Genomic DNA, 229547 nt, shown 5'->3' with positions numbered 1-229547 from the left:
CAATCATTTCGATGCAAGGAATGAATAAGTTGTCTGTTTCTAATGTAAAATCCTTCAATGCAATATAAGATCAATGAAACGTCTCATTGTGATATGACATTGGCATAAAGTGTGGCCTCGCTGCACAGGTTGATTTTTATGTCACGCGACCTAACGTAGCGGTAGTCCGACAAATATCTACTTGGTTCAACACGGTGCAAAATGCACTATATACTGTACAACCAGAATGTTCCGAAAAATGAGGAAATCGTTAAAACTCGATGTCCATTGAAGAGATTATAATCTCTCTATCGGCTAGAAGAATGGTTCGCTTTTGCAGAGTTTCGCTTAAGACAACTTTTTTTTTGTTCAAAGTCTTAGTCCTATGACGTAAAAGTATTCTGGCGAAACATATACCCAAGGGAATGACGCAGTAAATTCTATTTAATAGAAATCAACCCGGGAAAATCAAATATACTTCTGCTAATGCAACGGTATCTCGATTAGGTGGTTTCTATTATCGTATTTGCTTCAACAAATAAAGCTCCTGGCGTAATAGGAGCTTCAAATTGCAAAGACTTTTCATGATGAAATCGTATAATAACATCACTATGTACTGAGAAACAAGACGACCATTAGATTCTTACGTTCCAGACTTTGTTGTTGTTGAGGTTTTTTGTTGTGTTAAAATTCATGAAGGCGATAAGAAGCCGTGGAAACTTTCATCTTCCAGTTGGCCAAATGGTCGGTTGCGTGTGTTCTTCGATGTCATAGAACTAATTTTTATAACATTTCGTTAGTTTCAGGTAAATAGTTTAAAAAAAGGAAATCAAAATTCTTTTATTCATCTTACTAAAGAAAAATCAAGGAAGTTTTGATGTAAGAGTAAACATAACTTTGTATGATTGTATGTAACTAGCAATTTTTAAATAAATTATTTTATAGAAATATTTAAAATTGAAATTTATTTGTGTGGTATTGTGTGTACATCTCTTAACAATCAACGTTAACGAATGATCGACACGTATTCATTACACAGAAGCAATAAAGTTCCTCACATACAATCAAATGCATTGCAAGACGAAACGATGGATTTTCCACTTACTGTTTTGTGAGGTAAATGGGTAAATGGATGAACACGTTCTCCACATCTATATATTGAACCAAAAGAGCTCATAACATGTGAAATCGATTACACAACTCGGGGTAAAAATGGAAAGTGGGCATCATCTTTGATCAATAAACTCCAACGTAAAACTGGAGTTTTTAACGTTGTCTCCTTTTTTCCGTAAATGTTTATTGAACGCTATGAGCTGCCTGACGAAAATGGGGCTAGTGTAAATCTAGCACATCGTAAAAAAATCCTTATTGGTATCGAATTAAGGATAGCTCAATGGGTTAGAGTATCACCCCGGTAATGTGAAGATTGTGGGTTCGTGTCCCACCTGTGCAACAATTTTTCATTTCAAATTACAAGTCCATAAGCACACTTTATACCATAACACTTATGATCCTCCGCGTAACGTTAAAAATATCGAATGTCCTATTAATAGATAACATCACATCTAGTGACGAAAACAACGTCATTTCGAAACTTGTTGCATACATAACTATTTCCTAACAAGTGTCTAGATGCAAGGGATGCTCAATAAGTGTGAAAATGTGATGATGACAACGCATCGTTTGCGCAAAATAATTGTTTAAGCAAAAATCTGAACAAGATTTTTTTGAGGCATAATTACACATCTAGTGCCTAATAAAATACTTTCCACTCGATGTCCTAAATAACCATTATGACATCTAACGTTGAGTGCAACAACACATCGTGTGCCTAATAAATCACTTTACACCGAGATTCACACAACGTTGTTCCAAAAATGTGGTGAAAGTGAAGAAATATTTTGAAAAATCTAATTTTTCACTGTTTTTATCATATTTCAGATGGAAACATTGATTTTATATTTAGATAATGTTCTATAATATTGTTGCCTGGAAAATTTGCTATAAATATACTATTTTTCGAATGTCTAAAGGCACTGAAGGTTACGGGGTGGTCCTGAAGAATGGTTATGTTGCGTCTGTAGAGAAATAATGATAACACTTTTTAACTAAATTTGTCGCAGTAATGTTGAAGATCGACGATGGAATTATATTTTTTTACGATTTTTTAAGTTTTTTTTAAAATAAATAATCGTCAGCCTTTATTCAAATAATTCGTGAAAAATACAATCTCTTTAAGGGTGCATTGTCGTGATTAATCTATAGATTTTACATCGACCAGTCCAATTTCATTCATACTAATGAAGTTAAAATGGAAAAAACTAGCGTTTTCGTCACTGTTAAAAAATATCTTGAGGCAAAAATGGCAACTTTCATAGAAAACAAATAAATAAATAATTTTTTTAAGTTTAACAGGGTGTTCAGGATATTTAAGAAAGAAGATTTCACGAGGAAAATATTAGAAAAATGTCAAGTTCGGCCACTATTTTGATACATCATATTGACATTTAGAAGTAAGCAAAATTCCAAGTTAATATCATTCGATAAGTTATGATTGCACGTCCTGAGAACTTACTCCCAGGCTTCGTCTATTACGAACTGATATTAGTAACTGACTACCATAATTTGAAAAAACTTCTAGGGTTTAGGAAATTTAATTCTCTATCGATATCATCCATAAAATACGAAATATTTTGTTCAGAGTGTTTGAAAATGGTCAAGAACTGAAATAGTGCACTACAGACTTCCCCCGTCCTTTTCCCGAAAACTGACAGGATTTCAGCTCGGCACCCGAACTTCAACGAGATGCCTGCGAATTTCAAAGGCTGTATCACACGTGCATGATTTCTATTTTGTCTCAAAAAGTATGTTTAGTTATTTTACATAATTTAAGGGGTTAATAAAGGTCAAAAGAAGATTTTTGACTCGAAATAAAAAAAATTATAAATTTAAACCCATGAGCAAATTGCACTAGCTCGAGTCAAAAATTAACAAAACTTGGTTGTATTTTCTATTGTTTCGTATGTAGTTTCTCCAATAGCTGTTCTAAGCTAATTCTGAAACATTTTAGTTGTTTCCACTAAAAAATGAGAAATTATACGAAGAAAATGGGGTGGTTGTTCAGGTCTAACAACAAAGATTATATCAGAATGAAATACAAACTCATTTTTCGACCTTTATTCACCTCTTAAATTATGTAAAATAACTAAACATACTTTTTGAGACAAAATAGAAATCATCCACGTGTGATACAGCCTTTGAAATTCGCAGGCATCTCGTTGAATGACTATGCCTCATACAAGATGTTTGTTGGTAGTCATGAATGTCATGATTGGTATCGCTGTAAAGCTTACATCTCAGGCTAAACAGCAACTATATTTTTGTGTTCAAACGAGTCACCAGTAAGGTCAGTCTTCGAAGCTTCCCGCAGGTCCCAAAAAAACGAAAAATCGATCTAATTAAAAATTTTCCCATCGAAATATTTTGGGAATAGTCATTTCGTCATCCTGGGAGGCCCCTGAGCACATTCCCATAAAAATATCCCATGTGCACGAGAGGTCGAATAAAAAATTTTTAAAGCTCACCGTGCGAACTTTTGTTTTTCAATGCACCAAGGGCTATCCAAATCATCCAAGACATCCCGTGCACCTTTCATGGACACGGGCACTTCCGTGGCTACTGCACTATTTAGAAGACTGATTATGTGTTTTACGGGAAGCTGGAAGTAGCAGAACTCCCTAGGATTTTTGTGGGCGACTCAACTTTGAAACATTTTTAATTAATTTTCGAAGGAAAAAAAATTTCAAAAAATGTCACCGTAATTGTGACAATGAACGATAATGCTATTACCGCTGAGTCATTAATAGACCGGGTGAAGTATAAATAATTTATTTTTAATTGATGCAGATTATTATTCTGTAGAAAAAAAGTGTAAACAGAATATCTGAAAAATGTCTGCTGTATTTTATATATCTCACTTTAAAAGCTGTAATTTGAATGATATCGGAACCATTCTAATTCATTCTAATTGGATTCTTACTAAGATTCTAATGAGCATGATGGCATCGGGATGGCAACAATATTTTGCAATAATTTTTATACAAAAAATTATTTTTTTTTTCAATAGTTTTCTTGGTAAATCTTCTTTTTATTGAAATACGAAACTTTTTTCTCAAAATCGCACACGGTCTATTGACATAATCGTTTTTACGTAGCAAAATGAAGGCAAACATTGGTATTTTACTGCCTCAACTTTTCGTAGTTTTTCGATTTTTTCAGGTGGTTTCAGCCTCTTGGGTCGTAAACATTTCATATTCGACTCCGTCGTCTTGACCCCTCAATAATTTTGATAGCAAAAGTTTTCAACACTCTCACTGCAATAGACAATGTTCCTGTTCATTTTTCTTCTTATCGTCGTCGTCATATAAGCCACATGACGAAATGTTTCCAACTAAAATATCTGGGTGGGTGTAAAAGCATCACATAAACTTTATCCTCGACTTTATCCCTCTTGTTTATAATCAAACAACAACAACATATAAGAACAACAAGTCAACTGTAATAAACCATAAATTATTCTTTGAGAACCGATCGGTTATACTAAAAGGGTATATGTTTCATATAATTTCATGCATGACGTTAAAAGGTAACTTTATCCGCAAGGATACACACCCCCATTGAAAGTTACTCTAAACTTTAACCTACAAATTACTTATTTATATTCGTTCCAAAAAGCGATGACTCACTCCTGAAAATCGAAAAGTTTCCGTTTTGCTTGCTCTGTAATATACCTCTCTGACTTAAACGGTACATCTTCGCCTTAACTTACATGAAATGAAAATATCGAAAAGTATACGGTAACGAAAATGATGTGACACTTTCTGCATATGTATTGCATTGGTCTTGGTAGGTTTACACAGCCACCTCATCTCAAATATTTAATGAAATTGGTCGGTGTCATTTGCATTTCTACATTAGTTTTGTGAGTTGGTTGGTGGCAGGTCAAACAACAAAACAAGCCAGAAATATTGTCGAATTTCATCTTTATTTCCCCGGCGCTTTTCAAGAAGTGAGCGAATGCAGTTGGTGAATTTTCTATTTAACTTTACTGTCCACACAATCTCTTAGAAATATTTTGTGATTGATACAACTACGGCTGCAACAAACATAACCGATGAAAGTACTAAAGTTGCGCTACCACTTGTATGGTGTTCTTTCAACCATGCATCAATGACTGGTCCGTGAGTCTCCACCCACTTTACATTGCTCATGATTTCAGAGTCAGCCTCTGATGCTTCATCTGCTGTTATTATCGGACCTAATGCTTGTGTGAGCATATCAAACTGTAACGGTTAATGCGCATATGTTAGTAAGGTGAAGCCAAATTTATTTTTCAACTAAATTCACCTGATGATGCAACGTGTGATCGCCAATCCTGAGAGCCATGTTAAAGTAAATGCTTCCCAGATTGCTGTTGCCGAAAGTCATCGATGCCGCGTTTATATTTGTTGTTAAGAATGGTATAGCAAGTCGTAGGCCGACTGGACCCGATTGATATACAGCATTGAATACTCGTACCAACTCTTCTGGTCGGTATGTAACATTATTCGGGAAAGGATTCGTAGCTGGTAGTGATGAACTGAGGTACGTTGATAGCAAATCCGTGGATGTGGTACAGGCCAACGCATTTATTAACATATTTCTGTACGATGAGTCGGATGAGTCGAGTAATCGGCGCCAAACCCTATCGAAATCTGCCTTCAGAGATGTACGCATTGCACCGCAATACATTTCGGGACGAACGTTTTGATGGAAATCATCTGTTCCAGTTAACAATCTTAGCCTGTTTAGTGTGTCACCTCGGCAGTGTGTAGATCCCATTTCACAGGCCAGTTTAATTATCAATGAACGACCGTACTTTCGAATATGCGGTTCGCCAACTACATCATCAATAAAGACCGCATCATACATTGATTCGGTTAGTTTTCGAATGTAGTCCTATAAAGAAGATGAGGTAAATTAGTGGAAAATTAATGGTGGATGAACCTTGTGCTCTTTAGCGCGTTATTTCACACATCTTGCAGAATGTACCACAATGTTGTGGAATAGATTTCTTACTCGGAAAACGTTATGGCTGGCATGACTTGCAAACATTCGATCCAAAAATGTAAATGCAGTATTTGCCGGTGCCCATGGTATGTAATCATTGTCCTTTTGCAAAAATCTTGTTAAGTTTAAGAAAACTGCGTAGCTCAATTGATCATTTCGTGCAAAATTGAATGCATCGTCAAGTAATTGTGCCCTGGAAAGAGCATGCATTTGACTGACACCCCCTTGATATAAGGCATGGGAAATTAGTTCGTAATTTCTGGTGTCATATTTGACTCTATAGTATCCGGTTTCCTATTGTCGAAAGACATAAATTTAGAAAAGAAAAAGAGTTTAGTTCAGTCTTGAATCCAATTCACTGCACATCAAGCATACCTTCTTATTAAGAAGCAACCAATCATTTGCATTAAGATTGGCCACGGTAATTGTTTGCGAGCCCGAATTGGCTGACAACCAGTGCGTGGCTGTCGTTTCATCGAAATTTGCCGAGCTAGCTGTGGCTAAATTGTACGGAATCCACCATCTAGCCGGATCTGGTGTGGCTAACAGCTCGGAAACGTATCGCTGTTGATCTAATGTAACTGTAGACGATTCATAGTTTCTTTCCACTGTTACGACCGGAAATCCTTTCTGACGTGTCCACGATGACATTATATTTGTGAAGCTGGTAGGAAGCTGTAGGCCGTCTTCTTGGATAGCTGACTGCAAAGCGTTGAACAGATCTTCCTCGCTTGCAGCGGAATAGGCTCTGAGTGGCATAAAAAAAAAAGAAATTGAAAATTTTGAACAGTGTGGAAAGGTTTTTTAGCCGTACTTTGTAGTTAGATAATTGTTTAATCCTTTAACGAACGTTCTTTGGGATAATGCATGCAGAAACATGCGCAGTACACATCCAGCTAAAAAGTCATACGAAAATTTAAATAATTTTTTCATGCAAAATTCTTATCTATTTTACAATTTTGGTAGCTCAATAGACCGTTTGTCGTACTACTCAACTACAAAAACATTCCACTTGTATAAGATGATGAAGAAGGGTTGCTTACGCTTTGTTGCTTTGTTTATTTAAATCGAAAAAAAATTAGCAAAAATTGTGTATTTCCAATGGACTTCCATTCAATTACTAAATATTCTCTAAAATTCCTAAATTCATAATTTTAGGTATTTTAAGGAAATTAACTCGTAAGACTAAGCCATGGGCGGAATCATCTATATCTTTATTCGTCTATTTTTTTCCGAAAATTAATGATCAGTCGTTTCTAAGGATGAATTCTGAACTTTAGAACTATTTTCGCAAAAAATCGGGAAATGCAAAGGACAAATCGTTAGGAAATGAAATGTTTGGACGGAATTTTTGATGTCTTCAGTCAAGTAACCTGTGTCAAATTTCGTCCCATTTCCTAGAACTAATCGTAGTATCAAATTCAGCCAATTTCGAACTCCTTCTGGAGATATGAGGAAGTAAATTTAGGTGTAGGAACCATCTCTTTCGAGACGTATCTAAAATTTTATCGATTTCAAAGTGCGATCGTTGGAAAGGTTTCGAAAGCTTTAGGAATATGCTAAAATTAAACTTTTTTCGTTGCGCTGCAACGCTACAAAAATGGTGAAATGTACCGAAAACTTTCTCAAATTTCATCTCAATGCAAAAATTGAGGGTTCTTTGGAAATGTCTTGTCAAAAAATATTATTATTGACCGAAATTTCATTTCAAAGTGGTCCTATTTCTACAGATGATAGTTCTTTGGAAAGGTATCGTCAAAGTCTGTATTACATTCGAAAACATTAGATAGCAACACAAAACAAAAATGCAGAAAAAACGGTAAAAACGACAAAATTCACACAAAATTTCCATCTTTGGAAAAAGTTCGTCCAGTATGAAAAATAAGGAAATTAGTAATCAACGCCTAAAAATTCTTTGCAAAATAGCACTAGAAAAAACTAAAATTCTGGAAGTATTCCACAATTTCATCAAAAAATTTGCAATTTGTTTTACAAATGATTATAGTCGGCGGCTTTCAAATAAGTAACGTATTTTGTTGCAGCTGTTTTTCAGCTTATTCTTTCAGACAATTAAATATGGATTTAAGTTTTTCAACGGTTTTATCATTACCACACAGCTGCGTGTAAACAAGTATTAGCGCATTTTTGATTGTGAGTGGATCAGCTGTAAAACATCTGAAAAAAGCGACACTCATTATAAAGTCGCCAACTGTAGGTCTCGTTAATATCTTACAAATTTTATGAACTACCACCGTTTTTTACGAAGAAGTCGTACAACCTAAACTTTTTATATATTTATTTTGGTAATCGAAAGCTACTATTTAAATCGATAAGACATTTTGACCATTGTTTCGATCTGTGAGAAAATTAAATATGAATTTCGACGTTTTGCATTAACATGTAGTTCAAAAATACCATTTCTCATCACCCCATAGCGACAGTGGTACTATTTAAATCATTTCCATTGTTATTCGTTGTATTGCTGGTACTCGGAAAAATTATTGAGAATTGTGGTTTTCCCTGCTTCGACCAAATGTTTTTCCGCACCTCCCCGGAAAACAGTTACGATTGTGATAGTTGGCAGTTCAAAAAAATCCCTCAAGAGGTTGAGGAAATCACATTTAACCTTCACCTTCATGTGTAAACTTAGATGAGCATGCAAAAACGTGCAGTATTTTTGCCGAAGTGTTACTAAAGTATTGTCTTTTAAGCTCTTCAATTTTATCTTATAAAACTATCTCCAGTGTGCTGCGGAATACCATTTGATATATCAAGGAATTTGAACGGATCGACACCAGGATTTCAATTCTAAATGATGCAATAACAATTATTTGACTCCTCAATTTTATCTATCACTGTGAGAACATATCACATTCGACACTTCGTCTTCCGATTATGTACAAATTACAATAACATCGAAACGAGATTTTTCTGAAATCATTTTCTTACAAAATTTGCAGACGAAATACGAACCATCTACAGAGTGCTATCTCTGCAATAATGGAAACTCGGGCGAATCCTGGTATAATGACTAATAGAAATGAAAGAAATTTCTCCATTGAAGCATCATAAAGCTGCTGTGAATAGGGTATCCACTGAACGCATTCCGTTTGAGAGACTCGTTTCACTGTGTTAATATACTCCAAACGAATGACGTGTTAAAACGCAAAAGCCATTAAACGATACATCAAACGACATAAACATTTTGCATAAGATCGTATCAACCAACTATATGCACCACACACATTGAATGAAAAAATCAATCAATTAATTAACTTACATTTTGCGTAAGCAATATTATCAAAAGCATACGAAATGGCTTCTGGACTTTCGACATAATACGTCATTGGACGAGTGTCTTCGAGAGCATCTAATTGGAAAACATTGTGCAATGTGCTGACAACAAAATATTCCATAAAGCGCCAGTCTGGATACACCTGAACAAGATGATTGTATTAGTCGATAATATTTTGTCTTACACATTTTTTCTTTCTTTCTTTTCGAAGTCGTTATCTTATCAGATCCGGTTTAACAGCACAAATAATTCTTTCTACTTGACTGTATGATCGTACTAATCAACGTACTTCGTGAACATAATTTTACCTACCTCGTCTGTTCCAATGAAACCGAACAGATTAGCGAACCCTTCATTTAGCCAAATAACGTCCCACCATCTTGGACCAATTAAATTTCCGAACCATTGATGACCCAACTAGAATTAAAGAGTTTTTCTTATTTTATCACTCGATTACAAATAGTCACCGTCTTATACCTCATGAGCGATTGTAGTTACAATGGCCGTTTTTAAATTGTAGTCGTCGACTGCATCATTAAAGAAAAATCTTATTTCTCTGTAGGTCACGAGACCCCAATTTTCCATCGCACCGGGCCCGAAATCGGGAATGGCAATTTGGTCCATTTTCGGCAACGAATAGTTTACACCCAAATATCTCTCCAATGAATCCAGAATGTCAATTCCAGCATTCAATGTAAGTGTCGAATGAATTATCTCACTCGATCGACCAAACACTCTCTGGGGAACTCTTCCCCGTACACTTCCTGTTGAAGCGAAATCGGAAACAACAAAAGCGTTTAGATAGGTCGACATGGGTGGCGTTGGATCAAATCGAGTTGTTGTGGTACCATCACCACTGAAAATATCGCAATTCAGTTATTGCTTATGAGCATATCTATCTTTGCGTCGTCTTGAGAAACCAATGAACTTACTGTACAATGGGATATCCCGTAGTGACAGGCATATTGGATAGCGCTGTGTATGATGAACCATGTACTATTGTCGTTGTGAATACAGCTTTCAATTGAGGCTCATCATAACAAGGGAATGCATGACGTGCATCCGTACTTTCGAATTGAGTCGTTGCTAGCCAAATTTGGTCTCCATTATCATTTCTATATGACGATCGATAAAATCCGTAATTGTCTACGCGTAATGTACCTATGTAGTCAATGGACAATGTATAACGAGCACCTGCCGTTAAATTTACAGTCACTGGAATTTGTAGAAATTCTAACACTGGATCATAACTATATGCACCGAGTACCACCTCTTGTGCCGGACTTGCGGTTGTCCACAATTGGACATTGATTACAGTCAATTGGCGGTGATGGAGAGTGATAAGTTGTGTCGATTCATTGACATAAATTCCAATTCGAACACTTCCATTAAATACGAAATCGGCATTGTCGATCCGTGTCGTTAAGGTGATATCATAAGTCTCCGGTACGGTGTCATTCGGTAATCGATACCTTCTACCTTCATCTTGACGAGGTTCAACTTTTACATCGCGTTGCGTAATTGGATGATGTACTGCGGCACAAATTTTATCAGTTAGAGCAATAAAAACGATTGCGGTGAACAGCCACACCGGTGCTGACCGTGTCATCTTTACCGGACGTTATTTAGTGTGTAACTGACTCGCGATCGAATAGAGCATTCTCGAATTTATCCTCAAATCTTATCTTATCTTATGATTATCAATCCCATTGTATTTGCTGTCGTTACAATCGGAAAGTCATAATATTGGATAATTGAAATAGTCCACTCCGATAATTAATTTGGTACGAAAGGTACGTTTTTGATGCTTGTAAATTTCAATTGATAAATTCATTTTTATTGTATTGTTCCATGTTAATCAGGTGTAACTCCACAATGACGTTCATACGTTCGAAAAAAAGATACGCGCTGTGAAGATTCAATAAATATTTCTACATTTTATTGGAAACAACGTATTTTGACCTTTCCACCAAAAATAAGAGTCTACCTTAACTACCGACTGTAGTTGAACAGAAACTAGGCGTATTTGTTTGGAACGTTTCATTAACTTTAGAGATGTTAAAATGGGGGCCAATATCACCTGACTTACGTAAGAGAGACCTACCGAATGGTAGACTAATAGTGGAATATGTGGAACGATCAGTCACGGAAAAATTGGAATTTAGTGGAATTTTTTAATACAAATGCCTATAACATGAAACCATTGCCTTGAAACCCAAGAAGTTGTTATCTTGTGAATGGCTATTAAAATTACGATATCAACGATATCAATTACGATTTGATTAACATGGGTTATTTTGATAGAGCGCCGACATCGTAACTACACTGGATTTGGTCAATGCTTAGACGTTCGTTTTAAATGGGGTTGTTCCGAGTAACTGTAAAAACGAATTTTGACTAGCCGAACGAACATGATTTCATCCACAGAGATCGGTTTGCATATAATTATTGATGAGGGTATGTCTCTATGGATGAAATTTGACAGTAATTTGATAATTCGTATGGCCTTGGAACAGACTCATACTACTTCTGACATTGGTCACGTGTGATATATATCTACTCATATTGAATACTTGCCGTTAGTATTTAGTACGGACTGCTAGTACATATTATTGAAATTTAATTTTTCTCAGTGTAGGATCATAATAAGATGACTGAACTGCATCATATTTTTTTCTGATGTGGCCTGTAGCGTGAACCTGATATCCTATTGAAAAATTGTTGTAATCATCTTCCTCGCTTACCTCATTCACGACTATTTTGGTCGAAATCGGCGCTATATAGCCAATGTGTTTCAAAATATTTGTAAAGTTGCGAATCCTTTTGCTCATAGGTTTTCATAAAATAATATTTTACATACGACGGAGCATAGTAGCATTTTTAGTAGATTATTCACCTCTGTCCACATGTTTATTTAGACACTTGGGGAGTTGTTGCATGAGCCGAAGGCTAATGTTATAACCCCAAGTGTCTAAATAAACATTTAGACAGAGGTTGAATATGCTATTTTATCTACCGACGGCGAAATAATAGCACGTTTTCACTGCTATTACTTCACCTAGGTAGATAAAAAATATTTCTCAGGTTTTCGGCACTTACAGGGCCCACTTTTAGGAATTCAATTCTTAAAAATTCAATAAATTACTTACAAATAACTTTGAATAAACAATAGTTTGTTACATTTTTAAGAAGAATGTCGATGAATACAGCTTATGCGACAGAAACAATAATACATGTTGAAAATTCGTTTATCGCGGAGGAGAAAGCTTGTAAAACAAATTTGGCAGAACGACGTAATGTACTATATGTATCACTAGACGTTACACCTGATAGTTTACAATAAATAAAAACTCCAAAGGATGGCGGAGATCTTAAGCCAACGCCAACGACTAAAATCTGATAAAGTTGAAAAATTCATCAAGTTGATCAAGTAGTGTTTCTGCTAGTTTAAGAAACGTTTTTTAATCTGTTACAGACGGCTGTCATCTGTTATCGACAACGACAGCAATAATAAACGACAAACTCTGCCAAATGAGGTCTTATATAGCAAAAATCGTGTTCAAAACAAATGAAGTAAAAGATTTCTGAAATAAATCTCTGAAAATCTTCGATCAAATGAAGTAATAGATCAGATATTAAAACTGTTAATATGCTTGCCGTCTGTGACAGACAGGTTAAATGAAAGAAACACAAAATACACAAAATCTACTGTAAAACTTAATGTTATGATTTCATATTTTCGTAAGGACTAAGAAGCTATTAATGGTTAAAATATGACCGAAAGGACTGGCCGCGCGACCTACAAAATTTGAATTTGTTAATAATTTAATTTGTGCAAGGTCTGATGGTTTTATAATACTTACCTTTCATGTCACATTATTACCTTCATATATACTTCGTGTGATATCGGTCCTGTAACTTAATGTGCATATGATTAAAAGCAATCAATAGGGAGAAGGGGGAAAGGATTGCTACAAAATGTTATTATGTGTATCGCCTGTTCAGTGTGGGTGTTTTAGTTTGCATTATGAGATTATCCCTTTCGGTAGAGTTTGATGAATATCGTAATGCACCTTACGAATGTTTAGATGTGATATGAAACATGAAACTATTTAACTAAAACTAATTAGTCTGCCAATTGGGTTCTGTTGGAATTTAGAATACTGAATTTATGCTTAAGCCTTTCACATTCTTGTCGGACGAATAATTAAAGTTCGCAAGCACTTCTTGTGTGAATCAAACCAAAAACAATTGGTGTTAGACGGCATATATAATTGGTTTTGTAGAAAAATGACATCTGAAGATTTTTTAGTTGTTAACAAATGATTTTAACCTGACTTTAGGTTGTATAGGATGCATCAAATAAACAAAAAGATTGCTATTTTTTGATCTTACAATTTCTTATTGCTAACCAACTCGTTCCACCAACACATTCTGTAAACTCGTCTAACAATTGTTATAGCCAGAGATAAAAGTTGAAAAGTTGATTTGACGTGGAAATGTGTTGATCCGAGGCGAAGGCGAGACCAATAATCACACGAGACCGTGACTTTTAATTTCTATACCCAGTTATATGGACAAATTTACAGACCAACTACGAAATAAGAAATACTTTACAACTGTAAAACATATATAAAAATCTAACTCTTCTAATCAGAAATAGTAATTTATGCAGCTAGTTGCGAAAAGTGGTAATTTTTGTCACTAGATCTGATATCAAACGAGCGAAGCGAGTTTTAAAGCCACATCGTGTGACAAAAACTATCACTTTTCGCAACGTGTTGCATACAACGTTTTCTGCAACCAGCTGCGAAAAATGAACTTTTGCAAAACATAACTCTACCTTTAACATATATTCTACTGTAACGAAATATTGTATGAACAATCCAGTAGACTGCATTTATGTACGCTTCAAAAATTAGTTCACTGCGATTAGTTCACTCAATAGCCGAATGGTTAGAGTAGGTGTTGCTCGATAAGCATTGGGTTTTGATGTCGGAGGCTCGAAATTTGGTCAGGGCAGAATTTATATTTCCGCTAATGGTTCGGAAGGAGTGGTGAATAGCAAATTCATTTCACCACTAGTGGCGAAAAGTAAAATATAGAAAAACAGAGAAAAAAGACCCTTCGATCGCCACCCAAATCACGTATGAAAAAGTTCAGTTTTCGCAGCGCAGCTGCAGAAAAATACTCTTTCTTTTTTAAATGGAAAATGTTCCTGACACTGTTTCAAGCTGAGAGAAAGTGTGATAAGCATTTTACGATGCTTTGCATTTAGGAACGGCAGAGTAAAATAAACCAGGCAGGAGCGGTTCATTTTCGAAACGTCAAATAAGAAACCTAATACACAGTATGAAAATGACATTGGCAAAGAGATGACCAGCCTCTATGAAGTAGGTCATACGTTTTTGCAAGTCTAGTGAATATTAAATGAAATGAAAGAAACGTTTATATGATTTGATAACACATGACATGTAAGGCCCTTTGTAGGGCCTATTCAACAAATTTTATCGATTTTCTTGTTTACTTATACTTATAAATAGTTTCCACACTTGTCTGTGCTTTTTTCGAGGCTTTTTATGAACATTTGGAGTATGAAATCTCAAATGTTCACACTGAACGTGTAAACGTCTAGTTCCATATTGAAATGAAATACTGAAATGTATTCTCAATATTGTTGGTTTAGCTATCCAATGCGTTGATCAGATCAACAATATTTCAGAAAAGCAGAGACACAACGTGTCCAACCTCCAACGACCAAACAAACATCAGTGTCAAGAGCTAACAAAAACTATTATCAAAATGAATGATAAAGATCTGACCCTGAAGATAACAGCAAAATTCAGCCGGGGTTTCTAAGATGTACCATGTTCGTAGAATAAATCAGTTTAATGGAATTGCATTCACAGATGTCGACGCCAAGATATCAATTAAAATTTTTAATTTTAAAACTAAACTAATTTAAAAAAAAAAAAACATTTGCATGTTTACATTCTATATTAATTGGGAAAGTTCATTAAAACGACTTGAAGTGCCACGGTAATAACACTATAAATCGATGTATATCACACGCTCATTTCCAGTGAGTTAATTCATCAAACCCCCCCAACTATACAAACTAGTATAATTAAAAAGCAATTTTCGATCTCACTCTACTAGGAACCAGATATTGACGAATCGTAACGAATCTGCTACTGGAATATCCTTCTTGTCTACAGTTTTTTTTAATAAAACGAAAAATTAATACTATAACAAGTCGACAAATATTTTTCGCATAAAAAAGTTACATCAATTTGTCATAATAAAACAGCAATTTAGTATGAGACAACAGTAACAGCTTTCTTGAATAAACAAAGGAAAGCTTCTATGTCGAGGGTGTATATTATATAGTATAACATGAAAGTAGTAGCATACGAAAACATCAACATTTTTACCCTCTGCTATAATTTTTCAAAGGGGAAAAAGTGCTAGAACGTTATGCTACCCCATTTAACGTTTCGCTTGGTGGATGGTTGAATGTATAACATCAGGAAAATGTTATTTTCAAAACCATTCACATCACTGGATAGATCGGTCGACACAGTGGTATTTTCTCTTAGACGTTAAAAGCGTGAGTATAAAAGGTTGTTATTGCGAATACAATTTTTCTACATTTTGATTGTGAGAAGAATTTTTTTTTTTTGGGTTTAAATTCGTAACGAAAAGGAACGTTGTTTGCTGTTTACAATTTTTTTTCAGATAATAATTTTTCGTGGTTTTGTTGATGATAGCATAATTTTGGATTGTTCTATAAAAAGAAAGTTTCTTTGTGAGTTTTTGTGCTGAAACGTGATAGAAAACAATATCATAGACGAATAAAAAAACATCAACCAAAGTTTTTGTTTCTGTGAATTGAAATTTTTTTTTCTCTTTTTTCTTCTGATAAAGAAAGTAGAATTTCCTGAAACTAAAAAAAATGATTCGGGAAAATGTTTTGTGGTTTCTGTTGCTTGGATCTTTGATGACCATAAACGAATGCCAGAGTCGAGCGGTAAGTAATTATAACATATCTCACCCTTTCCACAACAACAATCCCTATACATAGTCTCCAATTAAAATTAATTTCAATTCTGCGTATTTGCTTATGTTTTATCAATTAAAAGTTAGATTTTATTTATGTATAACGTTATGCCAATCAATATGTTGATTTTGAGATGATTGTGTCGGCGGCGGGTGTATATTAAATATGCGAGATATACGTAAGTCGTTGGCGGCTGTTACAGATTGTAAAGGAAATCAATGTATTGCTGTAACACAGATCCGGCAAATAATACACTAATAGAACTCAATCTTATTTAAACGGGTTGTCATCTGTTATCGACAATGACGACAAGAATAAGCGTATGGCTCTGCTTAGAGTTCTATTTCATAGCAAAATGTTTTGATGAAAATGTTGAAGTGACAGTTACACAAATGAAGTAACAGATTAAATTATTTTGTTGTTCCAAAAACGTTCCTCTGCGATGCTGGAATTTTTGAGAAAATGAAATTCTTTCACATCATCCATATCTATTATATCTAACCAAAAGCACGGGATGGTTCAATATCATGGACAGTTAAATGGCTCTCATTGTGTAACATTGTGTAACATGAATGAGTTGTTTACCGAAAAAATTAGACGTACAATGTCCAAACACATCCTCATATTGATCAATCTATATATGCGTGACCTTCGTCGCTTGGAAAACTTCTTTCGTGTGAATTACTTGACGCTAAGTAGATTAATCATCAGAATGTAATCAACGGCAACAGATGGAAGAAGCGATATATTATTACAAAACATTCGAACATGAACGTCTTGTTTATCTTGTTTGTCAATGTCTCTTTTAGAAGTTAAATGAGGTTAATTTTAGCAAGGCATTCAAAAGGAAAATTTCGTTTATCGATGCGACGAGATTTTCTTGATTCGAAAAATCATTGTCCATTTCATCTGTAGGTAATATTGTGAAGCATAAGGTACCACATTGTTACAGTAAATCTAGCGTTAGATAAACTGAATTTTAAATTTTAAACAATGAAAATAGTGTGTAAAAACAGTGAAGAACAGGGTCAGAGATCGGGTTTTTTTATTTTTCGGAGGAAAATTGCACAGTTCCTATCAAAAATAATCCCGACATATAATTCAAAAAAATAAGATGTTCAAAGTTAGGACTTCAAAAAGGATGTAAAAGTTCCGCAAACAAAATAAATTCATTAAAATAGAGCAGAAAAAAAGTAGATAAAAAAAAAATTACAAACGACAGTCAATTAAACATCCAACAGCAAAAAAGTTTCTCGTGCATTATGTTTCAACACCTGCATCACCAATAAAGAGATTTTGAAATGGCATTAGTATTTTAATTAAAAATCTGGTTAAAAAACGCTGTATCTAAATCATTGAGTAAGTCTGCATGCAGACTCTATCTGGACGGGATGCCTTAGTGGTTACGTACCAAAATGATCCGGTCAGACATTTCCACAGTGAATTTTTCTTGAGATTATGTCGTACTGGTAACGTCCTAATGTTCACTCAGCTTCATAATTTGGGTAGGTGTAGTGTGTAGGTGTACTGTGGCTGCAACGATTTACACACTGAGTCGTATAAAGTAACTTAAATACGATGAATTTATGTACATATATGTCTAGCCTATATTTAGGGGGGGGATATTATTTAAGCACCTAACTTTCCTCATATAGGCATATTTTGAGGCATGAAACGTGAGGTCTCTTTAACAAATAAACAAGACTGCGGCTTAAGATAATTTTTTTTTAGTTTTTTTTTAACATCCGTAAGAATTTATGACCAATTTTTTTACAGTTTCCACTCAACAACATATAACATTCTCACTACCATTGCCATTAGTGTCACCGAAATTACATTTAAATTTCTATATTACAACAAATTTATTCACTTGCAACCATGTTATATATCCCCAACACCACCTTCGTTCGTTTGGTTGACCGAACCATCTGTAATGGGTCTGAATAACTGCAATTCGTTCCATTCATTTCTGGCACATTACAGGGCTAGTTGAAATGAAACTAAGAAAATTAAAATGTATTTTCGGAAATATATTTTGTGTAACCAGTGCTATGTTCTCTACACAATGCAATATAAGGCAACTGAAAAATATTTACGAAGAACTTCTGTATATCGAATACGAATGGTATAACCTCAGGTTGTTTTTCTCGGGAATGCCAGTAATCCTGTTGAAGTTATACTCGTACGAAGTGCAAAACCTATCGGTTTAAAATATTTTGCATCACACATTACATTTATCAATGGTCTTGAAGTGAGAGTAAGTCGAGCTACGCGGCAGTAGATTGGTATAGGTAACCTACTCCAGTAAGTTTTACTCGATTTTCATAATGCATTTTGGAAATGAAAACTCGAAAATTGGGCACTACGGATATGTGTTCCTCCTTGATGTCTAGCTATATTTACACACGTGTTAGGTATACGAATTCATACGGGCTTATCGCAGCATTTTGCTACAATCGAAACTGGTTCTTTTCGAACATTTTGTATTATATGAGAGAATTCTATGTAAACAAAATAGCCTAAGGTTCATATTTCTTTTCAAATATGACTGTTGACGAATGTAATATATTAATATCTACTTATATCTATCTGTACATCGTATTTGTTTATTAACATGACATGACATTATTAGTTTTTCATTTTGGAACTGGAAGATAAAATTCCGAACCGAGAAACAGATAAAAAAGTTTTATTGAAAAATAAAAAAGAAAGTATAAACGCTGTACAACGGTTATATAATGACACTAAGGGCGCATTTGCTTCAATTTATAGTCAATTTGTATATGATTGACTCGAACAATTTTCCGAATAACTTTTAACTAAATGGAAGTATTCCCTACCATAACATTTTTTAATCACTGAGCTGAAGTTAGGTCAAGTCGTTCTACTCGGCTGTAGTCTCTGGTAGTCGAAAAATGATATTTGAAATGTTGACGACATGTGAAAGATTAAATTAAATTAAATGGTTTTTTCAGTTATTTTTATATAATTCAATAAAATTATAAAATTGCAAATCTCATTCGTTAGAACCGACGTTTAAAATTTCTTACAGTGAGCGAGTTGTTTCGTTGTGCCAATCTCGAATTTAAATATTAATAGTTATAGTTATTTGTATGCTGAGGAAAGAAAAGAAAGTCCAAAAAAGCAAATTTTCTACACAATTTTTCAAAACAAAAACAAAGGTGACATGTCACAGTGTTCAAAACCGTTATTCCCTCTATCATAAATCTATTTTTCACATCAGTATGTCACTTTGCGACCCCTTCATGTACCTAATTACCCTACAGTAACAGTAGACTTTCGAAAAATCAATAATTTTTTTTTCGTTTTTTGGGTTTTGGAGCCCATTTTCCCCTTGAGGGGTTTCTAAATTTTCCTTGTTAAATATAAAAATCCTCAGGACGTTGCAGCTTTCATTGAGACGCCTCAAACATTCTCCTTATGGTCTTTTCTAAGTTCCCAAACCTTCCTGCTCACCAATCGCTGCAAAACAGATCTCTATATCCACAAAAAAATTCTCGATTTTTCGAAAGTCAACTATTACTGTAGGGTAATTAGGTACATAAAGGGGTCGCAAAGTGACATACTGATGTGAAAAATAGATTTATGATAGTGGAAATAACGGTTTTCAACACTGTCATGACAGTTGGGGGGAGAAAATGATTATTTTGTTCCCTGTGAAAACAAAGGGGAGAAAATAGACATTTTCTATCTTGAATTGTCATCGGACAACGCGTCAACAAAACATCATTTTCTTATGGATTTTTGTGTGGAAACAAATAAGGTTAATCACATCGCACAAATGAAAAATCGTTTCCCCGACTAAACGTTTAATGCACTCAAGATTCAAAATATTTTATCAACCACTAACAACTACTTTTCGGCATTTCCATTTTCGATTGACCTTTTCGTGTTTTTACAATAAAAAAATAAAACTCTGCAGCCCAAATGCAGCTCGAATGCTATAACTAAAAACAACAATACAACCGAAATGCTTTTTAAAAGAGATTCAAAAATACATCTATTTCAAATTTTATTGTGCTTTACGTCGAATTAGCTGTCTGCTACGTACACTGTGTTGTAGAACTAGCAGAACCCACATAGCTGTATATCCAGCTTTGAATAACTCTACTTCAAAACTCCGCTTATAAAAAGTTCCATAGATCTTACGACACTTCAGAATGTTTTCAATGGATTACCTATTTCTGCAAAAAAAAAAATTATTGAAAAGAAAATCGTATAATACACCTTCATTGTAAGTTTTAAAATTTTCAGCGTACCGGGTGAATCCATTTAGACCATTGAGTAATGCGGAGCACCACGAGACTATACTTCTTTGTCGAATCAACATGTTTAAAAATGTTTGTGAAAATCGGTGATTTATTAATGGAAGATTGCTGTATGCTGCACTTACCCACGTAAGGTGTCTACGTACACGCTTACGAAGAACATTGACAATAAGCCGATCGAGAAAAAATGAAAGAACAGCTCACGGGACAACTTCAAACTAGCCCAATAAATACTCAGTTGGGACTATGTTGAAATCTTGGAAGGAGTAAAAAAAATCGGTCTCTTTCCTACCACAGTTTAGTCTGTTTAGTCTGTTTAGTCATTTTAGTCTGAAGTATCTGTCGTGTCTCAGCGACGAGGACGAAGCTAGCAATCTCTTTATCGATTTTCATTGAAAATATTTTTTTAGCATCTGAAATGCAACTTGTAGCCTCCGACTGAAATATGTCTGAGATTTATGTGCATAAAAATCTGGAAATCGGAAAAACGCAGTAGTATCCTGGATAATCCTTTGGAAGCTATTTAAATTTTCAATATACATTTGTTGTATAAAAGGTTTTGAAAATGCTAAAAACGGCAATGTACCATGTAATTTCACATTCTTACAATGCTTCAAGGTTATAGATGAGATTAGAGTGAAAACTACTCTATTTGACATAGCCTATACAATATTCTACTACTATGTTAGGTGTGTTGATATATTAGACTATTTTTAGAAGTAAATGTTATTCTGTACGTACATTAGGCTGCAATGGCTGTACAGACCTGCAATGACTGTACAGTCCTGCAATGGCTGTATAGTCCTGCAATGGCTGTACAGTCCTGCAATGGCTGTACAGTCCTGCAATGGCTGTACAGTCCTGCGATGGATGTACAGTCCTGCAATGGCTGTACAGTCCTGCAATGGCTGTACAGTCCTGCAATTACTGTACAGTCCTGCAATTACTGTACAGTCCTGCAATTACTGTACAGTCCTGCAATTACTGTACAGTCCTGCAATTACTGTACAGTCCTGCAATTACTGTACAGTGCTGCAATGGCTGTACAGTCCTGGAATTACTGTACAGTCCTGCAATGACTCAATAAAATGAATAAATTAATGAAGTCAATTATTTTCATCGACCACAACATGTAGCCTAAAACTGATTTTTGTGGTTACACTGCAAAAAATAAATAAATTAATTGGTTCGGAGTTTCGTGGCAAAAGTAGAAATGATTGTAAATTTATTCTTTTGGCGTCGAATGAACAAACACACGCCGGTAAAATATTTCATAAAATAAATAAAAAAATTAAATTGAACTTCACATATTTTGTATCTCACACACAAACATCCAATTATAACAAATTTTCAGTTGAACTGAATAAAAATTCAGTGGACTCATAAAATACAACCGAAAGCAAGCCATTAATAGAAAAAAGGCCATTAAGTTCCACTCGCAAACACACATGTCGAACATAAATCACCATTAATGTTTATTGGTTTTCGCCAATCCTATATGGCGTAATCTCATTCATATGGACCTTGTACCTCACATATATATGTAGAGAGAGAAAGAGACTTTCTTTTATACCTCAAACAACAAAATACCGAAAAGATAAAAGTGTAGATTCCATTCATGACCTTCATATAATCGACCATAATCTGTGTTTATCTTTAATAGAAAATCGTTTAAGGTTCACCAAACACATTTTCCAAATAAGAAAATGGGTAGAATAATGTGTATCGAACCCATCATCCCCCCATCACCCCAAGACGATTTTTATTAAGTTGTACACACATTCGAAATCGCATAACAACCAGCTATGCTCCTTCAACAATGTGGCATCATTATACATATAACATAACCAACTTGAACAACATTTTCACCTTCTCGTGATGGTTAACCCACTTTTTCACGTTATTCAAAGTTTACACCCGAGAAATCATTATGACACCACCCCAAAACTAGAACGTCTGTAGATACAGTGTGTTGTAATACACATACATCCATACATATCCTTTCGATTTTATACAGTTACAGGTTTTCGGGTACACAGTAACCATAAAGAAAAACAAGAAAATCCAGGAAAAATGCCAATCTTCTAACAACCTATAGTTAATGCTGGATCAACATCAATTTGTTGATAGGTACTACCGGTGTATGGTTCACTGGGAGTTACTATAATACAACTATTTCGTTTTATAAATGTATTTAACCCAGCGTATTTCTTTCGCATATTTAGTGTTAAGAGAAGTTTGGTGTAATGGGATGTATTGTAATGTAGAGTAACGTTTCATTTAAATGGTGAGGATTTACGATATACGAGAATGCATGTTTTCCTTTCATTTGACTTAAATAAATTTTCAGTTTGTTTATTCTGCTTTTACATTATGGAAACGGTTTCAGATGAGATTATCCTTTATGTAATAGTAGAACACTACGTTTGGGTTACAAAAACTAGTTTTGATTAAAATGGAATCCGTCGTTTCTTTCATATAGCTGCACATATAGAACTATTTACACAGAGCAAATGTTTGTGTGAGTTTCTTTCTTCTTCACAAAAAAAAGCAATTAAAACATTAATAACGCAAACAATAGTTATACGTTCCTCTCGGTCTTGTTCTTTGGCACCATGTTTAGACAAAAGACAAAACACTGTATTGTAACGACCTTCTAATGGATTTCGAGCACAATGGAATTTTCGTGAAATTAATTTACTCGCAGCACCCCATGGCAATGATTCATTACCTGATAAAACATTTACGATAGTTTACGGCGTTTCGCGAGTTTGCCTTTCGTGGGATACAATCCCTACTCGTCAAAAGTAAAAATGTTCAGTTCACCAACGAACAGGCAAGACGATCTTTTAATAGAAAGAAAAAAGAAATTGAAAGAGCTGGCTCACACTTTTGGTAATTTCATCTGTGACTCGTTCATTAAATTAATTGAAAAATTCATAGCCCCAGATGGTGCAGTTTTAAACTCTGAATAATAAATTTTAAAATTCTGAAACCAAGCGTTTGTGACGATCGTATGTATAATGTATAATACGATCCAGCTATACTTTATTACATTGTATTATGCACAAAGGATCTTCATGCATCCATAGCACTAACTTTCCACCTTCTCTTTGTTTTTTCTTGGTATAATAATTTAATTTATTTTTTCTTCGCTTGGATTGGTGAACGTTTCTACGACGGTATGAACGAAAAACTGCATGAAATTCTGCATTGTAGCAATTGATACAAGGTGTAACTATATTTTCCTTCTACTCTCAGTGACATTTATCGTGAATTTATGGTGCACAATGAATTTTTTACCATATGTCTAGCGAAAATAGTGACTGGTCTGCCTGCAAGTCAATTAGGGGTAGCACGGGTAGCATTATCCATTCTCTTCAAACGTTTTTTTTTCTACAATACATGAAATATATAATTGAAAATTTAAATAGCAGCGAACGGGAATCTAGGCTTTTTCATCTTCAACCCCCTCTGCTTTTTTCCATTTTCACATTTATATGTACATAAATTTCCGATATATTTCTGTCGAACGTTGCAAGTTGCATTTCAGATGCTGATTAAATATTTATTTTGAAGAAAAAAAAAATCGATAAATAGAATTCGTTGGCTCCCATCTTCGTCGGTATGAGTCGAAAAAATATTCTAGACTATAAAACTGTGGTCGGAAACAAACCGAAAAAACGTGGAATTGTTTTACCCGGTTCAAAGGAGAGATTCAACGTAAAGATTACACCTTTATGCTATTGCTTCAGCTGGCTCTCTGTGTAAACGTACACTTTCTTCCTACACGTGCGGTAGAATGAGAACACGCGCGGCTACACGCTTATTTATTATTATTCCAATGACTTTCAAAAAATACACAAGAAATACAAACAAATACAGGCGATTCATTTACAGCTTTCTGTCACACTCACTTATGAGAACAGAGCAAACGACCAGCCGAAACGGAAAAGTGTAACCCTTATGTTGATCCACATTGTAAATAGCATAATGGCAGTAAAGGAGATTGTGGATTCAGCTTTTTTCAACTCCCATACAAACAAAACTGTTCATATGTCTGTATTCGGATTTTCCACTAACAAGCGTGTGCGGTAACTATTTCATCCATACAAATAAGTATAAACTTAACTGAAAATGTGTCTTTATTTTTCGTGGGTTGTGTTTGATTCCATCTTTCTATTTTCCACATACATAACAAGAGTGTTGAGTAAACTTTCTATGAATTCATTCGGCTTGCTTGTCTCGGTTGCTAACACTTTCTTGCTTTTCAATTCCGAGTCATCTTACGTTTGGATTCTTTGGCCAGTTTTCTTTCGGTTATAATAGCCATGCTGGTCCATGCCACCACAGTTTGTGGGATTGAAGCTCTTCTGGATCTCTTTTCATATCTTCCATTCTACATGAAGGAGTGAGTGCAACTACTGTCTTTACGTGTCTCTTGAAGAAAGCATAGAAAACGATGTGGAAAATTTGAGTTTAGTTAAGTTTAAGCACTTTTTAGCTGAAGCAAATTGATGCCTAAATTTTACTGACGTCCACTGTAGCTTTTGCGACTGGAAATTTTCTTCGTATCGACAACAAAGACAAAAATAACAACTGTTTGCAGAAGATGTGCCGTAAGAAAACAAGTCAGTCAAAAATACTAAGATCAAAGAAATATAATAGATTTGGTAACGGTCACAATGCTATGCTTACCGTCGTAAAAGGTTAAAGAAGCCCAAACCTAGGACATAAATGCAGTACGAAGACGTATTTATTTTCTCACCTAAATTTTGTTAGTGAGCTGGTCATACTGCCGGATTCGCATGAAGGCGAGTTTTGCCGACTCTGGTATGTTGCAGATTTATCGAATTTGTCAGTGTTTTTGTCCTTTTTTATTTATTCTTTACGATTGATCATGTGAATAGACGGTTTTTGGTTATCTTTTCCTTCGAATGATTTGATGACAGCAGCAGCAATTTGATTTAATGAAATTGATTCGTTGTAAAACCAAAAGGTTTAGTCTCGATGATTGACTTGCATTGCTATGTTAAGCTTACTGAAATGTTTTGATTATTTTTAATAAATTTCTTTGAACTTTGAACTGCCTGATACTCGTCCAGCTCTGAATAAGAAATTGGCGACTGTGACTATTTCACTATCTCGGTCAAAATCGAAAAAAAATAATTAAATCCTCCCATGAATAATGCCCTGTTGTTGACCATATTAACTCGACGAAATTAATAAATAAAAATGAACGCTATCGCAGTCGTATGCATAACAAATGTAAAATACCATTGCTGTATTTTAACCCATTAAGCTGTGTACAATTACGCTAAGTACAATTAATTTATAAATATCATAATTGTTATAAATTTTAAATATTTTTCACAATTCTTTACACTCTCGAAATTCTGTATACCAGAGAACAATTCACAATCGTCATAATGATAATGAATAACAAAAATGAAATTATCTCCAAAACGTGCTACGGGTGGCTACGGTGTATTATTCCGTAATACTATATATCGTATCCTCCCAAAAAAGCGAAATGTGCTCTGTATGTTATGGAAGCACATATAAACCGGTGTTACGCTGGGTGTTGCAAAGGCATACCAATGAGTACCGAAATGCAAAATGAAATTTATATTTTAAGAGCTAAAATTGGGTCAGAGAACCTGTTAAAAGCGTGTCCCTTTTTCGTTGTATTATTTGCAAGTTGCAACACAATTGTGTGCCTGGTGCAATTTGGAATATAAAAGTTTTCAAATTTGCCTCTAATTCTAGCTTCGGCTAAATTATGTGTTGCCATTTTCATATTCCGTAGAATGGTTATGTGTATGTAGTGAAATCGTTCTGCAAAATAATTGACTGCATCCCTCAAGGTTACAAAACGGAATTGACTACATTTTCTTTCTTCTTCTTTTTTTAATAAATATTTTTGCTTAATATTTCCGGCATTGTCATTCGAACTGTATTACGAACACATGGATGCACATTGTCTCAATGGAATAAAAATAAAAATTGCGAACAAAAAAAACTTTCCAAATTTACCATTCCTTTGAATTTTAATGGAAATCATAATAAATTTACATTCGTACTTTATCTGCTGGTATCTGCCGGTTTGACTATACGAAACAAATTCAGACATTTATTCGAAGTAATTATAATCATCATGTCAACTCTTTACCATGAAAAATTTGTCGTTTTTTGTCTTCATTTTAAACACCCTTTTTTCTTCTACATCTGTGTGCGGTTGTGTGTGTGTGTGTATATGTGTTAACGAAAATTTTGTAGCAAAGTTTGCAAAGTTTAAAAAAAATGTTCTTTTGAAAAACTTTCTGTTTTTCCTACAAATATCTTGATTCGTGTGGCGTGTAGATAAATTTATGGTTTAAAATGTTGGGGGACGTTTTTCTTATGTACGCGGGTTTTATTCTACCCATTTTTCTATTAGGAAAAATCGGGTTGCTCCACTTTTGTAACGGGAAGTTGTTGGACGTGATCCCTTTGCAACCACTAAAGACAATCCTTCGTTGAAAGGTATCAGATGAAACTTTTGATAATGTGGATCAAAGTAGATTTAAGAACGTATAATAAATAGATAATGGGCCTGCATTTACTGAGGATGTAAGGTTCTTTCAAATGTTTAACGCGATGTAAAATTCAGAAGTTTTTAAATATTTTTATGCGGATGAATTCACCAGCTGGTCTGCAAACACACACGCCTTGTATGATAAACAATTAAAGCTGTGCAGTACATTTGCTACATTTATTCATGTTATGTGCGCAACTATATGAGGAAGCTACGTAGCAAAGACATTACCGACCTTGTCCTTTGATTGTTTATTACAGATGGCGTGTGTGGTTTCTAAAGCAAAATGCTGCATAAACTTATGAGTTTGTAGTCGTCGAGAATGTGTAAATATGTGTAGATAAAATCTAGTTGCTCACATGTTAGTAAATGGGGGTTTTCCACACACGATGTGATCTGGTTCGCAAAACAACCCCATTTAACTAGTTAGCAAAATAGCTATTTTTGTATTATCTCTTATGCGCAAATATTTTTGAATCAACCACTTCAATAATTGAATATTTTATTTTTTGTAATTTGCAAATGTGAATCACGACCCTCCCCGTAGAAAACCACTCAAAGTAACATAAATGCACAGTGGATAATAGTAAGTAAAGATGTTTCGCTGAAGTGTGCTCTCAATCTGAAAATGAAAAGCATGAAAAAAACTGATTTTCCTCTTCAGCATTCCCACTTCAAAATATCGTCATGGGTGTGTGTGTGTGTGTGTGTGTGTTATATGTTTACGGGTAAAGAAGTGTGCTTGATTCATGATTGAAACGTCTTCAAGACTTTTATCTATTTCATATTTTTATTGTATAAATTCGTTTTATTGAGTTTGTTATGTTACATAAAGAGGATGTTTCAAGTGCATAAGGAAAACAAACTATGTCACAAGATATTCTTCGGGCACAGCTTTTTTCTGTTGTTTATACATCCACGAAAAAAAAAGAACGAGAGAGACACGAAAAAAATATAGCTTTTGTTTCTGGCAAAATTTACTGACACACATTTTGCAGGTTTTTGTGCCAAAATTGCTTGTACTCGAATGCGATAAATCACGGAAATTTATTTTGGGAAATGTACAATTTCATGTGCTTTTTCGGTAGACTCGGTAAATAAATTCTCATTTGCTGTGAAACTGTATCATATATATGAGAATTGTTTGCTTTTTTGTTGATGAATGAGATTTTTAACTCACTCGTTCTAACCATCAACTGTTCACTTTCATTTAGAAGACATTATAAGTTTGAGTTTAGTTTTTCCGTAAGACCGAGGTTGATACTCGTTGATGAAGTGGACTGTTCATTCGGATCTGTTTCGAGTGATTTGTTATTTAAATTGTTCTTGAGTTTCAAAAAAAAAAAACAGAGTCCAAATGTCTGATTTTTGATTAGTATAGGTTTAGTAGTTCAAAATAGCAAGTTGTTGAGTTTTACGAACAGCTTGGAATGACCCGAAATTACTTTGGGAAAAGTAGTAGAGTTCCACTATATTCCCGATAATAGCAAAAGAAAAGGAAGAAGAAATCGCTGTAGCAAGTAGAGCCTAATATTTGGGAATCATATTTGAGAATTTTTGGGAATTTAGTGAATTTTTGGGAATTAATTCCCAAAAATTCCCTAAACTTCCCAAAAAATTTCTTTTCTTTGCATTTTTATAATTAAATGCTCGTAAAAGATCAGGAAAAGTTCAAAAACCCTTAAAAACTATGAACAAGCAAAAAAAAAAATTGGATTTTTTTTTGGAATTTTAGTGAACTTTTGAGAATTGGTTCCCAAATATTATGCTCTGAAGGATATAATTCTTGTCTTGTAGGTCTCTCCAAAGCCGACATTAGTACAACACTACAATAATTTAAGAGCAATCTACACTCCGACCCCCTATGAAATACATTTTTGATGATAACTTTTTATTCGAATTATTTTTGAAAAAAGTGGCCTCATCGTTTGGTGCCAGAACATATAAGGTTTCGATAGCCACTGGAATTGTCCAGATTGATGTAGTGTACTGAGAAAAAACTCAAAACTCCTAAAATTTGTGTTTTTTGTGATATTTTTTGGACTTTTGAGTTTTCTCGGCGTAGACTGCATCAATTTTGACAATAAACCGCGAGCGTTAGTCCATATTATTTTTATTTCAATGAACACATCAAAAACACACTGAAAATGTATATTGATATTGGAAAAGTGGAATTTGAAATTCTTAATTTCAGTTTAAAAAGCCGCTCCAATTTTCAAAAAATCTCGCGCTTGAAAAAAAAAACAATTTCGTGACTTAACAAATTGGGATGTTTTATTTGTTGACAGTTTGTTTTAATTGTGATAACCGAGATAAGCAAAAAACCAACACTAACCAACAAAATATTCCTATCAGCTGACAGATACCTAATATCACATTTCGATTCTTTAGAGTTTCCGTACGTGAGTTCATCATGGCAGTGATTTTTTTAATTAATTTCTATAAAAAAATAGAAAAAGTTTTTATAACAAAACTAAACTTTTATTAAAAAAGGCTCGCGGCTTATTCTGGTGGCTATCGAAACTTTATATGTTGTGGCACCTAACGATGAAACCACTTTTTTCAAAAAAATATTCTAATAAGAAGTTATCATCGAAAATGTTTTTCATAGAAGGTCGGAGTGTAGACTGCTCTTAAAATAATTATTTTTGAGTTATAGCCGCAAAAAGGTTTTCGGTACCCTCTGACATGCTTTCACCTTTGAACACTTTAACCGAAAATTTAAAAAAATGTTCGAAAAAATGAAAGATACGATTCTCTAGAATTGAAGACGAATCTATCACTCCTTAAAATCGGAGAACCTCTATCACCATCACCTCCAGTTTTGGCGATATATTATATTCAATATGTTCTGAAATATTTGTTGTTTTTTTGGGAATTTTTGGGAATTTAGGAAATTTTTGGGAATTTTTGAGAATTTTAGGGAATTTAGAGAATTAATTTCCAAATATTAGGCTCTGGTAGCAAGACAGGCAAAGCATTTTCTTCATACCTCATCTCTTTGATATATAAACTAGGCCTCACCACTTGGGTACTACCCAATGGGTAGGTCAGGTATTGTCTGAAAATTGTTTCAATAGATTTTTGAATTAAAAAAAATATTTTTGATCGCGAAGGGACCGCAAACCATGAGTTCTTTCCATTCGCTCCACATACTCAAGATACTCTCTTTACATTCATTCTATTTTCTTTTCCCTTATAGTTTAAGGCGTAAACTAAACATGGGGATAATAAACGTATAAACGTAGGTTTTTTTTCCACTAAAAAGCAATAAAATGATAGGGAATGTTCTCTAATTATGAGAAAAAAACTGCTTTCTGAAAGTTTCAGATCCGACACACGATATTGTTCTTAATTTATGCTAAAAAGCTGTCTAGCGAATTCGATTCCAGAATTTGCTTCCAGCTTGTATTGCCAATTTCTTTTTTTCTTTTTCTAAAACAGGGAAAAATATTCATAAAAAAAACTCCCATCTGCTTCAATATTACCCATGTACGTACTCAACCTCAAGAATTGCATTTTTTGTCGATTGAAAGAAAAAAATTGCAAATTCGGTGAAGAGTTGCTCAAGTTATCATGGTAACAAGAGAAAACGTCTGTGCAGAATTTTTCCCATGTCATTGTTCCACAAACTCTCAAGGATTTCATTCTTTGTCGATTAAAACAAAAATTTTGAAAATTGGATGAGAATTACTCAAGTTACCGTGGATCTCTCTATTTTTAACATTTTTACCAATGTAAAGAAAATATCCAAATATCGTAGTTAACGGACATTTCAAGTGACTTTCAGTCTAGGAAATTATGTAAAGTCGTCGAAATCAAATTTATCTTCGTTCAATGCGATGGCATGGAGAGGTCTACGATGCAATCTCCCGAGATATCACGAAGAGAAATGAATCTTCATCTGCCCTGAATTTTCCACATACCTCATCTGTTTGATACATAAATTGTGGAAAGTCGTTGAAATGATATTCATCTTCATTCAATGCGATTTCAATAGAAGGTCTACCGAGCAGACTTCTGAGTCATCTCAATGCATCATAAAGCAATGACAATAAAGAATTTATCTCAGACCTATCATCATAAACTTTATACAAATATTAAAGCGTATAATAATCGACCGTTTATCTTTAATTCGTGTCACTTATTATAGTCCGATAAAGTAACGAGAGAAATTACATTTAATTTGTTATACGGGGTAAAAATACAAGCGGTTAATCATTCATCAGACTGTGTTCATAATAATTCTTTTTTTTACGATGCTCTAAACGAAAATATACAAGAGGATAATCAAAACAAAATATTGATTTTTATATGCTTACGTCTATATTATGTGGCTGGGATTCTTAACAAACATATACATAATATATAAATAAATGTTCCATTTTCCGAACACCATACACACACACAGGGTATTCCTTTCGGAGAGGAGTTGGGTAAAAATCGGTCTTATTTTTCAGTTTAACAGAGAAAGTTGTAACACTACCTCCTTTTGAATTACAACCGAAAAATATTTGCTTAAACAAATTGCTTTCTATTGAGACGAAAACTTTCGCTACGAAATTATTTACAAAAATTATTATCCTGCTAGTGGAGTGGGTGTGGGTATTCTATCCTTTAAACACCGAATTCTGAACTGGGGAAGGTATAAGTCATTTTTGTGTGTATATGATTTCGTACATCCCGGAAATTCCGATATTTATGCATACTATCGCTGTTGTTCGGTGATATAAGGTTGCAATTTTCTAATCACACTTGAAGGATAGTGTGGGTGGTAGAAAGTTTATACCTTTTCATCATAAATGACAGAGTTGAGTGATAATTTAATTACTGATTTCTGTTCGTGCACCCTGTTCAAAACAGTAACAGTATCAAGAGAACACATATTTGTATACGGAAAAAAGACTAAATTTAGTGTTTCGGTACGGATGGTATTTTTTTCATATTCATTTTTATCTCTCTTTTTCTCTCTCTCTCGTTTCTCAACTTAATTGATTCAGTAGACTAGTCTACTTGAAATAGAGAATAGAAACATTAATAGAGGAAAAACCCTGTTCGGTACAGAAGAGAGAATAACTCAAACATAAATTTTAAATTAAGATTAATTGTTAATATAAATTATACCTTTTATATCCTTTTGATAAATTACAGTTTGATTACAGTCGTACTAATGCGAAACGGTTTATAGGTTTGGTTGAGGCTCCATTTATTGTAATTTCATTATCAAATGGCATTTCACATAAAACGGAAATGGCCTTAAATAGTAGTACGGAATCATAATTAATTCGTTTTAGTTATTTAATTTTTAATTGAAAATAAAACATTTTTCCTTTCGCCTCTTCTACTTAAATACATTTTTTTAAATGGTTGAAAAGCGTCTGTTCGGCAATATGTAATTTAACTTGCCGCACTTCACATTTTGTATACCACTCAAAAAAGAAGAGACCAAAATACTTTGAATGACATTTGATAAGGGCTTTCGTTGTTCCTCTGCGAGGGGTACAGTACTCTTCAAAATCATATCAAAACAATCGAGAAATCCATATATGGGATCAGGTCATAAAAATCGTTGTTCTTAGCTTCACACAAAATCAAGAAATTATGACACACCGGTTCGGGTAGTCTTTCACCCCTCGGTTGTGTAGTGACATGAAGTTCATGGTAGATTTGATGCCAAAACCATTAAAAAATTTCAACAATTTTTCATCTTCCACAGTTTTGGATGATACCTTGACGGTAACCGTCAGACGGTTTTAATATGTGTCTCTGGAAGTTGTTTGAATTATTAGGAGGATCAAATGAACGACGGCCACTTTTTTATACGACAAGCCTCATGCACCCTACGAAGGTGTAAAATGGCTTTTCTACAATTTCAGACACATTTTCAATATTGTTCTATGTATTTTGTAGTTTTTGGGCACATTGGCTCGTTTATTACTCGGAAACTAAATTACCCTTTCGTGTGTTTGACTTTCTTGCCTAAGCAAATTTAATCTCAAAGCGAAAAGGTAGCTTTCGTTATTGGTATGTAAATATTTCTGATATTATCAGCGTGATACAGAATTTCCTTCATTCAAAAGACAGTATATCTTGCTTTCGTTCTCATGATCATCAAATAGTTTCCATATTTATTGCAAAAAATGACCTGAGGTCATGTAAATTGGTCTAACCGTTTACCGTTCACTTTTTTGAATTTTTCCGACGTAACTACCAAGTTTGTTTTCCAAATCCGATTCAACACGCCCAACCAGCCACTCCAATCAACCCTCGTATTGTTCTGAAGTGAAAAAAATAATAATTTCTGATCAAACAATAAAAAAAACAGCAACAACAACAAGGTGATTAGACATAGACACGGCAGGTGAGACCCATACGATATATTTTAATACTTTTACACATACTGTACAATAGCTGCATATAAAAACGAAAATTTAAGCGAAACTTATTTTATGTAAAAACATAAAAAATCACGCCAGAAGTACTCGGTAATTAAATCCTTTCGCGTCCTTGAAACGCGTCCTTTAAACGCGTCATCAGTCTTGGTAAAATAAGTCGAAAAGGACAGGGTTAAAATTAAGATAAATGGGTATCATAAGACGGTGAAGTAGTAAGACCCAGAACATCGTACAAGCCTTGTAAAACGAAAAATGTGTTAATCCAATTTCATCATATTTCAAAAGCTAATTTCTACTGGTACATTCAGGTGGCATGTGAAAATAAAAGAAAAACACGAATCTACAGTAACGTGTATATAATAAGTATATGTAGTGAAATTCGAGTCGTTCGTTTTACAAATGAGAAATTTCCTCGTACTTGTAGGTGTTATGTGCTGAACGAAACGATGGATGAAAAAAAAAAAATGTTGAGAATTTCCATTGATTAATTAACTCGCATCAAAGATAATAAAAAACGAGGAAACGAGAACTAAATAGCTTCCGGAAAATGTAGGAAAGGTTTTATTTTCGTATTTCTTTTTATTGGTTGGTTGGATTACTTCTTAATTGGAATACTTTTTCTGTTCGCACAGAAAAATATGATGTGATTAGGGATTCCGTCAATGGGCGACGACGGGTTGTTCAGTGTTTTTCTTTGGTTTTACATATATATATATGAAGGGAAAAAACAGACAGTTTTGTTGGTGTTTATGATAAAGATTCACTTCACAGAAATTCGATTACAGTTATACAGTTAAAGTCAACCAAATTTGTGTGTAAAGTACATAGTGTTTGTAGGAGCATATAGTAGACCCACTGGTAAAACAGCTGCAGCAAGGTTGTTTTACCAGATGGCCGAGTCATACAAATACACAGCTTCTTCAGTTATACTACTGCCATGAGTGCGTACGACTCTTAATAGTACATTAAACTCGTCAAAATAAAAAGACTCTTCTTCGTCCGATCATATTACTAGGGTCTGCTGTAACTTGCTAACAAATAGTGATCATGGCCCTACGTTAGTGAAGGGCCGTGACGCAAGTCCGTTCACACTGAAAAATTTGACAAATTTTTTTTTCCGCAGGACTGAGGAACATATATACACGAACTTTTTGACTTTTCCCCCTTTGCTCCTACTACCCCCAAAGTATTTTATTCATAATCTGTGCGTCTATACGAGTTCAACGAGCTATCACACGCCTCATAAGGTTAAGATTTGGCCAAGATATTATATTTCAAAACTTGGAAATTTGTAGAAATTTGTATGAAGAAATGGATTTTCATGCATTTTGAAATTGATGAATTTTACCAACCTTTGTTACTTTGTTACTTTGTTACGGCGAAACTTTTTAATTTACCGGTGGATTTGGCTGAAATTTTCAGGGTATGTTAAGGACGTAATTCTAAGAAACTAATTTGAAGGAATTTTTATAAAAGCTTATAATTTCGGAGCTATGAGCGTTTTAAGGTATTGAGCTATGGGGCCTATAACTCAGAAAATATGGCAGATAGAAAGTTCGTTTAAAAGACAAATTTATAGAGTTTCAGATTTCAGTCGACACGTGTTTCATGGTTTTCCAAAAAAGTCGTCTATTTGGAAGCTATGAGCGTTTTAAGTGTGAGCTATGTCAGCCATAACTCGGAAAATACTGCAGATAGAAACCTCGTGTAAAAGACAAAGTTATAGAGTTTTAGATTCTAGTCGATACGTGTTTCATGGTTTTCCTAAAAAGTCGTCTATTTGGGAGCTATGAGCGTTTTAAGTGCGAGCTATGTCAGCCATAACTCGGAAAATACGGCAGATAGAAACCTCGTGTAAAAGACAAAGTTATAGAGTTTTAGATTCTAGTCGATACGTGTTTCATGGTTTTCTTAAAAAGTCGCGTATTTGGGATCTATGATATTTTCGTTCAAACTGCACAATATGATTGTCTATTATCTGCGACCAAATTCTAAAAAAGCACAACTTACAAAAGAGCTGATATCGCCCAAAACCACTTACAGTGGAGGTGTGACGCAAGTCCTGTTATCCACTTACAAAAGAACTGATATCGGTGTAGGTGACGCTTACAGGTTCGACACGCAAAAAGGTATGCGTCACAAATGGCAGCTGATGAGGGAAGTACGCGAAAGTTTTATCAACAAAAATTTACCAGAAAAATTTTAGGAAGAAAATTATAATAAAAAAGTTTGCGTCACAAGTGGCAGATGTTGAGGAATGAAAATTTTGAAAATTGTGAAATATATTCCTTTAAAAAATGGAATTCAAACAGAAGAAAGCCGAATCATCTGCCACTTTTTGACGCAAACTTTTTTATTATAATTTTCTTCCTAAAATTTTTCTGGTAAATTTTTGTTGATAAAACTTTCGCGTACTTTCCTCATCAGCTGCCATTTGTGACGCATACCTTTTTGCGTGTCGAACCTGTAAGCGTCACCTACACCGATATCAGTTCTTTTGTAAGTGGATAACAGGACTTGCGTCACACCTCCACTGTAAGTGGTTTTGGGCGATATAAAAATAGCTGAAGTAAACACAAATTTTACTGACTTCAACTGTATATGACGAATAACACGCCAAAGTGGAATCGAAAATTTTCGTTGACGTTTCAGAAAAGCTATACAAATTTGTTGTTTATGCCTACACTTTTCTATTGTTCTTATGATATTTAGACAACTAATATTTTTTAGTAGGTGAGATCGGACAACAAATTTCATTAATTTTCTGCCAACTATTATAAATCGGTCCAACTTCAAATAAAATCAATTCTTTAAGACCTTAAAATGTCTGATATCACTAAATGATCAACAAATAATTTCCTTTATTTTTGTGTCAAAGCTGGAAAACCGTGTGTTGGAACGAATGTTTTCAATCATATGTTCAAATTGTTGACAGTGTACTTGGTTTACTTGGTTAACGTATAAAGAATACTTACATATCAAATAGTTACCAGAAGTGATTAAGAGCAAAAAGCTTTGATGAAAAGTTGTGTGATGAAAATTCCAAACTTTCATTTCTAACATGTACACACTTTGCATCGTTAAAATATTTTTTTTTCTTCCACAAAAAAGATATGAAAAGGCTATTCGTGCAATGTGCGAATAGTCAAATAAAGACCAGCCATTAGTAATGACACTTTGTGCGAATAGTCTTTATTTGACTATTCGCCGATTCGCACAAAGTGTTTATTATTTATAAAGCCAGCATTGACTTAACACATGAATATGTAACCGTTAATGTTTTGACATTTTGTACGCACTCTATTACAAACATTTTGTAAACGGAAGCGTCACTCTCTTCTACAAGCACTGTGGTGAAGACAGTAATGCTTTTCTTTTACACGTCGCTTGTGGGAAATAGACATGCTTCCTCTCACAAAGTGTTTTTGCTTCCTTTTACCAATGGTTTGTAGAGGAGAATTTTGCTCCCTTTTACAAAGTGTTTGTAGAGGAGGGTAATTATGTCAAAATATTATTCGAAATCAAGGAGAACCGAAACCCTCATTCATTGTTTACACGGTCAAGGAAAACACAACCTATTATACGAAACATTAAAACTGTTACATTTTGAAACTAAGGACTAACCGCACAAAGTCTTTATTTGACTATTCACACTATGTGTGAATAGTACCTACAAAAAAAAAAAAGATTTTAATAATTGAAATATCTTTCTCAAAGATGATTTTCTTTGTCGTAAACTTAGGACGTGTTGAAGCAGGTATAAAGTGCTACAAAGCAGCGAACGGAAAAAAGTTTTTATCTCCTTGTTTATTTCTCTTAACGATAAGTATTTGAAAAACTCTTTAAGTTTATAACCGGAAATATTTTACGTGCTTTTTCATGCATGGACATTTTCCACAGTAATCATTATACTATACACAACGTTATTTGGGAATCTTTATTGTAAAATGATCTCTGCTGCTAATGGAGTCATTTTTCAACGAAATTTGCCAATATTTTTTCTGACAAATTTTTATAAATTGCATTATCGTGTGAAAAATGAAAGTGTCGGAGAATATGGATAGTGGGGTAGTTTTGATTTCAGTCATTTTTCCAAGACAATTTATCGGGTAACAGGGTAAAGAAGTTGAAATTAGAAATCTGTGCTTTAAACGCCATCAAATATCGATGACTGTTTCTACTAAGAAGAATGTTCATTTGCACATCGGATGTGCCACATCCAGTCATCGGTGTGTTCCATTTTGCTTGAAAGTACTTTCGACTCACCCACTTCAACTCAAAACCAGATTTTATTTCAAATACCACATCAAACATGTCAAGCACCACCACAACGAAATTCCGTAAAAACTATTTCGAATGTTTATTGCAGATGATGAGATTGTTGTCGTTCTTTCAGTGGTAGATGTGGTTGAAGCAATTTCAGTTGTTTCAGGGCTGCTTGTACTTTGAATCGGTTCGTAAAAGCCATGATCTGCAAATAATTGTTTCAGTAGAATGGCCGATCCTTTTGGCGTTCTCGGTCGTTCTGGATCATTAAAATCAACGTAGTTCACACCAAATCTTGCCCTGGTCCGCACAGGAAAAAAAACCGATTAATCGCACGAAACCAAACATTATTTACTCGATACGTACGTGTATCCCACCATCCACTCGAAATTGTCCATTAAGCTCCAAGCCGTATAACCTCTTACATCAGCCTTGTCATGTACAATCGACTTAAGCATTTCATTGATGTAGGCTCTGTAATAGTTTTGTCTGTCAACATCGTCGAGTCCTTCCGATTCAAGCGATCCGTAACCGTTTTCCGTGACATAAATAGGAAGTCTGTATTCTTCATGGATCCACGTTAGAATATTTCGGAAGCCGTAAGGTACGACCGGCCAGCCGACTCCGGATCTAAAATCGGTTGATGCATCGATTGTATCGAATGTATATTACAGCTAATTTACCTGTTCCACGCTGGATCATTTTCGGTACGAATATTTGCATCACCATCGACCCAACGGTTGTTATCAGAAGGTAGGACGTAATAAGAGTTATAAGTATTCAACCCGATGAAATCAAGAGTTCCTAGGATACAGTAAAGTGTAATAGCGGTAGTTAGTATGATCGCAGCAGAAATTACCGTTAATAATTTCCGTCCATTCGGCATCAAAAGTCGGTAATCTCGATTCACTTCCGTTACTTTTAGCATCAATCAACTCCCTCATTATTGGTGGATATTCTCCTGTTGTCAATGGATGAGCCCACCATCCAAACTAAGAATAAAATTTTCAATAAATTTGCATGAAACGTATGCGTCGCCAGATTCACCTTGAAGTGCAATGCCCTTTCCATTGCAGCGATGTGTTCGGGATCACTTCTATCTTTCGGCTCGGGCCAATTGCAAAGCAACGTTATTCCCATTTGACCATTTTGCGTTGCTCTGAATTCTTCGTCGTAAATTCTCCAAGCCTTCGCGTGTGCCTTAATTACATTGTGACTGCAGATGTACGGTTTAACTGGCGGTTCTTGGAATGGAGATGTTTCTCCATAGTTCCAGTTATTCAAACAGAATAGGTATGGTTCGTTAAACGTAAGCCACAGTTTCACTCGATCTCCGAACGCGGCGAAAGCGACTCTGGCATAATCGGCAAAATGATCCACTATATCATCGTGTAGCCAACCCCCATCGTTCTGAATACCCATTGGTGTGTCCCAGTGATACAGTGTTATAAATGGAGAAATTCCTTCTGCCAATAAGGCGTCGATTAATTTGTTGTAGTAATCTAGACCTGCAAAACTAACGCCGTTTGCTATTTTGCCAGTGGGAATGAGGCGTGACCAGGATAATGAAAAACGGTAGAAATTCGCCTTTGTTCAAGGAAAGTAAATTAGTTTTAGAATGCCAAATCAATACTATCGACTTACGCCCATGTCTTTTAGTAATTTAACGTCTTCGAGGTATTTATGGTATGAGTCACAAGCAATGTCACCATTTTTTGAATCCGCAATGTTTGCTCCATCATTTTGATGGGTCCAGAAATCCCAACTATTCTCACCCTTATCTAATATGACAAAAAACAAAAATTAAATGACATCTTTAATTGAAAAAATTGGTAATCTTACCCCCGGCATCCCATCCTCCTTCAATTTGGTATGCAGACGTTGCTAAAATTCACAGAAAAAATTTACGATTTTTGGTTGTTGTTAGAATTTGATTTTGAATACATCATTACCTAAGCCCCAAACAAATCCATCGGGGAATCGACCATAAAGAAATTCGTTATCTTCTTTACGGAATCCATTATCCGCAAATATTTTCGCTAATTGTTTCGCCGATCCTTTGGGAGTTCGCGGCCTATCTGGGTTGTTAAAATCGACATAATGAACACCGAATCGTACGCTGCCGTAAATAAGAACATGTTACTAGAAGGCATTTTTTTACCTATCCACAGCTCTTACGTGTAGCCTTTTTCCCACTCAAAATTGTCAAGAAGTGTCCACGCTGTGTACCCTCTAACATCGGCGTGATCAAACTTAATCGATTTTAGCATTTCGTTGATATAACCTCTGTAGTAGTTTTGTCGACCAGGATCATCGAGTCCCACCGATTCTAAATCTCCGTAACCGTTTTCAGTGACATAAATCGGAAGTTTGTATTCCTCATGAATCCACGTTAAAATATTTCTGAAACCGTAAGGAACCACATTCCAACCGATTCCAGACCTACAGAATTATGTTGTTTAAAATGTGACTGGACTCCTGTTGTTATAAATTTTAATTTTATTTTACTTATTCCAAGCTGGATCGCCTTCTGTTCTAATGTTTGCATCACCATTTGTACCACCATTACTACCATCTGAAGGCAATACATATTGTGTTCCATAGTGATTTAATCCCAGAAAATCCACAGTTCCTTTCATAATAATAACAAAAGAATCGGTCAACTCTAGTACTTCAGTAAAATTAGTTTTATCAACAAAACAAATTTCAGACTACGCCGTCACCAGGTTTTTAATTTTCTAGTACCACTGTGCAATACTACCATTTATAATTTCTGTCCATTCCTCATCAAAAATTGGTAGCCTAGATTCGTTTACGTTACTTTTAGCGTCAACGAGTTCTCTCATAACTGGGGGATATTTTCCGGAAGTCAATGGATGAGCCCACCATCCAAACTAAGACAACATTTTCAATAAATTTGAATTATTTATGGTGAGCACGCAGATTTACTTTAAAGTGCAATGCCCTTTCCATTGCAGCGATGTGTTCTGGATCACTTCTATCTTTTGGCTCATACCAGTCACAATTCAAAGCTATTCCCATTTGTCCATTTTGTAATGACCGAAACATTTCGTCATAGATTCTCCAAGCCTTTGCGTGCGCCTTAACTACATTGTGACTGCAGATATACGGCTTAACTGGCGGTTCTTCGAAGGGGTTAGTGTCACGACTAGCCCCATAGTTCCATTTGGCATTACAAAAAATCTGCGGCTCGTTAAACGACATCCAAAATTTTACTCGATCTCCGAACGCGGAGAAAGCGACTTTGGCATAATCGGCAAAATGATCCACTATATCGTCATGCAACCAACCACCATCGTCTTGAATGCCCATGGGTGTATCCCAGTGAAACAGAGTGACAAACGGAACGATACCTTCCGCCAACAGGGCGTCGATTAATTTGTTGTAGTAATCGAGCCCAGCAAAACTAATTCCGTTTGCTATTTTCCCCGTGGGAATAATTCGAGACCAGGATAATGAGAAGCGGTATGACTTAGCCTAAGAACATGAAGGTTTTGTCAATTCTTTTTAGAAATCGAATGCTATTCTTTGACACACTCCTATCTCTTTTAGTAGCTTAACGTCTTCGGAGTACTTGTGGTATGAATCGCAGGCGATATCCCCATTTTTCCCGTCATCAATATTTGCTCCGTTATTTTGATGAGAATAAAAATCCCAAGAGTTTCGTCCTTTATCTACTCAAGTTTCACAATTTTATAGCGAAAATCAAAAATTTTTACTGCATTTTCGAGTTCTTACCATCTGCATCCCATCCACCTTCAATTTGGTATGCAGCAGTTGCTTCAAATTGAACAAAATATTTAAAAATAATTCAAAATGTAATTCTGTTTTAAAGGTATACCGAATCCCCACATAAAATCATCTGGAAAATTTCCGTAAAGAAAATCATCACCTTCTTGACTATGCGCCAAGCTTGCAAAACACAGTACCGACAACAACAATTTCAGCCACATCGTTCAGTCTTCACTAACCGATATCGAATGAAATTTCATGCAGTCACACTTTCAGTGCGAGGCAAAAATTGTTTATCTCCATTGGCATAACTGTCGTAAATAACTTAAGTTCGAGAAGACTTTTGAAATTTTTACGACCAATTATAGATGGATTGATTACGATAAACAAATTTATAGATCTAACGTTTCTAAGACGATTATTTTAACTCTCCTAGGCCGCAAAGACTTTATAGAGAAATTGTACAAAAATTGATCAAATGTGGAACTTATTACGTAACGCAAGGGGCATAGCGTAACAGTCCACACATTTATTTCGGATATTATTATGCCTTTGACATGACATTTCTTAAAAATCCTGATGTTTTCGTTACGTAGCGGCCCCTTATTTATGATAATAATTTACGAAAGAAAAACTGGTGTAAATGTTGATGGAGTTATATTCTTCAAGATTTCTGGGACACTTATGCTGCAACTAAAACTTAAAAAGTTTAACGTCGCTACTGTTTTTTTGTTAATCGTTTAAAACCAATCTTTGTCATATTATATTCGTGAATTAAAGACAATTAGTGTGATAACACACAATGCGATACCTAATGCGATACGTATTAATAGAGCGAGATATCTAGAGCGAAATATTTGTCTAGTGAGAAATGTATACCTTGTGCGAAGCGCATTTTCAGTTATGCGAAATTAATACTTAATGAGAGAGGTATTCATTGCCTTAAATTTTTTTCCAAATACTCTGAAACTCGCTGAAATTACGATCTATCTTTTGAACGCAACTGCCATTCTTACATATTTGATTTTATTCCTTATTCGTTCGGTGCTCTCTACGGAGAAGTTATCGTCAATATAGATAATGCATGGGTGACACCCTTGATGAAAATCTGTCGAATTGTCAAACAAAAAATTCGCTTATCGTAATGATTATCGCTACCGTGATGACGCGGTGCATTTTTTGCATGGTAAAATCAGTAGAAGTGCTCGTTCTCCTAGCACCAATTAAGTGGCGATTGGCGTTACCTCCCCAACCTTAAGCATTACTACATTTCAGTCTTCATTTACCAGTAAATTGCGATTATCTCGTTTAGTATGTGTTTTTATTGCGTGGGTGGAAGCACGAGTTTGAAGAGGGTACAATGTACTCACTATATAAAGAAAACTTATAGAAAACTCGGTTTATATATGTAAAACCAGATCATATAGCTACCTTTATGCAAAGGTCGCGATACCCTGAACCAATTTTTATCTGTTTTTTTTATTCATCTTCAACATCTTTCATGTTTTTTCTACAGTTACAGAGGTCGTACTTCCACAAGTAGACTCTACAAGCTTTGAAAATCCTCAAAAAGGACACTTTTGGGGTTGTATCCCTTAGTCTATAGGGTGTTAGGACCGTTTTCGTTCACAACCAAAATCTCGTTAGGTTCCCCTTCTAGAATCTTCTTTCTATTGATATATTCAATCCTAAACTATGGTGATGTGGAAATTCAATTAAATTTCATATTCAATTACAAAAAACGGTATCATACAACAATTGTCACAATTAATCAGTCAGCTGCATCATTTGCTATATAGTAAAACATTTGAAAATCGAGGCAAAGATGTGTAGTGCATAATTGACATAGATTTTATAACAATTTATTGAACAAATCAAATAATTTCGTAGATTAACGAGAATACAGTCAATAAAAACCAGCTCATTTCCGATCCCAATTCGGTTTCGGTGTCCATATAGAGTACACAACAGTGCACAATTTTATACATAGATTTTTCCATAGTTTTCATCATTGAAATTGTTTGCTCAACGTCCAGTATACTTAATAAGTAAACATAAACATGGAAATAATTGCAAATTTATATATAAAACGAACAAAATGCAAATACTCCCGACACTGTGCCACTAAGAACTATATTTAGAGCGAGTAGCTCGTTGTATCTATATTCAATATTGTAAATGTTGTGGAGCCTACACCATGTAACGCATTCATATGGGGAGATAGGGAGTGGAATGCTATTTAGGGTTTACAGTTTACATGCATATTATATGGGAGCATGCAGACACACTATACTCTCTCAGCAGCGCTGTGTTCCACTACTGTTCACATATTGGTACATTCGGTACATGAAACATATTAAATTGTTTTGATGTTAAATTGCACGAAAATCAAATAAATTCGATGTATCAACGCAACCTAGCTTCCAATTGTTGTATTATAATATAGATTTGTTTTGTAGGATTATCTGTTGTTTTTAGCATATCTACATTAACTTTATACACTTGACAGTCGTATATATGTATAATATTGTCTATTTATAAAACAACATGCAATATGTGTATATAGCATATATGCGATGCTGTGATCAACAAATAATGCTCACCACCACAAGCTTGTACAACTTGTGTATTGTTTTTCGGATCAGCCCTTCAATTGTTATCACTGTTCAAAGGTAAAATAGTATGACGAATATGGATGGGGTTCAAATATATACAGGGAACTTAATATTTGTCTATTAATTTGGTGATACTCGCTTTCTGAAACGCTGAACATTTACAATTCAAATAATGTAAAATAATGAAATATTTAAATTGAGTTTATAGATGTTGAAATAGGAAAGGTGTATTGTTTATAATGCGCACCGAATATTCAATTATATTTTATGCAAATTCCTTAAGCTCTATTGAACCTGCTTTTCTAGCTGTATTTTTGTTTTTTCTTTATCTTTCAATAAATCAGAAATCAGAAATTGTTTTTCAAATGAAGTATCGATGTGGTAAAATTCAGTGAAGAAGAAGTTCGATTTCTCTGTGGGAAACGTGATGATAAAACTGGTTTATTAATCACTTACGAACGATACCTCAACAACCCTTCTATGTTCCTGTGTAGATAGACAACATTTTACCTTAATAAAATTTACCGTTTCGTACAAAAATACAATATGAATGAAATGTTATACGATTTCCAACATCAGCCAGTACAATTGGTTGGCAGACAGAGAAGATATGATTCTATTCAGTTGGAAAATCACATTTCGAATGAACGGAGGAATAACTGACCGTGACAGGTATAAATATATAAATATATCTGATCATATAATACGGTTACACCATTCGAGGAACGATAATCCGTAAGTAAAACGATTCGTGTTGCGAGGTGTTACAACTCGAAATGGCTTTATGTGTGACGATAATACCCAAAACTTTTAATAGAAAATTTCATCTACGACTTTCAATTGAATCACTTTGAGCGACACTTGTATAATAAAAGTTTCAACTTTGTTATAGCTCCCGATGAGTACAACCACAACCAGCTTTACACTTTTTCTGACAATATACCGTGCAGAACGCATGTATTTTAACATTTTTGATTTTTTTTTTAATATCGCTTATTCTTTAATACAACATCTATTACTTCATACGTTTAAACATACATTTTACTATATAAGACCACGGAGGACACGAATTTCAAACTGAGAATGAAAATAACAATACATTTCAAGATAGATTTCAACGGAGCCAACCGTACCAAGACCAACAATTACATGCTAATTGGGTCTTTTGGAAGTATAGTTAACTTGATGAGGGTATGTTGGTGCAACTGTGAGGGAATTGTAGATTACATTGGATGGTGCGAAAGTTATTCATTACATGAGATAACCATTTTGTGACAAAAGTAAATTCACAAGTTTTTTTGAGCAACAAGCTTTGGTAACTGTCTTTTCGACAACTTTAGAGTTTGTAAAGAGTCGAAGGCTTTTTACTGTATGCCACAACAAAGATGTTAATTGTACCTTATCCATATTGCGAACCACTCGCTTCATGTCATCCTTCTAATCTTCATATGAGACTGAAAATTAAAAGATACAACCACAGCTCTGCTTTTTCTTGGTGTGAATAAAACAACACAACCACATATACAATCCCACACGCATGTATTTTTGAAAATTTGGAGGCTTTTCGAGGATGGAAAAATGAGAAGCAGTGCTATGATACAACTCTATTGTTTAAGTTTGTTTTCATGGGTTGCAAAGGCCTATTTGAACCATCGTTAGTTCATTTTGCAAATTTAGGCCAACCGACAAAGTTATCAGTCAATTCAATCACGCAATTTCACTCTTTTGTACTACCCTGGACGGAATTAATCACACTAATTGACGGAAATTACAATAAAATCTAATTAAGATGTTGACATAGCGAATAACATTTCTCTTACACTTGATAATGCCGCGTGTAGCACTATGTGATGCACAACAAACATATTCATCAGCATAGTTGCATTAGCGTGACCCTTAATTTAATATTGACTAGTCAAAGCAATGCTATCACAAGGTATATACGTAACGTGTAACGTACGATATCTATGCATATAAATCCTTTGCATAACATTTCGATATCGAATGCCACGTCTCGCGTATGTGACGGACGGTCGTATATATTTATTAATTCGCGAGCGTTTCAGCTACAGTGTACTCCTCATCATATGGCCAAAATTTAAATTGCATTTTGCTCATTGACCATATTTCGAACTCTCCGCTGAATTCAATTAATTTATGATGATACATTTTGATGTAACATTGTTCGAATGTTCGCAATATATATAACACAATTTTCGTTCTATTTTGTTTCATATTTAAGTTCTACTGAATTTGCAGTAGCTCATCAAGGCTATTTTATTATAGTATACTATGTCACTAGAACGGAATATAGAGATGACCATCGCGTAATCAGGCTAGCAATAAATAGTTTTTGTTGCGAAGGGTTTAACCTCGGGCAGATGGAATGAAATTTTTTATTAGTTTGAAATGGCTCTAAACCCCAGTGTGCAATAGATACAAATGATAATGGCAATATTTTGATTAGAATATTTTATCGTAAATAGGAATGTAAACATCAATAGCCATTAATTACCGTCCACTTTAGTACGGAAATTATTCTTATCTATACTACAGAGGGTAATGGGTAGAGATATGTAAATTTGATTAAACAATTTAAATTTCATGATTTTAATCAACTAATTTTTACGATGAAAACGATAATGTAATGAGGATAGAGCATGGTAATAAATGGATAAATTAATAATTTATCAGTTTGCAGTTTGATCGGAAGTAAAGTGCAACACGACATCTACAAAATAATCGTCCAAAAATAAAAACCCGTTTCGAAAAAAGGAAAGCAACGATATGCGGAATCTGTGAGGCCTTTTCTAAGCATATAGTACGTGCAATTTCCAATCAAGTTAATCTTTTTATATGGCAAGTTAGATTTTCTTAGATTTTCAGAAACAAAGACCTACAAAAAGAAAAACTTTTGCTGTGTTTGGCTGTGTTCTATACATTTTCTTGAAAAAAAAGGGAAAAAACACAAGAAAAAACCAATTGGAATACCTGGATAGTGTTGATTTATGTGGTTGTACATTAGAGTTTTCGCTCAGAGGAATCTATGTCCTAGAAATTTATGTTTTTCTCACATCGACGAAGGTCTTTAGACCGCAAATGTGTTTGTCTGTCTTTCGTTGTTAACTATAACAAATTTTGACATACGGACCCCAAGGCCCATTTTCAAGATTTTTTTAAAAGAAATTCAGTTTCTGATTTCTCCTTATAAAAATACATGCAAATTCACAAAAAAGTTTTAAAGTTTGAGAAATTCAAAAATTTTCAGAAAATTCAAGAATTTTCAAGAGATGGAATCGATGTCTTATGTTGGATGTTTTCAAGAATTTCGAGAAATTTCACGAAAGAAAGTCGCGAAAATAAGCCTTCTCCTAACTGACTAATTTGTGCTGCACGAATTTTCAAATAATCATAAAACTGAGTGGGCTATTTTTTAGCAGGAATTTCTTCCAATTTACTATTCATCTTGAAGTCATTATGGCATACTTTTGGCCAAATGAAGAAAAATGTTGATCACGACTTCTACCACATATTTCCAAACATTTTTCTTAATTTGGCCAAAAATGTGACATCATGGCTTCACGGTGAAAAGTCGATTTGAAGAATGTCTTGACTAAAAACAAGACACTAATTCATACGTTTCTTTTTCCAACACAATTCGCGAAAATTCTTCATTTTTTTTCAAATTAAAACATTCTCTACACATGTTTCAAATTTTCTCTCAAAAGGCTTAATTGTTAGTTTTTATAGACGTCAACTTCTAGGCTGAACTATTTTTTTTTTAATGAGATTTGGTACGTACAGAATTACAGATCTTAAATCTCTCATCATCTGTTATTGATAAAATTACTTTAAGAATAAACGAGAAGCTCTCAGCCAGAAACGCATGTTCACAAAAATGAAGTAAAAGATTTCACATCTCAATCTCTTGAAGTTTCTTAGAATGAAGTAATAGATCCGCTCCGGTGCAACTAAAATCATTCTTATTGGTTTATGAAACATCATCAATTCCTGGAAATAACTAAAGAATTATCCAAGTTTGTGATTTTGCATAATACACGCGAGATATGGAGCAACGCACGCAAACAATTAATCGGTTTTTCATTTTTCTTTATCCTTTTTCCAAATCCGTGCATTAAAACGGATAAATGAATCTGTATATTCGTAACCAATAAAGATACTCTAACCGGTGATTGATGTCTGCGAAAGGTTAAACATGAAAAGCTTAGTTTAATACCGGAATGTCGGAATGCGTTCGGTTACTGTTCCAAAGAATATGAAAATCTGAAAACGTAATAACATGAAAATATATAAAAAAATTTCTCTCCGGATTTGAATATAAATTCTTAACCCTCTGAATTAAATAAAAACAAAAAATTAATAAACGAAAAAATATTTCAAAATGAAACTGTAATAATTTACGTAGATTTAAGGTTAGTTGTTTCGTTATGGCTGTGTAAAATAAAACAAAATGTAAAACAAAAAAACACTTTACGTTCAAACATAAGACCTTCCCTTGAGATTATATACATATAATTTTTTTCTGCTGGCTGTACCATGATAACACGAAGTTATTCCCTAACATGGAGGGAAGAAAGAAAAAACGAAAATTCGTATACATAAAAAATTGAAGAAAAACTTTGTTTCAAACAATTTTTCTGTTTGATGGTACCGATTTTTCACTGTCTACGACCTTTCACAACTTCACGCAAAAGTTTTTATTTATTTTTATTTATTTGTTTATTTTTTTCGGGGTTTTCATCCTAACAATTCCTTAAATCGATTCCCATCGTATAATATTTTCACATTTTATATGACACCCAGCCCGCATTCGTTTATATTCATAATATATTTCGAGATTTGTTTTCGTTTTTCCGTTTCAAGCAGCTGATCTCGGCGCTGCTGCTATATAGTAAATATAAATTCTTAAAATTTCGAACAAAAGATTCGGTGGTGAAGTGGAAATTTTATTGTCAGTTCGGTTTATCAAATTTCCAAATGAAATTTCAATCTCATCAATTAACCGCCCATATTGAAGAAAAGCGGTTCTCGTTATTGACAAAAGCTTTGTGTTCGGTTCATTACATTGACACGACTGAAATGGTTCGCAATAAGTGTGTTATTTGCAAACGATTTTGGTTCGGAATTAACAATAAATACGCAAACGTATTTAATTTCCATATAATTCATTTGACTCCTATGTAAAACGATTTGCGAAGCACATTTCAATAATTCTACTAAACTGGCTGTGCTGAGAGGCGATGAAAATAAACCGAAAACATTGTGCTGTTTGTATTGAGGACTAGGCTTTATGAGTAGCGCTGGCAACGGTCAGAGAGTTGTCGGTGCACAGTTGCAACGACTCACATAGAATAACCGCATCAGATCGAAATGTTTATCGTAATTCTCTGCGGAAATTTTCACTACAATAAGTTTCCGTGAAATATGACTGTTTCACCGCTCCTCAAAGGATTTTGTGTCGATAGCTATGATTCCTCGTCGGTGGTAGTGTACACTATGATAGATTACAAAACCTTGGGGTAGGAAAGAACGTTGCAAAAAAAAGATATTCACCTATTACAATGGTTGAGCGTGGAGAAAAAGAAACAGCCATAATCTCTTCTTAGGGTAGTCAGACACATAGCACACTAACCATATGATGAATTTTGAATATTTTCAGTTAATTTTGGCAACTTTAGCAATTTTGTATAATTTCAACAAATTTGGTAACTTTTGGAAACTTTCAATAAAATTCGGAAACTTTCACCAAATTTTTTCAAAAATCAATTTTCTAAAAATTGGCTCTGGATTAGACTATTACTTTAGATTGCTACAAGTGAAAATCTGTACTGACATCAAGCCAACAAAAAAAAAATTACTCCAAATATTCTACAAGTAATATTAAACCGCTTAACATTCAATTTCACACTGTCGAATAACACTCATATCCTTGTGTGCATTAAAAGTAATTTGAATTTATAAATTGGAGCACTTGGGCTAAGTATCGCAGGCATACAAGTTCCCATGATTTCATATCAGTACATCCGTGTACGGATGCTTATACAATTTATCAACAAAACAACAAAAAACGAAACACTCCCCTTCGAAATAACTTTCATGCGAATTTTGTTTTTGCTGGAAAGCAAACTCAAAATATTTCCCAAATTGCTCGACATCATTTACATATTCAACCGAAATGCTGAATATATTTTCATCAACAATCTAAACAAATTCATCTCAATTATTTAACTTGCTATTGTTCAACGCCGCACGTTCCGGCACAATATAAATATTTCCTCATCAATCGTTCGCATGTATCATTCCAAACCACATATCTCATTTAGTACGCGAAAAACGGAGGGAGGCGAACCACTGGTTCAAAAATATAAACTCACTGAACGAGAGAGCGCTTCATAAAATTTACATAAATATGAAAGAATTAATTTCCATGGCATTTTTTTCGCCATTTATCGTGTAAATTATGCATAGAAATATCCATATTTAAATTGTTCTCTGCTACCTTATATTATATGAGGCATATACAGTATGAGGTACATAGTATACGACTCTATCCCTTTTTTTGATCCATATAATAGTTTAAGTCCCCGATTTTAACATTGGCTTTTCGGTTTTGTCCAATTATAGACACCGAACATGCAAAAAAATTGCTAAAAGTATAAAATAAGGTCGAGCTCAAAAATTTTTAACGTGAATTTTAATGCAGTAGATGCCGCAGATCCTATTGAAGAGCAGAAACATAATTTCCTTTTTAAATATGAAAATTGTGTCTACACTTGATGAGCTAAGCTAAATCATCTTATCTAACTTGAATAAATTTTTTCCTCTTTAACGTGTCAAAACTAGCACATGAAGTCTGACCCATCACCTAATCTAGAGTAAAACATGCCACATAAAAAATGCAAGAGTGACTCTTGATGAGTCCGTGTCTTTGAGTTGAAGCTTTATGTCGATAACATTCACTAAAGCTAAAATAGGGATTCTTCTGAAAAACAGTAGACCGAGATCGGATGCATTTTCCATTGGAATTTTTTATATGTAAGGTATGCGACACTAGGAACCAAAACCATTTTCAAAAAAATTCTTCGAAGCTTGTGTGGCTAGTGTGAGGTGTTCATAAACCCTGCTGTTTTCCTCGCAATCGCAGTCATTCCGTTGAGCTTCCGTTTACGTTAAACAACAATATGAAGTAAGGCCATTTTTTCATTGTATTTTACGTTTCAAAGTTTAACCTAAAGTCGGAGCATTATAATTTGATCGATTCTACTCATTTAATTCATTTCTAAATAATTGTAGTTTTCGAAGAAATCATTTCGAAAACATTACAGGTACACCGCGAGTAAACAGCTCTAATGCGCATGTGATTTCTTGAAAAACTACAATTATTTAAAAATGAATAAAATCGATCAAATTATAATGCTTCGACTTTAAGAGCAGCAAATTTAATAAATATAAAGACGATACGATTACTGTTTATTACCCCCGATGCTCGATGCTCATACAAGCAAGCGTTGAAAATTCTTTCGGTTCATTAGTTCACTCAATCAAATTCAATTTCTGAGGCGTACTTACGGCGTGAATTACCATAAACTATCCACAAACGACCGTTCACACAATAAGCCACTCAAGTGGATGAATTAATTTTGTACCAAGCTTTTATCGCTTTTATGTAGTTGAACCTTATGCATTAGGAAGTTTAGAGTTGGAGTATTAGTGGATTAATGACATCGGATAATTTAGTTCACATTAATACGTGTGTCTATATTACACGCAACGAGGGTTACGTGACACACGGTCATATGTTATAAGTTGTACCTTCCAATATTGAGTCGTAATAAAGGAATTATGATACAATTTAAGAGTCACTGCTGATTATGCCATGTCGTGAACACTTGATACACTGACATTGTTCGAAAAATTTGTAATTACCATATCAACTATTGAAACAGGTCAGACTTAACCTGACCTTGATCTTTGAACCTGATGATGAAAACCTGAATTTTTTCAGGTCTGGTTCCAGATCGTATTTTAATTTTGCATACAATGTGTCACAAGATTACGTTAGGGTCAGCGTATCACGTATTCCTAGATTGTCTACATAAGACCAGGAACATCCCAACTATGCCGATATCTTTATCGTGAAAGTGAAAGCGAGACAATAAAGCAGAGGAATCTTTCATGAAAAAGTTAAGTGTGACATGTTTTCGGATTTTGGAGTTGTTGGTTTGCAATTGTAGCCACAGCAATTTCGTTTAACAAATGAGAATCCAGATTTCGGTTGATGCAAGCACGACAAATTTTTCGATGGAGGTATTGTTCCCATGATTGCCACATTAAATATTTGAACGGTCGCACTTAAGCGCTGTATAAGATATGACGTAGCCATAATTATAGACCACAACAACTTTTAAATCAAAAAATACGTTCCATGAAAAAATGAATTCACGACGATAAACCCAAACTTTCTCTAATTATTATTCCATTCTAACGATGCGAATAGTGGTCTTGCATGTTTAACCGTACCAAATGGATGAAATAATAAAATGCAAGAGTTTTTTATTTTTCAATGTTGAGAGGAACTCTAGCGTAAGAAGATGAATTAATTTACTTTTCAACTTTAAGTTCTATTATTGTTGGGATGAATGAATTTGTTTTATTTGATTTTTTTGGTAAGAGAAAAGGACTTTAACTGAAAAGTTTTTTTGAGCTGCATAAAATATGACAAAAAAGATCGAATCGAGTTCCAATAATACTACCACTCACACCCTCACTGAACAAAAATAAAGTTTTACCGAAAATGCACCCAAAAATTGATTGCTGTTCTAAATAGAGAGACCCTTGGGGAGTTCAAAACGATGGTTCGTTTTAGCCGCACTGGATGCTTCCCCATTCCCATACAACTGATAAAAAAAAAATGCATGGGGTGGGGAAGCATCTAGTCCGACTTAACTGACCATTGTTTTGAACTCCCCTAGGGTGCCTCTATTCAGGAATCAATTTTTGAGTGCATTTTCGGTAAAACTTTATTTTTGTTCAGGGGGGTGTGCACTTCCGTCTAAAGGAGCTGCAGAAATGAATGGATTATTAAAGGGTCATTGCACGCATAGTTCGTCAAAATGATAGATTGAAGCAGTGCCCACATTAAGGTTCAGATTAGAAAAAATACGCATGGGTCTAAATTTTGGATGGGTTTGCACTGACGGCTGAAATTTAAATTGAAATGAAGGAGCAAATGATTTTGTAATCATATTGATGACTTTTTAAAGGCCTGCACAAAAAAAGTCTTTTCGATGAAATGCCCGAAAAGTTTTGACCTGCTCGTTCTTTGTACTATCGAGTGCTCTCACGAAATTATGAAATATTAGATGATGCAACTAGAGTTTATTGACCCAAACTGACGCCGAGGTCATTGTCTCATGATATAAGCGCAATTTCGAAACGTGTTGTTTATTAACTTAAATTTAGGATTCAAAATCATTTATTTGATTTTCCGGATTCTGTCAGATCGATTTCAAATTATCGTGTGCCAGTGCCAGCCATATTTCTCTTTCGCAGCATGAAAACGTGTCAAACAATCACTAACCACTATTGCTTTTAATTAGCGATTAAATTGTAAATAGTGTTCCTGTCAGTTGAACTAACGTGACAAGCTACATGTGTGCAGAGAGTAAATGCTAATGTAGGCCATTTCTGCCAAGCATAATTTATTTTGAAAATCAATACTACCTTTTCGGAAATCTTATATTATGTACGACTTGTAGATAAACAGAACCATAATCATTTACTTCCGACCCTAATGTCCTGTTCGAGAGAACAAAAAAAAATGTTTGATATTTTTTAATCAAAAATATGAATGACTGCTGTCTTATAAACAACGTAAGTTGTTATAAATTATTTTAAATTCCCAAACATTTTACCACTCCCATCGTTTTAAGATCTCATTATATCAAAATTTGATAAAGTATGCTTGAAATGTCGCCCTGTTTTGTTAGCAAGTATTATTGAAGTGGATTAACACTCGACGACTCGACTGAAATAACGTCAGTTAGAGCATAATACACAATATATAAATTACTAATATAATACGTAAACCTGTACGTATACATACGATCTATACGCATCTATACGTTGGGAAAGGCACACAAAAAAAACCTTACGTAAGACAAGAAAAAGTTGCAATTTTTTTTGTGGTCGTATTCAAATGATATCATAAAATATTATACCTAAAAGCAGTTGCGCTGACTTTTCACAAATTGTTGGGTTCTCGATTTGCATAGATTTTTTTGCTGTAAAATTTCCTTTGAAAAGAATTTTTTTTCGTTTAAAATCTAATTATCGGGCTGGTTTTGTCGATGGAACACTAAACCCATTGAAGAATGCATTTTTGATGGTAAAAATCCGGTGTCAAAGAGATGAGTTAGTTACCGATATAGGTTTTTTAAAAAAAATGGTGTCTGTTGTACAGGGTAATTATAAAAGTAAGTCGCCGCTACTGAAAACGAGAGAGATATTGTACGGTATACACATAGAAGGGAAATTTGAAAAGTGCGGTTAATTAGATTTTCTTATGGTAAAGTTAAGTGGCTGGGTATATAACGATTAATTTTATAATGTTCTGAATACAATGGATTCTATCTAATTTTCAGTGGAACACTCAGATGGTTATTTAATGTTAGAAGGAAGCTGTCCAAATGAGGATTACAAATTTTCTTTGGCTGGAATACCACAACTCTTTTCTCATTCATATTCGTTTGTGCTATATTCGTCGAAGCTAATTCAGTGTTGTGAATTCAACTGAACTTTAAACGGACGTCTGATTAAAATTTCATTTCAACTCATTTCACAAAGGAAATTAGATATTTTTGACTTAATGTACCGTCGGAGTCAGATTTTAGTTTTAACTTGGAAAGATCGTAAACGATATATAAACATTCGAGCAGATGAGTAATTCATTGACGGTCTCGTGCTAGAATATAAATGACAATGTGAACGAAACATTAAGCTCGCAAGCTGTTTAAATTGTTGAAAGTTTACATTAAAATATTACGCACAGTTTTCGTGTCTATGTCATGTAACAGAGGCAGTGATTGATGTTTCAGAATATAATTTTTGTATAATAACGTTTTAACGACGTCAATATTCTCTCGTCATTTTAAATCAGATTTTCCGGAATCAGATACTCAATTATATATCTCTTCTCATCTATTCCATCTACGTAGCTATATAATGTAACGATAAACTAAGGATGGGGCCACTCCTGTTCTAATGAACATGGAAATGGGTCGTTATGTCTATTTTCAATACATGTATCGAAATGGCATTGTTTTACGCATCAGCAGCAGTAATGATATTTGTGTGCGTGCAAGACCATATCACGGTGCGCCTTAACCAACTTTAAATAGAAGTGCCGGATAACAAAAAATTTTCTTTTGTAATATTGACGAGGGGTGAGTAAGTAATTCATTTATTTATAAATTAGCTCGAACCGCTGTGAGATTTTTGAGGTCGGGATGCAATGACTCCTCATGACGTGCTCAAGTCTAAGCTTTGCAATGATACCAAACATGTCAGACACGAGTGGCAGGAGGTACCTGTTATTTAGGGCATTTTGAATCGAGGTCGCTCTTCACTTCAAGCTAAGCGACAGATATAATTTTGTTGCTCAAAAAGTCTACCGCTAGGGAACAGAGGTGCCCAAAGTTGACTAAAATTACCCAAAATTAACTTTTGTTTAAATTTGGTAATTCCGGACTACTTTCGGAAAAAGTTTTATATGCGTTCGAAAGGGCTCATCGAACCTTGCCACTACAGCTTCTTACTCACTTCCCAGATCGCATCGTCTTGCTGTTATCATCCTTTGAAAATTTTGATTTTTGACTTTCTAAGGCCACTGCTCTGCAACCAGGTGGACTAGAGTAACTATTTTTATACGAACGATCTTGCAATTAGTCCCTATACTAATCACAATATAAATTGGGACGCTAGTCGACGGACCATGGGTGGTCAAGAGAAGTCATTGCATCCCGACCTCAAAAATCTACCAGCGGTTCGAGCTAATTTATAAATAAATGAATTACTTACTCACCTCTCGTCAATATTACAAAAGAAATTTTTTTTTATCCGACACTTCTATTTAAAGTTGGTTAAGGCGCAACGTGATAGGATAACACCATAGTTGATGTTGAAATCATCAAAACAGAAAAGTTTCGATAATGTAAACGGAGATGCTATTGGCAGGCCATTTCACCTGTAAATAGTCTTTGTAAAAGGAAAAATGCTATTGACAGGCGCCTGCCAATAGCCTCCGTAAAAGGAAAATGCTATTGGCGGCCTGGTGTCATAACTACACATCTAGAGCCTAATAAAGTACTTCACACTCGATGTGAATAATAACTATTTTCTAACTGTGTTAAAATATCGTTACTTCGTCGCGAATTATGAAAGTCGGTTAGGAAAAACGATGTTTCCAATTTATGCTAATTTATGCTAATAGTACTTTACTATACCAGTGAAATAATTTGATATCTCGTATCCAGATGAGTAAAAAGTATCCGACGGCTACAGCCCGAGGTACTTTTGCTCATCTGGATACGAGATATCAAATTATTTCACGTGTAAAGTATAACGTTTTGCTTTATGAGCGAGGGAAAAGGTTTTCAATAGTAGGGATGGAAGACGTTCTAAATTATCGATAATATCAATAGAAAGAAATTATCGATAATCGATTAATCATATCGTTATCGATAATTTAATAATTATCGATAATTATCAAAATATCGAAATTCGATAATTATCAAAATATCGATATTTTGATATTTACCTGAAAATTCATGACAATACACCTATATATCGGAAATACCGGAATATATCGATAAATATCGGATTTTCGGACCGAAATATCGATAATCGATAATTATCAATAATCATTCTCATTATCGCCCATGCCTATTCAATAGTGAGGGAATAGCCACATTACCTCACTAGTAAAGTAAAAGTCTTTTAACGAATAAGAGGTTTCCAGCATTAGCCTTTTGGAAAAAAATTTCATACAAAATAGTACTTTATTTGACAGATGTCATTAAAAGCACTTTTGCTTGAAGTGTGTTGATCCACAGCAATATCTGCCGTATTATTTTGGTTATGCTACATAAATGACATATTCACTGGTTTTGTATCAGCCGACATCGCTGTCACAACCACCAACGCCCAACACCTTCGTGAGAAACATGGAAGCCAAAACCACGTTTGTCATAATCAATGCTGCCGCAACCTAGTGCCATTGCAAACAAAACAATTGCTGGAAAAAACTTAAGATTTTTTGAAAAGAAGCAGTGTCGGGCTTAATAATAAGCGTTTGAGACGTATTCGAAACTATCGAAAAACTGTGACGGAATGGAAATTACATGCGTATGAAGATATCATTTGGCATTTTTATAGTTTGATCGCAAAAAAAAACAGATGGGGAAGTCGAAATGAACGATGCAATTGGGCGAGCAATTGGGTAAGTGGTTGTATTGGAGGGACGGGACATCGTTTAGAAAATTGGGAAATGGGAAAAAAACGGAATAGTAAAGTCAGTGAAGGAACTCGACAATACGACAAAATCATTGATTCTAAGTATTTTCAGTGTAGCGTCATGATGGTGTTGATTTCGCCTGTGAATAGCATTTTGTAGTTGCAGAAGTTTCTTGTCTTAACCTTCGTAATATAGAACATAATAAATTATATTGGACTTTGTTTGAGTGTGAATCAGCTTGAAAATTACTCTCGTAAGAAAGACTTGAAAATAACTTCATATAATTAAATAATGGGAATTAACATCAGTCCACTTGCCTTAGTAAATATACACACGCACCAACATAAGGAATTCGAATTGAAAAGGTAGGGAAAACTTGTTTTGAGAACGTTTTATCACACGCAAACTATCGCTCACTTGGTATACTAAATAATATAAAGTTTTCCATATAATTATAGTAGCGTTTGCGCCAAGTAGTGTGTCAACAATTAATAAATACAGAATTTAAGTAAAATGAAAAGTCGTTGCATTTTAGATGCATCGTACCCTCGATAAACTTTTTTTTGCTTAAAATAATGTTTTTCTACGAAATTGCTAAAATATACAATGGTCAGTTGTCATCAGAAATCCATCGATTTTTTATTTAAGAATTAACAACGATTAACAGTATATGTTCCATTTCATAAATAAATTGACCATATTTTGATGTGACTAGTAAATTTTTAACTAACCAAAAATAAAATCAAATATTTTAACCTTACAGTGAACGACATCTCAAATGTCTCACTGTCATTTTTTTCAGAGAATGTCATTGTGAATTTGCAATGACACAATAAAATTCTCAGAAAAATTTGACAGTGAGACATTTGAGATGTCGTTCACTGTACCAATCGATAACATAAAATAGTCAGGACGAAATATTTATTACCACAAAAAGAACTGGTTGGGTAATGGCATCTTATCTTACGCATCAATTTTTGAAATGTTGACTTTTTCTGCACCTTAGTTTTCCATGTGAGATTGGCGATTCCAAATTTGAAAATATTTTTAGTAATTGCGTGGTATTAGCTCTAGCAATTCAATAGCACAGTGTGGAAGTCGAGTATGTACATTGAATTGAGAGTTGTGGATCGAAATTTAACCGATTCACCGATTCTGCCGATTCTACTCAATATATCGTTGTTCACTACAACAACATTTGATTGAATCGGTTCATTTGTTTTGCGTCTATGTAACTGCTCGTACACGTAGCAACGCAAGTTTGGCATAAAATTCTTTTGTTGTCGAAAGCTACGTAATTTTTATGATTGCAATGAATCAATCGACCAAATTGCGTAGCTTTCGCGAATTTGACATTAAAAAACAATTGGGAAAGGCCTGAAACATGGCAGAGTAAAATAAACCAGAGGCAGGAGCGGTTCATTTTCGAAACGTCAAATAAAGGACCTAATGCATTGTATGCAAATGAACTCAAATGAACACTGACATAAATTGAAAAATTTTGTTCGCAAAAAATATTGGGCTACTAGATTATTCAGGTCCCTTGTCAAATCAGCGCTTCTGCCTGGTTAACTTTACTCTGTCGTGCCTGAAAACAAAAAACTTGTATGTCAAACTTGCGTAGCTATTTACAGTTAGTCATGGGATCATTTTGATCGAAGGGGAGATGTGTCGAAAAATCCGGAAAATAGCGTGATCTCATTTGTGAACGGTCCCTTACGTTAAACCTCATCTTTAAAAATTTAAAAAAAAATTAACTCTTCCATCATTTGTCCCATATTAATATGCAATATGCACCATTTCCAGGATCAATAAGTGTTTTATTTGCAATAAACCACTTACCCTCTCTAATGTAATTAGGTGGCTAGAGAGAGGTTATTGTACTAGTATATAGTTCAGAAGATCCTGTTACTGTTCTCATACGGTTATGATAACTCATAACATATTCATATAACATTATTAAAATAAACCAATGCACTTGAACTCAAGATAAATTTTACATTTTTCAAGGGATCTCTTTGTTTCATTCGACTCTCTTTTCATTTCTTCCATTCCATCCGTGTGAGTGAGTGGAACGACTATCTTTACTTACGTTTCTCTTGTTGAAAGCATAGAAAGCCAGTGATGTGGAACAGTGGAACAAGAAAACTGCAGAACTTGTTCCACATAAAAAATTTATTTGAGTTAAGTTTAAGGTTGCAATATGGTTGCAAAATGTTGCAATAAACCGTTTTTAATTAATGCCCTCGTTTATACTTTATTTCAATTTCAAAGCTTATGTGTTTTTATTTCGAAACTGTACGAATTTTCGAATGAATATTGTATATAATGGAACGGCATTTAGATGAATTGTTGATGTTGTTTCTTCTTTTTTTTTTGTAAAGTCAATCAATAAACATACAGTTCTCAGCTGTATATTGTGTGCGGATATGTGGGGATATCAAAATCTGATTGATTTAAATGATTTTTTTTTGCTCGAGTGAAAATTACATTTTTTGTGTCACATCCAATTATTTTACTTTTATGACTATCAGGCCACCATAAATTTAATTTAATTGGACCATCCATCCGCACTCATTATGTAAAATAATACTGCAAAAAATATGCCCCATGCAATTTCATGTAAATAATTGGCGAATCAAAATTTGTAAACAGTTGCATTGCTAGCTCGTAAATAATATTATTGCCATTTGGATTGAACAGACTACCATATACTAGTTTATATCTGTTGTGCAAATTAAATTATTTAATTAGACCATCGACTTGAAATCAATTAGGAATTTGATAAATTGTTGACTGTCACATGAGAGTCACTAACGCTGCCGGCAATGAAGAGCTGGTGGTTGTTTCTTTCGATTCCTTCGAGTGAAAATTACGAATTGGTTCAACTTTATAGGGGAAGTCATTAAGAGCCACCCTATTACACCATACACCATGCACAATGTTTAAGCTCTAAAAGTTTAGTAAAATTTATTACGATTCAGAAACAATTTCCTTTCGGAAACAAAATTTTGTTTATGAAACTGCAAAGAAAACTCAAATGAATTGTGAACTCGTGTCATATGTTTTAATCATGCAACGCAATTAATTTTAAAATTATATCAAGTCCACAGACCAATAACAAACAGTTCCATGTAAAAGTTATAAATTAAAACGACTGCAGCCAGAGCAATTATTAAATTGGCGTTCGTATTATATTTTCGGGTTATTAACGCTGCAAATTTAATTTAAAAAAAAGCAAACAATGCACCTGCATTTGTTGCTACCGAATGCACAAATGTGTCAGCAATAAACATTTATTCTATCGAGGTAATAAATTTCGTTTATAAAATAGTCAATCTCCACGGGACGAATGATGAAAATTGTGTTTCTTGTACTTATCGATCTCGTCTTCAGATCGGATCGGGAAACTTCACACTTCATTGCTATAAATGTACTTAATGCAATGTTCCCTCCGAAAAGTTGTCATTACACGTCACTCACGGACTCACGACATTTATGTTCATCCCCCAAAGGAACGATTTTACTTTTACATGTGAAGAATTGTTCTAATTTATTTGTTTTAAGTGGAATTTTCCGGATATGACAGTGATGCGACCACACAAGCATAGCACTGCTCCTAGCAGTAACATCAACATTATTTTGAGCTTGACGAAATCATAGTAGGCTCTATGTTTCTTTTGTGAAGATAGATGACTTGTTTTTGCCGTTTAACCATACAATACAAAAACAGTTACGGTTGCTATCACTTAAGATTCTCAGTTTATCAATGAAAGTAAATAGATAGGTATGGCCAAACGTTCAAATTTGTTCTAGCCGGAGCACATACGGATTTGCATGGCGCCACCTCAAACGAACTCATTTCTAGTGCAAATTTCCACTAGAAATGAGTTCGTTTGAGGGGGCGCCATGCAAATTCGTATGTGCTCCGACTTGTATGGACTGGCCATACCTATTTATCTACTTTCATTGCAGTTTATCGCTTCAGTGACACGAGTCAAAATTTCAATCTCCAAATTATTACGTAGTCAATTTTGCTCGCAATTTGCGAGTCACAAAGACCTAGGGAAAGGGTTTTAACGTTACATCAGAGCCTATTTAAGTAAAGTAATTTCTCTAACTTCGCTCCAAACCTTTTTTTCTTAATGTCATTGCGAAATTACCATCAAGGGTGCTAATGGTATTACTGTTATCAAAATACTACTCTATTTGACGTGGTAAAACCTCCATTACCCTGCTAGGTGCTTTGGTTTCACCAATTTCAAGATTGAGATAAAAAAAATCGACCAAAGGTAAAATGTCAACCATTTTTGAAGTCAGCCGAACTTCTCAAAATTAGAGACATTTTAGTAAAAATGTCATGGAATATTTACTTAGTTTCTCTAAATTTCACTAAAAGTTTCTCTATAATAATTTCTGTCGGATTCTTAAGAACCAATTGAGGAATATCTTTTTAAATAATTTTAAACTAATTTGTGTGTTTTTAGGGAAATTACTTTGGAAGTTATTATTTCGACTAGACTAGTGTAGTTGATTACCCGATATGAAGGAAGCTTATTGCTCAAAAACACACTTGACAGTTCAGACAATCAATCACAAAATTGATCCCAAATGTAATGAATTACTTCCGCTGCATCCAATGTAATCTCCTATTGTCATCATTCGTCTCTTTAATATGTCGTGTACTATTACTCAAAAAAGAAGGTAACTTTTTTTCGCCTTCGGCAAGAACTTTGAATGCTCCCATTGTAATGTATACTATTCCATTTCCATTCATGTCACATACATTTATATATGCGTACGTGTCGTAATGTTGATTGTCGCGTGGAATGAATAGAATGAATTCTAAAAGAAATTGTAATTCTTTCACTGGAAGAATTAGGTTCCAGACAAAACATTTTTATATTTTATTTCGATGCCGAATGTTATTTGAAGTATTTTTGCATTACATCATGCATCGAAATTTCGCATAATTAATTTTTGTTTGAGTAAAGTATCATGGAAAATTCGGGAAAATTAAGAAACTGAGCAATCTTTGAAGTTGCGACCATTTACCGAAAAAAGTATCGGGATATTTAGCAAAATGTAAACAAAATGTCCTTCTTTATTTGGCATATGACACTTCTTCATCGGGTTGTATGTATATCTTATGACCACAGAAGCGGCTTTAGAAAGTTTTTTTTTCATAATAATGTCCTAATCGAAATAAAATCATTGTATAGGAACTCAATTGATAAAAGTACGAACCGCCATTAATTTATTCGACGATCGATTTTAGCGTAGAAATTTTTCAATAAGAATCGCTTAACTCCGCTTCATTTATCCACACTCTAATTGAACCGACCACTCATTAAATTCGTAAAAAAGAACCGTCTCACTAAATTACAGCAAAAGATAAATAACATTTTCGCTGAATATAAGATGAAGAAAAAAGAAAGGAAAATTTCGATTCAATTCATTTCAATTCAATTTAATTTTCCGTCCTTAATAATTACAATATAACTTTTCTGTGGCAAATGGATTATTCGTTTCATTTTTCATTATTTTTTTTTTCTTCGTCTCGTCTTTTCTTTAGCCGTTAAATTAATGCAAATAAAAGAAACACTCTTCACCACTTATAATCAAATTAGATTAAACAAACAAAGAAAAACTTTGTCGCTCTTGATTATAATAAATATAAAATGAGTGCAAAATTTTCTGGATACGGAAGCAGCGAAACATAAAGAAAAACAAAAGTGTACTGTACATAGAAAACTCTTAATCAGTGACGACTATAAACTTGATAATTAAGATTGGAGTTAATTTTAAAATTATTCACGGACAGAGAATTAACTATAGCATAATATTTCTCGCGTACGATTCGAATGAAGGACTTCATTAAGTTGTAACGAGCAAAACTTTTCAGGTACACTGTTTTATTCAGAAGTTTTATGCTAAATTATTATTCGTCGAAAAACTTGCACTTGCTATTTATTTCGTTCCCAACTAAAAAGACTGTAGCTTATTCAATGAGATGTGACTGGAAATCTTATATTTACTTATAATTTACTTTCTTTGCAATTCTGTGACGGAATTTGGCTGTTTCTTGCATACAATTATTAAAAGATTTGTAAGTGCAGAATAAGCACCACCTGATCTACTAACACACACTTCTTGTATGATAAACAATCAAAACACATTCTTGACAATGTGTTTATTTCAATCATACGTGTTATGCGCGCGCATAGATCACATGACGGTAACGTAGAAATGCACTGTATGTGTAGGTTGTCTTTGAATTGTTTAGAAAAAAAAGTGTTTTTGTTTGTACACATCAGCTGGTGATAATCAGCTGGTGCTTACTCTACTAAGAATTGTATTTTTTTTATATCGTAATCCATCATCCAGCACTGATCGCTTCCCGCACGAAATAGTAATTTATCCAACTAGTTGCGAAAAGGGGTAAATTTTGTCACTAGATGTGATGTTATCAAAAGAGCGAAGCGAGTGTAACAAAAACTACCACTTTTCGCAACGTGTTGCATACAAATTTGTCTGCAACCGGCTGCGAAAAAGGAACTTTTGAAATGCAAAACATAATTCTACCATTAACATACATTTCACTGTATGAACGAAATATTGTAATAAATGATCAAGTAGACTGCATTTATATACGCTTCAAAAATTGGTTCATTGGGATTAAACATCTGAACAATAGCTGAATGGTTAGAGACTCGATAAGCATTGGGTTTTGGTGTCAGGGGTTCGAAATTGCCACCCAAATCTCGCATGAAAAAGTTCAGTTTTCGCAGCGCAGTTGCAGAAATAACTATTTCAATTCTTTTTCCTCACAAAACTGTGTATTGTTCCAAAACGTCAGGGAATTCATCAAACAGAATTGTTCATGGAAAAAATAATTGCGGTATGGTTTCAACCGAAACTGAAAGGGGATAGCAAAGGAGCTGCTCGCGATAAAAGAACTGCGACATGATTTTTGCACACAAGAAAAACTTAGTTATTTCAAAACAGTTGCGCATTCGTTGGTTTTCTCATTTGATAACTCTGAAACTCATGTTTCCGTGCGCAACTATTTTTACCGGGTATGTGGTTACACTTTAATCAATCATTAACGTTTAATATAAAACCTTGCTGTTGTAGAATTTCATGCAGAATTCTCTAACTCTGTTTTTATTTCTTTCAATTTCTTGTAAATTTTCAAAATGGTAACTGAATTTAGGATGGAATATAACAGCAACGATTCCCCTCTACCATATTTATATGGATTTTTTTTTTAGAAAATGGATCTGTTAAATTTAGGCATGAGTTTGCTTCAGACGATTTTTAGTTATTTTGTTCTGAGTAATCCAGGACCAATCACCTTTTTTATATAAACTTGGTGGCTAGTGTGGAAGGTCTAAAATCACGATTTCTACAGATGATTCACTCCACAACTACCGTCGAGTAGATATGGGGTGTCACTACAGGTATTCTTATTTTCATGACTTTCGTTAGAAAAATTGAAGTTGTTTTTTGGATGAGATATTCGTCACTTGAAGAATACTTTTGTTCATAAAGGACATTTCTCTGAACGAGACAGAAGAGAGTTTTCCCCATACGTGTGCCCCGACGAGGGTCAGGTCCGCCTTTTTTTAATCTCACGCATTAGATCAAATTGTTATTGCTAATCAGGTAATGATATGCCCTATTTTTGCCACAATATTGGGGAAAAAACCATTCAACAATTTGCTTTTCACTAGTCTACGTACGTTCAATAATAAGCTCAGCGTTTTTTTAGCTCTTCATTCTGGGTTACAACCGAGGTTACAACACGTATAATTTATATTTCGTTTTTCTATTTTTCAACATTCATTTCCATTGAAATTTATTCATTTGAATACAACATTTACGTTCCACCCAGGATAATGCACATTAAACTGGAAAAGGAACGACAACGACACCATAGATACACTGTGAATATGTTTTGTGTCTTTTTTTTGAAAGTTTATGGCTCAATGATGTACAATGATGTACATATTCGTTTAGTGCTTTCACCTAAATAAATGTAAAATCCTTGTTCAAAAGTAATGTTTTCAGGATGCCGTAGAACAATTTTATAAAGCAGATGAACATCATTTGTGCGACATTTACGTTGAACGTCAGGTATCTGTAATGTTATATGTGTGTATGATGGAAACATTTTTTTTTGTGAAATTTATTTCTTATTTGATTTTTTTTATTCGTTGAAAGTACAACCCCTTTGTGTAACCATTTTGATGGCACTTTTTTTATTTTTACTGCTAATGGAAAATGATGAGTGATTATTATTTTATTTCTTTGTACTTTGTCGCATTCAGAATTTTATTTGACATGCAAATGGGAGAGGATGTCTTTATTCATGATTTTAACGTTCGAAATAAAATTCATTTTCACTCAAGAGATAGAGTATATAGTTAGCGCTTGACGGCGTTTTTTCACTGAACGGAAGCAATAAAATTAATTTACGAACGGTTACAATTAGATGAGTATTGAGTGTAATTAGAACTGAATGCAACACAAAATGCTTTTCCGAGGAGTGGTGAATATAAAGAATTCGTTTTTCGTGTATTGAAACTATTTTTTGATTCATCTAAGAATGAAACCTTGGCTGGTAGAGACCTATTTGCCTATTATTGGTAAATTTATTTACCGAATGTACTTAACATTACCGAAAATTTACTGTTGGTAAATTCAGTTCGGTAGATTCAGCAAATTAATTTACCAATAAAAGGCACTGGTAAACGGCATTCTTATTAAGTGTATTTCATCAAACAAAAAGGTTGTTCTGCATCTCGCGCCCATACCGTTTTGGGTTAAAATTCTACGTTGATATCACTGCCTTTGAAGAAATTTTTTCTTGATTTTCTCAATTTTTGAATGTTCATGAATTTTCTTGAATTAAAAAACAATTAATATTCACTGGATTTTCTCGAAAAATGTTCTCAAAGGCTCTTCTTATATTCTTATATATATATAAATATATATATTCTTATATAAAATGTTCTCTTATAAAAAGAAAATGTTTTTTTTTTGTAAATCAAAAACAAAAACGTTCATTTCTCCAAATTAAAACTTTTACTTTACGGAGGCCAACAGGTTATGGGCCTTGTCAATAACTTCGCTAATTTTTATTTTTGTGAACTCAATCGAATACTTTCGGTTGGATCCAGACTTCAGGAATTTTCGGGAATTTTGGAATTAATTAATTTTAATTACCTAGTGCCTCAGTGCCTATTGAGTTCATGAGATACAAGTTACAAATACTGTTACTAGGAAAATAGGTTAATCATTAAAAATCATTGAAAATGACCAGATACAACACTCAATGTTAAAATCAGCCGAATCATTGTAATTTCTATTGTCGAAACAGTGGTTAATAATAAAAGCGTCATTTTGCCTACCTGCAAATTTTGTTATAAATTTCTTGTTTGACAAAATTGTTTCCACTTGAGTTACTTTGCCATGAAATTCAATACCGAACATCACCCTTGATTACAAAACTTTATAATAAATCCGCAAATACGTCGGATATTTTATCGAATAATATCAAGTCGCGGGTAATTGTTCCCTCCTCAAAAAGTGTTCCCTCTTCGAAAGGTGTTCCCTATATATTCCATATACTTTCGTAATTGAACTCCCGTTAATTTCCAAAAAAAAGGGAGGTAAGTGCGCCAAACGTCTATACACTGTCTGTGCACGTTAAACATAATTTATTGAGTAGATAAGTAATTGTAGACAGATCTTTTGTCGCCCAAATTAATCTCATTCAAAAGAAATAATTAATAAAAGACAAACATTTCGCTCTCGATTCTCTTTTCAACATCCAATTGTTCGGTGCAACTCATTAATTTCGACTTCGCAGTTCATTAAACACGGTGTATCGATGAATTAGTTGGTGAAAGAAATGAGACGTGCTGACACCAAATACAGAAATAGGATATAATTCATGCACAAAATCAAGTTATGCGGTTTAGGAACTATATCACAAAATAGGATAGTCTCGCATATATAAAAAGCTCCCACTTTACTAACATCATCTCGTCATTGTAATGACGACACAATGTTAATCGTGTTAATAAACTCTTGGAAAAAACGGGAATCGATATTTATTATGATTGAGAATGCGATTCGTGTAACACCAAGAAATATTATTCGAAAATTAGCGAACGTGTTGATGTTAAATGTTGGTTACGTCGCCTCTGTACGGCATCGATAATTCAATTGATTAATCTCTGCGTGTGGCTGCTGTTGGATGGCATAAATACGGTTCAAACAGAAATGAGTGAAAAGAGAGGTATTTTTTTCTTCCTTCGAGCGCTCACACACGAATCGAATTCAATGAAGTGGAAAGACGTTTTCTTTCAAACTGCTTAGTCAGTATTTTATTCGCTTTTCTGGTTTGTTAAGCAAACCTTTTACAAATTGACGTGGTATTTCGTTTGTAAACGACCAAAAATAAAAACACATTTCCTTTACGTGTGCTTTATATTATGTAGCAATGTGTAGTACAGTACACACATCACACCTTCCATAAAGCATACAATATATTTAGAGCTTTCCCTCACATCCATGTTCCGTTCGTATCTGCATTGTATAGATATAATATGTGTATGCAAAGTTCAATATGTTTTTTTGTGTGTGCTGTTTCAAAAATTAGTGTTACTATATAGAGTGGTAAGTTCATTACATCAGTTGCATGGCTTGCATTTTTTTTATTTTGCTGTAATGGTTAAATGGTGAAATTATTTTAAAGGTTTTATTAACGAAGTCAAAGTGTTGTTCTCGTAGGTCATTTTATCTTTGATCAATAAAGTCGTTCTCGCCTCATTGTGCGATATCAACAATTGTGTTATTTCCTTTGTTATTTAACATGTGCTTCGTGGCGTCGGTGTACGGATTAACAATCGACTCTACCAGAAGCTAATGCTAAATTACGTGCTCGATTAATGTACGAAAATGACACATTGCCGTATGGCATCTGGCAGTCAATTTTAGTGCAGGTAAGGTACAAACGCCTCGGGTTCTCATTTGACACCCCAAAACCACATAGCAAATTTTTACAAATTTGCTGTGGTACAATCCCAAGATACAGAAACTATCTTGTACTCCAAAATGACCGCGAGGTTTAACAGATCTATTGATTGATACGTTGTATGGATGTCAAGGGATATGACGAAATACGAATCATTCAAACGGTACAACCTGCAACGCCAGAACGAGTTCAGTCACATGGTGGCATGGCGATTTATACGAAGAGGCAACTCATGGCCTATGGTGATTAGACACTTGCTATTACCTAAAACTAATAGCCGTAACCGTAACAAAGTCGGAAATATCAAAAAACCCAACATTCGCGTTCTCCATAAAAGAAACCATATCGACATAATGTCAATAGTAGAAAGAGCTACAACATGACAATGTTGATAGCGCCATCTTTGGGAAAATGTACAGGTCAATTAGTGATGGTTGTGGTATTCGCATACCACCCACGGCTTGGAGAATTCACAACGTATGGGACGTTAACACACGGTCGATTTGTGAACAATCTAAGTCGGGAGAGATATGATGTAAAATCACAGTACATATGATCAAGAGACTTGTACAATAGCACAACAGGCCCATCTGAGGCTTAGGTGCTGGGCTTACACCCTCCCATCTAATCTAATCTAATCTAATGCATGGCTAAAGCATTCTCAACATTCCATAAATGTTTCCGGGAAACGTTTTATTATGAACTTTCATGCGATTCATGGAATAATAATCATATTCGATTGTTGAAAGTGTCTGGCTATGTAATAAACGGTAGAAATTCGTGATATCAAAGGTTGAAATTCCGTACGAAATTCGATGCGATAATTAGCTTAAAAGCTGCACAGCTTTTCCATATAAAATGGTTGATTTAAAGCAACCCACATGATTAATTATTATGTTCCGCATACGTTCGATGTGGGATTTTGTTTGTTTGTTGTTTTTTTTTGTGTGTGTGTTAAATTATGTTTCTATCGTCCAATATTATTGTTTATTTCACAGTTTTATATCCACAGCTAACCGTTCAGAATATATTCCCAGCCATACTTTGTATTGTTCCCTTGACTGAAAGTCAGGGTCTTACACCAGAAAATACCGAAATATGTGGGTGACAAAAAAGTTCACTATGATTGAAAATGTATGAAATGGTATGAAAAACGTTAAATGTGGGTGACAAAAAATCGTTGAAGGCACGATAACTTGAGTAATTCTCAAGCAATTTGGATGAATCTTTTTTTTAAATTTGTGGAAGTAAAATACCGAGGCTAAGTTCGAAGATGGGCTATGTGGGACGAAGGATCTGGAAGCTATCCCAGAAAAACAGGATTTTACACTGTTGATTATAGCCTCAATCGAAAAAGATTACTTTGATGAAATTTGATTTGGTTGCGTAGTGTGTGTAAATCGTATAAGTATGTTCTCGATAGAGTTTATTTAATAAGTGGAAAGAACAATTCCATCAGTCGATGTCCAGCTTTGAACCGGTAAACATCTCATGCTAGCCAATTATCAAATTTGATAGTCAACTATCAAGTTGATAGTCAACTATCAAGTTGATATTCAACTATCAAATTTGATAGTCAACTATCAAGTTGATAGTCAACTATCAAATTTGATAGTCAACTATCAAGTTGTTAATCAACTATCAAATTTGATAGTTGACTATCAACTTGATAGTTGACTATCAACTTGATAGTTGACTATCAAATTTGATAGTTGACTATCAACTTGATAGTTGACTATCAACTTGATAGTTGACTATCAAATTTGATAGTTGACTATCAACTTGATAGTTGACTATCAAATTTGATAGTTGACTATCAACTTGATAGTTGACTATCAAATTTGATAGTTGACTATCAACTTGATAGTTGACTATCAAATTTGATAGTTGACTATCAACTTGATAGTTGACTATCAACTTGATAGTTGACTATCAACTTGATAGTTGACTATCAAATTTGATAGTTGACTATCAACTTGATAGTTGACTATCAAATTTGATAGTTGACTATCAACTTGATAGTTGACTATCAAATTTGATAGTTGACTATCAACTTGATAGTCAACTATCAAATTTGATAGTTGACTATCAACTTGATAGTTGACTATCAAATTTGATAGTTGACTATCAACTTGATAGTTGACTATCAAATTTGATAGTTCACTATCAAATTTGATAGTTGACTATCAACTTGATAGTTGACTAACAAATTTAATGCGTCTACTACCAAAGAAAGATGTTTTTTTACTCAAGGTCTTACGACAGAAAAATTTCATGAGCACACTATGATTGAAAAGTGTACGAAATTTTATGAAAAACGTTAAATGTAACCATCATTCTTTGTAGGCAATATAAGATATGTCATTCTCAACAAATTTCTGAATATTTTTTTTAAATTCATTATTCCAACAATCAAACAAAATATGTTACAACTCCCATACGAGTGTGAAGTTTGCGGCCAGAGCGAAGCGAGGGCCGTAATTCTCACGAGTCGTAATAATTTTAAGGGATATTATATTCGACCAATAGAAAAATTCAATTTTACCGATAAAAAATAATAAAATACCGATAGAAATGTGGTACATGTCGCTGGCACCTCTTCAGTAAATCAGTAAAAAGTAAAAAAAAAATTGTCTTTGCTTCACTCTTTGTCGATTTCCTAGCGAATTCATCCTTTTACAAAATGTAACGAGAAGGCGTTTTGTTCGTTCCTAGGGAAATTCATCCTTCTACGAAATGTAACTTAAAGACGTTTTGTCAATCCCTCACTTTTGTCGTTTTCTGAATCGACAAAAGTGAAGAAACGAAAAAAAAAAAATAATTAATTTATCGGTCGTTTATTACCATCCACATTTTATTCACGAGTGACGGTTTTGTAAAATACCGGGGGACTTCCTTTTTGTACAAAACTGTAAGAGAAGAACATCTATCGTTTTTTTTTAAATTTTTTACCAAAGTGAAAGAGTTGTCTCATCGTTCCACATTTGTAAAACTTCGCATCTACTCTGATTAAATTCGACAAAATGGCAATCAAACAGAATAATAGATAGCTCATACGAGTGGGAAGTTTGCGGCCAGAGCGAAGCGAGGGCCGTAAATCACACGAGTCGCATTTTATTTACGATTTGTGTGGTTGATTGAAAATCTTTCTGCAAATTTATAAGAAAAATCAGAACTCAAAGATCATTCGGTCTTCGAAGGTTTATTTGAAGAACTTTTTCTGTCAAATTTCGTTGTCATGTTTAGAGTAATCGATATATTAAATGTAGGCATTTTTATCAGTGATGCTTCGGAAGTTCAACAATGAAATTGGTCAAAAATATATTGAAAAAATTGTCAGTCAAGGGACCTGACCCGCCCAAAAGGTGGGACCTAGTATTATGAAAAAATAATGGAAATTTGATGCATGAGCTCATATAGATGCATCATCCATTTAAAAGGCTTAAAGGTAAAAACCGATTCTGCAGCTGTTGCTAAAATCTACGGCTATATGTAGAAATATGTGTTTGCATAAAGTATCGGAACATGAATATTGCATTAATACATATTTATGCATATTTCCTACGGTATTCATAGTAATAAATAGTGGAACGTTATTTCCGAAAGAAATTTTCCGAAGCTTTACGCGCGTACTTACAAAGGGGTAAACTAACGCAGAAAATGCTGTCGCAACGTGCAAGAAAGTTCTGTGAATCGTCACACAAACATCAATCTTCAATAATAATGAGAAAAGACTATTTTTGCTGAGTATTCACTTACCACTTGATATAAATATGTCGCTACACTGCAACACTCGAATCTCTAAAAATATAGTTGTTGAAGAAACTGAACTTATATCACATTCTTGAATCATTGTTATAAGGTTCAGCTATGTTTTCATTTTAAAAAAGTATCAAAAAGAATTAACATATTCAGGGAACTATTTTATTTCTGCTTCAATTCAATGTGACTTTCACATTAATCCTCTTAAATGGAATAAATTCCAAACTGAATTAATATCAAGCACGAAGCGCATGTAATTAAAGTTTTCTTGGAAACCAGCAAGAAGATTAGGTATAAAATGCAAGTCACTTTGCTTGTGTGATAACTAAATGCGATTAGTTGTGAATCACTACCAAGCTATACATCTGTGATAATATCATTTCCGATGAATTATTTACAATCCGCTCATGCGTGAACTATGTGCATTTAGAACATTCACTAGAGCGGCAGATTGTATTGTCGAAATTGTTTCTAGCCGGCAAGCTTTAAGTTATTCTCGGCACTAAACAATTCTGTTTTACCAGCAGGATTCATTATTTGTAATTAAATTTTCAAGTAAAGAGATTACAGAGAATAATGCCAAGAGCAGGTTAGGTACGAAAGTCTCACTTTTTTTGGTGTGTAAAACTGTGACAAATTTTCGGATAGTCTCTATAAACGCTGAATGCAAATCTTGTGGTGCTAAGACATTCTTTGGAAGTACATTATCTATAGACAGGGCTTATTATTTGGAATTTCAATTTTCAAATTCTACAAAATTCTGAAAATTCTTAAATTTTAGTTTAGGAGTTTTAATAATTTTCAAGAAAATCCGTGAAAATTTCCAAAAGTTCCAAAAAATTCTTAAAATAATTCTTAAAAAGCCCTAAAATTTTTGAAAATTCCTAAATATTCTTAAAATTCTTAAGAATACCCGAATAAATTCCGAATAATACGCCCTGTCTATACCGTTGTCCTTTTTGTGAGAAGAGCACTTGGATACCGTTGCACTTCGACGAAAAGAGGTCGAGATTTTTTTTATTATACCACTGTAGCTAGGAGCTCGATCTGTTTGTTGCATTGCGTGATTCGTCAAGCAAATCATTAGTATACCCTTGTAAGAAATTGATCACATCTAAGTCATGGGATAAAACCTACGAAAAGAAAATTACCAGGAGAAAATTTGCTAACCGTTTTTCTGCTGAAACTTTCAATGAAGCGAGGATTCCTTGGAATACATCTGTTATTCAATGTCACAAATTTTATTTCTGAATAATAAACGTTGGTTATCCATACTTTAAACAAATAAAAATCCTTGAGATCCACTCCGAATAAACGATATGGTCGTTACAGCACCCAAGAAATATTCTGCAGGCACTTTTTTCTATCTTCAATAACGGTCTCTGTCTTAGTCAAATAAATTAAATCGTTTTACAGTTTTTTTTTCTTCTTCCATTTAAAACAGCAAAGAAGCCTGCAGCAAAGTGTACATTTCAATAAAAAAAAATAATGTAAAAAATAATAATTTCATTATGGCGCTGTGAATATTGGATACAATTACGTTACTCCATCAGTCGGTAGACACTGGAAGAACACAAAATTTAATTTGTTTTTTTTTTTTTTTGAGTTGGACTATGTCAGCCGAGCATAAATTACAAAAAATGTAAATAATTTCTGCTAATCCATCATTTATTAATGGATGCCCGTTTACAATGTTTAAAAAAAGGGGAACCATGTGTACCACCTTAGAAAGAATCTAAAGATCGCCGACGAACAGGCCATGTTTTGTGACGGAACACAAATTTATTATTGAATATCAACCCGCCTGAAGTAGTTGCAAAATGAGTTGCAAAATTCGTAAAAGGAAAATGTTTTCAGCAACAACTTTTGCAACTACTTCAACTACTACGCCTGAAGTAGCTGCAAAAGAAGTTGCAAAATTTGTAAAAGGAAAATGGTTCTTGCAACTTCCTTAGCAACTACTTCAAAATGTTGAATAATATAGGCACTCAAATTCTGAAATTCATGCAGTAACTGAGTATAAATTCAAGATGTATACAGGAGACAAGAACGACAAGAAGCTTGAAGTAATTCATTGACTCAAGCTATAGCAAATGATCCTAGCATTAATACTTAACTAACAAGCGTCAAATTTGGAGGCTTAGTGATAAGAGCGAAAACAAGCCAATTATCTCTACAAAATAACATGGCGTCTACTGTGATTTCATCTGCCTCTAAATATTTTCTATCTTGATGGTAGCAGTGCTATGCTCTGACTTATCACAATTTTCGTCACTTTGAAAACCATTTTGCATTATATTTCCATACAAAAGGCAATGGTTCTATATTTTCCTATGACAAGGATCTGATTTTTATGTGATTTGGCATTTCATTTTAAATGTGTACAAAAAGTGGAACAAAAACAAATTTCCAAATTGAGTTCTAAATATAAAAAAAAACTTTTTGCATTACGTGCAAATTAAACTTGCGATTTGATATTGCTTAATAATACACCTGGCCGGTCGTTTCAACGCTCATGGTAACCATTTTACGATTACACTTTCATAAACTGACGTCTATTTTTCCAGCTTAACGACGGCATGAATATCATCCACCCTCTGTTACACTCATTAAAAGTGTCATACCTTCTAACTACATAATCACATAACACCTAACGCATTTCATATCGTATTTTATGGACCATAAACAAAAACCATAATTTATCCAAAGAAAGAAAATGAATAATTTTTGGGTATATATTTTATCCCTCCCCTACCCGAACAAAAAAAAGAACACCCAGACGTGCAGATTTCGTTACATATTATATTTTTACCAATAAACATTTTGGATATAATATAATGCTACAAACTCAGCAGTCAGCAGCATAACAATATTATACTGCTGTATGGCTGTCATATTCTTTCGCATATTCTTCTCGTTTATAGACAGAAAACACTACAGAAGAATTCCAGCTTTAAAGCTTTTTAACAAAGAAATTACGACTTTAGCTGCCAGAGATCCAAGACAAATGGTTCTTTGAAAGTAAGATATAAGAATAGAAGAAGAAAAAAAAAACCACAGAAGAACAAGGTTACATGACAGATTCAATGTTTAGACCTAAAAGAAATTTCATGATTATATGACCCCGTTGCTACGTTTGTATAGATTGAAACAATTTTCTTTTCATTTCAGTTTTCTTTCTACATTAAGTACATTCGTAATTAGAAATAAGGTTACTTCAGCTGTGCGTGAGGCTTCCAATTACTGGATTGATTGCGATTTCACTTATAATTATTGGTTGACGTAAAACTTGAAAATTTTACGTAGAGTTTTGACTCTCCATGTCTCCACATAATACGTTGTAGTTGTATGGTGAAGTCACTTATAACTTCTAAGTTTTTAGTCAACTTTTAATTATAAGTGAAATTGTCAAATCTCTCTACCAAGATCTGGATAACATTCACTGTCTTCAAATGAAACTGAAAACTTGAACGATGCATTATTATCAACCTGAGCGACTCTTTTATGTAATTACATGAAGTCGAAAATGATAAATATGTGGTAACGTTGGAAGCCGAAATGATGTCTGTGTAACTACGTATAAAACAATAAGAACATCATCGTAGGTAGGTGAAGATTTCTGCTTTTCGATCCATCTTTGAAGATGAGTTATATTCATAAAACCATCTGCCACTTGTAACGCAATAAAGAATTAAGATGGAATATTTTCATCCACATCTGGGTTTTTTAAAATCGTACACTCTGACATTTGACAAAGAACAAAGAGCCAATATTTAAAAATAGTCTTTTAGCTGCCTAGAACGATAATCTCGCATTTGACCTCTACGGCAAAACTGTTTATCTCGATATATCTGTACACCTTCTCGTTCGCGGCTCGGTACATAACTTCCAAATCGTCAAAATACGCACTTTGAACAGAGGTGCATTATCTACTATTACATAACTACGACAAAAAGTTGAAAAGTAAAGTTTTTGTGTGAATTTTGTTGATCCGAGATCCGAGGCGAAACCGAGGTCAGTAAACACTAAAAACTTTTTATATCCTGAGGTATGCTATGGGTTTTACATGCTGATACGCATTTCAACGAATGTATACGAGTTATGCCCTTAGAAGATTTAACATAGAAAACATAACTAGGATGGAAAAGTGAAAAGTCAAGATTACGTGTGAATCTTGTTGATCCGAGGCGACGTTGAGGTGAATAATCACATGTGAGGTGACGTGACGTCACGTATTTAACATGCAAAGGCCGTGGAAAGTTCATGTAATGCACAATTTTTGACCCACACGCATATAAAATTAATTTACGGTTCAGTATCGGCTACTTCCAGTTCATTTTCTATCGTTGTAGTTCCTTTAAAATTCGATAATGTTCTGCACGTACAAAATTTTAAGAAAATTGTAGTAGCAATTTCTGATAGCGAACAGCGAAACAGGAAAAACCGAAGAGTTTGAAACGAAAAAAAATGTGCGCAGTTTCTTCGCTCTAATGAAAATAATTTTACGGTCACGAAGACCACATCATGTTGTTTGTTACCGAAATAATGCAGAATTGAAATTGGATGTATGGATCTAATTTAGTATTACTTAACGTCTAACACTATAAACGGGAATTAGGGTGTGTCGATTTGACGTTTTTTTTATGTCAGATCGAATTCTGCGACAGGAGTCATCAACGTAATCGTTGGTTTCATGATTTAGATTCATCAATAGGAATCAATAAAGATTGTATTGTAGGTTTTTTGTTAATAGATCCATCGTAATGTAGAAATGATTTTTGACAAGTCGGAAACATACGACAGCATCCACAGAGCCATAACCTCAACTCTTTTATGAACATTTCGTAAAAAATAATATTTTGACAGCTTGACTTTGACAGTATCTATAGATTCCGTTTAGTTGCTCCCAATATCCAGAAAAATCGATGTGGATGATGCAAGCTCTTATTAACCAGCTCTAACTGATATTATCGATAATTACAAGGGTGATAGTAGAATTAATGTCTATCATCCAGGGTGAAAAAAGATGCCTTAAAAGGGTGGGTTTTCTTTTTTTTTAAACTTTTATTTTTACCAAGCGATTCAAAAACGTTCAAATCGAGACACCCTAATCTGAATTTATATTTGAAACTCCATATTAATTTTATGCAAATGGAATATGCATGCATGCACAGCACATGGAAGCAATATTTATTATACATACACCAGGTACAGCGCCATGCATTTTAACACCATCAGCAAAATAATCAGCCATTTTAACAGAATATTAAATTTAGTACCTACAATGTTTTATAGTACGATGCTTGTGAATCAACCAAATATTTATTCAATTTTACAGGTAAACATCAGCAACACATGGACACTGCCGCAAGAAGGATTCTCCGTGTTCTATCGGTTCTTCAGAGATAAGATATCTTGGTTTGAAGCAGATGCAGTTTGTCAATTTCATCATGCCAATTTAGTTACAGGTGAGTTTGGATTACAGTTGGATGTGAATCTTGTACAAATCTATCTGGGGAATTCACTGACTTGGACACAGCGCCGTTGTGAATTAATTTTTATATTCACAAAATCGGTTTGTCTGATGTCTGAAAATCTATTCAGTGTCAACGATATTCGACAAATAGATTTGGATTTTTTAGAGCATTTACTTAACCCATAGAGGTAGGACTTGACCTGAAATCGCACAACAAATCTACAAAAATGGATGCAGGGTTTCTCGTGCAGACCACAATTTACTATTAAAATTTCACAGTTACAATGTTACATGCATTTGTTTCATTTCTCCGAAACTAGCAATATAATAATATAACCAAACAATAAAAAATTCAAAAAACGTATAGTGAAAAGGCATATATAGATCCGAAGTAGTTATTTATGCCACCGAGAAAAGCACCTAGAATAGTGTTCGAATTTTGCTTGACAGAGATGAAGCAAAATTATTCTAGGAAAATAAAACAAGAGGAGCCAAACCTTTTATCGCAGTCAAGTTAAAAACGCTTAATTGATTAACCAAAAAAAACAAAAATGAGATTTTTCCAGCGGAATCTTATCCAGCATCTAGAGCACTTAAAGACATCCAGTATGTCACAGTATGTCAATTCCGGGGCTCAAGACACCTTTTCGTCCTGCTGATCTGAAAATTCACTATTTCATTTCTATCTAAAATTTCTGTGATTTTTACATGGAAACAGTACAAACGGGGTCTCGTCAGTTTCGAAACAACGATTTCCGCAATACAGGCAACGAAAGTTTTATTTTTCGTCACTGATTTGAACAAAAAGCATTGAAATGGCATGCCAGGAATATATTCTGCATAAACCGTTGCCATACTAATGCCTTTTGGATTCGAATAATATGAAAGCTGATGCTAAACAAAAAAAAAGTTTGTTTCCATTTCAAGCTTCACATATAATTGTCAAAGGTTCCAGAACTGTTTTTGTTATCTCTGGTTCGTTCTATTCTATTCAAGCCAATAATGCTTGTTATATACTTACATGTAAAAAATAATGTTATGGCAAATCACAAGCTTAAAGTTTACGAAAAAAATCGAATTTTTCACTTTCAAATTGTATGGATTAGAAGATATCTCTTTCATCCATTCAAAACACTACTCGAAAATACGATGCCATGTTAGGATATTGTCAAATATATACCGAGTTCTCATGTTCCAGTTTATATGACGTTATATGACGATATTTTTTTTGCCTGAGATTTTGTAATATTATACAAACAATCCTTTAGAGAAATTTTAGTACATAAAAGGCAATATATTCCGACTCAATACATTAGGTTATGTGATATTGGAAAAGCTCTATTATCCCTTTAGCTATTTTATATCCTTTTTTTCTCTTCGATTTTTCTGTCTGACTTTGTCAATCGTATACGTAACTGCACACATTTCTATGTATGAACGGTGAGCTTGAAAAAAAAATTATTCTACATCTCGTGGACAAGAAATGTTTTTAGTGGTTTTTGTAGAGGACAGTACCACGAGTAAGAATAACATAACAAGAGAATATTTTGATGGAAAATTTTTGATTATGTCGATTTTTCGTTTTATTTTTGTGACCTGCGTGAAGATTCGAAGACTGTTGTTTGCTACTGATCACAAAAATAGCCTGAGCTCTAAGATTTACAACGATGCCAATCAAGACTATCAATAAACATCTTTTATAGTAAGTTTTTTGAAGCAAAGTCAGTCTACGTCAATGCGGATTTTAAAGGCTGTTCATACGCGGATGATTTCAATTTTTCTCAGAAGGTATTTTTAGCTATAATGCATAATTTCAAAGGTCGAAAAATGAGTTTGACTTTATTTCTGATAATAATCTTTCCCATTGAAATATTTTCTTATTTTTTTGTTATTCTGACTCGTGGTACTGCCCTCTACAAAAACCACCAAAAACATTTCTTGTCCACAAGAGGTCGAATAAAATATTTTCAAGCTCACTGTGTATGTGGTTTACATTATATAGATGTTTTATTCGTCGTTCGTTAAAAGCGTGGATATTACAATAACGTTTTCATTTTATTTATAGACACATTTTATACCTCGGAATACGTATTCGAATACTTTGCTTGGATTTGCCATATATTTACCTAGCATTTAAGCTTTGCCCTTTTACAAAAATGTTAAATCACACAAAAAAAAACTTTCGGATTTGGTATGTAATACCACACATGTTCGCAGTGTTCTGTATTGCTTTTTTTTCCTGTAAAACGATATAAAACGAAACCGACGTAAATATAGCACAACAACTTACGATTTATATTTATATATTTGTGCGACCCTCCATTGTTTCATATAATAGTTGTGGGATGAACCGATGAACAGTGTAACTCTTATTCATAATGTAATAATGATAAAGTGGTTCGGATAAATTTTAGTTAAGATGCTTAATGTTAATTTAGATGTGTTGTAAAAAATATTTACGTTCAAATACAACGACAATGTCATGAGGGTACAAAAAGGATTTCTCGTGATAGAAATTTCCACATCATCGACCTACCACTCTTTCTACTAACATGTAACATAAACAAATATGTCTAATGCAGCGATAGTGTTCATTGTGTGCGAGTAAAAAATGCTGAAATTTTGTTCAATTTTTTTTTTGTATTATTCTGATATTGGCAAAATAGAATGCAGGCGACATATTCGTTGTATGAAAATTACCTTATCGAATTTTAAACTAGTGCAACTTAAACTTTGCGTCGATTCAGCGAGACCCGTGCGATACGTCATATCACTGACCAGTTAACTGCTACTTTAACCATTTAATAGTATTTAAGTACTGGTACCGAAGACCCGTTTCAGTTCAGGTTGACTCGGTTCTTGACCTGAACCTGAATTTTCAATTTCAGGTTTGACCGGAACCTCGCCTGAATGTTAAAATTTTCGCTACAGATTTTGTTGGATTCAGGTAACCCGAAATTTTTACACCAAAAATTTCGGATTACCCGAACCCGATCTCGGGTCCGGTTTTGGTTAAACTTGAAAGTGAAAATTCAGTTTCAGAGTGGGTTCGCGACGAACCTGACATCCTAACACAAGTTTGGCATCCGGTCAGACCGACCGAAACCGACCCGTTCCGAGCTTTAAATATATCTGGAAATTGTGCATATTTCCCGAAGTTCTATCCTAAATTCTTTTATTAAATTATTCGTCACAAATGTGATGGCAAACTCAGAAGCCTCTTGAACTTAGTACGTGTCTCAAAATCTAGAAGACAAATTATGGATACAAATTGCATTACGGTATCTTCCGTAAAGATCAAGTTATTGCAATAATCTTTTGACGAAAAATAGCTTTGAGCGCATAGTTGACATTCACTATTGAATCTTATTGGCAGTTTTATTTAACATGTCTACTTACTGGGTATATAAGCAGTGGGGAGTGGGGAGGTAGTGTCATACATTTACCGAATGGTGTACGTATGCAGCACAAAAGTTTGAGATGAAAATGAAAAAAGCCACGAATTGCATAGAAAGTTCAATTTTATACTGTCGGAATTTGTTATTTGTTATTCTTAACGTGCATGTGGTTCCACTTAATATATTGTAATCGGATCAACCATACTACATATTGGTGGAAAACTTAAATTTTTACAAACAGCAACCGTAGCGTCTGAACATACATTTTAGTTTGTCGATAACAGTCCCATTTGGAAACTGGTTTATCTCTGCGTCGCATCGTCAATTTCTGCTACAGCAAATAGTAAGAAACTGAACGGAAGAATAACCTCAAAAATAACTAAATTAATGATGCCAAAGTTTCATTCATTATTACATTCGATTTCTACGAATAGATTCATGAGAACGAAGAGTTTCAAAGCTTACATTAGTTTTATATTTCAATGCCTTCACTCCCTCAAATGATCAAATCATTGAAAACCTGGAAATTCCATTATTTTTTCGCTAGAGTTGATTATACCCACCTTATAATAAGAGTTCGCATGAAAGCTTCCCAGAGTTTTCAAAAATGGTTCCATTGTCAATTTTCATCTATAGAATGAAAATTTGTAGGAAGTCGGTTGAAAACCATAATGTGGAAATGAAATTCATTTCAACTATGCACTTCTTTGAACAGATATTTCATTTTCCACTATCGTCAATTACGATGGAATTAACAATGGTTTAGTGCTACCCCCCACATAATTTTATGTTTGGACATAAAAGACGAAAGACCTTTTAGCTTTCGTGTTGAATATAAGCTCGTACATTGACAACAACTCTATATATAAAACGCTTTGAAGTCACAAGCGGCAAAGGTACCTGTATATACGAAAAATTTTCCCTTCGATTCATATTTAATTACCACGCTTGCTCCTCAATGCAGAGCATGTTTACACGTCTGTACACAGTTTTTCGTAATAATTTATTGCCATGTGCTTAAAACATTTACTCATTAAATTTAATTGCAAACTGATACTAATTACTCTAATTTGTTTACATTACTGATGCCGTTTGGGGTGCGGATGAGAATATTTACGTTTTACACAGTATGTAGAACAACAGCATTTTCCTTGAAAGCAATTGAATTTCTTTACGCGACAAGACAGGTATTTTTGTTGCTTGCCATACCTAATAGCAATTACCCATAAAAGGAACGGTAAATGTAAATGAAAGTGGAATAAATTCACAACAATGATCATGTTGGTATTTATATCATGTCATTTATTTAACGATCGATTCTACCGACGGACGCTGTAAGCAGAATATATTCCGAACCAAGATTATTATTTAACAGCGCCAAATTCAATCAAGTCAAAGGTAAGAACTTCCTTCTGAACATTTCCAACTCTATTTTGTTTAAACAAACTTATAATAACAGGTGATTGAGCTTATTTAATGCCACGCGATTACCGTGATGCCATAATATTAGGTTGAATAAATTTTGTGGTGTAACATTGTTCGATGCCATTCACCAATTCAATTTAAATTTTATTTTCAATCTGACAATTATTAAATTGAAATTGGAATTTATATTAACTAGGTCCCACCTGTTGAGTGGGTCAGATCCCTTGACTGTTTGTCTGAGCTTCTCATTAGTATTTTTATTGACAATGATTTATTGATTTCTTTCAATGAAATGTAATTTTGTATGTTGATTGCCACAAAAACGCATTTAGAAGAAGAACTTCTAGAACGGTCTAAAAAATCTCTCATTGATGATCTAATTCTGTTTACTTTCACTGAAAATCTTCGAAACTATGTATATAAAATGCCATGGTAAAAAATTACGTATGTTTTCAATAACATTTAAACTCGTGTCAAATGCGGCCCTCGCTTCGCTCTGGCCGCAAACCTCACACTCGTTAATTTTTGTTCTATTTATTCGGTTTTGTTTACAAGGCTAAGTCACATAACAAGAAAAATACTATTGAAATAGATACAAAAATTCTGTTAGCAACATCAGCTTGTTCGTTAGACCAACATAATCTATCTTAGAACCTAACCTCAGGAATTGATTCCATTCTCCACCAAACATTTTGTTTTTAAATCGGTTGAGAATTACTCCAGTTGTCGTGTTAACAAAAACCAGAAAAGGCATCTTCGAGAACTACTCCCAGATGGTTGAACCGATACCGCCCATTTTCGAATTTGTCTTGAGTATTTCAATACTTCGTCGATTAAAAAAAAGTTTTTGAAAATCGGTTGAACTTTGCTCCAGTTATCGTGTTAACAAAGAGCAGAAGAGGCTACTTTCGAGAACTACCACCAGATGGTTGAACCGATACCACCCATGTTCGAACTAGACCTGAGGATTTCAATACTTCGTCAAATAAAAAAATGATTTTGAAAATCGGTTGAACTTTGCTCCAGTTATCGTGTCAACAAAGAGGAGAAAAGGCTTTTTTCGAGAACTACTACCAGATGGTTGAACCGATACCACCCATTTTCGAACTTGACTTGAGGATTTCAATACTTCGTCGAATAAAAAAAGTTTTTGAAAATCGGTTGAACTTTGTTCCAGTTATCGTGTTAACAAAGAGCAGAAAAGGCTTCTTTCGAGAACTACCACCAGATGGTTGAACCGATACCGCCCATTTTCGAACTTGACCTGAGGATTTCAATACTTCGTCGATTAAAAAAAAGTTTTTGAAAATCGGTGGAGATTTGCTCAAGTTATCGTGTTAACAAAGGGCACAAAATTTTAACATTTAACGTTTTTTCATCACATTTCCATACATTTTTAATCATAGTGAACGTGTTATGTACGGTGTATTTGTTTTCGTAAAACCCATGACTTACAGTCAAGGGAATAAGCAAATCAGCCTAAAAGTGTGCCGTTTAGTCTGGTCTTAAGCGCAGCGGTGAACTTCTATTTATATTTTCGGACCAAAGTGAGATTAGTGAAACTACTTCATAAGCAATTGTAGGATACATTGGATGCTGTACACTTCGGTAACTGCCCCAGCCAAGAGCGAGGTGTACAATTACACTTGTCGATAAACAGTTGCCCGAAGCAAGTTGGTCCGAAAATATAGTACGAAGCAGCATCCAATGATTTTTTTCTATAGTGAGTGAAAAACTACGCGAGAAAATACTGTGCCATCTATTAGGCGTACAGTCAAAGGCAGTCAATTTTCAGCATAAATTAGCTTCAGCTGTTTTTCAGCTGATCCATATAAACAATCACAACCGTTTATACGTCTTTATACGGTTTTACCACTATCATGCGCGTGCGTGTAGCAGCTTCAACCGTATGAACAAGGAAAACCAGTTTTGATTGTATGTGTGGATCAGCTGAAAAACAGCTGAAGCAAATTTATGATGAAAATTGACTGCCTTTGACTGTATAATTCATTCTATTAATATTCTTCTTTCTGTTCATTTGCTGATTGCTATGCCAGAATTAATAGATGAAAACGATCGATGATATGCATAAGCCTACCCGTGTTATTTTTTGCGTACCGTTAATTCTAGCAATGATAAGAACAGTGGTTATGCTAGTCAAATTCGCTGTAAAAATACGCGGAGATAAAATGTCTACACAAAGTCAAAGGTCTCTTGACTGACTGATATTTTCAATTTATTAAAAATTTATCATTTAAATGGTCTTGCTGTCTCATAAATTGCGCATTTCTTTTATTGAATTCAGCATTAAACAAAACGAAATTTGTCTTACATTTTCAAACAAGCGGTGACTGTCTGCTGTAAAAAGCGTTGAAAATCTTTCTTGCTTACGTCGTTGTGAACAAAAATGAAACTTGTCTGGAATCCCACTCGTTGAAATTTTCTCAGCTGAAGAGCCTAAGGAAATACCTATGAATAAGCCATATTACTCGTGAGGATCATGACCCTCGCTTCACTCTCACTCGTTGAATTTTTTTTATACACACAACTACAGTCGAAGGCAGTCAATTTTCAGCATAAATTTGCTTCAGCTGTTTTTCAGCTGATTCACACATACAATCAAAACTGGTTTTCCTTGTTCATACGGTCGAAGCTGCTATACGCACGCGCATGATAGTGGTAAAACCGTATAAAGACGTATAAACGGTTGTGATTGTTTGTATGGATCAGCTGAAAAACAGCTGAAGCTAATTTATGCTGAAAATTGACTGCCTTTGACTGTACCACGAAATCACGGAAAAAATTCTTTTCGGAATAACCCGTAAGATATTACTCTCCGATACTTTCCATTAACTAATTTAACCTCAGGATTTTCATTCCTCATCGAATAAAAAAAAAGTTCTTAGAAATCCGTGGCTCGATAGAACGATTATTATCAAGAATGCGAAGCAAAAATTTGGTTTATGAGTCCAGCCTGAGCAGAAATCAATGTCCGGATAAAAACTCGGATATCCCAACCCAACATTCTAAGTTCCACCTCAAATTATACTAAAACGTAGCAACAGTATTTATAACACACACAAACAACAAACTTAACATAAAATTGAATTTAAAAAAAGTGACTTGGAGAATCAGTGGACAAAACCAAAGCCATTTTGAAAAGAAAACGTGTTAAAATCCACTACGTCCAAACAGTGCCTTTGCATTCACTACTGCATAAACTTTACCGGACAATACTGGTTATAGTCACGAACTTAAATGAATGACAACATCAACATTTTCAACATAGCACTTTAGCTAGAGGGCTTTGCTTCTTCGGAAAACACTATTTTCTACGAAATTGTCATATTTGTCATACATTTGCATTCTGCAAGTGACAATTTCTTCTTCCTCGTTGTAGCCTTTACATGAACATTCGTATATATGCTTAAATCAACAATCGTCAGACCTAAAACAAAAACATTTTATTCTTGAATTTTTCAAATTAATTTAAAATTTTGTAGGTCACAGATTCTCAAGATGTACCCATTGTATATGCAAAGGGATTCGAAATGTACTTTGTACAAACATCCAATTATCTACTTCACCGACCAGAAATGTTGTCTTTTGTGGAACATTTAAGGTATTTTCTTCGGTAAACGAGTTTCGCAACGACAACATTATCAATCACAGTCTTCCATTTTGTGAAACATCAAACGAAACTTTACAAAAGATGGATAATTAAGAGTTTGTTAAAACATTCCTTTCATTTGGAAAGACTTTCTAATAAGCAATTTAAGTCAATCAGACAGTATCAATCGAACGTTGTTGTTGTTGACAGATTTCTTTCATCGTGTGTACAATGTCGCACAGCCTTAAGTACACTGTACACACCTAGCAAGTTGTTTTCGATTTAAAAACTTATTTCTAAGTACTTAACAAGAAAGTTTTCTCCGTTGAAAAAAAGAAAACTTTTTGACTAAACGCAAGTACACTTTTTTTTCGTTGTTGAAAAAAATTACAATAGAAGATGGAAAATCTGTTTTCCATACCATCGTACCGAAAAGTCATCTAACATCCACTCTCACACACATGAAAATGCTTCATTTACAAGTTTTTCAACACAATAACAAACAAACAACAACAAAAAATGGAAAGAAGATACCGTTCGTTTCTTTTGAAAATTGTGTTTGCATCAGCACAAGTTGAAAAACTTTAATTTTGAAAGTTGAAAAAGTTTGTTTTAAATGTATGGTGGCTGGCACAGTTTTTGCAATGTTTAAATTGTGCTGGCCAGTATGAGACCGTCCATAGAGGAAGTGATGCATTTTGTTACAGCTGTTTTCCAGCTTATCCACTCATACATACAAAAGATCTACTAATACATGTTTATACGCATGCGTGTGGTAGTGGTGAAACCATTTAAAGACGTGATTTGTTTGGATTAGTGGATCAGCTGAAACGAAATGCGTCACTTTATTCAAAGTCGCCAACTGTAACAGATTTGCTTCTCTTGATACATTCTTTCACTTTGTTTCTAATACATCAGTTTGATCAGACGATACCTACTCCAGAGAATCTAGTATTTCATTTGTTATACGAAATCTGTAGATGACAACTATGTACTTGATGTCAAACAACTCACAGACCATAAGACGAAGAACTAGTTTCACATTTTGTCGTTTTTCGCGATAGATTTTTTCGTCCACAGAAAAAGGTTGACCGTGTGAACGTCCTTTATGGATGACCCCTAACGCTGTGCTGTAATGCATAAAAATTCATTTGTATTCACACATGATGTACAGTTAAACTTTGTAGTTGATAAATTTGTTTCCCGCTGCAATGTATCACATGGCTGAGCTGCAATTGAGGACATTGGAATTGATGGGATTTTTCTATCGATGTGTAGTGTACATATATAGAGAGTGTTAGTGTCGCGTTTAAGATTAAATTCACTCTATTATATTCTCTAGCTCGGTTCGGATTAAGAAAAATGTAGAAGGAATTTAGAAGCCATGGAGCTACGCCCTTCGTGCTTTCAGAAAGATGAACTGATTCCATTATAAATTTATTGACTGACACAACAGCTCGATCATCCCAAGCATTTATCATACTCCAATGGTTTTGTGAAACAAGAAGAATGGTTTCTTTGATCTGGTATTGCAGTAATTAATTGTAATAAAATCGAAGCGCACGCTATGCGAATAAAACAAATCGGAAAACTTTTTTTTGTCCGATTGATGAAACATATTTTTTCTGTTAGCGTATTGTTGTAGTTCTGTGAGTTCAGCTTCAATGCTTCATATTTCATCAATTTAATTTTTTTTTTTTAAATCTTGCCGTAATTTTACGCTATACATCTGCTTTACTACCCCAAAGAGTACAGATAAGGGCATTCACCCATAATATACAAAAATTAATTACACAAAAAGAAAAAACAAACTTTGATTCTTCTCACTGCGATAGACTTGACTCTTCTTGTGGAACAAAATTTAAAATATCGCTTCTTCGGTTAATTCTATTAAAAGTTTTTCGTTCAACCTTGCTTACTTGCTGCATACAATGCTAATGCACAAAGTTTGCAACAACACTACCGACAATTAACACAATATGTGAAACCAGTGAAACCGAAAAGCCACCAAGGAACGACTCAGAGTCAGTAGATTTAATAAAATTAGAAAATTCTGAACGAGAACTATTCTACTAGAAAAATTATCATTACGAGAATTTCAATTAATATTGTTAGTCTTTCAACAAGTGCTAGTCGAACATTTATTTTTGTTAGAAGATTTATACGAGATAGTTATTTATGCCACCGAGTGATAAATGATTTTCCTTTACTAAATAAATAAATGGAGTTTCCGTCGCTACGGAAAAGTCTTTCTCTCCTTCGTGAAGGAAAACGTCATACACATTTGATCAAATTCCTTCCCTTGAATAGTAATATACTATTAGCGAGGGGTAACCGACTGGCCAAAATGGTGGCAAATCAATTTCTAATTCCTTTCAATTCCATTTAATTACCTCAATTACCGGACCAACTCGTCTAATTGCCGGATTCGCTCTATTTCCTTTCAATTCCGTTCAATTCCTTTCAATTTCTTTCATTTCCCTTTCAATTTCTAAAGGTCTTCTTCTTATTCTTCTTTTTCAGCCTGTTTCTATCCACTGCTATCCACTGCCTCTCCAACTTCTTTCCATTTCGTACGATCCATTGCCATTTGCTGCCAGTTTGTACCTGCAATATTCTTAATTCGGTTTATCCATCTCTCTGGTGTTCTACCTATAGCTCGTCTTTTATATGGTCGCCAGTTCATGATCTTTTTGGTCCAACGTTCGTCTGTCCTTCTTGCAATATGTCCCGCCCAGCTCCATTTCAGAGATGCTATTCCTTCCATGACATCAACGACCCTGGTTTGTTGTCGAATCCATTGATTCGTCATTCTGTCTCTGAGTGTTATTCCAAGCATACTATTTTGCTTTTGAAAATTAGTCTGAGTTTTCCGAACGCTGCCCATGCAATACCAATCCTACGTCTTATTTCTGCAGTTTGGTATTTCTAAAGATACTTCCTGTCAATTCGTTTAAATGCTCTTAATTCCTTTTATTTCTTTAATTAACGGATTAACACCACCACTTGCCGGATTCGCCCTTCAATTCCTATAATTCTAATCAATTCCTTCAATTCCACGAATTTTCGAAATAATTGCTCGATATTTTCAAATAGATATAAATTTAAAGTCAAAGTTAAACCCTTAAGCATTTTGGAAAAAGAATCGTCAGACTATATCAAGATAAAATTTGGAACAACTATGTTGTCCTACATTTGTGACTCATTTTGTTAGAATCTTTAATTTTTACTCGTAATTTTAGAAGAGATTTTTCAATTTCAATTTAGATTAAACCGTCCAATTGACTGCAGTTTTGTTTAAAATGATTTCACATCGCACATCATTGTTTATTTTAGATAGATAGTATTGTGCATCCGACAACTGAAATACGACATATTTCTTCATGATTTGTCATTAAGAAATGTCAGTTTCTCTCGAACTATTTATCGTGCATATATCGTACGTATATGTTGTGGACGGTATATTTTAAGCAATTTCGCGGATTGCAGCGCGACCGAAGTGAGGGCGACAAGCGAAAGTGCCTAAAATAAACCGTCCACAACAGATGCGTATACAACTTTACGATGTATGGTGCGGGAAAGAAATTACATTAATATGGTGAATGTGAAGTGTGTGTGTTTTCAAGTAAATTGCTGTGTTTTGTCTATTTCAGTTGTCCGATGCACAAAACGTTGTTCGTACCTCGACAGGAAATGGATTTGTTCAGCACACGTCAGCAAAAGCCAAAGCACTCAATTTTTTGTTTCGTTCAAGTGATCGACATCGTAAGATTTTAGGCTTTTGAAAAGTTGATGGAATAGATGATATTATTGGTGATGCATTTTTTTGTAACGACGAATATTAACCTGTTTGTTGCGGCTCAAACTCTTCCGTTCTGACTCACAAGAATCCTCTGAAGAAGAATACTTCAGTTTGCATATTTTTAACATAAAAGGACGTTGAACCTGTTCTAAAATGGAACTGATCATCACTGTAAACTGTTATTTATTGCGCGGGAGCTTGTAAAATTAAAACAAAAAGGAAATATTGTGGTTTTGCATTCGCTGGTCCTTCTTTCCGATAATCACACTTATCAGCATATACTCTCATTTACTTTCAATTCTACATATTTCCAGTCAATTCCTATCAATTCCTGCCAATTCCGATCAATTCCGGTCAATTCCATCAATTCCAATTATTTACCGGATACTCCGGAAATTCCTTTGAGGGTGTGTAGTCAACTACCCGAGTCGGTTACCCCTCGACTATTAGTTACTTGAACGAAGAAAGTTTTACTTTTCGTCACTGAGTTGAGTAAAATAGTACGTTCTAGACATATATACTAGCTATATGATTGCACTAGTTATAATCTGCATGTGAGGATGAACGTTTGTAAATCGAGTGGAGGAATAGCCGGGACGAGTGGAATAATAAACGAGCGCACACATTCAAACTCACGCAATCATGACTCATTTATTTGTCCAATTATGTACCATACTTTATCACATTAGCGTACGGTAGATACTGTTGAAAACACAACTTATGCTGATGTGATAATAGTCATTTGCGTAACGATTGAGTAGGCCGAAAGAGTTACGTATTAAGTTTTTCATGTGTCGGGGCCGAAAACGATGGTTTTACAGAAATTTATTTGGGTATTTTTATAAGGAGCCGAAATTTACGTGAGAAATAATGTGCGTATCTGTCTTGGCCGGCGAAAATGCGTGGCTTGTACACGCAAAATATATGAATACTGTCTATCGCACTTTTTCATTTTCCTAATATCTCGATAACTTGGACAATTATCAACGAATTTTAAGAAAGAAAATTGTTGACAAGGAATAAAAATTCCTGTTGTGAGTTAAAAATAAATAAAGAAATTGAAATAACGGACTAATTATTAATATTTCTGAAAGACCTTCTATATCATTTTCGATCTTTTGGGAACAAAGCTACAATAAAATTCGGTACCAAGTCAAACGAGATTCAACGTTTTTCCGGGAAAATTGGTGGTTAAATCGGAGATCTTTTCATATATTTTTAACATCAAATAAATGCTCATCCCTTCCTTCTTAAAAAAAAGTTCCATCCACTACTATATGAAAAGGTCAACAATATTGACCTGGTTTTCCGGTTGATTTATTTATTTTCCACCCATATTTGGACGGTATTTATTAAAAAGAAATCGAATTCTAAGAAAAATCTATTTTTTAACTTTCAGTTGATAACGGTGTTCAGTTTGATGCAGCAAGAGCCTTTTTAAAAGAGTTAGATGTCACCGAATTTGTATGGATTGGTTTGATGCGACCACAAAATACCCAGCACTTTGGATGGACGTAAGTACATTTTTGAGAAGAAATACTTTACTTCAGAAAAAGACATGAAAAAGAAAAATTTGTGAAAACAAATTTTTTGACAGAAAAACCAAAATTAATTTCTTCCAACTGCTCCACACATATATTCACAAACACACAAATTACAATTCCTTTTATCAACTCAACCAAAATATAACATCGGTTTTATCCGTTTTATCTCTGTATCTTTTGTGGATGTAAGAAACTCTCTGTAATTTTAGTGAAAGTCATAAATAACTCGTGGATTTTCCCTAAATTACATTAATATTGCAATGTTTCCGTTCGGTTCGTTATACGCAGTATTATATGCTATGGCCGTAAAATGATAACGTCTCTAACGTCTTGGTGAAAATATACTTGAGCTGTAATACCGAATATCTGCACACGTATATAATGTCTATAGTACCGTTGCTGGCAATCGATTTAAATTAGAGATAATCGACGATGTATTATGTGATGAAGATATTATTGCTAAATAGTTCGAAATTATATACACTGTCGTTTTTCGGGAAAAATGATTTTTACAGGCCTGCCACGCTAGAGAGAGAGTTTGTACATCGGCGAGGAATTCTCCAGAGTGTCAATAAGACTTAGTAAAGTTAAATTTTCTTGGAAAATTTAGCTCGGGATTTTGAGTATAATGCCATATAGCATGCTTCTTTTGGACATATGAGAGGAATCGCTTCTCGTCTTTGGCCTGGATTAACAAGAGGCACAATTTTCTTCGCTTGTCCCATTCACTCAGGACTCAGAATTTAAAGTTCTGTCTGGTATTTTACTGGCTTTTTGTGAATTTTGCATGTATTTTCAAATAGAGAAATGTAAAACACAAGTAAAACACAAAAAAATAAAATTTGTCGATTTTCAAAATTCCATTCGTGTAAGGGTCATTCACAAATTACGCACACACGGATATTCTAAACCCCTTTCCCTGGTTAAACCAAATTGCAGGGACTATTTATTGGACAAACTTTGTTATATTTTCCAACATTTTCCAAACTTTACCAAACATATTACAGTTAGATCCAGTGAAATTGAAGCATGAATTTCCTTCAGCTGATCCTCACAAACAATCAAAAATGTGTATACGTCTTTATACGGTTTGCCACTACCACGTGCGTGCAGCGGCTGCAACCGTATAAACCAGTGCCTATATTCTCGAAAATATTTTCACGAATTTTCTCAAATTTTCGCGATTTTATCAAATTTTCACAAAAAACTTTTTGCGAAAATTCACGAAAATTTGAGAAATTTGTAAAAATTTGAGAAAATTCGTGCAAATATTTTCGAGAATATTGGCACTGGTATAAACAGTGATTGTATGTCTGGATCAGCTGAAAAACAGCTGAATCAAATTCGTGCTGAAATTTCACTGCCTCTGAATGAATGTGGGAAAAATTAAGCAAAAAATTGGAAAATATGAGTAAATTTAGGAAAATAATGGAAAATTCAAGTGAAGTAGTGAAGTGTTTTAGTGGTGCACTAGGTCTAGTTGGTCAAGTACTCTTTTTCGATTGCTTCATCGCACTTTGAAATGGAAATAATCGAATGAGTTTTTTTTTAAATAACTTAATGAATCATAGCACCATAAAAAACACAAAGCAACGTTACCGGTTCTATTTTATCAACAAAGAAATATTCTCTTTGTTTTCGTTAAATCGGGTACGATGAAAATTTCTTTTGTTTAAAAGCCGGTGCAAACAAATTTAAAAACTGCAAATATGAGAGTTTCAAATGGGTGACTGGGTTTTACTTACCACAGTGAGAATATTCCAGGGTGGTGAATGTGCGAATGTGATGAGAAGGCGTTTTACATTTTCCCCTTGTTGAAAACGTGCAAATCCAAAGAAGATCAATTGAAACTAATAAATGGAAATGGAGTTTTTTTTTTCAAAACTGTAGACATAGACGGTTTTACACTGCGAATAGAAAAAAAAAGAATTGATCCAATATGCAAATTTATTGTTTAAAAATATATGTGCAACATTCGGTCGGTCTTTACGGGTAGAAAAACCGAACACAAAAACAATGTATACGTTAGCGGTTCGTGAAGTTGGAGTGATATCTGAATTGAACAAGGTTCATTGCAAAAAAATTGTAGTGGGACTCGCGTTTGCTGTTTGAAATCGGATTTAAACTTAGGGCTGTAAATCGTTCAAGTGTTATTTTTAAAGTTTCTCTTTGAAGTTGCAAGCGTAGCGCTACGAATGTGTGCCTAATGGATTGTTTAAAGACATTTTCCACGTTATGATACTCGTTATCGTTCAAGTGAGTTTACCACTTCTGTCCTGTTAATAGATCAATGGAACAATGGTATGATAATGACCAGTTCAACTGGGGTAGGTATGTTTCCGCCCAAAGATGTCCTTGAGTCACCAATTTTCTTTATCAGGTATTAGATCTATTTAGTTTTTCAACTGTACCAACTGTTGGTCTAACATTACAAATAAAATCACATATACAGACGATGTTATACGGTAGAGAAAAGGGACGAGCAGAGAATGTGTGCCCTAATATCACTCTAGAGACTGAATATGATACTAGACGGTTACGCTATGTAGATGTAAAATAAAAATCAAAAATTTTCAGAACAGTTGGAGCCCATTCTCAACTCAAAACTAATCCTTTGTCTTTTTCATGTGTCGGAGCCGAAAATGAGTGAGTTTTGAGATTTTTCTCTGGTTTTCGACCCCTTACATGAAACATTTTTTGAGTATCTGTTTTGGACGATTGATTTTAGGCACTTTCGCATGTAGCATTCGTTCGCACTTCATTCGGGCTACAACTCGCGAAATTGCCTAAAAACAATCGTCCAAAACAGATACACAAATAACTATTGTTGGATCGCTACGATGATGACTTTCCTCTAACATAGTTTGACTGAAAACTTGATTTTCATAATTGATAATTAAGTGTCCATTCCACTCAACAAAAAGTACTCCGTGAGAGAGCGAGCTGTCAAAAAAACAAAGGAAAAATTGAAAAAATTCAATTTTGTCTCTCACACGGAGTACTTTTTTGGTAAGAGGAAACTAAGCATTAATTTCAAATATGTGACAAACGAAAACTGATCGGTTAAACGTTGGCATTCCAGCTATATCCGCTCTTCGTCTTTTTGACCTTCCCCCATTTAATACATAAAAATACCGGTTTGAATTGCTCGTTATTGAATTATAGGTTCAGTCCAATTAATTCTACTAATTCGATGTGTGACATTCTAAGTTCGAATGAAATGGTATGAAACCGTATGCAACAATGGACGTTTTCAGATGTGATTAATGTATTGACGGTATTGACGGATTAATCACATTAACACTTTCTTTTCCGTACACGAAAGTACGTACCTACCGTTCTTATCACGTGAGCACAATAATATAAATAATTTTCTCTGGTAAATTACAGTAATTTCGAAATTGAAAGCTAAACGACACACTCTGGCGAAAAGAACACAAAAAAAAATAGAATTCTTGTCTTGTTCAATAAAAATAATTTATTCAGTAAAATGGTTAAAACGTCTTGGCTTACATACTTCGCGTTTTTTAAGCTATCCATTGAGGCGAATAAAAGTCACGAAATTCACGTAAAAAAAGTATTGGATTGATTGAAAATTTATAGAAGGTTGAAGTAATTTACGGGAAATTTATGGTTTTGGAAACAGAAATTACAGTTCCTCGCTCTCTTCTTTCTGTGTTTTTTTATTATTAAATATTTAGCACTTGTTACGAGAGTGTTTCTATTCTATTTAATGGATTATTCCAATGAAAAGGTTAGTTCGCAGTGCTGTAAAAACGAAACGATGAACGCGGCATTTTATTGTTTTTGGGGAAGCGGATCAGAACGTTTTTATTATCAATGGATCGTTTTTAAACGTGTCATTGGTTGAGCGAATGATTTAAATTTTTTTTTGTTTATCTCTTAACTTAAAATAACAAAAATGGGAATGATATGCACATGGCGACGTAAAAACAACAACATGAAGAGTGAGAAGAAAAAAGGTTTCTTCAATAGCGTGATAATGGGATTGTCGTAAAACTTTCCATTTTATGGAAATTGTAACCTGGCTCAATTTTGAATGATTTCGGTTAAGTTACATGAAATATCAATTAAAAATTTATGCGAATTTAGTTCAGTTTGTTAACACATGACAGACGGGCTTTTTTTTGTATTCTGGCAATATTTGAGAACAGTGTAGGTTGTTATTAAACTGAAAATGGAGATTTCGCATGGCACAGTAACAGTAAGAAAACGTTACAGTTTTCTGCGATAAGCACGTTTAAAGCTAATGAGTGGGAAATAAAATGTTACGGTCAACAGCAGTTACTATCATAATCTATGGCAGCATGGCATGTAACATCTGCTGTGCCGTGCGTAGAATTTATCATGCTACTAGTAGTCTTTATCTTCAGTGTTGAATGCATAATATATATTATTCTACCAACCAAAAATATCCTGAAACGGTGAACATGACTTCAATGTTCTTACATTTACACTTAGTACGACCGTATTAATATTATATGCAACTTCTTAGATGTCTAATTAAAAATTGTTGTTGCTGTTTTTTTTAACTTAGATTCAAACTATTTTTTCTGAAGTCGCTTTTTAGTTAGAAATGAGTTAGCAAGCAACAATCACTTTGCCCTTGCCGTGATTCTTATGAAAGTGGCCCGAGATAAAATTACCCTTCATAATAATAATTACCCATCAAAACTGATTCATTCATTTTCCTTCAATCGCGCTAACAATCCAATGAAATCATTTTATTTATTAGCTGTATCATTTCAAAAGTGTTCATTCTTTGGTTCTTGACTTCATTCACACAATTTTCCTTTTTCGTTCTTCCGACAATTTTCATTGATTCCTCTGCGTTGCTACACAAAATAATAAGCAACAACAATAATGTAAACATCCGATATCATTTTCGTTCCACCTGCTGCTAAGAAAATCATATCAAAAATTTAATCCTTATGCTGCCATTTTCCATGCAAAATAATTTCTCTTTACATTTAATTTTGAGAAAATCTCGAACGCGCTACACTTTTTTGTGTGTGTGTGTGTTATTTTCTTCTTTTCTTTTTCTACTTTGGAAAAAACATTTATTTGGTTCTGGTTGAGTAAATTTTTCATGTACGAAAACCCCAATTTCGTACACCATACCACCAAACCACCTTATGTATAATGTGTATATCTTTTAACAATATTCACGCCTCGCGGCAATATTGTGTAATACAGTATTCTGGCTTGGTATTCCGCGATTATAAATGACTGTGGAAATGGAGCAAATCTGAGCTACAAAAAAAAAAACGAACGGAAAGTGTAACCAGCAGAAAAAGAAAATAACTGGAAAATGGGAATAAGAAATCAGAAAAAATTATACGAAAATATTTCTCCCATATTCTAAGTTTTATGTATACTCGCGAACCGAAATACCCACTCTACACGTTACGCTACTCTGTTATTACAATTTCGTTATTTTATTCAACAATTTTCATAATCAAAAATTGTGATTTTGCTTCCCTGTTTTGTGTATTCATACATCCACCGTGCTGCTAGCTGCTATATAAGTTAGTTTGTTATAGAACTAGACGGCAGGTTTTCATAGATTTAGATAAGAAATCGTTTACCTACCGAAAAGTCTAGCTTTGTATCCAGACGGGTGTGATTGTACTGTATACAAAGAGAAAAACACATACAAAACGCAAAGGAAGTAAGCCAAGTAATAAACATTTTGTACAAGGAGGATTACTCCAGCTAAAATATATTTTTTCCTTAGATTTTAACTCTCTTCTCGTTTTTTTTTAAAGCGATCCCTTTTAGTGATTTCGTTCTTGTTGAAGAAGTATTTATGTTAATCGCTTTCTGGGAAAAAAATATGTGTATAGCAGTCTCGGGTGGAGTAGTGGATACAGCAATTTAAGCGCATGAAATAAATTTCTGCATCTAATCTTGTATTGATAGAAAAATAAATGTATTTCCACAGTAATCGATCGATTACATTGTTTTTATCGTACCATATCCAAATGCTTTTCGTTATTCGAGGGAATTAAATGGGGTTTACAGCTCACAAGTTTATTGGCAACGGCTAAATTTGCAATTTTGAATTGACCAAAGTAGAGACGAATGGTCTGCGTTATACCGAAATTCGTTGAGAATTCCATATTGGATGTGAACTGTTTAAGCAGCGATGCACAGAACGATATACAGCCAAAGCGGTGATCCTAGGAAATATTCGGCGGTTGATGAAATGAAAGCAAGCGCTGCATTTCTATCTCGTTACGATAGGAGACTCAAACATTTTTGGTGTGAGTTAAAACACATAATTGTATATGACGTTTGACCTACGAGTGTTAATGCTAGGAGTAGTGCTATGATGCAACACGTTCTCTATAGCCGAATGTAATAAGTAGCTTAATTCCCGTCAGAGTTACTAAACCCTGATAAATTAAATTTGACTTTAAGCTGAGCGCGCAACGCTAAAATTATCCGGATAAGTGCTGGTTTTATTAGTTCCTTGAGACTACTTTTTTTGTCAGATTTATTGAAAGGAAGACGCACAATATTCAAAATTGGTGTTGTAAGTACTAATGATTTACGTTCAATATGATAGAGGTGATGATGATGTAACAAAATAGATTTGATAGACTCTGACGGGAATACAGCTGACTTTCTAAAGAACTAATCCAATTTCATTAATTTAATACAAACATACCGATGCAATCAATCTACAATAATTATTTTAGTATTTCTAATTTTTCTGATTTATCTATCGGAATGATATTATAATTAACGATATTGGATATTGTCTCTTCACGGTGCTCTGCTCATGCTGAGCACATTGAAAGCACGTTTAGGGGTGACAAATGTTGGTAAAATCGACACTCTGCAAAATGATTGAAAAAGTGCGACGCAACGTCTTCAATATGCGACTGAAAATTCCTTTTTTTTCTATTCTGTATACAAAGGAGTTAAAATAACCGTTTTTCTCCATTCTTCATACAAACGAGCTAAAATAACCGTTTTTTCGATTTTCTACACAAACGAGCTAAAATAACCGTTTTTCCCGACTCATTATAGGAACTTGCTAAAATAACCGTTTTTTTCGACTCTTCATAGAAACGAGCTAAAATAACCGTTTTTTTTTACTCTTCATAAAAACGAGCTAAATTAACCGTTTTTTTTTCAACTCTTCATAGAAACGAGCTAAATTAACCGTTTTTTTCGACTCTTCATAGAAACAAGCTAAAATAACCGTTTTTTTTCGACTCTTCTTAGAAACGAGCTAAATTAACCGTTCTTTTCGACTCTTCATAGAAACGAGCTAAAATAACCGTTTTTTCAACTCTTCATAGAAACGAGCTAAATTAACCGTTTTTTTCGACTCTTCATAGAAACGAGCTAAATTAACCGTTTTTTTCGACTCTTCATAGAATCGAGCTAAAATAACCGTTTTTTTCAACTATTCATAGAAACGAGCTAAATTAACCGTTTTTTTCGACTCTTCATAGAAACGAGCTAAAATAACCGTTTTTTTCGACTCTTCATAGAAACGAGCTAAAATAACCGTTTTTTTTTCAACTCTTCTTAGAAACGAGCTAAATTAACCGTTTTTTTCAACTCTTCATAGAAACGAGCTAAATTAACCGCTTTTTTCGACTCTTCATAGAATCGAGCTAAATTAACCGTTTTTTTCTTCATAGAAACGAGCTAAAATAACCGTTTTTTTCGACTCTTCTTAGAAACGAGCTAAATTAACCGTTTTCTTCGACTCTTCATAGAAACGAGCTAAAATAACCGTTTTTTTCAACTCTTCATAGAAACGAGCTAAATTAACCGTTTTATTCGACTCTTCATAGAAACGAGCTAAATTAACCGTTTTTTTCGACTCTTCATAAAAACGAGCTAAAATAACAGTTTTTTTCGACTCTTCATAGAAACGAGCTAAATTAACCGTTTTTTTCGACTCTTCATAAAAACGAGCTAAAATAACAGTTTTTTTCGACTCTTCATAGAAACGAGCTAAATTAACCGTTTTTTTCGACTCTTCATAGAAACGAGCTAAAATAACCGTTTTTTTCGACTCTTCATAGAAACGAGCTAAATTAACCGTTTTTTTTTCAACTCTTCATAGAAACGAGCTAAATTAACCGTTTTTTCGACTCTTCATAGAAACGAGCTAAAATAACCGTTTTTTTCGACTCTTCATAAAAACGAGCTAAAATAACAGTTTTTTTCGACTCTTCATAGAAACGAGCTAAATTAACCGTTTTTTTTTCAACTCTTCATAGAAACGAGCTAAATTAACCGTTTTTTTCGACTCTTCATAGAAACGAGTTAAAATAATCGTTTTTTTTCGACTCTTCATAGAAACGAGCTAAAATAACCGTTTTTTTCAACTCTTCATAGAAACGAGCTAAATTAACCGTTTTATTCGACTCTTCATAGAAACGAGCTAAATTAACCGTTTTTTTCGACTCTTCATAGAAACGAGCTAAAATAACCGTTTTTTTCGACTCTTCATAAAAACGAGCTAAAATAACAGTTTTTTTCGACTCTTCATAGAAACGAGTTAAAATAATCGTTTTTTTCGACTCTTCATAGAAACGAGCTAAAATAACCGTTTTTTTCAACTCTTCATAGAAACGAGCTAAATTAACCGTTTTTTCGACTCTTCATAGAAACGAGTTAAAATAACCGTTTTTTTCAACTCTTCATAGAAACGAGCTAAAGTAACCGTTTTTTTCAACTCTTCATAGAAATGAGCGAAAGTAACCGTTTTTTTCAACTCTTCATAGAAACGAGCGAAAGTAACGGTTTTTTTCAACTCTTCATAGAAACGAGCGAAAGTAACGGTTTTTTTCAACTCTTCATAGAAATGAGCTAAAATAACCGTTTTTTTTTCAACTCCATAGAAACGAGCTAAAATAACCGTTTTTTTCGACTCTTCATAAAAACGAGCTAAAATAACAGTTTTTTTCGACTCTTCATAGAAACGAGCTAAATTAACCGTTTTTTTCGACTCTTCATAGAAACGAGCTAAAATAACCGTTTTTTTCGACTCTTCATAGAAACGAGCTAAAATAACCGTTTTTTTTTCAACTCTTCATAGAAACGAGCTAAAATAACCGTTTTTTTCGACTCTTCATAAAAACCGTTTTTTTCAACTCTTCATAGAAATGAGCGAAAGTAACCGTTTTTTTCAACTCTTCATAGAAACGAGCGAAAGTAACGGTTTTTTTCAACTCTTCATAGAAACGAGCGAAAGTAACGGTTTTTTTCAACTCTTCATAGAAATGAGCTAAAATAACCGTTTTTTTTCAACTCCATAGAAACGAGCTAAAATAACCGTTTTTTCGACTCTTCATAGAAACGAGCTAAAATAACCGTTTTTCCCGACTCTTTATAGGAACATGCTAAAATACCCGTTTTTTTCTATTCTTTGCTAAAATAACCGTTTTTTTCGACTATTTTGTATAAAGCTAAATTAAAAAAAAAATGTAAAAAAATAATTTCACATTGAAAAATAGATAAAAATTGGCAAAGCCGATCACAAAAATATGTCGTCGATTCATATGCATTTTTAATGCATAGTAAAAGAAGACAGGTTTCCTGTCACAATAACATGCAACGTGATAATATTTGTCTTACGATAATAGTTGGTCGCACAACTATAAACACGAAAATGGTTTTGTGAGCATTCTGGACAATTAATATTTGGATTGAAATTAAAAAGTATTTTTCTTTTCGCATCAGTTTCAATGTTTTATTTTGTAATTTTTTTAATTATAGTTTCTTTTTTGTTTGTTAAGAATGGGTTTTTGATGCTGGGAGAGAAAACGTACTAAAACGTTAAAGGCTGTCAAAAGATGTAAGAGCTAAATATACTGAAATCAAACTTGTTTTTTTTTACCAACGCATTTCATGCAAAAGTGACAATTTTCGACAGCTGCCAAATAGATAGAATACGAAATTGTTTTTTTACAGTGCTTTACAGTTTTATGATACACTACACTACTCAGTTTCAGTACCCCATTTCTAGGTACTAAAAAAAAGTCAAAACCGTTAAGAAATGCATTTTTCAAATAAATTCATTCAGGCACACCGTGAGCTTTAAGTTAACTCATTGTTTAAATTTTTAAGTAAGTTTTTTTATGAGAACATATTTTATTGAATTTTCTTACATATTCCTAGATTTTTCCCATATTTTCCTTAATTCGCCCAACAGATATATTTGTGAAAATGTAGGAATATACCGGACAATGTTTTCCCAAAAATTTGCTACTATCCTTCAAATCAAAATGAGTTCGACAATAACCGACCAGTTTACTCATACCTACACTATTCCTATCACATTTTAGTCAAAGAAAATCCATTTCCCATCTAAATTCAGTATTCACCAGGAAAATATGTAATCATAGATGTAACAATCGCAATGCCCATTTAGAGACAGTGTGCATGGTTCCTTACTTACTTACAACATGAAACCCAAACAAATGAAATTATTTATTTATACACACAAAATTCGATAAAACTCATCCCTTCAATCCAATTCAATTTACTAACAAGGGAAAAAAATCTCTCTCGTTCCTCAACAGAAATTCGAAACCATTGGATTCAACATCCGGCTATTGGGCTGAACCATTACCTGCAATGGAATCACCGTTATGTGCCGTTATCGATCCTGCTCGAGATTTCCGTTGGCATGCTTTACGATGTGGTGGCCCGGAAACGGCGGCATTTTTATGCGAAATGGAAGGTAAAGAAACGAAAATATTAACAACAACAACATTTTCGTTCCATTTTCATTATGTTGTCATATTCAATGAGTGTTTTTGGTGTATGCGTGCGTACACACACACACACACACATAACATAACCATTGTAAATAGATGCGGCGGTTGTTTTTATTGCCAAAAAGAAAATCCAATAAAAAATTCAATCACCATTTCATATGTGACTCTTCCGCATCCAAAACCAGAAAACACGACAGACCACAAAAAAGACAATAAAAATTTATTTTCTCGTTTTTCTCCCGTTGTTGTTGTTGTTGCTATTCATTCCATTCTTTTTTTTTCTGCTTTCAGTTCCACAATGGGCAGCCGAATGTACCGTTCAGGCAATACCATCATTGACGATTCAATATATGTCCGACAGTGGCACTGTTGAGTTGTCTCGTGATTGTGGTGAGGAGGGTACACGACATATGCCATGCCATGGCAAGGAAGATCGAAATACAATATTAGGTGAATTAACTTGTATCGATGACACAGACATCAATGACAACTCGCTGAAACAGTCGTCGGATCTATTAGGTGACATTCATCAAAAGTCTGTGGAGCTCATTAAGGCAGTCTCGTCGGATAACAAAGAGGATAATAACATTAATGGTGGGATTGACGATGGTGCGAAAGTTGAATCCAAGCCGAATGACCGACTCAAATTGAATTTAGATGATATTATGATGGGTGACCAACCAATGCCGCCGCACAGTGAAGAGAAAGTCGATTTTAAATCAATGGCTAAAGCAGACAAAAAGCACAAGAAAAAGGCTGACCTAGAGGAGAAGTATTTGAAGAAAATTACAAAGAAAAAATTGGAAAAAGATGAAAGTGATGAGCTGATGATGGGTGATCAACCAGTAAGCGATGACACAACTGTTGAACCTAGGCCTAGAGAAGTTACATCGTCGCCAACACTATACATTTCTACCACATTATCTGATTTCACAGAAGCAATTGTATCGTCAACAACAATTCTCACCACAACCGAGACCCGGCTACGCAGAGAAACAGAAATTTCAGGCAGTGAAGGCCCATCTACAGACAGTTCAGTTTTTACCACCCAATCATCACTGCCTCAAATCGCCATCACCAGCTCACCTGTTCAAACACGGAACAAAGTCGACATTAAACCTACACTGAAACCGCATATTTCAGACGCACATGCATCGACTCCTCATCATCAGAAAGAAACCCAAGAAGTTCACATGTCTTCCGATCACTTCATACCCCCCATGTTATTAGTTCGGACACAATTTTCATTATCAAATGGTCATGGTGAACATGTGGAAGGTCCACGGAGACATATCGACGATCATGAGGTTACAACTGCCTCTTCGAATGAACCCATCGCCAAAATTAAAACATCTCATCCCATCCCTTCAACAACGGATGAAACAACAACTGCTGACGTTACCACCGCTGAAGTCACAACAGCTGGAGTCACAACGGCAACCATTATTTCCTCAACAACGGAAGGACAAACATCTCCAATTTTAGACGTTACCACAACAACCAAACCGATTACTGAATCTGCTGTCACATCCATTGATACATCCACAATGAAACAAGATGCATCAACAACTACCGTCGCATCTACAACACTCACCCAATACGATCAAACCACAAAGCTTCCGACGTCGGCTATACCATCTGAACATGTAATCGAATTGAAAAAAGTAACCGAAAGTTCAAACACACCCAGTACCGAAGCGCCACGATTTCGTCAACCGCATGCACCAAAACATTCTGTAGAGACACATCCCAAAACTCAACCACCGACAACAGTATACTCAGTTGAATCATCTGACTCAACAACTCCAGACCTAGCCACCGCATCTCCATCAAAACAAACCACTGAAAATGTTGTAACTGAGCACTTGGAATCAATAAACACGGTCACAGTTACAACATCTTCACCCATTGTTGATACGGAAATGTCGGCACGTAATAACTGCAGCTCAAATTTGGATATATCCAACGATAAACCAATCGAATTATCAAAAAAAGATCACGGTACCGGCACCAAACATCACCATTCCACTAACTTACATTCCGATCACAACTTGAACGATCATCTAGCCGAATCGACTGACAACGACGATCCCTGCTGGACCGACGAAAGTGTTGGCGTTAATCTATCGAATTCGGATGTCGAACAACCATATCGTCCCAATCGAAGAAGAGTGTTGATAAAACCGGAGACACATTCTTACATAAAGAAGGTTTTGGGTTAGATTTTTTGTTTCAAAAACATCGTTTCGAGATTTCTATATTTAAGCAAAGATGAAAAATTTAAAAACAATTAAAAATTTTATTCTTAAAGAGAAGGAGAAAGTCGTGGATGTTGACTCTTTGTACACATATTCACAGTGCACATACAACAAAAAAAAAAAAACCAATGGCCAAATATGTAGTTTGCAAATAGAATCGGTACACAAATCTTTGTTGTTTTTTTTTTGGAAAGAAACTGAGATTTTAAGTAAAATATTCTTATGCATCCCTTTTTAGAAGGCAATTCTTTAAACAGTTAATTACTATTGTAGACATGAACAACTGAACCAAAAAAAAAACTATTTAGCGGTTCCAAAAAAGCATTTACTTAAAAATTTATTGTTAGAATTTAAAATAGAGAGAGAAAAATGGAAGAAGAGTCTAGAAAAAAAAACATTTTTTTTTATTTTTAAGTATTTTGGTGCACACATAAAATATTATTAAATACAACTTAAGTGGTAGGGTACGGACCCCAGTATTCGGCATAGTTTAGAATATCGGCCACAACAATGGGTTTCATTGGGTTTCATTGTTCTAAACAATAGATGGCCGATATTCTAAACTATGCCGAATACTGGGGTCCGTACCCTAAAGATAAAATTAGCGTTAACAAAAACATTCCAACCAGATAAAAAATAAAAACATTTTTAATTTGTACCAAGTTAAAGTTATTAAATAAAAGAAAACATTTTTTTTAAGGATTTCGGTTAATCTTAAGAGTAGATCTTATGTTTTATTTAAACAAAATGGAAAAATAAAGAGACAAAAATAAACAATTCTTTTGATTCACGCTTCTTTAAAATTTATATTTTGTGTGGAATATAAAGTTTCTACGTCATCTAATATATATAAGCTACAGTTGGTCTCCAATGCCTATGTCTAAGGCAAGTACTTAGGGCGTAGATTCTCGTAGCGTTGGTACACAAGAATTCGTAAGTTGACAGTATGGGATTACACGCAACTGTCAAGTTACGAAAATACGAGAGTTGGCGCACAGGACGTGAAAAATGGTTCTACGGTCCACAAGCCGAAAAATGTGTATTTTTTATTATCATCATTTCTTTTCTACCTGATTACAATAAATATATTTAAAGACGAATTATTAAAATATCACACAAGGAAAATGGGGTATCACATGAAAACGTTTGTATCACTTTAATCACCAAAAGTACCGCGGATACTTATATCATTGTCCCTCTGAATGGCAATACATATATTTGCCCAGTTTTGATAAAAATATTTCTGTATCTGGACCGACTGACCCCAATGTTTTGAATGCCACTGGCGTAAAGAGGTAGCGGCACTTCAAATCAATGTAATGGTTGTGTTTATTCCTTTCCGCCAGATCAGCTGCGGCACCACTTTTCTTGGATGTTTGGGCTATATACGACGCTGCCAAAGTGTCAACGACTGTAACCCAAATTAGTGATTTCTCGTGACTCCAAGGATAGTAGGTCAAACCATCGGGTCGTTTACCGTCGCGGCGTGATAGTCCTGGTGGCTCCATTTTATTAGGGAATCCAGATGATATAATAGCCACTGGTGTGTATTATCTATTATACTTGTCGATCATTTTGTTGCAAGAAAGTCCGTGGTGACCATCACATTTCATTAAATTCCATATTTACCAATTTATATTTTAGTGGTATACAAAAATTTATGCGAAAACACCAAAATATTTGTAGGATGTGAGTTTGTTTTTGTTGCGTCATTCGATATAAAGTTTTCACGTAACCAACGCACTTCAAGCATGAGTGATACTATAAATAGAGTACGGAAACGGTACAGTGTATCAAACAAATTTTGGCATTGTACAAAAATCCGTAAAAATTTGTAAACAAAATAGTACTCTAGCAGCTGTAACCCAAAGCACTTTTGCTTGAAGTGCGTTGACGTGAATGAGTTTTGTGGAACTAAATACTGTCAAATTTATATAGGATTTTTCGCTACGCTCGATGTATATACCAGATTTTTCCAGCCTTTTCCAAAGAATACTTTTTATTTCTTCGTAACATTTAGTCGGTACGATTAAAAAACCACTACAGGCCTAACGATCACCTACACAGAATTCGAATAGGAGAATCAGTACCTGTTTGTTGAAAGCCTCCTAAGATTCTCTAATCTGATCTCGGTCTGGACAACCGAACTGCAGAAAAAAACGCAGAATTGGACTTGCATGGGCAGCGTTCAAAACACCCAACATGGCAAAATGATGACTTGGTAACCAGTGAGTCAGCCCCTGAATATCGTTTTGTTCGTGTCTAAGAAAGACAGTGAAAAAGATGCATTCACAAATTCCAGTTTTCATCACTCGCATTCATCGATCATCGAATTCATGGAAAATACACGTGGGCGTAAGTTGAAAGATCATTTTTGTAATTTCACGAAAGCTGATACTTTTACAAAAGATAAAGAAATAAAAGCGAAAACATTTAGAAGCTGACAAAAATATTTCCGTCAAAATATTTTATGCGTACGATGGATTTCCTGGATTTTCCTTCAATTCCTTGTAGAAAGAATACAAAACGGACGTAAAGTAGATACCAAGGCCTTATAAAAAAAACAACGAAAGAAACTAAATTAGAAATTGAACGAAATAGGGATAAGCTACACACATACCTAACACAAATGCGTATATGACGGCCAATATGGCTATGCCTGTAGTACGATTTTCTTTCGGGTGTTGATCGTCGTACGGATAAGAGGCGATGGCAACAATCGCGACAACTCCCAAAATGACTGCGATAACAATTTTGATCGTTGAAAGAATGATAGCCAACAACATCCAAGTTGGTCGTCGCTGTAAAACGAACAAAAATAAATTTGGAGAATAAAAACACGATTTTGAAAACCGGTTAGAATGTTAAAAATTGATAAAACTTTGTTCTTACCGCGTAAATGCCATACAGCAAAGCTGCATAGATGACCAATCCAACGACGCCTTGTATTGGTCCTTCTATTAAATTCACACAAACACACACACAATTGATCAAATGGAATTTGATTTTGGTATATAAATAAATTCTCGCAACGAAAATTATGTGGAAATCATTTACCGTAACTATTTCCACTTTGTTTCCCGAAAATTTGCAGCAAACTTCCAATGGCACATAACCATCCGATTATCAGAGATCCAGTTCTCAAATTGAAACAGCAACAGGAGTTTACCTTGCACATTTTTAACAGTTGAATACAATTCACAGAAGAAAAAAAAAACTTCCAGAGAATTTCAAACTCACAACAATATTTAAGAACAGAGAATTCGCAAAAAAGATTTACACCAGACGAAGTCTTGATACTGAATGAGATCACTCGCATGAATTCTAATCGAGTATCAAGTAATGTATTACGATTCTACTATGGCTATGGCTTATCTTATTGGCTAATGGAAATGTGGCGACACCCGTCTTTTCAGCCCCATACGAAGTCTTTTGGTTTAATATGTCGTTTGTATTTGATGGAAATCGAAGCAGACGATAAGTGCAAATCATTTGCTTATAGTTATGGATAACAAATCAGCAATTAAAACCTAGTGGGGTACGAGTAAATGGTCTGTACAATATTCGAACGTTTCGCGGGAATTATTTAGATTGTTACGTCGTACATTAGCATTAACACTATCCCCTGTCTGTAATTATTGTAATTTATTATAAGTAAATTGTATGGAGGCAGGAGGGCTTCAGCTCTCGACCTCTTTTTCATCTTATACACATAAGGGTGATGTTCTAAGTAACAATCTAAATAATTCCCGCGAAACGTTTGAATATTGTACATGGTCCATCAAAGTCGTCCACTTTCATCGTAAATTTCATTTCACGAGTCGATGCAACTGACATTCGGGAAGCCTTTGATCAAGTTGGGTATGATTGTTCGCTGCAGAAGCTTAGTGAGCTTGGGCTCTTAGCCATGCTTGCTTGACTGGATAGCTTCTTATCTTCAAGACGGAGAACAGAATGATTGCAGGTCTGAATCGGTAAAGGAGATTTTGCGTCCGCCTCACGGGAGCTGTCTTAGACCTATACTCTTTGTCTTGCTTTATGGTGACGTGGCAGGCATTGTTAAAAAAACAAGGTTCTTTTACACGATTAACAAACCGAGTGATACTCCTGAGCTTCAAAACGATGGTGAATGCAACAGATATACGGATTAGTGCGGGTCTACGTCGCAGCGTCTGCTTCGTCTTTTCTTGTTCTATTTTCATTTGATTATTGTGAGAATTTATAGTGCGGGTGTTCACGTACAATAGTTACACTTTTAATTAATCTCAAATTGAAAGATTGGGTTATGTAGAGTCTTACAGCGCCAACATTTGTGTATGGGGTGGCTAAAAATTCCGATCGAAAATCTCGAGTTATTCGTAAAAAACCAAAAAAATGAGGTCAAGTGCAACCATTTTTTCTTTGTTATACCCAAACCCGGATTTTAATCACTTTTCTTAAATAATTATTTTTCGCTTATTTTAGAGACCCCAAAGTATCCAAAACAGTTTAAATAAAGTAAAAAAGTTTTTTTTACTCGTGAGAAATGTAGTTTGAAAGTCAAAATTTCGTGAAAAATCTGACCCGCGCGGAAACAAATTTTGACTTTATACCGTCATACTGAAGGTTAGTTCCACCAAATGTTTTCGGAAAGTGGCTTAAAAACATCTTTGGACTATCCTGAACATTTTATAAGCAGCATGTCATAACTTTTTTACAGAAACAAAAATTTTTCTCGCATGTCGAAAATTTGTTTACACGCTGAAAAATGGCCGACTCGTAGGAAATTTTATGAAGAATTTTAGATTATTCTGTTCGACGATTTTGTTTGAAATGAGTTTATATTGGATGGAAATGATGAGTTAATGCTCTGTAACAAACTATAAGTTAAGTTTAAAGCTTTTCGTGAAAAATAATTACTAAATATGGGCAAATTTCATGAATTTTCCTATTTTTCAGAATATTTTCATACAAAACTCGAAGAAAAACACTTCTTTTTGATGATTTAAGCAAAGTTGCGCTAGATTTTGCACAATGTTAAAAATCTATAAGAAAAACATCAAAGAAGTTTTGCTTAATGGTTTTAGAAATGACCCAGAGTCATTGTCCCAGAGTCAGTGAAGGCATTCACTGCTACGAAATGGAAGTTAAGTCCAGAGGAAATTTTTTCTTTAGTTGTTTTGGATACTTTGGGGTCTCTAAGGGAAAAATTTTAATTCAAGAAAAAAATTAAAATCCGGTTTTTGGTAGAACAAAGAAAAATTGCTTTCACTTGACCTAATTTTTTCGGTTTTTTACGATTAACTCGAGATTTTCGGTCGGAATTTTTGGGCAACCCTTCTACAAATGTTGGCCCTGGGATACTCTATAAAGCCCAATCTTTCAATTTGAGATTACCCAAAATTGTAACTATTCCCATACTTTGTGGACGTTAACACCCGCACTATTATTGCTGATTCTATTTTCGAAAAAAATACGTCATCGAAACAGTATTTTTTAACGATTAGTTTTTATCCCACAAAAACCTCGAAAGAGGAAAGGACGACGCTAGTCCTGTAAAAATTAAATTTCCAAAACATTTGGTGACGCATTCTGCGCCTAAACGTAGTCAATTTTAAATAAGAAAATATGTCGTCGAGAATTTTACCGATAAGATTTTACACAGCGAAAATTTTACAAAAAAAAATGCGTCACAAGTGGCAGATATTGTCGTAACTGAAAAAATGTTCCAACGGATCCGGTAGTGGACCTATGGACCAACACTCGGCAAATTTGGTATCATTCGATCGGTAATTGTCCCTGCTACACGATAAACGTTTAAAATTCAAAAAAAATCCGGTACTCCCCCATTCAATCCTATACGAAAAATTGGAAAATGCTCCAACTGCTGCGGACCAGCACTCGGCGAATTTAGTAGTTATCCCTGCTACACGATAAATATTTAAAATTGAAAAAATCCGGTACTCCCCCATATAATCCTACACGAAAAACTGAAAAAATGAGGGGTTTCCTCAGCATCTGCCACCTGTGACGCAATTTTTTTTTTTTTAAATCTCATCGGTAAAATTCTCGTCGACATATTAAGCTGATATCAAATGTTTTGGAAGTTTATTTTTACAGGACTAGCGTCGGTTTTTCTTCTTTTGAGGTTTTTGTGGGATATCAGTTGTTTTGGAAGTTTTGTGTAATGCTTAGAGTTAGGCGAGCTCTACAAGTGACACTTTATCCCAAGTCAACATACCATACAGTGTTTTCTTTTTAGTTCGGAACATTTTGAGACATTTTCGAGTCTTAACAGCAATCGCTGTTCCCAGTCAATTAAGTTGTTTCCGCTTATGATATTTTGCGCTAAGGTATCATACACTGTGATTCACGTAATGCACTGGGTAAAAAAAATGATTTAAAATTGTGTTTTCTTACGATAAACATTCCGTTTAGAAATATCTAAAAAAAAAAAATATACATGACTATACATGCAGTATACAAGGCAGTATAGCCGAAAATATCTCAAACATACGAAATTTCAAGATGGCCACCCGCCGCCAGATAAGTGATTTTTTTTCGAAAAAAGTTATTCGCAAACGAAACTATAAAAGTGATACTTATCCCAAGTCTCTACATGACGTATAGCCGAAGCGATAGAGGAGGACTTGACGCAGTCTAACCCAAAAAAAACGAAGAAAATTTTTTGAGACGCGTCAATCATGTCCGGAGCGATAGCGGAGGACTTGACGCAGTCTAACACAAAAAAAACGAAGAAATTTTTTTGAGACGCGTCAACTATGTATAGCCAAAAATTTTAGTTTCTAACCTTTAGTCTTTTTTTTGAAATTTTTGGGATCTTATTCACTCTCCGTTAGTTTATTAAATTATGGGACCGAACGCCATATATTGACTTGATTGTGTATGCTTAAACAGTGTATACTATAATGATAATTAATTTACAAATAAAATATTTCGCTCAAATCTCTCGTGGGTGGGATTGTTCCCAAAATTGAAGCTACATTCAATTTCTGAATGGCGATGCTGATTGTTTGAATTAAATACGATGTAGCTCGCTTTTCACCAGTAGCATCAGTAATTTTACTTCCAATACTTTTTATCAAATCCATTCCAAGCTTTCCTATGACCCATGATGTTTCAGTAGCAATAGGAATGAAAATGAAATGATGGGCCAAATCCGAATAATGACTGATTTTTTTCCTCTCGGCTTGTTTCGCTACATAACCAACATGATTGGATATCACCACTAACCCTATTCTATCATATTCTCTCTCAAATACGAGCAAAACGAGCTATCAATCGACTATGTTGGTTTAAAATTACCGAAGATACATCGTTTTGAAATTGGTCTTTTTTCATACAAAATACACCAAATTGACTTTTTCCAAACAATCAAGATCTTTCTGTTGGATTTAGTGTAATTTGATAATCTAGCAGTCCACTGTTCAATTTTAGTATGCCTTGAATCTGAATGCGCAGTTATCTAGTTAGTCCAATTACGTCTGTGTAACACATTGGTTGTCTTTAATAAAGTTTGTTCAGTCCATCTTCAACATTGGATAATTGTTGAGGACTATTGTTGAGGAATTTCGCGCCGTGTAATTCACAATAACCCACAAGGTGACATTTTCCTTATACAAAATGTGTCATTTTGTGAATTATTGTGAATGACGCGGCGCGAAATTCCGAGCAGCCGCATGCGACCCATCAAATGAAAGGTATTCGCCACACGAATTGTAGAGTGGTCAGAGTGACCAAATTTTGAGCTACTTCAGCGTAGGATGAAAGGACTAATATTTTTTAGGTTATAAGGGATGGAGAGTTATTTTCTTTGGCAAAGTATCAGAGTTTTACGAGTAGAACATCTTGGCATATGTGAAAAATATAAAAAGTTGGAAATGGATGGGTCAGTTATGTTTTTAGAGGTATTTCTTGAATGGTAATAGATAGAGACTTACTTTCTTCGGCAAAGTGTAGGGGAAGTTGTGGCGATCATTTTGATGAATAGAACGTGGGGGTCACCGAGGCGAAGGTGAAGTTCAAGATGGCTTTTGAAATTTTGATGAATAGAGTCTAAATTTTAGGTTAAGAGCCCAAAACTTCTAAAATGAATGATATTCCAACAAAAATCTTTGAGAGAAAAATGTGACGCAGTCTTTGAAATACAATTTCTAAAATGAATGATATCGCTAGAGTAAAATTTAATTTTTGCGTAACGAAGCTGAAAGCGTCAACTCTTCACATGCCGTATAGCCGGAAATATCTAGAGAAAACGAAATTTGAAGATGGCCGCCACGATCGTTAAATATCGAAAAGTTATCCGCCAAGGAAACTCTATGATTAGCAATTTACATCAACTATGTATGTGTCATATAGGCCTAAAAACAATAAATGCAATAAATACAAAAAAATGAAACAATTTAGAAGATGGTGCGGTCCGCCATTTTGTTGGATTTTTAACCCCAAACACACATTTCCCATTGAAACCAACACACCAAATGTACAAATACCTAAAAATCCAAAATGTTAAAAAAAATTTGCGAAGAAACAATTTTTTCAAATTTATAATCTTCTCGATTATTTTATATGAAGCATGACAACACTCATCGTTACACCTAGCCAAAGTGCGAGGGCAGTTTTCGTAAACGAATGGTCTGTGTCAAAACGTATATCAAACCCCCGTGAAACATTTCTATTAACTCGAATATGGTGAAATGACTGAAAATGTACGAAGTTGCTTCAATGTCAAGAGTCAAGTAGTGTTTTCTCCGGATGTAGGGCGCCGTTTTTCTATAGCTCGTTGAACTCGTACTCAAAAGTACTTTCGTTTGAACATATTTTGTTTGATTCGGCCCAATTTGGAAAAGTTAAAATCTTCGCCTATATTTATATGTATAGGCTCCTTAGTCCTTTCGTTGGTTTTTTTTTATGGAAGCAGTTCTAGCGTCACGAACTCCGCTATCGCTCCGTTCATGATTTCTACGTAACGTTTAGTGGGGAATTTTGAAAAGCCAGCAACTGCTAGAGATTTTTTTTTTATATTTTATCTTAAGATGTCGCAACTGACGTAAGATATTTTCCAGTCGCTTTTGGTGGGAGTCGTCAATATGCTAAATAGTAATTCTGAGGAGCTGCTTTCTGGACGATATTACTGTTCCCCAAACTAGCTGAGTGAAACCGGGTGATTTATACTGTTAGCTGTCAGTGGCTAATATCAAAATTTGAAGAGTTTCTACCTAACGTTTCAGTCTCTTGTTGAGGCCGACTAGTATGATTCCAAATGTATGAGATGATAACGTCTACCAAATTAATAGTGCAATGTGTGTCCGACGACCCTAAATTTTCCTTTTCAGAACAAAATGACAAAACTTCTAACATGCAACATTTTCAATTTTCGTTAAAATAAATTTCATTATCAAATATCTGCTGCCAACATATTTCATATAAAGAAAGCTACGTGAGTTGTTTGTTAAAACTGTGCAACGCGAAAAATTATCTTCTTTCAAAACCCTATACCGATTCAATGGCAGTGTTAGTTGGTTAGTTGGATGTGACTATACATATATTGACTGAATGTCATCTCATTCGAAAAGAAAATGTAATTGCAATCATCATACAGTTTACGTTTTGTCTGTGCTAGACAAGCTGCATTCAATTTCGTTAAGCTGGTGAGTAACTTGATGAATACCAATTTGCGAACGATTATGAAGTTAACAATAGAAGAAAACTTATATTCAAGGAAAAGTTGGGAATTTTAAATTAACAGAAAGGTGCTAGTACCAGTAAACTAGTTTTAGGACTGAAGTCGACTTTTGGCAACAGCTGTTGACAAAGGAGACTAGGTGCTAGGATGGTAGTAAACGTAGTCGGTTTCGATTTCACTTTTTTACGTTACGGCCAACAAACCTCACCAAATCATACTCATTCAACTATACTATTAATATTATGCACCCCTTAAGCCGAAGTCGCGGATCAAAATCCAACTCGACTAAATATACAATTTAACGTATATCGAATTGGAATCACTAACGGATCCTATTTTGACAATTATGACAATTACTGGCTATGAAATATCAATTATGGAATCCATTATGAACTGTGCCTTAAACATCTCATCATTTTGGGTAAATTCAAATAAAATGACTGTGAACGTGGAAAAGACAAATTATCAACTGTTCAGCATGAAAAATAACTGCAGAAAATTCAATCTGTCATACAATAACGAACCGGTAACCGAAACTATTAAACAACGTTATCTTGGAATTATTCTTGATCAACGGCTGACATTCAAATCACACATCGCCGAGATAGTCGACAAATCAGAAAAGAGGTTCCGAATATTGAAACTCCTAGCAGGCACGAAGTGGGGTGCATTTACACTTATGATACACTTATGCTGACATACAAATCGTACATTTTACCAGTGTTAACGAATGGCAGCGAACTGTTGATTTGTGCAAGTAAATCACAAATAAAAAGACTGGAAATTGTGCAACATAAAGCACTTCGAATCATAACTGGTGGTATAAAATCAACTCCCATAACTGCAATGGAAATGTTCAGTAGTATCAAACCAATTGAATTGTTCTGCGAGGAAGCAGCCCTGAAATTGTTTGAGAGAATTCGACAAATCCCGAACTGCCTTTGGAGCAACATCAAACCTATGAACAACACCCTAAGATCGAAAGTCTCATTTTTCTACAAAATTCAAGATTTACATACAAAGTACGACTTAAATCTGCAAATGAATGTGCGACGTTTTACGACAAAGAAGAAAGGACGAGCGAACATGAGAAAATTTAGAATGGCAAAAAATGCAATTAAAAAGACACTGGCAGAAAATATTGTTACTCGTCAATCAATTGAAGCAAGGAGCAAATCATGGTCCGATCTAACAACAAATTCAATCAAGTCGGAAAAGAGGAAGGTTTATGTAGCGTATTTCCGCAAATTGACTGGTCACGATCTGTTATACAAACACTTAAACCGAATTGGTGTCAAGAGTTCCCCACTATGTCCGTTATGCAATTTGTCCGAACAAACATCTGATCACATTATCAATTGCACTAATTTAACTGTTTTGAAAAACGATTTGATGCAGCAAACGAAGAAGAGCTGTTTTCAGAAATTTATAGGCACGTCAGGGACCGCCAATAGTTAGAATGATTGACATATTTAATTGAAATTATAAAAATATTCTTGTCCAGAAATATAGCATTAGACACAAAAACAATTATATTAATCAATAGAGCTCCACTCGAGAGGTAACATGGTCGCGCTTATGCTAATCCCGAGTCGAATTCTTCGATATTAATAGACATCGTGAAGATATACGAGGCGGAAGTATGCAACTCAAGATTTTAGAGATTTTCAAAGGGGTGGTCTTTATTATATGTAGTCTTTATTTCCAAAACCGTGCCATGTTGTTTAAGAACATGGACACCCGACTCAAATAAGTATGAGAGTTCCTACTAGTGATTAGTGATGGAAAAGTCACTTGCGACACACAGACAGTAGACCAACCCACTCTCGCCTATTACAGTAAAATATGTTCCTACCCTGCTGGGTGCTTTCTTGGGGATCAAAAACGGTTCTTTTCATCGAATTTCTGAACTTTCGACAACCGCAACATGTAAAATCTATTATAAAGCTCGGGACAAAAATCAAAAATATCGTTTTTGTGCTATTATTGACCTCGGCTACGCCTTGAATAAACAAAATTCACACTATAACTGAACTTTTCAGCTATTAATCCTGTAAATGACTATTGCTCAGAGTTTTCATATTTGATGTAATTTTTCCATTTAGTCGAAACTTTGCCTTTGCCGACTGGTTAACTACAAGGTAAAGAAAACCGTGATCAGTAAAGTTGCTTGGTACAACTTAACAAAAGAAAAAGTTTTTGTTCGCCTTATTCGACAAGGCTTGTTCTAAAAAAGGAAGAGAAAAAAATACGAAAAAGAAATAAACCGATAGATAAATGAGCTGTGTTTTAAATTGTTAACTGAAATAAAAAAATTTGAGGCTATTTTAAACTCCCAATTTTTGTTTTCCTTTCATGCTTGTACATTCTTACAAAGTTTTTGATTGATGTGTTTTCGTATAAAATGATCTACGAATCAAAGATATCCCGGTGAAAAGTCAATGTCAGAAGTTTCATTTATTTTTAAATTAAGCTCCTGCTGAACTCGAAACAAAAGACTATGATAGACAGTAACGATGTTTCTGGAAAGGTAAATTCGTTTTGTGTTTTCTTTCTTTTCGAAGCGAACAGTATATCCGTATGGTTTAACAGAAAAAAAGTACCAAATCAAAAGTAAACGTACTAAATTACATGACTCCGACGTTTTTTGAACGTTTGAATTCAATCATTGACATGAGCTTTCACAAACTATCTCATTCAGAGGAATCAGAACTTGACGAAGGACACAGACCGTTGTCGGTTAGTTAAACTTAGAGGTTACTTGCAGCGAAGCTCAATGCTTTTTTACAATAAAATTCACTAGGAGACTGATAAGTTTACATTAATCGAACTTCATGTGGAATCAGAGCATGAAATTCGAAAGTCTAAAATCGAGCACGACAATTGGATGGTCAGCTATAAGTTGAAGCCAGAATTGGACCGAATTGTGTGGAGATCGAAGCTGTACAGCAAAGAAAAGGTGATAACAAAGAGCCAATCATTGGTGGAGCGAACAGAAAACCAAGTCGATATGGTGAGTATAAAACAAAAACTATCAATTCGACAGTAAGGGGAGGATTACGATGGCAAAGTTAATAATGGAAATTTACATTTCATCCCCCTTCTAAAAAGGCATTGAAGAAATTCTGTGACTGGTTCCAATCCGTATTCGACGATGCACACTCACACGTAACAGAGGATTACATAAAGAAATTATTTTCAAGTGGATTCGAAATACATCCGGCGGCTCTCAGTATTTACATTGAACCGAAACAAGTTTTTTCCATTCCGCATCAACTGGCCGAGAAATACAATGTCCCAGAAGTAAATAACTTAAACCCGTTGCACCCCCGGAAACTCGTTTTTCGTCAATGACAGCAGCTTTAATAGTACATTGGGACACATGATGGAAGTGGAACTGCTTGTGTGTACCTATCCGATGCGAAGTCGAGGTCGGTATGCGCACAAGAAGCTATTTCCGTCATTTGTGCTTGGAAGGTGTTTCGCTCAAAAACTTTAAGAAAGTTTTCCAAAGTGAAAGAAAGGACTTTCGTTTTTGATTAATCTCGTTTCCGGGGTCTTCGCTAGTAAAATTATAGTACGTAATGGTTTGGCTTGCATCCACACCACTCTCGTTAAATTAAAAATGTCCTAACCAGTGCGGAATCTACTATTTCCGTACACTTGATACAGATGGATTAGTCTTTCAAAGTACTTTCTGTCTTCACATTATCTGTTCGGTTCATACGCACAAAGGAAATAACTTATAAAATCAATCTAGCTATCAACGAAGAATCAAAAAAAGAAGCGTATGAATCTCGACGAAATGGCAACATCGCCTATCGCAGCAACCAACATAGCATTCGGAAAATGTTTGCCAACATGTCTTAAGCAACCCAGACGGGAGATTGACGACTGTATGAAACCGAATTTCCCAGATGAACTTCGAACGGACGAATATTTGTTTAAAGGCATTGAAGATCTAAGGTATATTATAGACGGAATGCGGTCCTGCAGTGCCGCCTCAAGCTTTTTGTTCATTATGTTCAAGTGTTCATTATGGGTGCCAACCATTCACCTTGGATTCCAAATAGTCCCAAATGTTCATTTTGATGGCAAAATGTTCAGTTTCAGCCTCAAATGTTGGCTTGTGCCCAAAATGTCCACATGAAAGAGCGGCACTGCTTGTACCGCTGAAAATATATTGGATCAACAGCCCAAGTAATTTCATTTTCGTGCTTTGGCAGATCTACGAAATGTTTAGTTGAACATGTGAATCGCTCGGATAACATTGAAATTAAACCTTTGTATTTGAAAAATTTCAATTATGAAGATGATGAAAAATACGTTCCTTTGTATAAAAAGTTGGAAAATAAAATGTAAAATTCCAAACAAAAATACAACAACAAAAACAGAATGGAAAACGCTCTCTGTGTTAAAATAACGAATCGTGACACTGTTGTTAGTTATTTCGTGATGTATAATACGAAAATACCGAGAGTGTAAATTGTTTTACCTTTTTTTTGTGCATCTTCTTTGCTGTAGAGGCTCTAGAGAATCGTGAACGGAACTTGTTTAGAGAGTAGACTAAAAAGTGCTACTTTTTGCCAGCGATATAATTGCTAGCGCAACTGGTTTTTTCTCGAGAAATGCAGAACAAAAGCTTTCAATTTAGTTAAGCATCTGTCTGGTTAAAGCACAGTCGTTTACTTGCGGTGAAATAAATCGGTTGAGAAAAGACTGGGGTCTTTACTACCGTAACTTACATAAGGGACTTCATCGGCCCATTTCAATTACATCGAATGACGTCACTAAATATCTGCAGTTTAAACTACATAAATACATCGCAAGATTTGTTGTGAATGCGTCAAGTTAAATTAATTAAAATATTTTGGTTTTTAAGACAAATGTGTCGGCTGAATGTTGTCCTTTTTTCTTTAGTTCTCTTTGCACGCAATGCTGTAGTAAGTATCTTGTGTGTATTGTATAACTTTCGTAATATGCACTTACCGAACATCATCTGGGCTTTGATGTTTATAAAATATCATCACGTAAAGTAAGCAGCTTGAATTGAACAGCACGACACGCCATGGATAAATAATGGAAATAATGTTTATGAGCAACAACAATTTATGAGCAACTGCTTGATGTGTAACGAAACTGACCTAAAGACACCACGGTTAATAACAGATTATGACTAGAAGCTTTTGTGATGGATACTTGTGACATTTTTGCTGGTTTTCCCTATTTGTTGTTACTCATTTTTTTCGTTGGGGTCACTTCAGGGGTTCTTCACAACAATTAACCGTGTAAAAATAAGAAAAATGTTTGACCAACTGATTTGACTTATGTTGTAATTTCGGCATCCCAATCAATATCGATGGATGTCACTCGGCATTTTTTCTTCGTCTCATCGTAATTGTCTCATGTGCTCAAAGTCTTATCGTTATTTACGATGAAAAATTTGGATAGGCTCTAAGTAGGATTCACAAGCACATATATATTCTACTACACACAATGTTCCCTTTTCGTCGCTAACATATTTTTGCCACATAAATCGATGTGTCGATAGTCAGTTTTCGCAAGACAAAAAAAATGATAAAAAAAAACACGAAACATAAAATCCTTTTGTGCCGAAACCAATAAACACAGTTGACTTTTCAGTGCCATATATAAATTCAGATCACGTACTGTTTGTTGGAGTTGAAGGTTCGAACAAACACTCTGTATACAGCACGAGATTGTATAAAACAGGAGGACGAAAAATGGTGCTGATGAAAACAATAAAAAAAAAAGTTTCATAAAAAATGTAATGCATGGGTATAAAGTGCTACATGTCAATGTTAATAAGGAAAACAAATATCGGAAATTGGTGTTGGCATTTTTTTTTTGTATTTACAGTATAATTCGGTGAATTTTTTTGTTTATCGTAAAAGAGTCTGGGCGATTCAGTCTCTGCTAAAAATTCGGAAATTCAGTTAATAAAATTACCCGACTATGCATGTTTGATAAAATTCATTCGATTGATAAAGTATCGATTATTTCCCTAGAATCGATTATCGATATTTTCAAAAAATCGCTGAAAAATATTTCCAATCGATGATAAATTTTCCTAATCGATACAATCGAATGTTTTATCGATAATCGATAAATATCGACTGATAATTCGATGAACATTGACCAATAATTCAATTATCAGTCGACATTTATCGATTATCGATAAAATATTCGATTTACATTGTATCGGTTATTGGGGAAATTCATCATCAGAGAACATGGCTAAACCCGACAAATTTCTTTCTGATTGCAAGTATCTTCATTCCACACCATTCAAAATCTATTAACAATAGTCCAATTTTCAACTAAACCTTAAACGAAAATCACACACGAATTTTTATGACATTTTACAACCTTGTTATGGCACCGAAAGCTCGATACCAATCCGATTTCAAACCATGAACTTATGAGGACTAATGTTCAGTTCAGCGACATCCATTCGTAAAATAATATTCCAAAAGTTTGAAATCTTCGAGTACTGATAATGTAAAAAGAAAAATCATTTGTCACCGGCATGCGTAAGCCATTAAAGTTTCGTAAAATTTGACATTTAATCTAATGGAGAAATGTCAAAAGATTACGAGATTGACTTAGTTACGAACTTAACTAAGCATAATGGTTAACCCCCAATGTATGAATGTAATATTTGGGCAATTACGAATAATTTTTTCAACATACTTGCTCAGACTGGACAGAACCATCACAACTTTTACATTAAATTAAACTTAATTCTGGGAGAAACTTACTTAAGTGAACCTTCATATCGTGACCTCTGGCTCGAAACGAAGAAGAACGAAAGAAGAACCATCGGTACCAATGTCATGACCTAAATTCATAATGTAAGAGACTCGTTTTATATTTCAAATCCTGCCATCATTTCGTGTGAACAGTAACAATCTGTGAGTTACGCTTCAGGGTAAAGCTTTCGCAAAACATTTCTCGTATAACGGTTAATGTTACGTATATCGAAATATCCGAACTCAAACCACTGAAGATGATCGTTTCACCAGCTAGCTACACAACAGCCATATCATTTATGTTCTATACGCACATTTGGATACATTATACCTTTTTGAATAATCTGATAAGTTTATCGCTGCTCGTGTCTCTACTGCTCGTCTAAATATATACAAACACAATTAAGGTTTCGAACTTTGATTATATAATAGTTAAACCATTAACTTCGGAGATGGTCCAATTTAATTACCAATTACCATAATGAGCTGGTATTCAGGGCCGTTATTACTCAAACATTTTGGTATCAGCTTTATGAAGACATAAACTGTGTGGCACGGGTGTACCACTTTACCATAAAAATTGTCGTAAAATACCATCGATGTTAGGCAATTGCCGAAGACAATTAAAAGTTGCTATAACAGAAAATCGTTGTTGCCGAAAACTATAACACTCAGAAAATTAAAAAACGATTCGATGTTTTTGAACAACATTCAACAGGTACAAAAATCAAAAATGTTCTAAGCAGCGACAATAAAAATTGTTCTAAGTTACACCCCTGTGCTGTGTGGTTGAGTGAAATCGACGAATCAATTTTATGACACTCAACATCGAAGTTCTTCGTAGAAGCTATAGTTATTTACGTATGTGAATTGGGCGGTGATTCTTGATAATTGCAAAGAGATTTTTTTTTGTGGAAAATCCTGATTATCTCATGAAAAACTGTGGAACTAATCTTATTTCTGGAAAATGGTCAAACGTTACAACTTTATTCAAAAATTTTGTTTTCCTTTAAAGCCTGATTCAATACCAACATTTCATGGAACAAGGTTTTTTCATGGGAAACAAAATGGCGTCAATATTAGGTACCTTTTCAAAAAGTGACACGGAAAATTCCTAATGAAAAGGCTATTCGCACAAAGTGCGTACTTTGTGCTAATAGTCAAATGAAGACAAACGGCACTTTGTGCGAATAGACTTTATTTTGACTATTCGCACCTTTTACTAGACTGAAAAGCCATTTATTTATGATATTTATAAAGCCAACATTGACTTAAAACATGAAACTGTAACTGGTAATGTTTCGTATTACGTTTTGACACATTGTAGCATCGTCCTCTACTACAAACATTTTGTAAACGGAAGCATCACTCCCTTCTACAATCACTGTGAAGAAGATAGTAATGCTTCCTTTTACACATCGCTTGTAGATTGATGCTTCCTTTCACATAGTGTTTGTAGAGTCGAGCGTAGCTTCATTTTGCAAAGTGTTTGTAAAGGAGAGTGATGCTTCATTTTACAAGGGGTTTGTAGAAGCGAGAGTGCTGCTTCCTTCTGCAAAGTGTTTCCAGAGAAGAGTGCTGCTTTCTTTTACAAGATAAAATAGAGTGATGCTTCCTTTACAAAATGTTTGTAGGGGAGAGTGATTGCTTCCTTTTATAAAGTGTTTGTAAAGGAGAGTGTGACTTTCTTTTACAAAGTGATTGAAGAAGAGAGTGAATCTCACTCTAGAAAATGTTTGTAGAAGAGGGTGATCATGTCAAAACATAAAACGAAACATTAACGGTTACATTTTAATGATTTAAGTCAATGCTACATTAACTGCATTACTAGCTTTTCAGTTTATTCGAAAAGTGCGAATAGTGAAATAAAGACTAATCGTTCTTTGTGCGAATAGTTAAAATCGCAAAAATTAATTGTGCAGTTTTTCATGCTAAACATGAGATAAAGAAAAAAATCGAAAAACTTAAAGCAAGCGAGTCGAATTTTTCTTACAAAAGGGTCAATTACCAATTTATTTCTAACATTATTGTCAAATAATATATTTAATTACGCGGTATTGTGGCTAGGAAGAGAAACCAGCTACTTTCGCCCCTCACTTTTCCCCATTATAAACAAAGTTTTGCAATTCAAAGATCATTACTCAAGTTGTGTGTGTTTTTTTCTCGAATGAGTTTATAGACTTTGCATTCACAATCGTGAAAAATCGCCTTCTTCATGTTAAGGCCAGTTCATGTCGTCTTACATATTTGCGATATATGCGACCATGAACTGACCTTAACTTTGGAACAATTTTGCAAACCAAAAATCCAATGTATTGAATAAAAAGTATCTTCCAATTCGAGCGGAAACCTCTAGTCACGCTTTTAACTCACTCCAATTTTCCTATTAATCAGATTTTATTTGCTATCCCAACCGTTCGCGAATGAATGATTTGCGCCCCCAGTGTGTGCATGAACCGAGCTAAATGAATATTGGGTAATAAGGTAATAACGCATAAAGGAACACTTAGCTAGAGCTCATCGAATATTTTCGGCAGCCGCTGTGTGATGACAGATGTGTAATATGTGAAATGAATTGTTCGTTTCAATCGTACTGGAAGGGTCGACTCCATCCTTATGTACATCGTTATGTATGTACTTTCATATGGGTGTTGAACGATTTTATTTTTTCAAATGTTTGATAAAAGTAGGAGAAAGACTAATTTCCTTCAGATGTTAATCTAATAGAAGCTTCACATCATTTCCTAAACGTTCTTAGACCTTCCAGTCTTAATTCACTTGATGAGCCTGCCACACTCCAATGGAATGCATATACTTATGTTACGTCATCGTTTTACAGTTACCAACCTAATTTTTATCAAAGTTTACTTCAAGTATTTTATCAGCTGGTCCTGTTCTGATTGTACCTTATACGGGTTTCAGAATCACTCGCAAGCTCGTTAGCTATGTAAATTAAAAAAAATATTTTTGTTAAAACTGTTGTAAGTTTTTATGCATTGTACGGGAGTCGCGGTAGTGGTAAAACCGTATAAAGCACGCAGGTTTGAATATTGTATGAGAGACGACCAGATGAAGAAAACTTTAAGACAAACTGATTTCAAAGACTCAATTGGCCGTTTTACTCTCATACCGCGGTCATTTTAAATATTTACCTGCACTGGCTTGGACCATTTTTTGGTTATGTCATATTCCAAATATATTTTTAACAATCATTTTGTTCAGTTTCAATAAACTCCCTATCCCCACTTTGTGGTCATCATTTATGCACAGCCCATTAATGTTGAATATGAATATGAAATTGAGACCTTTATAATTTTCGCTAATATGCCAATTGTCCTCTCACTGCATATGGCAAGCCACCCACCATTCCATACATTCCACACTCAGAATAACTTTATATCAACGAATATCTGCACAAAAATGTTCAACATTTATAACTGTGATACATTAAATTAACTTTTATCCAATGTGGTTGGAACGATAAGAGTGTTTTTAATACAACATTGATATTGATCACATTACTTATGTAACATGTAATACGACGGGTAGCTTAATTTAATTTGTGTATATTTCGATACGGTTATATTCATCGATTATGAACCATCGAAGATATTTATATTACACAGTGAAACGAACAAACATTTATGAAATCGAAAGTTTCATTTTATTGATATTTGAAGTGTTTCGAAATAGAAATTTGTGTAACACTCACAAAACTCCGAAAAGTTATTTTAAATTCGCTCGAACATCATAAAATCCCTTAAAATAAATGAATTTCTTATAGCTATTTACGACCGATACGATACTTATCCGGCGGCTTATATGACTTTACTTACTTTTAGGGGTCCAGATTATCTTGCGTAATGCAAAAATGTATAGTTCTATAAATATAACAAAAACATGGACATGCAGTCACTAAGTCTTTAGTTATGACACATCAGAGTAGACTCAAGTCTCAGCAAGAGAAGGTAAGGTTCGAAATAGATCAAATTAGCCTCTGAACGAGTGCGCTATCGTTCTCCAATCTGAAGTCATGCCATATGTTAGGGTGCTCAGGAGATGGTCCATTTTGATCAGAGGTAAGAAAGTTTTTATCTGTAGGAACAGTGGGTCAATAGAATCGTTTTCATCGCTCAAGATCATCGAGTTTAGTGTCCCGATGTTTCTCCGTGTTAGAAACCCAATCAATCGACAATGTCATGCTTTGATCAAAGCTTTGCTGCGCAAAGAGGCTATCGGAGTTGGTGAAAAGCAGCGACTAGTAAATCGAAAGAATCGTCGGTTGTAATAGAAATACCATCAAATTCTTCTCAACCTGGTTCAAGGTAGGCTTCGCACACTGATCGATATTCTGACGGAACATGCAAGTCTGAACTATCACCTCAACAAGACGGGAGTCGTTTGACCCGGTCTGTCTGATGAATCTCAGAACAAAGCATTATTGAGCTTTTTATATACTTCTGAAGAGCATTGGAACCTGATTTAGCTTAATTGCTTTCTTTCATCAATGGATGCAAATGGATGACTGGACCGTAAGAGTAATTTTGTATTATTAAATGAAGCTCAAATAAATTGAACCGAATCGTACGAGTCTCCGTAGCCATATGATTTTTCTTCTACTTGCTGCTTTTATTTGCTAAATAAAAAAATAAAAATAAATCGCAATCCATTTCCTCTGGAAAAATTTTTCGGGATTATTTTTATTTCTTCTCAATTTGGTTGGATTTAAATCTTATTATGCCTGTGTGTTTGGATACCTTTTCCTCTCTTTACATAACACTTTTTGTTATGTTGTTGTTGTTTTTTCTTCGTTTATTCCGGTTGTAAACGTATTACACCGTACATGAAAAGTGGATACGAAAATTAGTTTTATTGTGAGATTTTCTATAATCTGTAATCTGGAATATTTGATATGGGCAGCAAATAAATATTTTCTTTTCAATACATTCTTAGTAAAGCATTTCCGTGAAATTCAATCAGTTAATTTAATAGAAGAGAAATTGGCAAAAAGGAAATATATTCCTCAAAGGCTCGCTCAAAGGTAATTCTTCGCTTTTATGTGAAACCTCAGGTAACATTCGTCGACATTATCTTTAATTAACCAACCTTTCAGAAACTTACAGTGAAACAAAAGAAGTAGAAGATTTTCCATCAAACACTGGGCGACATTATCAACAGAATGAGTAACAGATTTAATGTGATGATACGTTGCGCGTTTCAGCGAAGAAAAGTAAAACTTCCGCTGCCATATTTGAGAATATCATTGTTTGCAACGATGTGCATGGTTACAGTCTGCCTGCGGTGTCGTATGACAATAATATACACCTCTAGTGCCCAAAAGAAGCATTTGTCACTCAGTGGCTTTAGATTTATCAGTTAAGATCTCGAAACACAGATCCTTTGTTTCCATTCCCGGTCATCATGTAAATCATGGCAGCCTTCCTGTTGCCTATAGGAGCCTTTCTAAGATGTCAGGTCCTATTGCAGCAATTTCCGAAGGAACCACCTCGTAGTCTCCGAGCATCCTGCGACTTAGTTGAAGAAATTTGGGGCAATCACTCCTACTACTCTTCTAGAGTAGTATGATTTCGCATGATTTCGGTCCATTTTGAACAAATCTCTGGCCCATTTTTTGTTAGGCTTAGGGAAGAAGCATTTCGTGTGAGCCCCTCCATTATACGCTTCCCAGCGTACTGCGTGTTTACGCTTGACCCAGTCTTCCAGTGCTCTTTTAAACCCCGACTGGAGACTCAGTGGCTTAAATAACTATTTCATTAGTTCATGCATTTCGTTCGAGCATAAAAAATCTGTTAACTCGGAATCCTCATTAAAAGTCATGTATGTTGATTGACCTCGGCTTCTCCTCGGATTCACACGAAAACACGACTGTTTTCAGGTTTTATCACTTGTGATGTAAATGACAATATTACTACATTCTGCCATACACTCAAAGTGCTACATAAAAATCGAATTTATCACACCAGCGAGTCACACAAATGATCATCGTAGGTCACCAAACGTCCATCCATAACACTTATTTTTCCAAAACAGAGACATTCTTCGCTTTGATTTAAAGTGTCCTTATATTGACGGAAACCACTTCGTTCGGCAACCGGAGTCAGCATCATTCAACGAAATAGGAAAAAAAATAATCCGAAAAGACCTTTTTTCTCAAGTTGAAGTAGTAGTAAAATATTTACGAGCTGCAAATGAAACGCATGTTCCCAAAACGGTCCATATTTCAAAAAAGGGGCAACTTTATTTGGTTTCAATTAGATTTGGTTATTAGCCATTTTTCGGTCGATTTCGATTTATTGACAACCCACAAGAAAGCTGTGCAATAGTTTAAGTAAGCATTTCTACAGTTCACCAAACTGTTTCGATATTACATTTTGAACCCATCGATGAATATAGATACATGTTCATGCACGGATATGGACAGTATACGTATCAAGCGTAAGTTTATTTTGCACATTCTTCCTTTGTTTGCTGCTGATACGATTTTTTTTGCTATGGTTTTGACGATATTGATTTTCGTTATATCCTTGCCTCTGCTTGTATACGCTCGTATACAACACTGTGCATCTTTATTTATATGTAAGGTTGATTTGATTAAAGGAGTTTTCTTCTGATGAAATAAAAAGAAAATTTCTTTGAACACAAACACAATTTCAGACCCGGATGGAATACCCAGACAGTTCATGGTTCTGTAGTTGCGTTTGTGGTTTCGAATCGATAAAGTTTACAGCATTGTTCTGCAACTGGTATTTTGTGTGTGAAATTACAGCATTCCATATGAGCCCGCATTGCATGCTCAACGTTTTGAAATTGTATCATTTTAACCTATACAGAACAGAATGCTGAAAATTAACTTTGTGTGTAATAATTTCGGACTCGACGAGTATATAACATTGTCGTTGCAATAAAAACTAAATGATCAGTAGAATCCTGTTCACATAGTTTGGTTTATTATGCTAGATTTTGGTTCTTTAAATTATTTGGTCTGACTGTCCTAAATGTTCCGGTCGATTCTCTAAGGGCTTTTCGATTTTGTGTATGAACAAGGAGCTTTCTAGATAACTTCTACATGTCACACCCGGAGAACCACCCGTACCTCTGCGGTGTTGCATACCCACTTCATACTAAATTTCGATGGAATTCTTGACGGATATCGGGAGTCGTACGGGTGATACAAATAATCGACGCTGTACAACACGACAATGAACTGTAACTTTCATAAAAATTACTATAAACGTATTGTACACATTGATGTTAGAAATTTAATATGTTTTCATATTATTAAATTTTCATCGAAGCCAATTGAGTGATATAATGGCAGTTATTTGATTTGATGTTTTGAATTGAACCAGAACGGAAAGCAATGCGTTGAAATACCAATTTGTATATAAAATCAGAAAACATTTAAAATAAAATTGTTTATGTGCTGTACACAGGCAGGAACGAAGCTATACATCGTATGCTGTATACATTGTGTGTGCGTGGTTTTGGTGTACACGTGGCATCATTATATTCACAAAGGATTCCCGGACCGTTGAATTTTGCTTGAGAATCCACACAAGGATGTTGCTTGTTAGTTAATATGTTCAACATTATAACTTTTAAATGAACTGGGGACTCCTTTGTGCTTCGTATATTTTAGGCACAGGAAAAATTCGCTGCTACTAAGCAAATTTTCTTTTAGGTTGCATTATAATGAACCATACCAAGGCAGCTCTCTAGCAACGGCACACGGATTGTCAACAACATTTGGAGGCCAAAAATCACCTAATGTGCCTTGCTTTCTTTATGTGTTCATTCAATACTCTCTCTAGCAAAAAACTACTTTTATTAAGGTGGTGAAAGTTTCAAGTAGCCTTTGGAGTTTACATGTAAATTACAGCGCAGTCAGTCAAAATGTAGAATAGTGTTTGTTGAATACAAAGAAATAAGGTGTTAATTTGACTCAGATAGCTGAGAGTCTGTCTGCTAGAGAGAGTAGTATTGGTTCATTTACAGTGCCGCCTTTTCCATATGGGTAAAATGGGCAAATACCCGTGGCGTCCGAAGTAGAGTAAAAGAAAATGGAGCCCGAAATCCTTTAAAAATATTTTACTTTAACAGATGGCGCCTATTTTTCCAATTGCCCGATGGCGCCCAAAAGCTAAAGACGGCACTGGTTCATTATATCCATTAGTAATAAATACTTCTCACATTATGAAATTTGCAGGGCACACTGGGTGATTTTTGGCCTCCAAGTGTTGTTGACAACCCGGGTGCAGTTGCTAGAGAGCTGCCTTGATTTTACTTTACAATGTAGATTGCAGTTGCTATAAAAGTAAACCGCATTTAAAACTGATCCATATTTAGACCTGAGCGAAGCCAAGAGGCCACGAAGTGAGCAGCAAAAATCATTTCTAATGTTAATGGACAAAGGCTGTTTTAGCTCGTAGATGAGCAAGATCGGTCATGTGACAAAAGGGATGAAAACAAAGACTAACTAGGCTAGACTTATTAGTCTTAGGCTGAGACGTGTAAACGACTTGTAGCGACTTGTTGTGGGACACCAAGCCACCGAAACAACTTATAAACATATATAATGAAAGCTACTACCCACACTGTTCACATGGAAAATGTCAAAAATCGATTTACGGGTTTGTATGAAAGTGTTTCCAGATTCCAAACAAAATGAATGACAGTCGACATATTAGGTTTCAAACAGGGACTATTTTGAGGAATTTTTTTTTTCCCAATTTTCCTGTTTTTTTTATTTTCCCTATTTTCCCAAATTTTTCCAACCTTCGCCATTTTCCCAAGTTTTCCCAACTTTTCTAATTTTCCCTATTTTTCCAAAAAAAATCCTAAAAATAGTCCCAAATCTCAAATGAAATGTAGTAGTAAAAAATGATGTTTGAGGATCTGATGTCAAAACGTGATTGAGAAGCGATTTGCTAGGTGGTGGATGTGTCTCCGGCTTTAATATACAGTTGTTTTGAGCTACAATGTCCATTTATAGTTATATACAGGTAAATCCTCCGGCTGTATTAGATAAATGTCTTTGAGAAAAGTTTTCTTGATTTTCTCGAATTTTCCTAATTTTTTTTTCAACTTTTGTGAATTTCCTCGATTCTAAGATTCAAGTGAACCGAATAAGAATTTCTCAAATTTTCTGAAAATTTTGTCGAAATTTTGTCGAAATTTTCTTGAATTTCTGGATTTTTTCTAAATTATACCGGTTTTCTCAAAGATACGCAATGATAGTCGTATACATAAGCATTTAAAAGCACTGTCCTCGGATAGAGGCTTTCTACATTTCTTTGAGCAATTTTAATGAAAGTCAATTTAAAGAAGAGTTTGCATGGATATATTGAAAGAAGTGTACGGGCTAAGACCACAATGAAATGAAAGATTTTTAAAATATCAGAAAGGTTAGAAATACCAATGAAGTCAAACGTAACAATAACATACATTTGCAAAAGTATTGCTGTGTTGCGTAACATTTCCACATTAGTCCCCAACAATTTCATCAAAAAGATCGACTGTATTGTTTACAGACCAATGAATCAAGCACAACAAACACATCAACACGTCCATTTTTATGGTCCCTAACTGATGACTGAAGCTGTATAGAACATAATATACAAACAATTTCCTACTTCAAACGGCAATCAAATCATATGAAAGGACGTTTTTAAAAATAAAATTTCACAGAAAAGTTTCCTTTTCCAAAATTTTTTTTTTCCTTTTCTTCTTTGTTGAATAGCAAATCCAGATCGATGGGAAAATAAAAGAAGAAAAATCTTTTTCTAAAATCGAATCGGAAACGGTAGGTCGTCGGCACGCAAGCAATATGTTATTGAGCGGGATGAAAACCATATTTGAAGAATGATTCCCATTTTATTTTCATCTGAAGGGATTATTTTGATAATATTTTGTAAAAGTCGACGAAAGCATGAACATGAACAAAATAACGAAAGTTGATTAGAGATGTGGATTGTGGAATGCATTGTGCCATTGTGCATTTCATTTTTGTGTAAGTACTCTATAAATTAATTAATTTGAAAGTCGTGAGGGATTCGTTTGAAAAGCAACCTGCTGAAATCGGACATAATTTTTTCACGACCAATGATTGTATGCCCTCGGTATGTCCAATCCTGTCCGAACGGATTTCAGTGTATTTCAGTGTATGTTACGATTATTTTCCTGGTAATGAATAAATCCCTTGCTGTGATTATGACAACACGACGGTCTGGTCTTACTAATTATTATTATTATTCACTAATTCATCAGCTATTGCACATCTCGTACAAAGAACGTATTACACATGCACAACAATAATTATAATTAGAACACCGTGAACGATACGATATTGCACGGGGTGGCAAAATAAAGTATAAAATATTCCATAGTTTCCATGTTACGTTTAAACTTAATTATTTCACATGTACGTTTAACTATTATCCGGAAAGGTATAACAGAATATTTACGTGCTTTTCATCCTTTTGTATCTTGCAAAAATTTCAACTATAACTTGACGAACACGGAACACTGAATTTAGGTCCCACATGATATATCAACATTCATACTTGTACGGAAAACAGCCATGAAATGAATGTTCGTTCCTCTTCAGTCCTACATCACATTTTAACATGTTTTGAGTTTTGAATATAAATTAAGAAGAAGATTTAATGTGGCATGGCTAATTTTAGAATTATACACAGCGTGGCTTTGGTTATTCTTTGCTTTGGGGGATGTAAAATGAAAGGTATTTTGAGGTAGGATAATATTGTGTACCGAAACTTTTACAGAGGAATGATAAATGATTTAAATTTAATTAACTATGGCTTGCATAGTTTTGGCTGCCTAGGTGAATAAAGGTTCTATATGCGAATGGAAAAATTTATGTAACCTCTGTGTGTCATTACAGAATTTTATTGTGTTCCGAACTAGACCGAAACTCATAGCTGCACTGACACATAATTAGGAGGTAAACGGATCGGGTTTGTCATTTGAATGTTGAATGATGATGTTTAATCCACTGAAATGGAGAGGAAATTATGTGTGGAACAATGAAGATTCGCGTAATTGTGCTGCTAAAGTCTATGCGTTGCAGATACAAGCGAAAAAAAAACAGTTATTACAGAGTTCGAGTGTACCTGTCCCTTTATAGAAATGAAGATATTTTTAAGTACCATAGCTTACTGAGAAACGTTACTGAAGGATTGCAACGCCACCCCATTTCAGTAAACGCTTCATGTCTCCAGGTCCTAAGTATTTTTTAGCGTGTGAGAGGTTTTCAGACAGAGCCGAAGGCGAGGTCTGGAGTCGAAGTCGCACTTTTTGGATCCTAGGTATGAAATAGTTATTTATGCAATCGAGGTGCAAAGTGCTTTATGCAATTCGAGATCAAAATGTTCGAAAGCTGAGAACTTTAGATCCCTGGCTGTCACATAAAAAGTTGTATCAATCTCGGTGCAAAGTACTAGATTAGGCTCACGATGTGTCATAATAAAGAACTTCGCACTCGATGTCATAAATAACTAATACATCGAGTTGCCACATCTAAAGTTTGCAAGTTTTGCATATTGTGAGCCAACTGCCATGTTATCGTCAACTTTCGCATGGGACAGACAATCAAATTTCATTCGGTCAGTTTCTAGGTATAATCGAGTAATTCAAGAAAATTTTCAATAATTCGGAAAATTTCAAGATTATAGAAATTGTTTTCGGTTGGGACTCATAATACAAACTGTATACGCGCCAAAAAAAATAATTGTCTGATGAAAAGCGCACTGTATCCTGTATCTATAGATTTAATATTCGTTGTCGAAAAAAAAATCCTTTTCGTTTCCAATTTGTGACAAAAAAGTCGTGTTGTTTTTGTTTAGAAAGACCAACTTCTGCCTATTATTCGTAAAGACAGCGCATTGCGATAAATCCTTCTGGTTCACTTTGAACATTATTCGAAAGTGATTCAGTCGTGCATGAGATTGACAAAGTCAATTTTATTTTGTCATTTTTCTTTAAAATGTTGTTAGGATACTGGTTTCTTTCAGATTTTAAGCGAATCCATCACATTTCCCATTTTTCTCATTCCATAGTACCCCAGTTTTTTTCTACGTAAAATATTCTTGAAATAAAACGCACAGGGAGAGTGAGGCAAAAAAAATGTAACTAAGATTGATATGATGCCATAAAACATCGTTGTTGGTTCAATCTTTTAACTAATTTGGTTTTTATTCATATTAATGTACGGTGTTTCATATTTTAACATAAAACTATATATACACACTAGCCCGTCTCACCAGAAAAATTTGTTGTACGAATTCAGCTTGCAAATGTATGTTTCGGTAAATCATTCAGTCGTGAACATATCGTGATATTATTTAGGCTAAAAAAGTATTTGCAGAAGCTGCGCCATGGTTTTAAAAAACGGCAAAAATTATGTCAAAATTCATTAACTGGCAGCCAGCCATCATCAAATATTGACAATTAGAGAAATCTAAGCCGTCATTCCTTTCGAGCCGGTACAGTGCTGCAGCGACAAAGAAATAAAATATTAAGGATCGTGCTTTCGAACATTTTTTTTTTATTAAGAAAAAGAATTCATTTTTTTTACAAACCGAAGCCATCATTACATTTACGAAAATAAAAAATTAATTACAATTCAAGGCAAACATTATTCACTAAATTAATTGAAACTTGAAAATTTAGTTGAAAGTAATACTCGGATCGGGTTGAGTTCAGGTCTGATAAAATTAACTAAATTCTGTAGCCGATAGCTCACGCATAGATCCCAACGTAGCATGATTTGTAGCTGAAAGATGTGGCTTTACGTTGTAGATACTGGTTACTACAGTAGGGAACGCATTCGATGATAATTCTTTAAGCAAATCAACTTCGGGTTTGGACCCGAATCAGATTCAGGTTTCAACCCGAATTTGCTCTGTTTAAAGACTTGTCAACGAATAAGTTCCCTACTGTAATACCAGCATGTGTACCGTAAAGCCACATCCTTCGCCTTCCGCCACAAATCATGCTACCTTGGGATCTATGCGTGAGCTATATGCTACAAAATTGAGTTAATTTTATGTGACCTGAACCTTACCCGATCCGAGCATTAGTTTAAAGGACGAAAATTGTTGGAATATGGATCGAATGAAGTGAAATTGTTGGAGAAATGATAAATTCTTAGATCATGCTATTATATCACGCGTCATCGATCATATGTCTCTGGGTATAACCAGACAGAACTGTTTTCTTCAAGTTCGGAATACGTTTACGATTGTCTTCGACCACCTGAATAGAGTTCTGCTTGTTTTCCTCTTTGAATGTCAGCGATTCGTTGAAGTCCGTCATAATTTTCAGAGCGCGTTCGGCTGTGTCATTTACGACTTTAAATGAGTCAACAATTTCCTTTGCTTTTCGGTATTCAGCCAGTTCCTTCCATTTCTTCACCTCATTTTGGAACATAAAATCAACGTTAATTTTGAGGCTTTTTAAAACTGTCATAGACGACGGGCCGACCAAGTCTGAGAGATCTTTCTTTAAAATTTTCTTGTCAAATGTAAGTCGGTAGTCCCGATTTGTCCATCGTTTGTCATCTAAGCGAATCATATTTTCAAACATTCGCGTTTTAACTGTGTCTTCAACTTTATCGGAGAACAAAGATAGCACCACCAACTCAGACCCTAAATACCACAGGTGATCCTGCAATTTGTCGATAGCGCAGTTCGCTATTTTAGCATTAACCTGCTTGTACTGATTCAATGATTTTAACAAGTGTAAGTCGTTCGCCGGTGCGTTGCTTGGTACACAACACTGAATCCAATGCTTCGTATAAATCAGACAAGAAAATGTGCAAAATTCTTCCAGATTAGCCAGTTCGGATTTAGCTAAGTTGACTTGGTCGCGAAAGAGGAAAATTTTTAAACTGTAAATAATTTTACCCATCCATCTGGCGTTGTTACAGTTATGTGGTAACTTGAATGTATATCCAGGAAGAGGTTTTCCTAAAACCAGTAAACATAGCTGCATCATTTCCAGATAGTCGCCTCGGGGAATAAATGTCTTGTCTTTTGTCGCTAGCACGGTTTCAATGTAGCTTATCACGTCGATTCGCAATTCTTTCAGATATTTCTTTCTGAATAATTTTATGTCAAGAGGCTGTAAATGAAGAAAATACCCGGACTGTTGTAAGCAAATGATGGATTCTGGTTTCGATAAAATTGTATCTACCTTAAACAATGTCTTGTCGATCTGTGACCAGTCCCGCCTAAAGTTTTCAAACATGGGAGTAAGCGGACCAGTGGTTTCCCCGAAAAGCATAACAAAAACTGCACCGATTTTAATTTCGAGAACATGATGTCGACACGCTAAGTAGATCACATTTCGTTCCAGTTTTTTTTGAAACAGAACACAAGCTCCATTGTAGCAACCTGTGTTGGCGCTTGTTGTATCCGAGCACATAGCAACTACATAATCAAGAATCGACCAGGCTTCTAACTGTTCATAAACAATTTCCGCCAACATTAATCCTGTTCCATCGTCTGATTTCGCTATTGAAAGTATTTTTTGTATATTCAACCCAGTTACTACAACTGCTATTCGGTCGACTTTACCATTACGTTCTTCTTTGTCGTCATTCGTCGAATCTCTCAACCGTTTACCATCGAAATGTACTACCAAGCCCGACTTTAAAGAAGCGAGAAATTCATTTTTCACAACGGTTGTTATTGCCTCTCGGTGAGCTTCACGTCTTCGTAGGAGGGTTGATAAAGAAAATACACATTCAGTTAAATCAACTTCCAAAACTCTAGCAATTGCTGCTAAGATGATTGCGAAACTGCCACTGGAAGTGTTGGTTCGATCGAGGGCAGATGATACATCCGGTGAATTTATGATTTTGTAGACAATGTCATCGTCGCTTTGCTCTTCCAGCATGTTGATAGAAAACTGTGATTTGTAGTACGGAGATAAACTTTCCTCAAAATCTGTATCGCGATCATCTTCCATTTCGTCTGAATCAATTACGTCCAATTCAATGCCAATTGAGTCGCCGATTTCAGCCGTTTTGATGTGATTAAAATCGATTTGACGATCGATTGGAACCAATTGGTGATGCTTATTCTGATGATCATAACTGTCGTTTGATGCAATGAATGTAGGGTCTACACTTTGCATTTGAGTGAAATCCTGATGCTTATTCCGGTGATGATAATTTATCTTCGGTGCGATGTCGAACGCTCGATTGATGATTTTTGAAAACTGATCCTCATAATTTAGTTGATTCGACGTCCTTCGGTGTTTTCCTTTCCTCACTGAGTCGTACAAATCTAGGAGATTTTTAATTCTTTGAACCACATCTCTCTCCGCAACGTGTTCTTTATCAAACTGGTCCCAATGATTTACGAGCTTTTTACCGACATCGGTGCAACTTTTGTTTTTGTTCGTCGAGTAAACATTACGATGATAAAATACACATCGAAGAATATCACCAAATGTAGGCACTTCGACTGTAAAAAACTCATTAATCTCTCCAATAAACCAAATAGTGCCATCAGCTTCCATTTTGATGTTTAACTCGATTCGACAATCTAATAACTAATCAACATCCGCCGCCTTCGATCACATTTGATTATAATGATACTGAAGCGGACTTCTACGATCAACCGGGTCAATGATCAAGAAGCTAAAGTTCTCATTGGGCATATTTCGTCCAAAAATTGTTTTTGATTGACTGATGTAATTTCGACAACATATTCAACACAAGTCATTTGATTGTTATCGTCAGAATTAACAATACAATTCCTATCAATTGCATTGTAGTACATACAATGTAACGATTTTATCCAACTCTGACATTTTACATTCTAATGCTAGAGACGCATGGGTTATTATCATATCGAGTGCAGTGCCATAACACCAGCAGTGTTGTGTATCCATATCTCGAATACCACACTGAACAGTTTTTGATGCGATGACAAAGACACTCGATTGCGACCGAAAAAATATATGAAATTCCATTGTTGGCTTTGTTTGTTACTTTTTCGGACGAACATATGTCGCTATAAGCAGTACTTCGATCGAACCGCAGCATGAATATTTCCAATGCTGTTATAACTTACTAAATTTTCTAAAAAAATATAAAAAAAAATTCTAAAAAATAAAATACTTTATTTACATAAAATGTACAATTATTATCATCGGAATAAGCATCATGATTTCTCTCAAATGTGTAAATGTGTTCTATAAAGCAAACACTAAATGATAACAATTGCTGGCAAACACCTATTTATGTAATGTAAGCAAACTTAACTTTATAAGTGGCAGATCTGGAAAACCAAAAATCGATGTGTTAACAAGTACTTCGTTTGTCAACGAAGCAGAGCAATCAAGATTTGTTGAAATTTTGTCGCTAAAGAACACAAAGAGACGATTTTCATTATGTATTTGCACAAAAAAAAAAAAAACAAGGTGACAGTGAGAATGACATTATACTCGCACGCTTGTAAATATAGATGGCTTTGAAATGTCATGTTTACATCAGTGAAAAATCTGTTTTTGAAATTTGTTTAAATAATTTTGATTAACTTTGCGTAGATCAGGGAAGTACTTTTTTCGATTAAAAACTGTCGCAACATGTTCTTCATTTTATAATAACGAGATTAACACATTTGCAAGCGGAATAACAACGATGTATTTTTTTCCTGAATCGTGCTAATACACACACAGTGTCTGGTGTGATAATTACGAGTCATTATGATTTGCATTTTTAATATTAAAATATAGCCCCTTGCACAGTGCTAAAAATTTATCATCTTTATGCTGTAGATTATGTGGTGGCATGGTACTAAAGCTGAGTCGTAAACATATTTGCTGCAGGTTTAAGTTTAATTTGCTTTATCCGAGTAGAGGGTATTAGTACAGCGTTATAACACTTGTAGTGCTTCATCACTACACAAAAGACAGCTATTTTCAGCAGCAAAAACCTTCAACTGTAAGGAAAATATTTTATTCAAAAACGTGAGGTAAAGTTAACTTTACTTCACGGAACAACAACTTTACTTCAAGTTTTTTGATAAAATACCTTACTTGCCAATGAGGCAAATGATATAAATAGTATTTCTCTAAATAGTTCACACAACAAGTGTTATTTCCATCATTTGTCACATTGGTAAGTAATGTGCTAATTATTGCCTATCTCACCGGAATATTTTTGTTACATGTACATTTCAAACCGGCGGAAAGTAGTCATCACATTAGATAACAAGTGAAGGAAAATTCATATAAAAATTCATCACATGCCAGGGAGATTTTCATTACATATCAGCAAAGATGTATCACATGAAATATTCTTTAGGTATTTGTAGCATTGAAATCGAAACAGTTCATCGCGATGTGGTTTTAGTTTCGATACTACAAACTTTGTGACTTGAATAAAGTGCATATCAATATAGACAAATTCATAAAAAATTAGAAAATAAAGTAAGTAACAAAAAAACACAAAATTAAAAGTGTCGGCCAATTGTCTGTAGCCATAATTCCTGTTTTTTCAACTTCTAAACTTCTATCAACGCCTATGTAATGGCCAAAAAATTCTAATTTTGCATTTTTCACTTATTTTCATGTAATGAACTACCTCCGCAGCATCCAATGTAATCTACTATGTCGTACGATTGAAAATGGTAGTTTCATTTCCAAGCTTTCAAAGATGATTGCTTCGGCATCAACTCGTACTAAACTTAAACCGAATTGAAAAGATAGAAGACATTCAATACTTACCTGCATGATGAGTTGGAATTTATTTATTTTACGTGTTACGGCATGTTCCATTTTCATTTACATTGCCTAATCACGTAAAGCATTGTACTTACGAGGTTCCAAGTTGTTATTTGACAAGTGGGGAATACAGCCCTCCCCTTCGGGTCGGGCTGTAACACCCCACTTATCAAATACACAACTTGGAACCTCGGAAGTAATATACTATTCTTCGTCTAGGTGTTCAGTTAATATTACGAACAAAAACTCCAACTTTCGTGACACTTATACCGTCCTACAAAACAGCTTGGTTGCGTTTATGCTTTTTGGATGCATGAAGCAGAAAAATAAAGACCAGTCTAACTTGATAGGAGATTTTTGCTTTATAACTAATAGCAAGAATTAAAATACTGCATACTGCAAGCAGGCACCAGAATAGAATTTAAATAATGGAGTCGGACCTTACACCCGATCGGGCAATCTGTGAAGTGACAGCCTTGGCCAAGTGACCGGTAAACAAATCTGTTATGGTGCAAACTTCTCACACGTCGGAACCACAAGTTTCCAAGCGAGCAATGCATTTCAACGCCTACACAAACATATATATTGTGGGATTAAATCTAATATTTGTATTATGATTTTCTTGTTATTATAACATCACATACCCTACAGACATTTCTAACTTAAAAGAAATTCAAATATAAAATTGCAACCATAAATCGTATGAGATCAAAGCTCACCACCAACAGGAGAGAGAGAAAGAGAGATGCAGACCGAGATAGGGATTCTGTGTATGACGTTGCTTCCAATCGCACAGCATAATAAGCACGTATATTTGTATGGGATAACAGTCTCCAGGAAATACCTTACAAATGCCAAGCAAAATTGAATATGTCAATTTCCGAATTGAAATATCTAAAAAAAATTGGCCATCTCATTTTTCTGATCATATGCAAATTGATTTAAATTTTTGATTCATTGCACGTTTCGTTCACGTGGCTGGCGCCATAAAAGTTTTCCATATCGAAATTTAACTCATTTCTTTTCTAATGGAAAGTGGATATTTCTCGGTAAATAATTCTTACCTCAGTGGAATAGGAATCTTATTTTCGTTGTCGGTTGATTTTCGTCTATCACTTTTTAGGTAAACAATATTTATTGGAACAATTTCAAGAGTGTCTGGTTAGATATCCAAATGATTTTCTGGGAGGTAATTCTATTTTCGTTTTGATTTTTTTTTTAAATAAAAGTACTTGACGAAGTTATCAAGAAATACATTGGTCACGGTCACGACAACTTCAGGATCTCAGTGATACAAATTATTAGAAAATGTTTTTGTTATGAAATGATCACTAATGTATGAATGTAGGACCTCAAATCTTAGGTGTATGAAAATTTTTGTAACACCTAGTCAATTCCTTGCTAACACAATAACTCGGTTATTCTCATCGGACTTACAATGGTTATTTGTGTACCTGTTTTGGACGATTGATTTTAGGCAATTTCGCGGATTGTAGGCCGAACGAAGTGAGGCTTACAAGCGAAAGTGCCTTAAATCACCCGTCCCTAACAGGTGCACATGTAAGTTTTCATGCAGAGGGCCGGAAACCCGAGAAAATTCGAAAAATTGCCCTCATTTTCGTCTCGAAGCATGAAAAAACTTTTTGTGTACCTGTTTTGGACGATTGATTTCAGGCAATTTCGCGGAAAGCCCCGTACGAAGTCAAATTTCATAAATTCCTATTTAAACAGCTATATACCGCTATATTTACCTATATTTCACTGTAAATAAACATTTCACAGAGGAAAATGCTATTATATAGCTCTATATGCCTGTAAAAAGCTCAATATAGCTGTATATAGGTATATATAGATGTCCATATATGGAATCCCTGAAACCCCTCACACTTAACACATTATTTCCATGTTAACAGAAACTCTCTAAGCATCATTTTTCCCACTTTATATCACTTTTAATAAAATCCAATATGGCCGCCGGCAGCCATTTTGTTAGGAAACCGAAAATAGTACCGACGCTTTACATTTGTTAATACCTTTCAAACAAAAAAAAATCATGAAATTCGGTCAAAATTTACTCGAGACATTGACAAAATACTCCACGTTCACTGTACGGCCGAGTAGCCAGATAAGAGCTCACTCCAAGAGACCTAGCTCACGCTCCGGAGAACATAATTTCATAAACTTTTTTTTCCCTGATTGGTACGGTCAATACCTATCTAATAAAGCTAAAACGAACGAAATATGTTCAAATTTGGCCGACCTACAAGCAAAAACTGCTTGCCGCCCTGTGCCTGTTCCACACCAAGGGGTCTAACTCACGAGTCGGTCATCCGATTTCCATAACCTTTTTTTCTGTCGATCGGTATTGTAAATACCTTTTATTTGACGTATCACTTACAAGTTTAACGTTTAAACGTCCGGAGATATCTTCGAAAAACCGTAAAGCACTTATTGGGCCACAGCTCGGGAGGGGTCGATCCAAAATCACTCATCTTCGAACTTAGCCTGTCTTTTGACATTACCAAACGGGAAAAAAAAGAATTTTCAAAATCGGATGCGTTTTACTCAAGTTATCGTGCAGACAGACAGACGGACAGACGGACAGACAGACGGACATTTTTAGACCCGTACGAAGTACTGGGGTCTTATAGGTTTACGCATACGTTTGTAACACGTCGAATTGGACTCCCTGAGTAAGGGGAAACCTATTGTGGTTGTCTAGAGATGCCAAATCCGCGGAAAAAAAAATGTCCGTCTGTCCGTCTGCACGATAACTTGAGTAAAACGCATCCGATTTTGAAAATTCTTTTTTTTCCCGTTTGGTAATGTCAAAAGACAGGCTAAGTTCGAAGATGAGTGATTTTGGATCGACCCCTCCCGAGCTGTGGCCCAATAAGTGCTTTACGGTTTTTCGAAGATATCTCCGGACATTTAAACGTTAAACTTGTAAGGGATACGTAAAAAAAAAGGTATTTACAATACCGATCGACAAAAAAAAAGTTTAGGGAAATCGGATGACCGACTCGTGAGTTAGACCCCTTGGTGTGGAACAGGCACAGGGCGGCAAGCAGTTTTTGCTTGTAGGTCGGCCACATTTGAACATATTTCGTCTGTTTTAGCTTTATTAGATAGGTATTGACCGTACCAATCAGAGAAATTTTTTTTTATGAAATTATGTTCTCCGGAGCGTGAGCTAGGTCTCTTGGAGTGAGCTCTTATCTGGCTACTCGCAAGTACAGTGAACGTGGTGTATTTTGACAATATCTCGAGTAAATTTTGACCGAATTTCATGATTTTTTTTTTGTTTGAAAGGTATTAACGAATGTAAAGCGTCGGTACTATTTCCGGTCTCCTAACAAAATGGCTGCCGGCGACCATATTGGATTTTAGTAAAATAGAAATATCTTGGGAAAAATAATACTTAGAGAGTTTCTGTTAACATGGAAATAATTTGTTATGTGTGTGGGGTTTCAGGGATTCCATATACGGACATCTATATATACCTATATACAGCTATATTGAGCTATATACAGGCATATAGAGCTATATAATAGCATATATTTATCTGTGAAATGTTTATTTACAGTGAAATATAGGTAAATATAGCGGTATATAGCTGTTTAAATAGGAATTTATGAAATTTGACTTCGTACGGGGCTGTCTATATTGCCTCCGGCAATTTAGTTGTATATGATAACAAAGCAAAGAGTGGATAATGTAAGTGATTTTAAAGGGAGAATAGTTTTTCAGCAGAGAAGAAAATGAAGTAAGAGAAATGAAGAGTTTCACATTAAAGGCTTTTGATACGAATAGGTGTTTCGTACGGGTCGGCGTTAGCTATGTTTTTTTCCGCGGATTTGGCATCTCTAGACAACCACAATAGGTTTCCCCTTACTCAGGGAGTCCAATTCGACGTGTTACAAACGTATGCGTCTTTCTAACGTAGCGTCATTTTCAAACAATGAAGCGTTGAAATGTATTTTTCGGTTCACTTTTTCATCGAATCGTTCAATTAAAATTCAAATTTTAGGCACACTTACGGCGTGAATTTACAGTGTAAGTTCACAAAGTATACGGTTGAAAGTAGTTTTATTCCAATGCCACAAAGAAACGTTCTGCTTCTTCTATGCTTAAAACGTGCTGAGTGCCTTAAAGTCAATTCGAGAGGCACTTTTCGGATTACTATCTAATGGAGCTGAAATGATGGGTGAAATTTTGATATTCGAGTAAAAACATCATTTGCATAATGATGTACTATGTAAATATACTGTTTGTTTTGCGCCGAAAATTTAGCCACACAAATCCTAATAATCCACCGATCGAGACTCAAATCTTTATTATTCGCTTTACTTTATGTACAATTCGCAATCATTCATCAAAGAAGGAAAAGAAAAGAAGGGAAAAAACCCAAGGAACCGAAGAAAGTATAACATTTAACCTTATTTCTCCAAAGACCCTTCTTTCATTTTTATTCATTTCATTTCGAACACGATAACACACATAATGAAAATCTCGTTCTCGTAACAATATGTGCTCACACAGAATCCAGACTTTTCGGCTTTAGACTTACTTCTGTATATTTTCAAGTCACTTCTGCTATGGGCGTATATTATATTTTATATGATAATTTAATGGCAAAGGTTCAATGAAACAGAAAAAAAAGGTCAACCGAAAAGTAAACCCCTTTTGTGTGAAAAGAAAATCTTCTGGTCGGAGAGTCGGTTTGTTTTATACCATGAAACGTATTTAGTTTGAGAAACAGCCAAGTCTCCATTTAGAGATATAAAATATCCAACTCCATGGAAGAATATATAGAGGCTTGTTCTTGTATCGCTTTTTGTTTTACCTTAGGTTAGCGTATCATATCAAACTTAAATATGTAAAACTTACATTGTAAACAGAAATTTACGGAAATTAAATTCAATGAGTCCACAGTATGGTTTAACTTTAGTAGAAACTATAGATCACATGTAAGAGCTGTTTATTAAGTAGCGGTTGCCACTTTACGAAAGCAGTAGTGGTGTAGTCTGTCTGGAAACTGCCGCGAATTACGATCATCGGTAGTTATCGACGATTTCCGGGAAAAACACAATTCACGAGTCTTCTAGAGTAGATTATTAATCAGTCAAATTGCAATAAGAAACGTTCAAACTCTACCAGCTCTTGATATGTCACGGTCACGGTCAAATTGCAATAAGCAACTGGGATAATAGATTCATGACAAAAACAATGATTCCCTTATCTCATTAAAATGGTTTTGTTCTGCGACTGAGACGGTCTACAGTCGGACCTGTTTTCAATGTAATTTTGGTTAAACGTTTTCATTGAGCAGTGATACGAATCTTTCGCATTTGCCTGCTGATTAATTGAATATATTTGATGTAAAATGTACAATTCTATCATTTCAGTTTTCCAATATTTTATTAGGGTTTCTGCAACGATTTTACATTTTTCTATTATTTGCTTCCAGAAACACCATCTGCACTGCAAGGGCTTTCATAGAACCCATCATATCGTCAGCTGGTTGTTCAATCATGGAATCATAGTGGATCATACAATGCGTCAGAAGCATAATCGCAATTTCGAGTAGATTGAGCCCTCATAGCATCAGCAGCAGCATCGCAATTTCGAGAAGATTGAGCCCTCATAGCATCAGCTGCAGCATCGCAGTTTCGAGAAGAGCGACAGGGAGAATTTGCCCTTGCAGCATCGCAGTTTCGAGAAGAGCGACAGGGAGAATTGGCCCTTGCAGCATCACAGTCAGCGTGAGCATCAGCATCGAAGTCAGCGTCAGCATCATAGTCAGCGTCAGCGTCAGCATCGCAGTCAGCGTCAGCATCAGCATCGAAGTCAGCGTCAGCATCAGCATCGTAGTCAGCGTCAGCATCAGCATCGCAGTCAGCATCAGCATCAGCATCGAAGTCAGCGTCAGCATCAGCATCGCAGTCAGCATCAGCATCAGCATCGCAGTCAGCATCAGCATCAGCATCAGCATCGGAGTCAGCGTCAGCATCAGCATCAGCATCGCAGTCAGCATCAGCATCAGCATCACAGTCAGCATCAGCATCAGCATCGAAGTCAGCGTCAGCATCACAGTCAGCGTCAGCATCAGCATCACAAATTCGAGTAGCATCAGCAGCCGAATTACCCTTTCTAGTAGCATCAGCAGCAGAGGCACCCTTTCTAGTAGCATCAGCAGCCGAACTACCCTTTCGAGAAGCATCAGCAGCAGAGGCACCCTTTCGAGAAGCATCAGCAGCAGAGGCACCCTTTCGAGAAGCATCAGCAGCAGAGGCACCCTTTCGAGAAGCATCAGCAGCAGAGGCACCCTTTCTAGTAGCATCAGCAGCAGAGGCACCCTTTCTAGTAGCATCTGCAGCAGAGGCACCCTTTCTAGTAGCATCAGCAGCAGAGGCACCCTTTCTAGTAGCATCAGCAGCAGAGGCACCCTTTCTAGTAGCATCTGCAGCAGAGGCACCCTTTCTAGTAGCATCAGCAGCAGAGGCACCCTTTCTAGTAGCATCAGCAGCAGAGGCACCCTTTCTAGTAGCATCAGCAGCAGAGGCCCCCTTTCTAGTAGCATCAGCAGCAGAGGCCCCCTTTCGAGAAGCATCAGCAGCAGAGGCCCCCTTTCTAGTAGCATCAGCAGCAGAGGCCCCCTTTCTAGTAGCATCAGCAGCAGAGGCTCCCTTTCGAGAAGCATCAGCAGCAGATGCCCCCTTTCGAGAAGCATCAGCAGCAGAATCGCCCTTTCGAGAAGCATCAGCAGCAGAGGCCCCCTTTCGAGAAGCATCAGCAGCAGAATCGGCTATTCGAGAAGCATCAGCAGCAGAATCGGCCTTTCGAGAAGCATCAGCAGCAGAATCGGCCTTTCGAGAAGCATCACCAGCAGAATCGGCCTTTTGAGAAGCATCAGCAGCAGAGTCGCCCTTTCGAGAAGCATCAGCAGCAGAGTCGCCCTTTCGAGAAGCATCAGCAGCAGAGTCGCCCTTTCGAGAAGCGTCAGCAGCATCATCGCCCTTTCGAGAAGCGTCAGCAGCATCATCGCCCTTTCGCTTAGCGGCATTACCCATAGAATTTTTAGCTGGTGTTGGTAGCATGTCCATGTCTATAAATTTGGAATATAAAAGGTTTTTTTACAACACTTCATCAGAGTTTGGTTCTAATAAGACAATGCGATGATTAAGCTGATGTACATCAGAAAAAATATACAAAATTGTGTGATACGCAATTTTCACCATTACAGAATCCGCAAACTGTAACTCTAGCTATAATTAGCTATAATTCAAATTTTTATAGTGTTATACTGTCAAACGTGACAGAAGAAGAAAATAAATATTTGGATTATGTCTTCTGCGTCGCTATGAGTAGGTACAGTAATTGCGAATAAGGCTGTTATAAAGAATGCAATTATCCAAAGCTTTAAACCAAAAAGTATGAAATTCTTGAAAATTCGAAACATGATACTCCTCTGAGAATTTTTACACATCATGTTTTAAGCAGTAATTATATTGACGAGCAATGAGAATATTTACGCAAATACATATATTTTCTTGACACTAGCACGCGAATATTCGTATCGCTCGTCAATATAATTACTGCTTTACTCTTTTGACAGAATCCGCAAATCAGTTTCATAACACTTTCGTAACAACAAAAAAGTGAAATTTTAGATCTTTACGTGATTCTGGTCGGTAAATGCAATTTTATGAGTACATTTACCGACCAGAAGCACGAAGTTTTTTTGACAAGTGAGAATCCTCTTCGGGCCAGGGCATAACGTCCCACTCGTCAAAATAAAAATTTGGAACTTCGGACGTAATGTACTAATAATTCCACAAATTTACCCTTGACTAAAAGGCACAAGATGGTCAGTACGAGACCGATATGTTTACACATTTTCGTTTAATGCTTTGTTTTCGACTTAATGAGCAAAAACTGTCTGATTGAAAAAAGTTGTATGTTGACACTATTTATAGCAAAAACATACGTACGATTAGAGGGAGAACATGATAAGAAAAGGTAGGTTGAAATTACTTACCATTAGAAAACCGTTAATCAGGCCAAAATAGGGTAAACACTAAAGCGTAAATTGTTTCTGCCACTGTTTCGAAATGTGAATTCACTTATAAGATCAATAGCCCAAATAGTGCCGCAATTTATGCCAGTCGATGAGACTGAAGAGTGAAGAAATTTTAAGACTGTACGAAATGCTTTGGACATTAACATTATTCGAAGAGCATAGTGGAATTAAGGTATTTGTAATGGCTCATTGGATGTCAAATGCGTGAAATTAAATATGAAAATATGAATTCTACTTCGTCAGAAAACCACGGCTTGTAACATGAGCAACATTATTAAATTTTTGAACATTTATAACCAGAGTCTGCACAGACCGTATGAAATCAAAGTTGTTGCCGATATGAATTAGTGATAGGCATGTTGTGCTAGACAAGTTCCATATTTGAAAATATGATATTTCTGGTCACTGCAATAAAATGACATAGACTCATGCTCTCGTTTTATTTGTTTCACCCCCAGCCATACATATGAAACGGTTTTCTGAGAATATTATTGTACCGATACATGACTACATACATTGCAACGAAATTATTGATACCTCATCCCTAATGGGTTTTATTTTCTATCAAAAACAATGTAAATATTGGCCAATAGTTCGAACGGTTGTTATCTGCGAATGTAAATGCTAGTCAAATTTAATCTATGAAACATTATGCGTTCAAACTTGGCCCAGAAAGAACATTAACAATGCATTGAGTTTGACAACGAATTAAATTGTTATAAATGGAAATTTTGGTTTATAGGACTTAATCAGAAATTGTTTTTGCATTCCGATTAATATGTTTACCGCAAAGAAACTTGTTGTGATACTTTTAAATGCAAGCTAGTAGATATACATTCAACAAACGAATATTTTCCAATGTTTTCCTATCACATGACCTCAATTTTTTGGTTGTCTAAATATTTGTGCACTCAAAAGAAGTTCTTTTAAAGAACAGACACAAATCTTGATTATTATATCTGAGGATTTCGTTTTGTTCCATTTGCAGAAAGTGTATCTTTCGTGAAATTTTGTTTTACCTTGCAGAATTAAATGTGAAAAGTCATTGTTGAAATCACGCAATTTACTAAATGTGAAACTACACTTTTGATAGTTAAGGTTCAAATTAATTATTCGTGACGTGAGTTTATGTTTTCATGCCTTGGCAGATTTATGTCTACCTAAACATGGCCCATTTTTCTTATTTTTTGGTAGTGTGTAAACTGAACGCTGCTTGATCGCTTATAGCTTTGAAATGTAGATTTTTGTCAATCTAATGAAATTTCATATATATATTTTCCAACACAAGTGGTGGTAGACTACTTGATTATTTGGTTGTTCGTGGAAGTGATTTATTAATTTATTTGGGCATCTGTCTTTCAGTTGTCCTGTGCACAAAACGTTGCTTGCACCTCATCAAGAAAGTTTTTTTTTTGTGCCTAAGGACAACGCACTCTAAGCAAAAGTGTTTCGAGTGACATCTGCCAAATAGAGTACTATATGAAAACATTTTCCAGCTTTTTTACAGTGTTTGTGTGTGTTCGTTATGATCCTTACGGCACAAAAAACGTCCTTTGTAATTAGTGATGAAAGCGGAATTATTCAGGACACGTCGTAAGCTTGTCCTACTCGGCTTCTCCTCGTTACGACAAGCTTACTAAATTCCAAAAATGACACTTTTCATCACTTATAAAAAAAATACTGTTTTCAGCGTACTACATGATTGAGATGTAGAAGCTTTGTGACGTGTAGCTAAGATGTACATCGATGTTGGGTGGTAGACGACAGCGGATATTTGACTAAATGTATGTTTTTGAAGAAATACTTGGATGGATGATTCGTTGGTAGCATTTTTGGAAATCGCTGGAAAAGAAATGAAACCTCTGACCACAGTGGAGTAGAAGAATGCGATAGCAATAATATTTTATAGAGAAAAATGATTGACATAAAGGTGTCGATGTGTGACCATGGACGAGAGTCCCGTAACAGCGTAAATTATCAGCCGTGAGTGACAAAAAAGTGACAAAATTCACTTGTTCAGTCGTAAGTCACTAAAAATTGCGCCCTTTAAATTTGTTCTGTTTAACATGCGAGTTACGTCCATTGTAATGCAACCGCAGCTTTTAACAAACAGAACGATGAAATGATAATCAGCAATATTGGATATCCAATCAAACATTGCCATTTGCCTTACAGGAGAAAGTTTGAGGCAATCAGATGATAGTATTTGCCTTACGGGAGAGCCGTTGCGTTGTCCAAGGTGTCCAAAATAATTTCAAATATTAGTCAATGCGTTTGAGTTATCAGAACACTACAAACGGTGATAGATGTTAACGGAATAATGGTGACGCCAGCGACATATCCCTATAGGGATTTTGTCTGGGAAAAAGGTTATTAGCTAAAAATTTCATAAACGTTACGTTCATAAACATTTCAGACATGCGTCCTTTACTTGACGACTAGATCATGTTCAAGTAACCCTTCCACTATTCTATCATATTCATAATAACATTTTACATGACACAACATCAACGGAGCTGTAATGCGTGTATCCATACACATAACCGTAATCATAATGTTTGTCTGTCGAATTCCCTTTCAAACACGTGTAATATGCATGAGGGTAAAAGAATCAGCAAACACAAATTATTGTGCCTTACATTTTGATATATTTTTTTTTATATTTTTTCTCCGATCTCAGAAAATGTCGATAAGAATTTTAACTTTATGAATAGAAAGGAAAAAAGAATTTTTGACAGAATTTTATCAATTCATCATTTTTCTAAAAGAATCAGCTACATGGGCGAAAACAACACCATTACTTATACTGTACTCTACATACATAAGTATAATCATAGTTTAGCAGTATGGTGCAATAAAAGTTTCTATAAATTTTTCTTTATTTTTTTCTTTTACTTTTTCTTGTTCTTTATCCAGTAAAAGAAAATCATAAATTTTGATTTCATATTCCCTGAAGATAAAGAGGCAGTGGAACAATTTTCGGAATTTTAGTGTATGGGTTATATAACAATATTAAGAAATGTACATTGGTATGGGATGCGAAAACGAATTATATCGAAAATGTTGACGATTCCTGACAAAAATCGTTGGTGTGGTAAAGGCCATCAATTTGGTTTAAGAGGGTTTTAGTTGTACATATAGACGAGGGATTATGACGAGAGTGGACGTGACCGTATATTATCATTGATAAATCAATAAAAAATACATTTTGGTAAACGATTTCCCTTTACTTTTATCTAAAAAAAAAAAACAAAAATCCATTCCGCTAATTACACTTGCGGAAAATGGAAATGTGATGTGTTTTCTGATTTAAGAGTTGTTGTGGTTTTTAATTGTTTCCACAAAAATATTCGTTTAGCAAATGATGGAGAAATCTAGGTTCTGTATTTGGGTGTATTTCGTTGTAAGTAACGTGCATATATCTATCAAAATCATCTAGATTTCCATTTGTTGAATAAAATTTTCGCCCAAAAACCACAACAACTCCCAAATCAGAAAACACGTCCCATTTGACGTTTCCGCAAGTGTAGAAGAAAAAAATCTTCGCATAATGTATATACCACATCTCATTGTTGGTAAAAAAAAGAAAAATTATTACGAAAGTGTAATGACTTTTAGTCGTCTCACTGCTAGTACATACATATATAAATATATATTACATGTGGATACACTCACAGAATGAGCACGGGGTGCAGAATCATATATTTTATGTTCCTCCATACTCTGTGCGACGTATGAATGGAAATGTTACAAATATCTCGAAGGCAAATTCAAATGTTTGATATGATTTCATATAGGACTTACACAAACGCTACACCCGCTACACCGAACCCCGCACACAAAGGATATGAAGATAAAAATATAAAGTGATATGATGGTAAATATTGCTTTTGTAGGCAGCACAACTTTTGCGTTTTGTTTAAACTGTTAACGAACTCTGTTCCATTTTGTTATTTCGTACGCAATTCTTTCTCGTCTTTCTGCTACTTGACGATGGTATATATAATGTATTAAAAGGGGCTTTCATTTTTACCGCAATTACCACTTCAAAAAAGATGTTAGTTAAATCCCATTAACAACAAAAATTTTCCATACACTCAAATGTGGTATCGCTCTTTTTCGCTAAGATCGAAAGTGGGAGCATGTACTTAAGAGAAGTTTTACGTTTTTAGGATTTTTTTGTGAGGTAAAATATATTCAGAAAAATGATAGCCGCAATTCTCTCAAAAAACCACGGAAGCTGGTCTCAATTTTCAGGGTTTTGTATTTTTGGATGCTCCACCCTCTCTGCGAAATTACCTCCCAATCTATGCGTTCGATTGTATCATTTTTTACAGTCGTTTCTAACTCAATAAAGTGCATTGTCAGGTATTTCACTCGAAAATATTAGATAAAGTTTCGCAATCGTGAGTTAAGAGTCATATCGCCAAATCTTCAGCTCGTTGGATTCGTCTTTCAATTCTAGGTTGTACGAATGTCGGCCTTGGAAAGACCTACAGGTAGAGTATACGCACTGCTTGGTGCGAGTACATCCACGAGAGTTATGACTAAAAATATAGTGAATGTTCGGAGAGTCTGGATTACTGCGAAAATCTAATTTAAATCAATCACAGGAAATTTTTGGAGAACATTTGCACATATTTGCTTGGATTTTTATGTTTATGAGAATATTGAACACGGAATTTAATTTTTTGGAGACACTATACACGAATTTTACTACATTGTATATTGTAAGCTTAATGTATAGATAATAAAATCACAAATTTTCATACTTTTGTACGAAAGAAAACGAAAAATCATAACAATCAACCACATCAAAACAAAAAATCTAATTTAGAATTTTCCCAACTGTCACTTTTTCGTTGTACCATTTTGTCGCAAAATGACGCAACGACAAAACGACTCTGCCACGGTTACCCGCTTCATCGAGGCTGTTTACATTATGGCACTCATAATATGCAAAAGTTTGCAAACTTTAGATGCCTCTGTAGCATAAAACGTTGTACTTTAAAACCAATCCAATAATATTATTTAAAAAAATAAATGTTCGCGGTTCCTTTCCACGGGCAACAATAACGTATTACAAGACATTATTATGCCTTCTTAACCGTAAACTTGCTTTTGCAAAAAATAAAGAAAAAAAATCGTAAAAAGATCAAATCATTTTTTCCTTAACGGTTCATTAAATATTGGATAAAAATTATGATGCTCTTGACAGGTCGCTGTCTTGTTGAACCAATTCAAAATTAAAACTCTTGCAAGCATCTGGATTGTTGATGTTTTTCTACGTTAAATAACATTTTCATGTGTCGGGGCCGAAAATGAGGGAGTTTTGAGATTTTTCTCTGGTTTTCGACCCCTTACATGATTTTTTTTTTGGGTATCTGTTTTGGACGATTGATTTTAGGCACTTTCGAATACAACTCGCGAAATTGCCTAAAAACAATCGTCCAAAACAGATACACAAATAACTATTTCACGTCGCTACAAAGTAACAATATTATCATATATCGTAGATGATTATTGCGGTCATCCATTTTCAGCTAAAGTCACACTTATCCTAGAGGGTGAGAGTAGACAACGTTATTATACATGATTGTGTATGCTTTAAACACAATCATGTATAATAATGTTGTCTACTCTCACCCTCTAAGATAAGGTTACGAATAATCACCACCCTCATACACTACACATGGTAATATAGAAAGGTATTAAAGCTCATGAACCGAAAGTTATACATGCACCTACGTCTCAAATAACACTTTTATTTCAAACTTATCGCATCGATAAGGATTTTTGTTGTCTTGCAAAACAAAAACCAGTTTTTCGGATTTTCTGGTCGCAAGACAACAAAAAGTACTGTCTCGCTGGGAAATTTTTTATTGAGGTCTGTGGGAAGCTTGTTTTTCAAGCCGAAGGCGAGGCAGTATTGTACTATTGCGAATGTTCCCAAACCGCGAGAATCTTTACTATTGTAAACCGCAATCTTTGCTTAACCGCTACCATTGTAAAATTTATCTGGATTTTGATTGTTTTTATTATTATTATTTTGTCGTAAATGGATGCTATCAATAAAATGAGCATTAAACAAAACCTGTGGCCTTTAGTGGCTAATGTTATATTTGCTGCCTGATAATTAATAATTTATGCAGATCTGTATACATAGCCGAAGTAAATCAACAAGCGGTAATATTTGTAAATTCAGTTTGGTAAATAACAATTTGTGCCACCGAGAATTGAAATACGACGGATTTCAATATCGATAACTAGATTGAAATGTCCAAAATTACAACACCCGTTTTCATGGCTTATTACAACACTCAAACCAGTGTTGAAATGAAATTCGTATGAGTTATTACAGCATTCGTTTTAAAAAAATGCAAAGCAACGTGATCGATCAAATTCGAAGAGTGATTGTTTACAATGAAAATTCTGAATTTTTGTGCATTTGTCTATTTCAATTCTCGGTTGGCACAAAGCATGATGTGTTACACGTATTGTAATGAGATTTTTTCAGCACACGACCCAATTTTCCTTACTCGCTCCGCTCGTAAGGAAAACTTGGGTCTAGTGCTGAAAAAATCAACATTACAATACTTGTAACACAACATACTATTTCCGATTTGCAGTGCGACCATCAGGCAATATATTAAATTTTATTGTTCAACAAATACAATGCAATATTTGCGAAACCATCTGCATTTTACGTTTACATTAACCTTCTAAATCAACGAAAGCCATTGATGTTGTCCATAAAAGACATTGGAATAGAGGTACGAACTATGCTGCCAATGTAATAATCGTTTGGACTACTTTTTTTCCGGTTGACCTTTTTTGTTAGATTTTTTTGTCCCTTAAATACCTGTAAATCATCCTAATTATCTCGTTAGCCCAGCTGTTCGTTATCGAGTCAGCTTTGATACCATTACGATTTAATTCTCATCACACAACACACCAGTCAAAGATGGTTTTTGTGGACAACCTCTCACATGGCAATGTAACAAACTGAGCCAAAATGGCATATCTGATACAGGTATCAGTTGGTATGCATTATACCGAATATATCCCATTTATATTTTCATTACTACCGGAGAGTCTAATTGTACATTTTGAGTGTTTGCATGGAACACTCCAAATGAAATGGCTTTTCTCAATAAGTGGTTGACTGTGGTTGATAGTGCATGCGGAACGGTTGTGAGACACTTCCTATAAAATGTTTTCATAGAATCGAACCGATTTCTTATTTCGTCCCAAATTTTTCACTTTTATAGAAAATCCTTTTTTAATTCTCTGACAGTTTTCGGCAACTACAAAGCTTTCTGTTACAAAAAGTCTTCGTCAATACTTCGGCATCGTTTGCATAAAATTCATCAATGGTGGAATAATATTCATTGTAAAGTGTCTACTCGTGATGCGGAATAAACTAGCAATTGTCGTTATTGGATTTTATAATTTCGAATGAAATACTACTTCGACTATCGAATATCGAATTTTGCGGATTTTGTATCATTGCGACATTTACCTGCAACGTTTGTAATGTTTCAGGGTAGGTAAAAATTAATTTGTAAATAAAAGACGACAATTTACTATTTACGACACATGACAATAAGTGCTGCATTTACGAAATTGATCGAATAGTACATTAAGTCCTTGTTTTCGGTGAATGTAAGATTTGTTTACTCCATCAAGACTTTTTTGCTGTTTATATCGAAGAGCACAATTTTCTCGTTCAGAAATTCACTAGGCCCATTTTTCGGGCTGGTTAGGTTACTTACCTAACTGAATTTCTCATCAGTTTTACCGCCATTTTAAATAAGGTGAGCCCAAAATCACATCAAAACGATTTTTTTTATTCCAGTTTGTATCAGCGAAATATAGTAAAAGTTAATGCCAAACCGAGAGGTCGTAAGATCTAACCTAAATTTTTATCCGAACCGTATATTGGCCAATATTTCCCTCTACCCAAAAGCCTGTTAGCAAGATATTCGACCACTGTTTCGATCTGTTTTGCATCAATACACAGTTTAAAAACAGGATTTCTCATAAGGCCACTATACCAATGTGGACACAAACAAGTCTAGCGAATTATAGTTGAAATGAAATTTTAACTCATTACCAAACTTTCTAACTCTTAGCCAGTCTGTTGGACTGCCACAAAGCAAACAAAGCACATGCGAAAGTTTTTTTTTAATTTCATAAGCCAAACATACCCATGCGACTTGAGTGTTTAATTCTTATGTACAATTGTTAAAAGTTTCCTATGTGCAGAATAAGCAACAGCTGAATATCACCAAGCTGATTTACTAATACACACTTAACGTATGATAAACAATCAAAACTCATTCTGAACAATTTGTTTACTTCAATCATACGTGTTATGTGTGCGAAAAGATGGCGTTAACGTAGAAATGCACTGTGTGTATAGGTTGTCTTTGAATTGTTTACAATACAAAGTGTTTTTGTTTGTACACCAGCTGGTGATATTCAGCTGGTGCTTATTCTGCACATAGGAAACTTTTAACAATTGTAGATAAATCAAAATCCGAAAAGGATCTAACCTTTTCCATTACACGCCGAAATCGCTTCAGAATTACTTAAGTTGCCATCAAGCTGTAAATGGGACTTTTCTTTTATCTCCCATCGTCAACACTTTCGACGACGAGTATCAAAGCTTGTGGTGAATGCAATGGGCACCTTGAAAACCCTTGCTCATCGCAAAAACCATATGTAAATTACATAATTCAATTAGTGTCCATTCCCATTAATCATTTACTAATCTAAAATTGCATTTGCATTGCAAATATTGTGTGTAGTCGTAGTCTGGTGGTGGTGGTCTTCCCTAATTAAACAAAAATTTATCTTCGTTTTGGCATCATAAACGTTCTCCGGTTTCAATTTTCGTTAAAATAATTATTTGAATATACTTCAAAGGCAAGGTCGGTAACAGAGATGACCACAACTAAGCCGACAACATATTTTGCTTTCTGCTTACCACTCTCCATCAACTCAACAAATTACATTTATTCATAGATCATTTCACGCTCGTTTACCGAAGTAATTTCATTTCTATCCGAACACCTGATGACATACAAAATAAATTGCCGTCTAATCCATTTAATGTTTAATTTTCAAACTAATTGCTTTAGAATTATCTGTACACCTCATCTTAAATAAATTGATTATGCAATTCGATGTTATGTTGAATTTTGATAGTCTCTGTTGCTTTACATCCGTTGTAGGTATATTTACGTCATCCAATCCATTTTTAGCTAATTTGTTATTAACGTATTAGTCCCTAAGGATAAACCATCACACCGTTCCAAATGTTCGTCGTTACATCCCATACGAATTTATCCGTGTACTTGTGGTTCAATTTAGATTTTAAATTTCTTGCAACAAATCGATTCGGTTAGCAACGCCACCATGTATAGGTCATACCGGTATACTAAATTAAAATGTATAGCTGGTAAATTTAGAAAAATGATAAGAGGATGACATCGATAGCTCAACCTAGTTTTGTAGTTAATTGGAAAATGTATGCATTGTCCTTGTGTGGATAATACTGAGATTTCCTCTCTAGGTATTATTACTCTAAGGGATAATATGGTAAATATTGGTATGCGTAAATTCTTTGTCGGGTGTTGTATCTTGTTGTAACTTAACATTTTTTATTACCAAAATAGAGTTAGAAAAGTGTTTCTAGAAAAACAAGAAGACGTCAGACTGTTCGAAGAGAAATGGAATTTTCAACACACATGGACACAAACGATTTTTTCTTGCCACAGAAGCCTTATACATCATTTTCATGACCTTCCCAGCGTCAGACACGATCAGTGCCGGACTGGCTCAAAAAAGCCCTTCGGGCGTTGTATAAAGAAATTTTTCAAAAGGCCATTCGTTGCCCTTTATCCATACAAAAATCAAAAGGCCCTTCGGGAATCGCTTGAACGCCTATAGGGCCAGTCCGGCACTGGACACGATACGAATATTAACAGTAAAAACAAAGCTGTCAGACACGACACCAGAAGCTGACCTCAATTCCTTTGTTTTAATTCTTGGTTATGTGTATTTACTGTTACGTGAAAATGATCTCTGGCAAGAAAAAATCTTTTACACTCGCCAAACCATGAAAACACTGTCGCGACGCGACACTACAAAATCGTGTCATTCTTGAGGCTTGGTGTGGTGATACTCTTCCAGTTATCTTCAGTAGTAAATGTACGAAAACAGTATTTCAGACTTCAGATGTACAGTTTGTTCACCTTTAGAAAATAGGCAATTCCCTGTCAATTAAGTGTTATTTTGGCACAAAATTTGAAGAGAGAAACATTTATTTAACATAAAAGGTGCTGCTTACATAACATAAGTTGCTTAATTACACAGCATATTGATAAATCCGGTGACAACAAACAAAATAACATAACCATCGACGATTTTTAAAACTCTAAAATATCTCCGATATGTTCCGACCTTAAGATGAGTTCAGAGTTCGTGAAAAATGCATGCAAAATCGACCTCTGCAAAATGCTTGCAAAATATGACACAAAATGTATGAGCTATCTGTCAAATATTTTGCAAGCACAGTGTAAACATCAGGTTTACACCGAGCTTGCAAAATATTTGACAGATAGCTCATACATTTTGTGTCATATTTTGCAACCATTTTGCAGAGGTCGATTTTGCATGCATTTTTCACGAACTCTGTACTAGCCTTAAAAAAAACCACTATGCACGAGAATATTTTCAGTGCACTTTGGTTCAAAAATCAATGTGTTATCTTGAAAGTATGAAATGTGAAAAAGTGAAATTAAATGACTCAAATTTTAAAGTGCGCGTGGCGCCCAAAAGTCGAAAGCTGACACTGGTAATATGTGGTTCTGAAGCGGACACAACTTTGTTTTTCGCATTGGTTTAATTGTAACGAAAATTAATTCCAATAATTTTTCATGCAGAATTATCCTTTCTTACCTTTTGCTGTCGAGACTTTTGGAACATTTAGTGAACCTGCAAAATTATTTGTTAAAAGACTCGGCCCTATTCTAAAATCAAAGTCTGGGATTATTCACGCTAAATCATTTTTCATACAAAAAATAAGTTTTGCTATCCAGCGTGAAAATGTAGATGTGATCATCGGAAAGATTCCAAAAAATGCGAAAATAAAAGTAGTTTTTTTATTTAAATGGCTAAATTTAAATAGAAAACTTAGCCGCCGATTGTAAAATTTGATCATTGTTAATAAAATTGTTTTAAATTTTTTTATCTAAATCAAACCAGAACTATATACACGTCTCTGCGCTCTTCAAATTTTATTTATTTATTTACCATGTCTCGCCAAAAATAATATGGATTATTTGTATACATACTAATTCGTAATCGAAATGATAATTCAATTTTCATTAATCCACTTTCCTTTCATATCATCGACTCTTTCGTTAATGAATGAAATTCCACTTAAAACTCAACGTAATATACATTTGCTTGAGTTGTAGTGTCTGAAATGTGTATAAACAAATGTGAAACTTTGGGAAACAAAAGCACAAATATCACAAATATCGCATATGTTTTACATAAATCCTTTAATCCCATCCAGGAAAATATACACAAACATTTCGTGGAGGAGAAAGAGAATGTATTACACACACACATTTATTTGTGTTCCACACTCAACAGCTAAATTTTCCTGCATGAAAAGTTTTTGGAAACCAAAGCCAAAGCAAATTTTATTAGTTTTACTGTTAAATACGAAAATAAATTCGGTGAATTCTACATGCCGTAATTTACCTCTCTCGTATTCATAACTTTTAAGCATTTTACATCTAAATTGTTTTGATAAACACCGCTTCAGTTTTTATCGTGCACACCACACCATACTGTTTAACCATCCGGCTCGATCCATGAAAATGGGTGCCAATATGATGTGGTTGTTATTAATGAACACAATTACACTGAAAAAAATCATTCGATTTTGTATCGCTTCAATCAGCTCGGCTTTTGAACATTTCGAAAATTTTATGGCTTTTAAAAGCTACACCACACCGAATGTTAACACCAATCCATTATAAATCGTTATCATCCGTTTACTCGAACAATGTATACCCGCCACATTCCAGACACATTCAACGGGTATAGTAACACCAGGAAATTAACAATTCTCATTAATTCAATCGAATGAACATTGTCTTAATCTTGGTAAAGTTGATTAATTTTATACAAGGAATAATATGTTCGGCAATAGTGGGTATTTACACCGCACTATTAAATCGGATAAAACAAAAACCGTTTGATTAGGATAAATCGATAATGCTTATTTAAGTGAGCTCTGGCATTAGTGGAGTGGATACATAAATGTGATTGAATGTTGGAGAATGGTGGGATTTCTTTTTTTTCGGCTGCTGAATTTATATGTACAACAGAATGGGATGAAATGAAGGGGGGAGTGAATCTTTTGCGAATATTTATACACTCATAATAAGTATGTGTAAGTGTTAAGAAGATGACTCGAAACCCTAATCATCATGAATTCATTTACGAAATGAAATGGAACGGATGATAAAGATTTTTAGTCCTACAATTAAGATGTCTTTCGGTTGCGATGTGAGGATATTTTCGGATAAATGAGGCATTCTCTACCATGGTACATTATCGTCTCGAAAGTTGATTAAATACAAAGCCACTGGACGGACATTGGACCTGCACAGATAAAAATGTGGGATTACAATTTTTAGGTCCGAGTGGATTAGTTTCAAAAAGTAATTCTTTCTGGATCAGATTTTTAATTTTTGCTAAAAATTGAAAAAAAAGTAGTTCCTTAGGATTAAAAATAGGATTAAACATATTGGGGATTGAACGATGATACTGTTGATAAGAATTCTCCGTCTATAATTTGATTATCAAATTGTCAAATGTCAGGGCCTAAAATATGAAAATTTAATTCCTCTAGGGATTACTCATTCGTCATTTGGGGATAAGTTCAAGCAATCCTTGAATGGATTAAATTTTAATTCAAAAAAAGATTCGATCGCGTACTGTTAATCCCAAAAAGATTTAGATGTAGATCCATATTTTTATCTGTGTGGAAGTCAGTCAAACTTATGCATGATTTCTTTTTCAGCTGGTCCACGCAGACAAATAAAAGTGCTTTTTGTAGTGTTTTTACCCACTTGGGTGGGTCATTTCCCTTGACTAACTATCAATACTTTCAATAATTCCAGTCCCAGTTGTCTTACCATTTTTAAAAAAGTTGGTGTTTTTAAAAACACTAAATTATAGTCAGATGAAAAAGCGAAACAAGAATGGTCTCTTTGCTACATCATTAATTGAATATCTCTTTTATTTTCACTGGGCGTTTAGAAAATTCAAAATTAATTTAATTTTCTGAAGAGCTACGTTAATCGAAGGTTCAGCGAGCAATGTTTTACATCCAATAAATATGAGTACTTAAAAACGCTTTTAAAATGGCATATTTCATGCCTACCTCTTGAAGAAATAAAATTCGTGTGAATTACGGCCCTCGCTTCGCTCTAACCGCAAAGTTCACACTCGTTCAAATATTCATAAGCCTAGGCATGGAAAATAGGAAATTATAACACGATGTGATCAGAAGAGGCATTTTTGAATATGTTATACATACATATACTGAGAAGAATACAAACAAATAATATTTACAACGATTGAATATTGTCTCCTAAAAAGCGCAATGAGTGGAAGGTCCAGCGAGGAATGTTTAACTCCTAATATGAGTCTCATATATAGTTTACTAAAAGCGCTGAAAAGGTGGCATATTTCTTGCCTACCTCTTGAAAAAATAAAATTCGTGTGAAGTTCCCACTCGTTCAAACATTTTAGGAACGAAAAAAATTCTTTTAAGAATACGATTTCACGTAAAAATTGTCGTGTATCCCATATTACTAGTTCAATTATATTCCAATGTTCGAGTTTATCCACATGAATTACGCTACTGGTCAAAATTGATTTTTGAAGCCTCTGAGAATTACTTGATTACTATAGGTTTCTCAAGTAAGCAAGCAAAAACTATTTTGGGAAGTACTTCTAAATTGTTAGACCAGAAATCCAGAATTTCACTACTCGTCAGATAAGAAATTTTATCATTTTCTGTCAATCACGGCAGAGTAAAATAAACGTCAAATAAGGGACCTAATACACTGGAGGAAAATGAACACAAATGAACACTGACATAAATTGGAAAATTTTGTTCGCAAAATCGGGCTTCTAGATCAATCAGGTCCATTGTCAAATCAGCGCTCCTGCCTGGTTAACTTTACTCTGTCGTGCTGTCAATTATAACAAAAAATTTGAAAATCGGGTAAAAATTACTCAAGTTATCGCACGGTAACAAGAAAAAGCGTCTGTGTAGAAATTCACCCATCTCGTTGTTATAACATTATCCATCTGCAAACTCAACCTCAAGAATATCAATCTTCGTCGAATAACACAAAAAATTTCAAAATCTGATAAGAATTAGGGAAGGTATCGCGGTAACACGGAATAAAATTGTATTGAGAATTACTCACATCTCATTACCCCAATATTGCCCATCTACGAACTAAACCTCATGATTTTCATTCTCCGTCGATTAAAACCAAAATTTTGCAAATCGGTAAAGAATTCCTCGACGTTTTCTGTATTTAAAGTTTTTTGACAATGTAGAACATTTTCAAAATATCATAGTGAACTTAGCGTTACGGACATTTAAGGGTATTTTCTTTCATAAGACCCTGACTTTCAGTCAAGGGAATAAGGGGACAAGAAAATTCATGTCTAAATGTTAGTGATGTCCACTTTATCTATGAAGATATTTAAAAATTACTTCACTTTTAAAACTTACCATTGAAGAAAAGTAGGTAAATTCATCAAAGTGACATCTGTAATAAAAAATTTGGTAGGATATAGGTAGCGCTGGGAGCAAATTTTAAAACGTCTCCTACTCGTTTTGCAATCTTGCCGTCAATGTCATTCTATTCATGGTACAAAATCCATCAAAGTGCACGAAAACGACGAAAACGCAGCTAAGGAACGCTACATGATAGTAGCGCTACTCCGATACCTTCCGTTTACATTTTCTCGCAAACATACAACTTCTCTTTATGTCATAGGATGTCAGTTATGTTCCACCGAATAATACTACATCGATTTGGACGTGCGGTGATTTTATTTTTATTCTCGTTTCTTGACAGATTTTTCAGATTTTTTAGTCGATTTTTGCGATCCTGGCCAATTAAGAAATTGTAAGATGCAATGAAATCATATTGTATCAATGACGGTTGTGTCTTCTAGATTAAAGTTAGTAGCACAGCCTTAAGATAATTTTCCTCCAATCAAATCAGTTTTTAAAGGTACCATTCCAATCAATTCATTAATTATCCTGTCTTGTGCAAGACATACTTAGTTTCTATGTTTGATTAGTTTCTGATTTAAAAAAAAAATAATAATTTTACTGTAAACTTCAAATACAATTGTCGATTCCATAATGTTCCACCATTTTCACTAATTAGTATCTTACTCACATCCCACATACACATCACATAGCATATACTTCCTGATTTATTAATCATATATGGTTTTATAACCCTATACCCACCGTCATGTCTCCCATCACACAATATTCCAAAACTCCCTTTAATGCTAAACATGATTGCTTTATTATTTTACGATAAATGTGATAAATTTATGGTTTATTCAACATTTAGCGAATTACGTTATAACAGAGAATATTACAAAGAACATCAACAACGGTAAATGACAAAGCAGTAGAAATAAAATGACATAGTTCATACATCATATTTCTCTCCTTATTATTCAGTAGATGTATGTTGGAAGATAAATAAGCATGACTAATTTCAAAGGATTAGTCATAAATATATTTGTTTGTGTCAACGAGAGGTATATCACATGCGCACGTTACAAACAAACATTTCACAATTTAACAAGTTGAGAGAAAGACACTTATTGTTTTTTTTAACATTTGAGCGGATCATGTTCAGATGTGGCACCATATCTATTCTAAAGCTCCAAGTGGTACGCCCGCCCGCCGTCTGAGATGGATGTAAACAATTTTAATGCAGTTTTGCAAAGCACCTATCACAGTAATAGAATATATGGTGTGTCAAAGTCAAAATCCTACTCTACTTAGTACCATTAGTATACCATTTATGGTATAGTAATATTAATCACAACTAATTCGTATAACATTCAATTTGTCGTTTCGCTATTTTTTCTAACAAAAATATTTTAGGATTTTCTTGTTTGTGACTTTTTAGGAGCTCGTTTCATGGTTTAACAAGCAAATATAATAATATGTTGAAAGCAAGTTGAAAGCTAGCACTTAATTGAACTACTGGTATTAAATAGTCATGTTTTGACACCCCCAAAGAATCCTTTACTATGCTAGGTGCGTTGATCTTTGCTCTAGTTTTAATTCCAAGGCGGTTAAATACATTGATGGTCTGAAATATTAACATAATATTCAGATTATGGACCGATTAACAGTATCTAGACAATATTATCGATTCATTGCATATTTTCTGGAAAGTTTCTAGAATTTACTTTTAAACAAACTTTTTTCGAAAACTTTTGAAACATGGCCGAATGAAGTTGAACCACCGCACGAAAATGTCGACATAGTGGAAAATGTGAATAGATCCGAAGATCTTAATGAACAAAACTTTGATCATGAGGAAAGACGTTAAAATTAATAAAATTAATGAGAATTCTGCTACAAGGGGAAACAGCATAATAAGTTAAAAGAAAGAAAGACTAAATCGAAAAATGCAAACACAAAAATAATCCCGAAAATGTGTGACAACTGGGGCATAAATCCACGGGCTGGACACTCTGTGAATAGCAGCATTTAAAAAATGAAGAATAGAATGAATAGTGTCAGGAGCTGGGGGCAATCCTTGAAATATTTTACTAAAAATAGGCAACACTTAATAATCCAAAGTAGGTATTTCGTCTATTATTCAATGTGCATCGATTACGACCTGCCCGAATTATAATCATTGAATAAAACATCAGCTTGTGGTGAAGAAACATCACCACTGACAATGTAGAAAATGGAAACATCACCATTGACAAAGTTGAAAATGGATAAATATATTTTGGTTAAATGAACATTCGTTTGACATAGGATCGATTTTGAGACAGATTTATTTTTAAACCGTTCACATTATTGAATTACAATTTCGTTGATACGAAGGTACACTTAACTATATGAGAGTCCTGATTACCTTTCGTGCCTTGTTATCAAAATTTTTTCATAGATATGTTTACATTACACTTTTGGTTATGTATATAAACCACTGATGCGGTCGGAAAGAAATTCAAAACGGTTGAAATGAAATTTAAAACGGTTATCATTCGGTAATCATTCTACATATAGTAACTTTGTCCCTAGATATACAAAATTGAACGTTTTTGTAAATAAGGGGAAACAAATAAATTCGGTATAGAACGTTCTGCTGGAACGTTATATACAATCTGCCACAATATTCTCGCAGTTACCAGACCTGCGCCGATCCAACCAAAAACTGGATATGGTACATTAACATTGAATATGCTACTTCTTTTCCAATTTAATTAATTAAAATCTGATTCCTTTTGTAAATAAAAAAAACTTTACAACGACTTGCATAGAGTCTACGACATGAAATTTTGATTATCTACCCAAAACCCGGTCAAATAAATCGACAAACATTTTAAATGCAAATTTAACCGATTTTTGCGATACAATTGGAAATTCCACGTCGTGGAATTTATGCTATTCGTTTCAAAGTTTTTTTTTTATAAATCAGAAAATAATTAATTTAATTGGAAAAGTAGTAGCGTTCAAAGTGTCTCACGCCCGTTGATTGATGATTAACTTTAAACTGTAAACCAGTACAGATTTCGGATGTGTCGCAATGTTTGTCTATGAATAGTTGCACCATGTACGACCTTTAGATTGTAAAAAATTCGTTTACAGCTTTGGACGCTTTTCTTCGCAATCAAATAGCTTTAAGCTTTTGTAAAAAAGCTACCTTATCGAAAGAATCGTTTTTTCCGCAACGCAAAAAAAAATCCTTGTCATTGAGATATGGAAAATAGTTGTAAGTATGGAACGTGAACGGATGTAGATATGATCAGACATGAGATTAATGTCTCATTGTTTTACAACAGCACAAACAGTAACCTACAAAATTTATAAATAGACACCAGGGTATAAGCACAAGTGTACATTGTGATAATGAAACTAACATCAACTTGGCTCGATTTCGACAGTTTAATCTTTTGGATACACCAAACACGTTGCACTTACTACAGCTCTGAAATGAGATATAGTTTTCAATTTAACTTAAGACTTTAAGCTTCCTGGCTGGTTCATGAAAACGTGAATATGAAATAACTTTGTCGTCTCCATGAAAAAGCTCTGAAGCTTTTCGGTCGTATATTAAACGGTAAACTTGTGTTACGTTATGTTTGTCTCTAGGCACTAGCTGGTACTCGAAATCTTTTAATGAAAATAAATAAACATTTTGCACGAGCTTTTGTGGCTTGTTAGTTTCAATTTGATTTATTTAATGAAATTGATTTTTTTTTCGTGGCATAAATTATGCGGATTAAAATAGAAAACAAAACCATCAACCGAACTGAATTTACCTGATTTATTGTTGTTTGTACAATTGTACGCTGACTGGAACAAATCAATTATTCGCTGTGCAGTATCGTATCAACAGCTTAAAGTATTTTCAGTAAAAAAATTTTATGAGGTCATACGTTTGCGCTCCATGTTACAAGACTAACTTTAGACACGTAAGCCATATTTCTCTTCTCATGGAACCTAAATGCCTATCATTGTGGCCGTCCTGAGGGTCATGTGATATCTTGAATGTATAATGTATGCTGCATGAGCCAAGCGCAGTTCAATTCACCACAATCATCGTGTTGTCCATCGGTTTCGAATCTAGTCGAATCATTTGGTCTAAGTTTATTTTGTGGACAGATAAATCCAGAGTCTATTACTGCTCGTACAAGCGACGCGAAAGAGGCCTAATCCAAACTTGGCTGAAATACAAAAGAAAAATTTGGATTAGGCGAGCAGTTACTCTTCATTTAATAACCATTTTGTTATATAAGTCTACATTAGCCAGACCTCACCGCATTATTTTGGTAACCGATAACAAACGATGACAATTTTCATTTAACTTTTTCCCTTGGTATAATCGACCAAGTCCTATGTTATTTTCCTTGTGGCACTTTGACTCTCGTTTTTGCTCATCTATACGGTGTATATAATAACTAAATGTTGTTTTACAACCGTACAACGAATTACAGAGAAAGTATGAATTTCAACCTTCAAATTCTCAACATATCCGCAGTTATTTGCGTAGCCCCCGAATGGGGTGCACGCGGTTGTAAGACATTCAGCTACAAAAAGGCGAGTGTGGACTAAATTTCAAATTAATTTTACTTTCACTATTGTCCTGGTTGTGAACGTCTATCTGTATAACTATAGAACACTCCAAAGCAGAGTTATTTAATTAAAAGAAATGGCAACTTGATTTGAGGTGAGGTATAGTCGTACTAATAAGTTGCACCAGTCGGTTTACTCAGGCAGTACAGCAGTGTGATTGTTTAAACATAATAAACGATTCATTGAACATGAACGGGACTGTTCAGCTGCAATGTGTCAATCGATTGGAAATTTTCTGATGTATCCCGCTTAGTGTTATGGCACTCGTCTGTAGCAGCTACACTGTAGCTTTTGTTGTTCGGAACGTGGAAATGTTTAAATACTAGAACGTAATTTATCGCCGTGTTCATCGGTTTTTATTGCCGATGAATTTAAGTGATTGGAAGTGATGTGTTTTGTTTGCAATTTTCTAACAACTTGTTTGAGTCTAACGACGAAAAGTGGATTGTAAATAACATTTCTCACGTGTTGATTTCTATCGCAGGCATTGTGTTCAATAACAAAATTCCAGAATTGATTAAATAGATAACTTCCGGTTCGACTTGGTATATACCGCAAAAAACGAACTCGTATAGTGTGACACTCGGTTGTGAGATAAGCCTTATCGCAGGTAGTACGAGAGTAAAATAAGACATAGTAAGTAAAGTGTCGATGATATGAAATTGTATTTCAATGGTGATAAGGGTCTACGCGACCTTATCATTTCTGCACGTGATTTTCTTTTTAAATTTACGGCGATGCAAAAAGGTGTTAGAAGCTTAGTGACTGGATTTGAGTTGTTATTTTGGTTTATTAATAGCGGGAAAATGGAAACATTTGTCTTTGGTCTCTGTGTTAATTTTTAACGAAATCGTACGTAAGATTACTGTACATAATGTGGTTATGCTCTTAGTGGTTTTGACCAAAAAACGTGACTCAATTTGGTAAATTGTTTGCAATCGTATTTTGTACTTAGTTTGATGATCGATTGCTCGAATAGTTTAAGCAACGAAGCCCATTAATGCATTATTGATTTATTGCGCCGTCCAAAGTTCTACAGTAAACATTGTAGGAGAATGGTTCCTCTGGTTAACAATTGAAATAGTGAATAGTTAACAAAATGTTTGAACATGTGAAGGGAGAAAACATAAGAGGATCCTGAAATGGCAAGCTAAGGTATAATCAGTTAGTTTCCACCTTATAGACTTTTCAACTTTCAACTTCCATCGTTTGAAGTTCGGAACAGGTCACATTCAACTGAAACTTGAACCGCTTCACCTGATTCGACCTGAAATAAACTATTTTAGCAGATCTGAATTACCGAATGTGCATATTCAGATCAAAGGGTAAAGACCGTGTCATATACTTAGACGTATCTGACGGTATGCTTGATCTGGTATACTTTCTATTAGAACACCTTCAGGTATCGGACTTGACAGATCACCTTCAGGTATCGGACCTGACAGATCACCTTCAGGTATCGGACCTGACAGATCACCTTCACGTATCTGACCTGACAGATCACCTTCAGATATCTGAACTGACATATCACCTTCAGATATCTGACCTGACAGATCACCTTCAGATATCTGAACTGACATATCACCTTCAGATATCTGACCTGACAGATCACCTTCACACATTTTCCTAATTTTTTCCGAATTTTCCTAGATTTTCAAAAAAAAAAGTTTTGCTTAGAAAAACATGGGCAAACCCGGAAAACTATAAAAAAAATCTACCTTAATTGACTAGCAATAAGTAGAAGTGTAAGCTGAACTAATTTAATACTTCCATTTATTTGACATCCTCTAATTTTGTAATTTTACATTGCGAAGTACATGTTGAAAGAAATGAAGTAAAAGATTTCGAATCAATGTTTCGAAAATTGTTAGATCAAAGAAAGTAGCATACGCGATAGTTATACTGCTGATATGCTTGAAAAATTTAGTTAAGATATGCCTATTAGTTTCATCTCACATCTCAACATGCACACCATAACAAGTACAAATGAAAGGTCAAACGTACCATACAGAACGACATTCACGATGCCGACCCAGATTTTCAGAGTAAGAGTATTATATCGTTCCTAGAAATAAATATCAAAAATCAACCAAAAACCTGGCATGCTCGTGCTCATGACCTATATTTAAAATCTCTCTAATCGATAAATTTTTTTTTCCTAGCAGCGATGCTACAGTAACAAAACTCCTTCGGTTTCGTATTTTCTTTATACGCTTTTCTGCTTTCATTCGGTTGATGTTTACCGAATGCGTACACTTGAGTCACATAAATAAAAATGTTTCGTCTGTTTCTCGAATTAATTCAATTTTTTTAAGAATGAACAATTTACGAGGTTTATTTGTCAAGTTTTTCTGCCCTGACACGAAAAGAAAATATTCAATTTGTGCACGGAGCTGATATAGTCGATCGAGATGTTGGGGCTATAGAGACGAATATCGTCTAACAATGAAACTAACATCCATTCATAAACTTGTTGCTCTCACGTGAAATCATCATAAATTTGAGGCATTGAGCGGAAAAACAATGAGCTTATAATTTTCAATGGTTGTGATGCTGCAAAAAAAAATATTTTTTTTACTTTGTTTTCCATTTTCTGTTCATTAAAATCGCTTATAACGTCGACCGTCAATGTATTTATTATTGCAAAGTTATCGTTTGTTTTATCATCAACTTGGTGTACATACTACTGATAGTCAGTTGTGTATTTGCAGTTGACTTTGGAACATTTCACAGTGTAATGTGAATCGTTTATTGTTTTTATTTGATGTGCTGCTTTGTGTTTAACAGTTTTTGTAAGTGTTTCTTCCATAACTTTACTTCAAAAAACAATATTTTGTTATCTTCGACTACAGGAGTATTTAGTTAGCCAAACGAAAAATTGGATTAGAATGAGCTTTGGTTTGGTGTAGAGTATAACTGAAAAATAAGTAAAATAAACAAACAAATTGTAGTCAAATTGCGGTAACAGTTTCGGTTTTATCAATGCAGTGACTCAGTGACCGCATGTCCATGTTGTTGTTTTATTTTTAAGAACTGTACAAAGCAGTGAGATCATCATTTTAAGATGACTAATACGGAAAATAAAAAGCTCATTGAAAGAAACCATAATGCGCCGAATGAGTGCCGCGCTTCTCAATTCGGACTACGTAATTCAAAGTGGGATGTCAGACATTCCAACACTTTCACTTGAGTGATATTTGTTTGATGGAAATTTTTATCAGTTTCTATGGATGGTATAGTTGTGACACTTCCTATAAAATGTTTTCATAGGATCTCCCGATATTTTTCTGAAGATTTTGATTTCGTCGCAAATTTTTCACTTTTATGGGAATCGATAATGGTTTTTAAATATCAAAAGGAAAATAATCTAAAAGGCAAACAAATAGGAATCGTTTTTTAATTTTCTGAATTTTCGGCAAGTCGTTTTCCTTCACTTATTTCCGCAGGGCTTAACAAGTAAAACACCGTCCATGCTAGTTCGGAAATTTTTGTTTTGACGAGTGGAAGGTTTGTGCCCGAGCCGAAGGCGATTACATGCTTTTGTTTTTCCTAGGACCGAAAGTGGCTCATTACACACCTAGGAAAAACAAGAAAAGCATGTAATAGTGCATTACGTTCTTGTTTGGAGATTTTTATTTTGCAGAGAGGGAGGTTTGTAGCCAGAGCCGAAGGCGGCACTATAATCCTTCGCGGCAAAACAACAATCTCCAAACAATTACGTAAGGTATTTTACTTACGAACATAGGCACTGCTACAAAATGGACAAAAGATTTATTGAGACAGTGTCAATCGATATATAGGTGTCCAATAATCGTGGTTGTCGTAAATTTGCATACATACGCCCATCTCCTCCCGTACATGCGGGACTGATTCTATTAGCTACGCATCGGTCAATCTTTTAGTTACATTTAATAGACTTGTTGTTTGTTGATTAAATATGAATATTGATTGAGTGAATGAAATGCTATTTTTAGACAGAAAACGATTTATCGACATCCATATCGCATTGATTGGGAAACTGTGTGCTGTGCACACTCAAAGCATTGTAAATATCCGGAAATTAAAATTCATCTAAAAATACTTATTAAAGGCAATTGTTATCGTTAGTTCATGATTTTGTTCTTTCTAAAAACTCATTTTGAGGGCACAAACGTGATGTGACTAAAATCGTCTCCGTTCAAGAAGCGTATATTGCTCGTAGCACGTGTCTAAATAGGTGTTTTGCGCACTCCATGTGTTGAAAAACTCACCTTCTGATCGGCACATGTTAAGAACAAAGCTGACGGAATCGAAATAACGTCACTATGACCATTGACTAATGCTCTCGTGTTAACGAGAGCATTGCTGTTACACATACCTCGACACATACCTCCAAAATGAATTTATACTCGATGAGGTGTTCGCTTCTAACTTTGTAAATTACAGTAAATCGTTTTCGCGCGACAGTAGATCTACTTGTCTGCTCTGTAAACATATTGGTGGTAAACATCTAACGTGATATATATATAGGAAAGTGAGTTTAAAGTACATAAACCTTTTTTACTTTGTAGTTCGCGTTGAAATAACTACAGGTGAAAATGAAAGATCATCTTTTCGTGTAATTTTCACGTAGCTACTCTATGGAAACGGTGAGGGTGACTGTCGGTGCACAGAAATAATCCTCTGTGAATGGTTGATGGATCCTATGTGAATTGTAGATGAATCATCTGTGAATGGTAGATGAATCGTCGGTGAAACTTATTTCCAGAACATTACGATACCGCTACTTTCTCATACGATTACAATTTACTACTGGCCTCGGCCTCGCCTCGGTTTAAATAAACTCCTCACGAAATCTGGCTTTTTAAATAATTTTCTTCCAATTCAATTTTTAAAAGGTTTACTGGGGATATATACAAGTGATTTACAACAATGATGAGTGCCTCTTCATTTTTACTGCAGACTTCAGAACCAAATTGTTGAGTCTGTCAGCAACAGAATGTTTTGTTTAATAAATTGATTGCGGAGAAATGTTTACCGAAATTATTGTGAGAATGATTGTGTTTATGAATTTTATTTTAATTGGAAACACTCCAATTAAAGAAAATTTAACAATGCCAGTATCTCGACTCATTCCGCCGCAGGGTCAACTGGTAAGATTTCAATTTAAATTTAAAACAAAAATTGAACAGCACAAATTCACAAGTAGAGTTATAGAGTTTCTCAGCAGTTACTTTTTTGAGTGGTCTTTCGATTGTTCTTGAGTAAAACGTTTTACATGCTTTTGTTTTCCCTATGGTCGAAAGTAGCTTATTACACACCTAGGGAAAACAGGTAATTTGGTTCAGGTTTCAAAGGCATGTAAAATCCGTTACACAACTCGGTATAAAAATGAAAAGTCTCGGTTTCGTGTGTTTATTGACATATGACATCGGCTTCGCCTCGGATCAACAAAATTCACATGAAAACTCTACTTTTCATCCATTTATCACTTGTTATGTAAATCACTATTGTTGCGATAAAAGCACGCCAACACAAATAGAATGTTAGTTCAGTGATTTTCCAGAAATTAGAGTAAATAAACAAAATGTAAGGAATTTATTAGGAAATTGAGTGTTCTCTTCATACCAACAAATGAAACAGTGCTCGAAGTATAACTTAATTAAATTTGCAACAAACATTTTCCCTATATACTCAACCCATATACGAAGACTACATGTTTCCGCTACGATAAACATTTCAGTCACTGTACTGTGATAAAAAAAAGCAGAAGAAGAAGCTGAGCACAACAAATGAAAAAGTCTTAATCAGATCTTTTGTGTTTATTTTACACTTTTACAGAAACAATTCCATTCTCTCGGGGTCGTTTTGTGCTGACGAGTCATTGTCTTATATGTGTAATCAAAGTTCAAGTGGAAAATATAAAATCATTTCACAAACAAATTCAATGAATATTCGATTCACGGTTGATTTGTTTCATCTTCTCGGAAATATGTGCTAGGACTTAATATATGTGTAGAATAGGTCCTACCATTGTTGGTTTTATGTTATTTAATGCTTATGCTGAGTTGATAAGTTTGCATCTTTCTTTCACGATCTATTCAATTGAGATGAAGCATGAACGCGCTGAATCTGAAAGGAAACCTTCGAGCGACGTTTTACTGTTGTTTAACTTTTCACATAAGGCAAACTAAACAACCTAGGCTTCACCACTTGGGTGGGTCAGGTCTCTTGACTGACTGAAAATTTTCAACATTTCCAGTCATAGTTTTCTAACCATTTTTAAATGAATTGGTATTTGTGCATGTCTTTTATTTTCACTGGTAAACTCTCCGTTTAGAAAACCGCAGCCATCTCGTGCTTTATTTTACTCAAATTTAATTCAATTTTTTGAATTTTTGAATTGAGTTAAAGGTTCAGCCAGCGATGTTTTACTCCTAATATTTTTCTTGCCTACCTCTTTAATAAATGAAACTCGTGCACTCGTTTAAATGTTCTATTTCATACGCCTTTTAAGCAAGCGAAAAATTCTTTAAGAATACAATTTCACGCGAAAATTGTCTTATATTACTCGAGTTATCGCAGTAACAAGCGTTACGGACGTTTCTTTATTTAACCTTTTTTTGCCAATGCAAAACATTTTCAAAAAATCATTTGAACTTAGCGTTACGGACGTTTCAGCTTAATTATTTTAGACATTCTGATGTGTCTGCATTCTACGGCCTCGAGTGAAAATTTATACATCAGGTGCCAAAAAAAGCATGTACCACTCTCCTAAACTTACTATTATATAGGAACAGGTTAGGTCATTCTACTACCCGACTTGGTCTCATTTTGAGGACTATATCTCTGCATAAACTTTTTTTCCGGATTGGTATGAACTAATCCCCGAAACCATAGCTGGAAGACTTGTTGCTGAGCCTCAAAAATTACCGTTCGCAGTATCTTCGGGAAAAAATTACACTCAACAAAAATAACTTAGAAACTTTTTGACCTTTCTTCTTGAACCCACAAATACAATCCATCTAATATTAAATTGAAACATATATAAACCTGCACCGTTTTGTTACGTCCAAACAAAAAAACATTCCCACTCAAGAATTAAACTAAAAATATCAAATGTAGAGATCCGCGGGTCGATTTAACTCAAGTGTCTGAAATGGGTACTTTATTATTTTTATCGGTGGTGTCGAATTAAGTTGTGGGCGGGCATTTAGAAAAGCTATTTTTAATCGACGTAAAATATTATTCTAAGCAAAAAATGGTTCCAGAGTTATGATTCGAAAATTCTCCAAGTATTTTTATAAATTAGTCTTCGGAACGTACCCATAAAAAAATACCAAATGATGGACCCATATTTCTGATTTTTAAAACATTCTTTGGACTGAAAATGTGTAGACTTATAGTTCAAACCAGTTTATATTTGTAGCGCATACAAATAACTTAAATTTAAAGCGTCTGAAAAAATGGGGTGCAGTGGGTGTTATATGACAAAATGAATTTAAAAAATCTGGGTACTTGGGAGACAAACAGTATAGAACAAATTTTTGTTTCGAATAACATCCTGCATCGAAATGCTTGAAATTGCCGGATTTGTAAATGCAGACTTTCGAGAAAAACAACAGTTTGATAAATTGTTGCAGTTTGAAAAACTTTCACGTGTTTCGAAATGTGATTAAATGTTGAAGCTTTATAAACTTTCAACGTTTTAGAGAGTACGCGACCATATAACCGTTTTAATTATTAATTAATAATTAGAATAGCAAAGTAGTAAAAATAACTTTACGTAAACACAAAGTGGACTTTAAAATGTGCTACAATATTAATAACAATTTTAATGTTGAAAGCGCTCTCGGGATTACTTTTTTTACTGTTAGTTTATCCATCTCCAAACCATGAGAAGCTTACAGTTTTTCGTGATTTCACAATGATAACGAAAAATTAAAAAAAAAACTAAATAAACGGATGACCAGCATCAAAAGAATTTAATATTTTTGTTGATCCGGAGCTCTATAATCCCTTATCCGGTTGAACGCATTTAATAATGAACTTTTTGTTTTCGGGATTAAAGACTTATGATTTTCCATTTTGCTATTTTTTGGCGAAGCGACAATTTTTTTTTTCTTTTGTATATAGCTGGTTGATGGTCACCCGATAAATTAAAATTGATAAAAGAAACATCCATCACAGCCCGTTTGGGGAATTTCGCTTGGAACATAACGGCGAGTTATAGAAGCAAAATTGTCTTTGATATTGTGCGGAATATAAATGAAAAATATCTGTTGGTGGTGCATGCTGTCTCTTGCGGAAGAAAGTTTAATATCATATTAGAAATTGCTATTGAAAGTTGTCTGTGTTGTTCCGCTTCTTAGTAAGTTAATCATTTCCACATACTTCCCTTGAATGAATAATACAAAATAGCTGCAGATGCAGCAGGTGCAGTATGTAGTAATGTAGTATTCATAAATCTTTTTTAATGGCAAAGCTTAAAAAACGAAAACCAAAACCCTGGCTGAAACCAAAATCCACTTTCCGCTTTCTCATAAAGTTTTTCAATTTCCCATCAAGTTAAGAAAAACTAGACTCGAAGTTATTAACTTGCCCATATTGAAATTGAGCCAGCTTTATATTTCCACTTACAAGATCGGTTGCACATTGCCAATTTTTATCGACAATAATATACACTACGATAAGTTTGAACATACATGGAAATATTGAAAGCAAAAATTATTATTATAAACACCCAGAACTAGATAGATAAAGATTTTGTAATCTTATCATGTCCACATATTATTCAGGTTTTAATACAAAGTCATAGATTTTTGGTTTACAGAATGAATATCAATAAATTTTTCCCTCTACATGGTCAGTTTTATCGCAGAATCGGTTGTGAACAGTTCGGAAATTGTTGCAATAGTGACCGATCTCACCGTATCCATTTATAACGTGTGCACAATTCTATTTTTGAATTTAGAACTATTTTGGTAAATCATTGGACAATTTTTTTTTTTTTAATTTAACAGTTTTGTGACAAGAAATAATTAAAAAAAAAGTTTTATCGGACATTGTAATGTAATCACGTTACTATATTATGATAACATATTGAAACGGAACAACTTCTTTGTTTAGAAGACAATCATCCCATATTAAATACTCATTCTCAACCAATTGTTTGTCTCGAGTTAAATAGAATTTAGATTACGCAATGCGAAATAACAACTTTTTCGAAATAGAAGATGAAATCAGAATGAATGAAATTATTTCAACTAAATTTTTTTCAATCACTCTACCTACATGCACTGTGTGCTAATGCATGAATATGTGCTAATTTCTACTGCTCACAAAAGGAATAACAAAATCTGTATTCAACAACGAAAAAGTGGAATTTTTTCGGTAAATATACAAAAAAGTGGAAACAATTTCGGTTCAAAACCGATCGAAACTTTCCAATTCAAATTCGTCAAATTACTGTCGCTGAGCGAAAAATCCCTGATTTCATCCCAATATTATTTGACTAAATAAATCATTCACCGTATAACCACCAAATGTATAGAACCCAATTTCAATATTCATCTTTCTACGATTAATTTTACTTTGAATCATTTCCAATTAATTTCAGGGACTTCTCGCTGTTTCTTTACAAGGGTTTCGCAATTAAAGGTAGTTGCGTATTATAGCTGAAATGTAACTTATATATTTACCATCTTCAATTATGACAATACGCCGTTTTAAACGAGTAATAGTTCTAACGCTAACGGTAATGGCATTTATAGGGTTTGTAGTTTGTAGTTTGTGGTGTTCAATTTGGTTTCACATTTAAACTGTAATGGGCAAATAGTTATCTAGGATATAAACAGTTATTACGGTTGACTATGGTAAATCAACCGACTTAATTGACAGGATATACCTCTTCGATTCATCGAACAACACTTTACTCGGAATTTGGTTATTTTATTTTCTTGGATTTTCTTCTTCATATATGATGTGACGCTTTGGATATTTGTTATTTACATAACAAGGCATACAAAGTTGAAAAGTAGAGTTTTCGAGGCGAAGCCGAGGTCAATAAACATACGAAAACGAGACTTTTCAACTTTTATTCCGAGTTACGTAATGGATTTTACATGCTTTTGAAACATAAACCAAATATCTTGTATTCCATAAGTGTATAATAAGCCATTTTCGACCCTAGGAAAACAAAATCATTTAAAAAAAATATTTCCACTCTTTCGCGATTCATACGAAAATGTTTGCAGACGAATCTATCTTACACTATTTACTGTACCTGTGGAACTTCTATGAGTCTTAAGTAATCCCAAGGGAAATATGTGAATTTAGATGAAGATTTCTCGCTGAATCGTCCATGTATTTGGACATGTTACCGTACTCATATCACACGACTTTTTAAGCCCATCCTTGCTGTGTACATAAGCTCTTGTACTTATACTCCTAATATCCACCCAGATAATATATCTACAGTGCAAGGTCTCAGCAAATTGCTATCTTAAAAATATTTTTCTTTTCATTTTCATAACGAATGAACGAAAAACCAGTCGTAGCGTCTGGAATGTTCTGAATTATATGAGTTAATGTCGTTGTCTTGTCTTCGGCGATAACATGATGAATAGGCCAGATCTACAACTGCGATTAAAAAATGAAATGTTTTGCATCGAAGACACACTTCATGTTCAGTACATTTTATCTCTGAGACAAATTTCTTTGTCGTGACAATAAATGAGTTATATCACAATTGATTCTACGTATAATGCACCGAACGGAACGCAATTGAAAAATTTGTTTGTTTTTATGTGCATCGAAACTGTGTCAAAGTTTTATTTTGAACTGTGACGTAGTTGAGTATAACTTTTGATATTGTGAAAACGTCAGAGTGTCCCCTATTTCGTTTTGATTTTTGTAGAGAGCATTTTCTACGACGCGGGCCGTTTATAGTCAGAGCTTTTAGATCATTAAAAAAAAGCTCGCGCTATGGATTTTCCACTGAAAAATTCAATTTCTTCAATGAATTAAAATAACATTAACAAACCATAGCCAGCACAATGGGCCCAAACAGAGGTCCCTGTGCGTGTTTCATCACAGTAATGGCTAGTTAAAAAATTAAAATAAAAACTTTCAAAAGTTTAAACCAAATCTTCGCTTAATCTAATATTTACGGAAGAGCCGATTATCTGAATCTGAATATAAAATCCGTCAGTAAATACCTACTATGCAATTTATATCCAAGCTTCCAACTTTTCTCTTTTTTCTCTTGTTCATATGTTCAATATGATTATTCCCAAAAAATTGCTCCAATTATGACAAAAAACGCACACACCCACCCACTTGCTAACTAAATTAGTTCAAACTTTATGACACATATTCATCCTGATTTAATGCAATAAACTGTAATCATATTTTAACCGTAATTGAATTTCAAAATTCTCTAATATTTTGCATAAATTTCTATGTTTCAGATTCGAAAAGGAGAGGTTTCATATTCGACAAAACAAACCCAATTTACCAAATTAACTTTTCCTAAATGGTAATAAATCAACGAATCTATCCGAACAGTTATTGCTTTTGTTTTACTAACATCAATAACGCGATCATAATCAAATAATTCAAATTTCGAAAAGAGATTTTGGAGGAAAATCTGATTTGAAAGGAAAATTTAAATTTTCTAACAAACACGTAAGACAGAATGACGCACGGACCTCCTGCTCGCCGAAAGACTGAAGATGGCGAAGAAGACGAATTACCACCACCACCAGATGGAGGATGGGGTTGGGTTGTCGTGTTCGGCTCATTTATGGTACACGTTATAAGTGAGTTGATGATTTTAAACACAAATTCATAGAGACAATTTCATGCACGCACCGCAGAACAATTATTTTATTAATAAGGACACACATGACTGACTTCATTTTCGATGATATATTTATTCATTCAAAAAAGCAAATGTTTTTTGATGTTTATCACAGAATATTTTAACGATGAAACAAACCGAATTTAAATGTTATCATTAATATGTCGTTGCCATGCACTCCGTTTTTAATCTCTTTTTTTTTAAATTGAAGTCGAAAATGATTTTGGTGAATGCAAATACCTTTGTACCAATTTACCGTCAATATAATGCATTCAATTAAGCCCCCGATTTAGGCTGTGAATTTAATTTATTAAAATTTGCAAATTAACCGATTCGTTTAATTAGTGTGTTTGGTATGTAAATGATAGCTTGTAGCGTCGATACCACTATGCTAATTGTAGCATTAAACCATTGTTAGGCAATTAGATGGATCGAAAAAATAAATCATTTCACCGCTGAAACTTTCACTAAATTCCATGATTACTGAACGATTGTAGCACCTGATCTCATTGATATCAGTTCTTCCACTCCTGGAAATCCTCAATTCGATTTATAGCAAGACTTTTGGAACATAATAGATTTTATACTTCTGTCTCTGTGTGGTAAAAGACTAACATTGTGCGTCAGGTCGGACAGTGAGTTTGAGTTTATCTTTGTATCACAATCACCAGCTCGTCAAAATAAACATTTGGACACAGATTCCAGCAAGATATACGCATTACGATTAAGAACATTATGAAGCTATCCATATGACCTGTCACGTGACTAACAAAACTTCAAACTCAAATAGCTCCAAATCAATTAGACTTCTCTCAGAGGAAGAGCATCTTAGATCCTTCACTTCTGAATTCGTTAACCTATTACAGAAGGCTGTCATCTGTTATCGACAACGACAGCAATAATAAACTACAAACTCTGCCAAATGAGGTCTTATATAGAAAAAACCGTGTTCAAAACAAATGAAGTAAAAGATTTCTGAAATAAATCTCTGAAAATCTTCGATCAAATGAAGTAATCGATCAGATATTAAAACTGTTAATATGCTTGCCGTCTGTGACAGGTTAACTAGCAGGTCAGTAAATGAGTTAAAGTTCAAGGAATGTTGGTGTAAAAAGGTCCTTTAGATTTTGAACTATTTCAAAACGAAATTTTGTTCATCACTGGAAAGGTCATGGTTCAACCACGGCAGAGTAAAATAAACCAGGCAGTGATGGCTCATTTTCGAAACGTCAAATAACACCGACATAAATTGAATAATTTTATTCGCAAAAAAAAGGCTTTTCTCTGCCGTGTGTTCAACATAATGGAAACTGATCAGACAGAAGTCATCTAAATTGTGAAAAATGATTGTTGAGCGATTTCTCCTCTGTCTTGTTGTTAGTAGGATATTTCTTAGTGCAAAATCTCCCCGGTTAGAACTTATTAGCGCAAGATTTTCTAGGTGAGATGTTATTAACGCAAAATTTTGCAGGTGTGGACGTCTGATTTTCGGTTTTTTGCTAAAAATCACAAACCAAAATTGTTCCATTTAACACGTTTAATTGTCTAAATTGAATTTTCTAATTAGCAGTGTGATGCATTGCAATAACATGACGCAATTTCACGTAATGCCAAAGTTAATTGTTGATAATTTCGGCCACTGTAACAAAAAACAAGTTCAACAACTTCAAAATAAACTACTTCAACGATAAAGATTGTCACCGCTAATCTATTCTCTTGGAATTCTCACGATACGTAAACACAAACGTATGCTCCCATTACAGACAGACATATTGTATTGGACTTGTGGACCTATTGTGATGATTTCCCATGACATATTCTCAATAAAATGTTAGTCAATTTTCCTCCCAAGCAACATCTGCAATTTTTTCCCCCGAATTTAGTCACCTGAACATACAATCTAATCACTAAATCGTAACAATCGACCTTCGTTAATATCGAATATTTCACGTGCGCAATCATTAACACATCGTTGTACGTACAGTCAATTTTGTTGTACTACAAATTGTTTTATTTGAAAGATAATGAAGTGAATTTAATGAACGTTAATTTGCAGCTGATGGCTTAACATATTCTTTTGGCATCTTTTACAATGAATTTCTGAGTTATTTTAACGAGGGCAGAGGATACACGGCATGGATAATTTCGCTACTCGTTGGAATAACATTATGCTCAGGTAGAATAAATTATTTTGTTGTGCTGAGTGTGATGGCCAGTGAATTTTGACGTCCATTTCTTTGAAGGTCCTATATCGTCGGCATTTGTCAATAAATTCGGATGCCGTATTGTGACAATAGTTGGGGCAATACTTGCCGGAGTATGCATTATAGCGAGCTCCTTCGCTCAAAATGTATTAACATTAATTTTTACAATTGGAATCGGAACCGGGTTCGGACTAGGTATTATTTTGATCGACAAAGCAACTGGCTCCAGAAACTTAATGTTCCATTTATCTAGGATTGATTTATTTGCCGGCTATCGTGAGCGTCACCATGTACTTTGAGAAGTATCGATCACTAGCAACTGGCATTGCAGTTTGTGGTGCTGGATTCGGAACCTTTATTTTTGCACCGCTAACTGAAACTTTAATTTCGAGCTATTCATGGCGTCACGCGATGTTAATCATTGCTGGTATCGTGTTTACGTGCATTTTGTTCGGTGCATTGTTCCGGCCATTGAAACCCGTTCCGAAAAATGACAATAATATAAATTCAGAGATGCGTAAGTAACTTCTAGTTGCACATACTGGCAACCACGTTACAAATCTAAACGTTTCTTCCCGCACAGTTCCGATAAATAGCAATAACAATAGTCAGCATGCCAGGAAAACTAGCACTGATATAGCAAATGGTAAAATGGATCCATCGAAAATGGATGCAATAACTCGATCGCAGAGTTACGGTCACGGTATGGCAAAGCATGGATATACAAGCGTACCGAGTCAGAATTTAGAAGTACCGCCAAGTATGCAGACAACACTGAGCCAACCGTTCTTACATAATGAGAATGATGACGGTCACCATTCGTTTGCGCACAAAAGATCGATGAGTCGGACATTCTCTCGGCCCGACATTCTGTATCAGGGCTCACTGCATAATATACCTCATTACCGATCGCATGGCGATTTAAGCGTCGGCATGGACAAATACGGATCGTTAAGACACGTGAATGAACCTGATGTACGATCGGAATGATCGGATTTTTGTTGTGTACCACAATGAATCGTTTTTCTATTGCAGGAACTGGCAGAGCAGTGTTGTCCGGGTGAAGCAGGTGTAATCTGCGAAATGCTCAATCTGCATCTGTTCACCGATCCAATATTTGTGATTTTCACCGTTTCCAATTTTTGCACTAGCATCGGCTTCAACGTTCCCTTCGTATACCTTGCCGCACAGGCTGAAGAGCTTGGAATCAGCAAGGAAAAGGCAAGTTATTTGCTGTCTATAATTGGCATTGCCAACACAGTTGGACGTATTGTTCTCGGATTTTTGGCTGACAAAAGTTGGGTGAATCGATTGTACGTTTACAATACTTGTTTGACCGTCTGTGGCCTAGGTAAGGACTCTAACAACCAGCCATTTATGGAACACACGAATAACCGTAAATTTATTGTTCCAGTAACCGTTCTGTCAATATATTGCACAGACTTTACATCGTTGGCCATTTATTCGGCCGTATTCGGATTCACAATTGGTGCCTACGTCGGACTGACATCGGTCATTTTAGTAGATCTTTTAGGCTTAGATCATCTGACGAATGCATTCGGTTTGCTGTTATTATTCCAAGGAATTGCGTCATTGGTGGGACCACCGGTTGCGGGTACGTTATTCGATAAATTCGGATCGTACTCACCGGGTTTTGTGTTGGCTGGCGTTATGATTACAGCGAGTGGGGCTATGCTGTTCGCTATACCATGCATGCGTAGATATATTAGCAACAGAACGGTGGTGGACACACAACCAGTGTCGGCTTAAGTGTTACAAATTGAGGATGATGCATATGATAGATAGTGTAAGAGTTTGTGTTGTATCGTGAAATTGTTCTATACTTTTAGTGTTGTTACATAATATAGTTAAAGTCGTAAGTCTAGTTGCGTACATACAAAAAATGCAAAGTTCACTAATTTTTCACAAAACAACAGCGGTGACAAATTAAGTTACGAAATGAACAAAAATTCGACCTCCGTTTAATGTGATTTATATATTAATTCATTTATCGTCTGTAGAAACTAACCCAACACACGTGATGTAAATTATCGTATATCTAGCTAATTCGGACAACAATAATTGTACATACATATCTACAGGTATTATGTAGGTCTAAGTAGTCGTAAGTATCGCCTTAAATTTAAGAGATTTGCTATCACAATTCTTTGATAATAAAAACAAATTTTTCCAATTCACCAACGATTTTCAATTTTTATTCCCTTGACTGAAAGTCAGGGTCTTACGCAGATAACAGATCACTCGAAAATGTGTGTCAGAAAATGTTCGCTATGATTGAATGTGAGTGAATGTATGCGGGGGAAAAACATAAATTTATGAAAATGTTTGTCGCACACTTTGTCAATTACTTTACAACAAGATGATAACTTGACGATAACGCAACAGATTTAAAAAAAAAATCGTTTATTAGTTAAGACGAATCTACACATGGCTAAATTGTTGTCTACATTCGAGCACAAAATTACTATTATTTTGATGATAATTTTGAACTCGCATCACGGCAGAGTAAAAGTTACTTTTGGAAAAAGTACAACCATCGTTTGGTGTTAAAATGTGTTAGCTTCCAGTAAAAAATTGAAATCTTAGCGGTGATGTTACCTATGCAGAGAAAACTCAATATTTCATGAAAATTGACACAAACTTTGAGTTTTCTTGGTCTACACTTTAAAATATGTTATTTGAATGAGACTAAAAGGTCCCTATTCATTCTAATTGGATTCTTACTAAGATTCTAATAAGTGGGATAGCATCGGGATGGCAAGTTTATTTTTCAATGATTTGAATAATTTTCAATGGTTTTCTTGGTAAATCTTCTTTTTATTGAAATATGAAACTTTTTTCTGAAAATCGTACACTATCTATTGGTACTTTATAAAGGTAAAGAGATCTAAGATATTTGTAAAGGGTGAGGCGGGCAAAGAAAATCAATCGAGTATAATTTCCCATTTAAATTCCTGAGGTTAAGTTCGAAGAGTGACTACAACGGACCACATTGATTGCAAAATTATTCTCAACCCAATATTTGTCTCGTCTCTTGATGGCACGATAGCTTGAGTAAATGTCAACGGATTCTCAAAAATGGAATTGCTCTTTCTTTAATTGTTACAAAGAGCAATTCCTTTAAGTATTCATTTATTTATTTATATTTTAACTTAAGAGCAATCTTCACTTGGTAAATTTGTAGCCTACATTTGGGCACAAAAATGTTATATATTTTTGATGCTAATTTTGCGCTCGCATCCTTGTTCGAAAAAGTAAAAACATCGTTTGGTGATGAAATCTGTTAGAAAATAGAAATATTTGTGATGATAACTCAGTCCGAGAAAACTCAAAGTATGTGTCAATTTTCGTGAAATATTGAGTTTTTTCGGACTGAGGTTACATCACAACAAACAATTCCATTTTTACTAAAACGTAACACATTTTAACACCAAACGATGTTTTTACTTTTTCTAAAAAGGATTTTCCAAGTTAAGATTGTCTTATAGAAAATTTCTATTTGATGACGTTACTTTTGTAATCGTCCTTAATCCAATTGCTCAACGTAGTACTAGTGTCGGCTTACCCGTCCTTTCGTCCACTTTTGTGCAAATTCAAAACACAATCGCTTGATGGAAAAATTAAATTTGTCTGAAATTCGTTGTGCTTCTAAACCGAGGGGTGACTCACTTCTAGATTAAATGGATTAAATGGATTAATTGGTATTAAATGTATTAAATGGATTAAATGGATTAAATGGAATAAAAATTGGATTAAATGGATTAAATAGGAAAAAACTTAATTTTACCAAATACTTTAAAAGTCTTAAAAATGGTTGATTTTGATTGAACGACGTACTACAACTCATACTACAACGTTAAAAAGCGTAAAATTCCATTTTTAGAAGTTTTTGGTGTAAAGTGGAATAAATGGATTAAATGGATTAAATAACTTTAATATCATTTTTACAAAAAAAAAAAATTCTATACCTCACGAGTACTTAAACGCCCTGGAGATCGTGCAGATCTAATTTTCGTAATTAGTTTACAAATTTTTTAGGTGGGTAGCCTAATTATTTCGGTAAAACTCATTTTTTTTTTGAATAAATGGATTTAATGGATTTAATGGATCAAAAGGATTTAATGGATTAAATGGAAGTGACTCACCCCTCGTTCTAAACAGAAACGTAACAATATAATGCGCAGTAGCCCGTCTCACCAGAAAAATTTGTTGTACGAATTCAGCTTGCAAATGTATGTTTCGGTAAATCATTCAGTCGTGAACATATCGTGATATTATTTAGGCTAAAAAAGTATTTGCAGAAGCTGCGCCATGGTTTTAAAAAACGGCAAAAATTATGTCAAAATTCATTAACTGGCAGCCAGCCATCATCAAATATTGACAATTAGAGAAATCTAAGCCGTCATTCCTTTCGAGCCGGTACAGTGCTGCAGCGACAAAGAAATAAAATATTAAGGATCGTGCTTTCGAACATTTTTTTTTTATTAAGAAAAAGAATTCATTTTTTTTACAAACCGAAGCCATCATTACATTTACGAAAATAAAAAATTAATTACAATTCAAGGCAAACATTATTCACTAAATTAATTGAAACTTGAAAATTTAGTTGAAAGTAATACTCGGATCGGGTTGAGTTCAGGTCTGATAAAATTAACTAAATTCTGTAGCCGATAGCTCACGCATAGATCCCAACGTAGCATGATTTGTAGCTGAAAGATGTGGCTTTACGTTGTAGATACTGGTTACTACAGTAGGGAACGCATTCGATGATAATTCTTTAAGCAAATCAACTTCGGGTTTGGACCCGAATCAGATTCAGGTTTCAACCCGAATTTGCTCTGTTTAAAGACTTGTCAACGAATAAGTTCCCTACTGTAATACCAGCATGTGTACCGTAAAGCCACATCCTTCGCCTTCCGCCACAAATCATGCTACCTTGGGATCTATGCGTGAGCTATATGCTACAAAATTGAGTTAATTTTATGTGACCTGAACCTTACCCGATCCGAGCATTAGTTTAAAGGACGAAAATTGTTGGAATATGGATCGAATGAAGTGAAATTGTTGGAGAAATGATAAATTCTTAGATCATGCTATTATATCACGCGTCATCGATCATATGTCTCTGGGTATAACCAGACAGAACTGTTTTCTTCAAGTTCGGAATACGTTTACGATTGTCTTCGACCACCTGAATAGAGTTCTGCTTGTTTTCCTCTTTGAATGTCAGCGATTCGTTGAAGTCCGTCATAATTTTCAGAGCGCGTTCGGCTGTGTCATTTACGACTTTAAATGAGTCAACAATTTCCTTTGCTTTTCGGTATTCAGCCAGTTCCTTCCATTTCTTCACCTCATTTTGGAACATAAAATCAACGTTAATTTTGAGGCTTTTTAAAACTGTCATAGACGACGGGCCGACCAAGTCTGAGAGATCTTTCTTTAAAATTTTCTTGTCAAATGTAAGTCGGTAGTCCCGATTTGTCCATCGTTTGTCATCTAAGCGAATCATATTTTCAAACATTCGCGTTTTAACTGTGTCTTCAACTTTATCGGAGAACAAAGATAGCACCACCAACTCAGACCCTAAATACCACAGGTGATCCTGCAATTTGTCGATAGCGCAGTTCGCTATTTTAGCATTAACCTGCTTGTACTGATTCAATGATTTTAACAAGTGTAAGTCGTTCGCCGGTGCGTTGCTTGGTACACAACACTGAATCCAATGCTTCGTATAAATCAGACAAGAAAATGTGCAAAATTCTTCCAGATTAGCCAGTTCGGATTTAGCTAAGTTGACTTGGTCGCGAAAGAGGAAAATTTTTAAACTGTAAATAATTTTACCCATCCATCTGGCGTTGTTACAGTTATGTGGTAACTTGAATGTATATCCAGGAAGAGGTTTTCCTAAAACCAGTAAACATAGCTGCATCATTTCCAGATAGTCGCCTCGGGGAATAAATGTCTTGTCTTTTGTCGCTAGCACGGTTTCAATGTAGCTTATCACGTCGATTCGCAATTCTTTCAGATATTTCTTTCTGAATAATTTTATGTCAAGAGGCTGTAAATGAAGAAAATACCCGGACTGTTGTAAGCAAATGATGGATTCTGGTTTCGATAAAATTGTATCTACCTTAAACAATGTCTTGTCGATCTGTGACCAGTCCCGCCTAAAGTTTTCAAACATGGGAGTAAGCGGACCAGTGGTTTCCCCGAAAAGCATAACAAAAACTGCACCGATTTTAATTTCGAGAACATGATGTCGACACGCTAAGTAGATCACATTTCGTTCCAGTTTTTTTTTGAAACAGAACACAAGCTCCATTGTAGCAACCTGTGTTGGCGCTTGTTGTATCCGAGCACATAGCAACTACATAATCAAGAATCGACCAGGCTTCTAACTGTTCATAAACAATTTCCGCCAACATTAATCCTGTTCCATCGTCTGATTTCGCTATTGAAAGTATTTTTTGTATATTCAACCCAGTTACTACAACTGCTATTCGGTCGACTTTACCATTACGTTCTTCTTTGTCGTCATTCGTCGAATCTCTCAACCGTTTACCATCGAAATGTACTACCAAGCCCGACTTTAAAGAAGCGAGAAATTCATTTTTCACAACGGTTGTTATTGCCTCTCGGTGAGCTTCACGTCTTCGTAGGAGGGTTGATAAAGAAAATACACATTCAGTTAAATCAACTTCCAAAACTCTAGCAATTGCTGCTAAGATGATTGCGAAACTGCCACTGGAAGTGTTGGTTCGATCGAGGGCAGATGATACATCCGGTGAATTTATGATTTTGTAGACAATGTCATCGTCGCTTTGCTCTTCCAGCATGTTGATAGAAAACTGTGATTTGTAGTACGGAGATAAACTTTCCTCAAAATCTGTATCGCGATCATCTTCCATTTCGTCTGAATCAATTACGTCCAATTCAATGCCAATTGAGTCGCCGATTTCAGCCGTTTTGATGTGATTAAAATCGATTTGACGATCGATTGGAACCAATTGGTGATGCTTATTCTGATGATCATAACTGTCGTTTGATGCAATGAATGTAGGGTCTACACTTTGCATTTGAGTGAAATCCTGATGCTTATTCCGGTGATGATAATTTATCTTCGGTGCGATGTCGAACGCTCGATTGATGATTTTTGAAAACTGATCCTCATAATTTAGTTGATTCGACGTCCTTCGGTGTTTTCCTTTCCTCACTGAGTCGTACAAATCTAGGAGATTTTTAATTCTTTGAACCACATCTCTCTCCGCAACGTGTTCTTTATCAAACTGGTCCCAATGATTTACGAGCTTTTTACCGACATCGGTGCAACTTTTGTTTTTGTTCGTCGAGTAAACATTACGATGATAAAATACACATCGAAGAATATCACCAAATGTAGGCACTTCGACTGTAAAAAACTCATTAATCTCTCCAATAAACCAAATAGTGCCATCAGCTTCCATTTTGATGTTTAACTCGATTCGACAATCTAATAACTAATCAACATCCGCCGCCTTCGATCACATTTGATTATAATGATACTGAAGCGGACTTCTACGATCAACCGGGTCAATGATCAAGAAGCTAAAGTTCTCATTGGGCATATTTCGTCCAAAAATTGTTTTTGATTGACTGATGTAATTTCGACAACATATTCAACACAAGTCATTTGATTGTTATCGTCAGAATTAACAATACAATTCCTATCAATTGCATTGTAGTACATACAATGTAACGATTTTATCCAACTCTGACATTTTACATTCTAATGCTAGAGACGCATGGGTTATTATCATATCGAGTGCAGTGCCATAACACCAGCAGTGTTGTGTATCCATATCTCGAATACCACACTGAACAGTTTTTGATGCGATGACAAAGACACTCGATTGCGACCGAAAAAATATATGAAATTCCATTGTTGGCTTTGTTTGTTACTTTTTCGGACGAACATATGTCGCTATAAGCAGTACTTCGATCGAACCGCAGCATGAATATTTCCAATGCTGTTATAACTTACTAAATTTTCTAAAAAAATATAAAAAAAAATTCTAAAAAATAAAATACTTTATTTACATAAAATGTACAATTATTATCATCGGAATAAGCATCATGATTTCTCTCAAATGTGTAAATGTGTTCTATAAAGCAAACACTAAATGATAACAATTGCTGGCAAACACCTATTTATGTAATGTAAGCAAACTTAACTTTATAAGTGGCAGATCTGGAAAACCAAAAATCGATGTGTTAACAAGTACTTCGTTTGTCAACGAAGCAGAGCAATCAAGATTTGTTGAAATTTTGTCGCTAAAGAACACAAAGAGACGATTTTCATTATGTATTTGCACAAAAAAAAAAAAAACAAGGTGACAGTGAGAATGACATTATACTCGCACGCTTGTAAATATAGATGGCTTTGAAATGTCATGTTTACATCAGTGAAAAATCTGTTTTTGAAATTTGTTTAAATAATTTTGATTAACTTTGCGTAGATCAGGGAAGTACTTTTTTCGATTAAAAACTGTCGCAACATGTTCTTCATTTTATAATAACGAGATTAACACATTTGCAAGCGGAATAACAACGATGTATTTTTTTCCTGAATCGTGCTAATGCGCAGCAACGCACTTTAAGCAAAAGTGATTTAATTCCTGCCACTATTTTGTATGAAAATAGGCGCTGATTCTATTTTTAGGAATTTAATTATTAAAAATCCTGTAGAATTCCTAAAAATTCTTAAAAATAGGCAATTCGTATGCCTTTTGTATGCATTTTGTCATAAAATTACTGATGTCAGCGCGGCGTGGGGTAATTTGGCACTAAAATTTCGTAAAAGGGATAATTAAGTTGATGGCAGAGCTAACAAACATTTATAGCTTTAAATTTGCGCGTGCGAGATTGTGAAAAATAGACTTTAAGAATGTTATATTTTTGCTTTGCGTGCCAGATTACCCGATACCGTCAACGCTCTATATTCTTGAAAAATAAACCAACTTCACTGATATGACACTTTGTTGATACTTTATCAGAGTGACGTTAAATCAGCAGAGAATAGAGCGCGAGGGGGAAACTACACCGGAAAGTCATGGTACGAAGCCCAGAAAAGTCACTATCCAAATACACGTAAAGTCAAAGTCCTTGGATCAGCTTGACTCTCAGCTCCATACAATATCACAATCTCATGGTCCAGCGTTTTTCGAAGTAATTTGCCCCTCGGCAGCGCGCAAAGAATGAAGAATGAAATTCGTGTGGCGCCTCTACGGGCTGACAGAGGTTTCCTATTCATAAAAAACATTTTTGTTAAGGTGGGGTTATAGGGGGTAAATCATTATGGTTCGTTAAATTTGTAAGTAAGTCAATTTCGTTAACTTTTGACATTTCTCCCATACATCAAATGTCAATAGTTTAGGACCCTTATACACCCTTATAATGTGGTATGGATGTCAAAGTCAAACGGTAGTGTTATTTTTTCGTATCTTGGAAAATTTCCAATTTAAGACGTTTTGATAAGCGTTTTAAGATTACTATACCAATACCCTCTGTGGCAAACAAACTTCATTTTGACGCGGTCAAAATTCCACCTTATTTATTTGTTCGTAGAATCATACACTGCTGACCACTTTCTAATTTTACATGTAAAATGCAAAGGCTACGTTGCATTTTTACCACCCTAATAAACGTAGTTAGGTTGCTAGAGAGGGTATTGACCATACCAATGAATCATTTTACTCATATACAGAGAAAAAAGCTTATACACTCGCACAAAATTGAATTCATTTATATTCTATGATTAGAGCTAACTTTTTGGATTGTTGTGCTTGATCCACATATATTTCGCTCAGTCAATACAGTCAAAGGCAGTCAATTTTCAGCATAAATTTGCTTCAGCTGTTTTTCAGCTGATCCACACATACAATCAAAACGGTTTATACTTGTTTATACGGTTGAAGCTGCTACACGCACGCGCATGATAGTGGTAAAATCGTATAAAGACGTATAAACGGTGCTGATTGTTTGTATGGATCAGCTGAAAAACAGCTGAAGCTAATTTATGCTGAAAATTAACTGCCTTCGACTGTAACAATGTTCATTCTTATGTTTTGGCATATCCAACATAAAGGCTGTAACTGTAAATCTAGTTCTCCGTTTGTTAAAAAAAATTTGTTGACTACAAATCCAACAGCAATCACCCAAATGCATAGGAAATGAAGAGTTTGTCCTGTAATGGCGCAGTGAAACTCATTGACATTATCTGTTAGAATTTTATTCAAACAATAAACCATTCAATAATTATTAGGATAATAATCTTTTCTCGTTTTTAATTTTTAATTAATTTTGTTTTTGTTTTTTTTTAGCAAAAATTAACGAAATACTTTCTTGTCCGAAGCTTAAAATATTTTTTGGCTCCTTAAACATTGTAAACATATTTCATTTGAAAAACTAAAATTAGCTTCATTACAAATTCTTATTAATAATTAATTTACAAAAAAAAACGAACTTCTGTTAAGTAAGAATAATAAAAAAAAACATTTTTAAGTCACATCTCGTAATGCAAGGACATCAGCTGCTTCCACCGACTAAACACTATTGGTCACATTCACAGAAATAAAAATGTTTTCCATTTAACAAATGATTTTTTTCTTCATTTTTTTGGTAAATAACACGATTTTTTCTCTTTAATTTTCTTTTAAATATTGCTTCAATTTTTTAAGATCACAATCAGACATTCAAATTGCATTTTTTTTAAAACCAAGTTCAAGTTTATTACATGTAAGCCTCCGTTGTCAGGTTATGATAAAGACACTTACTGAAACATTTACGATTATAAGGCAACAACTTGTTTTATTTTTGTTTCTAAAGAGAAGACAAGCCATTTTTACCGACTAAAAGCGTACTAATTTAACTCGATTTTTTTTCTTTAAATAATTAAAATTGAGAAAAAACAAAAAAAAACCTACAGCTATCTAATTTCGTTGGACAGTAGCAATGAAATTTCGGTAAATTTCTACCCATCGTAATCACACCTGCAAAATTTTTTGTAAAAAATAGTAATTTAAATTCATCATAATCGCGCAAAGTGTAAAAGTTAAAAAGGCAAGTGATGATTATGATGATCTATTTCCACTGAAGATAAATTTATTTTACATTTAAGGTGATATTGTACAGTGCAATTCATTAAATACAGGTGAATGGGATATGTGACACAGTCAATTAGAACAAAACATTTTTTTTTGGTTTGAATGCGAAGATGTTGTCTAGTCTACAAAAAAGCGCATAGTTTCGCATTCGATTCTCCGAAATATTTACACCACGCTCATCGATTTTTGTATAAAAAATGTTAATAGCAAAGCTTACAGAACTTTGTTCTCGATTTCAAATTCTGATCAGGGTGAATAAAAGTTCGTTGTAAAGATGAGCTTTGGTGTCTGTCCACCTTTAGCGGACATAATTTGATCTGAGGCTAATTTTAGCGAATACATTCAATTTAGAACCTCCTACATGTTCACCATTTATAATTGCTCCTAGACACCATGCACCATTCCGTAATATAGGACTTTCTCGAATCCACACAGTCCTGGGAACGCCATGATGTGTTTTCCATTTTACTACTTCCGAAGTGGCCAACAGAGTTAGAACTCAAGACGGTTCTCTTAAATCCGACGCAAGACTAATTGCGTGGTAAGTAAATACCCCTAACGACCCGAGTTGTCAATTTTTGATTACCTGACATTCAATAAATCGCCGAGTGAAAGGAACTTTTGCAATATTCTGAGCGGGATATTTAGCCGATTTAATTTTAAGATTTCCACTATTGGATTTTTTTAAAACTTTAATAGGCACTGCTTCCGGTGATCAATGCTTCTGTTTAACACCGTCAAAAGTGTGGAATATAATATTGACAAACCTGTATGTTCCTTGACGTCTTTTTGATACTTTAAAATTAGTTCATTTTTTTGTCGGAGCTTTTTATTTATTAGTAGAAAATAAGGCACTTTTCCAATTAAATTAAAATCGTAATCCACCGACTCAGAACGCAACGCATTTTGCACTTTAAATAAAAAATTGAATTTTTCGTTTCATCCGGATCAGACTTTATAGTAATTATCATCCACACAAATTCTAAAGAAAATTATTAATTTTCGAACACAAAATGTCTTTCCTTACAGACTAAATCTTTTCCTCCGTCTGATCTTAACCAACAAACAAATTTAATAAAAAAAAAATTGAATTGGTTATTCAACGGGATATTACATTTTAAGTTAATATACTCTGGTTAAACGAAGAAGAAAAAAACGGTTAATCGTTGGATGGTTAGAGCACAAAATCTCTTTGCATTCTTTCAAACAATGATAAATTTTGTTTTGGCATCTTTGAACAAACTAAACGATAAAATTGTAAAAATTAATATTGATACCATGGCTGACGTCGCACCCATCGGAGTCGATGATTCGTTTGGTCAGATCTAATTTTGATGCTAGCACCTTCAGCTGCACGTACAGTTTCTTTAACACTTTGCATTAGATTCTGAGCGTTACCAACTAACATTTCCGTTGCTTCACGATCTTCGTCAGATCCTGCATAAAGTTACCATAAAGTTACCGATTTTTATAGTGGAACAATAAACAAATTTTAAAGATCATTTACCTTGAGCACCCAACATCGTTGCCTTCACAGTTGATAAGATTTTCAATTGGGTTCCGATGGTTGGAATTCTTTCGCAGACTTGAAGTAAATTCTAAAAACCAAAACGAATTTGCTTTTAATCAAAGCATTTCATTCGAAAATATGACCACCGACGCTTACCGTTCTTATTCTCTTATCCGTACATTCTCTAGCCAATTTCTTGGCTAGCCGGGTCACATCCTCTGACGCTTCGGCGATCAATTTTGCTGTTGCAATCAATTCCCGTTTACTGCCCTTTGAATCGGCACGCACCAATTCCGAAAGACGTGCCATTAACACTGCCATTCGTTTAGCAGCAGCAATAATCTCATTGTCTTTGGATGACCATTGGCGCACCTCTTGATGGAGTCCATGGGCCGCCACCAAAATCGGTTGATTTGCGTGAGGTGCATGTTTGAATACTTCTTCTTCGTCGTCAGTTTCTGGTGGCGGTGGTCGAAGTGGTGCAGAATCGCGAGGAAGTGGTGGACGAGGTGGAGCATTATCTACGAATTGAATTTGATTGATTTTTTAATTGTTGATTCGTCAAAATGTTTCACAGTTAATTCTAACCATTCAAGTGTAATGCAGACATATCTGGTGGAGGAGGCACTTCGGGAGTGTGTGAAATGGCACCACGAACATCACGAACGTCGGAGAGGAGCTGTTGAATTAATACATAAAAATTGTTGAAATATTCATTGTTAGAGCCGGCTTTAGTGTAACTACCTGTTTATTGGCTTCTCGCCAATGTGATGCTGCTGCTGGATCGTGAATATTCGAAGCAACTTCTTTGGCATATTGCACCATGACTGGAAGATTGTTGGACAGTTTGTTTGTAGCTGCAGCCAATTTTGCAATATACTGTGGATCTTCTGAATTGTCTTTCTCCTGTTGCGCTACCAAAATAACGCGGTTAACTAAACGGGCAATGTTTGACGTGTTATCGACCATCTTCTGTGGCTGTTTGTTCCGAATGGCTTCTTCGCACAAGAATGTATATTTTTGCATTTGCTCTTCGGATGTCTTTATGAAACTGGAAGGATCTGTAGCCTGATCACACAATGTTCGCATTCGTAACATTGTGTCCGCATATTGCTGCTTCAAATTGTTGAAATGTTCTTCAGCTGCCTTGCTCGATGGATAGTTCATGCGAATGCGTCCAGCCGAAATGAGTTGAGGTGTTAAACTATCAATTTGAGCGGCTGAATTAAGTAGCACTTCAGCAATTTTCTTATTGCCACCAGAACCACCAGCTGCAACCATTCGACTCGTTTTCGAACCACGATCACTGAATGCCTGCAGGTTATTCGATTTTTGATTGAAGTTCTCTTCACGTCCCGGTGTTCCTTCCGGCACGTTGACGGCTTCTGTGAACTGTTTCAATGGTGTAGAAACGTCCATGAAATCTTCGACAACGCGATTGACTAATGCATTTTGGATCTTCTGCTTGAGCTCGTGTAGCTTGGCATTCAATTTTCTTGCTACCTCTTGACCTTCAGGCGAGTTGCCCAAACCATTCGAACACAACTTAGCAAAGTGGGCCGAAAGTTTCTCAACTTCATCACAAAGTTGAAGAATTTCTGCCTTCTGGTGTCCCGGACAACCTTCAGCAACTTTTTTGCCCTCATCGACGATCAAAGCAATAGCACGATGACCCAATCCCTTGTCATCGATACCTGGATTTTGTAGCCAACGACATGCTTGCTCAAGACGGCCTTGAACCTAGAAACAGCATTACATTTCAACAAATTGTTTAACAAAATTCTGGATAGACTTACAGTATGAGCTGCTTGTTGAAGACCAGCTTTGTCAACGTCAATAACTGCATTCAAGACCGATTGCTCCAAACCGTGCAATTTGTCTCGAATATCTTTAGCCAATTGCAGTGCTTGTGGACTGTTTCCTTTACCTTCTTGTCTCAGATCGCATAGTTTATTGGCCATTGATGATATTTCGCCAGCCAATTTACGGATGACATAAGCATCCTGTGGCAGGCATCGATCAGCTGCCTTGTAAGCGTTTTCAATAATTTGTCGCAACGCCTTCTCGCCAACTCCACCTCGAAGAGCGTATGGATTCTGCAATCACAAACAAATTGGGTAAAAAAATGTATAGACGAAAACGTTCAGCACATAACTAACCGCTAGCCAATCCAGTGCCGGTTCCATTTTATTGTGAATGGCATTGTTGATCTTTTTCAATACAGTCAAATTATCCAATTCACTTGTGTCTTCATCGTAGGTAGTAAGCTGCAACACTCTGATAATTTCTTGGATTTCGTCACTCATTCGCGACGACAAGTAATTTCGATTCTCAGCTGCTTCATCTGCCCCTTTACCTCCTTGTTCCATGATGTGAATGTAAACTTTCATACTGCAAATCAAAATTGGTGCCAATATTTTCACCTGCTCCAAACAGCGAACCAATATTTCGCTGTGAACTTGATGTGTCAGCTCTTTTTCTCTTGCACCAACTTCCCGTGAAACTTTGCTCAAACACGGACTGAGATCTTTTAAAAATTGCACTAAATCTTCCATTGTATCAATCACCTCGGAAACGGCAAGATAATCCAGCACACGTTTACATTCGCGAATAATTTTCCGCACTTCGGATTCGTCGAAACACAGAAGCAACGACGACGTTCCCTGTAAAATTCCACGAGAACCTTCGATCAGTTTCTTTCGAGCTGGTCCGGAAAATGGATCTCCACGTAGCATAGCCGACGCTTCTTCAAGCAGTTGTGATGCATTTTCGACTCGCGTAAGCGATAGTGGCATATCCTGTTTGAGTATGTCATCGTCGGAACTGTTTATTGTTTCTTTGCCCACTTTAACCAAGTTAGCAACGGCCAATGACACCGCCTGAACGGGTCGGCTAAGATCTGGCATGGCATTTCCATCTTCGGCTTCTTCGTGAAGAATGACCAAACGAGACACCTACGAAGAAACAAGCATTTTGTCAATAATTTATGCATAGACTAGACACATTCCACAATATCGATTAAGTAGCTGCTTATATAACTCTAGGAATGATGAAGAATAAGCCTGTTTTTATACTATCGACCTGGTGATACTTATACCACTCACATCATTAATCACTTATAGACTGAAGCTGGACCACCTAACAATGGCAAGAAGAGATTTGGGGCTACAATTGTCTTATATACAGTCACACTTTGATAAACTGTGATTAGGAAATTTAAATTTTAACGAACTAATGAAACAACATAAATTCGCCCGTCCAGATTCAATTCAAAAGCCGGATTCTACAACTATGTAATAAAGCAAAGGATTGACGTGAGAATACAGTCCTTCCCTTCGGGTCGGTCTATAGACTTCCCCTCGTCAAAGTAAATATTTGGAAGCACGGAAGTAATGTACTATACCAAGGTGGTGTACAAAGAAACTAATTTTGTGATTTCTCCGCGATACGGTTTCCCTTTCTAAAATGCCATGAGTTTGACTTCGACGATCTTATATCGACGTGCGATTTTAATATCTCAGTGAAAGAAAGGAATCCTTTCAAAGGATTGAACTTATAGAATTTAGAAAAAATTACTAATCAATCAGCTGACGAATTAGCTCCACTTCTTATATTATGCGAGTGATATGTTGGTGCTTATTAATCGCAAGAGCATTTTACCCTATTGTTTCCTAATTTAAAGAACTTAATCGTAAGAAAATGGTAGACGTTGGAGGAGCGACTTCTTTGATTTAAATTCTGAATTTATCAATTCTTTATAACTTGTTACTGCCGGCTTTTCATCTGTTATAGATAAAGACAGCAAAAATAAACAACCGCCTTTATCCAATGCGATCTTAATAGCAAAACGCATGTTCAAAGGATTGAAGTAGTAGATTTTTAATCAATCAATTAAATAATTTCATCAAAAGAAGTTCTGCGACACGTTGAAGCTAATGGTCTACAGTTTTAAATTAAAACTTTTAATTCTAATGCTAACAATACCGTTACTCAATGATCCATCGTTATTACAATGAAAATCCTATTCCATTGTGCACAACAAAGAAGGTATGTCCCCTTGGAAGCACAATCAATGTAGAAGAAAAAAAAACTCGGATAAATTGCGTAAGACCGACAATTAATTGGGTGGAGGAGAGGTGGGCTCAGTTAACAGATTTCTTTCTTAAATGCACATAAAATCCCAATAATAATTAAATGAAAATAGCAACCTCACCTCCCGACTTATAAGCTGGTTGGTTGAACATAAAACGGAAAATCATGCCTCTAACAATAAAATGTGTTATCGATGATCCATAAATCTAAATTAAAATTGTTAAACGATTCTAATTAATCATAATTCGGATCGTATATGTGCTGTAATGTGTAAACTTTGTGGAATAAAAATTCACGATTTTTTTTTTTAAATAGACGAAAAAATTTAAAATATTAATTTGTAATGCGTGGGAAAGAACAGTTTGTCTGTGCTGATTTAATTCAATAATTTTCAGTTGGTAATATGGATTTATATTCAAGGTGTTGTTTTCCAAATAGTCGAAATCAACTTTTTTCGCTTCTAACATTTTATAACATTACCACACTCGGATGATAACTATATCAAAGAGCGTGGTGTATACTCGTTTGCAGTATATTGAGACGGATATTTTACGATTATTTTTTTGCTTCACTTTGATGACAATTTTGGACGTATGCCATATATATTTCAGGTAAACCAAAATATACTATAAACTACACAGAAGAAGTTTTGTCAAGTCATACATCATTAAGTAGATTTTTGTGTCTACTATAGTCTGAAATGGAAAATGGAACATTAATAGTTTTTCCATGGGTGTGTTTGATGAATTGATGAAAATACAGGATAAGTAACCAACTTTTGTTGTTGTCGTTGCCAGTAAAATAAACTTAATGGCGCGATCATCGGTACAGATAAGAAGCTTTTACATTGATTCGTTTGACTATAAATGTTAAATATATCATTGCCGATGGTGTGATATATAGGAAAGTCTGTAGAAAACGATTCTTCCTTCTTTTTTAATCAACTTTGATTATCGGATCATCTAGTCACATCGTAAACGGATATAATGAAGAAAGGAAAGAAAAGACGTTTCATTTTCTCCGTTTACCATGTTACTACCTACTAAAATTTTGCAGGCAGAAACTAATGGTGCTATGCTATTATACGCAAGGTGTAATTTCCACCCCATTCTAGTCATAATATCACATTTTGAGGAAGCGGTATTTCCACTCGTCAAAATCAAAATTTTGAACCACGTTCAGTGATTTACGTGATTAGGCAATGTCAATACATATTTCATATGATGAACGAAGCGCCATTTACTTTGCCGTAACACGTAAGACTACTAATGTCTATTCGTGACATCTATGAAATTTCAAGGATATTTACCAGAGTGAAATTGTATCACTGAAAAATGGAGCGCAAAAAATGAAGTACTGAAAAAAAATTGTGGCTTCTCTACAGGCCAAGCGAGGTTTCCTATGGACCTACGAACCATTTTGCATTTCGAAATACAGTCATATTTTCGAAATGTGCTGCACTCGGTCACCGAGGCAGAAACGCAGAAACCACCATAATAAATACGGTAGACACATGTCGACACGGTTTTTACTCCATAATTATTGTTTTATTCGATTAAATGTTCGGTGCGTAACGCATATTATATGTAGGTTCATGTAGGAATTATAATTGTAATGCTCCACACTCTCATTATATATATATCGTCATCCATTCTCTATCCGATCCATATGTGTGTTTTGTTTTATTTCATTTTTAAAAATAACTTTTTCAAGTTGTTTGAGTAGAAACGGTTCTAAAATTATGACTTAAAATTTACTTTTTTTTAAATTTTTAATTTTAGATCCGATTCGGTTATATTCATTTGGCTGTGTGTTTATTTCGAATTTTGTGTAAGTGTAACCGACCGATTTTCGTTTTTCATGTGTTTTTCTTCTTTTTTTCACATTTTCTCCGTTATGTTGACGAAGAAAAATTTTAATTTTATTATCAGAAGACATTGAAAACTGATGTTTTGTAACTCAATTTTTTTTTTCTCTTCATATAATTCGTTGTAGCAAGGTGTAAGACACGCACGATATTTATTTTTTTCTTCAATGAAATGAAGGTCAAAATTCGGTGTAAACATTTAAAAAAAAATTGTTTTCGGTTTCTACTACATTCTTGGGATTGGATACTTGTTGATATTCCTGATTCAACTCAGACAACTTTTTTGTTTGACTTCGTCATAAAATGTATTGAACAGTACATACGAATGGTAGGCCGTTCGGCATTCTTTCATCCAGTCTTACATTGATTCGGAGAACAGGTTGAATGTTCTCATTTTTCGAAATTAAAAACAGGCAACTAGTCAGTATTTAAATGAACCCCGCAATCATTTCGTTAATTGTACATTATGCAAATATGAGAAAACATTTTTCGATTGAAAATTTATATGGCATGGATGCGTGTATATCAGACGATGCCTCGGACGATGCGCTAAAATACAAGCCATACCAAATTATATATTTAGATTCGATTTAATATTACCAAAAAAGAATAGATAGGTGTGGCAATACCTTCCGGGGAAATGGTTTATCGAAATGAGTATTTAAAGGCATATAATCGGACTATCGTCGGTAGACGATATTCGCCTAGCCGTTTTCCTTTGATTCGGATTTTTTTTAAATATTAATTAATGAAGCGATAGTCATGAAACCTTCAGATGCCCATTTCCATATTGTGTCTGAGACAAATGTCGGTATATCGGCTTGTAATGTTTAAACTCAATTGTACCAAAATGGCTATGCGGCATCAGCAAGTTGATTGAGGCCATACGTAAAACTTCTACAATTTTTGTGAATGAATCATCCAAACTACAATATCGAGTAAAATACACTTGCTGTTGGACGATGTGGGTGACTATACATGCAAGAGATAATGAAAAACTCTTACATAATATCAAGCAATTGTTCACCGTACATGCTCTCTAGGTTGAGTCTGAGAAATGTGTACGCTTAACTAATTCTAGTATAGGAAACTATAAAAATTTCAATACACATCTCATGAAAACTAGAGGAAACTCAGCATCTGTGCTAGCTGGTGGAAGTTTCTTTTTTACAAGAAAATAGTTTTTAACAATAGATAACGTTTGACAATGGTTTATGGTAAAATATCATCGTAAAATTGATGGTGTAAGTGTAAGTCATCTTGCCGAATGGGTTTCTCCTAAGTACATCTCCGGGTCTATTTGACGAAGCCATATGCACAATCTTGACTTGTGTAAATGCTTGTCATTATCAATCAAATAGAATCGTTTAAAACTTATGATCTAGCAAAGGCATTATAATAACGACCGAGTCGATGCTAGGCATAATTTTCGGTCTTGAAGCTCTGCATTCTTTAGTTGGAATGAACAGATATTTTTGTATACCTGCAGCGTAAGAGTTAAAACTTCCAGTACTGTAGTGCGCACTATAGTCAATCGAATTTATTCTACACCATTTCACATGAGAATCATCATTACGAAACTTTACTTATGGTAATGTCGACATCGCATGTGGAATGAATTGGATTGAAATAGCTGGTAATTGTAATTCTATACGAAACAGCAAACATTAGATCTGATCTATCCATATGATTGTGTTCTATTCAGACCGCACTGATTAGATGATTGACATAATTATTCCGCATTTGAAACGAAACAATATGTCAAATGAAATCTATAAACACAAGTGGCAAAGACAAAAGGACGTGATAATTCAGTTGTGATAAGTAACTAAGCATTTCCATTTTATAAGATGGTTTTGTGTTACAATTTATCTATAACTCTCTTTTGAGTGCTGAAACTAATTCTTGCTGAGTGCAATGGTGCATCTTTGAACTTTACTGAAAGAAGTTACGGTGTTTGCAAGAAAAAACAATTATTTGAAATATGTAGAGGACTTCATTCAATGGACAGCTGTGTCCGACATTCTTTTGTTAAACTTTTTCCATAAATTTCTATGAAACTAAAGTAATTTTGTCGTAGGTAGGATCTGATGCAGCTGCTCACTCTGCAAGACAGTCATCAAATTGGCTATTGATAAATGATTGACTAAAAATCGTTTCTATAGTAGATTCGTGTTCTTATCGTATCAATGAAGAATGAGATTGAAAAAGATCCTAATACTCACAATGTATTCAAATCATAATTTTCCATATTTGATAAATCTTATTAGCAATTCCCTTACTTCAAATAAATCAAAAAAACTAACAAGCAAAAAACCAATATTCTCACGATATTGAATCATGAATGCATTTTGCATCCATGTACGGTGTGTTGTCACCTTACATCCGTAATTAATAAAAAAAAAAAAATCGTTGACATACGATATATTGAATGCACAGTGCTGCATTACAGTAGACTCTCGTTAAACAAATGGTGTTAGCGAACCGATTATGAAACATTTGTTTTACGAAAATGGAAAAAAAGATTTAATACCACTCAGCATCATAATATGCAAAATTAACAAACTTTAGATGTTTCTGTGGCATAGATCATTTTCATGACCTTGTAAACGTCAGACACGATACCAATATTACCAGTAAAAACAAAGAAGCTGTCGGACACGATACCAAAATCTAACCTCAATTCCTTTGTTTTAATTCTTGGTTATGTGTGTTTACTGTTAAGTGAAAATGATCTATTAAACGTTGTGTGCAACTCGATGCAAAGTACGTCATTAGGCTCAAGATGTGTATTATGACACACAGCCTGCGGCCTCGTGTCATAATTACACAGCTAGAGCCAAATAAAGTACTTTGCACCTCGGTTGCATAAATTACTATTTCTTATGTGTGCGCGGTGTGATTAACCTTCTTTTATCCACTCAAAAGGTCGTGAGAAAATGACGTTTTGTTGTCATTGACAGTTCGAAGGAGAAAATCTTTACTCTCCTCTGGTTTTGACAGTGGAGAAAATAGATGTTTCGTCATAACAGCCGATAACAGTCGAAGGATTTTTGTTAGAAATTTCCACAGAGCAAACAGACGAGATGAGACTTGGGTGCGATTTAGCTGTCGTAACGAGATAGCAAAATTATTTTAGGTTTAATTTTAATTTAAAAAAATTTAAAACAAGAAAAACTAGATTAATATGATATCATCGTTTGTTTTGTTGGAGTTGCACAGTTGTTCGTCTTCAAACAACGTTTTTCTGTTGCGTAAAAGCGGTAATAATTCTATAATGGTTTAGGTTTGCTAAATCAACATGTGCCCAATTGCCAGAGCGAAAAAAAAATCGACGAAAAAGGATACAGTAGGTGACTTTCAACTGAGTGACACATTTTGTTTCAGCTGAGCAAATACAAACAAATGTACTAATGCTTGTAAGCAATGATACGTGAGTGCGTGGTAATTGCAAAACTGTTTAAAACCATAGTTGTTTGAATGTGTAGATCAGCTGAAAAGCAGCTGAAACGTAATACGTCACTTATTCCACAGTCGCCGACTGTAGACGTATTTTTACGTAACTAACAATAAGCGCGAGTAGTGTGAATGCGCTCAGGATTGTTGCGAGACTTGTAAAAAAGTGGATATCATGATATTCTACTTAATTTTGATTTATTCATTTTTAAATTTGAAATCCCAACTCTGGAGTTTAATTTTTATTTCAAGTTGCGAAAAAAAAAATAATTAAAGACTCGCACGATTCAAAATAATAGTTATTTAATAAAAATTTCAAAAAATATTTTTCTATTGAAATTAAGAATGAATTTGCGAAAATCTGGAACAACCTAGATTCAAGGCACTTCCGATCTGAATGACCACTGGCTCGTTAGACGATTTATTCGGAAGTGTGAAGGTTGGCTGCTAGGAATTTCGCGCCGCGTTATTCACAATAATTGACAAAATGATTGTATAAGGAAAATGTCACTTTGAGGGTTATTGTGAATTACACGGCGCGAAATTCCTCAACACCTGAAGGTTTGTATTATTTACAAAGACGATATACCTAAGAAAGGTCCATTGGAAAGGTTAAGCCTCAGACTAACGGATACTATCAATTTTCTGTCCAAACTCTCCGAAAAATTTATGTTCTACTGGTGAAACTGTTTCAAGGGGGTCCCAAATCGAATGAAAAAATGGTTTATCTTAAAAACCCCCGGTCAAGCAATTTTGAAAAAGTTCAATTTTCGCAGCGCAGTTGCAGAAATAACTATTATATCCATACCTGTCTTGCACGTGAAAGAAAACTTGAAGGAAAAATTGTTGATTTGTTCAGTTGTTCTTCAAGAATTTATTCATTAAATAACGTTTTTCTTCGTTATAAAGGCGATAACAATGTTCTCGATCGGATCATTTAAATTCATTATTGTTAACAATGAATATCGTGCTTGGTTTAGTTTTGAGTGTGCTTTTTTTCGAGGCCAAAGGCATTATATAAATGGACATATAAAATTATTAAAAACCTAACTTTTCTGATTTTTTTTTCCAGCTATATTGGTGGAAACTTATGCGGATTTGGGATGTCTAAACGGCGGTACCCAACTAAAACATTTGGCTTATGTAAGAATCGTACCTCGAACTAAAACACAAGATGCTTCTTGCAGTTCCGTTATTGTGAACGGATTCACTGACACGTACACATTCTACTATTACGATGATCCGTACGTCTCTGGAGAATCATGCAGGAACATTAAAAGTGTTAATGCTTCAGTTACATTCGGCACAGTTTTAAATACCAGAGAGCTCGGTATTAGTATTCAATCAACCAAAGTAAAGTATGTTTTCGAATGATATTTCTCATATAATAGGCTCAACGATTGGACTTGATGTTAATGGAACATTTAGTTCAGGACCTTATGCTGGCCTTCAAGTTGTCACTACTCTAACATACCTAACTGCGAATTTGAATCAATGTAACACTGAAGTTGGAATGGAATTACTAACTGGAAATATCGTTATTGCCGTTATTGGTGGTCCCATTTGCAATGGTGTTGCGGTTAAGAAATATTGTCCTGGAATAAAGTATGGCAATGGACAGAATGTAGGCATTACATTGCCAGAGTTGCCAGTGGTTGGACAACTATTACCAAAAATCACAATACCAATACCGATATTGGGTTAACAAGGTGTGTGTAAAATTCAGAGAAATTTTCTTGTTGTCATGTCAATCCGTTGACTTCATTAAAAAGATAAGTCTGTCGTTTGATTTGTTTCATTTATTCGCAGAAACAAGTACAAAATCCTCTTAAATTTGTGTGTGTCTTAGAGTTGTGTTTATCAGAGAAGGTGGAACTTAGAGATTCGCGTAATGTCAACCACCAAAGTGTTTGATAAAAAGAAATAAATTGTCGTATGCACTACCATTACCATCTAGATAGATATTGCATTCATAACTTCAGGCAGGTAAATAAAGATAATAGAGACGAAATCAAGACGAATGGGAAAATGTTTTCCCATTCAATACAATTGCAATCTGAATTCACCTGTGAAATCATTGTATTTCTGTGAATTGCGGCCGTATCCAGAGGCGGATTAAAATTTCTAGCGCCACTGGAAAACGTTGTTTACGCGCCAATTTTTCCTCTTTAAACCGCATATATAAACAAGATGACTTAGCAACGTTAACGTAGTTTGTTTCCAACGAACATTGAATAATAAGCAAACACTGTGTGCTGAGTAGAAATTCTTAGTTTCTTTCAAAAGAGAAAAGGTAAGAAATAAATTGCGAGCGAAGCGAGAATTTTTTTTTGAAACGAAGACAAGCCATAGCTAATAGCTACACAATTTTTGATATTCTGATTAACAGTGTTCTTAGTATTGCGGATGTATTACCTTTCCCTCATATCGAACATACATGAAGCGTGAAGTAGAGTTGCAATATTTGTAAAAGGAAATAGAAGGTTACTATACGAGTTGGTGATTGTGATCCTAAGCCGAAGGCGCGGATCATAGCCCAACTCGTCAAAATAAACATTTGAACATAGGTGCATATCATTTTTTATATGTCGATGCAAAGATAAACCCAAACTCCCTCTCCGAGCTGATGCATAATGTTAGTCTTACCACACAGAGACATAATAACATAAAATGTGTTATGCAACAACTTTTGATGATTGAGTTTTCTAGTGAAGTGTGTTGATCAGAGGCGAAGCCGTGGTGAACAATTACACATCAAACATTTTTTTTAATACCTCGGACACTGTTGACGGCATATAGCACATTATGTATATCGAGTGGGAAACCACTCGGGTAATTGATTACACACCTTGCTCGGAATTGCCGGATAATCCCGTAATTAAATGGAATTGACAGGAATTGACAAGAAATTGAAAGGAATTAACAAGAAATTGAAAGGAATTAACAAGAAATTGACAGGATGTACCTATATAAATTGAAAGGGAATTGAAAGAAATTGAAAGGAAATAGAGCGAATCCGGCAATTAGACGAGTATCTTCGGTGATTGAGGTAATTAAACGGAATTGAAAGGAATTAGAAATTGATTTGTCACCCTTTTGGCCAGTGGTTTCCCTCTCGATGTATACATTAAATTGTATATGCTCGATGAACAGTAATGGAATATTTCTATTCTAGATGGGTAAAATGGGAAAGTTAAGAACTTTCCCTTCGGATTTTTGAGTTACAAAACCTGATGTGGAATTCACTAAAAATCAGTAAAATTCGATAGAATTTACTAACAAAAAATTATTTTAGCGTACTTTCGTAAATACATTTGCAAATATTAGGTCATGTATGGTCAATGAAATTCAATCTCGGTAAATTCGCTAGTTTCGAATATTTCTGTGATGTTTGCAGTCGGTACACTTACTCTAAATATTCCAACTCAGAAGTAATGTTTTTGCCCACCAAGTAGGTTACATTGTATGTACACATACTGCACACAACATATGGCTCAAAATTAATGTGATATTTTGTAAAAATACAAAAATATTTATTCCTGAAAACATGATATCAGCGATATATATATGGGCGATTATGAATCGCCTCTCTGTATGGTTGTAGTGCGTTAAATTTAAAGGTGTTTTCTGTATTGAACTGTTCGATAAAAAAAAGTGCAAGATACGGGAAATTCTTCTAAACCGAAAAATTGTGTCTACGACTCGTGTATAACAAGCAGCCGTTTAAATGTATTTCTTTTTTCGGAACAACGAAAATTTGCTTTACTCATAAACACTTATCGGAACCATATATGACTAATTTTTAATAAATTCTAGGTAATAGTGTGGGTTGTTGTTGTGTTTTGTATATATCTCGATATTCGTCACTTGTAGATTATCACGAAATAAGTATTTCATTTCCCATTCCAATTTAAATATTACTTGGTAACTATATCAAAGATTGAGATTCGCCACTCAAAACGAATTTCAAGCCTCTATAAGAAGCATGTACAGCATATATATAGTATAAATGTGTGTACTTAAACATTCCATATCTCGAACCGTACATGTAAGTATATAGAAAATATTAACCACACATTGGCAGTGAAAAAAAAATGCAAATTACGTCACTCTTTCAAATAGCCGAGAGATCATTCAGAGCAGAGAGACTTGACTGTTAAAATAACATAAAAAAATTTCTTTTAACACACAAAGAATCAATTTAAAAGGCTCCGATATTTTCAGATTTATTGTATGGAATGTCATTTAGCAGCTACTTCATCGACTACTTAATGTTAATTGGATAAAAAAAGAGTACTCTCGATGGAAGTATAAATGTTATTTTTATCGAAGACACAATGAGTGTGTAAGTTACTGTGCATGCATATATACGTATATTAAGTAAACTTTTTTTTATTATTATATATTCACCTGATGAGCAACAGGGTCTAAGATGCTCTCGATCGTTTTCGTATGAAATACTGGCATTTTGGATGCTTTCCACTATTGTAAACTCACTGAAAATTCGATGGAAAGAAAATTTATGTTACTCACTGAACAACTATAATAAACAATCGTTTTAAAAATAGGTTTTCCACCAATTTATCACAAGCAAAAAACAATTTTTTTTCTTCTTCTTCTTCTTCTTTTAAATTTCTTCAGTTCAAAATAAAAACCGTAATGATATACACAAACAGATTTTTAAGATAAATAAATTTAACAAAAATAAAAAAAAAAGAAAATAATTAATTATGGGCAAGAGAGTTATTTAATTACACACCAATGTCTTAGGTCCAGACCGATTTGTTCCGAGTAAATTTTTGTTCCGAATTAAAAACAAAACAAAAAAAAATTGAATGCGAACTTAAAGCCGAATTGAACCAAATATAAAATTAAAAAGAAAACAAACAATATTTGTCTGTCACATATAAATATATTAACAAAATTAAATGGAACAGAAACTCTTTTTTTTCCCGTCGCTTCCAATTAACGACTATAATACACAATCATTTCCCTTTAAAGTTAAACCTCGACTCCAAATCAACTCAATTTCAATTCAACGAAAACCTTATGAATTTCTTGAGATTGTTTTTTTTTTATGTGGTGAGCAAATATACTATATTACTGTACGTTAAACACATGTGTGAACACAGTGTGTCTCTACGGTCAAATAATCCAATACAAACTCAATGTAAAATATCCGTGTACAATAATAGCGCGTGAGTTAATTTGTGACTTGATAGTGTCTTCTTCGGTATAGAAATATACGTACGAGAGGCCCAAAACGAAAATCATGAATTATATGTACGTTCCAACTAAAAAAAATTGTTCCAACACACTGTCACAGTGTGTTATTCTTATTTATTTAATTGTGTGGGTGTAACTTATCCATGTGGACACATTTGTTTCTGCTATCTTTGAATATGATATTTTGTATATTGGAAATACAAAAGAGATAGTAGTTGAAAGTGATCGGGTCGATTAAAGTGTACCCTTACGAGTTCTTTAAGGAAAGTGGGCAGAATTTGGGTAAATGGTTTGGAGAAGGACTCCGTCAGTTAAAATTAAAATTGGAAAATAGACATTGCAATGGTACGAAATGGGATTTGTTCTGAAAAGGAAACCTTTACAAAAAGTCTTCGTCGAAGACTTCTGTTTTCGGCGATTAAGATCTCACAAACCTTTGATTTTTACTCGGGTGTGAGATAACTGATGACATGCAGGAAACAGGTACATTAACATGCAAATAGGACGATTTAGAGTTAAGCGGCTTACGGTTCGTAAAAGTGTTGAGATATTGTGTAGTAGAATGGATTCGATACTCTAAGGCATCTTCAAGTTCAACAGTAAATGGAACTTTTCTAATTCCAGCAATTTGTTATTCAGAAGTTCGGTGAAGGTAGCCGAAAATTCTTTTTAAATGGGACATTCTTAGTTCAAAAGAATTATAGGACATCTCTAATGTTAAAGATCTATTTTTAACCAAACCTTGTCAGTTTTATAAAGAACTAGAAAAGTCTTTGTTTGTGAAGAGACTCTTACAGGTTATCAAGATAGAACGTCACAGAACAGTATACTACCCTACAATACATAAAAAACTTAGTGAACGATTTTGTGAGAGAGTAAAATAAACCAGGCAGGAGCGGTTCATTTTCGAAACGTCAAATAAGGGACCTAACGCACTGTGTGAAAATGAACTCAGATGAACACTGACATAAATTGAAAAAATTTATTCGCCAAAAATATAGGGCTACCAGATTATTCAGGTCCACAGTCAAATCAGCGCTCCAGCTAACTTTACACTGTCGTGCTTTAACTGTCTCAAAATTTTGCATCTCTTTTACACTAAGTTTCGTATGCGTTGTATGGCAACAGAGTGATCTCAATTTGTTTATTTATGAGAGCGATATCATCGTTCAGGAAACATTTTTTGAGTGTTGTGGCATAAATGCCAAAAGACAAATTTTTCTCCTGGTAAAAACAGGCTTCGTTTGTTGTGGAAGCTTCTATGACTGAAAAATGGCACACTTAGACAACGGTGATGGCAAAAACTGTGGCATCACACGCTTAAGCAAGACGACGAAGTAACGTTTCTGACGACAGTTTGATTTCACGTCACATAGTGAGGTGTGGGTGATTAAAGCGATATGAGGGCGATATTAGGAAATTTCTTATGCGAGTACACTCCCTTCAGAGAAATCATTTTCTAAAATAGAAAAACCATCCCAGATCACCTCCTTCATTACCACATTAGTTTCCCGACAAAGATCAAAAAAGTTTGGCCATCAAAAATTTCACATCTACTAGAGCACCTCTTTAAGAACACTTTCAGCGCGCATACAACTGAAAGTACATTTTGTATCTTCTTTCACACAAATATATTTAAAAAGAAAAACATGAATTTGTTTCAACAAAATATGAAGATTAGCACACAACTAAGGCACTACTGTGTGATAGTCGCTCATAAAGTCGACCTTTAATTAATTGTATATACGTACAAACGATAGTGTTTCCAATCAAAACAATTGTAATGACTAACAAAGAAAAAAAATTGTTTCTAAAGTTCAACGAAACTATAAATTTTGCTAGGATTGGAAATTTAATCGACCGAGCCAAAAGAAGACCCTTTATTGTATATGATAATATGTTGCACACACTTCGCATGTAGACAAGTGTATTTTCTAAACACATATTTATAGAAATGTTCTCCGTTGATTCCATCTATTTATTTATGTTCGATGATGATTGATGGTAAATGCGCTTCAAATGTTACGTTGGAAAATCATTTTCTTAAGTGAAAATTTATATGAACATAAAACACGCAACGTTCTCTGTGTGTGGAAAATGGGTTCTGTTCTCCGGGGCAATAATAAATTTTAATTAAAACAGGAAGGTAAAGGCGAGATGTATTTTCGATAACAAGAAAATTGCTTTCTATAATTAGATTGAGAAGGTCTTTACACTACTTATTGCTCTTTTATCAACGACTTAGTGATGCGAAATATGGTTGTTAAATGCACCAAATAATAAATAACAACTTTTAATTGTTTGATAAAGCTATATTATCAGTAATAGACGAAGTTATACTGAACATTTGCTGAGTGGCCATTTGAGCTCAAATGACTTTCGCTAGAATTTGGAGAGGAGCTTATGACCCCAGAGAATGTAGGTAGTTTCATTAGCAGATCAATTACTGGCACTACCGAACATGGTGACATTGTTTTATGGAATCAACTGACTACGAGTTCAATATAATCCATCTCAAAATATCTGTAACAATTTTCGTCAGAATTTTCGTGCAAATTGTTTTATTTTACGATTTATGTTGAAACAATTGAAGTAATAGATTTTGCACAAAACAAGTTTGCCATTATAGAAAGAAAGGCATTTAGTTTCCAACAGTCCTGTTGCTCCATCAAAAATAAAAAAAAATTGTTGAAAAAATTCTTGATAAATCAACGCAATTCTCCGTTTTACTTTACTTTATTTCAGCTGGCTGACAGGATTCGTGAGAAATTTAAACTAATCCAAATCGCTTAAATTGAGTGGAAAACTGCGTATCAAAATCCTCAACAGTTTCCAAAATAATTCAATAGCCCAATTTCCGTCAGCATTTATCGGTTGCTAGGAATATCGCGCCGCGTCATTCACAATAATTCACATTTTGACACATTTTGTATAAGGAAAATGTCACTTTGTGAGTAATTGTGAATGACGCGGCGCGAGATTCCTTAACACCCATTTATCGGAGCTGATAAATGAAACTCTATAAAATTCAGTTAAATTTAACTGACAGTTGTTAAATTTAGCAGCGCTGAGCTAATATTCATTCGGAAATCTTTAAATATTTCGGGAAAATCTCAAAGAATCTTTTGCAGATCTTTGAAGGAAAACTAAATTTTCTTGTATTGCCTGTTTTAGGTGTCTTAGGCTACTTTTTTAACTGAAGAAAATAGTGTGGGAATAGTTTTTATGACACCGTCTTAGAAATGCCTTTTGGGTTACTAGATGTGTGCATGTCACTCGCAGCACTCTGAGAGCCTTTATGCAATTAAGTGATGATATTTGCAACTTACCCAGCCTGTGTACAATGTTATATGAACGTAATATTATCGCACTAGTGTGATAAAGGATTTGCAAGGGATTTGCGAATTTGATTTAATGTAAGAAAGGATTTATAGTTACCGTGACTAGTCAAGTTTAAGAAGAAAAAGTGAACTACAGGGAAACTACATGGAAATTCAAAATGAGACCCGGTATTTCCTTCTTTTCTTACTACAACATAAGCTTTTATATAAATTACATACTTGTCACGAAGAAGTCGGGGCTTGCCGAGTCTGATAATGACAAGTGTGTACTCTATTTTATCACATAAGCGAAAACGAGACAGCAACATAGACCTGAAGTGTAATTTTTGAATTATTCTTCTGGTTAAGTAATTTTGACATCCGAGCACCGCGCGTATGTGATAAAAATATTATTTCAGGCGCTTAGTCAAAAGCAGAGCTTTTTTAGACAAACTTTGGCGTTGAGTGGTGTTTAGTGAAACTATATTTCAAGATGTTTCGTTAAATTTCACTAAAATTTCTCCGATTTTTCAAAAGTTAGTCTGTTTTCATAAATTCTTGACATTTTACCAGAGTTTATCTAATTTTTTTTATGTCAATCGTACTTAACTCATTTAAATCACGATACATTTACTTAACTTTAAATAATTGTACCAAAACTTCTTAAGTTTAATTAAAATTTGTGAAACTTAACGAAATTAGAGAAACTATTTTACTAAAATACGCTCAAGTAAACGGTCTACTTTACTTACCGCAGTGTTTCCTTAGGGAGATAAAGAGAACATTATTTCGTGCTGTTAGCATTTACTTTTATTGCTTACTCACTCATCTTGATTTCCACTTACAAAAAACTACTCTGTTTTTCCTCCATTTAAAACCTACGCCATTTCCATTTCCTCCCATAGATAAGTACATTACCAGGCTACGCCTCGATCGGCAAATTTCACACAAGAAGTATCATATCCATCATTTGCCCAGTTGACAAGCAAGGTATTTTATTCACAAACTTGAGGTAAAGTTTTGGATCTGTGCAGTAAAGTTAACTTTACCTCACGTTTTTGAATAAACTACTATTCCAAATTATCAAATATTTCTGATGAATTTAATTTGCAATGATCGAGGCAATGAGTAATTTTAGTCAAAAAAAACTTACCCACAAAAATGTAAAAATTGAAGTCTGAAATTTACCAACGAATGAAATAATTGGCTTCAAGTAATAACACGGCTGTGTCAAAGTGAAACATCGTGTTGCTAAAATGTCAAATCCGTCATATCACAAATCAGTAATAGCGTTCTATCGATGCAGATCCGTTTTGTAACCTGCAGACAGTCGATAACAAAAACAAACTGAACATAAAGCGGAAATTTAATTAAGTGAAAATGCATGAACGAAGTGCAATTGCTAAACCAAGCAGCGATTTGGGTGCATGTTCATTCCAAAATTGGTACAAATCATTTGCCAAAATATCGATTAAGTCGATTTGCATCAAAATACCGGATGAGGTAAAGCACTATCTCCATGACGAAATCATTATTTTACCCAAGGAATGTATGAGTAGTGATCAGTTGAATCAAGTTCATGAAGGATACGAAGATGAAGACACGGAAAATTCAGAGGTTTGCTTTCACCGTCAATTTTCGACTAAATCGCTCTCCTTTCTAACTTAACACTGTTCCAGCAACCGGAGTTTCCTGAATTTAGTAAATTGATAACCGAGAAAATAGATGAACTTGGTGGCTCAGCTTATCTGAAGACAAATTGGCATAGTCCGAAAGATGCGTTTTGGATAACGGCCGGACAAACGATGAAAGTTAAAGACATTACTGACGTCTACCAGTTATTAAAAGCGTCGAGTATCTGTAAGGACGACCTAAACCAACTCAATGCACCAATCGATGTTGACCAAGAAGGCAGTAGCGTCGCTGTGGACAGAGACGTGTACTTGGTTTTGAAGAAGTGGCGAGAGATACATCCAGGAACGGAATTCCGTTGCTTTGTCAGAAATAAGAGTCTAATCGGTGAGTCTCAATTCTTTGGCAACTGAAAATTTTCATACTAAAAATTGAATTCATTCAGGAATATCGCCAAGAGATTGGCCACAATATCATGCACACATTCATACTCAAAGACGGGACATTATCAATGACATTTTGTCGATGTTCAAGGAGCAAATTAAAAACAAGTTTCCACTCAACGACTGTGAGCATTATTTCGGATAACGAGCAATTACAATGAATTTCAATGCTGCATTCTGTTCACAGATGTCTTCGACGTTGTACGAGATGCGAAAGACCGAGTGTATCTGCTGGACTTTTCGCCATTCGGTGAAAAGTGGTCCGATTCATTGGCATTCGAATGGGGCGATTTGTTAAACATTGTAATTTTCGATCGATAGGTTTATTTGGTCAGTGATTGCTAACCAGAGATTTTCAATTTCATTTTGAAAGGCCACGGGTAAAGATGATCCGGAAATTCGCTACCTGAGCGCAGACTGTGGCATACAGCCGAGAAAAAGTAACAATTATGGCGTCCCAACCGATATAATTGATGTGTTTAAGGCATCTAGTGAAGAAGGCTACAACACTTTGAACGATTTTTTAGAGAACCGCTTGAGCAATGTAAGTTTTTAATGAATCGATTTCGAGCTAACTAACTTCGGAATTAGGATAGAATTGGAGTGTCGTTCAGTGGTATATTTTGATGTGGATGGGAATATAGTGACAATTTGTAGAGATTCGAAGATCAGAACGTTTAAAGTTTAAATGAACTGCTTTGGAGTTCATCAGTCGAGTCACTTAGAACCTTTCAAAAATGACAAAACGATTGACACTTAATGGGTTAGTCACCCATATCACGAATTTCCTCGAAATCGATCATTTTGAGCATAGCGATCGTTCGGACTACCAAAGCAGTGCTGAGGGCGTTGAAAGCTTGAAGGCTCAGAACAGGTCAGGTCGACGTGTAACCTGAAGTTTAGATTATCTGAGCTGAACCCTCGACTGAACCTGAGCTCAAAATTTGTATCTGACCTGAATTTAGCTGAAATCTTATAAATTGTAAAAGTTCAGGTAAATCAGGTCAGATTTCAGGTATATCTGCGATTCTTCCAGGTATACATGAAATCTAATCTGATTTACGTGAAATTTTACTATTTTTAAGATTTCAGCTAAATTCAGGTCAGGTGAGTTCAGTTTCAAATATTCTCAGACCGACCTGAAATTCAGGTTCAGATCACGATTTATCCGTCCTGTTACTCAGGCTCAGAGCTTGGACTTCTCTATGGAAAAATCCAAACAGTTCATTGCCTGATTGAGTAGCAAATAAATTGTGAAATTGCACTCTCTATTGGTGTAGTCGGGTTGTCTAAACTTAAAGAAGCAACCCACGAATGCTTTCACTGCCAGTTTTTGTGGTGTTAACCAGACAAATCAATCAAAATGTTTGCATCTGTTTGCATCATCTGACTTGAATTTTTTTTTAGATCGAAAGAGCTAGGTATTTTGACCTTGAACAATCAATGTGGAAATTGTATAGTTTGTCGATTTACTCTGTTTAAAACATTTTATTAATTTAATTTGATGAACATACGGGTTGGAATACGGGTCCATTTACTTATTTTCGTTGAATTCATTCACTGAAGTCATGTTCAGTACTTCAAAGCACTAAATCAACCCTTAAGGACCGTTGTGTTTAGCATGTATGTTTTAGGCTTAACTTTCTATTAGACTCATCTTAAGGACGCAAAATTGATGAGAGACAGAGATGGAAGAGTTTATCATATAGGCACAGTAAATTGTGAAATTGCACTTACGAAATGGTCGTTCTGAGTATTCTTCGCGAAATCATTTTACTACGTCGCCCAAATTGTTTGTTTCTTCGTTTTCAAATTGAATCGGAATTTTTTTCTGAAATTTCTACCGTTCTTCTTTTCCAGGCAGTCGATGCACACAATCGGGACGATGATGACGTTGACGATGCTGTGTAAACTTAATATTCTGCAATAAAACTGTCCAATTCGTTACATAAAACATTTGCGTTTTTTTTTTATTTTGAAGTAGATGGCATGGCTACACACAGCATGCACAATTTATGTTAGCACGTAACTAGTACATCTTTGCAGATTCCAAACAGCTGTATATTATCGAGAACAAAAGAAAAGTGTTGCAGGTAAGACCTTGTTTCGAAAAACCTATTGGGCTTTGATTGCCCACAACTTGCGGACAGCCTTTCCAATACCAATGTCGTTATAAATGAAATAAATCAGACCGGCCAATGTAGCTGATGACAGACCCAATAGCAAGATGTGAGCAATTTTCGGCACAACATTGCCGAATAAGATCGGGCGCACATAATCGGTAACAACAGCCTCCAATCCCCAGTGAGCATGCATTACCATTGACACAGCCAATATAACGTCTAATGGTTGCGATGGGAAAGCAATCGCTGCTGGAACGATTGCCAACAAGCCAGCCGACACAGCACGTTCAGCTGTCCATAATGTTGAATGTTTGCCAGTTGCTGATTGTAATGGAGCTGATACAGATATTGTCCGTGAGATCTGTTGACGGGATGAATAAAAGTAAAAATTACGTTCCCCGTTATTCCTTCCCTTCCACGGTTCATTATATTTCGTAAACTTACCAGAGGACTCATCTGAATTTGGCTGGATAACAAAAGGTTTTGCTTTGCAGAGACTGTGATTGGACATTTTAGCGACTGTGGGATTGCTGACGATGTACTCAATCGAGCAATGTTTGAAATAATTGGCGATGCTATTGTTTGAGTAACGAGACGTTTGAGGTTACAGCAGTTACATAACACACAAAATTCTAATTAGAGAAGAAAATCAACAACGCAATTTACCTTTAAATCTGCACACACTGCGAAGTGCCAAAGCCATTGCGGAGTGTATGTTAAATCTTCGGTTGTACGAGTGAATCTAACAAGAATTCTGTATTTTCGCTTTGGATTTTGTCAGCGAGCCTTCAACAACAAAATGTATGGACTTCACAAATGTCAAAACATTAAATATTTTACATCGCAAAAAACCTACTGCGACGACATAGTGGCGACAAATGAATTTATTGGTCGACATTTAGGGACGTTCACTTTCTTAAAGTCTAATTTGCATTTGACGAAAGGATTGTGCAGGATATTGGGGTAATTGCATCACCCTCATCACTTTGAATCTGTATGGAATGTGTATTCAGTGTGTAACCAGTCCCTCAAGTCGGTAGACACGATACAACAGCCTTGTAGAGTGTTCCCGCTGATTTGATAAGTGAACGATTTTTGCTTGAACATGAAACAAACTCTCGGACATATAAAAGTCACGACCTTTAAATCAACCCATCTCATATGTCAACATAAAACAAGAGAAATACACAAGAAAGCTTCGTCATTCTCGGTAACAAAAATAAAATCTTTAGTTTTGAACCGATTTCATCGCAAGAATGTCTGGAACACTGGAAGATAAATCGATTTGGGAGGATGGTGAGGAAACCCTGGGCGAAGAGGTGCTTCGTATGCCCACAGATGAGATTGTTAGCCGAACTCGTCTGATGGACAACGAAATTAAAATAATGAAAAGCGAGGTTATGCGCATCACTCACGAACTCCAAACCCAGAACGAAAAGATAAAAGACAATGCCGAGAAGATAAAGGTGAACAAAACGCTACCGTATCTCGTCTCAAATGTCATCGAATTGTTGGACGTCGATCCACAAGAAGAGGAAGATGATGGAGCAGTACTGGTATTGGACAATCAGCGAAAAGGAAAGTGCGCTGTCATCAAGACATCAACACGGCAAACATACTTTTTGCCAGTTATTGGCCTGGTGGATCCGGAAAAATTGAAGCCAGGTGATCTGGTCGGTGTTAACAAGGATTCCTATTTGATTCTGGAAACATTACCCGCTGAGTACGATGCTCGCGTAAAGGTCAGTTGAACGATCATTCGTTATCCGAGTCATGATTTTGTCATAAATGAAAAACTTTTAGGCAATGGAAGTGGACGAGCGTCCAACTGAGCAGTATTCCGATATCGGTGGCTTAGATAAACAGATTCAAGAACTAATCGAAGCTGTCGTCCTTCCAATGACCCATAAAGACAAATTCAAAAATTTGGGTATTCATCCACCGAAAGGAGTACTGCTGTACGGTCCTCCAGGTATGCAATACTTTACATTACTTCTCAGTCTCCATTTACTTTATAAATCACATCCATTCCAGGTACCGGTAAAACACTCTTAGCCCGTGCCTGTGCCGCTCAAACAAAGTCAACGTTCTTAAAGTTGGCCGGTCCACAATTGGTGCAGATGTTCATCGGTGACGGTGCGAAATTGGTTCGTGATGCCTTCGCATTGGCCAAAGAGAAATCGCCCGCAATTATCTTCATCGATGAACTGGATGCCATCGGTACGAAACGTTTCGATTCGGAAAAGGCGGGCGATCGCGAAGTTCAACGTACGATGTTGGAATTGTTGAATCAATTGGACGGCTTCAGTTCCACCGCCGATATCAAGGTAATTGCTGCAACGAATCGTGTTGACATTCTGGATCCGGCCCTGTTGCGATCGGGACGATTGGATCGGAAAATTGAATTCCCACATCCGAATGAGGAGGCTCGGGCTAGAATCATGCAAATCCATTCGAGAAAAATGAACGTTAGTCCGGAGGTCAATTTCGAGGAACTGGCACGGTCCACCGATGATTTCAATGGGGCTCAATGTAAGGCTGTTTGCGTTGAAGCTGGTATGATTGCACTGCGAAGATCTGCTAATAATGTTACACACGAAGATTTCATGGATGCAATTATGGAGGTGCAGGCCAAGAAGAAGGCGAACCTTAATTATTATGCTTAGAGGACCTAGTGACTGTTTTTTTTTGTCTTTCTTTTTGCTTTAACCCAAGTACTTTTCTAATGTAATTCAGTTGGATCGTTTGATATGAGTATGAACAATAAAACGCTGAAAACTTATGAATGGAAAGGTCTTTGTGCATTGTGTCCAACTTCACCAATCGCCAAATCGATTTTTTATTTTTAAAATAATTTTTTATTCGAACAAAATTTGTAAACCATCGTCATACAGCGACTGATGTCACGCATTTTTGTTATTTAAATTTGGTTTTACATTTTCATTGTGATACAATCTAAGTGCTTCCCATTGTTTGCGGTGTAACAGAATGTGCGATCGACAATTTTTCATATGTTCGACGGCCCGTTCAGGACTCCAACCGTTTCTCTGTTAAAGCAGACACACACAAAAAAAAAACGAAAATTTTTAATTCACAAAAACCATATGGTCAACGCAATTCTGACTTACATGCATCAGATAACAACCGACCAGCGTTGCACTTCGAGTTCGACCGGCTTTACAGTGTACATAGACCGTACCTGGCGAATCATTTGCATCTGCATCCGACAGGCCTGATATTCGTGACGTTTTTGGCAGAAAACGATTGATAAATTCGACTCCGGAGTGTAGTTTATTTTGGCAAGGCGATTCGAATATATCGGTTGTTGCTAGTTGAAGGAATTCCACGCCGTGTTCTTTCCATTTCTGACAAAACAAGAACGAAAATATAGTTTCGGCGAGAGCTAGTTTAGGCTTCCATTGGATTAGATGGTATAGAATTTTGTTGGTAGTCATGTTCTAAGAAGCTTCCGAATTTTAACCGCTGGATTGCCTAAATTTCAGAGAACGTACAACGAGTAAGAGAAGCAAAAGCTGGGATTTAAGCTGCAGCCCACTACGTACTTTAAATGAAGAATCTTCAAAGTGATTGCTTCGACAAGTAGTAACTGTACTAAGTTGGATTGAAATAGGGAATCCCCTACTTGAAAGCTAATCTGATATGCGAACAAAATCTCTTATGTGAAGAAGAGGTTGGTATAAAGTGTAACTATGGGTTATCGTGACAACTGGCACAAATTGAGATGACAAATAGTTATTTACATGACAAGGAATAAAAAGTTGAAAAGTGGAGCCTTCGTGTGAATTTTGTTGATCCAAGGCGAAACCGAGACTTTTTCACTTTTATCCCGAGTTTTGTATATGATTTTACATGATGTAGGTGTCGAAAGTTCGTGAAATTCGATGAAAAGAACGAATTTTCGACCAGCGAGCATGTAAAATAATTTCTGCTATTGCAATTAACGGAATTTCCTTTGAAACGTCCACAATTAACACGATGTTTAGTAAGCCTTTAAAGAACTTACAGACTTAATATTCTGCTATGGTTAAATCGCGTATGGATTGGACAGGAGGGAAAAGCAGCTACGCGACTCAAATTTAAATGATTTGCATGCCACAGGAACGAAAGTAATTCTGTTTTAGCAAAGGAAATTGACAAAAATTAGCCGACCAAAAACAGATGCTTAAATAGCTAACTTCCAAACTCACAAATGATTGTTGCTTTATAACGCACAATTCGAAACCTTCGGTGGATGATCCACTAAACATATTATTGAAGTAAGACTCTGGTCTATCTGTGTATACCGAGATTTTAGATCATTTGAAGATTTTGATATTATCTATTTGGCCGTACACAAATGGTATTTGGTACATATTAGAAAGATTGAAAAATTTGCTGGTAAAGAATGAGAAGTCTGCGATCGTGGAATTGTGGAGTGTAGATCTGAAACTATGGGTCTTTCATAGGACCTTGCAAAAATTGATCTCTCGAAAGCTATGATATTATTCAACTAAGTGGAACTGCTTGCTTCAAATGTAAAAAATAAAATCACAAATCACCGAACAGCAATTAAACTACAATTAAACGACACACGGTCGGTGTTATACATACCTCTGAATTGTTCGAAAACAGCCAGAGTTCATAGTCTTCGTTCATGGACACAACGGCCTTAACATTCTCATTTTTGATTAACTGTAAATTTAACAAAATATTTCGTTTAGTCGAAGCACTGGTCTTCTTCCAATTTCTTTTCACTCACGTCCGATGCCATCGACCGAAACGGTAAAGCACCAAGAATAACATGGTCATCAATACGATCGTACCATCTTCTTGCCGTCACCTTTTCCATAAAAATGTTATAGAACAAGGTGGGATAAAATGATACACGGGCGAACATAGTCTTTTGTATATGAAAAGGTTTGGAAAAATTAACGATTAACAAAAACGATATCAACAACGAAACTGGTGAGATTTTGTATGGTTAAAGAAAGAAGGAAACTGCTGCACTAAACGTGCCACATTCAAAATGCTTTTCGACTGAATTTTTTTTTAGAAAGTGAAATTGCTGTTCCATCGCTGAGGAAGTATAACATACCGTCATCATTGGGCTGGTTTTCGATTGTTGTATTGGTGTTAAGTAATAAGCTGTGGATATAAGATACAGACTCCCCACCTAATATTATTTAGAGACGGTATACGAATGACGTTATTAGAAGTGTTATTCGAGAACAAAAATATTTTAACATTTGACCGGAGAGTCAAACTTATTTGGCGTTATGCAAATGCAGTCAAATTTCAAAAGCTTCGGAATTAGTTATTGCAACTAACAATATAGATCAAATTCAACTTTGTTTTTCTTTCGATGGGGTCAACCACGGATGGATTCACATTGCCACTTATTCGGTACCCGAAACATTCTGTCTAGTTTTTCTTTTGATAAAGATTTTTATGATTTAACTTGGTAATCGTGGAACGTCGGCACAATCTTTTCGAAACGGAGAGCCCGATAAATTAGTCATCCACCAGAACCCTGTCCAAAATTTTATTATTTCTGCAAATTACAATTGCTGAAACGAACTTCTTTGTTGCTGGATATTCACTACACCGCTGAGGTGCCTCAGCCACAGCTGATACATGTCATAATGACATATCCAAAGACACACTCCAACAACAACAACAAATTTGACACACTGAATATTAGACACTAACAGACATTTTCGGTGTAATTTTCTAACAAAATGTTGAAAGCAATTCTCCCAGTTGTTCGCAGTGGCTACCAAACCATCTTACAAGTAAAAGAACCGCTTTTCGCTCAACCAACACGAGTAAGTCCATTTTATCAACGATTCCGAAACGTTGTTATAACCTCAACATTTATGCACTCAGAATACATTCATCCTAAAACGTCGATGGCAACCCAGACTACATAAAAAGAATGAGAAACCCCATGTCATGCGGGGAAAGTTCTATTGTTATGATCTCGTTGAAGATCGAAGCACAAAGAAACGTCCCGATCTTGAAGTTGTTTTGACGGCATTTGTAGCTGGAGTTGGCGATCGCGGGGACATTATCACGGTGCCAAGAACGCGGGCTTACAATCAACTGCTATTACCCGGATTAGCCGTGTACAAAACTGATGAAAACCTTAAAAAGTACGCCAGTCTGAAGAACACTAAAAATGAAGTCGAGCATAGTTCTCCCTATGCCGCAAGAACCGTAAGAGTCCTAGAAAAGCGCGTCCTGTCTATTATTATGAATAAAGATGAGCCATGGGTTTTGGAGCCGTGGCACGTTAGAGCATCGCTACGGAAAGCTGGTATGCATGCAGTTGAAGAGGCAATTGAAATACCGAAAGAACCAATCACCGGTCCGGACCTAATGAAAGAAGGCAAGGAATTTATGGTGACCATTACAGTGAACAATTTGGAGAAAGCAAATGTACGATGTCGCATCCATCATTGGAGCACAGACCCGAGCAATAGATTGCCGTATGTTGTTGATCCGTGGAAATTGCCAGCAGAGCCATTATTTGGAAAAGCTGATGCTGGTAGTGTTTGATTGTAACAATTTTTATAGAATTCGCTTGGAATAAATTCGTCTAATCAGAAACGCTATGCCTTGCATATGTAATGGTGTAAAGAGCCCGGTAGCAAGATGAGTCTGCACAGATTCACAGCGAAAAGAAGCCCCTTTTCTGCACATAAATATTTGAAGTACCAGTACAACAGTACCAGTAGAAGCGAAGATTTTTGTTTGAATTGATGTAAGTTTCACTTACAAATTGAAGATAATTTACCATGAATCTGAAATATCGATCCTCTATCTCCTTCCAATTAAGGTGAATTAAGATTCCGAACTTAACAAAGAAATTTATTAGTCTGTACACTCCACCGCTCCAACTATACTGAGAAGAGATAATGCAATGGAACAAATTTCTGAATTTTTACATTGATCGCTAACAGTTGGGGTTTGGATGAACCCAATTTTTGAAAATTTAATTTTCATCGTCCCTGCAAAACTAGCAAAACAGTCAGCCTTATCTGTGTGCACACAAATTGAGCTGCACCGGTAATCGACATATTTTGCATAATCCAAAAAAAGCCCGCCTTGTTCTGTAAAAAAAACGCACGCATGTTCCTGACATATCGATTTCGATTTCAGTGCAAAAAAAAGAAGGAAAATGTCAAAAATGAATTAATTTTCGTCAGTGTTCAAAGTCATTGATGGTGGAAAAATGTAGGAAAAAAGGGAAACCAAATTTTGTGATTAAATCAATTTCAATCGAATAAAATGTCGTCGATCTGTTGTACTGTTCTGAATTCAAATGGACGAATAGAGTAGCTCTCTATCTATACGCTCCGGATACAATCATTCCGTACTGCTGTGTATAACAATTTGTAAGTCACACATTTAACCGTAGGTATAAATACATTTTTCGGATATGGTATAATAGCGAGTGGTCTGTTTAGCATGTCATTATTGTTCGTGATTCGTTTATTTACAAAATGTAAAAAAAATTATTGCGTAGAACTTGGTCCATACCATCTGAAAGTACAATGGCATCCACAATGCAATTGGAGTTTGAAGAGGCAATGTCTGACTTTAAGACAATGTTTCCGGACATGGAGAAGGAAGTTATCGAAGCCGTTTTACGTGCGAATCAAGGCGCTGTCGATGCAACTATTGATCAATTACTAGCGATGAGTGTGGACAATCAAGTAAATTTTTTTTTTTACTTTTAATCAAATTCGTTCAAAACGCGTTGACTTACATTCCTTTGTCACGTTAATTTATGGGCAGAATGAGAAACTCCGCAACGAACTAGACAAACCTGGATCCACACCGAACAAATCAGCATTGAACACGGCAAAAGAATCTGAAATATCTGTTGAATCTGGATCATCATTACTACGTCCCGCCGCGAATGTCGCGAATACGGGCGCATCTCCTAAAATAAAGAAACCAACGTTCAGTTCATCCAATAACTCTAGTCCTTTGAAGAGTAGTGATCGGAGTACGACAAAAGCCCATAAAAAATGGAATCCCCCGATGCTGGGACCATTACCGCCTGGATTTTTACGCTTGTCTGGTTGTGAAGTAAGATTTTGTTTTACAAAAAAAAAAGGGTATTCGTTTACTAAACAAGTCCTTTGATTTTGCGACATTAGCCTCGAACTGACTATGATATTCCGGACGAACAGTTTGCCCATATGCTCCAAAATGAAGAATTTATGAACGAACTACGCTGGAATCAAGAATTTATGTTGGCTTTGGAAAAGGAGCAACAGGACAAAGGCGGTGAAGACGACCTTGTGTTCCGGGAACGATTGAAACACATGGGAAAGAAATCTCGTAAAAAGTTTCTGCAATTAGCTCGTGTCTTCACGTGGCAACGGAATAAGAAAAAGCCCGGTGCTGTACGCCATCCAGATTCGTTGCTGTTGCAAGAGGAGCACAGTGACGATGAGGAACCTAGGAAGAGTAAAAAGTGATAAGCGTATGCGTTGTTGTTCGTTATATTGTTGGTCGTTTTTGGTTTTTATTTTTTTGGTTTTATTTTATGTGTCGGTTTACAATGGGAGTACGAAAACGCATTACCGGTTCGACTGTTTAATGCTAGAGTGAATTCGCGTTTATGGCCATGGGTCACGTCGAGAGTGAACTAATTTATTCAGTTCAAGCGAAGATGATTTTTGTATAGTCATTCCCATTATATTGTACGCTAAAAGTCAAGGACAGTGTTAGTCGATTGGGAGATAGTTTGTGGTTTTTCTAATTTACGAGTCACAGTCATCGTCACAAAAAATTGATTCCTTGTTTCACTGTTAAAGTTAGTATTTTGTGGGAGGCATTACATAGAGTATGCGAAAATTCCAGACGAGAAAATGTTGCCAAAATTTATCAGTTGTTTTTTCGGACCAAATTGTATAAGGCTTCCGTGTTTGATCATGTCTTAGCCCAGTTTCGAAATCTTAAAACTAACCGTTGATGTTAAGGTCGATGAATTTCGATGAATTTCAGCTCGGAAGTCTTACCAAAATTTGATAGACCATTTTTTGTTGTCGGCGACTTCAACGGTCACAACCCATTATGGGGCTACAACGACACAAACCAAGATGGCCTCAACGTTGCCGACTGGATGTTTCGTGAAGATTTGACACTGCTCTTCAATTCCACCGACCCTGGCACCTTTCGGTCGGCCAGATGGAATCGGTCATACACACCGGATTTGAGTTTCGTTTCGAAAAATGTCGACGGTAGCACACAGCCAGCATCGCGCCGTTTACTTCGTGGCTTCCCAAACAGCCAACACCGTCCAATTATCATCGACATTGGCCTAAAAGTTCCCCTCGTTCGTTCAGATAAAAGAAATCGCTGGAATTTCAACAAAGCAGATTGGACAAAGTTCTCCCAAATCATCGACCGTACGATTCTGCGTATACCACCACAAGCATCTTGTTACGACCGTTTCATTGGCTTAGTTAAGACGGCAGCCTCAAAGTCAATTCCTCGAGGTCATAGACAAGCCATTACACCTGGATGGTCAGACGACTGTAGAACGCTTTTTGACGATTTTCAAACAACCGGAAATGTTGAAACGGGGAAGTCACTGCTTCGCAAGCTGGATGAAAACCGTAAAGCCGAGTGGGAATCGAAAATGAATTCTGTAGATTTTGCCAAATCCAGTAAGAAAGCGTGGAAGCTGATCAATCGGATGAGCGGTAAGTCCTCAGATTCGAAATCCGTTTACCCAATTACTCCCAACCAGATAGCGTCGCAAATGGTTCAGAGTTCAAAAGGTTTCGTATCGACAGCTCAAAAGAGAAAGGTAAACAGAGAGTTCAAAAACAATTTCCGGAACAGCGTGGCAACTTCCACTTTTGCGGCGCCGTTCACGCCAGACGAAATCAGTAAGGAAATTTCGGAGATAAAGTGTGGTAAAGCTGCTGGTATGGACAATATATTTCCCGACTTCCTAAAACACCTTGGAACAGATGCCATCAAGTGGCTCAGCAAATTATTCACTAACATCTACTCGACTGGTCAGCTGCCAAAAGCTTGGAAGAAAGCGAAAGTCATCGCTTTTCCGAAACCGAATAAACCTTTGGACGATCCAGCCAGCTACCGCCCGATTTCTCTACTGAGTTGTGGTTTCAAGTTGTTCGAGCGAGCGATCTTGGCTAGATTTGGAAATTCCATCAACACTACAATCCCGAAGGAACAGGCGGGATTCCAAGAAAATCGCAGCTGTTGTGATCAAGTCCTTGCTCTTACAAATTTCATCGAACTTGGCTTCGAGAAAGGACTCAAAACTGGCGTGGTATTTCTGGACCTCTCGGCAGCATACGATACGGTTTGGAAGAAGGGACTACTAATGAAACTAAGCCGAGTGATCAAATGTAAGAAAACGCTAACTCTGATCTCGAACATGCTGAGTGACAGGTGTCTTCAAGTCGAAATCAACGATAAGATCAGCCGCAAACGCATACTCAATGATGGCCTGCCGCAAGGATCGGTCCTGTCGTGTGTTTTCTACTGTCTTTACACCAGCGATATCCCGAACACGAAATCGAGAAGGTTCATTTACGCTGACGATATTGCCCTTGCTCCTCAAGATAAAAAATTCGAGGACATAGAGAAAGCGCTCAGGTCAGATCTACAGAAAATGTCTTTCTATTTCGCCAAATGGAGATTGAAACCAAACGCAAGCAAAACCACATCGATCACGTTTCACTTGAACAATCACCAAGCGAATCGAAAGCTGAAACTGAGACTCAATGGAAGGAAAATTAAGCACGAAAAATACCCTCGATACCTCGGAGTTATCCTGGACCGCAGTCTGACTTACCGGCCACACCTTGAAGGTACACGGAAAAAACTGAAAGCCAGAGTCAACATTGTGCAAAAACTGACGGGAACAACGTGGGGCTGTTCAGCGAAAACCTTGAGGATCACAACACAATCGATTATAATGTCGGTCGCTGATTACTGCTCGCCAGTTTGGATGAAGAGCTGTCACACCAAACTCGTCGACACACAAATCAATGTTGCACTGAGACTGATCTGCGGGGCCGTACAATCGACTGAAGTGGAATGGTTGAGCATTCTTAGCAACATTGCGCCAGCACACGTACTACGGGAAGAGTCGGCATTGAGGGAGGCCAGAAAAATTCAACTCAACCCAGATTTGCCTATATTCGATGACTTGGAGTCGGCTCCTACTAACTTACGACTAAGATCACGTTCGCCATTCTGGGTTTTCTTCCGTAACGCAGACAGTCAAAACGATCGAATGACTCGGTGGAAAGTTTGGTGGAGCAATGTGACGGTGCACAACAAAGAGTTAATAGCCGACCCGACAATGGAGGTGGAAGGTTTCAACTTACCCCGTCGTACGTGGCTGCGTCTAAACCGTATCCGAACTGGGCAAGGATGTTGCGCTTTCCTGCTCCATAGATGGAACATAATCGAATCTCCACTTTGCCAGTGCGGCGAAGTGCAAACTATGAAACATTTGGTGGAGGAGTGCGTGATACACAGATTCCAAGGAAACATCGCGGAAATACATTCGGTAAGGGGCCGTTCATAAATTACGTAACGCAAGAGGGGGGAGGGGGGGGTATGAGGCAAGCGTTACGGTTCTAACAAAATTGGGTCAAACTTGACCCTTTTAGCGTTACAGACCCGGGGGGGGGGGTCTGAAAAATGTTGATTTTTGCGTTACGTAATTTATGAACGGCCCCTAACGGCTGATGCGCTGACCTGGTTGAACGACTTGACGGTCGATATTTAAATTTCGAATTGTGATAGACTTTTGCAATATTTTCGTTAATCAATTTGTAAATATACCCAGTCATTTTCAAATAAAAATAAAAAAGGTCGATCCAAGCGTGCTTCCCCATCAATATTACGAAAGAAGTTGAAAGAAGTTCAGAATTTCATGAACTGCAAAATACGAAGGACGTCCAACTCATTTCTATATTTGAGGTTGTTGCAACGAACCTTCTCTATGAACGATGGGAAACGTTTTCGGATGACGAAATATCAGTCAGAGTGTTGCAGACTGTTACAATGTTACATTATGTATCCCGCTAAACACTGAAATGTTTTCCTTTTCCATTTTTTAGGTTGTCCGTTAAATAACGAGTCAGCCCAATTCCGTAGATATGATACGTTAGTTGCATCATTAATCGGACCATTCAAGACTCCCAGTTTGTTTTCTAAAAAAAAAACTTTTTGATTCATATAACCCGACCGAATACAAATACTTCCACCTTAGCCACTTAGCATACACTGACCATATTCAAATGTTAAAAAAAAAAAAATTGTCTCAAAATTAGTAACTCGAACAAATTGTATTTCAATTAAAAAAAGATTTTATTTTCTGTTAATTAATTTGTTTGAAATTTGACTCTGTTGATAGAGTATATATTCCAAGCAAATAAAAGCCCGTTTTTTCTCGATAAAGTTTAGTTTATCTAACTTCTAGTCAATAGCATTTACCAAAAAAGATGAAAGAAAGAACGAAATGTTTTGAATCTCAAAGCAATTATAAATTACACTAATCTATGTAGAGACTTACTACTCAAAAAAATACGTATCTTAGATTATAAAATGAAATTAAAATAGAAATACTCAACAATAAACGAAAGACAAAACAAACACACACACACACACACACACACAGAATGCAATTGAGAGGGAAGCCACCGATCGAATTTATTTCCCATTTTCTTCAAAGAACTGAATCCAATTCTCTATTTTTCTTACCCAATTTGATCTGGCTTTTAATAGACTGTTACGACCAGAGCGAGAGTTCCGAAGTCCAGTTAATTTTAACTTGCTTTGGGTGCTACTCATTGCATATTTACATATACATTTTTGACCTCCTAACCCCCTAGCCAAGTGAAATAACTGGCCTCAATTACATTTCCTTCTCTCTCGTCATAACAGTCTATAATATAAAATAATTTGTAGTATGCATAACATCGACATTGGCTTCTCTCTCTAAAAAAATGAGTTTAATAAACCGACAGACGAAAGATAACAATTAAATACTAAAAGGGGTGAAATCTGATGATAAGTATAATTCTCTGTAAAAGTGAGCATTAAAAAAAAGATAAAAATAAGAGACTGCAAATTGGAGTTTTTTTTTAAATTAATTTTGGTTAATTTATTAGTAAGTCAAATCTCAGTCAATACTAAAAAAAAATATTCGAAATATAAATAATGTAAAACGTTGGGTAATAAACAATTGTCTATTCTCAAATCAAATTAATTTTATGTTGAAATAAGAAAGAAGTGAAACCAAAATCGTAGCGTTTAAGGCTTTAATTAACATTAGTTCTTGTTAGTCGTTTAAGCAAGAAAAAAAAAAATGAAACAACAGAACGATGTGTAAAACGTAAAATTATTTCTGATGGAAAGAAATAAAGGAAAATATTTAAAAATCTAGAAATGAATCGTTTTAATCGTGTGTTCTATACACAATACTAACAAGGTCGTCTCACCTTTGGTGTGTATTTGAACAAATATGAAAATAAATTATTATCTCGTCAAATTATCACATTGAGAACTTAGAGAACAAACATAAAAGAATTAACAAGCAACTGGTTTTTCTTGAAATTCAGGGCTGACTGTCGTTAACCTACCTATCATTTATGAATGTTTGTCGTTTTATAAACCAATCAAGCAGCAATAACACTTCCATAGTATGGTAATTTCTTTGTAGTTTAATCTAAACATTTTTGAAAAGTCTGACGATATGCGCTAAACGTTCGTGATGAACGTTTTACTTTCACAACGTCTTGATGGAGACTTCTTGTTCATTATTTCTGCCCCATAATTCGAAGAAAATCGCATAGGAGTTTAAAGACAGAACTGCTTGTGGACAGAAGCAAAATTACTGGTTCAA

General features: G+C 35.0%; 17 protein-coding genes across 29 annotated transcripts; 8 read left to right on the top strand and 9 right to left on the bottom strand.

Moving 5' to 3' along the window:
• Positions 1-5004: 5004 nt before the first annotated feature.
• On the bottom strand, positions 5005-11031 carry LOC119070394 (aminopeptidase N-like). The gene is made up of 9 exons (XM_037174713.1): positions 10315-11031; positions 9860-10238; positions 9695-9799; positions 9368-9524; positions 6902-6983; positions 6463-6835; positions 6097-6381; positions 5386-5976; positions 5005-5321 (listed from the first exon to the last, which is right to left on the bottom strand). The coding sequence occupies exons 1-9, from the start codon at positions 10989-10991 to the stop codon at positions 5103-5105; spliced, it is 2868 nt and encodes a 955-aa protein (XP_037030608.1). The 5' UTR covers positions 10992-11031; the 3' UTR covers positions 5005-5102.
• Positions 11032-15927: 4896 nt separating this feature from the next.
• Positions 15928-105086, top strand: LOC119070389 (probable GPI-anchored adhesin-like protein PGA55). 3 transcript variants are annotated; one of them, XM_037174707.1, is made up of 6 exons: positions 15928-15992; positions 16121-16412; positions 78019-78148; positions 91791-91905; positions 102513-102673; positions 103002-105086. In XM_037174707.1, exons 2-6 carry the CDS (start codon positions 16338-16340, stop codon positions 104930-104932), a joined length of 2412 nt encoding a protein of 803 aa, XP_037030602.1. In that variant the 5' UTR covers positions 15928-15992; positions 16121-16337; the 3' UTR covers positions 104933-105086. The 3 variants fall into 3 exon arrangements, with proteins under 3 accessions (XP_037030602.1, XP_037030603.1, XP_037030604.1); XM_037174708.1 differs by having other exon boundaries at positions 15938-16005; positions 16310-16412; XM_037174709.1 differs by having other exon boundaries at positions 15970-15992; positions 16310-16412.
• LOC119070388 (lactase-phlorizin hydrolase-like) lies at positions 37968-42199 on the bottom strand. The gene is made up of 15 exons (XM_037174706.1): positions 41832-42199; positions 41729-41770; positions 41528-41664; positions 40919-41467; positions 40731-40863; positions 40478-40601; positions 40148-40411; positions 39922-40088; positions 39812-39853; positions 39614-39750; positions 39017-39556; positions 38829-38961; positions 38653-38773; positions 38336-38599; positions 37968-38269 (listed from the first exon to the last, which is right to left on the bottom strand). The coding sequence occupies exons 1-15, from the start codon at positions 41941-41943 to the stop codon at positions 37993-37995; spliced, it is 3042 nt and encodes a 1013-aa protein (XP_037030601.1). The 5' UTR covers positions 41944-42199; the 3' UTR covers positions 37968-37992.
• Positions 105087-107324: 2238 nt separating the features above from the next.
• LOC119070392 lies at positions 107325-108299 on the bottom strand. Its single transcript, XM_037174712.1, has 4 exons — positions 108026-108299; positions 107861-107925; positions 107589-107769; positions 107325-107519 (listed from the first exon to the last, which is right to left on the bottom strand). The coding sequence occupies exons 1-4, from the start codon at positions 108285-108287 to the stop codon at positions 107437-107439; spliced, it is 591 nt and encodes a 196-aa protein (XP_037030607.1). The 5' UTR covers positions 108288-108299; the 3' UTR covers positions 107325-107436.
• Positions 108300-117083: 8784 nt separating this feature from the next.
• Positions 117084-119019, top strand: LOC119070391. The gene is made up of 6 exons (XM_037174711.1): positions 117084-117183; positions 117246-117392; positions 117457-117666; positions 117765-117956; positions 118414-118619; positions 118880-119019. Exons 1-6 carry the CDS (start codon positions 117154-117156, stop codon positions 119013-119015), a joined length of 921 nt encoding a protein of 306 aa, XP_037030606.1. The 5' UTR covers positions 117084-117153; the 3' UTR covers positions 119016-119019.
• A 14889-nt stretch (positions 119020-133908) lies between these two features.
• LOC119070390 lies at positions 133909-137332 on the bottom strand. Its single transcript, XM_037174710.1, has 2 exons — positions 135662-137332; positions 133909-135589 (listed from the first exon to the last, which is right to left on the bottom strand). The coding sequence occupies exons 1-2, from the start codon at positions 136991-136993 to the stop codon at positions 134633-134635; spliced, it is 2289 nt and encodes a 762-aa protein (XP_037030605.1). The 5' UTR covers positions 136994-137332; the 3' UTR covers positions 133909-134632.
• A 7221-nt stretch (positions 137333-144553) lies between these two features.
• On the bottom strand, positions 144554-147138 carry LOC119070387 (serine-aspartate repeat-containing protein I-like). Its single transcript, XM_037174704.1, has 2 exons — positions 147052-147138; positions 144554-146312 (listed from the first exon to the last, which is right to left on the bottom strand). Exons 1-2 carry the CDS (start codon positions 147101-147103, stop codon positions 144745-144747), a joined length of 1620 nt encoding a protein of 539 aa, XP_037030599.1. The 5' UTR covers positions 147104-147138; the 3' UTR covers positions 144554-144744.
• A 19873-nt stretch (positions 147139-167011) lies between these two features.
• On the top strand, positions 167012-182998 carry LOC119070385 (monocarboxylate transporter 12). Of its 6 annotated transcripts, none has more exons than XM_037174702.1 (9): positions 169405-169547; positions 178206-178273; positions 178368-178556; positions 180654-180773; positions 180841-180996; positions 181055-181318; positions 181385-181776; positions 181837-182152; positions 182216-182998. In XM_037174702.1, the coding sequence occupies exons 3-9, from the start codon at positions 178433-178435 to the stop codon at positions 182569-182571; spliced, it is 1728 nt and encodes a 575-aa protein (XP_037030597.1). In that variant the 5' UTR covers positions 169405-169547; positions 178206-178273; positions 178368-178432; the 3' UTR covers positions 182572-182998. The 6 variants fall into 6 exon arrangements, with proteins under 6 accessions (XP_037030594.1, XP_037030597.1, XP_037030593.1 ...); XM_037174701.1 differs by lacking the exon at positions 169405-169547 and adding an exon at positions 175582-175718; XM_037174703.1 differs by lacking the exon at positions 169405-169547 and adding an exon at positions 176271-176394.
• A 2201-nt stretch (positions 182999-185199) lies between these two features.
• LOC119070384 lies at positions 185200-187816 on the bottom strand. The gene is made up of 2 exons (XM_037174697.1): positions 186953-187816; positions 185200-186880 (listed from the first exon to the last, which is right to left on the bottom strand). The coding sequence occupies exons 1-2, from the start codon at positions 187142-187144 to the stop codon at positions 185924-185926; spliced, it is 1149 nt and encodes a 382-aa protein (XP_037030592.1). The 5' UTR covers positions 187145-187816; the 3' UTR covers positions 185200-185923.
• Positions 187817-191498: 3682 nt separating this feature from the next.
• LOC119070382 (vinculin) lies at positions 191499-208030 on the bottom strand. The gene is made up of 9 exons (XM_037174695.1): positions 207648-208030; positions 207299-207384; positions 195633-196427; positions 195270-195569; positions 194218-195213; positions 194062-194152; positions 193630-193994; positions 193471-193561; positions 191499-193400 (listed from the first exon to the last, which is right to left on the bottom strand). Exons 2-9 carry the CDS (start codon positions 207353-207355, stop codon positions 193228-193230), a joined length of 2868 nt encoding a protein of 955 aa, XP_037030590.1. The 5' UTR covers positions 207356-207384; positions 207648-208030; the 3' UTR covers positions 191499-193227.
• Positions 203750-204671, top strand: LOC119070383. The gene is made up of 3 exons (XM_037174696.1): positions 203750-203898; positions 203961-204218; positions 204280-204671. Exons 1-3 carry the CDS (start codon positions 203847-203849, stop codon positions 204591-204593), a joined length of 624 nt encoding a protein of 207 aa, XP_037030591.1. The 5' UTR covers positions 203750-203846; the 3' UTR covers positions 204594-204671.
• Positions 208031-212659: 4629 nt separating the features above from the next.
• Positions 212660-215463, top strand: LOC119070378 (cell division cycle protein 123 homolog). Its single transcript, XM_037174689.1, has 6 exons — positions 212660-213051; positions 213114-213453; positions 213512-213634; positions 213697-213812; positions 213883-214053; positions 215370-215463. Exons 1-6 carry the CDS (start codon positions 212815-212817, stop codon positions 215418-215420), a joined length of 1038 nt encoding a protein of 345 aa, XP_037030584.1. The 5' UTR covers positions 212660-212814; the 3' UTR covers positions 215421-215463.
• On the bottom strand, positions 215454-216470 carry LOC119070381 (succinate dehydrogenase [ubiquinone] cytochrome b small subunit, mitochondrial). Its single transcript, XM_037174694.1, has 3 exons — positions 216299-216470; positions 216077-216207; positions 215454-215993 (listed from the first exon to the last, which is right to left on the bottom strand). The coding sequence occupies exons 1-3, from the start codon at positions 216333-216335 to the stop codon at positions 215625-215627; spliced, it is 537 nt and encodes a 178-aa protein (XP_037030589.1). The 5' UTR covers positions 216336-216470; the 3' UTR covers positions 215454-215624.
• Positions 216471-216798: 328 nt separating this feature from the next.
• On the top strand, positions 216799-218415 carry LOC119070376 (26S proteasome regulatory subunit 6A-B). Its single transcript, XM_037174688.1, has 3 exons — positions 216799-217374; positions 217436-217604; positions 217667-218415. The coding sequence occupies exons 1-3, from the start codon at positions 216889-216891 to the stop codon at positions 218296-218298; spliced, it is 1287 nt and encodes a 428-aa protein (XP_037030583.1). The 5' UTR covers positions 216799-216888; the 3' UTR covers positions 218299-218415.
• LOC119070380 (phosphatidylglycerophosphatase and protein-tyrosine phosphatase 1) lies at positions 218333-221004 on the bottom strand. 2 transcript variants are annotated; one of them, XM_037174693.1, is made up of 5 exons: positions 220728-221004; positions 220392-220669; positions 220244-220324; positions 218761-218997; positions 218333-218679 (listed from the first exon to the last, which is right to left on the bottom strand). In XM_037174693.1, the coding sequence occupies exons 2-5, from the start codon at positions 220527-220529 to the stop codon at positions 218536-218538; spliced, it is 600 nt and encodes a 199-aa protein (XP_037030588.1). In that variant the 5' UTR covers positions 220530-220669; positions 220728-221004; the 3' UTR covers positions 218333-218535. The 2 variants fall into 2 exon arrangements, with proteins under 2 accessions (XP_037030588.1, XP_037030586.1); XM_037174691.1 differs by having other exon boundaries at positions 220392-220532.
• A 269-nt stretch (positions 221005-221273) lies between these two features.
• On the top strand, positions 221274-222246 carry LOC119070379 (39S ribosomal protein L9, mitochondrial). Its single transcript, XM_037174690.1, has 2 exons — positions 221274-221457; positions 221519-222246. Exons 1-2 carry the CDS (start codon positions 221371-221373, stop codon positions 222188-222190), a joined length of 759 nt encoding a protein of 252 aa, XP_037030585.1. The 5' UTR covers positions 221274-221370; the 3' UTR covers positions 222191-222246.
• A 542-nt stretch (positions 222247-222788) lies between these two features.
• On the top strand, positions 222789-229091 carry LOC119070375 (CUE domain-containing protein 1). Of its 5 annotated transcripts, XM_037174686.1 has the most exons (7): positions 222789-223029; positions 223161-223350; positions 223433-223729; positions 223801-224129; positions 224202-224234; positions 224279-224628; positions 227512-229091. In XM_037174686.1, exons 2-4 carry the CDS (start codon positions 223189-223191, stop codon positions 224122-224124), a joined length of 783 nt encoding a protein of 260 aa, XP_037030581.1. In that variant the 5' UTR covers positions 222789-223029; positions 223161-223188; the 3' UTR covers positions 224125-224129; positions 224202-224234; positions 224279-224628; positions 227512-229091. The 5 variants fall into 5 exon arrangements, with proteins under 5 accessions (XP_037030581.1, XP_037030580.1, XP_037030582.1 ...); XM_037174685.1 differs by having other exon boundaries at positions 224202-224628; XM_037174684.1 differs by having other exon boundaries at positions 222790-223029; positions 223801-224234.
• Positions 229092-229547: the final 456 nt, after the last annotated feature.

The sequence above is a fragment of the Bradysia coprophila genome (assembly GCF_014529535.1).
Source record: "Bradysia coprophila strain Holo2 chromosome X unlocalized genomic scaffold, BU_Bcop_v1 contig_79, whole genome shotgun sequence".
Classification (NCBI taxonomy): domain Eukaryota; kingdom Metazoa; phylum Arthropoda; class Insecta; order Diptera; family Sciaridae; genus Bradysia; species Bradysia coprophila.
Note: the sequence above shows the minus strand (reverse complement) of the source record. Positions and strands in the feature narration are given on the sequence as shown.

Excerpts from the sequence above, each read along its gene's own strand:
- LOC119070394 (XM_037174713.1), bottom strand. The coding sequence starts at position 10,991 with ATGACACGGTCAGCACCGGTGTGGCTGTTCACCGCAATCGTTTTTATT. Across the intron at positions 9,800-9,859 it reads TAACTACAATCGCTCATGAG|TTGGGTCATCAATGGTTCGG; the intron begins GTATAAGACGGT and ends CTTTAATTCTAG. Across the intron at positions 5,322-5,385 it reads ATCACACGTTGCATCATCAG|TTTGATATGCTCACACAAGC; the intron begins GTGAATTTAGTT and ends TAACCGTTACAG.
- LOC119070389 (XM_037174707.1), top strand. The coding sequence starts at position 16,338 with ATGATTCGGGAAAATGTTTTGTGGTTTCTGTTGCTTGGATCTTTGATG. Across the intron at positions 78,149-91,790 it reads TCATGCCAATTTAGTTACAG|TTGATAACGGTGTTCAGTTT; the intron begins GTGAGTTTGGAT and ends TTTAACTTTCAG. Across the intron at positions 91,906-102,512 it reads ACCCAGCACTTTGGATGGAC|AAATTCGAAACCATTGGATT; the intron begins GTAAGTACATTT and ends GTTCCTCAACAG.
- LOC119070388 (XM_037174706.1), bottom strand. The coding sequence starts at position 41,943 with ATGTGGCTGAAATTGTTGTTGTCGGTACTGTGTTTTGCAAGCTTGGCG. Across the intron at positions 40,412-40,477 it reads GGCGATCCAGCTTGGAATAA|GTCTGGAATCGGTTGGAATG; the intron begins GTAAAATAAAAT and ends ATAATTCTGTAG. Across the intron at positions 39,557-39,613 it reads AATTACTAAAAGACATGGGC|GCGAATTTCTACCGTTTTTC; the intron begins GTAAGTCGATAG and ends CCTTGAACAAAG.
- LOC119070392 (XM_037174712.1), bottom strand. The coding sequence starts at position 108,287 with ATGCGAGTGATCTCATTCAGTATCAAGACTTCGTCTGGTGTAAATCTT. Across the intron at positions 107,926-108,025 it reads ACAAAGTGGAAATAGTTACG|AAGGACCAATACAAGGCGTC; the intron begins GTAAATGATTTC and ends TGAATTTAATAG. Across the intron at positions 107,520-107,588 it reads CATATACGCATTTGTGTTAG|GCCTTGGTATCTACTTTACG; the intron begins GTATGTGTGTAG and ends TTTTTTTATAAG.
- LOC119070391 (XM_037174711.1), top strand. The coding sequence starts at position 117,154 with ATGATAGACAGTAACGATGTTTCTGGAAAG. Across the intron at positions 117,393-117,456 it reads AAGGACACAGACCGTTGTCG|GAGACTGATAAGTTTACATT; the intron begins GTTAGTTAAACT and ends AAAATTCACTAG. Across the intron at positions 117,667-117,764 it reads CAGAAAACCAAGTCGATATG|GCATTGAAGAAATTCTGTGA; the intron begins GTGAGTATAAAA and ends CCTTCTAAAAAG.
- LOC119070390 (XM_037174710.1), bottom strand. The coding sequence starts at position 136,993 with ATGGAAGCTGATGGCACTATTTGGTTTATTGGAGAGATTAATGAGTTT. Across the intron at positions 135,590-135,661 it reads TCGACAAGACATTGTTTAAG|CCTCTTGACATAAAATTATT; the intron begins GTAGATACAATT and ends CTTCATTTACAG.
- LOC119070387 (XM_037174704.1), bottom strand. The coding sequence starts at position 147,103 with ATGTGTAAACATATCGGTCTCGTACTGACCATCTTGTGCCTTTTAGTC. Across the intron at positions 146,313-147,051 it reads CTTGTGCCTTTTAGTCAAGG|ACATGGACATGCTACCAACA; the intron begins GTAAATTTGTGG and ends CCAAATTTATAG.
- LOC119070385 (XM_037174699.1), top strand. The coding sequence starts at position 178,433 with ATGACGCACGGACCTCCTGCTCGCCGAAAGACTGAAGATGGCGAAGAA. Across the intron at positions 180,774-180,840 it reads TGGAATAACATTATGCTCAG|GTCCTATATCGTCGGCATTT; the intron begins GTAGAATAAATT and ends ATTTCTTTGAAG. Across the intron at positions 181,777-181,836 it reads GACACGTGAATGAACCTGAT|GAACTGGCAGAGCAGTGTTG; the intron begins GTACGATCGGAA and ends TTTCTATTGCAG.
- LOC119070384 (XM_037174697.1), bottom strand. The coding sequence starts at position 187,144 with ATGGAGCTTGTGTTCTGTTTCAAAAAAAAACTGGAACGAAATGTGATC. Across the intron at positions 186,881-186,952 it reads TCGACAAGACATTGTTTAAG|CCTCTTGACATAAAATTATT; the intron begins GTAGATACAATT and ends CTTCATTTACAG.
- LOC119070383 (XM_037174696.1), top strand. The coding sequence starts at position 203,847 with ATGAATATCGTGCTTGGTTTAGTTTTGAGTGTGCTTTTTTTCGAGGCC. Across the intron at positions 203,899-203,960 it reads GCTTTTTTTCGAGGCCAAAG|CTATATTGGTGGAAACTTAT; the intron begins GCATTATATAAA and ends TTTTTTTTCCAG. Across the intron at positions 204,219-204,279 it reads TTTAAATACCAGAGAGCTCG|GCTCAACGATTGGACTTGAT; the intron begins GTATTAGTATTC and ends CTCATATAATAG.
- LOC119070382 (XM_037174695.1), bottom strand. The coding sequence starts at position 207,355 with ATGCCAGTATTTCATACGAAAACGATCGAGAGCATCTTAGACCCTGTT. Across the intron at positions 196,428-207,298 it reads TAGACCCTGTTGCTCATCAG|GTGTCTCGTTTGGTCATTCT; the intron begins GTGAATATATAA and ends GTTTCTTCGTAG. Across the intron at positions 194,153-194,217 it reads GGCGAGAAGCCAATAAACAG|CTCCTCTCCGACGTTCGTGA; the intron begins GTAGTTACACTA and ends TTAATTCAACAG.
- LOC119070378 (XM_037174689.1), top strand. The coding sequence starts at position 212,815 with ATGCATGAACGAAGTGCAATTGCTAAACCAAGCAGCGATTTGGGTGCA. Across the intron at positions 213,454-213,511 it reads CAGAAATAAGAGTCTAATCG|GAATATCGCCAAGAGATTGG; the intron begins GTGAGTCTCAAT and ends GAATTCATTCAG. Across the intron at positions 214,054-215,369 it reads TAGAGAACCGCTTGAGCAAT|GCAGTCGATGCACACAATCG; the intron begins GTAAGTTTTTAA and ends CTTCTTTTCCAG.
- LOC119070381 (XM_037174694.1), bottom strand. The coding sequence starts at position 216,335 with ATGGCTTTGGCACTTCGCAGTGTGTGCAGATTTAAAG. Across the intron at positions 216,208-216,298 it reads CAGTGTGTGCAGATTTAAAG|CATCGCCAATTATTTCAAAC; the intron begins GTAAATTGCGTT and ends CTCAAACAATAG. Across the intron at positions 215,994-216,076 it reads AAATTCAGATGAGTCCTCTG|ATCTCACGGACAATATCTGT; the intron begins GTAAGTTTACGA and ends TCCCGTCAACAG.
- LOC119070376 (XM_037174688.1), top strand. The coding sequence starts at position 216,889 with ATGTCTGGAACACTGGAAGATAAATCGATTTGGGAGGATGGTGAGGAA. Across the intron at positions 217,375-217,435 it reads AGTACGATGCTCGCGTAAAG|GCAATGGAAGTGGACGAGCG; the intron begins GTCAGTTGAACG and ends AAAAACTTTTAG. Across the intron at positions 217,605-217,666 it reads ACTGCTGTACGGTCCTCCAG|GTACCGGTAAAACACTCTTA; the intron begins GTATGCAATACT and ends CATCCATTCCAG.
- LOC119070380 (XM_037174691.1), bottom strand. Across the intron at positions 218,998-220,243 it reads TGTTTTCGAACAATTCAGAG|AAATGGAAAGAACACGGCGT; the intron begins GTATGTATAACA and ends TTGTTTTGTCAG. Across the intron at positions 218,680-218,760 it reads TCGGTTGTTATCTGATGCAT|AGAAACGGTTGGAGTCCTGA; the intron begins GTAAGTCAGAAT and ends CTGCTTTAACAG.
- LOC119070379 (XM_037174690.1), top strand. The coding sequence starts at position 221,371 with ATGTTGAAAGCAATTCTCCCAGTTGTTCGCAGTGGCTACCAAACCATC. Across the intron at positions 221,458-221,518 it reads TTTTCGCTCAACCAACACGA|AATACATTCATCCTAAAACG; the intron begins GTAAGTCCATTT and ends TTATGCACTCAG.
- LOC119070375 (XM_037174686.1), top strand. The coding sequence starts at position 223,189 with ATGGCATCCACAATGCAATTGGAGTTTGAAGAGGCAATGTCTGACTTT. Across the intron at positions 223,351-223,432 it reads CGATGAGTGTGGACAATCAA|AATGAGAAACTCCGCAACGA; the intron begins GTAAATTTTTTT and ends ATTTATGGGCAG. Across the intron at positions 223,730-223,800 it reads TACGCTTGTCTGGTTGTGAA|CCTCGAACTGACTATGATAT; the intron begins GTAAGATTTTGT and ends TTGCGACATTAG.